Source organism: Diceros bicornis, chromosome 17 (assembly GCF_020826845.1).
Source record: "Diceros bicornis minor isolate mBicDic1 chromosome 17, mDicBic1.mat.cur, whole genome shotgun sequence".
NCBI lineage: Eukaryota > Metazoa > Chordata > Mammalia > Perissodactyla > Rhinocerotidae > Diceros > Diceros bicornis.
Genome location: NC_080756.1, coordinates 58841524 through 59083420, shown reverse-complemented (window position 1 = coordinate 59083420; position 241897 = coordinate 58841524). Strand labels below are relative to the sequence as shown.

At 41.9% G+C, this 241897-nt stretch overlaps 4 protein-coding genes and 1 non-coding gene across 10 annotated transcripts; 3 read left to right on the top strand and 2 right to left on the bottom strand.

The window, feature by feature from the left end:
- Positions 1-4209: 4209 nt before the first annotated feature.
- On the bottom strand, positions 4210-48959 carry CCDC77 (coiled-coil domain containing 77). Of its 5 annotated transcripts, none has more exons than XM_058559078.1 (13): positions 48863-48921; positions 39709-39762; positions 36359-36411; positions 33747-33948; positions 30183-30325; positions 21263-21359; positions 16528-16600; positions 14713-14804; positions 13538-13686; positions 8224-8443; positions 6131-6256; positions 5878-6030; positions 4210-5094 (listed from the first exon to the last, which is right to left on the bottom strand). In XM_058559078.1, the coding sequence occupies exons 3-13, from the start codon at positions 36394-36396 to the stop codon at positions 4948-4950; spliced, it is 1440 nt and encodes a 479-aa protein (XP_058415061.1). In that variant the 5' UTR covers positions 36397-36411; positions 39709-39762; positions 48863-48921; the 3' UTR covers positions 4210-4947. The 5 variants fall into 5 exon arrangements, with proteins under 5 accessions (XP_058415061.1, XP_058415064.1, XP_058415060.1 ...); XM_058559081.1 differs by lacking the exon at positions 48863-48921 and adding an exon at positions 42950-43018 and having other exon boundaries at positions 30183-30235; XM_058559077.1 differs by lacking the exon at positions 48863-48921 and adding an exon at positions 42950-43017.
- LOC131416583 (U6 spliceosomal RNA) lies at positions 10779-10885 on the bottom strand. Its single transcript, XR_009222603.1, has one exon. It is a non-coding gene; the product is annotated as a U6 spliceosomal RNA (small nuclear RNA).
- A 69-nt stretch (positions 48960-49028) lies between the features above and the next one.
- On the top strand, positions 49029-139558 carry KDM5A (lysine demethylase 5A). 2 transcript variants are annotated; one of them, XM_058559067.1, is made up of 28 exons: positions 49029-49438; positions 51875-51952; positions 53046-53168; positions 64169-64339; positions 67344-67478; positions 71342-71447; positions 72902-72993; positions 73606-73764; positions 74934-75053; positions 75860-76018; positions 81234-81415; positions 82827-82989; positions 84770-84889; positions 87786-87980; positions 99679-99860; positions 100228-100352; positions 100829-100979; positions 102818-102932; positions 105588-105943; positions 110109-110247; positions 112885-113064; positions 114030-114191; positions 116154-116705; positions 117085-117228; positions 123414-123573; positions 125010-125230; positions 127442-127852; positions 134756-139558. In XM_058559067.1, the coding sequence occupies exons 1-28, from the start codon at positions 49274-49276 to the stop codon at positions 134960-134962; spliced, it is 5073 nt and encodes a 1690-aa protein (XP_058415050.1). In that variant the 5' UTR covers positions 49029-49273; the 3' UTR covers positions 134963-139558. The 2 variants fall into 2 exon arrangements, with proteins under 2 accessions (XP_058415050.1, XP_058415052.1); XM_058559069.1 differs by lacking the exon at positions 134756-139558 and adding an exon at positions 130012-130074.
- A 34140-nt stretch (positions 139559-173698) lies between these two features.
- Positions 173699-210722, top strand: SLC6A13 (solute carrier family 6 member 13). Its single transcript, XM_058559086.1, has 14 exons — positions 173699-174039; positions 188681-188815; positions 190945-191085; positions 194839-194923; positions 195592-195724; positions 196613-196747; positions 203533-203636; positions 204589-204713; positions 206509-206621; positions 206952-207089; positions 207857-207959; positions 208713-208813; positions 209808-209978; positions 210311-210722. The coding sequence occupies exons 1-14, from the start codon at positions 173844-173846 to the stop codon at positions 210431-210433; spliced, it is 1803 nt and encodes a 600-aa protein (XP_058415069.1). The 5' UTR covers positions 173699-173843; the 3' UTR covers positions 210434-210722.
- Positions 210723-216089: 5367 nt separating this feature from the next.
- Positions 216090-241616, top strand: SLC6A12 (solute carrier family 6 member 12). Its single transcript, XM_058559076.1, has 16 exons — positions 216090-216324; positions 218198-218282; positions 220290-220567; positions 225737-225871; positions 228539-228679; positions 229551-229638; positions 230963-231095; positions 232325-232459; positions 233823-233926; positions 234282-234406; positions 234847-234959; positions 235490-235627; positions 236420-236522; positions 238316-238416; positions 239158-239328; positions 240580-241616. Exons 3-16 carry the CDS (start codon positions 220348-220350, stop codon positions 240721-240723), a joined length of 1851 nt encoding a protein of 616 aa, XP_058415059.1. The 5' UTR covers positions 216090-216324; positions 218198-218282; positions 220290-220347; the 3' UTR covers positions 240724-241616.
- Positions 241617-241897: the final 281 nt, after the last annotated feature.

Here is a 241897-nt window from a genome sequence, read left to right as displayed (position 1 = left end):
GAGTGCGCGCACTTAACCGCTAAGCCACGGGGCCGGCCCTCTCATGTTCTATATTACCTGACTTCATCTCCTGTACGAGCACTTCCCCAAACATCATTTTTCCATGCCTTCATACATGTTCTCTCTCTACCTAGAATGCCCAAACTCTTGTCTGACTCCAAACTCACTTTTAAGATTCAGTGCAGGGCCGGCCCCGTGGCTTAGCGGTTAAGTGCGCGAGCTCCGCTACTGGCGGCCCGGGTTTGGATCCTGGGCGCACACTGACGCACCGCTTGTCCGGCCATGCTGAGGCCGAGTCCCACATACAGCAACTAGAAGGGGGTGCAACTATGACATACAACTATCTACTGGGGCTTTGGGAAAAAAAAAAAAAGGAGGAGGATAGGCAATAGATGTTAGCTCAGAGCCGGTCTTCCTCAGCCAAAAGAGGAGGATTAGCACGGATGTTAGCTCAGGGCTGATCTTCCTCACAAAACAAACAAACGAAAAAAAAGATTCAGTGCAAACATTATCTCATTAATTCTCTGCTACTTTTTACCCTGTGCACTCATAGTACTTATCTTTCCACCATCCTTTGGAGCATAAAGACTGTTTTCGTGTTCTCTATAAACTTAAGATCTAGCATAATTTCTAGTACATACAAAGCACCTAATAATAAAATGGTAAATGAAGGAATGAATGGTATAAATATATCTTGGAATCTGACTGACAATGGTGGGCAATGGACAGCAAGTCAAAGAAGGCAAAATATGGATAATAATTAAGTATAATTGAATGCCTGCTATACGCTAGACAGAGGACTAAGCCATTTCATGGACTTTTAAAAAATTGATATATAGGGCCAGCCTGGTGGCGTAGTGGTTAAGTACACACACTACGCTGGGGTGGCCTGGGGTTCGTGGGTTCGGATCCTGGGCGCACACCGACACACCGCTTGTCAAGCTGGGCTGTGGTGGCGTCCCATATAAAGTCGAGGAAGATGGGCACGGATGTTAGCCCAGGGCCAATCTTCCTCAGCAAAAAGAGGAGGATTGGCATGGATGTTCTCAGGACTGATCTTCCTCACAAAACAAAACAAAACAAAAATTGATATATAACCCACGTAACACAAAATTCACACTTTTTTTGTGTGTGTGTGAGAAAGATCAGTCCCGAGCTGACATCCATGCCAGTCCTCTTTTTTTGCTGAGGAAGACCAGCCCTGAGCTAACATCTATTGCCAATCCTCCTCCTTTTTTTTCCCCTTTTTCTCCCCAAGGCCCCAGTAGATAGCTGTTATGTCATAGTTGCACATCCTTTCTAGTTGCTGTACGTGGGACGCCACCTCAGCATGGCTGGAGAAGCAGTGCATCGGTGCACGCCCGGGATCCGAACCCGGGCCGCCAGTAGCGGAGCTAATGCACTTATCCGCTAAGCCACAGGGCCGGCCCCAAAATTCACTTTTAAAGTGTACAATGCAGTGGTTTTTAGTATATTCAGTTTTGCAACCATCACCACTAATTCTACATTTTCATTACCCCCAAAAGAAATCCTATACCCATTAGCAGTCACTCCTCATTCCCCCCTCTCCTCAGCTCCTGACAACCACTAACCTACATTTTGTTTCTAGAGATTTGCCTATTGTGACATTGCATATATATGGGATCATACGATATGTGACCTTTTGTGTCTGGCTTCCTTCACTTGGCATGTTTTCAAGGATCACCCACATTGCAGCATGTATCAGTACTTCATTCCTTTCTATGGCCGAACAATATTCCATTGTATGGATATACCACAAGTTGTTTACTATTCACCAGTTGATGGGCATTGGGGTTGTTTACACTTTTTGGCTATTATGAATAACCCTACTATGAACATGTGTGTACAAGTTTTTGTGTGGATGTATATTTTCATTTATCTTGGGTATATACCTAAGGGGTAGAATTGCTGAATCACATTAACTCTATGTTTAACTTTTTGAGCAACTGCCAGACTGTTCTCTTAAGCAGCAGCACCATTTTACATTCCCACTAGCAGTAACTGAGGCTTCCAGTTTCTCCACACCCTTGTTAGCACTTAGCATCTTTTTATTATGGCCATCCTAGTGGGTATGAAGTGATGTCTCATTGTTGATTTCCATTTCCCTAATAACTAATGCTGTTGAGCATCTTTTCATGTGCTTATTGGCCACCTGTATATTTTCTTTGAAGAAATATCTATTCAGATTCCTTGGCCATTTTTTTGTGTTGGCTTTTTTTTTTTTTTGTGAGGAAGATCAGCCCTGAGCTAACATCCATGCCAATCCTCCTCTTTTTGCTGAGGAAGACTGGCCCTGAGCTAACATCCCTGCCCATCTTCCTCCACTTTATGTGGGACGCCGCCACAGCATGGCCTGACAAGCAGTGTGTCAGTGTGCACCTGGGATCTGAACCCGGGCCGCCAGCAGCAGAGCGTGCGCACTTAACCACTACGCCACGGGGCTGGCCCCCTGATTTTCTCTTTCTTAATCCTCACAATAACCCTGCTGAAGCAGGTACATTTATCTCTATTTTATACATGAAGAGACTAGAGCCTGAGAGTTTTAGTAAGAGGCATGATTGAATCTACATCTGTGATTCTTCAAAGCCCATGCTCTTTCCACTACTCTATTATTATTTTTTTTTTTTGCTGAGGAAGATCAGCCCTGAGCTAACATCCGTGCCAATCTTCCTCCACTTTATATGTGGGTTGCCACCACAGCATGGCTCATGAGTGGTGTAGGTCTGCACCCAGGATCTGAAGCTGCGAACCAGGGCCACCAAAGAGGAGTGTGCCAATGTAACCAATACACTACAGGGCCAGCCCCTCTATACTGCTTCTTGGTGCCAGAGTAGTTTTAAGATGATAAGTTTAGAGAGTGGCTATACTACTGGGTAGTTAATACAAAGATGAATGCCATTGGAATTGAAGCCAGAGTGTTAGAAACATTATCAACTGATTGCTGAAGTCAAAGGCGGTAGGCCTCAGTGTCATATATAAAATAAAAAAATGGAATTATATGATCTCTAAGATTCCTTCTTACTCTGAAATTCTATGATTTAATAAGCTTTTTTGGGAGCTGGCCCGGTGGCGCAAGCGGTTAAGTGCACGCGCTGCACTGCGGCAGCCCGGGGTTCGCTGGTTCGGATCCCGGGCGTTTACCGATGCACCGCTTCTCAAGCCATGCTGTGGTAGCATCCCATATAAAGTGGAGGAAGATGAGCACAGATGTTAGCCCAGGGCCAGTGTTCCTCAGCAAAAAGAGAGGATTGGCAGATGTTAGCTCAGGGCTGATCTTCCTCACCAAAAAAAAAAAAAAAGCTTTTTTGTTTTGCCCAGCATCAAAACAGCAACAGTCCTGGAATGCCAGTTCTTTAAGCGTTAGGACAAAAGGAAGAACCATACACTTACGTACATCCCTCTAAAGCCCAGGACTGGTCCCTGTAAGAATTTCAATCCCAATTTATTAGCGAAAAAAAATCTGATCTGCTGTCATAGGCTTTTTGTTTTCTTTTTGTGAGGAAGATCAGCCCTGAGCTAACATCCATGCCAACCCTCCTCTTTTTTTGCTGAGGCAGACCGGCTCTGAGCTAAAATCTATTGCTAATCCTCCTCCTTTTTTTTTTTCCCCAAAGCCCCAGTAGATAGTTGTATGACACAGTTGCACATCCTTCTAGTTGCTGTACATGGGACACGGCCTCAGCATGGCCAGAGAAGTGGTGCATCGGTGTGCGCCCAGGATCTGAACCTGGGCTGCCAGTAGCGGAGCGCGCGCACTTAACCACTAAGCCACGGAGCTGGCCCCTATCATAGGTTTTTAAGGAGGTAACATCTCTTACTGGCAGTTCAACCACGACTTTCCTTAACATAAATACAAAAATCTGAGTTCTTCCCTTTGTCCTGGAAAAATCAGAATGATGCCATTCTAAGCTAAGACAAACTGACTTCTCAGAACACATACAATTATTTTGCCCCAAATGCACAGCCATTTGCCTAAAAAAGGATATAGATGGACAAATGGATAAAGTTTTGGTGCTATTACCTTTGTACTATCTTTGCTACCTCCAACACCAGATGAGCTCAAGGGACGCATTTAGGAAAACTAATACTTGTATAGAACTGCAGAGACCATGGAAAAAATAAGTAAACTGAGTCATTAACAAAGTATAAATGTGTTTTAACAAGAAATTATAGAAAACTCAAATAGAATATTTTCATTTACATATTTTATTGAAAAATAGTTAAAATATATACATTATTTTTAAAAAACCATGCTATTGGTAAAATACTGAACTTTTCACACAAAGATCATTTAAGTTTCACTCACTCTTACCAAAGTGGCACCTTTATTTTCCTAGATAAAGATTTTGCTTAAGAGTAGGGTCTTGAGTGCCCTCTGGTAAAACTTCATGAGACTGGGTGTCCAAAAATATAACTTGGGCCCTAGAGCTCACGACTGAAAAAATTTCAACAGCAAAATGACTGCCTCTTCACATCTGACAATCTGCAGTTTGCTGCCTTCCCTCTGCCCAGGAGGAAGGCACCTTCCCTGGATGCCTTTATCTCCTCAGGAAAGGTGCTCCTCCTACTGACACTCAGCCAAGCTCAGGGCAAAAATACCTTCTTCCTAAGTTTTCATCGTCATCGTCTTCTTAAAAAAAACAAAAGCTGTCATTATAAATGTGAGAAAATGTCTAAGTAATTCAGGTTATGATCCAGACCAAAAAAACAAAAAGATTAATAGGACAGCAAAAACTATAGATAAAGCTTAGCATGTAAGAAAAGCTTTATGCGTGGTCTCTGATTCTTCTCTACCCTGTCTCTATAATAATGGATACCACTACTCTAGTCAACTCTATGCCTACAGTTTCTGGGAGAAGATGACCTTTTTCTCAGATTTCAGGAAGCAGACCTATTCCAGAGAAGAGCCATTTCTAAAAGTAAACATCAACAGAGTCTAAGTTCATTCTCTAGACCAAATACTTTGGACTTGAGGTTCTTCAGTTCTCCTTGTAACTTATGTGCCCGTCTATTGCTGTCCCGGACCTCACACAGAATGGCAAGATCCTGGTTTGCCCGGGCATTAAGTGTTGCCTAGAGATTTAAAAAAAAGAAAAAGAAAAAATGATCATGGCATATGCCAGGGAAAAATCAATCATAAAGACCAGGCTATGCTGGCTCCTTTTTATGAGACTTTTGGTATACAGGATAAATGCAATCCTTAGCTTGTTTAGTGACTAACTAAAAGAAGGAAAATGTAGAGTAGAATTACAAGCAGAAAAGGCATGAGACTCTTTGCTTTCTCATACCATAATAAAGGAGTCTTGAGATAGAGATAAATAAACAACAATGAGTAAAAAGAAGAGACCAATATAAGCATTATTGGTAAATTTGCCAAAGAAAGAAAGAAAGCATCTCTTCTTTGTGTAATTAACCTTGTTTGGAACATAGTGATCATTTAGGATATGTGGATGACTGGTTAAATCTCTTTAAGAAGGCTCTTGAGGCAACTTGGATTCTAAATATAGCTGTGTCTGATAGGGAAATATTACTTTCTTACTCAATTACTCACTTTCTCCATTTGTAAAACAGACATAGTTCTTTTAATCTACTTCTTGAATTGGGAGGGATGAAAATTTCTGTTAAGTTTAGCTTAGATGGAAGTATAATGAAAGAATCATTCAATTAATCAGTCTGTTTTTGTCCTCCCTCTAGCATGTACTTGTTGAACCAATTTTAGTGAGGCTTAGAGAGGATGGTGACCATTAGTGTCCACCATCAGGGAAGCAGACATCTTTCTTCTGAGGAGCCCTCATGACCGTGTTTCCTCACCTGCACCCCTTTTCTCCCTTTTGCTAATTCGGGATCAGCACTTACCTTATAGAGCATTTGTTCCAAGTCTTTCAGTTTCTGCCGGAGAGCCTTAATATCTGTCTTAAAGCCTTCTACTTCCAAGATACGCCGATTCTCCAAGGCCTCATAGCGTTTTGTCATTACCTGTAAACGCCTCCCCATCTTGTTCGTGCGATCCTAAACACAGGGAAATGGGAAGGCATTTATGAAGACGAGCAAAGCGCTCCCGAGCCATCTGCACTTCCCACTCCACCACAGGTGGCAGAGAACTTTGCACCTTGAAGATCTCTCTCCTCACTCCCTCTTTCTCACGAATTTGGGAAAGTTCTTCTTCTAGGGAAATGCACTGCTCTTGGTACATGTTGGACAGCTTTTTCTCTTGTACTAACTTATCCTTGAGGGACTGCAGGTCAAAAGGAAAAAAAAATTAGTATTCAGTTCTATAATTTAGGTAATTCAAATAGCACTTAGATAAAGAAAGAAGGGAAAGGAAGGATTTCCAGAAGTACAAAATGAGTTAAGGAACAAGAAAGCAAGGAACTTTGAAGAACATTTAAAAACCTCCTATTTCTAAAGGATTCTCTTAGCCTTTTCTAAAGTGTACAAAGTAGAAATTCTTTAAAATAAAACAAATATTTTTGGCTCTGAAAAGAGTCAGAAAATGGAGCTCAGAATTGTCCCAAGTAAGACATTACAATATGTGTTCTGAGACACGTTTCTGAAGTTCTTCTTTAAGAGAAAGAAACATCAACAATAACATAACACTTATACATGTTCCATTGAGCAGCCAGAATGATCTTTAAAAAACTTAAACCAGATCATGTTACTTCCCTACACACAATCTTTCAGACATAACAACATTTAGAGCTAAATATTCTTACCAAGACTGTGAAGGCCCTATAGAGCCATCCATAATTGGCTGCTGCCCACCCTTACAACCTCCTTGTGTACCACTTCCTCCTTGCTTATTCCTTTATAACCACAATGACATCCTTCCTTCTCCTTGAACATACCCCAGGGCCTTTAAACTTGTTCTTCCCTCTGCCTGGAATGCTCTTCCCCTAGGTCTGTATGGCAAGCTTAATGCCATTTTTCAGGTCTCAGCAAAAACATCAGACTTAAGAGAGTGTCCTTGGGCTGGCCCTGTGGTGTAGCGGTTAAGTGCGCACGCTCTGCCGCTGGCGGCCCGGGTTCGGATCCCGGGCGTGCACCGACACACCACTTGTCAGGCCATGCTGTGGCGGCGTCCCATATAAAGTGGAGGAAGATGGGCACGGATGTTAGCTCAGGGCCAGTCTTCCTCAGCGAAAAAGAGGAGGATTGGCATGGATGTTAGCTCAGGGCTGATCTTCCTCACACACACACACAAAAAAACAAAAAGAGAGTGTCGTTGTACTTCCCTACAAAAGTAGACTTCCAGCAACTACATATAATCTTCATATAATCCTTTTAATTCCTTAATACCACTTTTTAATAATTTATCATTTTATTTTATTTTATTTTTGGTGAAGAAGATTGGCCCTGAGCTAACATCTGTTGCCAATCCTCCTCTTTTTGCTTGAGGAAGATTGTCCCTGAGCTAACATCTGTGCCAATCTTCCTCTATTTTGTATGTGGGAAACCTCCACAGCATGGCTTGATGAGCAGTGTGTAAGTCTGTGCTTGGGATCCAAACCTGCGAACTCTGGGCTGCCGAAGCAGAGCATGTGAACTTAACCACTATGCCACCGGGCCAGCCCCTATCATTTTCTTAATTATTTGTTAATGTTTCAGTTCTTTCTCACCCATTAAAATATAAATGCCATGAAGCTCATTTACTCTAGCTCATTTACTGCTGTAGCCCCAAAGCCTAGCCCACAGTGGAAGTGCAATCAGTATTTGTTGAATGAATGAATCAATCAATCAACAGTTTAATTTTCTTTTCTTTCTTTTTTTTTTTTTGTGAGGCAGATTAGCCCTGAGCTAACATCTGTTGCCAATCCTCCTCTTTTTGCTGAGGAAGTTTGGCCCTGGGCTAACATCCGTGCCCATCTTCCTCTGTTTTACATGTGGGACACCTGCCACAGCATGGCTTGATAAGCAGCGCGGATGTCCACACCCGGGATCCGAACCTGCAAACCCCGGGCAGCTGAAGCGGAGCAAGTGAACTTAACCACTATGCCACTGGGCCAGCCCCCAGTTTAATTTTCTAAATCCCCAAACACTATAACATGAACTACCCTTTGAAACCTATTTCTTGAGGTTGCTGCTACAACAACTTCCTGGACTGAATGGATCTTGTACGACAATTCTTAGGTTCTTTGGCATTCTCTGAGTTCCTTCAACTCTTCCATAAAAATAACCAAATTCTGTAAGATATAAGGAGACTACCTTAATATATTCATTTTGGTTATGATGACTCTCATGAACAACTGGCCAAACTTTGCCAATTTTATCTTCTTTCTTCTTACACTGCACCCTGTATTGCTTAATCTTTGATATCAAATGATCCTTTTCAAGCATCCACGACTTTTCTTTCTTTTGGTTTTCGAATCTGAGTTGCAAAAAGTCTCTGGTGCTCTCATAGAGTAGTTCTTGGGTGTGATGGAGACTATGAAAGAAAGTACAAATGTGGACATGAAGATGCTTACACAGCACATATAACATATAGTTATTCCAAACAAAGGGAAGACAGAGGTTCTTTAAAAATTGTGCAGTAGATAAATTCTGTAAATTATTACTAGCAGTTTTAAAAATATACTAATCTGATCACTGGCACTCTTACTTTTGTACCGGACAAAGTACGATGTATCTATGCATGCTCACTCTTTCATAGACTGGTCTTTACAGATACTTCCCAAAGTGCTAATTTCAGGTTATATAATTAGAAGAAGTACAGAAATATTTACACATACCCTGAGAAAGTATGGACTATTCCCAGGCACTAGACTTCACAATAAAGAACTAAATCATGGGGCCGGCCTGGTGGCGCAAGCGGTTAAGTGCGTGTGCTCCGCTGCAGCGGCCCGGGGTTTGCTGGCTCGGATCCTGGGCGCGCACCGATGTACCGCTTGTCAAGCCATGCTGCAGCGGCGTCCCATATAAAGTGGAGGAAGATGGGCACGGATGTTAGCTCAGGGCCAGTCTTCCTCGGCAAAATAAGAGGAGGATTGGCAGATGTTAGCACAGGGCTGATCTTCCTCAAAAAAAAAAAAGAACTAAATCATGGTGCTCTGACTGAGGGTTAACACAAGTTCTAAAATGTCAAAAACAGCTTTGCTTTTGTTTCTGCTGTGCTCCACATGTAAACTGCCCTATAGCAAATCCCGTTCTTTTTTCAAGACCCACTTCCTCTATGAAGTCATCTTGACAACTGTAGCCCATTTAATTTCTCCATTCTCCAAAATTCTATATCAGTTTAAATCTATACCCCGTGTTATAATTCAACACTTGCTTATATACTACGTCATGTTTTAACTGTCAACATGCATGCTTTCCAACCTAAGTGAAAGCATATATCTTTTTTATCATTTATTTTTGCCCTGCCACCACCAGATTCTCATGGACAGTACCAACTATTAGACATACACAAGGTACTAAATAGATTCTTGCCAACTATTGAGATTTAAGAATAGACAAATGATGTTTCTATCTTCAAAAAGGAATATCCCTAGAAGTTAGCAACGCATCAGTTTAACATCAACACCTAGAAAAATACTGTATCAAATGATTAAACTGTTTGCAAAGAGTATTAAATATCAGGAGGCAATCACTAGCTTTCCACTGAATAAATAACGTCAGATCCATTTAGTTTTTTTTTTTTTTGGTGAGGAAAATTGGCCCTGAGCTAACTAACATCTGTTGCCAATCCTCCTGTTTTTGCTTGAGGAAGATTGTCCCTGAGCTAACATCTGTGCCAATCTTCCTCTATTTGTACATGGGACACTGCCATAGCATGGCTTGATGAGCGGTGTGTAGGTCTGCGCCTGGGATCCGAACCTGCAAACCCCAGGTCACCAAAGCGGAGTGTGGGAACTTCACTATGCCACCAGGCCGGCCCAGCCACTTAGTTCTTTTCATGAGTAACAGGGTACACAGATAATGGGAAAATGATAGCATAATGCTAGGCACAAAGTACAGTAACTGTCACCAGACTAATCTACATGTATATTTATTCAGGTATATGTGTGTGTGTATGAAGAGGAGACTGATTCAGTTAGCACAGGATGTCTTGCTCTCAGTGAATTATTTTTACTCTATTATGTTCTCAATTACAAACTGGGAAACTATGGTCTTGCTAACGTACAAATGGGCTGAAAGTGACAACCAAAGGGCAGTCATTAATGGCCTTGGATTTCATGCCACTCAATATCCTTAGGATGGGGCCGACCCCGTGGCTTAGCGGTTAGGTGCACACGCTCCGCTGCTGGCGGCCCGGGTTCGGATCCCGGGCGCGCACCAACGCACCGCTTCTCCGGCCATGCTGAGGCCGCGTCCCACATACAGCAACTAGAAGGATGTGCAGCTATGACATACAACTATCTACTGGGGCTTTGGGGGGGAAAAAGAAATAAAATTAAATTGAAAAAAAAATACATCCTTAGGATGCTCTACCTAATGAAAGGAACTGATCATGTGCTCAGATATATAGATGATGCTAAACTAGGATAGGTATTAATATTCTGGAAGACAGAAATAAAATTACAAATTACTGTGACAATTGAAAAATACTGTTCCCTTAAAAACAATTAAAATCCAATGAAAAGTGAAGATGCTATGCTTAAGCACAAAATACTAAAAATAAAAATGAAGATGGAGAAGTACTGGCCAAATGCAAACACATTACACTATGTTAAAAGAGCCTGCGAGGGCCAGAAGGCATTTTCCACTCTGCACTGGTCTGAGATCTTAATTTGAGTATCATGTCCAATTTTTTTTTTTTTTTTTTAAATATGGAACACTTCACGAATTTGCGTGTCATCCTTGCGCAGGGGCCATGCTAATCTTCTCTGTATCGTTCCAATTTTAGTATATGTGCTGCCGAAGCGAGCACTCATGTCCAATTTTAATCACTACACTTTAAAATGGAGGAAGAGACACGAGAAAGTTTGAGAAGACAATAAAAAAAACAATAAAGGGATGAATAACGTAACATGAAAAAATATGTTAAAATGTAGGATGTTTAACACAGAGCAGAGGCGGTAAGATGCAATTTGATAAGGATCACCAAGTATCCACAAATGTTTATTGTGTGCCCATTACGCACACAGGCTAGGACAGAGGCTACACCAAGACCCTGGGGGAACAAAGACATAATTACAATAGGTGGTGATAAGAATCATCACAGAGGCATGTGAATGGTTATGGGAATGTGGAGGAGAAAAAACTTAATCCTGCCTGTGGAAGTCTACAGAGAAGGGCTGGCATTGCATAGCAAGGTGTCTGCCACATATCAAGTGTTCCATACAATAGATATTATTAGTCTGGCTGAAGGACAAGGTGAACTACAGGAATAGAGGAGGAGCTGAGACTGAAAAGGTTACTTTGGTGCCAGATGAGAAGTTCCTAATAATTCATGCTAAGGTATCAGAACTTTATCATAAGATAAATGGGGAGCTATCAAATGTTTTTAGCAGTTGATAACTCCTAATGGAAGAGCTAACTCATAATAGTGAGGAAGACTGTAAAATACAAAGGGACCAGTGATAGGCTGAACAGTAGGATTGCTGCAACAATTTAAACAAGAACGTACCTTGAACTAATATAGTAAGAATGAGAGGGCAGAGAAGGGATCTGAGAGGCTTCTCAGGCTTATACTTGATAGGGTTTGGATATGAAGGAATAAGAGAGTGGGGAGCTGAATAAGAGAGTGGGGAGCTGAAGATAATCCTGAGGTTTCAAGCTTGGGAAACTGGATGGATGCGATGTCATGAAACTAAACGGAAAAAAGAATAAAGTAGTAGGTTTGAGATGGGGGAGGGGGTGCTTGTTGGGAAAGAAAAACAGTTTGGTTTCAGCCATGGTAAATTTGAGGTGTTCAAGCATATTCATGTGAAGATGTCTTTACAGCACAGGTCTGGCCACTGGAACCCACACAGAAGGCAGAGTAGGGTTAGACAGGTAGAAGAACCAAGAAAGACAAGTGCTTCAGAAATCAAGGGAGATTACCCTCAAAGAGGGGGTGATCAGAGGTGTCAAATACACAGAAAGATACTAATTACAGTGAGGATTGTAAAGAGATAATTGATCACAGAAATTAAGAAGTCAATGATGACCTCAGAAAGGGCACGCTTAGGAAAATGTAGGGGATGAAATGAGATTGCAGAGAGGAGAGGAAAGGCAGGTGGGTAAGGAGGAAAAACTGAGTACAGACAGCTTGTGCTTTTTTTGTACAGGTATGTGAAGTCATATTTTTCCATAGTCACAAAGGGCCAAACAAAAGAAAAGAGCCCTACTATATTGAGTCAGATAACATATCAGTAGATAAAAGAACATTTCTTAACCACTAAGATCAAGTTAAAACATGAAAATGGGTTAAATGGAGCATGTGGAATATCCACCAGCTCTTCAAGAAAAGAATCTACCCAACGAACCTGAAATCAACAATCCACAGAGGTTTATGCACCCCTATGTTCACTGCAGCATTATTCACTACAGCCAAGAAATGGAAGCAACTCAAGTACCCCTCGACTGATGATTGGATAAAGAAGATGTGGTATATATATACAATGGAATACTACTCAGCCCCCCCAAAAAAAAGACAAAATTGTCCCATTTGCAATAACATGGATGGACCTGGAGGGTATTATGTTAAGTGTGAAATAAGCCAGAGAGAGAAAGACAACCACCACATGATTTCACTCATATGTGGAAGATAAACTAACATACAAACAGTGAGAACTGTTTGGTGGTTACCAGGGGCAAGGGGGTTGAGGAGTGGGCACAAAGGGGTGAAGTGCAGCATTTATGTGTGACTGACAAGCAATGTACAACAAAAATTTCACAATAAAGAAAGAAAATGTCAAAAAAAAAAAAAAAAAAAAGGAAAGAATGAACAGCATTCCTGGAAAAGCCTGGACACCCACCTACATAGAGGCAGGGTGTCTGACGCAGACAATTTTTTCTACGTCCCTTTCAGTTTCATGATGCTATGCTGCTGAAGTACAGGACCATTACCTTTTTTTTTTTTTTTTTTAAATAATTTTATTTATTTTTTTTCCCAAAGCCCCAGTAGATAGTTGCATGTCATAGCTGCACATCCTTCTAGTTGCTGTATGTGGGACGCGGCCTCAGCATGGCCAGACAAGCCGTGCGTCGGTGCGCGCCCAGGATCTGAACCTGGGCCGCCAGTAGCGGAGTGCGCGTACTTAACCGCTAAGCCATGGGGCCGGCCCTGTTTTGTTTTTTTTTGTGAGGAAGATCAGCCCTGAGGTAACATCCATGCCAATCCTCCTCTTTTTGCTGAGGAGGACTGGCCCTGAACTAACATCTGTGCTCATCTTCCTTCACTTATATGGGATGCCGCCACAGCACGGCCTGACAAGCGGTGCGTCAGTGCGCGCCCAGGATCCGAACCCCAAGCCGCCAGCAGCGGAGTGCACGCATTTAACTGCTATGCCACGGGGCCGGCCCCTGGGACCATTACCTTTTAAGCCATTCAGAAAAATTTAAAAATCTGTTAGGTACAGCTTTCTTGAACACTCACTTTTTGGTAAGCTCTTTGATTTTGTCCTGATTTCTCTGCTGATGAATCTGTATCTCCTCAATGCGAATCCGTCTGTCTTCCATGAGCCCTTCAACTTGCTCTCTAGAAAGCTTGGTCTGTTCTTCCAGCTGAGCCTGCAGTGCTTCCACCTAGAAAGGCCAAAAGCAGGGAAGTAGCCACTCCTGTCCTGCTTCCATTTATTTGTTACCTCTAAAAGGGAGTCTTTCTCCAGAAAAATTTAAAAAACAAAACAAAAAACCCACAAACCAAAAACCAAAAACATAGCACCAAAACAAATAGGAAAAATAAATCTCGACTGTACTTGCCTTTATTTAATGTCTTATCGATGGGGTTAGGTGACATAAGAGCAGACTCAATCCACACTAAACAGAGCATCTACATCACACAAAGAAAGCTAGAAAATCCAGTTTCTCCTACCCTAAGATTCTCACCTTTTCACTATCTCCCTTTTTGGACTTTTAGGACTATCTTCCTTTTAAGACACCGTAGTTGCACAGAAATAGAATGACTCTTTTCTTCACTTTTTACTTTAAAAAGTGGAGCAAAGTGAGTATAACGTAATTTCCTTCTCCGAATCTGGCTCTCCCGACTCCAAATGGAGATACTGGCCAAAGGCAGAAACTGTCATTTAAACCAATAGATCCCCTCTGATAAGGACAGGAAGTTGAGTGCAACTAGATGAAAAATCATGGTTGCAAATGATATAATTACCAGGTGGTAAGAGGACGATTCATTACTTTCCTAGACTTTAGAACACATGCACTAATAAATGGACATATCCCCAAAGGTTGATCTATCAGCATAGATAACTGCAACTCTCTGTGTATCCCCCAGGCCAACCACAAAGGGAATTCTGACTGTATGATGGTTTGGTTGGGTAGGGCTTAGTAAGGAAGCTGAATGAACTGAAGGTTCAGACTAGCACTTCTAGAATGGTTGAATACAGAATAACGGTTTTAAAATATAAGCTCTTGGAAATTAGGAACAAGCTCGATTTTCTTAATCACATGATGCCTATATGTAAACTATATGTAACCTATGCCTATAAGGATCTCTATGTGCAGAGATACTTATCATACGATAATGAAGGTATGTTACACAAAGCTAAGCTCATGGACAGAAACTGTTTTGGTCTGCCAAAATAAATGCTTTACCTGTAGGATAAGTGTTTGTACATCTCTTTGGTAATGCTCAGAACTTTCTTCCTTCTCTCTCATTGCTGGTTTTCTTTTGCTTCCTTTAGAACCTAAAACAGAAAACAAAGATTAATGAAGACCTTTACTTAGCTTTTCTTTCTGCTATTCAAGTATCAGCATTACCTTTGCAGAACAGTTTGGCTTCATTTACCTAGAAGAGACGGAAAGGAAGAAAAAGGAAAACATACAATAACTATAGTACTTAATTTTTCAAATAGGACTCTCCATAAGGGAACTCTGCTAGGATGTCACTTGGATAAAATACTCATTTTTCTGAAGAATAAACTACTAAATTTTCCTTTGGAGTTGTATCTATTTTCTTTGTAAAATCTTATTTAATCAGAAAGGTTAATGGGCCGGCCCCATGGCTTAGTGGTTAAGTGCATGCGCTCCGCTGCTGGCGGCCCGGGTTCGGATCCCGGGCTCACACCGACGCACCGCTTCTCCCGCTATGCTGAGGCCGCGTCCCATATACAGCAACTAGAAGGATGTGCAGCTATGACACAACTATCTACTGGGGCTTTGGGGGAAAAATAAATAAATAAATAAAATTTAAAAAAAAAAAAGAAAGGTTAAGGAATAAGAAACACTAAATCTAAACATTTTGGTTATGATGTATCACCCAATTTTCAAAAGACAGGGTTATTTTCAAAATAAGCAACACTAAGACTGCACTGAACAAAATTTAACTCCTTGGATGAAAGAAGCTCATGCTAAGACAGTAGATCTTAAAAGTTCTCGTCACAAGAAAAAAAACTGTAACTATGTGTGGTGATAGATGTTAACTATACTTATTGCGGTGATCATTTCACACTACATACAAATATCGAATCATTACGTTGTACAGTTGAAACTATTATAATGTTACATGTCAATTATATCTCAACAACAAAAAAAAGAAAATTGGGATTTCCATTAAAAAAAAAAAGAGGCAGAGAGAGATAAAGAGATTGAGGCTTAGAGAGGCTAACAATACTCTGTGATTCCAGAAGTTGTCTAAATCTGTTTTACGACTTATCACCATAAGCATGTTAATTACATATTTTTTATTCTACTTCATTAAAACATCACAGAGGGGCCGGCCCGGTGGCGCAAGCGGTTAAGTGCGCACGCTCCGCTGCGGCAGCCTGGGGTTCGCCGGTTCGGATCCCAGGCGCGCACCGACGCACCGCTTGGCAAGCCATGCTGTGGCGGCGTCCCATATAAAGTGGAGGAAGATGGGCACGGATGTTCGCCCAGGGCCGGTCTTCCTCAGTAAAAAAAGAGGAGGATTGGCAGATGTTAGCACAGGGCTGATCTTCCTCACAAAAACAAACAAACAAACAAAAAACAAAAAAACATCATAGAAAGGTTTAAAAAAAAAAAAGCAAAGGGGCCGGCCCAGTGTCATAGTGGTTAAGTTCGTGCACTCTGCTTTGGCCGCCCGGGGTTTGCAAGTTCGGAACCCAAGGGGCAGACCTACACACTGTTTATCAAGGCATGCTGTGGCAGGCATCCCATATATAGAGTACAGGAAGATGGGCACAGAAGTTAGCCCAGGGCCAATCTTCCTCAAGAAAAGAAAGGGATTGGCAATAGACGTTGTTAGCTCAGGGCTAATGTTTCTCAACAACAACAACAAAAAACACCAAAAAAGCAAAGTAAGATCTTAGGCCACTAGAGGCATCATAAAAAACATCCATATCACTGTATAGTAGAAAAAAATTTCTGATTATTTCCAGTGCGTCTTTCGAATTCTGCAGCAACGAGAATTTATAATAATATGGTTGGTACCTGCTCTGAAAGTTGACGATTCATTTTGTTCACATATATCTACAGCCTGGATAGTCTTTTGGAGAACGCTGACCTGAAGAAGCAAAAAAAGGTAAAGAAGTAGACTTCTTATAAATATAATATTTCACTTTTTAGCTTTAGTTCTACAGAGAAAATACTATTCATAAATTAAATTGGTCAAAATTGATATAATCATATACGATGTCATGCATATGAGAGACCAAAGTGGACAAAGTAACAAATTGGATAAAACCCAGTGTTGGTATGATACAAACTAAAACCAATAAAATTTCAGTGTTATTTAGCAATATTTGCTAAAAAAAAAAAAATGGTCTTTGACAAGGGTCTTTAGAAAAGTAATGGAGACACAAAAGTATGCATATATAGATATGTATAAAGATGCTAACTGAGGCAGTTTATAGAAGTGAAAAAATGGAAACAGTATACACACAGAAATATTTCTATATGAATGGAAAAAGAGCTTTATCTCTGGGGTATAGAATTATGGGAGATGCCACTTTTATATGATAGATTTCTGAAATCTGTGTTTGTTTTTAATAAAGACCACACTGTTTTTTATTGATCTTTTTTTTTTTTAATTTTATTTATTTATTTTTTTCCCCCAAAGCCCCAGTAGATAGTTGTATGTCACAGTTGCACATCCTTCTAGTTGCTGTATGTGGGATGCAGCCTCAGCATGGCTGGAGAAGCGGTGCGGCGGTGCGCGCCTGGGATCCAAACCCGGGCCACCAGCAGCAGAGCGTGCGCACTTAACCGCTAAGCCACGGGGCCAGCCCTATTGATGTCTTAATAGTTTATAACATTGTGAAATTTTGGTTGTACATTATTGTTTGTCAGTCACCATATAAATGCCTCCCTTCACCCCTTGTGCCTACCCCCCAACCCCCTTGCCCCTGGTAACCACCAAAAAGTTCTCTATGTTCATGTGTTGGTTTATATTCCATATATGAGTGAAATCACGCAGTGTTTGTCTTTCTCTCTCTGGTTTATTTCACTTAACATATACTCTCCAGGTCCACCCATGTTGCTGCACATGGGACAATTTTGTCTTTTTTATGGCTCAATAGTACTCCATTGTATAGATATACCACATCATCTTTAGCCGATCATCAGTCGAGGGACACTTGGGCTACTTCCACTTCTTGGCTATAGTGAATAATGCTGCAATGAACACAGGAATGCATAATCCTCTTTGCATTGTTGATTTCAAGTTCATTGGATACATTCAAAGTAGTGGGATAGCTGGCTCATAGGGTAGTTCTATTTTCAATTTTTTGAGGAATCACCATACTGTTTTCCATGGAGGCTGCACCAGTTTGCATTCCCACCAGCAGTAAATGAGGATGCCCATTCCTCCACAACCTCTCCAACATTTGTTGTTTTTTGTCTTGGTGATTATAGGCATTCTAAGGGGTATAGTGATACCTTAGTGTTGTTTTGATTTGCATTTCCCTGATGATTAGTGATGTTGAACATCTTTTCATGTGCCTATTGACCATCTGTATGTCTTCTTTGGTGAAGTGTCTGTTCATTTCCTCTGCCCATTTTTTGATCGGGTTGTTTGTTTTTTTGTTGTTCAGTTGTGTGAGTACTTTATATATTATGGAGATTAACCCCTTGTCAGATATATGATTTGCAAATATTTTCTCCCAGCTGGTGGGTTCTCTATTCATTTTGATCCTGGTTTCATTTGCCTTGTAGAAGCTCTTTAATCTGATGAAGTCTCACTTGTTTATTTTTTCTTTAGTTTCCCTTGTCCAAGTAGACATGGTATCCAAAAAGATTCCTTTATGACCAATGTCAAATAGTGTATTGCCTCTATTTTCTTCTAGGAGCTTTATAGTTTCAGGTCTCCGCTTCTGGTCTTTGATCCGTTTTGAGTTAATTTTTGGGAATGGTGAAAGCAGATGGTCTACTTTCATTCTTTTGCATGTGACTGTCCAGTTTTCCCAGCACCATTTATTGCAGAGACTTTCCTTTCTCCTTTCTATGTTCTTAGCTCCTTTGCTGAAGATTAGCAGTCCGGATATGTGTGGTTTTATTTCTGGGCTTTCAGTTCTGTTCCATTGATCTGTGTATCTGTTTTTGTACCAGTACTATGCTGTTTTGATTACTATTGCTTTGTAGTACGTTTTGAAGTCAGGGATTATGATGCCTCCAGCTTTGTTCTTTTTTTTTCAGGATTGCTTTAGCTATTCAGGGTCTTTTGTTGCCTCATATGAATTTTAGTATTCTTTGTTCTATTTCTGTGAAGAATGTCATTGGGATTCTGATTGGGTTTGCATTAAATCTGTAGATTGCTTTAGGTAATACAGACATTTTAACTATGTCTATTCTTCCAATCCATGTGCATGGGATATCTTTCCATTTCTTTGCGTCATCATCAATTTCTTTCAATAATGTCTTATAGTTTTCATTGTATAGGTCTTTCACTTCCTTGGTTGGATTTATTCCTAGATATTTTATTCTTTTTGTTGCCATTATACATGGAATTATCTTTTTTTTCTTTTTCTTGGTGAGGAAGATGAGCCCTGAGCTAACATCCATGCCAATCCTCCTCTTTTTGCTGAGGAAGACTGGCCCTGAACTAACATCCGTGCCGATCTTCCTTCACTTTACGTGGGACGCCGCCACAGCATGGCCTGAGAAGCAGTGCGTCGGTGCGTGCCCGGGATCTGAACCTGGGCCGCCAGCAGTGGAGCATGCACATTTAACTGATATGCCATGGGGCCGGCCCCTACATGGAATTACCTTTTTGAGTTCTCTTTCTGTTAGTTTGTTATTAGCATACAGAAATGCAACTGATTTTGTAAGTTGATTTTGTACCCTGCAACTTTGCTGTGGTTGTTGATTATTTCTAATAGTTTTCCAATGGATTTTTTAGGGTTTTGTATATAAAAATCATGTCATCTGCAAATTGTGCAAGTTTCACTTCTTCGTTGCCTATTTGGATTCCTTTTATTCCTTTTTCTTGCCTAATTGCTCTGGTCAAAACCTCCAGTACTATGTTAAATAAGAGTGGTGAGAGTGGCCACCCTTGTCTTGTTCTCGTTCTCAGAGGAATGGCTTTCAGACTTTCCCTGTTGAGTATGATGTTGGCTGTGGGTTTCTCATATATGGCCTTTATTATGTCGAGGTACTTTCCTTCTATACCCATTTTATTGAGAGTTTTTATCATAAATGGATGTTGGATCTTGTCAAATGCCTTCTCTGCATCTATTGAGATGATCATGTGGTTTTTATTCCTTGTTTTGTTGATGTGGTGTATCACGTTGATCAATTTGCGGATGTTGAACCATCCCTGTGTCCCTGGTATAAATCCCACTTGGTCATGGTGTATGTTTTTAACATATTGCTGTATTCTGTTTGCCAATATTTTGTTGACGATTTTTGCATCTATGTTGAACAGCGATGTTGGTCTGTAGTCTTCCTTCTTTGTATTGTCCTTTTCTGGCTTTGGTACCCGGGTGATGTTGGCCTCACAGAATGTGTTAGCAAGTGTTCCATCTTCCTCTATTTTTTGGAATAGTTTGAGAAGGATAGGTATTAAATCTTCTTCGAATGTTTGGTAAAATTCTCCGGAGAAGCCATCTGGTTCTGGACTTTTATTTTTGGGGAGGTTTTTTTTTTTTTGTGAGGAGATCAGCTGTGAGCTAATATTCATGCCAATCTTCCTCTTTTTGCTGAGGAAGACTGACCCTGGGCTAACATCCATGCCCATCTTCCTCTACTTTATATGGGATGCCACCACAGCACGGCCTGACAAGCAGTGCATTGGTGTGTGCCTGGGATCTGACCCCGGGCCGCCAGCAGCGGAGCGCGCGCACTTAACCGCTACGCCATGGGGCTGGCCCCAGGAGGTTTTTAATTACTGTTTCAATCTCTTTATTTGATTGGTCTATTCAGATTCTCTATTTCTTCTTGGTTCAGTTTTGGGAGCTTGTATGAGTCTAAGAATTTATCCATTTCTTCTAGATTGTCCAACTTGTTGGCATATAGTTTTCCATAGTATTCTCTTATAATCCTTTGCATTTCTCTGGTATCCATTGTAACTTCTCCCTTTCATTTCTAATTTTATTTATTTGAGCCTTCTCTCTTTTTTCTTAGTGAGAACCCTGGCTAAGGTTTGTCAATTTTGTTTATCTTCCCAAAGAACCAACTCTTTGTTTCATTGATCCTTTCTACTATTTTTTTTTTTTGTTTCAATTTCATTTATTTCTGCTCTAATTTTTATCATTTCTCTCCTTCTGCTGACTTTGGGCTTTGTTTGCTCTTCTTTTTCTAGTTCTGTTAGGCATAGTTTAAGGTTGCTTATTTGGGATTTTTCTTGTTTGTTAAGAAGACCACACATTACTTTTGTAATCAGTATAAACAAAGATTAAAAAAGAGACTTGAGTATTGAAACTTGCTCCCACACAAGTCTCCTCCTGCTTTCCTCTCTAATCTCATCGAAAACATCTATTCCTCTGTGCTTTAGGTTTCCAAATGGTGAAATGAGGTAAACAATGCCACTTCCCAAAGTTTTTGAAGAAAAAGAATAAAACCAGAAAGCTCCTTGTAATTCTAGAAAATGCTTTGAAAACTTAGGTAAACATGGGACTATGATAGCTAATTCTCCTTCTATCTTCTTCAGCAAGTACCAAAATTGCTCTAGGGACCCTAGCCTGTATTTTGTAAAAGCCATGCTTACCACACTATACCAAAGATTACTTACTTTGTTGGGAGGCTCCTTATAGAAATAGGTCACTTCTCCAGTGTCTGTTCCCACAAGAGCCAAGAGATTCTGAATCTTCTTCTTGTCTTCTAGCTCCCTGCAATTCTCGTAGAGAGTAAGCACACATTGTGTCCAGATAAGCAAATTTTTCTGTTTAAAGCATCTCTCTTGTGACTTAGTTATTTTTAAAACAATGGTAACCTCAAATTAAAATTGAATAACTAGACCTTAGCTCTAATTTTTAAAACATCAGGTATTTACATCAGGAATTCAGAGAGAAGGGGCCAGCAAACAATTTCTTCTTTGGTTCTAGAAAAGAACTATAGGTGGGTACTAGGGTACACTGTTCAGATTCTCCTCTTCAGGACCGATGGGTTCATTCCCCCAACTGCCAGCAATGTTGCAGGCTAATGGCTCACAGCTGAATCTCTCTCCAGAATTGCCCTCAGTCAAGGTGAACTGCCTCACCCACCTGCGTGCCCAAGTGACAGCCTGTACCCAGTGCCTGCGAATGAGGGGGTACAAAAGCCCAATCTCCTTGTGTCAATTCAGGATCTTTCTGAAGGGCCATCCCAGCTTCAAGGCACCATGTGGCATTGACTGAGGCCTGTTCTAACTGAAGTGAAGTTCAAGTTTTGCCCAATCAGACTTTCCTTATTCCCTCACAGGTAATGGTTATTCCTCAGAGCACTCCCCAAAAACGTCCTGCAAACAAGTCTCCACTGCAGTCTGTTTTCCAGGGAACCCAATCTAAGACAGTTGATATTAGAAATGGACCAAGAAAGCAAACTCTAAAATGAGATTTCAGAGCCCGTCATATGGAGATGGTTGATAGAGCATAGTGCTCTTAGGAGTAAGACAGAGAGGTGGTCAAGGCAGTATAGCTTAAACAAAATAAATCAAAGATGGAGAAAGGCTGAGGGCTGTGCCCTATACAAAATCACAATCTCTGGCGCATTTTCCACACCTCTGCCAGTTTTAAAACCCAGAGACTACTACCTGAAGGAGAAGCTAGGTCTCCCAGGAGATAAGACCTAGCGACGCCACAACAAATGTACACAGTAATGACTCCCCCAGGCCTTCTCCAAAGGGCCTATGGCTATTTATTCAAGTAATTGTACACTGAGGAAAAGGATTGCTGGATACAGGGTCTGAGTTGACAGTGATCCCTGGTGACCTGAAGCTTTATCATAGTACTGGGGCACATGGGAACCATGTAATAAAGGGAATTTTGGTCCAGGTCCAGCTCACAGTGGGTCCACTGGATCAAGACGCAATCAATGGTCATTTCCTCCATCTCCAAATGTATAATTGGAGTGGACATATTCGGTAGTTGGCAAAACCACCAACTGGCTTCTTGGCTTCTGGGTTAAGGCAAGTGGAACCCTCTGAAACTGCTCCTCATCCTAGCCAAGATGATAAAAAAAGATCTAAAGGATGTACGGGTGGATGTCTCCATCAAATCTCCATTTAATTCACAAGTATGATCTATGTAAAACCAGAAAGATAACAGTGAGTCCCCAGTAGGTCCCAATTTCAGTCACTGTGCCAGATCTATTTTTGCTAGAGCAGATTAACTTGGTCTTAGGTAGAAGGTATGTGGATATTGATTAAGCAAATGTATTCCTTTCCATTCCTAACAGGATCAGAAGCAGTTTTCATTCATGTGGCGTGAATAACAGTATACTTTTATAGTCTTTCCTTAGAACCATGTTCTGCTCTTTATCAAATCAGTCCAAAGGGACCTGGATCTGGCCATTCCACAGATCACATTAGTTCACTATTGATGATATCATATTAAATCAGATTAGATAGACAAGAAATGGCAAGTGCATTAGAACCCTTGGTAAGATACATGTGTTCCAGAGGGTTGAGAGCACTCAGTGAAGCTTTAGGGGTCCGATCTAGGCATGCCAGGACATTTCTTTCAAAGGAAAGGACAAATTATTGCATCTCACACCTATCACCACCAAGAAGGAAGCATAATGCCAGGAAGGACTGACAAGAGATTTTAACATATTGAGGTATATGGGGTAACTATTTGGGTTCAAAACTGATTCCGCTTGCACTCAAAAGCCTGACTTATGGCCTATCAAACATACATTGTACATCTGCTTAACTATTAAAGAATGCACTCTCTTGGGGCCAGCCGCATGGCTGAGTGGTTTAAGTTCTGCGCCCTCTGCCTCAGTGGCCTGGGTTCACGGGTTCAGACCCTGGGCACAGACCTATGCCACTCATCAATCCATGCTGTGATGGCAACCAACGTAAAGTGGAGGAAGACTGGCAGAGACATGAACTCAGGGCTAACTTCCTCAAGCCAAAAAAACCCAGAAAGATTGGCAACAAGATGTTAGCAAAGAGTGAATCTTCCTCAGAAAAAAATTAAAAAAGAAAATTGCACTCACTTAAGATAAGAATGCATACTTCCTCTCTCATGCCCTATTGGTAACACTCTATTGGTAACCCCCCGATTAGTTCCTTTCCCAACATGAGGGTCACGTTGACCTACTAATTTGCAACTAAATACCTCTTTGAAACTTTTATGAAAATATATCCTGGGTGTGTTTAATGTTCTTTGTTCTAAAAACATATAAGACCATACTGAAAACCATGCTTCTCTGGAACAAACGCTTTCTAAGGCCTTTCTAGTTTATAATCCTCACTCTGGCTCAAATAAAACTCATTTTATTTCTCTTATCTATGGAATGGTTATTGGTTATTTTGTGTCGACAGGACTCTTCAGGTTCTAGAGACAACATATTCCATACTTTGGAATACTGCTCTGACCCATATATCAAGTGCCATGGAAGGTGAGCTTTCAGTGTGGCCCAGAGTTGAAAAGAAGTTCTGCATTAGGTCAAGGCTGAAACTATTAAGGAGATTGAATCTGTAGGGGAGGAAGACTATCCTCTACCCACTCTGGGTCCTTTCTGGCTGAGCTACAAATGAAATTAATATAAGATGGAACAGCAGGAGAAAATCAAACAAAGCTTTAGAACATGCATACACGGGAGAGACCCAGGAAAAGCTGGGTAACTCAACAAAATGGCAGAGGTTCTCATCTTAAATACTATCTTCAGCTAAAGACAAAGGAGGATGTTGGGGGTGGGAGGAGTCAGTTATGGGAGATTACCGGAAAAGCACAGTAAACAAGAGTAAGGTTAATATGCAGATTTAAGTCCTTGCCTTCCGCACTGATAAGAGTTTCTAGAGATAAGGTCATCTCACCTTCTTCCTGGTACAGAGAGGGAGATATCTTTACAAATGGAGATTTCCCTTATAAATCTAATTCTCTTACAAAAAGATAACTTCTACTTTTACTTGGTTTTCAGAGCTTTGATAAGAATAGGCTTAGCAAGGACCCTTTCAGTCTATCCATACCCAGAGTTATCTATGGTGACGGCCTGTCCTGGGGACAGGTATTCTATCTTAAATTCTTTTAGGCAGTTATTGGGGGCGGGGGAGGGGAGGTCAAAGCTTCTTTCTGAGTCTTCTGAGCCTTTATTGTCTTCAGCTCAAAATAATCCGCATACCAGAGTGGCACATCTTGGGCCAGCCTGCCCTGAACCCCATCAAATCAGTAATCAAAAATGTCCTGACAAAGAAAAACCCTGGACCTGATGGCTTCACTGGTGAATTCAACCTAACATTTAGAGAACGACTGTGACACTGTGATTTATAGGAAATATATATTTGGTCATTCAGATTACCAAAATATATTTGTAATATATATTTGGTCTTTGTCCACAGTCTGTAGCTCACAGGTCCCAAAACCCTTGGAATTTCCTCAGTGTTGAGAGTGATAAATGCGTCTTTTGTTATGTTAGTGAGGTGACTTTTGGAAAGCACCTAAGGATGGGGCCGACTGCCAATGGAGCAAACCACGTGATTAGAGGGTTGGAACTTTTAGTCCCACTCCCTCAGCCTCCAGGGAGGGGTGAAAGGCTTGAGGTCAAATCAATTGCCAATGGCCAATGACTTAATCAATCATGACTACACAAGGTAGCCTCCATAAAAACTCCAAAGGACAGCTCCTCAGCCCTCCCTTTCCTTTCGGAGAGCTTCCTTGCTGCGGAACCAGAATGCTTCCATGTGCCACCTCACTAGGCTCCAAGCACCTCAAGGACAGGAGCTTATTAAGGACCTTCCCCTATGAAGCTCTTCATCTGACTGTTGATTCATATCCTTTGTAATAAATCGGTAATCTAGTTGAGTAAACAGGTTTTCTTGAGTTCTGTGAGCCATTCTAGCAAATTAATTAAAACTCATGGAGGGGGTAATGGGAACCTCTGATTTACAGCCAGTTGGTCAGAAGTACAGATAACAACCTGAACTTGTGATTGACATCCTGAGTTGGAGGGGGGTCATTGGAACCTCCAGTTTGTAGCCAGTTGGTCAGAAGCACCGGTAACAACCTGGGCTTGCAACTGGCATCTGAAGCGGACAGTGGTCTTATGGGACTGAGCCGCTTACTGGTGGAATCTGATTCTATCTCTGGGTAGATAGTGTCAGAATTGAGTTGAATTTCCAGACACCCTGCTGGCATCCGAGAATTGCCTGTTGGTGTGGGGAAGCCTCCATACACACAGACATTGGAACAGGGTCCAAGAATCCTTTGCAAGGACTAATACCAATCACTCTCAAACTTTTCCAAAAATTGAGGAGGCAACACTTCCTAACTCATTCTATGAGGCTGGCACTGACCTGAAACCAAAGTCAGACAAAGATACTACAAGAAAACTACTACAGATCAGTATCCCTTATGAACACTGATGCAAATGTCCTCAACAAAATACTAGCAAACCAAATGCAGCAGCGTATTAAAAGGATTACATACCACAATGGAATTTATTCCTGGAATACAAGTATGGTTTAACATATGAAAATCGATCAATGTAATACACTACATTAACAGAATGAAGGAAAAAAACACAGGATCATCCATTGATACAGAAAACACACTTGACATTTTGTGTCAACATAAAATCATGTCAACACCCTTTTATGATAAAAACACTCAACAAACTAGGAATAAAAGAAAACAACCTCCACATAATAAAAGCTATGTATGAAAAACCCACAGCTAACATTATGATCAGTGGAGGAAGACTGAGTTTTCCGCTAGGGGACGGCCCGGTGGCGCAAGCGGTTAAGTGCACATGCTCCACTTCGAAGGCCTGGGGTTCGCAGGTTTGGATCCCGGGCACGTACTGACTCACTGCTTGTTAAGCCATGCTGTGGTGGCGTCCCATGTAGAGCAGAGGAAGATGGGCACAGATGTTAGCTCAGGGCCACTCTTCCTCAAGAAAAAAGGAGAGGATTGGCATTGGATGTTAGCTCAGGGCTAGTCCTCCTCACAAAAAAAAAAGAAAGTTTTCCTCTAAGATCAAGAACAAGACAAGGATGCCCACTTTCACAACTTCTATTTAACACAGTATTGGAAGTCCTAGCCAAAGCAAGTAGGAAAGAAAACAAAGAAAAGACATTCTAATTGGAAAGGAAGAAGTAAAATTATTTTTGTTCACAGATGACATGATCTTATATGTAGAAAACCTTAAGGGTTTCACAGAAAAGAAAAAAAAAGAAACTGTTGTTAGAACGGATAAGTGAATTCAGCAAAGTAGCAGAACACAAATTCAACGTGCAAATCAGTTGCATTTTTATACTTTAACAATGAACAATTCGAAAACGAAAAATTCGAAAATGAAATTAAGAAAAGAATTCAATTTACAATAGCATCAAAAAGAATAAAATACTTAGGAATTAATCTAACCAAGGAAGTCAAAGACTTGTACACTGAAAACATCGGTGAAAGAAATTAAAGAACACGTAAATAAATGGAAAGACAGCCCATGTCCATGAATTGGAAGACTTGATACTAAGATGTCAAATTTTTTGTTTTTTTGTGAGGATGATCAGCCCTGAGCTAACATCCATGCCAGTCCTCCACTTTTTGCTGAGGAAGACCGGCTCTGAGCTAACATCTATTGCCAATCCTCCTTTTTTTTTTTTTTCTCTCCAAAGCCCCAGTAAATAGTTGTATGTCGTAGTTGCACATCCTTCCAGTTGCTGTATGTGGGATGCGGCCTCAGCATGGCTGGACAAGCGGTGAGTCGGTGCATGCCCGGGATCCGAACCCAGGCCGCCAGCAGTGGAGCGCACGCACTTAACCGCTAAGCCACGGAGCCGGCCCCCTAAGATGTCAATATTACCCAAAGCAATCTACAGATTCAGTGCAATTCCTATTAAAACCTCAACGACATTTTTTGCAGAAATAGAAAAATCCATCCTAAAATTCATATAGAATCTCAGGGGACTCCAAACAGTCAAAAGGATCTTGAAAAAGAACAAAGTTGGAGGACTCACTTCTTGATTTCAAAACTTACTACAAAGCTACAGTAATCAAAACAGTGAGGTACTGACATAATGAAGACATATGGACCTATGGAATAGGAGAGCCCAGAAATAAGTCCCACATATATGGTCAAATGATTTGTGATTTTTTGTTTTTTTGTGAGGAAGATCAGCCCTGAGCTAACATCCATGCTAATCTTCCTCTTTTTGCTGAGGAAGACCGGCTCTGAGCTAACATCTATTGCCAATCCTCCTCCTTTTTTTTTTTCCCAAAGCCCCAGCAGATAGTTGTATGTCATAGTTGCACATCCTTCTAGTTGCTGTATGTGGGACGCGGCCTCAGCATGGCCAGAGAAGCGGTGTGTTAGCGCACACCCGGGATCCGAACCCAGGCCGCCAGTAGCGGAGCGCACGCACTTAACCGCTAAGCCACGGGGCCTACCCGTGATTTTTGACTTTAAATAGGGAAATGACAGTCTTTTCAACAAATGGTGCTAGGAAAACCAGATCTCCACATGCAAAAGAATGAAGTTGGATCCTTCCTAACATCATATATAAAAATTAACTCAAAATGAACCAAAGCCCTAAATGTAGGAGCTAAAACCATAAAATTCTTAGAAGAAAACATAGTGATATTGGATTTGGCAATGATTTCTTGAATACGACACCAAAAGCAAAAGGAACCAAAGAAAAAATATACAAATTGGACTTCATGAAAATGAAAACTTTTGTGCATCAAAGGACACTATCAATAAGGTGGCAATCCTCAGAATGGGAGAAAACATTTACAAATCACTTATCTGAAAAGAGATTAATATCCAGAATATTTAAAGAACTCCTAAAACTAAACAATAACAAAAAACAAAAAACCCAATTTTAAAATGGGCAAAGGACTTAAATAGACATTTCTCTAAAGAAGATACATAAATGACCAATAAGCACATGAAAAAATGCTAAACATCACTAATGGGCAATGGAAATCAAAACAACGAGATACCACTTCACATCTATTAGGATGGCCAATGTTAAAAAAATTAAAAAAAAAAAAAAGAAAACAAGTGTTGGTGTGCATGTGAAGAAACTAAAACCCTTGTGCATTTCTAGTGGGAATGTAAAATGGTGCAGCCACTGTGGAAAACAGTATGGTGGTTCCTCCCCAAAAAATTAAACATAGAATTAACATCTGAGGGCCCGGCCCCGTGGCTTAGCGGTTAACTGCGCGTGCTCCGCTACCGGCGGCCAGGGTTCGGATCCCAGGCAGGCACCGACGCACCGCTTCTCCGGCCATGCTGAGGCTGCGTCCCACATACAGCAACTAGAAGGATGTGCAACTATGACATAAAACTATCTACTGCAGCTTTGGGGGAGAAAAGGAGGAGGATTGGCAACAGATGTTAGCTCAGAGCCAGTCTTCCTCAGCAAAAAGAGGAGGATTACCATGGATGTTAGCTCAGGGCTGATCTTCCTCACACACACACAAAAAAAGAATTAACATTTGATACAGCAATTCCACTTCCAGGTATATACACAAAAGAACTGAAAACAGGGACTTGAAAAGCTTTTCGTAGACCAGCGTTCATAGCAATGTTCTTCACAATAGTGAGAAGGTAGAAACAACTCAAACGTCCATCAATGGATGAATTTATCCATTCATCCATTCATCAACAAAATGTGGTATATACATACAGTAGAATATGATTTAGCTTTAAAAAGGGATGAAATTTTGATACACGCTACAACACGGATAAACCTTGAAAACATTATGCTAAGTGAAAAAAAGCTAGACACAAAAGGACAAATACTTTGATTCCATTTATAGGAGGTACCTAGAATAGTCAAATACATAGAGACAGCAAGTAGAACAGTGGTTACTAGGGGCTAGGAGGAGGGGTGAATGAGGAGTTATTATTTATGGATACAGGTTTCTGTACGGGATGATGAAAAAGTTCTGGAGATGGATAGTGGTATGGGTGCAAAATAATGTGAATGTATTTAACACCACTGAACTATACACTTAAAAATGACTAAAATGGTAAATTTTATGTTAAGTATATTTTACCACAATTTAAAAAAAAAAAAAACCAGAAGAAGTGTACTGTAGTGGATGCTGTGGAACACTGCTCAGATGCCGCCTTCGGGACCAAGACACCCATCCCCCAGGAGCTGGGCCCTTCTCCAGGAACTGCCCTCGGCTGAAGGGGGCTGCCTCTCCCAAGTTTACACCCCCTCCCAGGCGGCAGCCTAAATCCAATGACTGATCATTGCATGGGCACAAAAGTCTGACTCCTTTGCCTCTGAAAGGCTCTCCCAGCCCCAGAGCTCCCTGTGGGGTTGGCTAAGGCCTCTGTTACCACTGCATCACAGTTCAAATTCTCCCTCTGCTGAAATGTGCTCACAGATATTATTCCTGAGAGCCTCCCTACTAACCACCCCGAAGGCAAATCTCCATCTCAGAGTCTGTTTCCTGGGGAATACAACCTAAGAGAATGCCCATAGAGAAATTTATCTTGTTTGGTGTAACTTAGAACTATAACTCCACAATTTCCCTCCCCCTACTTGGTACCTGATTCTCAGCCGGTCATTTTCTGAGTAAAGACGTAGAACATGTTCCCGCTCCTGGAAGAGGCAGACCTGCATATCACTTAGAGCTTTCTGCAATTCAGCAATCTCCTCCTCCCTCTGCTGCAAATCCCATTCTAGTTTATGCTGGAAAGAAAAAAGTAGTTGAAAAGATATTGGGGCTTCATAGGCGTATCTCTTATTGGATATGGTGGAGTCAGTTCATGCAGAAATATCACAAAGTGAATGGTTTCACCAATACAGAATTCAGATGACAACAACAGGTTGTGTATAGACTTGAGTTTAAAAGCTACAGGGTGTGTGTGATGTTTACATACAATGTCAAAGCTCTCACATCTTCCTTTACAGACTGGAGAACCTAGAACGCCATGATTCACCCGCTCTACTCACTTTTTTTTTTTGTGAGGAGGACTAGCCCTGAGCTAACTTCCGATGCCAATCCTCCCCTTTTTTCTTGAAGAAGATTGGCCCTGAGCTAACATCTGTGCCCATCTTCCTCTACTTTATATGGGACGCCGCCACAGCATGGCTTGACAAGCGGTGTGTCGGTGCGCACGCGGGACCGGAACCTGTGAAACTCAGGCCGCCAAAGTGGAGCACGCGCACTTAACCACTTGTGCCACTGGGCCGGCCCCAACTCACACTTTTTTTTTTTTTAAACTTTTTATTTATTTATTTATTTTTTCCCCCAAAGCCCCAGTAGATAGTTGTAAGTCATAGCTGCACATCCTTCTAGTTGCTGTATGTGGGACGCGGCCTCAGCATGGCCGGAGAAGCGGTGCGTCGGTGCGCGCCCGGGATCTGAACCCGGGCTGCCAGCAGCGGAGCGTGCGCACTTAACCGCTAAGCCACGGGGCCGGCCCTCACACTTTCTTTTTAATACTTTCTATGTAATAAGCATTATGAAAGTTGGGAAACACAGATGAAAAGGTATGATTCCTGCCTACAGAGCTGAGGAATTTTGTGGGGAGACAGACATGCAAACAATTAAAATAAAATAATTATTTCATGGAGGAGCACGCATGGTAAGTGGCAGAGGGGGAAGTGCAGCAGGAATAAAATCGTGGAAGCCTTTCTGGGAAGTCAGAGAACACCACCAAAAAGCTGAACCTTAAAGGATGAAGACTGCTAGAGATAAGCAGAGCGGGGGCACTCTCAGGAAAGAGTAGTAAATACAGAACCATCAGAGAGCCTTAAATGTTCGGACAACTACAAATATTTCAGTATTACTGGGGTGAAAAGTGGGAGGCAGATTGGAGAGCTATGAGGCTGGAGGCCAGGATACTGGTAAGGAGGACACTGTAATAGTTCAGGAGATATAATGAGAGTCTGAACTAGTGTTGTGGCAAGAGTGAAGAAGTTGTTGGAATGGATCAAGTGGTTATTTAGGAAGTAGAACCAACAGGACTTAGCAAATGATTGAATGTAGAGGCTGGGCAGAATTGCAGGCAACGATAGCATTTACTAAGTCACAGAATAAAGGAAAAGTTAAGAGATGAGGAATGGAGAGAGGGGAAATGGTAGTGGTATATGCGTATGTGTGGGTAGGGTAGAAAAAAGGACATTAGTTCAGATATGGACATACTAACGTGGAGCTCAGGAGAAAAGTCAGTCAGCATTTAGTTATTTGGATGTCATCATCACATATGTAGTAGTATAATGCATGGATAAAATGAGACCATTTATGGTGGAATCTGGAAGAATTTGACATTTAAGACTAAGGAAGAGAAGCTGTTAGTGAAAACTGAGAAGAACTGGTCAGAGAAGTGAGATAGAAACTGGGAAAGAAAAATGACACAGAAATCAAGAAAGGAAGAGAGTTTTTAGAAAGGAGAGGTCAATAGTGATGAATACTGCAACTGTCACAGAGAAAATTTTGGCAAACCGGTATTGGAGACCACAGGAGGAGCAGTTTTAGTGGAACAGTGAGGACAGAGACCAAACTGCAGTCAAAGAGTCAATGACTGGGTGATAAAGTCAACTACGCTAGAAGTGTGGTTGAGAAAAGAAGGAGCCACGTATATGAGAGTAGCTAAAGAGGGAAGCACAACTAAAAAAGGGTGTTTTTTTGTTTTTTCTTTTAAGTTAGGAAAGACTTAAGTATGTTCATATACTGAGGAGAAAAAGCCAATGTCAAGCAAAAGGTTAAAAATAAAACACAAGGAGGAGAGAGATGATAAAGCATGGTTTCTTAGGAGGAAAAAGGGATGGGGGACAGGGAGTGCTGGATCAATGCAGCTTGAATAGGCAGAGACATCCTCTCCCTGAAGCAATAAGAAAGAAGAGAGATAGAGGGGCCGGCACCCTGGCGTAGCGGTTAAGTGAGCGTGCTCTGCTGCTGGTGACCCGGCTTCGGATCCCAGGCGCGCACCGATGCACTGCTTCTCAAGCCATGCTGTGGCGGCATCCTATATAAAGTGGAGGAAGATGGGCACGGATGCTAGTCCAGGGCCAATCTTCCTCAGCAAAAAGCGGAGGATTGGCAGATGTTAGCTCAGGGCCGATCTTCCTCACAAAAAAAAAAAAAAGAAAGAAAGAAGAAAGACAGAGACAGATATAGGTAACTGTGTGTGGATGGGCAGGAAGGGAGTTTACGCATGATAGCTGGTATTTCCTCTGTGAACTAGGAAGCAAGACCGCCTGATGAGAGAGGAGGGCTAAGAAGCCGTTGCAGAGAGTAGTGGAAGAGAGTAGTGAAGGTATGGTACAGATGTGGAGGGGAGGGAACCAACTATAGATAGGGAAGAAAACTGCTGTGTAATCACTGAGGATACACACGAATTTGTTTACTATGAATTTCTGCAACAATTTGTGACATTCCTAGGACAGTGGTTCTCAATTGGGGGCGATTTTGCTTATGCCCCCAAGAGAAATTTGGCAATGTCTGCAGGCATTTTTGATGGTCACAACTGGGGGTGGAGTAGGGGGCAGTGTGCTACTGGTATCTAGTGAGTAGAGGCCGAGGATGTTGCTAAACAGTCTACAATGCACAGGACAGTCCTCACAACAAAGAATTACCAAGCCCAAAATGTCAATAATGCCAAGGTTAAGAACTCCCACTCCAGGAGAATAGGTGGTAGAGAACTGGATTGAGTTACGGCTCAGGGTTTGCTATGCAAGCGCAGCAGAAGAGTAAGCAGGGGGTCATGTGCAGGCAGTACAGTTATTGCTGAAGTGAAGCATGATGGGGTTCGTTAGAAAGGAAGGACATGATGTCAGAAGCTGACATGCAACACTTAGAAAACTGAAACGTGAAGGAGCTACGGAGGTAACAATAAAGTTAAATGAAGTCAGGCATAAGGGGTTGAAAGAACTAGAAGTATAAGAGAGATCGAGATGTAAGAGTTCAACATTTTAGAGGTGGAGCAGTTTAGGGGGATTATGATCCAATGAGGGATCCAAAGGGTAGGTAGCTAAGCTGGGGCAGAAGGGAGTCAAAAAAGAATACTTTTTATAAAATATCTGCTTGGGATACAAGCTGGCACTTCTAGATCTTCTCTCAGTAATGAACAGAGACCTAAAAGGGCATGCACCATCTCTCTTTTACCTGTCCCTCACAAGCTTCCTTGTACAGTTCCAGTTTCTTCAATAGGTCCTCATTTTCTGCCTCACACTCGGCCATCTTCTTTTGATAATATTCCAGAAGCTCCTGAGAAGGGCAGAGGAGGGCCAGACGATCTTTGATTGAAGGCAAGGGAGTTGACTCCATTGACTCTGAGAAAGACACTCCTCTCCACCTGGTAGAAGCACTGAAGCCACAGGCAACACCATGTTTGGAGACAGTTGTCAGCCCAGGTGAAATTAGAAAGGACATATTCATTAAACTGTCTGAACATTTATAAGACATTATAACTTCTTTTTTTTCTTTAAAGATTTATTTACTTTTTTTCCCCCGAAAGCCCCAGTAGATAGTTGTATGTCATAGTTGCACATCCTACTAGTTGCTGTATGTGGGACGCGGCCTCAGCATAGCCAGAGAAGCGGTGCGTCGGTGCGCGCCCGGGACCCGAACCCAGGCCACCAGCAGCGGAGCACGCGCACTTAACCGTTAAGCCACGGGGCCGGCCCAGACATTATAATTTCTTAAATAAAAAAGGGGTTTATGTTCTTAAAGTGCTTATAATTACGGTGCTCATAAACCTTGAAAGTTCGATGTTACAGGTTAGTGAAGAACCTTATGAACTGCTTTCCAAGTATTAAAGGCTTAAGCTCGTTTCAAAATACGTTAGAGAATAAAAAGATCATTAAAAAAAATTAAATATAAATTAAGACCAGGTAGTAACAGAAAATCCTATAAGACATATAGCAACAGGAACACATACACTGCTGGTAGAGTGTAAGTTGGTGAAACTACAGAGAGTTAACTGGCAGAATCTAGTAAAAGTGCAGTTCCTTCCTAGACAAACTCATGCACATATGTACAAGGTGACAAATATGAAAATGTTCATAGTAACACTATTTGTAACAACAAAACAGTAAACCTTCCAAATGTCCATTTGATAGGATAATGGCTAAACGGTGGTATAGTCATACAATGGAATATTATTCAGAGTTATTAGAAACTATAAATTAGAGATACATGTATGAATATGAATAAATCATCCAAATGCTATTAAATGGAAAAATGTATGTACATGCATATACAGAAGACATTACCACTTATTTAAGATAGGAAGTTGCAAATTAAAACAGTTTATTGTGGGGTAGCCCAGTGGCATAGTGGTTAAGTTCGTGCGCTCTGCTTCGGCAGCCGGGGGTTTGCATCCCGCACATGGATCTACATACCACTCATCCAGCCATGTTGTGGCGGTGTCCCACGTATAAAGTGGAGGCAGATTCACACAGATGTTAGCTCAGGGCCACTCTTCCTCAAGCAAAAAAAAAAAAAGAGGAAGATTGGCAACAGATGTTCGGTGAGGGCCAATCTTCCTCACCAAAAAACAAAAACAAAAAAAGTTTATTTTTAGGGCTAGTTATATAAGTAGCAAAATTATTAAGGAAGGGAATGACAAATATAAGATTCAGGATTAGAAAATGTTGCCATGGGCCGGCCCCGTGGCTTAGCGGTTAAGTGCGCGCGCTCCGCTGCTGGCGGCCCGGGTTCGGATCCCGGGCGCGCACCGACGCACCGCTTCTCCGGCCATGCTGACGACGCGTCCCACATACAGCAACTAGAAGGAGGTGCAGCTATGACATACAACTATCTACTGGGGCTTTGGGGGAAAATAAATAAATAAATAAAATTATATTAAAAAAAAAAAAAAAGAAAATGTTGCCTCGTTAGTAACCCAACAACCACATCAGACCCTAATCTCTAGCACTGGAGACATTTGAATTACACAGACCAAGACTAGACAAGATCAAAAGCTGGACAAGAAGTTTGTCTGTTTGCTTTTAGAAAACAACAGACTTAAGCAAAAACAATGAAAGTTAGAAAAAAAGTGATGCAGAAGCGGAAAAACTCTTGTGTGAAAATTAATCCACTTTGGCTAACTGCCTGCAATTTACAATAGAACAATTAGATAGCGGAGTGGAGAAATTTTACACCAGAAGCCCCGAGTTGTAGTTAATGAGCTATGGCCAGCACTTTCAGTAAGTGAGCATGTATACAAGAGACATTAAAATTCACTTTCAGCTAACATGAAGAAACAAAAAACCTAATATTTTCTCAGTCATTAAAAGCTCATGACGGAAATACTATTTTACTTCATGTTTCATGTTTTCAAAGGGGGTTGCCTTATAAAGACCCTGGAAAATAGGTTAACAGACGAACTAAGAGGTATTGCTGAGATTGTGCAGATGAGAGTTGTGGCAGTGAGGATGAGGAAGAAGATGAGGTGTCCTGCAGCAAGCTGTGGCAGACCCAGAACTGAAAGTCCCGCCTTCGTATGCTGGTTGCTTGTGCTGTGATCCAGGATCCACTGGCACTGGCTGAGGCCCACTCAAACTGCCTGGATTCTGGTATTAACATCCAATGTGTCCTAACTTTTAATCTAAATTCTAAATAATAAGAATAGAGAAATGAGGTCTAATATATTCCAAACCCAAAGTTTGTAAGCATGCTTCCAAAACCCTCCTGGTTCCTAAGGTAACTTGTGCTAAGGCTACAGAAGTCTCGATTCTTTATTTTAACAACTCATAAATAAGCAAACGTCTTACTTTCTGCAGACAGGGGTACGTGTCGGGGTAAAGTTCATGCTGTCTTTTCACACCTGTCAAATACACAAAAATTCAGAATGAGTGGTTAGGAACAGAAAAAAACAGTATAGCATGTACAGACTGGTTCCCTCTCCAACATCATCAGATGCGCCTGCTGGTGGGAATGTGATGTTTTAAAACGCAGTATTCTTTAAAGTAGTTCCAAATCCTGACCTTCTATGACTTTTGGATATTTATTTATTTTTTTTTGTGAGGAAGATCAGCCCTGAGCTAACATCCATGCTAATCCTCCTCTTTTTGCTGAGGAAGACCGGCTCTGAGCTAACATCTATTGCCAATCCTCCTCTTTTTTTTTTTTCCCTCAAAGCCCCAGCAGATAGTTGTATGTCATAGTTGCACATCCTTCTAGTTGCTGTATGTGGGACGCTGCCTCAGCATGGCTGGAGAAGCGGTGCATTGGTGTGCACCCAGGATCCAAACCCAGGCCGCCAATAGTGGAGCGTGTGCACTTAACCGCTAAGCCACAGGGCTGGCCCCAGACTTTTGGAGTTTGATAAGGCATTCTTCCCGATTATTTTCAAATAAAATCAGAATGGCATTTAATATTTGGATGGATAAGCACACACAAAAGACTCCTTAGTATGAAAGTTATCTGCAACAATGCAAAACAAAATTATAATTTTTTCACTGAAATTATAGGAGGGAGATGCAGAAAAGTTTCTAATAAGCAAGAAATAGTAAGTGGAAATTAAGGTAGAGGACCCATTATGCTAAATTTAAGATAAATACAAAGCCACTGATATTATCTTTATTTGGTGAGCAGTATCTACTGTTTTATCTTAGGGAAAGAAAAATAATTACTTATAAGCTTTAAAAGGTTCATTCACAAATCTTCCAATTGATAACATAGATCTTGAGTTCCTCTACTTTGAACAATCTTACCACAGAAATTTTCAGGAAGATAAACGACACAGACAGGGAGGGAATACCATGTTATATGAGTGAGGGAGGGAGGTTGAAGGGGAAAAGGGGGAGAGAGGAAAGGTAGACGGGGGAGAGGAGGAGAGGGGAGAGGGGGAGGAGGGACATAAAGAGAAGGGGAGAGGGAGAGTTTTTTAATTAGCTTTGGGGAAAGCTTTCTTATCAAGCACACTTTGTTAATCCATTCTGATTTTGAGCAAGTCATGAGGAGATGTAATGTTCTGTTCTTGTGTTCTTCTACCTTGTATATATTTGCTTAAAATCTTCAGTCCTTTGGGGAAGAATTTTGTGAAAAAGAGTGAAAAGAGATAATTATGATCGTTAATTCTATACACCATTTTCCTGCTGGGAACCGAGGGTGCCTCTCCCCCTCCTCCTTGAAACCTTTTCATTTGGCTTCCAGGATATCACATCTTCCTGGTTTTCCTCCTTCCTCATAGGTCATTAATTTTCAGTCACTGCTAGTTCTTCTTCATCTTTATCTATACTTATTGCCCTGGTGACCTCATGAAGTCTCACGGTTTTAAATACCATATACACACTAACAGTTTTCAAATTTGTACCTCCAATCCTGACTCTGCCCTCCACCCCAGACTCATACATATCTGATTGTCTATTCCATATCTCCCCTTAGATGTCTAACAGGTCTCTCAGGCTTAACAAGTCCAAAACTGAGCTCCTGATATATACCTCCTTCTACCAAAACCTGCTCTTCTCTCAGAATTCTACGTTCCAGTAATAACTAACTCTATTCTGCCAGTTGCTAATGACAAAAAACTTGGTTGGAGAAATTTTACTCCGTTCTTTGTCTTACATCCTACACTCAATCCATTAGCAAATCCTATTCAATCAAAATCCTATTCAATCAAATCCTACAATCAAAATATCTAGAATCTGACAACCACTCATTCCAATACCACCCTGGTTCAACCCACTATAATCTCTTACCTGGATGACTACAACAGCTCCTTAACTGGTGGTTTCTCTGCTTCCACTCTCAACTCCATCCCCTGCACTCTACTCTCAACACGGCAGTTAGAGTGATCATTTAAAATACAAGTCAAAACACAAAACTCCTCTGCTGAAAAGCCTCCAATAACTTTCCATTTTACTCAGAGAACCAAGGTCTTTAAAACGGCCTACAGGAGCCGGCCCCGTGGCGTAGTGGTTAAGTGCATGTGCTCCGCTGCTGGCAGCCCGGGTTTGGATCCCGGGCGTGCACCGAGGCACGGCTTGTCGAGCCATGCTGTGGCAGCGTCCCATATAAAGTGGAGGAAGATGGACACAGATGTTAGCCCAGGGCCAGTCTTCCTCAGCAAAAAGAGGAGGATTGGCATGGATGTTAGCTCAGAGCTGATCTTCCTCACGCAGAAAAAAACAAAAAACAAAAAACAAAACGGGGCCGGCCTGCGGCATAGCAGTTAAGTGCACACGCTCTGCTGCTGGTGGCCCGGGTTTGGATCCTGGGCATGCACCGATGCACCGCTTGTCAGGCCATGCTGTGGTGGCGTCCCATATAAAGTGGAGGAAGATGGGCACAGATGTTAGCTCAGGGCCAATCTTCCCTCAGCAAAAAGAGGATTGGCATGGATGTTAGCTCAGGGCTGATCTTCCTCGAACACACACACACACACACACACACACACACACACACACACACACACAATAAATAAATAAATAAATATTTAAAATGGCCTACAAGGTCCTACATGATCCAGCTACCCCATTACTTCTGTAACCTCACCTACTTCTCTCCCTCTTGCTCACTGCTCCAACAACACCGACCTCTTTGCTGTTCTTCACACAAGCCAGGCAAACTATTTCAGAGCCACCGCACTTGCAGGTGTCTCTGCTATGATGTTCTTTTCCCATTTATCTACATGGCTTCCTCCCTCTCCTGCAGGGTGAGAATGTCACCTTCTTGGCAAAGTCTTTCCCGACCACTCCAGCATCCCCTTACTCACCTTCTCTGCTTTACTTTCTCCACAACACTTATCACCATCTGACATACTTGATTTATTTATTGACTCCCCACAGTGGAATGTGGAAACTCACTAAGACCAGGCATTTCTTATCTATTGTGTTCACTGCTGTATCCCTAGTAACTAAAATAGTGCCTGGTTCAGAGCTGGCGCTCCATAAAAATTTTTTTAATAAATAAAAATTTTTTTTTAAATTCTCAATATGAATCTGACAGACTATTAACCATCTTTTTCATCTACTGGTCAGTCTATCCAATCTAGCTAGAAAATCTGTTTCTGCTTCTGTCATTGCATTTGCTTTCTTCTACCAGCCAACTCTTCAAATATACCATCTCTCTTCTTCTAATTCTCTCCTTTAAAATGACTACTCTCCTCCTTTAAACTCACCTCCTTCCACAAAACTTTTCCAAATCGGGCCAATTTCCTCTTGTAAAAAATAATCTAGAAAATAAAAATGGTAACTGGGTTGGTATGGTAGGATTATGGGTAACATTTTTTTAAACAATTTTATTGAGATATAATTCACATTCCATACAATTCACTCATTTAAAGTATACAATTCAATGATTTTAGTATATTCACAGATATGTGCAACTGTCATCACAGTGAATGGTAGTAGATTTTCATCACTTCAAGAAATCCTATCTCCTTAGCTGTCCCTCCTGGACTCTACTCCATCTTAGTTTTAAGCAACCACTAATCTACCTTCTGTTTCTACAGATCTCCCTATTCTGGACTTGCATATAAATGGGACCATCTAGTATGTGGTCTTTGATGACCAGCTTCTTTCACTTAGCATAATGTCTTCAAGGTTCATCCATGTTGTAGCATGTATTAGTATTTCATTCCTTTTTATGGCTAAGTAACATTCCATTTTATGAATATGGGTGATATATTTAAGATAAATTTCACTGTTCTAAAACTATTGAAGAGGGGCCAGCCCCATGTCTTAGCGGTTAAGTGCGCGTGCTCTGCTGCTGGCAGCCCGGGTTCAGATCCCAGGCGCGCACCGACTCACTGCTTCTCCGGCCATGCTGAGGCCACATCCCACATACAGCAACTAGAAGGACGTGCAGCTATGACATACAACTATCTACTGGGGCTTTAGGGGAAAATAAATAAATAAATAAAATTATTAAAAAAAAAAAAACTATTTAAGAGTAACTTGGAGGGGCCGGCCCCACGGCTTAGCGGTTAAGTGCGCGTGCTCTGCTACTGGCGGCCCAGGTTCAGATCCCGGGCACGCACCAACGCACTGCTTGCCCAGCCATGCTGAGGTGGCGTCCCACATACAGCAACTAGAAGGATGTGCAATTACAACATACAACTATCTTCTGGGGCTTTGGGGAGAAAAAAGGGGAAAAAAGGGGGAGGACTGGCAATAGATGTTAGCTCAGGCCGGTCTTCCTCAGCAAAAAGAGGAGGATTGGCATGGATGTTAGCTCAGAGTTCATCTTCCTCACCAAAAAAAAAAGTAACTTGGATCTTTAAAAGAGCCTTCTAACAACCTGTAACCTCTCTTCTCCCTCATGGTTAGTGACTATCCTCACTCCTTCTCCTTCCTATGACTACTGCACATCTACAAAAAGTTGTCTGCACTCACGTCTCATTTAGCTTTATAATCTCTAACAATCTGACTTCGAATACAACATCTGAACTGAAGTTCCTCTTCTTGGTCAGCAGACATTCAAATTAATAAATTCAATTGCTCTTTTGGGTTCCCATCCTTCTCCATCCAACAAGTCACTCCTTGATTTGTATGCTTAATTTGACAGTATTGACCACCCTTTAAAAAAAACATTGTTTTGTAGTTCAGAGTATGGGCTCTGAAATCAAACAGACTTGGGTGTGAGTCAAAGCTCTGTCCCTTATTAGTTGTGTGACCTCAGGCAAGCTATTTGTTACTTATTAGTTAAATAAATATTATTTATTTAAAACTTCAGTTATTTATTAGAAAAACAGGGAGAATAAGAACATATATGCCATAGGTTGGTGTAAAGATTAAATGAAATAACGAATAAAAGGGCTGAGCACAGTGTCTGACACATGTAAGCACTCAATAAATACGGATTATTTTTTTTTACTGAAAATTTTACCCCCTTAGTTCAAAAGGTTGTCTTTAACTTTCTTTACTACCTCCTCCATCCATTTCTTTGGGAACATCATTATTCCTACTGCTTTTATGATTACTTCTATCATCTAAAACACTACCTGGTATAGAGTAACTAACAACTACTTGTTGAATGAATAAATGACAACTCTTTCAATTTCCTGGTGAATTTCCAATTACGTAATGGACATTTTCACCTATATGTCCCATTGGAGCTTGAAATGTGTAACTTCTCAAGTCACTTATTTTTTAGCACCTCAAAGCTAATACTTCCCAAACCTAATACATCATCTTTTTCATCCAAACATGCTTCTTCTGACTTTCCTACATTAGTTACTAATTCACCATCTTCCAAGCAACCTGGACTTGAAAATTTAAATTCATCATTTGATTACTCCTACTCTTGACTCTCCCATCCAACCATATGAAAATCCTGTATATTCTATATGAACAATGATTATGTTAATTCAGGATCTCCATATCTTCTTACCCACTCTACTACAACGGCTTAACTATTTTACCCACTCCTTGTCTCCCTGGACCATCTTCTTAAAAATCAATGGCTTCTCATAGCCTAATCCATTAAATCAAACACAGCCTAGACATCATGGCTTTCTATATAAGGACCAAAACTATCTCTCCTGCCTTACTTCCCTCTCCTCCCTTAAATGTACCTTCCGTGTCCACATAACTTTCTTGTCTCCACGCCTTTGTTCATGAGCCTCCCTCCAGATGGAACTTGGCTCCTTCCACTCTCATAATTTCACTTAATGAAATCCAGTCTGTACATAAAAACTCCCTCCTTTATCTCTTTCCTGAGTCTCTCCATCCAAAATGATCTATCAAAATGATTTAACTGCAAAAGAATTGCATTTGCAATTCTCTAAAAGTTAACATATTAGAGTTCTTCGTTGCTATCATTTCTCCCATGATACTGTACGTTCCTTGCATACAGAAACTGTCTTACTCATCAGTGCATCTCCCAAAGGAACAACACCCTTGTTTACAGATAAATTAATGGGTTTCAGTTAGCTTCTATTCCTCTATCTCTGTGATGTCCTTGTTTAGGTATATTCTTTTACAGTTTGTCTACTTAAAATTACCATTTGTTTAGCACTTTGATATTCAGTTTATTTACCCCCACAACAACTCTTTCAAGTTTTTATTATCCCTTCATTTTATAAATGAGGACATTGAGGCTTAGACTAGCGTGGGGGTGAGAGAATACCGGAAGCCATCTCCAGTAGGTCAAAATTCTGTACTCCTTTTTAATTTCACCCCGTTCTTGACTCCCTCATTGCTACAGCTCCCCAGTCCTCCAGCACCCCCGAAATCTCTCCCTTTGCAGATTCTAACTGTCCTCTTCCGGTCCCCAGCCCCCCTAACGACCTCCATACATCAGGCTCACATTCCTCTCCGGCGCACTCTTTCCGCAGGTACCTCTCTCTCACCACGTTTTTTTCCTCCCAAGGCCCCGTCCCTACGCCCCTCACTCGAAATCCGAAACTCTATACTCACCCCACACTCAGCCTCCGAGTCAGAGAAGCCAACCTAAAACCAAAAGTTAAACCACGGAGCGTCGCGGCGCCACTGATCGTGCACAAATCCATCCAATCGCCCACAAGTTTACACGGCCCTTCGGATTGCGCACCAATAGGAAGGCTAGAAACACAGAAGCACGTCCCATTCCCGCCCTCCCTCGCTTCGCATCTTACCGCGCAGACATCGCCGGGAAATGTAGTTTTACTTCTGCACACAGCTCTCTGGGCGGAGGAGGTAACCCGGCTGCAACCCAGCTCATCCCAGTACTGGTACTGCGATGTTTGGGATCAGAACGCACTAGTTCTGAGCACCCCCAGTTTAAGCTTGCTCAACTACTTCGTTTTCATGAAAAATGATGCAGAAACGCGATGCATAATCATGGAATGGATCACAGGATTATTATGTGTTGTAATTTACAAGCTTATCTCAAGAAGGTGAAGATTCTAAGAAGAAGGTTTCTCCTTCAGTGACCTGGTGGCCTAGAGCCAAGATAGGACCTGCGGTTCAATTTCTACAGTCAGAGGATTATGTATATAAATGCAACTATTTTTGTCAGATAGCAGACACTACTTCCTTTTCCTGAGAGGTATGAGAAACTGGCTTTAATCACATAAGCTAGTTCAAAACCCAATTGTGATCTTATCTTTCCAGAAGAGCAAGGGGTAGGGGTAAAGGGGACAGGCATTTTAGTCTCAGAGCTGCAGCTACTGCTATGGAAAATCTGGAACTCCAGACTGGTATGAGACCTAGGGATGTCCAAAAGGAACTTGCTGTCTTCTCCTAAACCTGCTTTTTTCCCTCTTGTGATTTTCTCTGTTACATCAAGATCTTCCCAGAAACCCTGGCTCAGAATTTTTGTCTCTCTTTTGGCCACTACTTTTTTTTTTTTTTTTTTTGGTGAAGAGATCAGCCCTGTGCTAACATCTGCCAATCCTCCTTTTTTTTTTGTTGTTGAGGAAGACTGGCCCTGGGCTAACATCCGTGCCCATCTTCCTCCACTTTATATGGGACGTGGCCACAGCATGGCTTGCCAAGCAGTGCGTCAGTGCGTGCCAGGGATCCGAACCGGTGAACCCCGGGCCGCCCCAGCGGAGTGTGCGCACTTAACCGCTTGCACCACCAGGCCGGCCCCTACATTTTTTTGTTAACCAAATCGTGTTGCTCTTATCTTCATACTGGTTCTCAAATATATATCTTCCAATTTATTTCCACTCTGGGTCTTATTACCTTTCACTTGGAATACTACAATAGGTTTCTAACTAGTGTTTTTCCTCAAGTTTTTCCTTCTCCAATCCATTCTATAAAAAGGTGATTGTTTTTTTTTAAGACACAGTTCTGGACATGTCACACTCCTGCTCATAAACTTTTGGTGACTCCCCACAGAGTAGAGAATGAAGTCCAGATAGTAATATGGCATTCAAACACTGCCACAGTCTGACCCCATTTATCTCTATTATAATAAATGACCAGTTATTTTCTGGATATATCATGCACTTTCCAGCTTTGGCTCACACTCTTCCTTTTATCTGGATTGACCTATTCATGAATCTTCACCCACAAAATTCCTCCAAGGCAAAGCAAATACCATCTCCTTAATTGGAAGTAATTCCTTCTGCTCTGATATTCATTTAGCAATATGTGATATTTTTATAGCATAATTTCTATTCAAATGTCATCCATCTTGAGCCCTTCTCTGACTACCCTATCCCCCCTTACCACCCACCCAATCCCTCCTTCTCTACTTTTTAAAAGACCATAGCACCACCTAAAATAGTATGTATTTATTTGCTTGTGCTTATTATTTTGCCTCCTCTCACCACTAGAAGGTAAGCTCTGTGAGGGGAGATACTTTGTCTTTTTATTGTTCATTGTTATATATCCAGCATCTAGAAGAGTGCCTGGAACATAGCACCTGCTCAGTAACTGTTGTTGAACACATGAATGTATGTCTAACATTCCTCCCTACATGTATACTGCCTCTCCTGTTAGACTGCTCTTCTTCTTCCATTCTACATCTACATTAATGCATCATCATTCACTCAAATGTCAAAAGGTTATTCTCAACCCATCCCTCTCTTGAAATCACCCAACATCAGATTGATAATTTTTTTGTGTGTGAGAGGAAGATTATCCTTGAGCTAACATCTGTTGCCAATCCTCCTCTATTTGCTGAGGAAGACTGGCCCTGGGCTAACATCCCTGTCCATCTTCCTCTACTTTATATGTGGGACACCTGCCACAGCATGGCTTGAGAAGTGGTACGTAGGTCTGTGCCTGGGATCTGAACCTGTGAGCCCTGGACCACCGAAGCGGAGTGTGCAAACTTAACCACTATGCCACTGGGCCAGCCCAGACTGATAATTTTTTTAAAAAATCACACTGGTGGCAGAGGATCAATTAAGAACAATGCCTGAAGATCTGGGAGGCTACAGTGATAATTCATATGAAGGAAAAGGCCTAAACAAGGGTGGCAACGATGGAACTATGAAGGGGGAAATGGGAGATATTTAAAGGTTCCAATTGACTGGCTCCAGGACAGGAAGCTAGCTGGAGTAGCTGACATTAATCAGAATGGGAAATACAAGGGAAGAACATGTTTGGAGGCTGTGAGAAAAGCAGCCTGGGGAACACTAACATGATATATTCTCCCACCCCAGAGCTTTTCTTTCCTATCAGCTTAGTCTTGTGCTGCATGACATTAATGTTCTTGCCAGTAATCTCACTTCTTTTTCCTTATCTTCCTGTTGTAACTATGTTGATAATCCCCACACTTTACATCTGCCTTCTATGTATGCTGCTGGAGAATGTCTCACATTTATGGGAAATGGTATTAACATAAACGTACAGTCTCCAACCTTAATTAAGCCCTCAGAAGTGAAGAACACTTCTCAGGAAACATTAGCTCCTTCTAATTTCCACAGTAGCTATTTTGGACACTCACCATTTGCTTCAAGCCCCTAAAGCAGCCCTCCTAGAACCTTTCTCTTCATTTCTCAAAGGCTATTAGGCACCACTGCCTCAACTTCTTGCCTTCTCACCCACTTACTTATCATCTTTGTACTTGTACTTACCTCCTTCCTCTGCTTCAGAGAAAGAGGTGGCCCCCCCTCATCATGCTCTAGTTTCTTCGATCTCTTAGGGACTTTGACTATTCTCTTCTATCTTCAATCTCCAGTGCTCCATTAGTTTTTCTTCTCAGCACTTAGATGTACTCATCTCTCCTAGCTCGTAAAAAGTTTGTTTGGTTCTTCTTTACAAACTCCTGTGAAACAAGTTCTCAGCAGTGACTCCATTTTGTACTCTGGACTCCATCTTCTTAAAAATATGAAACTGTGCTGACCTTGCTGACTTGCCAAAAGGAGATATTTGCTGAGAAAGGACTTTCTGAAGGACTGTGCAAAAATATACTTTTTCTGGTAACAACAAGATGTCCTTGAGTAAGCCAATGCTAATTCACTCTCCATTCATAAATCTTAACAAACAACTGAGGTAATTGTTCTGGGCTCTCCATTTTGCTAATAAAAACATCTGACTTTTACTCCTCAGGGGGACACTTTTCTGGCTGCTGCGGGTACCTGTGTTCCCCGAATTGCAATTCTGAGACTCCAAATAAGTGATCTCCTTTGCTTTGCAGTTGCCTCTTTTTTCTAAGGTGACAGTCCATTCTTCCTGTACCCCATCTTTCCCTCCACAACCAAGAATCTTAAGTCTATGCTTGGTTCCTTTACTTTACCTTTCATTCACTTTGCAACTCACTAGAAATTGGATTTCAACTCCATAACTTCATTTGAAATTGCTCTATGACCTACTAATTGCTAAATTAAATTGTGCCTATCTTGTCTTTTCTCACATGATCTCTTTCTGGCATTTTATACTTTTTGTATAAAATGTACTTTTTGCCAATTTTCACCTTTTCTCCAAGTTTTACTCACTTACTGACTATGAAAACACTCAAATCTCTCTCTCCATTCATTTTTTTTTTTTTTTGGTGAGGAAGATTGGCCCTGGGCTAACATCCATGCCCAACTTCCTCTACTTTATATGTGGGACACCTGCCACAGCATGGCTTGATAAGTGGTGCGTAGGTCTGCAACTGGGATCTGAACCTGCGAACCCCAGGCTGCAAAAGTGGAGTGCTCAAACCTAACCACTAAGCCACTGTGCCAGCCCCTGTCCATTCATTCTTAACATCACGTACCGGTTTTTCTTTTTCTAGTGAAAGAACTATTACCTTCCTGGAAAAATTAATGTTTAATTAGTTCAGTTCAAATAACTGAAAAGTAAATTCTAGCTTCTCTTACTTGTGCAGGAGAAATCACAGGCTTCACAGCAATAATATATCTCAAAGTAAGAATCAATATAATTGAGGCAGCAAATAATTAAGAAGGAGTTTGGAGTTATTGAGTTTGGAGATGAAAAGTGACAAGATGAATTCTGGATTTTAGACAAGCAATCTGACAACTGAGTGGAGAGGGATTTGACAGGGGGCAAGAACTGTGCTGTTATCATAGCTCAGGTGAGAGAGAAATTAGGCTAGTCATAATGAGGATGGAGAGACATGGGTGGATTGAAGATGTTTAGGTGATAGAATTTCCAGACTTGACACACGATTGTGCATGGGCAGTAAGGGAGCAGGAGTCAAGGATTATTTCTAGATTTCTGGCTCTGGCAACTGAGTAGATGGATGAAGTCATTCATGGAAACTGGAAACACTGAAAAAACAGTGAGGAACTAGTGGAAGAACTATTATCTTCCTGGAAAAATTAACTTTAAATTAATTAATCAAGGTACTTTGAGTTTACCAAGTGGAGTTGTCCAGTAGGTAGCTTGATGTACTACAGCTGTAACTTAGGAGAGAAATCTAGGCTGAAAATAGATTTGGGGGGCATCAGCCATACCTGGCAATTTAGGTCCTGGGGGTAGCTGAGATTGCACAGGGAGTATGAGAACAAGCCCTGGGAAGAAAGTCTTCCTTCCAATAAATATATATATTTTTTTTGTGAGGAAGATCAGTCCTGAGCTAACATCCATGCCAATCCTCCTCTTGTTGCTGAGGAAGACTGGCCCCGGGCTAACATCTGTGCCCATCTTCCTCCACTTCATATGGGACGCCACAGCAGCATGGCCTGACAAGCGGTGCATCGGTGTACGCCCAGGATCCAAACCCAGTCCCCCAGCAGCGGAGACTGCGCACTTAGCTGCTAGGCCACAGGGCCGGCCCCCCAATAAATATTTAAACTAAGAACTATCCTTTCGTGGTTTCTTCTTTAGTCCTTTCTACCTTATTCTCCCTGATTTGGAGGAAGTGGAGCTGGACACCGGCATAGAGCGTTTTGATGAGCAGGGTCAGAACAGCTGTCATAGATTTTACAGCAAATTGAGAAAGGCTTACGGAGCATGTGGTGCCAGAGGGAAGGCGCTCCTGTTGAGAGACTTGGGTGTTGTCAATAGTTGGAAAAGCAAGGTCAAGAGCCGTTGCTTCTATGTGGAGGAAAACCAATTTCTGGACAGTGGCTAAGGTCTCCGGCAGGATTTGAGGGATGGGTTCGGACCAGAACTTGTTGTCATGGAGATGGGACGGCTACAAAGTGACGAGTGAGATTATTCAAAAGAGATACTAACAGTCAAAGTACTGAAAAAAGAGAGAGATGCTGAAAACCTTAGTTACTTGAAAAAACACAGATAGGTAGGTTAAAACAAACCATACACCCAACAGCGAAATGGGACGGCTGAGGTTAGGGCCGCGTTGCTTTCGTGTCCCTTTATACACAAAAGGGAACTGGACCCTCCTCGCCGGAAGCAGAACCTCTGCCCTCTGGTGTATTACACATTCCTCCGCGCCGGAAGAGTGCGTCTTGCCTCATAGCCGCCCGCTTCCCCCACCCCTACCTCTTCTATAGGAGAGATCGTGGGACCTCTAGGGTGTGCCGCTTGAAGTCGTCCGACCGTTCGGAACTTTCGCGGACAAGGAGACCAGGAACGACACTGGGTTGCCAGGAAAGGCACGAAGAAGAAAGGTCGTACAACAAGGCGTCGCGTTGCTGCGGAGGGATTCTGTTTTTTGGGGTGCGGAGGGATTTGACAGTACGTTAACTTCCGGAAAAGTCCTGGCCCTGAGAGGAAAAGCCCCGAAGGAAACAATAACAAACGAGAGGAGGAAGCGATTCTGGGCTTACCGTGTTGAGCAGGTCTTGTTCGAGAAGATGAGCTTCGGCCCCTGTCAGGGGACGTGAAAGGGGTCGGTGGGCTTCAGCCAGCCTTTCTCCATCTGTCCCCGCACGGGGTCCCTTGGGTGTTGCCATGGCGGGCGTGGGGCCAGGGGGCTACGCGGCGGAGTTCGTGCCCCCTCCGGAGTGCCCAGTCTTTGAGCCCAGCTGGGAGGAGTTCACAGACCCACTCAGCTTCATCGGCCGCATCCGGCCTCTGGCGGAGAAGACCGGCATCTGCAAAATCCGACCGCCCAAGGTACCGTACGAGTCTGAGGAGAGAGGGGGAGAAGAGAGCGTGGGGAAGTCGATATGCTAGGTTTAGCTTTATTTTTCCGGTCCTCCTGTCCTTTCATCTTTACTCTCCCTCATTTCTAACAAGTAGAAGCTAAGTTTCTGGATATTTTTGCTTTGGTTTCTCTTGCAGTCTTAGGTAGGCACGTCTGAGCGCGAGAGAGCGGAGTCCCCGGGGCCTTTCCGCCTAGAACTTGGGAACAGATACTTCGGGTTGTGGGCAAGGGTAACAGAAGGCTTTAGGCCGATAAGGTGTTTGAAGTATTGTGCCATGACGTACAGTCAGATACAGTCCCCATTAAGGTGCGATAGGAAAAACTGCCCTTCCGTCGGCTATTTTTTTATCGAAGTCTTATCGATGCTTAATTTAGTAAATATTTGCAGGCCTCATCTTGGGGCTAAGGTTTCTTAAACGGTAATCTGAGCCCCAGTTGTCCCCTAGGATATATCACCAAACAAGAACCCCACACTGGTTACTGCTGCAGTGGAAAGATCTTCCCGGGGGAAGAGAAGGAGCAGCATTTATTTTTAAAATTTAGAGGTTTAGGACAAAATTGTCACAAAAGTGGAAGAAAACTTTGGCATCTTTTGATGTAAGGAACCATGGATCAAAGATTTACGAATCGCAGTGATTGCAAATAACTGGGTTTGCCTATAGGTTAGTTATAGTTCTCAATCGTTAGGATACCCCTTGTTTGCGGAAATTAGTGTCCCAAGAGGTTGGGTGATTTGCTCAAGGTCAGAAGATTTTTTTCTTGACCCATTAGACCATTGCTTTCCAGATGATGTTCCTGGTCCACCTGCACCAGAGTTAGCCCTATGCTTGCTAAAATGCAGATTCCTAGGCCTCATTGCGAGACTAGAATCAGTTTCTGGATGTGGAAGTTCTAGAATCTACTTTTCTAGCAAGTACTCTTAGATGGCTCCTAACGCACATTAAAGTTTGTGAACCATTGCCCTAGGGCTTCGTAAAGGGACCTCTTGCTTTATGTTTTGTCTTCCGTTAACAAAAATAAAACATTAAGTGCTGTTTTACCCATGTCGCATTTTAAAAAACGTCTGCTCTTACCACAGTGAATAAAAAGAGCTTAGATGGGAGGGAGGAGGAGGAGCTAGTTTAGCACCTACAGATTATTTCGTTTAATATTCTTTTAAGCCCTAGTAGGTAAATAAGGTCTCATTTTACAGATAAGGCAAGTTGGAATAAGTTAAATAACTTATCAAATGTGTGATCTTGGGCGAGTGGCAAAGTAGATTTTGAACCTAGATCAATCTGCTTGATTCTAAAATCTAGACATGCTGCTCCCATTATGCTTAATGAATTTAAGATTATAGACTATCAATTGCAAGCAAAGGATTAACAGATAATTGCTATGATGAATGATGATACATGGGTTGCCATCCTCCAGAAGCTTTACTTAACTCTTTTTTAATCAAAATTATCTAATATTGACAAAACCTTAAGCACTGAAGTTTTTCCTAAACCATATTTTCATCTACTCTATTGTGTTTAGGAATTAGAAATTCTAGCAAAGGTTCCTTTTGGTAAAAAATTATAACTTTTTTATTACTTAACAAAAGGTTGAAATAATGTACCTTCTCTTTGTATGTCATATTATTTTTGAAAATAAATCTTGTTTACAAGCAGAATTTAATTTCAATATTGGTGGATTTCTTTAGTTTCCAAGGTAAGATAAGTTTTTTTTTTTCCCTACTTCTCATGTTTTTAAATAGATTTACTATTATTTAGGCCAAATCAAGCTATGTTCTCTGAACCCTACTTGAAATGTGCTGTCTCGTTTAAGTTATACCACATCTCCAATCTGGAAATTGTCCTTGTTCTGTGGGTTTGCTTACTTTTTTTAATATTTGGGTACCCAGAAGCTAGGCTTTGAATATAACATTTATATAACATAGACTGTAAAGTGCTGTGTCACATTACACACAAATGGAAAACATATTATTCCATTATATAAGTACTTTTTAAAAATTATTTTAATTTTACCATTTTTTGTTTCTGTCAAATTCTGTTTTTTTAATTTGGTAAACTTGGATGTTTGTTAGACACTGTATTGAGATACATGAGCTCATTACATTCCACTTGAATAATTGGGGAAAGCATAATTGTGGGATGTAAGTAAAGGGACTGGTGAGAGTTGAGGATTACAGATAAGGTAATTTTAGTATTACTTAGAATATTAGAGATAAGTAATTAGAGATAAATAATATTAAAATTATTCACCTAAAAAATACTAGTCTTTCTGTCTCTACAACAAAGAAGACTTATGAACTGATCTGTTGTCATCATGATTTGTGGCAACTGACATTTTACATTAAAGGAATGAAGAATGCATCCCTTGCTTATACCAATATGTTTTTTAAAAAAATTCTTTCTGTTTAGGATTGGCAACCTCCATTTGCATGTGAAGTAAAAAGCTTTCGTTTCACTCCCAGAGTCCAGCGCCTGAATGAGCTTGAGGTGAGTGTTCACCATTTCTGCTTCCTGATTCATTACGTCAGGGATCCAGATAGAGAACTTTGAGAAGCTTATGTACCAGGACTCAGAGTTAATGTTAATTGGGATTGAATGGAAGGAAGTTTCTGATTTTTAAAAAAAAATTGTTTAAAGTAGTTATTACAGTTTTTCCACTTAACTAGGATTTTGAGAAACTGTGTCTAGCCATGTTTGTCGTAATGGAAATATCCAGTGCTTAGCTTTAGAGACCTGGAATTCTCAAGTTCTACTTTCTTCAGTGCTTATTATTCTACTAAAATTGTTTATGTTGGAAGATTCTGTCTGCTGTCTCCTGTGGTCTTTGGAAAATAGTTTTTAAAATTCTATCAAAAAACCTAGTTGTCAAAGTTTTTTTTTTTTTTAGCTTTAACACAACTTTTCCAGGACTGTTAATCTGATGTATTAAGATTTCCCATTAAATATTACTAATTGCTCTTAATTTTTCTAAATTGAAGTTTGTTTAAATATTGTTCTTCCTATTTGCCAGATTTTCAGAAGATTGTTCAGTGCAGTAGAAAACAGTTTCAGAGTACAAAAGAGAAATCGTAGATAGCTGAGGGGTTTTTCGGTTTTTTTTGATGCTCTTAACACATTTATTTTCTGAGATTTTGTTACATATTTTTTTCTTTTAGTCTGTTGTCATTAGATACTTGATGAAGGATGTTAATATCAGTGAGGTAGAGAGCTGGTGTACTTGAAGTATGCATATTATCTACAGATGAAATGACAGACTTAGGATGCTTAGAAACAGAATAATCCAATTTACTAAATTTTCTGGATAGCCTAAACTTAAGCCAACTTTTACAAAAAAAATTGCTTTGGTTGATAATAAGAGAAGTTTTCACATATATAAGAGTAACATTTGCCTTAATGAATAAAGTTTATTAGAAGTGTTTTGCCTCTGTATTATTGGCTTATTTTACAGGGTTGGACTGAGCAATAATGAGAAAGTCTTTAAATTTTTTTAGAGAAATGAGTACCTTTTTTAGCTAAAACTCATTTATTTTCAACCATAACTTAGTTCCTATTTCTTATTTCTATATTTTAATAATCTTAGGCAATGACTAGAGTGAGACTAGACTTCTTGGATCAACTAGCAAAATTTTGGGAACTTCAGGGATCTACTTTGAAGATCCCTGTGGTGGAGAGAAAAATCCTGGATCTGTATGCTTTGAGCAAGGTGAGGCTTGTACTTGGTTTAGAAATTGGAGTAAAGACTAGTGTATTTATGAAAGTAGGAATTTCAGATAAACTTGATGGAAAACATTGCTTCCTTTGTAGGATTTGTTTGACAATGAAATGCAAGCATGAATAAATGGAAATGACAGATCTCAAAGTTATCTTTACAATGTATTTTATAATTTGTTATGAGATTAATATTTAATGACTCTGTGATACACAATATGCAAAAGAAATGACACAATTTATCGTGTGTTGAGTGTATGATATCCTATGTTGAGCTTGTCATCCTTTTTTCTACTTCTTAATTGAAAATGTGTTACATTAAAGAGATTGGTGTTACTGAGGATTCTCATGTGTGGTACATATCAGTTGTATTCATATCTGTAAGTAGTGTTAATGGTTAACTGAGGCCAGCATTATCCAGTAGAATGAATAATGGCCCGAAAACTTAAGAGTGAAGAGTTTAGGGGCCGGCTCCGTGGCTTAGCGGTTAAGTGCATGCGCTCCGCTGCTGGCGGCCCGGGTTCGGATCCCGGGTGCGCACCGACGCATTGCTTCTCCGGCCATGCTGAGGCCGCGTCCCACATACAGCAACTAGAAGGATGTGCAACTATAACATACAACTATCTACTGGGGCTTTGGGGGGAAAAAATAAATAAATACATAAAAAAAAAAATTAAAAAAAAAAAAAAAAAAGAGTGAAGAGTTTGGACTACTTTTTGCCTAAACTTACATTACTTGCACATTCCGTAATGTGAAAAAAACTAACTGATCTGCAACACGGTTTATAGTAATTACCTTGAAAACATGTTTTGTTAATACAATAATAAAAATCTATGATTGCTCTGACTTATGAGTGAAGACAGCTTTGGTTATGTGAGGAATTTTGCAGAACAACTTAATTTTGTGGGCTTTAATGTCCTATGATTGATACACTATTTTGAAATAGAAATTTATTCTCATTTAAATTGTGGAGTTAATTTTGGAAGATTTCACTTTCAAGGGAAAAAAGTGGGAATAATCATATTTAAATTATTTTTTATGATACATTTAAAAATTAATGTCAGGGGCCGGCCCTGTGGCTTAGCGGTTAAGTGTGCGCGCTCCACTGCTGGCGGCCCGGGTTCGGATCCCGGGCGCGCACCGACACACCACTTCTCGGGCCATGCTGAGGCTGCGATCCACATACAGCAACTGGAAGGATGTGCAGCTATGACACACAACTATCTACTGGGGCTTTGGGGGGAAAAATAAATAAAATTAAAAAAAAAAAATTAATGTCAGATCAGGATTCTCTAAAAATTTTATTCTATACTAAAAATTCCAAGAAGTGTAGTCTTAGGATAAAATACAGCTCTAGGCTTGTTTATCAGTCAGGTAATGATGTCAGTAATTAAGCACTGTGCTGAGAATTATCTAGTGCAGTTGTATGAAAACCTGTGATACCAAAGGGCAAGTTATAGTGCATTTGAGGGGTGAGTTTGTCTTGTTGGGAACCATTAGGATAAAAAATTTGTTTCAAAAATACTCTTTTTTGGCATTTTTATTCAGTGAAAACTTATCCACTAACTTTTACTATGTGATGCTGTTTAAGTTTTTGAATACGTTTGGTTTGATTTATGTAGCTTAAATAAAATATAAGAATATTTTCAAAAATTATTTAATTGTTAATAACAGTAGTTGTGGTAATCTTCAGCCAAAACTCATTCCACATACGTCCATTTTATTTTTATAAATACCCTAGGGAATTTGCTAAAATAAATATTTTATATAAGCAAATAATCTATTAAGTTGAAACTGTTCTTGTATCAGTAATTTTCCAATTACAAGGTAAATATTAGGTTTACTCCGATGGTAAATTACATTGCATTCTTGGTTTTACAGAGTTGTAGGATTTCAAAATTAGGAAACGGCTTTAGAGGTAACCTAATTTGAATACCTGGTTCACACTTCTGTGTAAAATTTGTCGTCTGGGCTATTTAACTCCGTTTTGAGAAACCCAATTCCTTTTTGTGCAAAGGGGGAATACTACTAATGAAGTATATCTTGTTTAGATACTTAGAGTATGTATTACAAATGTGTTGTGATTAAAGTTTAAGTTTGAGGCCGGCCCGGTAGCGGAGCGGTTAAGTGCGCGCACTCCGCTTTGGCGACCGGAGGGTTCGCAGGTTCGGGTCTCGGGCGCGCACCGATGCACCACTTGTCAAGCCGAGCTGTGGCAGCGTCCCATATAAAATAGAGGAAGATGGGCATGGATGTTAGCCCAGGGCCAGTCTTCCTCAGCAAAAAGAGGAGGATTGGCATGGATGTTACCTCAGGGTTGATCTTCCTTACAAAAATAAATAAATAAATAAAAATAAAGTTTGTTTGATTGCCTTGGGGTTATTGGAGTCTTCAAGTGCCCATGATCATCTCTTTCCCCTAACCTTTGAGAATGCTTATAAAACTGAGATTTAAAGCTAAAAGGCAGGGCCGGCCCCATGGCTTAGCGGTTAAGTGCTCGCGCTCCGCTGCTGGCGGCCCGGGTTCGGATCCCGGGCGTGCACCGACGCACCGCTTCTCCGGCCATGCTGGGGCCGCGTCCCACATGCAGCAACTAGAAGGATGTGCAGCTGTGACATACAACTATCTACTAGGGCTTTGGGGGAAAAAATAAATAAATAAAAAAAAAATTAAAAAAAAAAAAAGCTAAAAGGCAGGCACATTTTGATTTGTAGTTATTTTGTTTCTTAAATGTCATAGTGAGATTGCTGCTTCTCACCACAGAAACTTTTTTTCTTTACATTGAGGTGTAACTTAGAGTGCAATGCTCAAATCTTAAATGTAACAGTTGGAGAAATCTTTGTGTATACACTCATGTAACCACCACCCAGATCAAGATATAGAATGTTTACAGTACTCTAGTGGGCTCTTCCATCTCCCTCCCAGTCAGTACTTCTCCCCAAAGGTAACTACTATTCTGATCTCTATAATTGGGTGAATATTTCGTTAGCATGACATTTTACTTTCTAGCAAGAGGCTCAGGCTGAAAACTGTGGAAAATATTGAGAGTTACTTTTTAGGTTGTTAGGTATGCCCTTTATTTTTTAAAAAAAAGATTATTTTTGGCTGACAGCTGATGAGCATCTCTTGGGTTTGTGTTATAGACATGATTTTGAAATACTTTTGTTCCCGATACTTTTTAATGGGAAGCAAATTTTCAGTCTTCTGAGTCATTAAACTGTCACTGTGATGGTTTCCTGTTTTGATTAAATCACTTTGTCTTTCTCCCTGGTTGTTGTCGTCATTTTTTTTTTGGTGAGGAAGATTAGCCCTGAGCTAACATCTGTTGCCAGTCCTCCTCTTTTTGCTGAGGGAGATTGGTGTTGAGCTAACATCTGTGCCTATCTTCCTCTCTTTTATGTGGGATGCCTGCCACAGCATGGCTTGATAAGCAGTGCATAGGTCCGCGCCCAGTATCTGAACCCAAGAACCCTGGGCTGCTGAAGCGGAGCACTCGAAGTTAACCACTATGCCACAGGGCTGGTCCCCCTGGGTATTTTTGTTTGTTTGTTTGTGAGGAGATCAGCCCTGTGCTAACATCTGCCAATCCCCCCCCCCCCTTTTTTTTTTTGCTGAGGAAGACTGGCCCTAGGCTAACATCCGTGCCCATCTTCCTCCACTTTATATGGGATGCCGCCACAGCGTGGCTTGCCAAGCAGTGCGTTGGTGTGTGCCTGGGATCCGAACCGGCGAACCCTGGGCTGCTGCAGTGGAGTGCGTGCACTTAACTGCTTGCGCCACTGGGCCGGCCCCCCCACCCGGGTATTTTTTGATACAAAAAAGTATTAGTTAGAATGTCTGTAATTTAATGGAGTTTTACGCTAACCATTACTGTTTATAATCAGTGCAGCAAGGAGCATTCATTCTAGTCCTTTAAAAAAATTTTTTTTTGTCAAAGTAATACACTTTTTTAAAGTAGGGCTTAAAGTGAAAACCAACATTCTCCCTTCTCCACCTCTCCCCTCCCATTCCCACTCTTCAGAGCTAATCATTTTGAATTCTTTTACCTGTTTCTGATTTTTATCTCCATATTTCCAAATAATATGCTCATTATGCTATTTCTTCATATTTCAGTTTTAAATGTTGTATGCTGATTTTTTACTGTTGGAGATGGGGAATGGGTATAAGAAATCTAAATCCTTACGTATTTCAGGTGGCCCATCTCTTTCTAATGTAGTTCGATCAATTTTTTTAAAATTAATTAATTTATTTTTATGAGGAAGATCAGCCCTGAGCTAACATCCATGCTAATCCTCCTCTTTTTGCTGAGGAAGACCGGCTCTGAGCTAACGTCTATTGCCAATCCTCCTCCTTTTTTTTTTTCTCCCCAAAGCCCCAGTAGATAGTCGTATGTCATAGTTGCACATCCTTCTAGTTGCTGTATGTGGGACACGGCCTCAGCATGGCTGGAGAAGTGGTGTGTCGGTGCACGCCCGGGATCCGAACCCGGGCTGCCAGTAGTGGAGGGCACGCACTTAACTGCTAAGCCACGGGGCTGGCCCTCAATTTTTTATTTATTTATTTATTTATTTATTTTTGTGAGGAAGATCGGCCCTGAGCTAACATCCGTTGCCAATCCTCCTCTTTTTGCTGAGGAAGACCGGCCCTGGGCTAACATCTATGCCCATCTTCCTCCACTTTATGTGGGACGCTGCCACAGCATGGCTTGACAAGTGGTGTGTCAGTGCACGCCCGGCATCGGAACTGGCGAACCCCGTGCTGCCGCAGTGGAGCACGAGCACTTAACTGCTTGCTCCACTGGGCTGGCCCCCCTCAATTTTTTATTAATCAAAAATTATTACTGTTACTGTGTAAATACAAATATTATTTGTACCTGAGCCTTGTAGTGTGCTATGATTATATTTCCTTGTACCAATTTTTGTTTTCCTTGGAGTTAATAATCCCCTCCCTTTTTTTTATTTTGTAAGTTTTCTTTGTAACTGTCAAAAATTTATTTTCAGATTTTCCAGCAGACGTGTAAGTCTCTCAGTTACACTTTTACCCATCAGATAATCTATCTGTTTCATTTTCTTCTTGCAGCCATTCCTCTGGAGTTCTCTTTCCTGCTCCTGTCCAGACTGGTTGCTTTCTGAGGTCAGCTGTTAGCCTGGAACTTCCTTTCACTATTATCATTCTGGGAATTCCCTTTGCCTCTCTTTTTGTTTCAAGTCTTCCTATTACTTGGTTTATTCCTATTTTGGTAAAACATTTCTTCTCCTAGTTTCAGGAGCAAGAAGGTAAATGGGATATAAATTTTTTGCTGATATAAAAATGTTCTACTCTTTAACTGTATTGGTAGTTTGGTGGGGTTTAGAAGTCTAAATTGTAAATCATTTTACTTCAGTATTTTTAAAGCTTTACTCCATAATCTTCTAGCTTCCAGTGTTGCTGTTGATGCTATATTAATTCTTCTTCCTTTTTATGTGACTTTTTTTTTTCTAGAAGACATAGGATCTAATCTTTATTTCAAGTGCTTTGAGATTTCACAGTGATATGTATTGGTGTGTGTTTATTTTCATTCAGTATTTTTACTGCACTTGATAATCTTTCTAATCTGAACTCACATCTTTGAGGTCTTGTAACTTTTCTTGTGTAGGCATACCTTGTTTTATTGTGCTTCGCAGATATTGCATTTTTTACAAGACCTTCCACCAGCAAGAAGGATTATGACTCACTTAAGGCTCAGATGATGGTTAGCATTTTTTAGCAATAAAGTATTTTTAGATTAGGGTATATACATTTTTTTTTTTAGACATAACGCTATTGCACGCTTAATAGACTACAGTATAGTGTAAACATAACTTTTATATACCCTGGGAAACCAAAACATTTGTGTGACTCGCTTTATTGCGATATTAGCTTTTTGCAGTATTAGCTTTATTGAAGTGGTCTGGAACTGAACCTGCAATATCTCTGAGTTATGCCTTTATTAATTCCTTGAAATTTCCTCCACTTATCTTTTCTCTCTTTTTGAACTCTTAGTAGTTGGATGTTAGACTAATAGCCAGATGTTAGACTCTTAGGCTGATTAGACTATTAGAATGATCCTCTAGTTTACTTATCTGTTTCTTTCTTAGGTTAGAGTCTCTTCTTTTCACTCTCCTTAGAGTAAATCTGCAGTCTACCAGAGTTAGAGAGGGATAGTTTCCTGGCTCTGCTGACTGAAGGAGGTTTAATTGCTTTTATACAGGTTTTCAGCCAATCCTGTTCTCTGTTCATTGCCATCCCTAATTTTAAAGGGATTAAAAAAAAAATTTTAATGTTTACTGCTGCTTCCATTCCTTAAGCCTTTCCAGGTTCTATGTTGCAGAAGTTTCCTTTTGGCTTTCTTCTGTTGCAGGTGCTTGTTTTTTTGTTTGTTTGCTAGATTATCACTTGGATATCTCCTGTCTCTTGGTTTATTTGTCCTGTTGGGAGTATCTATTTTTGTTACTTTTCTGTCCCTTTAGTGGAGTTTTGAGAGTGACCTTTTTTTTTTTTTTAATAATTTTATTTATTTATTTATTTTTCCCCCCAAAGCCCCATTAGATAGTTGTATGTCATAGCTGCACATCCTTCTAGTTGCTGTGTGTGGGACGTGGCCTCAGCATGACTGGAGAAGTGGTGCGTCAGTGAGCACCCAGGATCCGAACCCCGGGCCGCCAGCAGCGTAGCACGTGCACCCAACCGCTAAGCCACGGGGCCGGCCCCGAGAGTGACCTTTTAAGTAGAAGACCACTACTACTTTATGTGTTAAAATTGTCTCTCGCTAGCCAGACTTAGTTTTTCATTGGATTGAAATTTTGGCCTTGATTGATCTTACTCTTTGGTCAAGTTTTGATTAAGGGCTTGTCTTCATTTTGTTCGATTTAAGTACATCCCAGGTATCTTTTTGTAGGGCATGGTTCATAAGTGATATTTTTCTAGTGACAATGGTGTCATATATTGCATGGCAAATGTTTGGATTAAATGGTTTATATTTTGAAATTATGCATGATAATCCTTGAATCTGTCAGATGAAGAAAAACAAGTGTAAGGTTTGTGTGTTTTTATAGTATTAGGTCCAGTTAGATTGTTAAGAGTATTGTACACATGAAACCAAAGTCATGGTTTTGATTTCTTTGTGAGATAGTTTTGTCTTATTTATTTGCCATACCCTTACTATGCTGGCTGTCACTTTCACAGTGGCATGCCAGCAGTCATCAGAACTGGGTGGGAAGGTGTGACTGGATCTGTGCAGATACATTAATAATAATGAAAATTTAGCTTAAAGTGCTTTGAATACAAAGCAGATTATTATTGGGGCCGGCCTGGTGGCGTAGCGGTTAAGTGCGCGTGCTCCGCTGCGGCGGCCCAGGGTTTGGATCCTGGGCACGCGCTGATGGACCACTTGTCAAGCCATGCTGTGGCGGCATCCCATATAAAGTAGAGGAATATGGGCATGGATGTTAGCCCAGGGCCAATCTTCCTCAGCAAAAAAAAAGAGGGGGATTGGCAACCGATGTGAGCTCAGGGCTGATCTTCCTCACACACACACACACAAAAGCAGATTATTATGTAATAGTCATAATTGTGGATAATAAAGATTACTGAGAGGGCTTCTATTTCCTTTCTGACTTCCTTATCTACTATCCCTGATTGCTTCAGCCACATTGGCTTCCTTATTATTCCTCAAACACTCTAGGCATGCTTCTAATTTAGGGCCTTTGCTCTGGCTATTCCCTGTACAGCTGCTTGGGTAACTGCTTCACGTCCTTCATGTCTACTCAGATTTCACCTTTATAAGGAGGCTTTTTGTGACTGTTTAATACTTTGGTTTACCCTCATTCTGCTACTTGTGAGGCCTTTTAACTGCTCTTTTTAATTTCTTCCACAGGATTTATTCAAAATTTACATATTATGTTTATTATCTGTCTTCTCCCACTGGAATGAGGCTCCATGAGGGCAAGGATCTTGGTTTTATTCACAGATGTATCTCAAGCACCTAGAACAGTAGCGGCCAGTATAGAAGCACTGGAAAGATGAATGAAGGGTGTTCTAATTCATCCATTTGCTTCCAGACAGCCATCTATCTAAACCACTCACTCTCATTGTATCTTCTATACTACAAAATTTGAAAAGTAAAGTTTTTTTTCTTTGTAATTTTTCCCTGGTTAGTTCTTATTAACAGAGGGAGCTTCTCTGAGGGTGTGATAAGAGAAACTGAAGAATTAGAGATATGTTTAACTCTTGTGCCCATGAGCTTGTGTGTTTCTACCAAGTTTTCAGATATTTCACTAGAGGGAAATTTTCCTTTGGCTATAGGTTCATCTTTGTCTATAAGAGCATCCTAGAGCACAAGAGTTGAAAACATTTCCTTCACTTATATATAGCACATACCACTGGCCCCCCCCCCCCGCCCACTTGCCCACACATGTAGACATTTATAGTACAGCTAACACTGATATTGTGCTTACTTTGTCCTGGTGCCTTTCATGTTTTATTTCATTTGTCTTCACAGCAGCCTCATAATGAGGTGTAGGTACTGTTATTATTACTATTTTAATAATGGTGAGGAATCTGAGATGCAAATTATGTAACTTACTCAAGGTCATACAGCTCTTAAGTAGCAGAGCTGGGATTTGAGCTCTGCTACTCTGGCTCCAGAATCCATGCTCTTAGCCTTTATAAAGAATATTGTGGTAAAATATACATAATGTAAAATTTACTATTTTTTTAATAATTTTATTTATTTATTTTTCCCCCCAAAGCCCCAGTAGATAGTTGCATGTCATAGCTGCACATCCTTCCAGTTGCTGTACGCGGGACGCGGCCCCAGCATGGCCGGAGAAGCGGTGCGTCAGTGTGCGCCTGGGATCTGAACCCCGGGCCGCCAGCAGCGGAGCACACGCACTTAACCGCCAAGCCATGGGGCCGGCCCAAAAATTTACTATTTTTAAGGGTACAGTTTAATGGCATTAAGTACATTCAACATGTTGTACAACCATCACTGCTGTCCATTTCCAGAACTTCCACTCTCTCTCTAACCCCTGGTAACACTTCTATTGTACTTTCTTTCTCTACGAATTTGCTTATTCTAGGTATCTCATATAAGTGGAATCATACAATGTTTATCCTTTTATGTTTGGCTTATTTCACTTAGTGTAATGTTTTCAAGGTTAATCCATGTTGCGACATGTATCAGATTTTCATTCCCTTTTTTTTTTTGTGAGGAAGATCAGCCCTGAGCTAATATCCAATGCCAATCCTCCTTTTTTTGCTGAGGAAGATTGGCCCTGGGCTAACATCCGTGCCTGCCTTCCTCTACTTTATATGAGACACCGCCACAGCATGGCTTGACAAGCGGTGTGTCAGTGTGCACCCTGGATCCGAACCAGCAAAACCTGGGCCGCTGAAGCAGAGCAAACACACTTAATTGCTGCGCCACTGGGCTGGCCCCAGATTTTCATTCCTTTTTAAGGCTGAATAATATTCTGTTGTATGTGTATACCACAGTTTGTTTATCCATTCACCTCTTGATGGACGTTTGGGTTGTTTTCACCTTTTGGCTATTGTGAATAATGCTGCTGTAACAACTGGTATGCAAGTATCCCTGCTCTCAGTTCTTTTGGGTAGATACCTAGGGGTAGGATTGCTGGATCATATGGTAATGTTTAATTTTTCTCTGAACTTTTTTACAAATTTTATTTATTTTATTTTTTTCCCCCAAAGCCCCAGTAGATAGTTGTATGTCATAGCTGCACATCCTTCTAGTTGCTGTATGTGGGACGCGGCCTCAGCATGGCCGGAGAAGCGGTGCGTCGGTGCACGCCCAGGATCCGAACCCCGGGCCGCCAGCAGTGGAGCGAGCGCACTTAACCGCTAAGCCACGGGGCCGGCCCGTCTCTTAACTTTTTTGATATAGTAAAATACAGTAGTATATACTCAAAGAGGAAAATTTTCTTGAGTTCAAATAACTATGTCACAGTCCTTTATGCTATTGTCAGTGAAACTGAAAACTGCCTATGTTATACAATGTGAGAGATGTATAGTATTAGCTTCTGGAAAATAGGGGCCCTTATACATGTATATTCCCTACAGTGCCTGGTTTGTTGTAGGCGTTCAGCCAGATTGGCCTCTTTTTCTCATTGCTTCCTACTTTAATATATTCTGTGCTACATTCTAGTAAATCTACTGTAATCTGATCTTTCCTCGTCATTCCTTCATAATATTCCATATAAAACTTTTCTCCTTTTGAAAAATTATAGCCTCTTTTTCAAAATACCCTGTGAATCCATTGTTTGCTTGATGTTTTTGTTAAATTTTGTAGGTTATTTGGTACATTTTCTAATTTCAAGATTTATGTTTATTTTGTACTACATACCTTATATTTATTCTTATGTCTATTTTTGGTCTGTTTTTAACTCTTTTTTTACATTTTGAGTTCCTTGTGGATATTGAGTACATATATGTGTTTAGTTTTCTCCAGGTGCATACTGTACAAAGTGTAAATCCATTAAATGTTTTTGAATGCCTGGTTCATTGAAGGTAGATGTAAAAGCATTAATTAAATAATAGAATTGAAAACTTCCAAAAATCATCGTCTCTATTCCACACTTTATTTATTTATTTTTTGTTTGTTTGTTTAGTTTTCCCTCAAAGCCTCAGTAGATAGTTGTAGGTCATAGCTGTACATCCTTCTAGTTGCTGTATGTGGGACGCGGCCTCAGCATGGCCGGAGAAGCGGTGCGTCGGTGCGCGCCCGGGATCCCAACCTGGGCCGCCAGTAGTGGAGCACACGCACTCAACCGCTAAGCCACGGGGCCGGCCCAATTCCATACTTTAAATATTGACAAGTTTCAGTTTTGTCAGATATTTGTTGAAAGGAATTTTGAAATCTAGGCCCAGAATAATATTTATATTTAACAGACAAGGTGTAGAGTCAGAATACATCAGTCTACCTTCTTTCCCTAAATAATTTTTACTTTTTTTTTTCAGATTGTTGCCAGCAAAGGAGGTTTTGAAATGGTCACCAAAGAGAAGAAATGGTCTAAAGTGGGCAGCCGCTTGGGATATCTGCCAGGAAAAGGAACTGGGTCTCTTTTGAAGTCACACTATGAAAGAATTCTCTACCCATATGAGCTTTTCCAGTCTGGTGTCAGCCTTATGGTGAGCTGCATCATTTGTCTTAGGAGTGGATAAATCCAGTCTGCCAAGTATAAACTTTAGCCTTTGTTCACCATAGCAAGTTAGCAGTTGGCTATCCATAGCAAGTTGAAAAAGATTTCTCCAGGTACCAGAGTTTGGGAGAGCAAGGTGTTTAAAAATCACAGCTATTTTTGGTGGTTTACAAGATAAAAGCTAATGGAAATGAAGGATGTTTTCTTATTTATTTAAAATGAATCCTCATGACTTAAGCTTTTTGAAAAATTCCTCCTCTTGGTTTCATGTATTTTTTTAACAGCTTTATTGAGGTATAATTTACATACCATAGAATTCACCCATTGTAGGTACACAGTCAATAAGCTTTAATAAATTATGCATTTATGCAACAATCACCGTAATCCAGTTTTAGAACACTTCCATCAGCTCAGAAAGTTCCTTTGTATTCATTTGTAGTTGGTTCCTGCTCCTACCTCCAAACCCAGACAACTCTTGATCTGCTTTCTGGCTCTATAGTTTTGCTTTTTGTAGAAATTTCACATAGATAGACTCATACAATATGACTTTGTGTTTAGCTTCTTTCACTTAGCCTGATGTTTTCAAGGTTCATCCATGTTTTAGTATGTATTAGTACTTTATTCCTTTTTATGGCTGAATAATATTCCATTGTATGGCTATACCACATTTGTTTATCCATTTACCAGTTGATAGACAGTTGGATTGTTTCCAGTTTATGGGTATTCTGAATAATGCTATGAATATTCATGTACAAGTCTCTGTGTGGACATATGTTTTCATTTGTCTTGGGTAGATACCTAGGAGTGGAATAGCTGGGTTATATGGTAAGTTTATGTTTAACTTTCTAAGAAACTGCCAAACTGTTTTCCAAAGTGGCCGAACCATTTTACATTCCCACCAGTAATGTAGAGGCTTCCAGTTTCTCTACGTCTTTGCCAACACTTGGTATTGTCAGTTTTTTTGTTTATAGCCATTCTGGTGGGTGTGTAGTGGTATCTCATTGTGGTTTTAATTTTCATTTCCCGAATGACTAATGGTGTTGTGCATCTTTTCATGTGCATATTAGCTGTTTGTATATTTTCCTTGATGAAGTGTCCGTTCAGATCTTTTTTTTTATTGGGTCATTTGTCATCTTATACTTGTTTTAAGACTTTGCTATATATTCTGGATAGAAGTCCTTTATCAGATACATGATTTTACAGATATTTTCTCCTAGTAAGTCTTTATCTTTTCATTTTTATAATGGTGTCTATTTGAAGGGTAATTTCTCGATTTTTTCTCCCGCTTTATGGATTGTGCTTCTGTTATCGTATCTAAGAAATCTTTTCCTAACCTAAGGCCCACAAAGATTTTCTTTGTTTTCATTGGGAAGCTTTATAGTTGTAGCTTTTATGTTTAGGTCTGTGATTGATTTTGATTTATTTTTTGTGTATAGTATGAGGTAAAGGTATAAGTTCATTTTGCGGGGGGAAGGGTGTATGAATAGCCAATTATTCCAGCACTATTTGTTTAAAAGACTACCCTTTTCCCGTTGATTTACTTTGGCATCTTTGTTGAAAATCAGTTGACTGTAAATATGTGGGTTTATTTCTGGTCTCTGTTTTTTGATCTATATATTTACCCTAACACCAGTACTATGCTGTCTTTTTTTTTTTTTTTTTTTTTTTTTTTAGGAAACTGATTTTTATTGAGGGCATGTGTGCTGGCGCCAGACTAGACACCTTTAAATCTATGATAGTCTCTTTTTTTTTTTTTGTGAGGAAGATCAGCCCTGAGCTAACATCCATGCTAATCCTCCTCTTTTTGCTGAGGAAGACCAGCTCTGAGCTAACATCTGTTACCAATCCTCCTCCCCTTTTTTTCCCAAAGCCCCAGTAGATAGTTGCATGTCATAGTTGCACATCCTTCCAGTTGCTGTATGTGGGACGTGGCCTCAGCATGGCCAGAGAAGCAGTGCGTCGATGCGTGCCTGGGATCTGAACCCGGGCCGCCAGTAGCGGAGTGCACGCACTTAACCGCTAAGCCACGGGGCCGGCCCAGTACTATGCTGTCTTTAATACTGTAGCTTTTTTTTTTTTTAATAATTGTTTATTTTATTTAATTTATTTTTTTAATTTATTTTTTTGTGAGGAAGATCAGCCCTGAGCTAACATCCGTGCTAATCCTCCTCTTTTTGCTGAGGAAGACCAGCTCTGAGCTAACATCTATTGCCAATCCTCCTCCTTTTTTCCCCCAAAGCCCCAATAGATAGTTGTACGTCATAGTTGCACATCCTTCTAGTTGCTGTATGTGGGACGCGGCCTCAGCATGGCCCGAGAAGCGGTGCGTCGGTGTGAGCCTGGGATCCGAACCCTGGCCGCCAGTAGCGGAGTGCGTGCACTTAACCGCTAAGCCACGGGGCTGGCCCCCTGTTTATTTTATTTTATGATTTTTTGTGTGTGTGTGAGGAAGATCAGCCCTGAGCTAACATCCGTTGCCAATCCTCCTCTTTTTTTGCTGAGGAAGATGGGCCCTGAGCTAACATCTGTGCTCATCTTCCTCTACTTTATATGGGACGCCGCCACTGCATGGCTTGACAAGTGGTGTGTTGGTGCGCGCTCGGGATCCAAACCTGCGAAACTCGGGCCACCGAAGCGGAGCGCAGGCACTGGTGCTTGCACCACAGGGCCGGCCCCTTGAATACTGTAGCTTTATAGTAAGTTTTGGTATAGTAAGTTTGGATACAAGTCCTTCAGTTTCTTTTTATTTCAAAATTTCCAAAAAATTTGCATTTCCACATAAATTTTAGGATCAGCTTCTCAATTTCAGCAGCAAAAGCATGCTAGGATTTTGATAGGGATTGTCTTGAAACTACAGATCAGTTTGGTGGAGGATTGTCCTCTGGTTTCATGTAGTTTTAGGGATTTATTAGAAATTTATTATTTTTCCCTTGATTCTCAAATCTGATTTTTTATCAGTAAATCTGCTTTCTTTCTGTGCTCTGATTCTTTAGGGTGTACAAATGCCTAATTTAGATCTTAAGGAAAAAGTGGAGCCTGAGGTTCTTGGCACTGATGTCCAAACTTCCCCAGAGCCGGGCACAAGAATGAACATCCTGCCAAAGAGAACAAGACGTGTCAAGTCGCAGGTATCAATTTCCATGGGCCATTTTTAACAGGAGTTTTAAGTGCATTGACTATGCAGAATAGTTATCTCGTTATGGGAGGTCATTCACATACTGTTCTTTAAAACTCGAAGAGACGTATCTTTTATTTACCTTTGAGATGAATGGGGAAGAAATTATAAAATTCAGTCTGATTTGATTTAGAAAGCTCTTTGTTAATTTTGAACCGATTTTGACAAGAACGACAAATCAGAGGGTGACTCTGGATACTCTAGGGCCAATTTCATAGACATGCTGATGAATTCTAGTACATTTTATTTTCATGGTTAGCAGAAGTGAGAGGAGTAGGAAAGAGTAGTTTTATTTTTCACTCGTTATTCCTTTAAAAACTAGGGTATAAGTTAATGGTTAGTGTCGGAACCATTCCAGTGTCACTTCTATAGTGTTCTTGTAACCTAAAATTATTTCGAAGCCTAATGAATGCATCAGAAGAAAAACACCCGAGTTTTTTTTTTTTTTGTCTGCCCCCCACCCCCTTTTCCTATTCCTATTTCTTTGTAGTCCTCAAAGTTGTATTTTTTAAGGTTTTTGGTAAAGACAAGTCTGTAGGCTAGGACAGTGAGGTGCCCTTAGATCTCTGAGATATGGTCCATTTAAATTAACATATGGGTAAATTGGATCCAGCAACTTAACTGGATCCTAATCATTGACTTTAACATATCCGAAGAAACATTGTGTTACAAGAATGGAAATGGTTGACATTGAAAGTGGAAATCGGAGAAAGAAGATAGTGCTTTATTAACAAGATACACTGGATTTGGGGCTGTGAGGAGTCCTGTCAGTGGAGAGGCAGGCTAGTAATACTTCATCTTGCTTTTCTAGAGCTCAGGGGATATCTCTCTTTCGTGCTATGTCTGCTTTCCTTGTTCTGAGTTTATACCCACTAAATAATCTGATTAATAATTTAGCTTTTTAGTACTTTGATAGCAGGGTAGGTGTCTTGGATAGGGAATGTGAATTTAATGGAAATTCATTGGAAATTGATAGCTCCATCATAAATTAGTAAACTCTGGTTTAGTCATAAAGAGATTTTTATTGCTATGGCTGATCTCAGAAGTTCTGATCATCTTTGGGTGTATAGTGATGATTCTATTTCAAGACGTGAAACACTTGAAGACTAGTCTCTCTGACATAGTGACTCAACTTAGAAGAGCTTCCCTGCGCATCTAATCCATTGCCAGCTTTCGATGAAATCCCTTCTGATGTTTCTTCTGAAACCACAAGAGAGTCCTGCTTATTTCTAATTGCCTTCATATATTTTAAGAATAGGGACTACATAGAATGCTTTTGCCCATTGTAATAATTGTCACTGTAGTCAGATTGATGTCAGGTAGAAATTAGAACCAATTCAGGATTTGCAATTAAGAATTTCTTCACATCACAAGTGTCATTATTGGTGACACTTCAGTTTGAGCCAGATTTCTCCATTATAAAGTACTTATTCTCTTTGTAATAAAAGTAATCAGAGTAAACTATGAGACAGTGTGAATAACTTGCTTTCCAGTTATGTTTTACCCACCGGTTTTAACATTCATTGATGGTCCTTGCCCGAATTAGTTATTATGTTGGTGGTTGCAAACTGAGTAATTTTCTAGTTCTGTCATTCCTTCTACATTTATTAGTTAGCATTTTTCTTTAAAGAAGAGCTCTTCTCCCACACTTTTTCTTGGAATATATATATATATATTTTTTTGTGTGTGAGGAAGACCAGCCCTGAGCTAACATCCAATGCCAATCCTCTTTTTTGCTAAGGAAGACTGGCCCTGGGCTAACATCTGTGCCCATCTTCCTCCACTTTACATGGGACACTGCCACAGCATGGCTTGCCAAGCGTTGCGTCGGTGCGGTGCATGCCTGGGATCCGAACTGGCGAGCCTCGGGCCGCCATAGAGGAGCACGCACACTTAACCACTTGCGCCACTGGGCTGGCCCCGAAATACATTTTTCATACAATAAAATGTGTATATATTAAGTGTACAGTTTGATGAATTTTGATGAATGTATATACCTGTGGAATCATCACTCACCCTCCCCCCCTTTTAGTATCGCTATAGATCATGATTTTTTTGATACAATGTCTTATAATCTAATACAACCTTTTATTCCTTTTTGATAATCAAATTGTTCCAAATTTGGCTAATGGGAGCCCCTTCAAGCTGGTACCTGTATTCTTTTGAGATGTCTCCATCAGTTTTTGAGCACTTACTTTCTAGCACAAAAAGGCTAGCATCATCTTGCCCTGCCTTAGAGCTGGAAATAGCCATTTCTCCAAGGAATCATGGTTCATTTTAACAGGAAATGGTATTTAGAAACGAAGATCTGAGCACAAGGTATGCTTGTTCCTATTGGGATACCATTGCTTGTAGGCCTTTCTAGTGGTCAGGGCTGGGAAATAAATTTTAAAACAATTATGACTTTATATTTTCAATTCATAGTGATAATTCCAGTTCTAATCCAACATCACAAAGTTCTTTTGGTTTGTATGGTACTTCTTTTCCTAGCATTTTGAATTGGGAACTTCCAATTATTTCTGTAATTTGTTCCAGAGATTCTGGTATACAGTCTTTATATTATCACTTTTTAACGGAGAATTAAAAATTTCTACATGGAAGGGCCTTTTGAATTTTGATTATTTCTAGTTTTATACCAATAAGATTAGAGAATGTTGTTTAATTATTTCTACTTTTTGGAACTTGATTGCCTGTCTGAAAAGGTTGTTGTAAAGATTAATTGTTTAAAATACTTTAATTTGGAACATGCTATATACACAATATATGTCAGCTTTTATTATTATGTACTTTGCTTTAATAGTGGTAAAGAATTTGTGGTGTTATGTTTATTATTGAACTAACTGTAGAGGTTGATTAGTATAAACGAAGCAGTCTGCTGAAGTTTAAAGGTAAATTTTGAAATGCTGTTTTGGTTGATTTGGTTCTTATATGATCTTTTATTTAGTCCAGGCTGCATAGGTCAGCTGTTATGTAGCTATAGTCTTATAAAGTAGTCTGTATTTTATCCTGCTTTATTTTTTATTCTTATCGACAAAGTATATTTTAAATAAATTTTGGTTATTTAGTCTACTTTCAGAGATTAGGTCCATCTAAATTTAAGATGTAACACTGCCGTCGGTCAGGATGCTCTAGTCTTCAAGTATACTAGACTGCCAAATGACAGTAGCTTAAACATTAACAACACAATTTTCATGTAAGGACACATTTTTCACATAAGATTTTCAAAGATAGGTGGTTCTAGGATTGGTACAGCAACTTCACATTGTCATCAAGAGCCCAGGCTTGTTTCAGGCTCTTTGAGAAGTTTTCTCTTTTGTTAGGAGTTGAGAAAATCTTTCCTAGATGCTTCTGGTAAACCTTTCTTATGTCTCATTGGCTAGACCAGGATAACATTCTCACCCCTGACTAAGTCGTCACCAACAAAGAGAAATGGCATTGGCATGATTGGCTGATTGGGATGGGCATGTTGCCCTCTAGTCAAAGATGAGTATCCATTAGAAAGTTAGAAGTGGGGATTTCTATTGAGTTATTACCAGTATTATACCAGTTATTACCAGTAGTGTCTCTCTGAACAGAACTTAATGACAACTATGCTTTTATGAAAGACAGATTTTCTTTTGTGGAAAGGAATCTGGTTGTTGCATAGTGCTTTGGTGACTGTTCAGCCGTTGTAATGAGGCAGTGAGTGGATTTAGAAGAAATCAAATAAATTTTTTCTTCATTTTGAAGAGGATCTTGAAACTTTCTTTTGGGTAAGAAAATAAATGTATGAATCAGAATAATTAGACTAAGTTGAGTTTTGTTTGTTTTTTTCAGTCAGAATCTGGAGAAGTGAATAGAAACACAGAACTGAAGAAACTTCGAATTTTTGGGGCTGGGCCTAAGGTTGTGGGTCTGGCAGTGGGAGCAAAAGATAAAGAAGGTAAAATCTGTTATTTGGTTATGAAAAGAAATAAGTTACAATGGTATAGTTATAGGAAGATTCAAATGATATTTGGATTGCAGTCTGCCTCGCAATATGGTTCTTAGACAAATCGCCCTTTTTGTGGCAGATAATCTTAAATTTAAGGTTTGAGGAGCCATATTATGTTGAATTTTTATAATATTTTGGAAGAGATAGATTTTCCTCCTCCGTGTCTGAGATGTGACACAGAAATTGTAGTTTCTAAAGGCCAGTTTATGAGAGAATGGTGAAATTAATAGTTCTCACCTGGTGATCTAAAGCTTACAACTTTTAAATTCAAAGAGAAATAGAGGATTCTCTGATCTTTAGTATCAGAACATACTGGGGAGAGCTTATGATTTAAATTCTAACTATTATTTTGATGTTTTTCTATAATTGCCTTGATGTAGTATGACATTTCATTTAAATAAACTGTGTTTGAGGAAAGCCTAGTACTCTGAGCTTAGGATGTTTAAAACATTTTGTGAGTAAAATTGCTAATGCAAAGGTCAAGTTCCACTATTCTCTTTATGTACATGTCTGTTTTAAAACTCAAGTTAACAAAGATTGTGTTGGATATGTTTTTACTGTATAAGAATTTAATAAGGGGCCGGCTCCGTGCCATAGCGGTTAGGTGCTCTCGCTCCGCTGCTGGCGGCCTGGGTTCGGATCCCGGGTGCCCACCAACCCACAGCTTGTCAGGCCATGCTGTGGCGGTGTCCTATATAAAGTAGAGGAAGATGGGCACAGATGTTAGCCCAGGGCCAGTCTTCCTCAGCAAAAAGAGGAGGATTGGCATGGATATTAGCTCAGGGCTGATCTTCCTCACACACACACGAAAAGAGCATAATAAAGTTTACTTCAAAAAAAAAAAGAATTTAATGAAATGCTATAATCACATCATATTAATTATTATGCATTTTATGATATGAATAATTAAGTCATAATTCAGATAGTGAACTGAACTTTGGACGATCAGATAATATTGTTCTGTCACTCTCAGAACATTCAGTGTGATAGAGCTTGCTAAATACATTGTGATGTTTATTATTACCCTTTTGAGAATTAAGCACTTTGATTATGTTTTTCATTCTTGTAATTTTGTGTTGGCTGGCAATGATCTTAAAACTAGTCTCAGCTTAGTCCCTGATAAGTACTATGTACAGGCAGTATAGAATTAGTAGTTAAACTCTCTGGAGCTTGATTGCCTGGATTAGAATCCCAAATCTGCCGCTGACTGGCTTTGTGATTTTGGGCAAGTTATCTAACTTCACTATACTTCAGAGTCTTTATCTTCCATGGGGGATAATAGTATATCTACCTCATAGTGTTGTGAGATTTTAACTAATTTGAAATATTTAAATAGTGTCTGGTCCATAGTAAGCTCTCAACATTAGTTTTTACTATTATTATATAACTATTTTTATTTCAAGATGAGGTCTCCCGAAGACGAAAAGTTACCAACAGGTCAGACGCATTTAACATGCAAATGAGACAACGGAAAGGAACTCTCTCTGTTAACTTTGTAAGTGTTCTGAGATGTGTCAGGAGGGAAAGGATTTATTTTTATTTTAGTTTTACACTTTTTATCTTACTATACCTTGGTATGCCATTTAGTTAGTTCATTTGGTTAGAAGATTTGATGGTGAATCTAAAGTTGCACCTTTGGTTTATGTAATGTTAACTCTGTTTTGTCCTATATATGTAGACTGTTCTCCTAAGACATAAACCTTGTGAATAACTAAGTGAGAGAATGAATATGAATTTGTAAATCCTTGAGCTGCATCATAGACAGTGCTCAGTATTCATTCTCTACCAAAGAGTATTTGTATATAGGCAGGATGACATGGTATATTTTACTTATATAAATTAACTTGCAAGTACCCTAAATTTGTAGTCTTTCTTTATTCTAATAACTTGATATGCTTTTATTAACTTGCCTGTAGAAGCTCTGAGGAAATTTAAGAAGTTTTATGAAAAACTGTTTAAATACAATTATTTAAAATAAATATTCAGGATTTAAGTTATGCTTACTTTTTAGTGTTCATTATTTTGTTTGTTTCAATTAAGGTGTTCCTGGTATAAATTTAATATTACGTATATAAAATATACTTTTATTTTGTTTTGTTTTTGACAGGTTGATCTCTATGTTTGTATGTTTTGTGGTCGGGGAAATAATGAAGATAAATTACTTTTGTGTGATGGATGTGACGACAGCTATCATACATTTTGTTTAATTCCCCCACTACCTGATGTGCCCAAAGGAGACTGGAGGTGTCCTAAATGTGTTGCTGAGGTACAGGCCTAACCTTTACGGATCCTTTTTTAACTAAGAACAATAATGCACACATATACACATAAAGTAAATACGTTCCTTAAAGCTTCTTCTGCTCTCTGTTCTTCATTGTTTAAAATCTCCAGAATTTTATAAGAGTGATATTGAATGGAAATGTAATAGTTGTATTGTGGCAGCTTGCCTTTCAAAGGTTCTTTTTCTGACTATTGGTTAAATAATTGTTTTTATTGCTGCATATGAATGGGACTTTGGCTCAGAATATTCATATTCCTAGAAAACAATAAAAATGAAGAAAGGCTATAGGTTGTTTTTTCTTTTTTAATTAAAAAAAAAAGTAAAAATCAGATATGAAGGGCTAGAACTTAGGATTTATGCATCCAGTTTTCATGGTACCAAATAAACTGATGGCATCTATTAGCTTATTTAAACTTTGGCTTGATTGTACTAGATTATTTTTTCTAGTTGAAGTATAGTTGACATACTAAATTATTCTTACTGAAAGATTATAATGATGTCATTATCATGAAACGCATAGTCTGTTTACTTATTTTAACAAAATGTGATTGGGCATTGAAGGGAAGGAGTTGGTGGGGTGTATCTAGATGTATTCAGAGGTCTTTTATGGTCTTTGAATGATTATTTATTTATTATTCTCAAGGTTAGATGATTCAGAAGGAGTTCTACTCTGAGTATTTGTGTTAAGATATTGGTCATGGTGATGGTTAGTGTGAAAAAACCATTCTTCTAACTGGATATCCTAGCAATCCAGTGGATATCCCTTTATCCATTACCTTTTCTTCCTCCCTGATCATTTATTTTCTCTGTAGCTAAATTCACTGATATATACTGAGAATGGTAGGCATCCCTGGGCTTGATTTCAAGTCAGTAGTCCTCCAGATGTTTGTCTTAGTGTCAGAGCTTAATGCCAACTCCAAAGTCTAAAGCTGTCTCATTACCACCTTCCTACTGGAAGACTGTGAAAATGCAGTTGAGGTTCTAGAACATTATTTCCTGATTCCGTGTTGAAGTAATTAATACTTGTTTTGCTCTCTAGGGTTGATTGGATTTGCTTCACCTAGGGAAATGATCAAAGAAGGTGGTACCTGAGAGCCTTAATACTTTGTTCAGTTCATTTTCAGTGAGTTAATCTTAGGTATTCTTTCTCCCAGGAATGTAATAAACCTCGAGAAGCCTTTGGATTTGAACAAGCTGTACGGGAGTATACGCTTCAGAGCTTTGGAGAGATGGCAGATAATTTTAAGTCCGATTATTTCAATATGCCAGTCCATGTGAGTAGCTCTCTTTTAGATCAGTTTGGGGAGATATGAAGATTTATCTGAGTCCAAAGCTTTTGGTTTGCTTTTTACTTTCATTATTTTGTAGAAAATAAGGACAGTATGAAAAAGATGATAGAACACCCTATCTAAATATTAGGGGCCTGGCATCTGTTTCTATTTTTTTCACTCTCTAATGTGGCAGTGTGCACACTCTCCTGTTGAAAAATCTACTTCAATCTTTCAATTGTTTTTTTTTTTTAATTTTTTGTTTATTGCAGTAACATTGGTTTATAACATTGTCTAAATTTCAGATGTACATCATTATACTTCTATTTCTGCATAGATTTTGAATTATTAGCCCTCTGTGAGTAATCCTTTATAGAAAAGTATGAAGTATGTAGCAGTTACTGCTTTTGTTTATTTTTTGTACTATGAGGTTTGCTTCTTTTCCTAGGAGATCTTGGACTTTTTAAAATCCCAATCAAAAAAATTTGTCAAAGCCATTAAAATTCAGCCTTGATTTTTATATTTCCATTTTCCTCCTTGACGTCCTAGATCATCTTTATCCTTCTTAGTTGGGAAGCAGCTTGCAGAAGAAGGCAGTTCAAGTTCATTGTGTTTTTCTGAACATCCAAGTTTTCTTTAGCTTTTCCCTATCCTCAGTGGAAAAAGCCAGAACCCCAGTCTTTTCAGCTCTTGGAAATGAGTTGGTTTTCTATTTTGTCATGGATTTGTGTTCACTTGACCTGTGTATTGTGTTATAGTGGATTATGGTTATAGTAAGTTAGTAATCTGTAATCTTTGTTTTCTCTGTATAGATGGTTCCCACAGAACTAGTAGAAAAGGAATTCTGGCGGCTGGTGAGCAGCATTGAAGAAGATGTTATCGTAGAGTATGGTGCTGATATCTCCTCAAAAGACTTTGGGAGTGGATTTCCTGTAAAGGATGGTCGGAGAAAGATGCTGCCAGAAGAAGAGGTGCAGAGCAGATAGTAGTATCCAGACTTCTGCTTACCCCCAAGCTGATTTATCCTTTGCATAGTAGAAAACTATCTTCCTCTAATTTTTAGGGACTGTGTTCATTTAAAATATTAAATATGTAGGATTTGGACAGTATAAATGATCTTCAGTTTTAAAAACAATAGATTCAAAGTACCTTTAAAAATTGTTTAACTTTGCATTTTAAAACCAATTGAATTAGTTTAAAACTTTAACTCTAGTTAAAAAATTTTGCCTAGCTCTCTCTGTTTGAAAATCTAAAAGTTGATTTAAGATTTAGGCAAAATTACATTTCATTGATAGGTCCAGAATTAAGTTTCCTTCAACACTTGAGCCAGGTAGGTTTTCAAATATGCATTTAAACTGTGACGTATAGTGAAGTCTTGCCACATAGGAGATGACCTCTAGGTGTAAAGCTGAATTAAGATGATCAGTCATTTCTTTTTCTCTTCACTTTGGTCCCTGTTACTTTTTCTTTCCCCTTATAATTGGCAGTGATTAAGAGTTTTATCTCCTGTTAAAAGAGTTAGAGGGACCAGCCCGGTTGCCTAGTGGCTAAGTTCGGCATGCTCCGCTTTGGTGGCCCAGGTTCACGGGTTTGGATCCCGGGAGTGGGCCTACACCACTCATCAAGCCATGCTGTGGCAGTGACCCACATACAAAATAGAGGAAGATGGGCACAGGTGTTAGCTCAGGGCCAATCTTCCTCACAAAAAAAGAAAAGAGAAAGAGTTACACATGGTAAAAAAAAAAAGTTACATAGTGCAGAAGGATATACAATTAAAGTACAGTCATGCATTGCTTAATGATGGGTATATGTTCAGAGAAATGTGTCATTAGGTGATTTTGTTGTTTTGCGAACATCATAGGGTGTACTTACACAAACCTAGGTGATACAGCCTACTACACACCTAGGATATATGGTACTAGTTTTATGGGATCACTGTCGTATATGCAGTTCGTTGTTGACTGAAATGTTATGTGATGCCATGACTGTGTAGCCGCTCCAGCTCTCTTCGGGTTACTGTTTTCATGGTATATCTTTTTCCATTATTTTACTTTGAAGCTGCTTGTATCTTGGAATCTGAAGTGTGTCTCTTGTAAGCAGCATATGATTGGATCTTGCTTTTTTATCTAGTCTGACTGTTGCCTTTTGTTTGGAGTGTTTAGTCCCTTTACATTTAATATAATTATTGATATGGTTGATTTATGTCTACTATTTTGCTATTTTCTCTCTCTCGTGTTTGTTTTTTTCTTTTTTGTGAGGAAGATCAGCCCTGAGCTAACATCCATGCTAATCCTCCTCTTTTTGCTGAGGAAGATCAGCTCTCAGCTAACATCTATTGCCAATCCTTCTCCTTTTTTTGCCCCAAAGCCCCAGTAGATACTTGTATGTCATAGTTGCACATCCTTCTAGTTGCTGTATGTGGGACACGGCCTCAGCATAGCCGGAGAAGCAGTGCGTTGGTGTGCGCCTGGGATCTGAACCTAGGCTGCCAGTAACGGAGCGCGCGCCGCGCACTTAACCGCTAAGCCACGGGGCCGGCCCTCGTGTTTTTTTTCCCTCTGTTTCTTCTCATGGCCTTCTTTTGGTGTTAAAAGGGTATATATATATATATATATATATATATATATATATATATATATATGGTTTTTTTTTTTTTTTTTGCTGAGGAAGATTTGCCCTGAGCTAACATTTGTTGCCAGTTTTCCTTTTTTTTTTTGTATGTGAGCCACTGCCACAGTGTGGCCACTGACAGACGAGTTGTGTAGATCCACGCCCAGGAACTGAACCCCGGGCCACTGAAGCAGAGCATGCTGAGCTAAGTACCACTAGGCCACTGGGGCTGGCCCTAAACAGATATTTTTTATAATACCATTTTAATTTCTCTGTTTTTTTTGGCTACGTATTTTTCAGTTATTTAGTGGTTCTAAGAATTATACATCTTTTTTCCTTTTTAAACAGCTTTATTGAAAATGTACATCTTTAATTTATCACAGTCTCCTTGTTACTATTGACTTAATTCTGGTAAATGTAGCAAATTCAAAACAGTGTCTCTTCATTTCCTCCTCTCTTGTGTATTGTTGTACATTGTATCTACATATTGTATAAACACAGCAACAGCAATATAATTATAGTTTTAAACCATCTTATTTAAAAAAAAAGAAGAAAAGAGAAATATGCATAAACTCTTTTACATCTTTACTCACGTATTTACCATTTCTGGTACTCTTCATTTATTCTTGTGGATATAAGATACCATTTGCGGTCATTTTCTTTCAGCCTGGAGGACTCCTTTTATTTGTAGTGCAGGTCTGTTAGTATTGAATTCTTTGTCTTTGCTTGTGGAATGTCTTTATTTAGCCTTCTTTTAGTTTTTCTAGAATAAATGCTTCTCAATTTGTTTTGTGCTTTTGGTCAGTTTCTAGTGCCTTGAAATGGTTGTCTTGATAATTTTGTTTAGATGTATCCTTGTTTTCTGTGGAGGGGACTTGGCCAGCCTCTTTACATTACCATTGCTGAAAGTCCTTTACAATTAAAAGTCTCCCTCCTACTAGTCTGGCAGAGGAAGACCCTGTTTGATCTTTTAGTATATCCTTCCAGTTATAATGTTATCTATACAAGCAGTTATACATCATGCATACAGAATTGCATATTCCTTTTTAAACTGAAATGGGAGTATACTACTTACATGGTTCTGTACCTGGCTTATCTTTTTTTTGAGTCCCTTCATGCCTTGTCCAGTCCATACTAATTCCTTACAGCATTACCTGGCCAGTTTATTCATGATACCATTTCATTGTTTTTTATGCCAACCATCCATTCAGAAATAACTGAGCATTTAAAATCTGCTGAATGAAGTTCTGGTTTTGTTTCGTTTTTATGATCAAAAGTAGTGTCTTTTGGCTCTCTTCTTATTTTAGCCTTATTATTGATTTTTTTTCCTCCTGTGATGGTAGAGCACAGGTTAGGATAATAGTGATGAGAGAATAGACATTGAGTTTTACCAAGGGGGAAAGAGAATGATTACAATGGATGGAGAACATAGTTTATATATGGATGGTTTTTATAAGAACAGTTCAGGACCAGCCCTGGTGGCCTAGTGGTTAAGTTCAGCGTGCTCTGCTGCAGTGGCCTGAGTTCAGTTCCCAGGGGCAGACCTATACCACTCTTCTGTCAGTAGCCGTGCTGTGGTGGCGGCTTACATACAAAAAGAGGAAGATTGGCAACAAATGTTAACCCATGGTTTAGACCCTTCTCAGGGTCTTCCTTTTCCATCAGGTTTTCTTAACAATCCAAACCCATGATGATTACTATTTTATTGTCCTTTGAAGAATTATAGAATTTACTCTTTTATCAGTTTTGGAGTTTATATTGCCTTATCTTGGAACTTTTTTATGTAGGTCTTCTCTCTCCAACTAGATTCATTATTTTTTCAGCCAACCAGCTGATCAACCAATTATAAAATGTATTGAGTAGTATTTTTTGAGAGCCTCTTTTTCTTTTTTGAAAGCCTCTTTTTCTTTTTTTAAAGGCTACTGAGAGGCTGGCCCCGTGGCTTAGCGGTTAAGTGCGCACGCTCCGCTGCTGGCGGCCCGGGTTCGGATCCCGGTTGCGCACCCATGCACCGCTTCTCTGGCCATGCTGAGGCCGCGTCCAACATAAGCAACTAGAAGGATGTGCCACTATGACATACAACTATCTACTGGGGCTTTGGGGAAAAAAAACGAGGAGGATTGGCAATAGATGTTAGCTCAGAGCTGGTCTTCCTCAGCAAAAAGAGGAGGATTAGCGTGGATGTTAGCTCAGGGCTGATCTTCCTCACAAAAAATAAAAAATAAAAAAATAAAGGCTACTGAGGTTAGGAATCATATCTTTTTATTATTTCTTATTGGAATTCCTAGTTAAACTTATGTTAGACTTTCTTATTGTATCATCTGTGACTCTTAACTACACTTTTATAGTTTCCTTTTCTCTGTGCTGCATTATGGATGATATCCTCAAATCTCTTCTGGTTCACAGATTCTCTCTTGAGCTTTGTCATTGGCTATTTAACCTGTTACTCTTGAGAGTTTTATTTTTAAACTCGGTATTATAGAAAGTTTCAAATGTATAAAATTAAACATAATAATGAACTTCCCTCCCTCTCTTGGTACCTGGGCATCCAGGTTCGACAGTTATCAACCTTCTAATAGAGTGCAGTTGGATTCTTTTATCTCTTTCTGCATTCAGTCTGTTGTGATATCTCATATCCCCTGGAAAACTCACACTACATTCCTGCAAGAAGAGAGTGAGAAAAGCAAATAACATCTTAGAATTATTATGAAAATAGTTTGACGTTGCAGATCCCCTGAAATAGTCCTGGGCTCCCTAGAGCCCACTTGAGGAACTACTGTCCACAGGAATGATAAGCACTTTAAGTCTCTATCTCATATGGTTTCAGGGGTGGGTGTTTGAAACTCAGTGTCCAGTGCTTGTATCCTGTTAGAAACTGCTATGAAAACTCAGATGGCAGCTTTCCTTTTTCATTCTGGCTTTGCTTCTTTTCCTTGCTTCTGGAAACTGGGGATTTTTTTTTAGTTCATCTATTAAACAAATGTTTTTGTTGTTATAATTTATCTAATATTTCTAGATGTGTTTGTAGTGGGGGGTGGTGGTGGTGAGTTTCTGCATCATCTCAGTCTTCAGTGTTGCACAAATTCAGGATTATGTATCTTATTATGTTTTGTTTTTGCAGTGTCTGGCACCATTCTATAAATATAGTGATAAACATTTTGGAAAGTTATGCTACTGGGGATAAAGTAGAAATATAATAGCTGCCTGTTAAAATGAGTCTCACAATATTTTGCTGGTAAGCTGGGAGGGAGTAATAAAAAGCCTTGCTTCTGTGCTTCACAATAATCCCTCCAGAGGTATCTAAGATAATTAAAGGGAAATCTAAATACCAGATAGGATTAAATACCAGATAGGAGATAGGATTAAATATTTAGGTATATGAGTTATATGTAGTAGAGTACAAAAAGCACAGATTCTGTGGACTAGATTATTGTAAATATTATTTTTATATTTTTATAAAATTTTATTTTTATTGTAAATATTTTTACCTTTTTTTTTTTTTTTTTGAAGACTCCTTTGAGGTTTCTTTTGGGCACTTATTTCTTATCTCTCATTTACATTTTTTTTTCTTTACAGGAATATGCTCTTTCTGGTTGGAACTTGAATAACATGCCTGTCCTAGAGCAGTCTGTTCTTGCGCATATTAATGTAGACATTTCTGGTATGAAGGTACCATGGCTCTATGTGGGAATGTGTTTCTCTTCTTTTTGCTGGCACATTGAAGATCACTGGAGTTATTCCATCAACTACTTGCACTGGTATGTACAGTCTTTGTTAACAGCATATATACTCAGTAACCTTTTTAAAGGTGTAATAATATTAGGTGATAAATTAGGGAAAGCTGACTTTACAAGTATTTTCTTCCCAAAAGTAGGATAATATATTGAGGAGAGCAGTGTAGAGGTCTAAGGGTACAACATCTCAGATACCTTTCCTTTTCAAATATGTGCATGCAGCGGAACCTAGAGTTTTAGACCAAATGATACTTGTTTGGTATACATGAAAATTACTTTGGTATATCTTTTGATATGCCAGGTAGGATGTTTAAAGTTGATATAATTAAGATCTGAGTAAACCTTCTGTATTTGAAATTTTCAAATGATTTTTTCCTTTTTAATAACATTTTCCCTAAAAATGCCTGAGTTAACATGTGTGTTCATTAAATTCTTTTACTGATTTTTTTTATATCTCAACCACAGCTTTTATTTAGTTACCTAGTTTCTTGTCCAGTATTATGATCTTAACTAAATGATATTTTTGCCTCCATTTGAAGATACTGCTCAGGTCCTACTGTGCATACTAGTGATTTTCTTTCTCTGCTTCATCGCTGTGCTGTGTAATATGATAGCCGCTACTCACGTGTGGCTATATAAATAAGTTAAGATTCAGTAAAATTAGAAATTTGCTTCCTCAGTTGCACTAACCACATTTCAAGTGCTTTATAGTCACGTGTGACTGTGGGCTCATGTATTGGCCAGCACAGGTATAGAACATTTTCATCATTGAAGTAAGTTCTGTTAGAGACAGCACTGTGAGTTGTGTTAGGGTTAAGAAATTTAGCTATTCTGTAAATAGTATGACTAAATCCATTTCCTAGGGAGTACAGCTTGGTATTATAAATGAACTCTAGTCCACTAAAGTCTAGTGTATTAATGATGCCAAGTTTTTGGTCCTTAAGATTTATAGATAGAATTCTATTCAAGGTTTCAACAATTTCTAGCCTTGGCTTATTTCCTTGGATAGTAAAATTGAACTCAATTGAAGTTATGCAAAGGTATTCTGGAGAGCACTGACTTTTACTTGGATCATTCTGGCGATAATTGAAATCTCCATTGGACCTGTGAATCAAGGTAGTATGTCAGTATCCTCTCGCACAGGGCTTACTTTTCTTGTAGTGTCTTTCCTGTTTGAAGATACTGTTTACTCATCCACCTTAAAGAGTTCATGTGCTTTGAATTGCTTTTCTCATAGTAGTGTTCATATACTCTTGCTTTACCTTCTGTTATGAACAGTAGCACAGATTTATGAGATGGTTGCTGGGATTCAGGGCGTATAATCTATGGCCACGTAACAAGACAAAGTTAGTTGTAATTTAGTAGATTTGAGTCAGAGACCCTGGCCTCATTGGCACCATGCTCTACCTAGCTAAACAGTTATTTCTTTTGCTAGGGGGGAGCCAAAGACGTGGTATGGTGTGCCGTCTCATGCTGCAGAACAACTGGAGGAGGTGATGAGGGAGCTGGCCCCTGAATTATTTGAATCTCAGCCTGATCTCCTGCATCAGTTAGTCACCATCATGAACCCCAATGTGCTAATGGAGCACGGTGTGCCTGTGAGTCTTTTTGCGTCTCCCTACAGTATTTTTAATTTAAGGTTATATTAGATTTTGATTAGATAGAGTCACAACATATGCTTTGTTTTGTAACTGGAAATAAAAGATCATATCATCTTCTATCAAAGTTAAAATTTATACTCTGAAGGGAACAATATTTATTTGCTTGAAAAAGCTGTGTTCTAGAGCCAGCCTTGATGGCCTAGTGGTTAAAGTTTGGCGTGCTCTGCTTCGGTGGCACCCTGGTTCGGTTCCCAGGCGTGGAACCCACCACTCGTCTTTCAGTAGCCATGCTGTGGTGGCAGCTCACCTGGAAGAACTAGAAGGACTTAGAACTAGAATATACAACTATGTACTGGGGCTTTGGGGAGGGGGAGAAAAAAAGAGAGAGGAAGATTGGCAACAGGTGTTAGCTCAGGGCGAATCTTTCCCAGCAAAAAAAAAAAGGGAGTGTTTTAAAGTGTGAATTTTAGCTACCTATTAAAATAGCCTTCTGTTTTCAGTAAACCATTATGTCCTGGTCTTAACAAAAATCTTATATTCTTTATTATCCATGTTTAACCAAAGTATAAGTATTTTAAGTGGTAGTTATAATAACTAATACTTATCCTTTTAGAAATCATATTTCATATAAGGATTGCACAGGGTTTTTTTCCCCACATGAGATAATGAAGTAAAAACGAAGTTAAGCTACTAACACCTGACAAAGTGTAAATTTAATGAGTTTATTACATATAGTCAAATATTTATTATAACCTTAATGAGAAAGTAGATTGAGTAATAGTAGTGTTACTTTATCTTTAAAGAGTGAATTTATACTAGAATCTGGGACTTTACAAAAGACGCATACATAGTATTATCATAAAACAGTGAGATTCAGGAAAACTGATTTTGGGGATATCTCCATGTTACATATGAGCTAATCAATTAGTTTCCAAAAAATTATCCAAAAGTAGGAGGAAATTCCATCTTTTTTTTTTTTTTTTTTTGGTTGAGGAAGATTCGCCCTGAACTAACATCTGTTGCCAGTCTTCCTCTGTTTTGTATGTGGGTCACTGCCACAGCATGGCCACTGATGAGTGGTGTAGGTCCGTGCCCAGGAACCGAACCTGGGCTGCTGAAGTGGAGCACACCGAACTTGATCACTAGGGCCAGCCCAATCCAGGAAATTCCATCTTTAACCACTGTTTACAATACAAGAATAAAAGGAATAAAAGAAAAATTCTCTTGATCGTAAAAATTTTATCAAGTTAGGAAACTAGTAGCTCAGTGGGTAACATTTTCTCTTCAAGAATTTCTTTGGGGGCCGGCCCGGTGGCGCAAGTGGTTAAGTGCGCTCTGTCCACTGCGGTGGCCTGGGGTTAGGCGGTTCGGATCCTGGGCACGCACCCATGCACTGCTTGGCAAGCCATGCTGTGGCGGCGTCCCATATAAAGTGGAGGAAGATGGGCATGGATGTTAGTCCAAGGCCGGTCTTCCTCCGCAAAAAAAAAGAGGAGGATTGGCAGATGTTAGCACAGGGCTGATCTTCCTCACAAAAGAGAAAAGAATTTCTTTGGCTGCTAATTCTTGTCAGGCATTATTATAATTTGTTATCAATGACTATTTTAAGAAGGTGGAATTCTGGCTGCTTCTTAAACCCTGGTATAATTTTCTGGTATGTAGGTTAATAATGCTTTATTGTTTTCAATTTTAGGAAATGCTTCTGAAACTGATAAAATCTGTCTCCCTTTTTTGTTGTTTTGTTTTGTTTCTATTCCTGTTCCCAATTTGCATTTAGGTGTACAGGACCAATCAGTGTGCTGGCGAGTTTGTTGTGACGTTTCCTCGTGCCTATCATTCTGGATTTAATCAGGGCTACAACTTCGCTGAAGCTGTGAACTTCTGTACTGCTGACTGGGTCTGTTCTATAGCAAGTAGCTGTTGTACGTCTGCTAACACCCCTGGAAAATGCATCTTATTTGCCATATTTGCTTAGCTGGGGAGGGGTAGGGTTCATGAATATTTCAGTAGAGACTGGAGTAGCTGTTATAGTTTAGGAAGTTCAGTTAAAGTTTCCATTATGGTTTTTATTTGAAAGATTTTATAGTTCTTTACTTCTTGTCTTCTTGTCTGTTCATTATTTTCCCCATTCTGTTTAAATTTTAATTGGGTGGTTGCTATTTTCTGTATCTATCTTTGCTGAAGGAGTATGGTTCCTCTAGTCTTTACTTTCTCTGAGCACTTTTGGATTTTATAAAGATGAGCAGATCTTTTCAATAATTAACTCTACCATATTTTCAAGTATCTAGCTCAGTGATTTTTATTTCCAGCTATCCCTTTATTATTTTCCTTCTGATAGACAATTAGGTGGTTTTATCCTTCTTGCCATTTTATATTTTTTGTATTCGTTTTGTAAAAATTTATTTTAAAGAGTAACTATAATATGAGATCTCTGTGAGCTATACATTTGTGTAAATGATAGTGCCAGTGATTGCTGTTTTGCTTTTGTATGAGGTAGATATCAAAAAATAATTAGTTATGATTATTTCATGTTGGTTGGGGAAAAGAATGCAAATTTATTTATTTATTTTTTTGTGAGGAAGATCAACCCTGAGCTAACATCCATGCTAATCCTCTTTTTTTTTTTTGCTGAGGAAGACCGGCTCTGAGATAACATCTATTGCCAATCCTCCTCCTTTTTTTTTTCCCCCCAAAGCCCCAGTAGATAGTTATACGTCATAGTTGCACATCCTTCTAGTTGCTGTATGTGGGACCCTGCCTCAGCATGGCCAGAGAAGCAGTGCATCGGTGCGCGCCTGGGATCCAAACCCGGGCCGCCAGTAGCAGAGCGCTCGCGCTTAACCGCTAAGCCATGGGGCCGGCCCAGAATGCAGATTTATAATACACTTTTTGACTTTATATTTCCTTTAGTGATGCTGTTTTTTTGTCACCTCTCAACATTTTGGGGGATATTCTTTAGTAATATTGGATCTTATGTTTTCTGTGGGCACCTTAGTTTGTTAAATTTCGTGATTAACCATTTTTGTTTCCTTGGCTAATGAATGAAATGATATAATGAACAATCTTATTTGATCTAGTAATTTTAAATTTCTTTCTTATTAGGCTTAGGAAGTAGCAAGAGCAAGACTGAGCTTAGGACGTTGCCTTGGGCTTGAGCTCTGTTTTTTAAAATTCAACTAACATTTATTAAATGTTTATGATTTACTTGCTCCTTGGCTAAGTGTAGGGTGGGAAATAGAGATGGTTCAGAGATAAGTTAGAGATAGTTTCTGCCTTTAATGTGCTCACTGTTACTGATGTTTGATCTTGGACAGCTCCTTTGATTTCACTGGGTCCAAGTTTTTTACCTAGTATGTAAAGATGTATGCTAAGATTCACTTAATAATCTCAAACAAATGAGATGATATATGTGAAAGCCCTTGATATGAGAAGAAGGATGTGATGCAAATGAAAAGTTATAGTAGCTTTATATCTGAAATAAAGTGATAGTACTAATTTTTACAAGCTGCAATGGGTAATCAGTTTTATTTTATGTGCTGGCTTCCTTACATATTGTAATAATTAAGAACTGCAAATCCCACACTTTTGTTTTTCTTCTTCTAGCCCTTGTATTAAGGCTATATGAGAAATGTTTAAGGAATAAATGTTTAAAAATTAAGAAGTAAAAGAGTTGTATATTGTTAATAAGCAAGATAATTGCTAATCATAAGTTCAATACATGTATTTTCTTGGGAAAGATTGTTTCTTTGGAAGAACATAGAAATACTGCTTGATTCAGAGATAGTCTCATGCTCTCAAACTGTGATTTCTATGAATCCCTTCTGCCTTTCTCAAAGTGGAGGTAAATTCTAAAAGGTTCTTAAAGGTCCATTTTATTATTTTTTGTCTTTTATATTACAGTATTCAAATACAAACAAAACCTCCTTTTACCTACCCACATTTTCCCAGTTGAGTGTAGGAAAGAAGTTGGAGAGAGAGAGAGAGAGAGAGAGAGAGAGAGTGTGTGTGTGTGTGTGTGTGTGTGTGTGTAGTATAGCAGTATAGCTAGTATCATAATTTGGTGTAAAGCTTGATAGTTAAAGAAATTTTGAGAATTTATCTTAAAGAGTCTACCTGTTTTATGAAAAGTCATCATTTAGTGATTTGTTTATTTCACTTAGGGAAAATAAAGTGTATAATCTGGTAATTCTCCTTTGAATTCTCTTTAGGCCAGAATGGTTGTTTTTAAAAGAATTTCTATATGCTAAAATCTAAATCATCTTTTGCTTTGGTTTTTGTAAAAAAAATTATGTTAGTCCATATGAATTGCTTAAGTAGTGCTTCCCCTCCTTTCTTTTCTTTTCTTTTTTTTTTTACTTCTAATAACATCTATTCTTTTTGTTCTGTGGAAACTTCAATACTGAATATGTCCTCTTAACCTTTTATAGCCTGAATTTTTTTTTTTTTCTTTTTCCTGTAAGGGTACCCTCATGTTAGACTGGTCTAAAAGAGTTGTCTGCCTCATTTAGATATCAAGGAACTCATACTTCTTGATGTACATAATGAGTAGAAAATCAGAAGCTTAGGCCAGAAGCTCAGCATTTCAAATTTTGGGAATTTTCTGTGGGAAGGCCTTTGAAATTCCTGCTGGGCCCTCAAGGTGTAATATTTATAGTTAGCTCTTACATTCAAATGGAGTTTGTTATTCTGTCTTGTTTATAATAAAAGAGAGGATCTGGAGGGTAAATAGTCGTTCTGTTTTGGAATATGTTATAAGTAAGTAATTTAATTTGAGAATCTTGTCTTATTTTCAGTTGCCCATTGGACGTCAATGTGTCAGTCATTACCGACGGCTAAGGCGCCATTGTGTCTTTTCACATGAGGAACTCATTTTCAAGATGGCAGCAGATCCAGAATGTTTAGATGTGGGGCTGGCTGCCATGGTGTGCAAAGAATTGACTCTCATGACTGAGGAAGAGACACGGTTAAGGGAGGCTGTTGTACAAATGGTGAGTGTGCTGAGCACATTTCCTGTATTTGATACTGTGTGTGGAATATACAAAAAATTGAACCTATAGAAAGAATCCATTTTCATCTTTGATCCTTTTAGAAGTTGAACACAAAAATCACTAGTTTGGAGAAGTTTCATATTTTTATACCTGCCATTTTGGTTTCTTCACGTTGAAAAAGTTTTAGGAACCTTGATCTCATCATCTCTAGATTTTTAAAAATGGAGTCATATCAGGTAGAATTCCTTAGGTATATATTTATTTTAAAAAGTCTTCTTCGTATGATATTATTTCTTTAAACAAGAAAGTTCAAATGCTCGTTTCTTTGAGCTTTGTAATTGAATAAAAGTTATGTTTCTGGTGATTGTAGACTGTCAGAGTGAATTAATCTGCCTTTTTTTTTTTCCTTTCAAAGTATTTTAATGATTAGGAAGGACTGAATAACCAAGGGTTGGGATTTTGAATGCTCAGAATAAACTAAACATTTATCATATTGAAATGGGAAATATATGAGAAAATCTGTCTTCAGCTTCATCTTGGCCCATTCTCCCTAACCCTGCCTACGTGGCTAGCCTCGTTAGATTTGTGCCGTGCTTTCTCCTGCTCTTGTACAGCCTACTTTCTCTACTTAGATAGTCTATTCCTATTTTTTAAACAGCTTTGTAATTTACCTAAAATAAACTACGCCTGTTTATAGTGTATAATTTGATGTTTGACTATGTATGTACCCATGAAACCTTTGTCACAATCAAGATAATGAACATGTCACCTTCAAAAGTTTCTTTATGCCCCTTTGTGATCCTTCCCTCTTGTCCCATCCCATCTCCTCCCTTCCAGGAAATCACTAATCTACTTTGTTTAGTTTGCCTTTTTTTTTTTTTTAAAGAGTTTATCTAAATTGAATTATACAATTAATATTTGTTTGTCTAGTTTCTTTCAGTTAGTATAATTACTTTGAGATTCATCCATGTTGTTGCATGTATTAATAGTTTATTCCTTTTTATTGACAAGTAGTATTCCATTGTATGGATATACCACAGTTTGATTATCCATTCAGTTGTGAATGTACATTTTAATTGTTTCCAATTTTTGCCTGTTATGAATTAAGCTGCTCTGAACATTTCTGTACAAGTTTTTATATCAACATATGCTTTCATTATACTTGGGTAAATACTAGGAGTGGAGTGGCTGGGTCGTATGGTATGTGTATGTTTAATTTTTTGTAAAAAGCTGGGAAATTGTATTCCAAAGCAGTTGTACTATTTTACATTTCCACAAGCAATGTATGAGAGTTCCACTTGTCCTGCATTCTCACTGGCACTTGGTATGGTTAGTCTTTTTAACTTTAGATATTCTAATAGGTTTGTAGTGGTATTTCATTGTGGTTTTAATTTTAATGACTAATGATGTTGAGCACCTAAATATTATTACAAAACATTTAAAGCTGGTTATTTTTAAGAATTTAAATTAACTTAGAAATAAGAATTTTTTTTTCTTTTTTTTTATTGATGTTTTAATAGTTTATAACATTGTGAAATTTTGGGTTGTACATTTTTGTTTGCCCATCACCATATATATGTCTCCCTTCATCCTTTGTGTCCACCCCCCATCCCCATTGCCCCTGATAACCACAATACAATTTTCTCTGTCCGTGTGTTGGTTTATATTCCACATATGAGTGAGATCATACAGTGTTTGTCTTTCTCTTTCTGGCTTACTTCATTTAACATAATACCCTCCAGGCCCATCCATGTTGTCGCAAGTGGGACGATTTTGTCTTTTTTTATGGCTGAGTAGTATCCCATTGTATATCTATACCACATCTTCTTGATCCAGTCATCAATCGAGGGACACTTAGGTTGCTTCCACTTCTTGGCTATAGTGAATAATGCTGCAGTGAACATAGGGGTGCATAAGCCTCTTTGGATTGTTGATGTCAGGTGCGTTGGATAGATTCCCAGTAGTGGGATAGCTGGATCATAGGGCATCTCTATTTTTAAGTCTTTGAGGAATCTGCATACCGTTTTCCATAGAGGCTGCACCAGTTTGCATTCCCACCAACTGTGTATGAGGGTTCCTGTTTCTCCACATCCTCTCCAACATTTGTTGTTTTTTGTCTTGGTAATTATAGCCATTCTAATGGGCGTGAGGTGATATCTTAGTGTTGTTTTGATTTGCATTTCCCTGATGATTAGTGATGTTGAACATCTTTTCATATGCCTATTGGCCATCTGTATATCTTTGGAGAAGTGTCTGTTCATTTCTTTGGCCCATTTTTTGATTGGATTGTTTGTTTTTTTGTTGTTCAGTTGTGTGAGTTCTTTATATATTATGGAGATCAACCCCTTGCCAGATACATGTTTTGCAAATATTCTCTCCCAACTGGTGGGTTGTCTGTTCATCTTGATTCTGGTTTTGTTTGTCTTGTAGAAGCTCTTTAATCTGATAAAGTCCCACTTGTTTATTTTTTCTTTAGTTTCCCTAGTCTGGGTAGGCATGTCATCCGAAAAGATTCCTTTATGACCAATGTCAAATAGTGTGTTGCCTATATTTTCTTCTGTGAGTTTTATAGTTTCAGGTCTCACCTTTAGGTCTTTGATCCATTTTGAGTTAATTTTTGTAAATGGCGATAGCAGATGGTCCACTTTCATTCTTTTGCATGTGGCTGTCCAGTTTTCCCAACCAGTTATTGAAGAGACTTTCCTTTCTCCATTTTATGTTCTTAGCTCCTTTGTCGAAAATTAGCTGTCCATATATGTGTGGTTTTATTTCTGGGCTTTCAATTCTATTCCATTGATCTGTGTGTCTGTTTTTGTACCAGTACCATGCTGTTTTGATTACTATTGCTTTGTGGTATGTTTTGAAGTCAGGGATTGTGATGCCTCCAGCTTTGTTCTTTTTTCTTACTATTGCTTTAGCTATTTGGGGTCTTTTGTTGTCCCATATGAATTTTAATATTCTTTTTTCTATTTCCTTGAAGAATGTCATTGGGATTCTGATTGGGATTGAATTGAATCTGTAGATTGCTTTAGGTAATATAGACATTTTAACTATGTTTATTCTTCCAATCCATGCGCATAGGATATCTTTCCATTTCTTTATGTCATCATCGATTTTTTCCAGTAATGTCTTGTAGTTTTCATTGTATAGGTTTTTCCGTTCCTTGGTAAGATTTATTCCTAGATATTTTATTCTTTTTGTTGCAATTGTAAATGGTATTATCTTTTTGAGCTCTCTTTCTGTTAGTTCATTATTTTTTTTTTTTTTTTAAAGATTTTATTTATTTTCCCCCCAAAGCCCCAGTAGATAGTTGTATGTCATAGCTGCACATCCTTCCAGTTGCTGTATGTGGGATGCGGCCTCAGCATGGCCGGAGAAGCAGTGCGTCGGTGCGTGCCCGGGATCTGAACCCGGGCCGCCAGCAGCGGAGTGCGCGCACTTAACTGCTAAGCCATGGGGCCAGCCCCTGTTAGTTCGTTATTAGCATACAGAAATGCAGCTGATTTTTGTAGATTGATTTCAAGTATCCTGCGACTTTGCTGTAGTTGTTGATTATTTCTAAAAGTTTTCCAGTGGATTCTTTAGGGTTTTCTATATATAAAATCATGTCATCTGCAAATAGTGAGAGTTTCACTTCTTCGTTGCCCATTTGGATTCTTTTTATTCCTTTTTCTTGCCTAATTGCTCTGGCCAAAACCTCCAGTACTATGTAGAATAGGAGTGGTGAGAGTGGGCAGCCCTGCCTCGTTCCTGTTCTCAGAGGAATGGCTTTCAGTTTTTCCCCGTTGAGTGTGATGTTGGCTGTGGGTTTGTCATTTATGGCCTTTATTATGTTGAGGTACTTTCCTTCTATACCCATTTTGTGGAGAGTTTTTATCATAAATGGATGTTGTATCTTGTCAGATGCCTTCTCTGCGTCTATTGAGATGACCATGTGGTTTTTATTCTTTGTTTTGTTGATGTGGTGTATCATGTTGATTGATTAGCGGATGTTGAACCATCCCTGCGTCCCTGGTATAAATACTACTTGATCATGGTGTATGATCTTTTTAATGTATTGCTGTAGTCTGTTTGCCAGTATTTTGTTGAGGATTTTTGCATCTGTGTTTATCAGCAATGTTGGCCTGTAATTTTCCTTCTTTGTATTGTCTTTGTCTGGCTTTGGTATCAGGGTGATGTTGGCCTCGTAGAACGATTTAGGAAGTGTTCCATCTTCCTCTATTTTTTGGAATAGTTTGATAAGGATGGGTATTAAATCTTCTTTGAATGTTTGGTAAAATCACTGTGAGAAGCCATCTGGTCCTGGACTTTTATTTTTTGGGAGATTTTTGATTACTATTTCAATCTCTTTGCTTGTGATTGGTCTATTCAGATTCTCCATTTCTTCTTGGTTCAGTTTTGGGAGGTTGTATGAGTCTAAGAATTTATCCAAGAAATAAGAATTTTTACTAAATGGTCAGATTTCTTTTTCTAGTTGTTTGAATTACCTGTGATAGAAACAATAAAGAATGTGATACAAGTGGATCTTGTTTTTTTTTTAATTTAGTTTTTGAGTTATATGAATGTATGACCTGATAGTTGATATTCTTACTTTATCCCTGTATCTTACAAGTCTTATTTTGATTATATGTTTATTTATTTATTCACCTTTTGTATTTTATTATTTTTTTATAAAACTTTATTTTTTAAGGGTAGTTTAGAATTCACAGCAAAATGAGGGGGAAGGTATAGAGATTTCCCATATATCTCCTGCCTCCACACATGCATAATCTCCTCTGTTATCAACATCCCGTACCAGAGTGGTACATTTGTTACAGTTGATGAACCTACATCATAATCACCCAAAGTCCATAGTTTATATTATGGTTCACTCTTGGCGTTGTACATTCTCTGGATGTGGATGAATATTAATAACATATCTATCATTATGGTATCATTTCACTTCCCTGAAATTCTTCTGTGTTCCACCTCTTCATCTTCCCACCCCCACCTCCCCAAAAAACCCCTGGCAAACACTGATCTTTTTACTGTCTGTAGTTTTGTCTTTTCCAGAATGTCATATAGTTGAAATCATACAGGATGTAGCCTTTTCAGATTGCCGTCTTTCACTTGGTGATACGTATTTAAGATTCCTCCATGTCTTTTCATGGCTTGATAGCTCATTTCTTTTTGGCACTGAATAACATTCCATTGTGGATGTACGGCAGTTTTTAACTATTCACCTACTGAAGGAAATCTTGGTTGCTTCTGTTTTGTTAATTATGAATAAAGCTGCTATAAATTATCTGTGTGCAGGTTTTTTGTGGACATAATTTTTTCAGCTTCTTTGGGTAAATACCAAGGAGCACGATTGCTGGGTTGTATGGTCAGAGTATGTTTAGTTTTGTAAGGAACCTCCAGTTGTCTTCCAAAGTGGCTGTACCATTTTGCATTCTCACCAGCAATGAATGAGTTTCTGTTGCTCCACATTCTCATCAGCATTTGGTGTTCTCAGTATTTTGGATTTTGGCCATTCTAATAGGTGTATAGTGGTATCTCATTGATGTGTTTTAATTTGCATTTTCTTGATGACATATGATATGGAGCATCTTTTCATATGCTTAGTTGCCATCAATATCTTCTTTGGTGAGATATCTGTTAAGGTTTTTGGCCCAGTTTTTAATTAGGTTGTTTTCCTATTGTTGAGTTTTAAGAATTCTTTGTATATTTTGAATAACAGTCCGATGTGTAAAATGTGTCTTTTGCAAATGTTTTCTCCCAGTCTCTGACTTGTTTTCCCATTCTCTCTCTTTTTTTTTTTTTTCCCTTTTTCTCCCCAAAGCCCCAGTAGATAGTTGTATGTCATAGTTGCACATCCTTCTAGTTGCTGTATGTGGGACTCTGCCTCAGCATGGCCGGGCAAGCGGTGTGTTGGTGCGCACCCGGCATCCAAACCCCGGCTGCCAGCAGCGGAGCGTGTGCACTTAACCGCTAAGCCACAGGGCCAGCCCCCCCCATTCTCTTGATATTGATTTTTGCAGAGCAAAAGTTTTTAATTATAATGAAGTCCAGCTTATCAATTGTGTCTTTTATGGATTGTGCCCTTGGTATTGTATCTAAAAAGGCATTGGCAAGGTCATTTAGGTTTTCTCCTATGTTATCTTCTAGAGTTTTATAGTTTTGCATTTTACTTTTAGATCTGTGATCTATTTTGAGTTGATTTTTTTGAAAGGTGTAAGGTCTGTGTCTAGATTCATATTTTTGCATGTGGATGCCCAGTTATTCTGGCATCATTTGTTTTCTGAAAAGACTGTCTTTACTCCATTGTATTGCCTTTGCTCCTTTGTCAAAGACCATTTGACTATATTTATGTGGGTCTATTTCTAGGCTCTCTCTTGTGTTCCATTGATCAGTTTGTCTGTTCTTTTATCAATACCACACTGTCTTGATTACAAGTGTAGCTTTATAGTAAGCCTTAAGTAGTGTCAGTCCTCCTACTTTGTTCTTCAATATTGAGTTGGCAACTATGAGTCTTTTGCCTCTCCATATAAACTTTGTAATCCATTTGTTGATATCCATAAAATAACTTGCTGGGATTTAGATTGGGATTGCATTGAATATGTAGATTAAGTTGGAAAGAACTGATATCTTGACAATGTTGAGTCTTCCTATCCAGGAATGTGGTGTATCTCTCCAGAATTTTAGTTCTTCTTTGATTTTGTTCATCAGAGTTTTGTAGGTTTCCTCCTTGTACATATTTTGTTGGATACCTAAGTATTTCATTTTTGGGGGAGCTAATATAAATGGTAATGTTTTTTAATTTCAAATTCTACTTCTTCATTACTAGCATATAGGAAAGAGATAGATTTTTGTATATTAACCATTGACCTTGTATCCTATAACCTTGCTATAATTGCTTATTAGTTCTAGGAGTGTTTTTGTCAATTCTTTCAGATTTTCTACAGAGATGATCTTGTCATCTGTGAACAAAGATGGTTTTGTTTCTTTCTTCCCCCTCTGTATACATTTTATTTCCTTTTCTTATTGCTTTAGCTAGGACTTCTAGTATGAGGTTGAAAAAGAGTGGTGGGAGGGGACTTCCTTGCCTTGTACCTGATCTTAGTGGGAACGTTTCTCACCATTAAATATGATGTTAACCCTAGGTTTTTGTAGATATTCTTATCAAGTTGAAAAAGTTCCTCTATTCCTATTTTATTGAGAGTTTTTATCAGGAATGGGTGTTGGATTTTGTCAAATGCTTTTTCTTCATCTATTGATATGATCACATGACTTTCTTCTTTAGCCTATTGATGTGATGGATTACGTTAATTGATTTTTGAATGTTGAACCAGCATTGCATACCTGATTTAAATCCCACTTGGTCATGGTGTATAATTCTTTTTATACATTATTGGATTCAGTTTACTAACATTTTATTGAGGATTTTTGCCTCTCTGTTCATGTGAGATATTGGTCTCTAGTTTTCTTGTAATGAATTTGCCTGCTTTTGGTATTATGGTAATGCTGGCCTCATAGAATGAGTTAAGAAGTATTGTCTCTGTGTCTATCCTCTGAAAGAGATTGTAGAGAATTAGTATAATTTCTTTCATAAATCTTTGGTAGAATTCATCAGTGAACCCATCTGGGCCTGATGCTCTGTGTTTTGGAAGGTTATTAATTATTGATTCAATTTCTTTAATGGATATAGACCTATTCAGATTGTCTGTTTCTTCTTGTGTGAGTTTTGACAGCTTGTGTATTTCCAGGAATTGTTCATTTCATCTAGGTTATGAAATTGGTAGGCATGGAGTTGTTCATAGTATTCCTTTCTTATCCTTTTACTGTCCAGGGGCTCTGTAATGATGTCCCCTCTTTCATTTCTGATCATAGTAATTTGTGTCCTTTCTTTTTTTCTTAGTTAGGCTGGCTAGAGGCTTATGAATTTCATTGACCTTTTCAAAGAACCAGCTTTTGATTTCATTGATTTTTCTCTATTGATTTCCTTTTTTCAGTTTCATTGATTTCTGCTCTAATTCTATTATTTCTTTTCTTCTGCTTACTTTGGATTTAATTTGCTCTTCTTTTTCTAGTTTCCCAAAGTGGAAACTTAGATTATTCATTTATATATATTTATTTAAAATGGAATTCCTTTTCCCATTGCCTGGAGTCTGTCTTTTGAAGTTTGAAATTTAAGTACGTTGGTAGAGATTCATGAAGTAAGTTTTTGTGGTATAGTCTCATATTTCAGATTTAACTTCCATATTAATGGGGCATAATTTTTCCTTATTCTACAATAATTTGAATATCACATCTCCTGATGATCTTGTTTGTGATACTTCGATCAAATTTCTCTGTGGACTCTTCCTTTAAACTTACCTTCTTCCTGTGCCCTTGTTTCCAGATACTTTTCTCTGCTCTTTCTTTGCGTTATGCACTTCTGTTTCCTAAGTGAGCTAAGTTTTCATTTTATCTCTTCCTAAAAAACTTCTCGAGTGGTTTTTCTGTGGTCAGTACCTTCATTTCCTCTTTATCCCTTCATCGTCACTGTCATTCTGAAACTCTCAAAGTGTGCTAGTGACAACTTTATTGCCAAGTCCAGCTGTTCTTTGTCTTTTTTTATCTCCACGACTTCTCTATTGCGCTATATATTGCTTCTTTGGTATCTGTTCTTAACACTTGCTCTACTGTTTCTTCAGCTTCTGATGACACTTGCCAGTCACTTCTAGTTAGCATTTTCCTCATCTTTCTCAACTGCCAGTGTTGCAGGGTTCAGCCTTTGACCTTTTGTTGTTTTCCTTTTGTGCTACCTTTCAAGGATTTCTTTTAGGATTTTAACTCTCTTTCAGCTATTGTCTTCTAGTTTCATTTCTCACCTCTTGATGTTTTCTCCTATTATATGCAAATACAAGAATTATTGTCACTTTGAAAGAGGTGATATGTTCGGTCACCCATTTGTAATCCACGTCTCCATGTGGTTATTCTACATTTCTTTCTTTTTTTTTTTTTTTTGTGAGGAAGATCAGGCCTGAGCTAACGTCCGATGCTGATCCTCCTCTTTTTTGTCGAGGAACATTGGCCCTGAGCTGACATCTGTGCCCATGTTCCTCTACTTTATATGGGATGCTGGCACAGCATGGCGTGACAAGCAGTGCATCGGTGCGCGCCTGGGACCTGAACCTGCAAACCCTGGGCCGCTAAAGCCGAGCGCGCGCACTTAACCACTTGTGCCAACGGGTCGGCCCCTACATTTCTGTTTAGATTTTTGTCATCTCAGTTTTAGCATCTAAAATGGAACATCAAAAAAAAAAACCAAAACTAAAAGAGAGTATCATCTCCTCTCCCTCTACCCTTTCACAAACCATTTTCCTTTCCTAGTTGCCCATCTCAGTAGGTACCAGGATCATTATGTAAAAACTTAATGTGATCCTTGACTCATCTGTCTCCTTCATAGTTATCTGTTATCTGGTTTTAAGTTTTGGGTGTTTTGTTTATTTTGGCAATATCTGTAATCACTGTCCCTTCCCCCCCTTTTTTCTTTACTGCTACCATTCTGTTCCATTTCTTACTTTCTCACCTGAATTATTGTCAAATAGCTTTTTAATTTGTATCTCTGACTTTTTTCTTCTCTCTGTTCCCTCCTGATAATTTATGATTTTCAAAAGTGTATTCTCAGGGGGGCCGGCCCGGTGGCGCAAGCGGTTAAGTGCGCGCGCTCCGCTGCGGCGGCCCGGGGTTCGCTGGTTCGGATCCCGGGCGCGCACCGACGCACTGCTTGGTAAGCCATGCTGTGGCGGCGTCCCATATAAAGTGGAGGAAGATGGGCACAGATGTTAGCCCAGGGCCGTCTTCCTCAGCAAAAAAAAAAAAAAAAGAGGAGGATTGGCGGATGTTAGCTCAGGGCTGATCTCCTCACAAAAAAAAAAAAAAAAAAAAAAAAAAAAGTGTATTCTCAGGAATATAAGCTATATAATATGTTAGAAGGCATTACAAGGAAAAATTGTTCTGTGATAGAAAAGTTTTGGAAATGGTGAGTTAAGAAAAAATAAATGGGATTCTTTACTGTAAAACTTCTCTGATCTTTTTTTTTTTTTTTTTAAGACTTTATTTATTCATTTTTTTTCCCCCCAAAGCCCCAGTAGACAGTTGTATGTCATAGGTTCACATCCTTCTAGTTGCCGTACGTGGAACTCGGCCTTGGGTTGGACGGAGAAGTGGTGCCCTGGGGCGTGCCCGGGATCCGAACCCGGGCCGCCAGCATCAGAGCGTGCGCACTTAACCGCTAAGCCACAGAGCCGGCCCTCTCTGATCTTTTAATATGCTGGTGTTCATTAATAATCTCTAAGTTGGGAGGATATAATACATAGCATTTCCTCAAAAAGAATTTATTTCTTGGGCCGGCCCCGTGGCTTGGCGGTTGGGTGCGTGCGCTCCGCTGCTGGCGGCCCGGGTTTGGATCCCGGGATCGCACCGATATACCGCTTCTCCGGCCATGCTGAGGCTGCGTCCCACGTACAGCAACTGGAAGGATGTGCAGCTATGACAGACAACTATCTACTGGGGCGTTGGGGGAAAAATAAATAAATAAAATCTTTAAAAAAAAAAAAAAAGAATTTATTTCTTAATTTTTTTGCAGAATATCTTCTAGGATTAGTGATCCTTGGAGTACACTTTGGGAAATGATATAAAGTTTCTTGAAGCAGCCAGGACTTTGTTAGTTGATGCATTAGCATCCCCCGAAGCTGTGTAAATTCTTGTAAACTAAGAAACACCTGCAATGCATTTTGGAATCATTTTTGCATAAAAACCATTTTTAAAGAAAATATTAAATGCTAATATGAGAAAATGGAAAGATATGAGAGTATAGTCAGGAGATGTCTAGATTAAACCAATATCAAAACCAAAATATATGTTGAAAGAACAGGACTGTGTCTGCCAGTGAAAAAAGTTTGCTCTTATAGTGGAATTAGGTTTATAAGTGCCCTGCTCAAGTAAGTAGAAACTGTAAAGGGAGCCCTTGTGTATTAAATGGAAATCTTTTTATAATGCACTTCAAATGCTATTATTTTCTTAGACTGGCATACTGAAATTGATTAACTTTCTTTTTGATGCCTTGCTGAAGTGGATTATATTTTGATTTGCATAGTTTAAGTAATTTTATGCTTCTTTATCCTTGCATATGTTTGTACATATCAGTGTTATTTTCAGATCAAAGATTACTAATATATTTGGTTTGAGTGTGTATTGTCCCTGAAGACAGTAATTTTTTTTAATTAATGTTTTTCTTGTTTTAAAGAGAAGATAAAACCACATAAAATGAGTATATGGCTTCATGAATTATATATGGTAAACTTTGTTGTCATCACAGTTCTGGTCAAGAAATAGAATTTTGTCAGCCATCCCGAGTACCTCCCAATGAAAGCTTCTCTTCTTTCCCTCAAAAAAATGACTGTTTTGACCCTTTTTGTAATCATTTACTTGCATTTTTAAAATAGATTTATCAGTCAAATATGCGTTCTTAGACACCAAGGTTTAGTCTTGCCCATATTTTAAAAATGAGTAATGATTATTTTTAGGAAGTGTTTTGATGATGTGCCATTGTACCGCCCATGTTTGTATTTTAAGTCAGAGATTTACCTGTAGAAAAAAATTTAATAACTTAAGTTCTTGGATGCTTGAAAGATGGGAAAGACTTGATCTAGTGACATGAATTGTATTTCAGGGTGTCCTAATGTCAGAAGAAGAAGTGTTTGAACTTGTTCCTGATGATGAGCGACAGTGTTCAGCATGCAGAACCACATGTTTTCTCTCTGCTCTCACGTGCTCCTGTAATCCGGAGCGGCTTGTGTGTCTCTACCATCCAACTGATCTGTGCGCTTGCCCCATGCAGAAGAAATGTCTTAGGTATCCAGAAGTTTCTTGTAAAACTTTTATTACCTTCTTTTAAACCAGTGTTAATGTTCTTCTTTGTAATTCCCTTCCCTTTGTCTAGACTGGTAAGTTCTCCTTGTCATCTCTCTGCATCCCTGCTCGAGGACCAGTCTTTTAAAGTTGGCCCTAAACTTGGCAACTAAAATCAGTTTATCTGTTGAGTTGACATGTTCCTTGTCTCTCCCTGCATTAAAACTTTGTGGGCTTCTTTGATTTTCTCTTTATGTGTACCAAGACCCCATTTCCCTGGCCGTTGTACTTGCCTTAAGCTGATTGTACTGAAAATTTCATTTATTTTCAATTGTTGGTTTTTAGAAGTTTTTATTTGTGTTTTTTTTAGATATCGGTACCCATTAGAGGACCTCCCTTCTCTGCTATATGGTGTGAAAGTCAGGGCACAGTCCTATGACACTTGGGTCAGTCGTGTTACCGAAGCGTTATCTGCCAACTTCAACCACAAGAAAGGTTAAATATCCTCCTTTTGTATGCATACACTGACATTGTTGTCACTTTGAAGAGGCCTTTTTTTTTTTTTTTTATGTTTTTCCTCTATTAAGGAAGAATTCTAGGCTTCATATGAGATTTGAGACTAATGGGTTGGTTGACTATAGACTTAATTTTCTAGTTGAGAATCTTCTTTTAACTGAAAAAGTTGATACGAAATGGGACAGATAGCTAATTTGCAGTAGATATATATTTTGTGGAGCCATTGTTACCAGTGAACTAACATTAAAGGCTTATTGAGAAAGAGAAATTGCCTTACCTATGAGGGTTAGGAATGAGTACCTAGTCATAAGCTCTTATTGCGTTGGTATGATTTTCACAGCTGTGGTAATTTTCTGCTAGTAGGTTGATGAATCACTTGAGAGGTTGGTGAATATTTTTAGATGGCTTTTTATGTAAGTGGTCATAGTATAATGGCTTTTTGTTTATTTTTACAGATTTGATTGAACTACGAGTGATGCTGGAAGATGCTGAGGATAGGAAATACCCAGAGAATGACCTCTTTCGAAAACTCAGGGATGCTGTAAAAGAAGCTGAGACATGTGCTTCCGTGGCTCAGTTGCTTCTGAGCAAAAAGCAGAAACAGAGGTAAGACTGAGAAGAGTTGAATGCTCCAGTGGTTTTCTGTTTGGTTTGGTTTGGTTTGGTTTTTTTCAGCCAAAATTTTGACTGGCCTGTGAGGCCCTACATTATCTTTGACCTCTCATGGCCCTGTCCCTCCTTCCTCCAATAATGCCCTAACCTTATCTTCTACTGCTCCTCCTTCCTTCCTGCTCCACTCTTCCCCTTACTGTTCTTCGTACACAGCAGGTGCGTTCCTGCTTAGGGCCTTTACACTTGCTCTTTGCTCTGCTGGGGAGTTCTCTTTCCCTGATATCCAGGAGGCTTGTTCCCTCACTTCTTTCAAGTTTTTTTCAGATGTCACATTCTTAAAGAGGCCATCTTTGACAACTCTTTATAAAATTGCAACCTCCTTTTTTTTTTTTCCGCTCAGGAAGATTCACCCTGAGCCAACATCTGTTGCCAACCTTCTTTTTGGTTGAGGAAAATTCACCCTGAGCTAACATTTGTGCCAGTTTTCCTCTATTTTGTATATGGATCGCCGCCACAGCATGGCTGACAAGTGGTATAGGTCCACACCTCGGATCAGAACCTGTGAACCAAAGCGGCCACCAAAGCAAAGCACACCAAACTTATCCACTAGGCTATGGGGCCAGCCCCCAAAATTGCAACTTTCTTATTATTCTTTCTTGCTTTGTTTTTCTCCTAGCCCTGTCACATTTGGATATACTAATTTACTTATTTTATTTATTGTCTATCTCCTTCCTTTCCCAACCCCACTAGAATGTATGCTAGATGAGAATGCCGGGGATTTTTATCCTTTTTTTCATTGCTATATTTCTTGTTCTTAGAACAATGCCTGGCACATAATAGGCGTGCAATAACTATTTGTAAATAAATAAATGATACTACAGGCTTAAGGCAGGTGGCAGCAAAGAGTAACCTTGATGAATGAAGAAGAGGCTGTTATTAAAGAGCATAGAAGTGTGCACCCTTGATATAAAGTAACTCAAATGTGTTAAATTTTCTATGATATTGTTTCGTTTTTTTTTTTTTTTTGTGAGGAACATCGGCCCTGAGCTAACATCTGCCAATCTTCCTCTTTTTGCTGAGGAAGACTGGCCGTGGGCTAACATCCATGTGCATCTTCTTCCACTTTATATGGGATGCCGCCGCAGCGTGGCTTGCCAAGCAGTGCGTCGGTGTGCACCCAGGATCCGAATCAGCGAACCCCGGGCCGCCGCAGCAGAGTGCATGCACTTAACCGCTTGCGCCGCCGCTCATTCCAACACATTCCTTATATCTGAATGGCTTTTTCTATAGCAGTTCACATTGAGTTTTAAATTACTTGGTAAATTTTTTGTCTACTATTAGAGAACCTTTCTTAGAGACATTGATAAGTGAACCTTCACCTGTCCTTGGGTCACTGACCCCTTCGGAGAATCTGGTGAAAGCTTAGGGACCCTTTTCTTAGAAAAATGCACATACAAAATTTTGAACCAGTTTCAGAGGGTTTATTGTCTCTTAAGCCAAGTTGAAGGCCCTTGTTCCATATCTTAAGCTTCTTGAGATAGAGGATTTAGTTTTATCAATAAACTTAGTATTTTACTGTGAGGAATTTATTGAATGTTTGAAATATTTAATGCTTGTAAGATTGGAGGAGCTGTAACTTGGAGAGTTGAATCTTTGAGTCATTAGCTAAAGAGGTAAAAACCTAATTTGGAAGTGATCACCATTGCAGTGGAGTCCCTCAAACAGTAGTATTCTGAGATTGCTTGGGTTGGAATTCTGAAGAGACTAGAAGCCCCTTTGATATCAGATGACTGAATTTTTCTTACTTATGTCTCAATATTATTTCACATCAGGCAGAGCCCAGATAGTGGGAGGACTCGGACCAAACTGACAGTGGAAGAATTGAAGGCCTTTGTCCAACAACTTTTTAGTCTTCCATGTGTCATCAGCCAAGCCCGACAAGTAAAGGTGGAGTATTACGTTCTTTTCTTGAGTAATACCCTTTGTACAGTCATGCACCATGTAATAACATTTAGTCAGCAACAGACCACATGTACGACAGTAGTCTCGTAAGATTAGTACCATAGAGCCTAGGTGTGCAGTAGGCTGCACCATCTAGGTTAGTGTAAGTGCACTCTGTCTTGCTTACACAGTGATGAAATCGCCTAACATTTGTTCGAAAACTGATGCATTTCTCAGTGTGCCGCTGTCCTTTTTTTTTTTTTAATAATTTATTTATTTATTTATTTTTCCCCCAAAGCCCCAGTAGATAGTTGTATGTCACAGTTGCACATCCTTCTAGTTGCTGTATGTGGGACGCGGCCTCAGCATGGCCGGAGAAGCGGTGTGTCAGTGCACGCCCGGGATCTGAACCCGGGCCCCCAGCAGCGGAGCACGCTCACTTAACCTCTAAGCCGCGGGGCCGGCCCATGCCCCTGTCCTTAAGTGACGCATGACTATAGTGGGGCCTACTGTTCTGGGTAAACAGAATAGTGTTTCTAGACTAGTTTTGTGTTCTGTTTCTATTCTCACACAAGTGCTGCTATTTAAGGTTTTTTAGTAGGCAGTAAGAATCTCTTGGTTTTGTTCTTAGCCTTTAATTTCCCCTTTAAAAATTCTGGAACTAAGCCTAGTTTAGAATTATTCTTTTCTATATTAATTTTAGGTCAGAACCCCCACTTAACATAGATGTAATTGAAATACAAAAAATTAGTTAAAAGAATCTAAATGTATCAGTGAGTTATTAGTTCTTGAGCTTTTAAAAATGCAGAGCTCTGAAATTACCAAGGCCTTGATGGTTTAATGAACATGTAAAATACCAAAAGTATATATCAAATATATTCATCTGCATAGTTCATAATCTTTTGATAGTTTGTTGTGTGTTTTTGTGATTTGGCTGTGTGGGTAGGGTGTCTAAAATGGTTTTTATCAAGGTTATCAGCTTGTGAAATCTAGTTTTCATTTGTGTTTTTGTCTTACTCCATATCATAAGAGCGTTTTGGTAGTTGACCACACTTTCCTTTCTGACTTTCTTCTCTAAACCTCTGTGACAGCACACTCTTCGGTTTTCTTAACTCATTCACAATTCTTTAGTCTTCTTTGCTGTTTGTTTTCTTCTTGATTTGACTTCTGAGTGTTGGAGTATATTAGGCGTCTCAGCCCTCTCTTTGCTACAAGTCCTGATACCTTATTTGTCCAGTGATGTTAAATATCACCTATATCCTGTTGATTTCCAAATCTCCTGCTCTGACTGCCTTTCTTCTTTTCTTCAGACTTGTATACCAAGTTGCTTACTCTACTTTTCCCTTTGGCAGACTAAAAGGCATCTTAAAAGCCTTTTAATGAATTGAAGTCCTTGATTCGTTTATTTCTTTTATGCCCCACATCCAATCTCTAAACAAGTGCTGCTATTATCTCCAAAATGTATCCCAAAGTGAACCATTTGTCATCATCTCCATTGCCTAAACTGTACTCGAAACCACGAGAACCTGTCCATCAGATTACTGCAACAACCTCTTAACTGTTCTCCTTTCTTCTGCTCTTGTCCCTGACAGTTTATTTTTCATTCAGTAGCCAGAGTGATCATGTAAAATATAGATCAAATCATATCACTTCCCTGTGGTTAAAATTTTCCAGTGGTTCCCCAAAGCCATTAGAATGAAATCCAGACTCGTTATAATCTACAGGCACTATGTAATCTGACCTCTGCTTATTCTTTAACTACATTTTTCCCTCGTCCACTTTGCTTCCCATCATCCACTTTGGAGCAAGACTCCAAGCTTATTCCTCTTTAAAAGCTTTTGCAGTTATTATTTGCCCTTTCTGAACTGTTCTTCCTCCACCTCCTCATTTTAGTTTTGGTTTATCTGTCTTCTGTGACCACCATTGCAAAGTAATATACCCCCCACCCCCTCTGGTATTCTCTGTTGTGTTGCCCTACTTAATTTTTTTTTTTTTTTTGTGAGGAAGCTCAGCCCTGAGCTAACATCCATGCTAATCCTCCTCTTTTTGCTGAAGAAGACTGGCTCTGAGCTAACATCTATTGCCAGTCCTCCTCCTTTTTTTCCCCAAAGCCCTAGTAGGTAGTTGTATGTCATAGTTGCACATCCTTCTAGTTGCTGTATGTGGGACGCAGCCTCAGTGTGGCCGGAGAAGCGGTATGTCGGTGCATGCCCAGGATCTGAACCCGGGCCGCCAGTAGCAGAGCACGCGCACTTAACCACTAAGCCACGGGGCCAGCCCATGCCCTGCTTAGTTTTCATAGCACTTAAAACTAACTGAAACATTTTATTCATGTAAGTGTCTGGCCACTTATATTAAAATGTATATTCCTTGAAGATTAGGACTTTGTATGTTTTGTTTAATGCTGTGTGCCTGGAACAGTGCCTACAGCTAAATCAGCAGTCATTAAATATTTTTTGAATGAGTTACTTACTCATATTTTAAAAGTAAGAATATGTAAGTAATTAGAGAGAAGCATATTTATACCTTTAACTATCATATTTATTTTGTCCTATAATGGTGAGATTATTAGATGGTCTAGAATTTTATAGCTTGCCTGAATGTCTATTCCATACTCATTTTGTATCTTTTGAAATTTTTTTTTTCTCTTGACCTTTTCAGAATCTGCTGGATGACGTGGAAGAGTTTCATGAACATGCTCAAGAAGCCATGATGGACGAAACCCCAGATTCTTCCAAACTCCAGATGTTGATAGACATGGGCTCTAGTCTCTATGTGGAGCTACCTGAATTAGCCCGATTGAAGCAAGAGCTGCAGCAGGCTCGATGGTTGGATGAAGTAAGATTGACCCTATCAGATCCACAGCAAGTCACTTTGGACGTCATGAAGAAATTGATAGACTCTGGGGTGGGGTTGGCACCCCACCATGCTGTGGAGAAAGCAATGGCTGAGCTACAGGAGCTCCTTACAGTCTCTGAGCGATGGGAAGAAAAGGCTAAGGTCTGCCTACAGGCAAGGTGAACACATATATTGGTGACTGTTGCCTCTTTAATAACTAAGTCAGAGAATAGAACTGAAGGAGGAATGTAAGGGTCTATTTCATTAAATGTTTAATTAAATGTCTTGTGCCTTCCCTGATCAATCACTAAGTTATCAAACGGGTGTGTATACAGGCAGTTTCAAATATTGTGTGCACACTATATGTAGAGTACTGTAAATGATATGTAGTATTTTGTTTAGAGCCTTCATTACTGATATTAAGGTTAGGAGCTAAGCTCATTGCAGTATATTGTTATTAGCTGAGAGGTACAGAAAAATCTGTAGGAATCAAGAGGAGAGATGATTGGTAGTTTGGATGGTCAGAAGAGAAGCTTGAGAGAAAAATAAGAACTTAGGTAAAGCCTTGAAGAATGAGTAAAATTGAAGTGGAAGGGAGAGGTAAGAGAAATGCCATAGGCTAAGTTTAAGGAAAATGTAGGATGCATTTAGGTGACAAAGTTAAGTGGGCTTTACTGGAGTGGAGGATTTATGCAGGAAAGTAGTGGCAGATAAGAATCAAGCATGAGAATGTTAAGCCAGTTGCATTAGCATTGGTACCCCATTGGATTAGTGAGATTTAAGTAAAGTATTCATCATATTTGACTGTAGATCAACTAATTTGACTCTAATGTTCTTTATGAAAGTATTTCTTCAGCTAAGATTAGTATTTGTATAATTTCTGTTGTGAGGATGAAGAAACTGGGATGCTTAGAGAGATCACATAGTTAACACAGCTCAGATTTAAAACCTTTCCACTTCATTCCAGTCTCCATGTACTTTACTTTGCCAGCCACTTACTTTGGATACATTTGGTAGGAAAACCCTTGGGTGATTTAATTAACACAGTTCTGCTCAGTGAAGAAAAGGCTCCATGTATGCTTGATATTTTGCTCTCCAGATGCCATGGAGAATGCCCACTAAAATTTATTTATAGCTTTTCCTATCTGAAACATTTAAATTACTCTGTGTCTTCAGATTCATGACAGTTCCAGGAGGTGGGAGCATGTTAAATGGGAAAAGCTAAATAACTAAGGAATGCAAAACTATGATTTCGTATACCTGATGCAACTGATAGTAGTCTACTGAGTGAAATTTTGTTGGTAGTAATATTTGAAAACTTTCCCATTTTCCTATATTTAATCAATCACCAACTTTTGGTTATTTTTGCTTCCACAATGTCTTTCATATCTATCTATATGACAATGGATATCTATCTATCTCCATGACCTAATTATAGTAGTACTCATATTTTCCCTTGGTCTTTGCAATTCAGTAAGTATTTACAGAGTACCTACTACATGCCAGGCATTGTTTCTTTTTTTTTAATTGGCTTTGTGTTGATCACTATAATAGTTGACATTTAAAATACTGAATTTTCTATCCATGAGTACCACTATTTTAAGTGTTTCTTTTTTTTTAAGCTGAGGTAACATTGGTTTATAATGTTATATAAATTTCAGGTGTATATCATTATATTTCAACTTCTGTATAGATTACGTTGTGTTCACCACCAAAAGTCTATTTGCCATCCGTCACCGTACTAATGGCCAGGCACTCTTTCTAAGTGCTATGGAGACAGTAGGGGAAAAGACAAAGTCCCTGCTCTGAAATAGAGCCAACATTCTAGTGCGGGGGAGACAGGTAAAAAGTGAACGAATGAATGAATTTCAGATAATTAGTATCATGAAGAAAATAAAATTGGTAAAGAAATAGAGGCTAATGAGGTTGGTGGGGATAGTGGGAAGTAGAATCTTCCCTTTTCTAACTCCTGTCCAGTTATCTTTCTGAAACACTTCCTCAGTATTCTTCATCTCTTAACACTGGTTAACTATTGACCATTCTTTTCTTGATATCCTCCTTCTTTGCCTTTGGCTTTCTCTCTTCGACTTTTAAATAATGGCTTTCCTCAAGATTCCTGCCTAGGCCACTTCTCTTCTCTGTACATCTCCCTGAAATTTTATCTCATTTCTTGGCTTCATTTACCATCTTTTTACTAATTAACTCCAAATTCTTATCTATAACCTAGGTGTTTCTCATAGATGCCATCTGCCTGTTAGATAATTCCCTTGGATGTCCCGTCGGTACCTCAAATTCCCCATATCCAAAATTGGACTCATTAAGTCCTTCCCTTAATCTCTTCCTTTGTTCCTTTTTTCTTTAAATTATACCATCTTTCACTCATTTGAACAAGCCAGTACTTTGAAAATTAACTTTGACCCCTCCCTTCTATTTTCATACCCTCAAACTCAGCTAACTCCCAAGTCATGCTGATTATATTCCTCGATGTTTCTCACTTTCATTCTTTCTTTGAGCTGCTGTCATAGCTGGACTGGATCACAGCAACAGGTTCTTCTCTATGATCTCACCCCTCTCTAGTCCATTCTCCGTACTGCAACTAGTATTTCCCTAAAATACAGTGTCACTATTTGACTCCCTTGCTTAAAGCCCTTCACTGTTTCCCATTCCCCTCATTACGAAGTTCAGACTTCTTAACCTGATTTATAAGGCCATCTGTAATCTTGCCCTTTGCTTAAATTTCTAGCCTCATCCCTTACCATTCTTTGTCTTGCATTCTGTGTTCCAAACTTAGTGATTCCCCCGTACCCCCCCAGTTCCTCAAACACCCCATGTCCTTTCTTGTCTCTGGACCTTTGCACACGTTTGTTTTGTTCTCTTGTGGAGCACTCTTCCCCTCTGCCCATCCCCTGCGGTGCACCTCCACCACCCCCTACCCTGCCTCTGGCCCCCGCTTTTCTGACTAACTCCTATTCAAAAACGATAAGAAGGTTTAGAGGTCGCTTCTGGGGAGGTTTCTTTCACCTGCCAAGTCAGTTAGGTCCTCCCACTTTATATTCTGATAGCATCTTTGCTTTCCTTTATCATTGTACTTACAGTGCATCATAACTCCTTATTTATAATCCCCCCAACAAGATTAAAAAGTTTCATGAGGCAAGGACTCTATTTTGTGCATTAATAATCTCCAGGACCTAGCAGAGTGCCTAGCACATAGTAGGATTCATGGATGATGAAACTGTACCCACCCTCGGTAGCTTCTCATTGCTTACATGGCGAAATTCATGGCCCTCAAGACCGCTCAATCTGTGTGCGTCTTTGTTTCCTGCCACATTCCCCTACTTTTGTTGCTCTTACTCTTGCTCCCACCCCACCCCCCGTCCTCACACCATCTCCCATCTTAAACTGGGCTATCAACTTGTTTTTAAATGTTTCTCCATGTCTTTGTTCATTATACTCCTGAGTTTTTTTCTTTCACCTTTTTTTTTGTCAGGAAGATTAGCCCTGAGCTAACATCCATGCCAATCCTCCTCTTTTTGCTGAGGAAGACTGTCCCTGGGCTAACATCCATGCCCATTTTCCTCTACTTCATATGGGATGCCACCACAGCATGGTTTGACGGTTATGTTGGTGCCTGGGATCTGAACCTGCGAACCCCAGGCCGCTGAAGTGGAATGCGTGAACCCAAGCACCATGCCACCGGGCCAGCCCCTCTTTAACCTTATACTTGACAAAATCACACTTTGTCTTTAAGGCTCAGCTCAAAGCCCTTCTCAACTCTCCTAGGCAGAATTAATCACTATCTCCCATAGTAGTGAGCCTATAGTAATTTGTTCTTAGTTCCCAGTACAAGTGTAATTCTTGTCTTATATTCTGATTAGTTGCGGATAAGGTCTATGTTTTATTCATCTTTGTGTAACTAGGTGTTAATGAATGTAGTTGAATTAAATATACATGGTCAACACTAATGATTTCTAGACTATTCCTTTCTACATTGCTATTTAATATGCATCTCTGACAATTTCAGATGTTGTGGAGAACTAAAGTAGAGGCAATTTAGTGTAGTGAAAAGAACATGGGATCTGAGGCTCATGCTGAATCAGTATTTCAGGTGTGCCACTTCCTACATTGAATGACTGGGGAAAATAATTGGTCTTCTTTGAGTTCAAGTTTTCTTATTTGTAAAATGGAGATAAAGATAATAGCTGCTTTACCTCTCTTATAGGATTGTGGTAAGAATTAAATGAAATCATGTGTATGAATGTTCTCTGCACGTTCGAAAATGTTATTTAAATGTTGATAGCAGTTTGACTTTTCCTCATGCATCTGCCCTATTTTGTTTTTTTTTAGACCGCGGCACAGTGTGGCAAGTTTAGAAAGTATTGTGAACGAAGCTAAGAACATTCCAGCCTTTCTACCCAATGTATTGTCCCTAAAAGAAGCCTTACAAAAGGCTCGAGAATGGACAACTAAAGTGGAAGCTATTCAGGTAAGGAGCCTTTTGACTTTTCCTACCATTCAGGTAATGCTGTCTCACAGATGAATCCTTTAAGCCTTTAATTCTTTGTAATGGAATAACCATAATAAAATAGTTGTAGTAGTTAAAATTCACTTGTTCCTCCATTTGATTTTACAATTCAAAATAAATATTACCTATTTAAACATTACTTATTTCTGTTGACTTTCTGCTGTGAAAGATGATGGAATTACCTATTTATTTAACTCTTAGCAGTAGGGAGTTTATCCCCTGCTGTATTCTTTGAATCTTTTACCATATGCACCAATTACTTTTAAAATAAGAGGCAGAAAAAGAAAGTGAAATTAATGTTTACTGAACACTACAATACTCGTTACTATTTTAGTTGTTTGGGAGCAGAAATATAAGGGAATGATGTAAAGATAAGACCCTGACCCTTGAAAAAGCATATTCTCTAGTTGGAAAGACATATTTTATACATCTGTAATTCAAACAAAATGAATTAAGTGCTAGATAGAGATGAAAGTATGCTTGAATACATAATATTTCTTCTGAATTATAAAAACCATTAAGCAGCATTTGCAGTATTGAATATATAAATACTGTTATAGAACTATACCCAAAGAAAAAGGAAACCAACTCTCTTCTATTAAACTGCTGCCCCTAGAAAGAACATATTCTAGGTGTCAAGTTCTAATGACTTCTCTTTTACTTTATTTTCTTTTTTTATTTTAATTTTTATTTATTTGTTTATTTAGTGTATTTGTGTGTGTGTGAGAAAGATCAGCCCTGAGCTAACATCCACGCCAATCCTCCTCTTTTTGCTGAGGAAGACTGGCCCTGAGCTAACGTCTGTGCCGATCTTCCTCCCCCTTTATGTGGGACGCCGCCACAGCATTGCCTGACAAGTGGTGCGTCGGTGCGCGCCAATGATCCGAACCCGGGCTGCCAGCAGCAGAGCACACGCACCTAACTGCTACGCCACAGGGCCAGCCTCCTCTTTTACTTATTTTCAGTTGACTTTTTCTGAGACCTGCTTAGCTGCTACTCTTTCTGTTCTGTTTTTTTAATCATTTCTGTTTTCATCAGGACAGCTCCTGTTTGTTTCATCTTTGACCTATTTCAGGCAGTTAGTTGTCCTCAAATGTCTGATAATGCTTAGTTGGCTGTTTGTTTATGATTGAAGGACTGAGTCGGCATGTATAGGTAGCTGTCATGTGTTTCCTCTGTAATTTTGAAGGACTTTTCCTCCACTTAGCCCTTGCCTTCAGTGGGAGGACTGACTTGTAGGCTCTGAGTAAGTGGACAGCTTCTGTTAACAAGCAAACTCTTCTTTAAGATACATAGCTTGGGAGCAGGCTGTGTCTAGGCTTAGCCAGAAGCTATTCTGTAGTCAGATGGCTATAGTTGAGCACAAGAGGGAGTGGTAGTAAATATGGTATTTCTGACCCTGTCTGTATCTGAGCTTTCTCTGCTCTTCCAGTTAGCTCTCTCTTCTTAACCTAGTACTGCGGTGATTTAATTATACCATTATCATATCTCTTAGGGCTAGAACCATCTCATTATTCTTCTAAAAAATTCACTGAAGTTACTATCCTGTTTATTTTTCCGGATATTTCAGTATAGTTTCCAAAATGAATTTATAGGCAAATGAGTCAGTTAATACATGGAAAATAATGTTTTATTGGAACGTCAATATTTAGCATATAACACTATGTCTTTCCTTCATAGCCTCTAAATAACAATGAATGTTATGGGGATATATACAGTTTCTTATAGGAGAGGTTACATGTTCTGTCTGCTAGGAGACTATCTTGCCAAGTCCCTGGAATGGATCACTTATTAACCCTCTCACCTCCTGTAGTGATTCAGTTATTTAGTAAATTTAAAGCAGTGTATGAGTTCTAAAAATAATAATGATTTCGTTACATGGAAATATTGAAACATTGTGACTTGGAAGGAAAATATCCATTCTCATCCGTGTTTGTATAACATAAAATGGAGGTGGTTATCAGAACTAAAATACTGCTTTGCAGTTGCTAGAAAAATTATGAAGGCAAGGACATTACTGGATGTCCTTTCAGTGGAATACTGGATATTATCTAGCGAACCCTCCAGGATTATCTGATTCTAGGAGTATATTCCTTAGATTTTCTTTGACCAAGCTATTTTACAACTCTGTCAATTATTAAAAAGTGATAGTTATACAAATGAATTATGTCCATAGAAAAGCAATTAAATTTGTCTGTAATGGAACAATTGATTTTCACACTGTAGAAAAGATGATTACGTTGTCCTGTATGATATTAAACATCTGTTTCCATCTATTAGCAGATTCCTTTTCTCATCTATAATTATAGTTATATATGTCTATTCTTTAGATTGTGCTTTGAATTAGTTTTTACATCTTACTGGTTCCCTTAGTTCCCTTATTAATTAATAAAATAAAAATCTTTGACAACATGAGTTTACACAAACTTTTTTTAAAGGACATTGGAAGCTCTTTTAATTCAAGAGAGAGAGTTAGGTTTAAAGAATAATATTTAATTAAAAAAATTAACATTAAACTCTTCGTAGTTTAGGTCTCTTGACAATATATTGCCAGACTCCATAAGAGAATGCAAATGGTGTGAGAATTTTGTTTTTCAGAGTGGCAGCAACTATGCTTACTTGGAGCAGCTGGAGAGCTTATCTGCTAAAGGGCGCCCTATCCCTGTGCGTCTTGATGCATTGCCCCAAGTAGAATCACAGGTAGCAGCAGCACGGGCATGGAGAGAAAGGACTGGGCGGACTTTTCTTAAGAAGAATTCTAGCCATACGCTGTTACAGGTAAAAAGTAGTTTACTTTATGGATACATACTTCAACACCCTCATCAGAAGTTGATAATTTAACACCCCTAGGTAGTAGTATTATTGGTGAGGGTTGTTTGAAGTTTATCTGGTCATGGTTTTACAAGTGATTCCTATTAGGTAATGTTAAATGTTGACCAGAAATCTGGAGCCTTAGGCAGACTTAGTTCCAGTCCATCTTGTGCTGTGTCCAGAAAAAGCAGTCAGCCTGGATCTTATCTCTGTTGTTAATGGACCCTGTCACTGAAAGATCTTATTTCTCTTTTTCTTTCTTTTTTTTTTTTTGTGAGGAAGGTCAGCCCTAAGTTAACATCCATGCTAATCCTCCTCTTTTTGCTGAGGAAGACCAGCTCTGAGCTAACATCTATTGCCAATCCTCCTCCTTTTTTTTTTCCCCCAAACTCCAGTAGATAGTTGTTATGTCATAGTTGCACATCCTCCTAGTTGCTGTATGTGGGACGCGGCCTCAGCATGGCCGGACAGGCGGTGCGTCGGTGCGCGCCCGGGATCTGAACCCGGGCTGCCAGTAGCGGAGCGCACGCACTTAACTGCTAAGCCACGGGGCCGGCCTGGAAAGATCTTATTTCTCAGAAGCATAAATTTAAATACTCATTACCCTTTTCATCTTGAGCAGTTGACTGTAGTAGTTAAGAGCATAAGCTTTGGAATAAGATACTTTTATGTTTGAGGACTGGCTTTCTAATTGCTAACTGTGTCCTTGGGCAAGTTGTTTCCTTTCTGAGCCTCAGCTTCCCTTGTTTGTAAAATACAAATAATACTACCTACTTCACAGGGTTGTTGTGAGGATTGAATTAGATAATGTGTATAAAATGTAGGAGAAAGTGCCTAGGACATGGTGAGTGGTCAATAAATGGTTCCTTTTATTATTTTTAGTTTTAAGATTTTTTTAAAACCAGAGGTCAATATTTGTTTTATTTTTGTAGGTGCTAAGTCCCCGGACTGACATTGGTATATATGGAAGTGGTAAAAACAGAAGGAAAAAAGTAAAAGAACTAATAGAAAAAGAAAAAGAAAAGGATCTGGAACTTGAGCCTCTGAGTGATCTGGAGGAAGGATTGGAGGAAACCAGAGATACAGCCATGGTGGTAAGGAATTACGTAATGCATCTGGAGTTTGCTTGGTGAATACAAAATTCTATGAAGATATTAGCAGATTCACTGTTTTTATATTCTTAACTATTATTATTTTTGTGTACTTTTTTATCTTTGGCTTTATGGTTATACATATTTCACATATTTTTAAATATTTATAACCAAAGTATATAAAAAGTTTACTATTCTACTCTCTCCCTAAAATTGTCTTTTTCATATCTGTTCTTCGTTGTTTTAATAGTTGTCTAATATTCCATCCAGTTGTCCATAATTTGCTGAATACTTTTCGGATAATGAACATTTTGGTTGTTACTAAGAGTTTGCTATTATCCGTAGTAATAAAATGAACTTCCAGGCCGGCCCTGTGGCTTAGCGGTTAAGTGCGCGCGCTCCACTGCTGTCGGCCCGGGTTCAGATCCCGGGCGCGCACCGACGCACCACTTCTCCGGCCATGCTGAGGCTGCGTCCCACATACAGCAACTAGGAGGATGTGCAGCTATGACGTACAACTATCTACTAGGGCTTTGGGGGAAAAATAAATAAATAAATAAAAGTAGAAAAAAATAAAAAATAAAATGAACTTCTTTGTATAGCCTTTCCCTTTTTTTAAATTATTTTCCTACATTTGACTCTTAGGAATGGGATTACTTCATTAGAATTTAATAGCATTTTTTGACACTTAATACAATTGTGGTAGTCAAAAGAATAGTATCAGCTTACTGATACCAGCTGCTATTTCATATATCTTCCTTCTCCTTGGGCACAGATGTTAGCCCAGGGCCAGTCTTCCTCAGCAAAAAGAGGAAGATTGGCAAAAAAAAAAAAAAAAAAAAGAGGCAGATTGGCAATAGATGTTAGCTCAGGGCTAATATTCCTCACCAAATAAATAAATAAATAAATAAATAAATAAATAAAATATCTTCCTTCTCCTAGTAACATTCAACAGTATGGTGAGTGCTCAATAAATTATTTTTAGCTAATTAGAATTATGGGATTTTTTTTAGAGAGTAAGAAGAGTGTGTTACAGTTATTAGGAGCCTGAGAAAGTAGAGAGAAAATAAAAATGAGTTTGGGCAAAATGTAATAGTAGGGAATTGCATACATTAAGTAACTTGGTGGCTGTTTCCGCCTACAAATGATCCTGTTTTGAGACCAGTGGAAATGATTTCTCATTAGAGAGCCTGCTTAACAAGTCAGTCTTGCCAGATAAGTAGGACTGGAGATTATTTCAAAATTGTTTCAAAGCTACCAGAGTTTAAAAAGAAAATGCACCAACAATATTCATGATAATTAAATTTTGTTTACTTTTATATAGTTTTTTGAAATGAGTTATGTAAAACCTTGTTATAATTAGTCATCAGGCTTTGTTATTCTACTTCTGCACAAGTAGAGAGGCCTTCCAGAAAGAAATACAAATTGATTTGTATAGAACTTCCCCCCAGGAAGTGAATTACAAGGGGAATTACAAGAGGAACTAATATTTATTGAGTGTTTACCTTGTGCCAGGCACCAAGTTAGGCACTTTCATGTGTTATCTTATTTAATCTTTAAAAAAACATACGGTTAGTGGTATTCTCATTTTTCAGAAAACTAAGATTCAGAAATCTTGTGCCCCAGCTCAACAGTCTGTAAGTACAAGAGCCAGCCTTCATACCCAGGTTGCTTGACTTCAAGGCATACTGTCTTTCTACTGCATCCTACAGAAAAATTCAAAGTACTCTACTGATGTAAATGATCAAATATGAATTTGCCCATTTCGCAGATGAGGAATGTTTGCATGGAAACGGTCAGGCTACCCTCAATTTTAGGAAGTGATTGACAACTAATTTTTTTTTAAAGGACAGTGCTTTGTCACCATGAGGCCACAGCTTGGAGATGATCCCTCAGCCTTGAGGATTTGGTATTTTTGGAGTATTTTGCAGTGACTCCTTTCAATTAAATGTTTGTTGTATACAGGTGGCAGTTTTCAAAGAACGGGAGCAAAAAGAGATTGAAGCCATGCATTCCCTCAGAGCAGCCAACCTAGCCAAGATGACAATGGTGGACCGCATAGAAGAAGTAAAATTTTGCATTTGCCGCAAGACAGCCAGTGGGTTTATGCTACAGTGTGAACTCTGCAAAGACTGGTTCCATAACAGCTGTGTTCCCCTTCCTAAGTCAAGTTCCCAGAAAAAAGGGTCTAGCTGGCAGGCTAAAGAAATAAAATTCCTTTGCCCTCTTTGTATGCGGTCTCGAAGGCCAAGGCTAGAGACTATTCTGTCACTCCTGGTATCCCTTCAGAAGTTGCCTGTACGGTTGCCTGAAGGAGAGGCCCTACAGTGTTTGACAGAACGTGCTATGAGTTGGCAAGATAGAGCACGGCAGGCCCTTGCCACAGATGAACTATCCTCTGCTCTGGCCAAACTGTCTGTGTTGAGCCAGCGTATGGTAGAGCAGGCAGCTCGAGAAAAAACTGAAAAGATCATCAGTGCAGAACTCCAAAAAGCAGCTGCCAATCCAGACTTACAGGCAAGTTTAGGATTTTCTTTCTTTTTCTATTTCATGGGATAATATTTGTCAGTGTGTAAATAGTAAATCAAATCTGTCTTACCAATTGATTAGGAAAACAACATTAAGTTGCCAGCAACTATATTTTCATAATGTCTTCTTTCGTATACCCATAGGATTTTCTTTGGTTGTATATCTAGGTTATTTTAGTGAAATATTACCTGGAAATATCATTCAGGTGGATCTTGGCATCATAGTCAAATAATTTGATCTTTATTAACAGTTGAACCGTGTTAGCCACTTGGCAAATTCATTATATTTTGGTGGTCTTAAGCACATATTAATTACCTATGTTTATTTGTATGTCTCTCTTTTCGTCTTGGAATTGTTTGTCGTTTAGGGACACTTACCTAGTTTTCAGCAGTCTGCTTTTAACCGGGTTGCAAGCAGTGTGTCTTCTTCCCCTCGACAAACAATGGACTATGATGATGAAGAAACAGATTCTGACGAAGACATTCGAGAGACATATGGCTATGATATGAAGGTAATTACGTGGACAAGCTGTATGGATACATACCTGGTCACTGGGTTTGTTAAAAAAGCTATTGAGCACTGATGTTTGAGGCCTGAAAGTGGAAGAAAAAGTCAGTCATCTATCTATCCTGAGTTTATGGTGATAGCATTTTTTCAAAGCTCCAAAAAATATAGATTGATGAAATAACAATTTTTTTAAAGGATGGAATTTTTTAAAAATAGGTGTTTATCTTTCTTACCTTGTAACTCCTTGTGGCTTAGAGGGACTAGAAAAATTATGCGTTTAAGTTACTGAAAGCTTTCATGGCTGATTTCAATATTTTTTTCTTTGAGTTGTTAAAGTCTGTGTGGTTATGTTTTAAGAATCCCATTCTAGGGACCGGCCCTGTGGTGTAGCAGTTAAGTATGCGTGCTCCGCTGCTGGCGGCCCGGGTTCAGATACCGGGCGTGCACTGATGCACTGCTTGTCAAGCCATGCTGTGGCGGCGTCCCATATAAAGTGGAGGAAGATGTGCACAGATGCTAGCCCAGGGCCAGTCTTCCTCAGCAAAAGGAGGAGGATTGGCATGGATGTTAGCTCAGGGCTTCCTCACAAAAAAAAAAAAATCCTATTCTAGCTGTGCTTTGGGTGTTTTCCTCTGATCTATCATCTGGATGGTGCTGAGTAGAATGTCATATTCAGAGATGGGTCATACTTGGGCCTATGGTTCAAATTTGCGAAATTATAGTTACAATTAAAACAAATTATTTGCCCTCAATATGATTATTTTGATAATGACACCACACTGATGATGAAGAGAAGGTTTTGGCAAATTTGTTTTCTGTTGGATCCTATCAGCATTTTATTGTTAGTTCATGTCAGGCCCAAGTCCTTTGTCTTTTACGTAGTAATAACATTGTGACCTAGGCCGAGACCCTGCCAGGTTACAGTTAATCCATTGATCTGTTTTGTATTATTCTTTATTGATCTGTTTAGAATCTATGCCTGTAACCAGGGAATTTGTACTCTGATGTATGAAAAAACTAGGTTGTATTCTTTTCACTACCCCTTAACTATCTTTTATTTGTCTTTTCAGCATGCAGATCAGGTAGGTAAGCTCATTCTTAGAGCGTTAATACCACCAGCAGTAAACTCCCAGGATGTAAAATTAAAACCATCTATCATAGATGCTTGTAAATTATCTGCTGGAAAATATTTTTCTCAAGGTAAAAATGGATCCAGGGGATGTTTTAATGAGGGAGTTTTTAGATATATGAATTAAAGACTTGAGAAAAGTTGAAACTTGAATTAGCCTGTTAACATAAGGTTCTAAACACCTTGTTATCCTGAAGTTAATGATCTTCTTTGTTTATAAAGTTACATAGGATGACCAGGAGCAGCTGAAAGGGAATGCAGCCCACATATAAGTTAGTTAGCTAATACTAGAATTGCCTTTTGCCATAGCTTAGAGGCCTCCAATACTTGAGTTGTTATCTTTCTGGCACATTAAGGATCAACCACTGCTCTAGAATTGCTAAATAGGATGAACTTCGCTTGGAAGCAGATTGGTCACCTATGAAAACAAAACGTCACAAGTATTACATGATTTCGGGGCTGGAGATCAAAACTGTGGTTTGATCTGGTTGTATGGAATAATCGTTTTTTGCAGTATTTACACAGGGTCTTAGCTTATAGTCTGTTCTTTGGTAGAGGGTATTGGCAGGGTAGAAAAATAAAATTATGGATTTTATAGTGTTAGCAATGTATTTGATAGCTTAGAAGAGTGGAAGAATGGTGGCAAGACTTATGGTAATTCAAGGTCAAATTTACCTTGATGTTGGTATCTTCACATTAAAAAAAATTATACTCGAATATTTTCCCATAGAACTAGCACACTGTATAATGAAAATTTTGTTTGCCATTTTATTTGCAATTGGCTTGGTGATTTTTCTCTTTGATGTCCCCTGATTGTGACCATGAATTAATCCTTAAAATAGTTTGAATTTAATGTCTTTGCTTGAGGAAGAGAGCCCTACTGGTTTAGGAAGAACAGATAATTATATAGAAAAATAAAATCAGTCATTTGATCTTAGTTATCATAGCATTCAAATGTTTTAAACAGATGGTTTATGCTTTGCACTGTTTACTTCATTTTACGTCTAATATCCTACAGTCACCACTGAAATACTCAGTAGCAATTCAAGAAAATCATTACTTAGGAAAACATATATTTAATGAAGCAAAGTCTGTCATGGATCTTTTGCAGTTGTGTCTGGGATAGCCTTCTTTCAAATATTCATATGATTATTTGCTTTTAAAGCATATTGTTTACTTTTACTTAGGAAACTGTCCATCCATATTACAGTTTATGTTTTGCAAATGCATATATGTGTAGAATTACCTCAGAAATTGAGGATATACAATAGTGGTAGCTATTATCTCCCAGGAAGTTCTTTATTGTATCCCAGTAATTGCTTATTTTAGAGAAAGGCAAGTTAAGCACTTGGATTCTTTCATTTTTTTTTCTTCTCCACCCTTGGTAATGCTTGAGTGGCTTGAGCTTTGTTGGAAATAGAGTAGGTTTTGTCTGAGACTTTAGTCCCACCTAATACCAGATGGAGTGACAGATCTGTATACAAAACACATTTTTCACTGAAAAGCCATTCTGCCTTTGCTGCATATTTGCCATTAGTGGAACTGAACTGTAATTTTCCTCCTTAGGGAGAGTAATTTGTTTAAGCTTGCTGTTTATTAGTCCTTTTACTTTCATCCTATCTGTGTTTTATATTTAAAATGTATCTCTTGTAGACAGCATATATAGTAGAGTCTTTTCTAGTCTGTAATTCTGCATATATGTTTTGTAAAATATATGGCTATGTCTTGTTTTTTTGTTTTTTTTTTTAAGTAATACATTCATGCACCGCATAATGACGTTTAGGTCAGCAATGGACCACATATATGATGGTGGTCCCATAAGATTAGTCCCATATAGCCTAGGTTTGTAGTAGGCTATGCCATCTAGGTTTGTGTAGGTACTGTAGGAAGAAATTTTCCTCTACTCTTGTAGGTTCTTCTGGCTGGTCTAAGAATTAAATTGACATCAGACAGATTAACAGAAGAAAAACAAAAGTTTAGTAACATGTATACATGGGAGAAATCCAGGAAAACCAAGTAACTTACCAAAATGACCAAAGCCCTCACCTTAAACACCATCCTCAGCTAAAGACAAAAGAAGATATCAGGAGTGGGGAGACTCAGTGACTTCAAAGGGAAGGAAGGGAATTCATAGGTAGGTGAAAAGGAGCAAATGTTTGGAAAAGAAGTGTTTGGCCACACAGAAATAGAAGAACAAAGAAGGGAGCCCAACAAACAGGCTTTTCTTAGTTCCTCCCATTCTACACCTAATTGATGTGATTCCTCCCATTCTACACCTAGTTGATGTGACGCTAAGGTGATAGCTCACTTCCTGAAATAGGTTTTTTTATCTGAGTTCTTTTAGGCAGTTAAGGGGGAGGTAACAGAACTTTCTGAGTCTTTTGTTTCTTAAAAACAATCAGCCTAAAATAATCCTTGTGTTAGAGACATTTTGGGGTGGCAAATTTTGTTCCCCTTCAGTTTACTCTGTCGCACAACAATGAAATTGCCTAGTGATGCATTTCTTAGAATGTGTCCCTGTCGTTAAGAGACACATGACTGTATTACAATCTCTGTCTTTTAATTAGAGTTTAGTCAATTTACATTTGATGTTATTTTTCACATGGTTGGCTTTAAGTTGACTATCTTGCTATTTATTTTTTATTAACCTCTTTTGCTTTTTGTCTCTCTGTTTCTGTTTTCCTGCCTTCTTTTGGGTTAATTGAAAATTTTTTTAATGCTTCATTTTATTTCCTTTATTGGCTTCTTACGTATGCCTCTTTTATTTTTTTCAGTGATTGCTCTAGGACTAAAAATGCATCTTTAACTTACAAAAGTCATTTTTGTACCTCTTCACATTTGAGGAAGTAATTTTTTTTTAAATTTGTTTTTACCTATCATTATTTTCCATGATTTTCTGATCACTGACCTTTCCATTTTGAAAGCTTAACAGAAAGTTCCCTGCATGAGTTACAATGAAATGACTAGAGTCAATGAGAAAAGACAATTCTAGTCAGTGAGAAGAAGCATCTGGGAACTAAAGTACTCTCCCATCTGTTGCTTTTTAGGACTTAAATTTTTAAATAGGGAAGAAGACTATGAACTGCTATTCCTGAATTCTGAGTGGCATTGTCTTCCAGAATCTTCTTATAAAACTTTTTAATTATCTTGTTTAATTAAGCGTCGTCTCACGATAACAATAGATTTTCGTTTCATGTACCCTACACAGAGAATCAGGTGTTGCGTTAGTCATTAAACTGTTCTCTCATCTCCTAACCCACGCTTATACTCTACTTTGTATTGCTGGGGCTGGGACTCTACTCCAGGGGTTGGTAAACTTCTTCTGTAAAGTAATATATATATTAATAAACACTAATGTGTGTTAATAATATATATTATATATATATAATAATGTATAGTAAATATTTTAGGCTTTGCATGCCATGTGTGGTCTCTATTGCATTTTATTTTATTTTTTTTTAACAACTCTAAAAATGTGAAAACTATTCTTAGCTCATGTTCCATACAAAAAACAAGCTGCCAACTGGGTTTGGCCCACAGACTGTAGTTTGCCAACCACTGCTCTACACATTTGTCCTTTGCCTGCTGCCTCCCTTCTGCCAGTAGAAAGCATTAGAGAAAATTTAAAGGCCTGAACAGTGAGACGCGACTTGATCTTCCCTGTTTTATTCTCCATTCCTTGTCATCATCTGAACTGTATGCGGTTTTGTCTTTTTTTTTTTTTAACCCTGGCAGTGGCAACTGGTTCCAATTTCTAGTTGTTTTTTTCACACTCCTGAAACCAATTACTTCGTCTTCCATTAAAGATAGCAGAACTAACTGGCCACTGCTTCTCCCTCAGAGGTCTGGGTCCCGCCTCAACTCTACAGGGCCCCTTCTCTGAGCTTTTAGATTCTAAGAACCCCACTTCTCTTCTCTGTTACCTCAAGACCTGGGAGTGGCAACTCTTTCTTGCAGTTATCTTAGTATGACCTCGATGTTTTCATTTGGCCTTTTCAAGCCTTTAATATACATTTGACCAGTTCACTTTGTTAAATTCTCTGTTGAAATATTTATAATTTCTGTCTTCCTGATTGCACTCTTACCATTAAAGCTGTACATGTGAGCTTATGGAAACTAACTACAGGGGAGAATCATGAGACCTAATTAGAGCTGTCAGAGTTGTATAATTTGAATATTATCCATCAGGCTCTTCATTCTGTTAAGTAAGAGCAATTGGTAAGCTTCTAGGCTTGAAAACCTTTAGTGAGGATTAAATGGTTTGTGTCCTTAAGATAGCACATCTAAACCTTTTTTCCTCTCTTAAGTCCATTTCATGTTTTTTTAAAGGGTCAGAGTTCCTTAACTTTGGGGTATAGGAGTTTTATGAATTGTAGACTGTAGAAGGTAGATTTTGTTGTTAGTGCCATCAAGTCAATTCTGACTCCTAGTGACCCTGTGTACTGCAGAGCAGAACCCGGCCCCATCTTTTGGAGCCATCCCTTCATCTTCTGGTGCTATATCAGACAGTGCTCTGCTCCTGTTCACAGGGTTTTCATAGACAATTTTTTCAGGAGTGGGTGGCCAGGTCCTTCTTCCTAGTCTGTCTTAGTCTGGAAGCTCCCCTGAAACCTGTCCACCATGGGTGACCCTGCTGATATTTGAAATACCGGTGGCACAGCTTTCAGCATCACAGCAACATGCAGCCGCCACAGTATGACAACCAGCAGGTGTGTGGTGTGGCTCCTTGACTAGGAAATGAACCCAGGCCTCGGCAGTGAGAATGCCAAATCTTTACCACTAGACCACAGAGATTAGATTACTTAATGGTATTTTTCTTGTAGGTTTATTATCTCTGGATTATTTTTGAGCTTTACTCTTTCCCTTTTGGCTTGAAACTGTGGTGATTACTGTTTTTTTCCCCAATAGACATTTTCTACTTATTTAATACCATATATTTAATTTTAAGATCATGGTTTTAGTATATTAGAAGCTTCAACCTGAAAGCCTGCATTTAGATCTTATCATAGGATAGGTTAAGTGGTTCTAATTCTGAATATGCCTGTTTCTTTCTTCTTCAGGACACAGCCAGCGTGAAGTCCTCTAGTAGTCTGGAACCCAATCTTTTTTGTGATGAGGAGATTCCCATCAAGTCTGAGGAGGTGGTCACTCACATGTGGACAGCGCCTTCCTTCTGTGCAGAACATGCTTATTCTTCTGCTTCTAAGAGTTGTTCTCAAGGTATTAACCTTTAAAACAATGTGGAGAAGATAAGCCTCAAACCAGTGAGAAAAAACGTATTAATTAAGACTGTGAATCTCTCTTAAATACAAATCCTGGCCATGAAATCCTAAGAGAACCTGAAAATGCAATTTTGTTAGGAAATCCAGTCCCTATTTGCATTTTCTGTCAGTATGGGATAACCTGAAAACTTACATAGAATTATTAAATCCTAGTTAGAAGAACTTTAGAGGCCATCTAGTCTCATCTCTCATTTATATAAAATCCCTGATAGGTAATCATTAACCTCTATTTGTTCATTACCAGTTGGTGAGGAACTTGCTGCTTTTTAAGACTATTCAGTGTGTGTGTGTGTGTGTGTGTGTGTGTAGCCTGAGCTAACAGCCAATCCTCCTCTTTTTGCTGAGGAAGACCACTCCTGAGCTAACATCTATTGCCAGTCCTCCTTTTTTTCCCTTTTTCTCCCCAAGGCCCCAGTAGATAGTTGTAGGTCATAGTTGCACGTCCTTCTAGTTGCTGTATGTGGGACGCCGCGTCAGCATGGCCAGACAAGCAGTGCGTCGGTGCATGCCCAGGATCCGAACCCAGGCCACCAGTAGTGGAGCGTGCACACTTAACTGCTAAGCCACAGGGCAGGCGCCATCCCCCCCTTTTTTTTTTGTGAGGAAGATCAGCCCTGAGCTAACATCCGATGCCAATCCTCCTCTTTTTTTTTTTTTTGCTGAGGGAGATTGGCCCTGGGCTAACATCTGTGCCCATCTTCCTCTACTTTATATGGGACACCACCACAGCATGGCTTGACAGGTGGTGTGTCGCTGCGTGCCCGGGATCCGAACCTGTAAACCCCGGGCCACTGCAGCAGAGTGCGCGCACTTAACCGCTTGCGCCACGGTGCTGGCCCCCATTCTGGTTTTGGAAAGCTTTAATTCTTAAAAAGTTCTTCCTTTCCTTGGTAGATAATTTCTCTCTTATGGTCACTTTTCTTTTTCCCCAGTGAAAATAAGTCACACTGCTTTAGGTCACACCTCTAGGAAATGGAGGGTGCTTTTTCTTCATAGTAAAATTCAGGATTTTATGGAGTAGCATGTTATTGTCTGTTCATTAGGGAGATAACTACTTATTCATATAAGGCAGCTATATGCTCAATCTTTTGGTGTCATCTAAAATGGAGAGAGCATGGATTAAGAGATTCTTTCCATTACCCTTCCCCTGCAGTCACAGGATAAAGAATCAATAAGGAACCAGTTTTTTTAAACTCTAAACCAATTTTTTAGAGTAGGTGTTAGAATTCTAGGTCTTTTTGTTCTGTATTTGTTATTAATTTCATTTTCACTTTGGGGGAGGAGGGACTGTTCCCCTAAATATTTACTTTGAAAACATTGTATTTTTTTCCATAGTTTTCATTTTTTTGTTTTGTGTTACATTTTTTTGGAAAGGTTCTAGCACCCCAAGGAAACAACCTCGGAAGAGCCCTTTGGTGCCCCGAAGTTTGGAACCTCCAGTGTTGGATTTATCACCTGGAGCTAAAGCCCAGCTGGAAGAACTTATGATGGTTGGAGATCTCCTAGAGGTATCTCTGGATGAGACTCAACACATATGGCGAATTTTGCAGGCCACACACCCACCTTCGGAAGACAGATTCTTGCATATCATGGAGGTATGGATTTAAAGCTTACTTAAACAGTGGTTTTAAAACTATTTAGATGCCCAAGTTCCTTGGAAGTACCACAAATGCTGGTAGGGGGATGGCTGAGTGGGTAATAACTCTGGCTGTCCTACTTTCCCATTAAGCCAAAGTTGTTCTGCTTCGTGGTTTTCTTTATTGAGATTTTATGTAATATTTAATTTGGAAAAAAAGGCCATTTTTGCTTAAAAAAAAAGGAGGTCCTGGAAATCACTAGTTTAGAACAGCCTCCTTAGCCTACTCTCCCACTGTTGAAAGGCCCAAAAGTTAGGCAGGGGAAAATTATAGTGGTTAAAAAAAAGAAGCAAAGGAATGGTTAAATAGAAGTACATTGGGGTGGGAGGGAGAGTCTGCATCCATATGTTACACTTGCATAGCAATTTGTAATTTATACAATGTTTTTATATCCGGGATCTCATTTGATCCTTACCATAACCCTGAAGGGGAGAGGGGAAAGAATAATCAGGGCAAGTATTTAGCCCATTCTGCATATGAAGAAATTAAGAGTCGGATATGTGGAAACTTGCCTAAGGTCACACATATAGTAAAAACAAAGAGACCTGGATTCTAACTGGGGCATTTGACTCCTAGTATTCTTTTCATTGTTCTTTTCTGTTACTTGTTTCCACGTAATGGGATGGTACAATGTCACCAACAGTTGATACAGATACACTTAGCATACTGCAGTTTGTTTTTGGTTACTGCAGTTTGTTTTTAGTTTGGAGGTCAGATTGAAGGTAGCCTAATTTAGATAGTGTTTTCCAGTCTACAAAGCATTTTCATCACATCCATTGTCTCATCTGATCCTCTTTATTTTACATATAAAGAAACACAAAGTATTGAGAGGTTAAATATCTTGTTCAAGATGGGATAGACTTAAGATATTTATAATGCATTGTTCTTTGGATTCTGCAGATTCTTGGGTTCCTGTCAAAGATTTTTCCAGTTTCAAATCTGTGGAAAAATTAATTCTCAACTGTTAGTTCTTCTTTTTTTTTTTTTTTTGTGAGGAAGATCAGCCCTGAGCTAACATCCATGCTAATCCTCCTCGTTTTGCTGAGGAAGACCGGCTCTGCGTTAACATCTATTGCCAATCCTCCTCCTTTTTTCCCCCAAAACCCCAGTAGATAGTTGCATGTCATAGTTGCACATCCTTCTAGTTGCTGTATGTGGGACGTGGCCTCAGTGTGGCCGGAGAAGTGGTGCGTCAGTGTGTGCCTGGGATCCGAACCCGGGCTGCCAGTAGTGGAGTGCGCACACTTAACCGCTAAGCCACGGGGCCGGCCCTCAAGTGTTAGTTCTTAAGTAATTATCAAGCTAATGTTTTTCAGTGTTTGTTTCTGTTACTAGACATACTTTTACTATTAAAATTTTTAATGTTTATTACAATTGGCACATAATAGGAACAATATTAGAAAGTTGGAAAGAAAAATGACAAAATTTTTTTGCTTTGTCACATCAGCTATTTTCTAGCCTTTGCCAAAGTCACTATATACACTTTGTAATGAGATCGTGGATACAATTTTATATGTTTTGCCGACATTTTTGATACCTTCTTAACCACCAAGAATTTAGTAGTTAAGTTAGTAAAGAACTTTAATAGTGGTAAATGAAGACCAAAAAAGTTATGACAATTTAGTGTACATTTCACTTTCTGTGTATGTTTTCATCTCAATTAAATAGAGGTGGTACAGACTATATTAATATATGCTAACAATGAACTTTTTTGCCCTTTTTTCACCTAGTAAGCTAAAAATAAGTCAGATATTTTATTTAGTGCTTGCCATTATTTTCTACTATTGAGTTATCTTCACTGAATATTGTATTTGCCTTCTTAAAATGTCTTTTAGATACCTTTAGAATATTTATTGTGGTATAATGTACGCAACATAAAATTTACAGTGTTAACCCTTTTTAAGTATACAATTCAGTTGTATTAATTACATTCACAATGTTATGCAACTATCACTACTATCCATTTCCAGAACTTTTTAATCATCCCAAACAGAAACTCTGTACCCATTTAGGCAATAAATCCCATTTCCTCCTCCCCCGAGCCCTTGGTATTCTCTATTCTATTTTCTGTCTCTATGAATTTGACTATTCTCAGTACCTCATATAAGAGAATAAAACTGTTTTTAAGTGTCTTGCTTTAAAATTGTTTCTAATCTTATATTTTTGAAGGATGACAGCATGGAAGAGAAACCATTAAAAATAAAAGGAAAGGACTCTTTAGAGAAGAAACGGAGACGGAAGCTAGAAAAAGTAGAGCAGCTTTTTGGAGAAGGAAAACAGAAGTCCAAGGAGTTAAAGAAAATGGATAAACCTAAAAAGAAGAAGTTAAAATTAAGTGCAGAAAAATCAAAGGAGCTTAACAAACTGGCCAAGAAACTAGCAAAAGAAGAAGAGAGAAAGAAAAAGAAGGAGAAGGCTGCTGCAGCCAAGGTTGAACTGGTAAAAGAGAATACTGAGAAGAAGAGAGAGAAGAAAGTGCTGGACATCCCCTCAAAGTATGACTGGTCAGGAGCGGAGGAATCGGACGATGAGAATGCTGTGTGTGCAGCACAAAACTGCCAAAGGCCCTGCAAGGACAAGGTGAGCTCTAACTGTATAGACGAGTGAGAGAGGACAAGGAGCAACAGTTGTGGAGACATAGGTTTGATACAATGATAGTCTGATTTTGATTCCAGGAGTTAGGCTTCCAACATAGTATGGTTTCTACAGTTTTTATAGACTATCTTGAATTATGAGGCTCTTAGGTCAGTGTGCTTAATAGAAGAAATATTGTGCTTTAAAAATCATATACTTAGTGAACACGCTGAGACAAGAGCAGAGAGAAGCTCTGTGATAACCCTGGGCAGCGGTGCATTTCGTATGCGTTGGCATAACAAGTTTCACGGTAGTCTCGTGCCTTTCTTGTAGGGTGACTTGGAGAACTAACACCTTGTTAGTTAGCCATATAGCCATAATGGCCTGAAAAATTCCTGGGCCAGTAGTCTAAGAGCTATGGCAAATTGTGTTCAAGTTTGTTCTAAAGACCTAAAACTAAGGGGTTAAATCTCCGCTTTTGGTCTGTGTCTTATCCACACTCAGGCCTATGTGCACTCTCCCCTAAATGGAATATGATTTTTTTCAAATTCTTTGCAAAAAATAATTAAGACCTTTAAAGATATTGTTTTAAAATTTTTAGCCCTATATTTTAAGTATAGTAAAGTATGTGATGGCCATTCTTTAGGTAATATTGACGTTATGAGCTTCTGAGAAAGACGGAGTTTATGAAAAATCTCAGTTCATTAAATGACTGGAGGTATATATTATGGTTCCCATCAAGATTATTGGTAAATTCATAGTCTTAATTTTATTTTGCTCATTATACCACTTGATATTTAGAATTTTAATAGCTTCTCAGTTTGAGGATATGAACAAAATAAATACAACTGCATCATCATTCCCTTACTTCCCTCCTCAGTCAAGATACTTGTTAGAGCTTGAAGAGGTTACTTTGTCGGGGCTCTTAATTTTACAAATGATGAAACCGGGACTCAGTGAAGATAAATGATGTGACCAAAGTCACAAAGCTAATTAGTGGCAAAACCAAAACTAGAACGCTGGTTCCCTGGCTTCCATACCAGATTCTCTCCACTAATATACCCACCCCACCAATAATTGAGTTGTAAGTACAAAGCACATTCAAAAACTGGATAACACAAAAGTTTTCCACTTATTTTTAGAAAATGAATATATAGTTAAATATATTCCATAGCGTAACCTACTAAGGACAGCAGCTATAAATATTTCAGTGTGTTTCCTTCCAATCCTTTTTCTGTATAGTTTGTTTTATATCATGTCATACTGTCTATTCACTTTTGTATCTTGCGTTATTAATTTCATAAGCATTTTTCTATATTATAAACATTTTAAAGCATTTTAGGAGATGCATTAGATGTGTGTGTGTGTTATTTTTATCTTTCATTTTGAATTTATTCTCATCTGAATTTGTTTGTTAAAGAGGCTGATGAAAGGTTAACTGTTTCTCTTTGGGTACTGAAATATTAGCAGCTCAGTGTTTGGCAGAAGCTTCCCCCTTTTCTTTCTCCTCTAACTAATTTTATGGCAGTTTCAGGACTTGGCAGCAAGTTACGGTGTTTCTTTTTCAGGCTTTCCTATCATCCTTCCTACAATGTTTATAACCATCGTGAACCTTTTACCTTTTCTTTTTTTCTCTTTTTCACTTAATCTCTCCCTTCTCCTCTGCTCAGCATTTTAAAATATAGTTTGGTTCATCTGTTATTCCTTCCATCTTCCTGTAGCGTATAAACACTACAGGCAGTTTTTTTCTCGTCTGCTATAAAATTGTTAAATTAACACATGCCCTCCTTACTCTCAGGGTTATGAGGATAAGGAGAGAGAATCGATATGAAAGCTCTTATTAACCAGAAATGCAATGTAAGTGTTAAGGTGTGATCAGTATTTTTAAATGAGCCCTGAGATTTGCTCCTAATGTTATTGGTATTTCTTAAAAAATTTAGAAGGTTATCATCTGCATTTTGATGGAGCAAAAGGAGATTTAGCTGTATATGCAGAGAAAATGTCTATTTTAAACTGTTAAAACACATACAGAGGTGAGCAATATATGCCTTAACCTGTCATTAGCTAAAGGAACTTGGTAAATGCTGTATTTCTATAAAATGTTTAATTTTAAACAGAAGTTACTTCAGATTGTAAACATTTTGCCAATCATTGCTGTTTTGCAGTTTTTATGGTTCTCCAAGTTTGTTCCTGACACTAGTTTTTCTAAATAAAAGGTATATTTCTTTAAAAGGTTTGTAAAGAATTTTATAACTTTCTCAATTTGAAATATAGTGTTGTGTTCTCTAAGAAAACCAGATTAATGCATGGCACGCATCTTTCAGAACAAAATGATGACAAAGAAAGATTGTTTTTTAGAGAAGTCTGTTCTTTAAAATATCATGTGGCAAAAAATAACTTCTAAGATTCATTCATATTTAGGTAAATGTACATTTAACATTTTTCTAACTAGTAATTACATTACTTTTCCCCCAAAATGTGCAGATTGAGAAAACTTTGAAGGATTACTTGAGTGTACCTACCCTCACTTTCAAGATGTTTTAGAAAGAGAAAAGAAAAATACTATCAGAATAATATGAAAAAAAGATTAAAAAAAAAACCTCTCTTCTATTACTATCAAATTAACTTCAAGCTGAAATTTATTTTAAAAATAATAATGAACTATTTTCAAAAAATTAGTTTTAATGTTCAGAATCTTTTTCTCCCTGGACTTGGTCCCTTTCATTGAAATCTAATTGGTACCAAGAGTAAAACAGGTTAACTTGAAGCAGCAAATTCTTTCAAGCTAATATTTAAGTAACATCTTTTTCTGTGTTAAAATAAATATTTAATCATCTTACTTATGAAAATAGACTTTTTTCCCTTTACCTTTTTTACTCTCGTACTGTGGGCCTTTACCTTACCCATTAACTACTTCCCTAAGAAGGTTGGGGGGCTGGCCCAGTGGCACAAGCCTTAAGTGCGCACACTCTGCTGCGGCGGCCCGGGGTTCGCCGGTTCGGATCCTGGCACACACCGACACACTGCTTGTCAAGCCATGCTGTGGTGGCGTCCCATATAAAGTGGAGGAAGATGGGCATGGATGTTAGCCCACGACCCGTCTGTCTCAGCAGAAAGAGGAGGATTGGCAGGTGTTAGCTCAGGGCCAACCTTCCTCACAAAAAAAAAAGGTTGGCATGGTAAATAAAGAGATAAAGTTTATAAACTTCTCTCTCTCACTTCTGCTATTTGTTAGCCACTGTGATTTTATAAGCTTTTTAAAAATACTGTTGTCTCTGCCAAAGTAGTTACATTATCAGTGGCTTTATCAGTTCATATCTCCCTTTAGCACAGATAATCTAAGGTTGGATTACCTAAATGAGTGAACACACACACAAACTATGGTAATGTTGAGATAGGGTGACCAACTGTCCCAGTTTGCCTCCGACTTTCCTAGTTTTAGCACTGAAATTCCTGGGTCTTGGGAAATCGTCAAACTTGGGCAGAATGGGAGGGTTAGTGGTTGGTCACTTAATGTTGAGAGCACCAAAATAATATACACAAGGATTCTGAACACAAGTTATGTTGTACTTCATTGTGAATTGTTTTAATTTTTCAAATCTGGCTTTTGCAAGGAACCTTGGCGCAAAAGAGGTTGAATGCCAAAATAACAAAAGCTCAATTGGGTAACTAAGCTGAGAATATCACTAAATCGCCAGGCTTTCTTTTTTCCCAGTGCAATAATATGCTGTAAGAAATGAAGAAAATACAATATGCCGAATATTTTTTCTTGTGTAAATATAAAACCTTATAGCAAGACATGAAATGTCAAACTAACATTATTTCCTCTGTTTAATGTATTTCTCTTTTAAATACACATTTCCCCAAATCCAAACGCAGTAACCTATTTGTACTATAACGGTAAATCTCTTATCAGTTAATATTTAAACAGCTCATAGTTGCGAAATTTTTTAATAATTATTTTTGTGATTTGGTAAGTTCATGTCCCAGAAATAATGAAAGGGGAAATGACTATTAGACCTTAATATGCAGTTAGCCAAATTGTGTATTCTTAGGTTTTCAGGCTACTATATAATCTGTTGTCCCTATGTCAGAATCTTCTGTGGATTCAGTTGGCATTCCAAACTTTAGTTTGCTTAATGATCCTGTGAGCCTTTTCAAACAAAAGTAGAACTGGAGTTTTGATTGTTAGTGGATGAATGTGATAAAAAGATTAGTAAGAGAAGGACAGTTTTTTCCTGCTAGATTATCGGGGTTAAATTGTTATATAACCTGTAGGCGGGGATAGAATCTGTGTACTGATGAATGTCTGAGGAAAACTTATATACTGGTTTGGAATGGTAGAAGGCTGGGCTTAGGAATGGACCTCTAGCCAAAATCACAAAAGGGAGAATGTTGTCCTCCTTATTTGAAAGAGAGTGATAGATTTAATTTGGGGAAACTGGAAGCCAGTGAGTATAGTGCAAAGTTAGATTTTAAAAGATATGGGGCCACTTTTCTTGGCAGCCAATACTGCTAAATTGGTAACTTGCTTATCCTACGGATTAGCATGAATGGGGATTGGACTGGGTGGAGAGGACTGGAATGGGAGTAGAGTTGTCTGTTGGTTCAGGGGTGGCGTCGTCAACAGGGTAATATCCTAGATCTGGGCAGCCTGGAGAAGCACAGTCATCGTCCCAGTTCCCTTTACCAGCTCCAAATAGCCAAAACACTTCTCTGGAGTTCACCTACTATCAAATCAGCACTTTATCAATCTCCACCTGCTTGTAGTACCTTTATTTTTACTCTTGTTGCACAGAAGTTATTGTCTCCTTTTTCTATCTTCAATATAGTTTGCTACAGTAGGATCATTTCGATGAATTATTTTCTTTACTGCACACACTTCAGAAGGTAAATATTACACAAGCAATTACAGAACAAAAACAATTTATTTTAGGAAAGAATTGTTAAGTTGCTCTGAATTTACAGAAGTCAATATCACAAAGTTCCAGTGATCATCTAATTTAGAATATGTGAGAATTACCTGGGAGCTGATTAAAAATGCAGGCTTCTGGTTCGTACCCCCAAGATATTTTGAGTCTGTAGGTTTGGGGTGGGTCTCAGCTACACTTTAGACAGACACAACACGTGACTCTGATACAAGTGGTCTACACATTTTGGGAAGCAGTGCTGCAGGCAGTTACTTCAACATGCAAAGTGTTTTGTGTAAAGTAGGATAATGAGTAGAGCCATGAAACTGTGATCTTAAAAAGTGCCTTCCGTATCCCAGGCAGTGAACTGGTATTTTGCCATGCATTACAGTCATGCACTGCATAATGACGTTGCAGTCAATGTCAGTCCGCACATACGATGGTGGTCCCATAAGATTAATACCATACAGCCTAGGTGTGTAGTAGGCTATACCATCTAGGTTTGTGTAAGTACACTCTGTGATGTTCACATAATGACAAAATCGCCTAACAATGCATTTCTCAGAGGGTATTCCCCTCGTTAAGCGATGCATGACTGTATTTCATTTGATCCTTTAAATAATCCTATAAACAGATGTTATCTCCATTTTACAGATGGGGAAATTGAGCCTTAATGAGGTGAAATGACTTGCCTCAAATTATACACGTCAGAACTCAGAACTTCTGACTGAATTCAGTAATCTTTATACTACGCAACATCATCTCTTAAGATCTAGAACTCTAGAATAGGAACAATGAAAGCAGGAAGATTATTTTGACAAATAATTTCTTCCATCCTTTATTACAACCCTAAAACTACTAACCTGTCATAGTTTTGATAATTTTTATAGTACATGGAAACTAATTTTGAAAGCTACTCACTTTCCCTGAAACTCATTTACCTAGGCAAAACCTCCTTCCTCTGTTCTTTCTCATAAGCTATACTTAGGTACTTGTTTGATCCCTTTGTACTTTTTACTTTGCTCTGATATCTGGCAAAGCTTGCAAAGCTCATTGTTTTAGGTGGCTTCCTACGTTGCCAGTGAAATGATCAACTTTTGTACTGGGGAGAGGAAGAGAGTAGTAGCTCTTTTAATCTTAAAGGTTCTCATCTGCCATGACATTAGCTATAAAAACTACCACCAGTCACCCTCCAAATATAAAAGCCAAAAATCACCTTATTGTTAACTCTAGGTCCAAAGCTTAACGTCACCAAACTACAGTCCCTTTCTAGGCTCCTATAGTCACAGTACTCTCTGAAGGGTCAAAGTTTGCCTGGCATCTGCCACTGACCTATCAGTTACCCAGACTTTAATCTTAAACCCCAGAGTGATCTATTGACCTGTGTCTTTGACTGTTTTAATTGGTTAATTTGTAAGATTTGACCTCTGATATTTGCTAACTTTTTGTAGGGAGTTGTATTTGTAACGGAAGAAGAGAAGAATAAAAAATATTAGTTTTAAAAGTGGCCTATGTGACTGCTTTTCTAAAAAGGTATTTAATGCTCTTAGTACTTTGGCTTACCTCTTTGAAATAAAGCTAATACACAGGATTGCCTTCACATTGTTGTACTCTTCTTTTCTTGATCGATAATTGCATTGTCTTAGAGCCTAGAAACTGTTAATATTAGCTAAAACTACTTGGCTGCTCTTTTAGAAGTTCCTTTTTTGTCAAGTTTTTCTCAAACATGTTTCTGCCTCACAAGGAGCCCCAGGTATTTATGAGGTCATGGAGTACCTACGAGGCCTAATTTTGTGGATATATTATGGTAAAATATAATTTTGGGGTATTAACTTCCTAGCTTCTTTCTTTAAAAAAATAACCCCATAAGAAGTCATTGTCTGTCTCTGGACATCCCAATTATTTGCTATCATTTAAGCCAAGAAAGCTCTTTGGTTTGCTTTTGTTCTAGGCTTAATATTTATGTAACCTAAACATTCCCCCATCTTGTCTCCTGCAGGTAGACTGGGTGCAATGTGATGGTGGCTGTGATGAGTGGTTTCATCAAGTTTGTGTGGGTGTATCTCCAGAAATGGCTGAAAATGAAGATTACATCTGTATAAACTGTGCAAAGAAGCAGGGGCCAGATAGCCCAGGTCAAGCACCACCTCCTTCCTTCATAATGAGCTACAAACTACCAATGGAGGATCTTAAGGAGACCAGTTAGCAGATGCTGAGTTAGTTTGGGACATGGGGGAAAATGGACCACATTGAGACCTTAGTCATCAAGTAGTGGTTTAGATCCACTTGGAATGTTGCTTCCAAAGATGAATGGCCTTCAGAGAAAGTCCTCTTAGCTGACTTCCTCTTTGCATGGACTGTGTGATCTACATTCTCTATCAACACATCTATGCAGAGGGTGTCTTCTTTGGTACAGCAGCCAATATTTCAGTTCATGTCTCCTCTGAATATGGTTTGTTACATTAGGGCCAGACATTTGATTGAGCTCTAGGGTGCCTGGTTGGCATTAATACATTGGTGTGTTAACAGGGCATGTAGGTTGTGGCTTATGGCCACTTGATATTGGTTAGAGGTTTACAGCCTAAGGCCAGCACCATCTGGAGGTGTTGATTACTTGGATCTCCTTAGTTAGGATAGTTGGAGAGGAGCCAAGAGTACCACTTTCCTTCCACTATTACCTGGCATTTAATGCCCTACAGATACAACTAGGAGAGAATCAGGGCCGAAGTTACTCCTGTTAGAAGTCGTGGGATAGTAGCACAGTCTATAGACCTCAGCTACTTGTGCTTGTTTGTACCAAGAAGAAAACCTCAAATGAGAGGCATATCATCATCTCTTCCTAAGGAGGAGGATGTCATCTAGTTCAGAAATCTGACTAGATTGGATTCCAGGAAGAAGAGCTTTTCTTATTTCAAGGCAAGGAGGCTTTTTTGGCTTTGAGAAGTCTTGCTGTCTCCAGTCTACATTTTAGAGAAGAGCGGGTACATGGATCCAGGCTTCTGCAAAAGAAGAGAAGAGAAGTCAGAATGTTTTACTGAACATGCTTTTCCAGGAAACCTTCATTCACAAGTATACCAGATACCACCAGGCTTCAGGCATGGCCATGAGCAAGACCAGCAAATAACAGCTTTTTGCCTTGTAGCCCCAACCCCAATGTCTGCTGTTTCCAATACTGACAATTTGTGATTGTGGCCCACAGCAGATGCTGTTGAATAACACCATGGCTTCATCAGAGGATGTGGGGGTTGTAGTACCTCTGGGTGATGAAGTTGTTTTAGTAAATCCATTTTTAAAAAAAGAAAAAAGGACTTGTTTTTACTTTTTTCTAAATGTCTCTGACTACTGACTGTTCTATAGATTATTTTTCCTTTTTTAATATACATATATGAATATATAAATATATATATTTACTGTTACCAGCAGCATATGACAGAGTTTCAGCATCAAAAATCCATTTGGGGGCTTGCTTTCTCTTTTTTGCTTTTTAATAATGAAATCTCATTCCTTCTTTGTGGCACAAGAAGTTAGCACTTCCTTCTTCATCCTAGCCTGACCAGATCTTCCATCTTTTTTTGTTCAAATAGATAATTATATTTCCTTTGTATGTTGGGTCTTGTCCCTCTCTGTTGGGAAAGTTGGTCTTACTATATCTGTGATGGCTGTTTTTTTTTGTACGTCAATGTTTGAAACTATGGTGCTGTGTCCTCTTCCCTTCTGTGTGTTCTCTATTCTTGTTAAGGTGTTAGGTAAGCTGTATGGAAAGTCTATTTAGAAGGGGACTAATTTTTTTTTTAAAGGATGAAAAAGAAAAAACCCAAACAAACTAAAAATAGTATTTTGTCTTCACTATCCTGTGTCCCTTTATTTTGGGTTAAAAATCTGTGGTTTGACTTAAATTCATCAGTTTTCGTTTTAAAAGGGGGGAAGCAGGGTGGACCTAGAGAACAGCATGTAGTCTCCTCCCTTTTTGCCCCAAATTTCTTTAAAAGAAGTCTTCTAGTAACTAGAAGTGGAGTGTACTGTCCAGTTACAGTTTGAGTGGGTATGAGATTTAACTCAAAAGGCATCTTACTGAAAAAAAAGCAAAAGCTGTCCAGTTTCTCTAAGTGCTTTCTCTGTAGTTCATACTACCTATTTTTTAGTCACTCTTCCCTCAATATTATATAACACTTTGAGTGTTTTGACCTGTTAAGAGGTTCATAAGCATTACTGTGTTTTGAGATATTATCTCAAGTGTGTATGATTTAAGATTTCAGTGGATATTGCGAGGTAACTGATTAACCAATTTCGTAAGTTTTCATTTTTCCAAACTGTGTAAAGATATTATTACTTAGTTAAGAATTTTATCTTGTTGGTATTATAGAAGAAAGCACAATATTTTTTGCCTCTTGGTCTTCTCTGTAGAAATCTTCAAATACTTGTGGGTTAAAAATTGAATGCAATTTCAAGTAACGGCTTCCTGGAATACATTCAGAACTATTGTATTTTTCCTTACTAGTAATCTAGTAACTACTCAACCATTATTGGAGAGGCATGAGGATGCTGAGAAAGATGGCTAAGGTGCTTTGCTTCTTGGAGTATGGTGGATGGATGTAGGTGGCTGTTTAGGGAATAATTTATGTCCTTAATATTTTCCTGCTGGAGATGTGAGAGAAAAATGCAAGGCAGTCTCCAACCATGAATAGCTTCTTGTTCATCTTTGGACGTTTTGAAGCTTAGATACATCATTTAATTGATACTGTGGGATTTTCTGTATTTATTTGAAAGTCGCAGAGGATTTGGTCTGACTCGTGACCATAGATGTAGACCAAGGCTGAGAAAAACAGATGAGAAAAAATAAAAAACAGAAAAGAAAAATTAACATATACAAATCTACAATTTTGGAATTAATGAGCTAAGATTCATCTATTTAAAGAAATGCTGATATTCTAGTATAACACATTGTTTTCAGTTAGAGGAAATTACTTATTTACAACTTACTCCATTCTTCAGTATTGTAATAAAACTTGATTTAAAATGTTTCTTTTTTTTTTTTTCCCCTTTTTCTCCCCAAGGCCCCGGTAGATGGTTGTATATCTTAGCTGCACATCCTTCTAGTTGCTGTATGTGGGACGCCACCTCAGCATGGCCGGACAAGCAGTGGGTTGGTGCGTGCCTGGGATCCGAACCCAGGCCGCCAGCAGCGGAGCGCGCTCACTCAACCACTAAGCCACGAGGCCGGCCCCTAAAATGTTTCTTTACCCTTCCTGTCTCCTCAGAGTTGCAGTTCTTCTCTATTAGTATTTTAATTTATATATTAATTCTTTCAAAGATATTTCTTACTACCTTCATTGTAAACTGTTTTGGCAAAGGTTATAGAAAGAAAAATGATGGGGCCAGCCCCCTGGCATAGCGGTTAAGTGGGAGTGCTCCGCTGCTGGAGGCCTGGGTTCGGATCCCGGGTGCACACCGTCCCACTGCTTGTCAGGCTATGCTGTGGTGGTGTCCCACATAAGTGGAGGAAGATCGGCACAGATGTTAGCTCAGGGCCAGTCTTCCTCAGCAAAAAGAGGAGGATTGGCATGGTTGTTAATGGATGTTAGCTCAGGGCTGATCTTCCTCACAAAAAAGAAAAATGAAAAAATGGTAGATCTTTGATAGTCTCAAAGGGTGGGTCATTAGACTATGCAAACTCCGAAGTTTACAAGTAGAACTATAGCATTAGTAGTTAGCTTTCTTGTTGGGGGAGAGAGGACATTTTCCTCCCACAAATGTTTATTTACTTTCTAGTAGTTACTGCAACAGCCATGTTGAGATGTAGATGCTAGGCTCCCTTACTAAATTGCTGCAAACCAGCTTTGCACTTCATGATTCAAATTTTGTGTCAATAAATTACAAATTACTGTGTGTATTTTTTTTTTGAATAATTGAAAGGCAAACATTGAATCTGATTGCCCACAATATACTTTAATAATCAAAACCCTAACAAAGGCCAGTGGACCTGTAAGATTAGAATGATTTTACCTGTGCTTCACTTCTGTTTCTCTCTGCTTTTGTTTTCAAAGAGTGTCGGAGAAATGTTGCTTTATTTGTTTTTCTTAATTTGTAGATTCTGGATGCAATTTAGTGCATGTGAGAAAAACTCCTTGCTTGTCACTGTTTTAATTCTATAGTACATTTGTGTGACTATCAGCCAGTACTTAAAATAGGAGGACAAAAGGAAAAATTGAGAAAGCTCTTCTTTCAAAGGGCAAGATTATCCATTGTTAAAGGAGAAAGTGACAATTTGGAGTGGGATTTGAAAATTGTAAGTTGTGGAAAAATTAAGCTGTTCAAGTCCCACATATAACCAGGTTCAATAAAGGTTTACATATGAACTAGCTTCATATGTGTGTAGAGTTGCTTTTGCAGTAGATCCTTAAGTATAAATTTTAAAAAGCAGGCAGTTGATTTGCCTTTTACCTTTTGAAATCCCCCCCCTTTTTTTTTTAATTAAAGCATATCATTACTTTGGATATGGATGTGCCAAGTGGTATTTACAGCATGAGAATGAAAGAATGGATGGTAATGTATTTTGGAATCGCAGTCTTCTCTTGGTCTGGGTCGTATCCAGTCACCACTATGCAACGAATGATGTGCACCGGGAAAGGACAGAACGGGTTTTTAAAGATGTATCCTGCTTATTCTTACTTTTGCAATACTCAAAGATGTCTAAACAGGAATGTTTTTTGTAAACCTCAAGACCCTCTATTGATTGTTCCCTTATGTATTTATTTACCTCTTGGTGAGACAAATATAATACGGACTCAACCAGGGTTTTTGATGGTGCCTTATGAAAAGTATAACTTGATTTCTTGTTTTTTGAGTATGTTTTGTGTTTCTTTTGTTTTTTGAAAGAATATTAGAGATGGTTACTTGCATTACATCTAAAACATAAAAAAAAAAATTGTGCATGCTCGGGTTACCCCCACTCCATCATTTACATTGGTGGCAACTCTAAATGGTAACCATGTAAAGGTAAATTTTGGTATTGAGTATTGATGATCCTGAAGAAAACCAGTAAGTATATGAAAGCCACTTTTAACCTGTGCCAAAGCAGTTTCTAATGTTGCATTTGCTCTCTATAAAATAAAAAATTGGCCTCAAATAATTTGATAAGTGGTGTGATGAGCCTATTACATTGCTGAGAATAGTGTTTTCGGAAAGTGTGAGGTGGAAGAAGTGATTCTTGAAGACTTTCCCTGTCCTCTATTTTCAGCAAGAATCCAGCGATGACCAAGAGACATTTCCCCACCTTTGATTCTTGAGCAGTTTATTCCTTGCAGTGAGCTAGTAATAGCAGGGAAAATGAGGAAATACTTTCCTTTGACGGCCTAATGCATAAAACTAGTTCAAACTGCAACTTACTTCATAGAAGTAAATAGCACTTTTTTCTCATTGCCAAGGTTACCAGATCATGCAGGCATTGCTGAAAATGTTAAAGTTCTGCTTGCAGTGAAATTGGCCTCAAACGTGAAGTGTTTGTGTTGGGGAGGAGAACTGGTGGGAAGAAAGGGAAAAATTTGTTTATCTCTTAAGTTGGCAAGGAATTTTCTTGCCAACCAAAAAAAAGACACCTGAAATTTCATAAGGTGACAGATTCTTCTTTTAAAAAATTGTATGGGAGTCTCCCAGTATAGATCAAGTATTTCTTGAGCCCTTGGGGGCATTGTGATTGATACCAATAAATTGAAGATCGAAAATCTCTTCATGGAAAGCTTAACTATTAATTGGGAAGTCACACATGATACAATTAGAGAACAATACAAAACAATACAATCAAATATTATGTGAATAAACTTAGAGTGATTTTGGAATTTCTTGACTTCTCACCTTTGAAGTGTATTTCTGCTCTATTTTTAGTAGGAAGAAGGACAATTTAATTAATATTTCCATATAGTAAAGTTCCATGAAATTTGTTTACTAGGCAAGGATTTTCTCTAACCTTATCTTTGGAGCTAGGTTGTGTATCTTGTTAAGGGAAAAAGGCACCACAGAAGCCTTAAAAATGGCTTAGGAACCCTGACGAATTGCCAGGGATATAAGGAAGAAGTGAGACTTTTCTGTAGTTAAGAAAAACCCAACAAACAGAAACTTCAAGCCAAGATGAGGACTTTAGGATTACATAAGGTAAGGAACAGTGGATTTAGGAGTCAAATATTCTGGGTTTTAGTTCCATGTGTGACGTTATATTAGTTTGCTTCTTTGAGTCTCAGTTTCCTACCATGTTGAAACGGGGGTTTCAACTAAGGCTAAGCTTTGTTGAGACACAAAACAGATTATCATTAATATTGCTTTTGGAACCCAGAACGATTCAAGCACGTCTAAGTCTTGGTCAATGCCCAGTGCTTTTGTTTATTTTGTCATAGAAACATCGCTCCAGAGTTCTAGTGGGAACATTGAAACTGGTTTAGTTCACTTTGCTTCTTGTCCCTTAATTCTTTGTTGCCATCTAAAATAGAAGCCTGTGTAGTCATCAGTCTTCTCATATTCCAATACCATTACCTGCTGTGTTCAATTCATTTTCCCATTGCTGTGCTTCCTGCCAATTCTTTGCATTGTAGAGACCCATGCTTCCCTATCCTTTATAAATAAACTTTCCTGTTTTTTCATTAACTGGAACTTGGCTCTCCCTCAGCCATATTTACATTAGGGCTATTTCAAATGGGAGGTGCTCATTTTCTCACTTTATTACTACAGGGTGTGAACAGGTGGATTAGAGGAGTTTTTGCCCCTATATTCCTGATTTCTATTACCACACTTTGAGGCCTCTGCTATTCAGCTGTACTGTCTATTCTCATCACTGTCATCTCTGGTTACTGTGTTACATTCATTGAGGACTTGGATGGTTCATGGGCATCTCTGCCCCAGCCCTGCCATCATTCTGGGCAATATCATGATCATGGATGACCTTACAGTTTCTGGACCTCCACCCCCAATAACCATTTTCACACCATTTAGCAAACCAATTTCAAGGCCATACCTTGGACTCTGTCAAAACTTAGTTCTGGAATGTTAAATTCTAGGACCCTATTCATACTATGATTTTTAATGTCTTGTCCTTTGATCTCTTCCTCTCAGTATATTTACTCTCTGACCTCAAGAAACCTCCAGTTGCTTAATCACTTTTTGCTTCCAATCAGTTTACTCTGGCTTCACCCCCTTTCTTCTCCGTTTAGCATAGACTGCATGGCCTGTTACTCTTGGTCTGTTGTTTCCCCATCACACTGGCCCTGCAGAACCTCGTCCCTGGATCCTTTTAGCCATCTGACTGTTTTGCTCTCGTGGTCTGCTGAATACTACTGAGTACTCACCATTGATTGGTGGCACCACAGATTGACTCAAGTAGGCGGCTCGCAAAGCAGTTCAGCAGCCCCAGTGGTCCAGCAACCTCTTCAATTCTTCAAGACTGTTTCATACATTTGTCTCCCCATCCTACCACCTCTCTAGCCTCAGCAGAGGCCTACTTCCACTGAAGAAATTGAAGGCAGCAGGAGAGCTCTAAGCGTCCCTGGTCACCTATACCAACAGCATCCTCTTCTGTCTCAGAAGTGTCTGTCCTCTGGCCAACACTGTGAATGTATAGGCAAATGAGTGAGTCAGTGAATCCCATCCCGTCTTAATTTTTTAGACACCTTGTTCCATCAGTCACCCCCTCTCTTTATCTTCAGTGCCTCCTCTCTCTCTCTCATTTAGCGTATAAGCATGCTCAAGTCTCTCCTATGTTAATATTCTCCCTTGAACCTATCTCTCCTCTCCTGCTCTCTTTTTCTTTCCTTTGTAGCCAAGACCCATTTGTTCTCTCTACTTCACTTTCAATTCACTCCTCAGTCTATTGTAATCTGGATTCTACCTTCAACATTCCACTGAAAGTGCTGTTACTAAAGCCATCAACTAACTACATATTGCTAAGTCCAGCGGACACTTCAATTGTTGACCTTTCTTCAGCATTTGACACTGTTGTCCACTCCTTTTTTTTTGCTGAGGAAGATTCGCCCTGAGCTAACATCTGTTGCCAGTCTACCTCTTTTTAGCTTGAGGAAGATCCCCCCTGAGCCAACATCCGTGCCAGTTTTCCTCTATTTTGTGTGTGGGTCACCGCCACGGCATGGCCGCCGATGAGTAGTGTAGGTCCATGCCCAGGAACCGAGCCCAGGCTGCCGAAGCAGAGCACGCTGAGTTTAACCAGGCTGGCCCCTGTCCGTTCCCTTTCAAAACTCCTCCTTTGGCTTCTTGGTCACTGCTTTTTTCTAATTTTTCTTCTCTCTAGCTGCTGTTTAGTCAGCCTCTTTTCCTCTTTACCCCCTTAAAATGGTGTCATCAGAGGCTCTTCTCCATATACTCTTCTTGGATGCCCTACTCCACTTCCAATTGCCCCTTTTATTCAGATGTTTCCCAAATTAATGTCACCTGCCCCTGTTTTCTTTCTTTGCTCTTTAATCAACTGTCTGGTAAACATTTCCACTTGTATTTGTTTTAATCACTCTAAACTCTGTGTCAAAGCCCAAACTTACCTCGTTCCCACACCGAAACCATTTCCTCTTTAGAATAGCTAGTTGCCCAAGCCCAAGTTCTGTGAACCATCCTCTATTCTTTCTGACCACTCACTTCCAGTATGCAATTAGATGGTCACTCAATCCTTTAGATTCACCTCGCTTATCTTTTATCTCCATCTCCTCTGTTCCCATTGTGATGCATTAGTTCAAGCCCTTATCACTTTTCACCTGGATGTCTGTACTAGTCTTTAGTCTGTTCAATCTCTAGTTTATCTTCCAGATTACTACCAGAATGAACGATCTAAAGAGCCAGTCTGTTCATTACATTGTCCTATGGAGTCTGCCCTCTGTTTACCTTTCTGTGCTCGTCTGCTTCCACACACACCCTCAGTGACTGCTCAGACACAGATTTTCGTTTCTTTGTACAGGCTAGGCTCTTTCTGGAATGCTCTTCTAGCTCTTATTGGGATGTCAGTTTACATGCTACCTCTTCAGAGGCCTCCTTGTTCTCTCTCACAACAGCTTATTCTACTCCATTATGGGACTTTGCAATATGTGATATATTTGTTTATGAGTTCTATGAGGGCAGGGACTTTGTTTCCTTTCTCTCTATACCCAGCAACTAGAACAATGCGCTGCATATAGTAAACATTCAATAAATAACTTGAATGAATGCTGTTTCATGCCTTTGTTCCTCCCTATATATTGTTGTCCCTCTCAATTTATTGTTCTCTATATTTGGACTGCCATGTCCTCATCTACCCTTTTACTACCTCCTTATTCTTCATTCTTCTCATCCTAAAACTCTTCTGAGAAGTCTTTCAGATTATTCCTGTCCTCCTAATCTGATTTAGTTGTCCTTTCATGGAGCTCTGATAGCATTTAGATTATACAGTGGCTCTTAAAATGTGGTCTCCTGCAGCATCGGCAGCACCTGGGAATTTGTTAGAAATGCAGATTCTTGGGCCCCACCCCAGATATGCTGAATCAGAACCTCTGGGGCAGAGCCAACAACCTGCATTTTAACAGGCCCTCTAGGTGATGCATGCTGAAGTTTGCGAACCACTAGACTGTATTATAGTAACTGCATTTGTATCTCCAGGATCTAGCATAATACCTAGAACAAGATTATTGTAACGATCTTCCTTACGAAGAACTGAAATCCATCTCCCTGTAGCCTCATATGTCAATCCTAATTCTTTTGAGGATGTGAAAAACTAGTTCAACTGCCTCTGTTTGGCAGCCTTTCGATATTTGACATTAGCCATTATTTCTACTTCCCCACCCCTCATCTTCAATCCTCTGGCTTAATATTCTTTCTCATGTGCTATGACTTTGAGTTCTTTCAGACTCAAACTTGTTGAATTTCTCTGAACTAACTGCAACTTACTTCATATCCATCCTAAATATATATTCAGAGCATCCTTTTAGCTTTCAAGCTACAATTCTAAAGGTGGCACTATATGTCTGTATAGTCACTGCAACAAGATGGAGTTCACAATGAACATGAATAGTATTCCATTTGTACAGTTGGAGATGTACAGTGGAAACCAAAGGTGGTCTGAAGCTCTGAATATTCTCTATCTCAAAGAACCTGGCCTTGGTAACGTGAAAGTAATTCTGTAAAGTGGTTTCATATAACTAAATTGGTGGTTCTCAACCCTGGTGGCATGTTAGAATCATCTGGAGAGCTTTAAAAAACTATCCCTGCCGCTCCCACCCCAGACTAATTGAATCAGAGTATCTTGGAGTAGAGCCCAAGAACCAGTATTTTTTTGAACAGCCTTATAGAGGTCTAATACCATAAAATCCACTCATTTTAATGTATGAGTTAATGATTTTTAGTACATTTACAGAATTGTGCAGCCATCACCACAATCTAACTTTAGAATGTTTCCATCACCCCAAAAAGAAACTTCATCCCCATTCACTACCTGTTTCCACTCCCAACCCCAGGTAGTCACAAAACTACTTATGTCTCTGTAGATTTGCCTTTTCTAGACCCAAGCATTAGGATTTTTTAAAAAACTTCCAGGTGATTTTCATAATGCAGCCAGGGTTGAGAACCACAGTTCTAAAAGCATTATAAGGCATCTTAATGATTTTTAAGAGCTGTGTATAATAAGGATATTTCACATATTTTCCGATTTGTGCCTCCCACCTTTGCCAGTGCATGCAGCCATCACCAGTATGCCAAGATCATTAATTTGATAATGGAACTTAATAGACCATTCTATTATTTTCCCATTATACCTTTTAGTAGCTATTCAAAATTGCCTCCCGTTTTTTCCCCAAGCTATTTTAAAACATCTCTAGTCTGCTTTTTTCCTTTTAGCTCATAAGTTATTGGCAGTGGAAATTATCTCAGGAGCATTCTCCCTGAGATAATTTAGTCTCCAGAAATTATTGCAACATACCATCCATAAAGTTATTTTCTTTTAAGTAGCTTTCACATTGGTGTTTCTTCACTTGGTGTTTCTTCACTAGATGTTTTGCTGTCTGACTAACCTCTCTGCCAAATATAGATTTTTGCTTTATAAATACACTAATATTTCCAAAACTTTTGGGGGAAAATATATATTTTTTTGAAAAATAATACTTGCACATTTGTTTAAAAAAATACTAAAATGAAGATATAAATTAAAATCATCCGTCACCAAAAAATGACCACTGTTAAGATTAAACCAAATTTCTTTCAGACAGCTATCCGTGCATATTTATGTATGCATATATACAAATATGGACATCTTTATATAAATGAGGTCGCACTCTATGTACTGCTTTATAACTTGCTTCTTTTACTTAATAACGAGAACATTTGTATAAGACAATAAATATAGATTTGTGTCATTTTTAATGGCTATATAGTTTTGCATTAAATGGATTCTTAGTGGTTTTTAAGAGCTATGTATACTGAGGACACTATTTCTGTGTCTTGTGTTGCAAATGTTTGACCACCTTGTTATTAGCCTTTTAATCTTATTTATATTTTTTTCTTTATAGAAGTTATTAAATTTTCTGATGTAAACTTAACCTCTCTAATTTTATAATTCCTAGTTTTCCTCACATGCTTAGAATGACCTTCTCCTCTACAAGATAATAAAAATACCTCCATGATTTTGCTTAATACTTTCATAGTTTTATTCTCTATACTAAATCTTTGTTCCATTTTGAATTAATTGGTGTGAGGGATGCTATTTCTTTAAATTATTCCTCTCTTGACTACATTTCTTAAATTTCTTACAGCATACTCATTCACTCTTTAAAGTATCTGAGCATCTGCCTTGCATTTCTATGCATGTGTAAATATAGTCATTCCAAAACCTTTCATATTCAAACACAACTTTACATATGTGAATACATTCAATATATTCATGGCATTAGTTATCTATTGCTGTGTAACAATCTCACCACAAATTTAGCAGCCCAAAACAACACACATTTATTACCTCACAATTTCTGTGGGTCAGGAGTTAGGGCACAACTTTTCTGGGTCTTCTGCTTCAGGGTCTCACAGGCTGTAAGCAAGGTGGTGTTTAAGGTTGTGATCTCAGTTGAACCTTGGCTGGGGAAGAATCTCTTCCAAGCTCATGTGGTTGTTGTAGCATTTAGTTCCTTGTGGGTTGTCAGACTGAGGCCCTCAGTTTTTTTGTTGGCCGCCTGCCAGAGGCCATCCTCAGTTCCTTGGCTCATGAGCTTTCCCAACATGGCCACCTGTTTCTCGAAGCCAGCAAGGAAAAGGGTCTCCTAGGGAGACAGACAATTTTATATAATATAATCATGTACACATACATCTTGTCACCTGTGCCATATTCCATTGGTTAGAAGTAAGTCACAGGTCCTGCTCACACTCAAGAGGAGGAGATCACCCCGGGTGTGAGTGCCCAGACCATGGGGAGCCACCTTGGAGGCTGCCAACTCACAGTCAGTGTGAGTAATATGCTGCATCAGATTAAGATTGAAGTGCCTGAGAAAAGAAGCTAACCTCTTTAGGCCTCACAAAATTCACTCTATCCGTGCTTTCCTATTCAACTTAGATTGAAAAAGAAAAGCGTATTGGGGGCTGGCCCCGTGCTGTAGTGGTTAAGTGCGCGCGCTCCGCTGCTGCCGGCCGGGGCAGATCGCGGGCGCACACTGATGCACCGCTTGTCAGGCCATGCTGTGGCGGCGTCCCACATAAAGTGGAGGAAGACAGGCACAGGTGTTAGCCCAGGGCCAGTCTTCCTCAGCAAAAAGAGGAGGATTAGCATGGATGTTAGCTCAGGGCTGATCTTCCTCACAAAAAAAAAAAAAAGAAGAAGAAAAGTGTAATGGCTTTGTTTTTCTAATGTTCTGGAGAAGAAAAGCAGTAACTTTTTTCACTCGTGCTAAACTTTTATAAGATTGCTGCCATTGGGGTGATTATAACTACCCTTTGGTCAATCCCCTCCTGCATTTGATGGAGCAGTTCTTTTCTGCTGCTTAGAGAAATAGAAATCTCCAAATCTCATCAAGTCTATATCTTTTTTTTGTGTGTGTGTGAGGAAGATCAGCACTGAGCTAACATCTGATGCCAATCCTCCTTTCTGAGGAAGACTGGCCCTAAGCTAACATCCATGCCCATCTTCCTCTACTTTATATGGGACACCGTCACAGCATGGCTCGACGAGCAGTGCATCGGTGCGCGCCCGGGATCCGAACCGGCGAACCCCGGGCCACTGCAGCAGAGCGTGTGTACTTAACCACTTGCTCCACCGGGCCGGCCCCTGTTCATATCCTTTTTGATGTCTATGCAAAGCATTCTTGATTTTTAAGCTATGATTCTGGATGAAAGAATCAGATCTCCCTGAATTTTTTAATTCAGAAGATTTACAGTATGCCTAGTTAAGAGACTTTGCAAATTTGTTCTCTCTGTACATTTTTTTTTTCTTCTGTAGCCTCATGCTTTTGGAGACTGTCAGCAAAAATTGCTGTATTTTCCATTCTCAATTTCCATTCATGGATATGGAAATGTGAGGATTCTTTTATCATTGGAAGTACTCTCTTTTTATCTTTCCCATGCATCCTGGGAATTTCTATTTTGTTTCTAGGGATGGGTAAATTGGGAGTTTAGTAAATTGGTTTCTTGATATGTGGTAAGAAAGGATAAGAGGCAAGAGAAGAAACTGGAAGCAGAATTGAGAGTTTTAAAGGATCTCATCCCAAGTTTGTAAACTAATAATAATTCCTTTTCAAGGTGATAAGATTGCTGTCTCTGCTACTGATGGGCAATTTTTATATATCCACTTGCCCACAGACTTGTTTACACCTCAGCAAGGGCATGAGTCAGTGCTGGCTTTGTGTGTTTGTTTTGCACTTCTCAGATATATTTAATATTCTATTGCTCTAGGTTCTATGGATATATATATATATATCTCCTAAATCATATCTTAGAATTACATAGCCCTAAGATTTCCAGGCATCCTAATGTCAACTTTTCCACGCTTCTGCTACCAACAGGATAGTATCTAAATCATCCTAAACGATGGCTAATGCTTGCATGAAAAATGTGTCTGGGAATATGTATAAATAGCCTAGTTCCATCTTGTTTTTTTCCCTAATATTACTAATTAAGCTACCGTTGTACAATAAATATTTGGTTACTGAGCAAAGATTTTTCTGATTTATGAGATGGCTCCAGTTGTGTGGGAGATATTGAGACTAAGGGAGATGATGAGTGGGTAGGCGGTGGGAGAAGATGTGCTGAGTTCACATGAAATTCCCAGTTCCCAAGATATTTCTCTGCTAAGCTGTGTTTTTCCAAGTTGTATCTGCACCCTCTCTGGTTTGCAGAGAGGGAAGGAAAGAGGGAAAATTTGTTTTTTTATTTAAAAAAAATTTTTGTGTGTGTGTGAGGAAGATCGACCCTGAGCTAACATCTGCCAATCCTCCTCTTTTTTTGCTGAGGAATATCCATGCCCATCTTCTTCTACTTTATACAGGACGCTGCCATAGCATGGCTCGACAAGTGGTGCATCGGTGCACACCCAGGATCAGAACCGGCGAACCCCGGGCCACCGCAGCGGAGTGCGCGCACTTAACCGCTTGTGCCACCGGGCCAGCCTCAGGGAAAATATGTTGTAATCTAAAGAAGAACAAGGATCTGATAACTAAGGTCAAGATGAAGGGAAGGAACAGTAGATAAAAAATAGTGTTAGAATATTCTGATGGAGTTACAAAGGACGCTGGAATGAAATGTGAAAAATTCTGGTATTAGGACCTATCTAGTGGAAATTGAGGTATAAAATGCTCCCTCTTTTTTCCCCTCTTTTCAAGTTATTTCTTTCCAAGTAGTCAACAAGCATTGCCCTTATGGCTACAAAGAGCCACGTAGGCTCAATACCAAAGCAGCCGCAGGCTCTGGTCCAAAGAACAGATGGTGCAAGAGGCAACAGGATGGGCGGAACAGAGCCATTGCCACACGTCAGGTGAAGACTAGAGATCTATGCAAACCAGAATGGAGGGCATGCTACAGGATGAAACTCACTATAGCAGGCCTGCCACAAGGGAGAGAGGGAGTCCACAGCCTGTCATGGGAGAAGAATACCATGGGTACAAAGTAAAAGCAGGAAAAGAATGAATAGTGGGTGATCCATGTCACAGAGTGAAACCATACTCTATTATTTCTTGAAAGTAGCAGCATAGGTTCCCAGAGCAGAAAGCCAGCAAGGATTCCTCTTGAATTCATGTTTTTTTTGTGTGTGTGTGTGTGTGAGGAGATCAGCCCTGTGCTAATATCTGCCAATCCTCCTTTTTTTTTTTTTTTTGGCTGAGGAAGACTGGCCCTGGGCTAACATCCGTGCCCATCTTTCTCCACTTTATATGGGATGCCGCCACAGCATGGCTTGCCAAGCAGTGCGTCGGTGCGTGCCCAGGATCCAAACCTTCGAACCCACTTAACTGCTTGCGCCACTGGGCCGGTCCCTTGAATTCATGTTTAAAAAATGCCCTCAGACTGAAATTACTAAACAGAGTAGTGCTTATGTTAACTTGGGAAGCTGCATTCAGGGGTGGATCTAGGTTTTGTAGGACCTGAAGTTTAGAAAATTGTGGGGGCCCTCTTTATGAAAAATAGTGTAAAATTAAGAATTCAAAACTAGATACAGGGAATTGGAAGGCACCCACGCAAGTGAGGGGCCCTGAAACTTAAGCTTTATTAACTTGCTGGTATATCTGCCTCTGCTAGGTGAAGCAGAAGAATCCGGGGAGAACTGAATTCAAATCCTGACTGTGTTACTTAGTTGCTTTGGAATATTGGGCAATTTACTTCTCTTTCCAACTCCAGTTTCTTTTTAATTTTTTTATTTTTTTCATTACTTTTAATGTGAAATTTTTGTTGTACATTTTTGTTTATCAGTCACCATATAAGTGCATCCCTCCACCCCTTGTGCCCACCCCCCACCCCCTGAGCCCCTGGTAACCACCAAACAGATCTATCTGTGCGTGTGTTGGTTTATCTTCCACATATGAGTGAGATCATGCACTGTTTGTCTTTCTCTGTCTGGCTTATTTCACTCAACATAATACCCTCCAGGTCCATCCATGTTGTTGCAAATGGGACAATTTTGTCTATGGCTGAGTAGTATTCCATGGTATATCTATACCACATCTTCATCCATTCATCAGTCAAGGGACACTTGTGTTGCTTCCATGTCTTGGCTGTAGTGAATAATGCTGCGATGAACATAGGGGTGCATAAGCCTCTTTGCATTATTGATTTCAGGTTCGTTGGGTAAATACCCAGTAGGGGGATGGCTGGATCATAAGGTATTTCTATTTTTAATTTTTTTGAGGAATCTCCATACTGTTTTACATAGAGGCTGCACCAGTTTGCATTCCCACCAGCAGTGGATTAGGGTTCCCATTTCTCCACAGCCTCTCCAGCATTTGTTGCTTTTTGTCTTGGTAATTATAGCCATTCTAACGGGTGTAAGGTGATATCTTAGTGCAGTTTTGCTTTGCATGTCCCTGATGACTATTGATGTTGAGCATCTTTTCATGTGCCTATTGGCCATCTGTATATCTTCTTTGGAGAACTGTCTGTTCATTTCCTCTGCCCATTTTTTGGTCGGGTTGTTTGCTTTTTTGTTATTCAGTTATGTGAGTTCTTTACATATTATGGAGATTAATCCCTTGTCAGATATACGGTTTGCAAATATTTTTTCCCAGCTGGTGGGTTCCCTATTCATTTCCATCCTGGGTTCATTTGCCTTGTAGAAGCTCTTTAATCTGATGAAGTCCCACTTGTTTATTTTTTCTTTTGTTTCCCTTGTCTGAGTAGACATGGAATTCAAAAAGATCCCTTTACAGCTGATGGCGAGTAGTGTACTATCTATATTTTCCTCCAGGAGTTTTATAGTTCCAGGTCTCACCTTCAGGTCTTTGATCCATTTTTTTTTAAATTTTTTGTTTATTGCAGTAACATTGGTTTATAACATTGTAAAAATTTCAGGTGTACATCATTATACTTCTATTTCTGCGTAGATTACATCATGTTCACCACCAAAATACTAATTACAACCCATCACCACACACATCTACTGAATTATCCCTTTCACCCTCCTCCCTCCCCCCTTCCCCTCTGGTAACCACCAATCCAATCTCTGTCCCTATGTGTTAGTTTATTGTTGTTATTATCTACTACTTAATGAAGGAAATCATATGGTATTTGACCTTCTCCCTCTGACTTATTTCACTTTGCATTATACCCTCAGTGTCCATCCATGTTGTCACAAATGGCTGGATTTCATCGTTTCTTATGGCTGAGTAGTATTCCATTGTGTGTATATACCACATCTTCTTTATCCATTCGTCCCTTTGAGTTAATTTTTGTGTATGGCAAAAGAAGGTGGTCTATTTTCATTCTTTTGCATGTGGCTGTCCAGTTTTCCCAGCACCATTTATTGAAGAGACTTTCCATTCTCCGCTGTATGTCCTTAGCTCCTTTGTCAAAGATTAGCTGCCCGTAGATATGAGGTTTTATTTCTGGACTTTCAATTCTGTTCCATTGATCTGTGTGTCTGTTTTTGTAACAGTACCATGCTGTTTTAATTGCTATAGCTTTGTAGTACGTTTTGAAGTCAGGGATTGTGATGCCTCCAGCCTTGTTCTTTTTCAGGATTGCTTTAGCTATATGGGGTCTTTTGTTGCCCCATATGAATGTTAGTGTTCTTTGTTCTATTTCTGTGAAGAATGTCCTTGGGATTCTTATTGGGATTGCATTGAATCTGTAGATTGCTTTAGGTAGTATGGACATTTTAACTATGTTTCTTCTTCCAATCCAAGTGCATGGAATATTTTTCCATTTCTTTATGTCATCATTGATTTCGCTCAATAATGTCTTATAGTTTTCATTGTATAGGTCTTTCACTTCCTTGGTTAAATTTACTCCTAGATATTTTATTCTTTTTGTTGCAATTGTAAATGGGATTGTCTTCTTGAGTTCTCTTTCTGTTAGTTTGTTGTTGATATATAGAAATGCAACTGATTTCTTTAAGTTGATTTTGTACCCTGCCACTTGGCTGTAGTTGTTGATTATTTCTAATAGTTTTCCAATGGATTCTTTAGGGTTTTCTATATATAAGATCATGTCATCTGCAAACAGTGAGAGTTTCACTTCTTTGTTGCCTATTTGGATTCATTTTATTCCTTTTTCTTGCCTAATTGCTTTGGCCAGAACCTCTAGTACTATGTTGAATAAGAGTGGCAAGAGTGGGCACCCTTGTCTTGTCCTTGTTTTCAGAGGGATGGCTTTCAGTTTTTCCCCATTGAGTATGATGTTGGCTGTGGGTTTGTCATATATGGCCTTTATTATGTTAAGATACTTTCCTTCTATACCCATTTTATTGAGAGTTTTTATCATAAATGGATGTTGGATCTTGTCAAAAGCCTTCTCTGTATCTATTGAGATGATCATATGGTTTTTATTCTTCGTTTTGTTAATGTGGTGTATCACATTGATTGATTTTCAGATGTTGAACCATCCCTGTGTCCCTGGTATAAATCCCACTTGATCATGGTGTATGATCTTTTTAATGTATTGCTGTATTCTGTTTGCCAATATTTTGTTGAGGATTTTTGCATCTATGTTCATCAGGGATATTGGTCTGTAGTTTCCCTTTTTAGTATTGTCTTTGCCTGGCTTTGGTATCAGGGTGATGTTGGCCTCATAGAATGTGTTGGAAAGTGTTCCATCTTCCTCTATTTTTTGGAATAATTTGAGAAGGATAGGTATTAAGTCTTCTTTGAATGTTTGGTAAAATTCTCCCGAGAAGCCATCTGGTCCTGGACTTTTATTTTTTGGGAGGTTTTTGATTACTGTTTCAATCTCTTTACTTGTGATTGGTCAGGTTCTCTATTTCTTCTTGATTCAGTTTTGGGAGGTTGTATGAGTCTAGGAATTTATCCATTTCTTCTAGATTGTCCAACTTGCTGCCGTATAGTTTTTCATAGTATTCTCTTATACTCTTTTGTATTTCTGTGGTATCTGTTGCAATTTCTCCTTTTTCATTTCTAATTTTATTTATTTGAGCCTTCTCTCTTTTTTTCTTGGTGAGTCTTGCTAAGGGTTTGTCAATTTTGTTTATCTTCTCAAAGAACCAGCTCTTTGTTTCATTGATCCTTTCTACTGTTTTTTTAAATTTCAATTTCATTTATTTCTGCTCTGATTCTTATTATTTCCCTCCTTCTGCTGACTTTATGCTTTGTTTATTCTTCTTTTTCTAATTCCTTTAGGCATAGTTTGAAGTTGCTGATTTGGGCTTTTTCTTGTTTGTTAAGGTGAGCCTATATTGCTATGAGTTTCCCTCTCAGCACCACTATTGCTGCATCCCATATGAGTTGGTACAGTGTATTTTCATTTTCATTTGTCTCCAGATATGCTTTGATTTCTCCTTTAATTTCATCAATGATCCATTGGCTGTTTAGTAGCATGTTGTTGAGTCCCCACAGCTTTGTCACTTTCCTGGTTTTTTCCTTGTAGTTGATTTCTAACTTCATGGCATTGTGGTCTGAAAAGATGCTTGTTATGCTTTCAATCTTCTTAAATTTAAGCATGACTTTAAATTATAAGCATGCCTTGTTTCCCAACGTATGGTCTATTCTTGAGAATGTTCCATGTGCGCTTGAGAAGAATGTGTAATCTGCTGTGTTTGGATGGCGTGTTCTGTATGTCTATGAAGTCCATCTCATCTAGTTTTTCATTTAGGTCCATTATTTCTTTATTGATTTTCTGTCTGGATGATCTGTACATTGATGACAGTGGGGTGTTAAGATACCCTACTATTATTGTGTTGTTGTTAATATCACCTTTTAGGTTTGTTAATAGTTGCTTTATGTACCTTGGTGCTCCTGTATTGGGTGCACATATGTTTAAAAGTGATATGTCTTCTTGGTGGAGTGCCCCTTTTGTCGTTATATATTGCCCCTCTTTGTCTCTCATTACCTGTTTTATCTTGAAGTCAACTTTGTCTGATATAAGTATGGCAACACCTGCTTTCTTTTGTTTGCCATTAGCTTGGAGTATTGTCTTCTGTCCTTTCATTCTGAGCCTGTGTTTGTCTTGAGAGCTGAGATGTGTTTCCTGGAGGCAGCATATGGTTGGGTCTTGTTTTTTAATCCATCTCACCACTCTGTGTCTTTTGATCGGAGAGTTCAGTCCATTTACATTTAGGGTAATTATTGATATATGAGGGCTTGTTGTTATTTTATTGCCGTTTTTCCAGTTCTTTTGCATTTCTCGTCCTGTGTGTTTCGGACTACCAATTCAGTTTCATAGTTCTGTATGGCAATTCTCTTAGTTTTCTCTTTCTTTATCATGTGTGATTCTGTTCTGATTATTTGGTTAGTGGTTACCATGAGGTTTGTATAAAAAAATCTCATGGATGTGATAGTCCATTTTTTGATTGCCTCTTATTCCCTTCGACTAAATTGATTCGATCCCTTTCCTCTTCCCCTTCTATGTTATTGTTGTCACATCTTATTCATTCTTGTGTTGTGAGTTTGTGTTTAACATGATGAGGTTATATTTATGGTTGGTGCTTACCTTCCCTCAATCTTTGATTTTGTAATTAAGTGTTTGCTAATCTATTTTGATAGAGGACTGCAATTTTTCCGGTTTTGTCGACCTATTTTCCTCCTTGTTCAAAACTTTGAATCCCCTTTCTCTTTTTTTCCTCAAGGATGAGGGCCTTCTTGAGCACTTCTTGTAGTTTGGGTCTTGTGGCAATGAACTCCCATAGCTTTTGTTTATCTGGGATAGTTATTATTTCTCCATCATATCTGAAGGATATTTTTGCTGGATAGAGTATTCTTGGCTGAAAGTTTTTGTCCTTCAGAATTTTGAATATATCGTTCCACTCTCTTCTAGCCTGTAAAGTTTCTGTCAAGAAATTGGCTGAGAGCCTGATAGGAAATCCTTTGTATGTTATTTTTTTTTGTCTAGCTGTCCTTAATATTTTTTCCTTGTCGTTGACTTTTGCCAGCTTTACTACTATATGCCTTGGAGAGGGTCTTTTCATGTTGATATATTTAGGAGATCTATTGATTTTATTCACTGGTATTTCCAGCTCCTTCCCCAGGTTTGGGAAGTTCTCAGTATTATGTCTTTGAACAAGTTCTCTGCTCCTTTTTCCCTCTCTTCTCCCTCTGGAATACCTATGATCCTTATGTTGGATTTTCTAATTGAGTCGGATATTTCTCAGAGAGTTTCTTCATTTCTGTTTAGTCTTAGTTCTCTTTCCTCCTCCATCTGGAGCACTTCTACATTGCTGTCCTCAATATTGCTAATTCTTTCCTCCATATTGTCAGCTCTGATGCTTAAGGCTTCCAGATTTGTCTTTATCTCCTCTATTGTGTTTTTCATCTCTAAGATTTCTTTCTTTTTTTAAAGATTTTATTATTTTTTCCCCCCAAAGCCCTAGTAGATAGTTGTATGTCATAGATGCACATCCTTCTAGTTGCTGTATGTGGCACACGGCCTCAGCATGGCCAGAGAAGCGGTGCGCACCAGGGATCCAAACCTGGGCCGCCAGCAGCGGAGCGTGCGCACTTAACTGCTAAGCCACAGGGCCAGCCCTCTAAGATTTCTGATTGTTTTTGTTTTATAGTTTCAATCTCTTTTGTGAAGAAACTCCTGATTTGACTGAATTGTCTGTGTTTTCTTGTATTTCATTAAGCTTTTTTATGATGGCTATTTTGAATTCTCTGTCATTAAGGTTATACATTTCTGTGCTTTCCGGGTTGACTTCTGAGTGCTTGTCATTTTCCTTTTGGTCTGGAGATTTAATATATTTTTGCATGTTGCCTGTCAGTGTTGGCTTACCTTTCCTCATAGTGAAAATATGTGGTTTCAGTTTCCTCTTGCTGCTGCTGGGTGGGGGTCAAGGACTGTGTATTCTGGCCCGCCTCAATCCGCAGGCACTCTTGTCGGCCCCTGGCTGATGTGTGGTGTGGCTGAGGGGATGCTGCTGGCGGGGGAAGCATGGAAACAGCTGGGGCTGGAGCGCAGCTAAGCCAAAGGAGCTGGGGCTCGGGTGCAGGTGGGTTGAAACAGCTGCAGCTGAAGTGCTGCTGGGCCAAAGAAGCCGGAACTGGAGTGCGCTGAGCCGAAGAAGGAGGAGCTGGAGCACTGCTGGGCCAAAGAAGCTGGAACTGGAGTGCGCTGGGCCGAAGAAGTTGGAACTGGAGTGCGCTGGGCCAAAGTCACTGGCGCCAAGTCAGCTGGAGCCTGCGCACAGGCCAAGCCGAAGCAGCTGGAGCCAGGGCGGTGGGGGGGGGCAGTCAAGACGAAGGAGCCGGGGGCAGGGCACGTTCCAGCAGAAAGAGCTGGGGCCGTGGCATGGTGGAGCTGGGGAAGCTGGGGCCATGGCTTGGTCCAGCTGGAGCAGCTGGGGCTGTGGCATGGTGGGGACTAAGCTGCCACTGCCTCTAGTGTGGGGGCGCAGGCTCGCCCCACTGCTGGTCAGGCCCGGGCACCTGGGAGCCACTGCGCTGGGGACGTGGCTGAGCTGAAGCCCTGCTGTGCTGAAGTGTCAGTCAGGTGGGCCAGGTGGGGGAGGGGCGCTTACTTTCTCCTCCCCCATCACAGAGGTTTCTCACTTTGCTGTCGCTCTCTGCTCTCCTGAGGGGCTAGCTTGTTGAAACTACCCTGCAACAGTTCCGCTCCCTCCGTAGAGGGATCCCCTCGGGCTGTGATGGGTCTTGGAGAGCGCCGTTTTTCACAAGGCAAGCCGCCCCTCCCCTTCCTGCGAGAGTCTCATGGTCTCAGTCTCTGGGTCGCAGTCCTTGGGGAAGGAAGGGAGCTCCTCTTACTTCCTTCCACTTTGGAGATCCCAGCACCTCAGTGCTCAGGTGTATGGCTGCCTGGGTGCCTCAGACGTCCCCTGTGTTGTGTTATTCTCACAACTTCTGTTGGAATATGAATGTCCTTTTTGTTGTGTCTTAGAGGGGGAGAGTTCAATGGGGGAAGCTCTCTCTGCCATGATGCTGACGTCACTCCCTCTGCAGCTCCAGTTTCTTACTTATAAAATAGGGATAATGCCAATCTTTCTGGGTTGTCAATGAAGACAAATAAGAGAATGGATATCCAAGTGCCTAGCACAGTGCCATAACTGCTACTATTGATGACTTCACGCTAAGTTTTTGTAGGCATAGTTGTTGAAGAAGAGGTGAATGCTAATTATTCTGGTCATTATTGTTTAGAGCTCTAATTCTTGGAGATGAGGAAAATATTTAACTCATTTAAATGTTTTAAGTATCTGCTGAGTGGACTGCGTACTCCCAGACTTTTTTCTATATTCAGAAGATGGCATTGTACTGTTTTAAAGAAGCTTCCATTTAGTGGTGCTCAGTCTGGACTATAGTCATTGACTATCAGAATTGGGACAATAATAACACTTGGAATGACTAGAGCAGCCAGGAGAAAGAATTATGGGCAGATCAAGTAGAAGGAGAATGATCAGATTGGCTCTCTTTTTCTATTGCAGCGTAAGACCAGCTGTGAAAGATTCAGAGTTGAAGCGAAACTTAGAGATGATCCAGCTTGCTCTCCTATTTTACATATGAAAAACTGAGGCATAAAAAGGTGAAATAGATTGCCCAAGGTTATGTGGCTGATTAGGGTCATATCCGGGACCAGATTTTAGAGTTTTGCCTCCCAGTTTATCCATTTTTTTCATCACATTGAAATTTGCTCTTGCCTCGTTCTCCATTTATGCCCTTTCTTTATGCCTTTATTTTTTTTCTGCATTGGTCATCTTGCAGAATTTACTACCCTATTCCAATAGTCAGTTCTTTAGGCTTCTGCCTCTTAGTCTGGCTGGTGTGTTTGTAGTGTTCCTCAGTTGCTGAATTTCTTGATTGGTGGAAATGAAGAATTCAGTCAGCAATGCAGAGCCATTGTTGAAACAAACACAACACTAGCCAGTCAACAGGAATACAGCATGGAGGAGTCATGAGGGAGTTCTGGACACTCCAATGTGATAGGGATGTTAAGAACCTGGACAGGGCTGGCCCCATGGCTTAGTGGCTTAGCACCGATGCACCGCTTCTCCGGCCACGCTGAGGCCGCGTCCCACATACAGCAACTAGAAGGCTGTGCAACTATGACATACAACTATCTACTGGGGCTTTGGGGGAAAAAAAGGAAGATTGGCAACAGATGTTAGCTCAGAGCTGGTCTTCCTCAGCAAAAAGAGGAGGATTAGCATGCATGTTAGCTCAGGGCTGATCTTCCTCACAAAGAACAAAAAAAAAAAAAAAAAAAAAAAACCTGGAGAGCATCCAGAGGAGAGCAATGAAAACAGTGGGTGGGGTAAGAAATAAAAACTCTTAGGAAAGATGAAAGGATTTGTGATTATTTATCTTGGAGAGGAAAAGGCCAAGGGTGGCTTTCAAAAAGAGTTTCAAATATAAGACCAGCTGTGGTACGTCTTCCCCAAGGACAGAATGAGAAAAAGAGAGCAGCAAGAGGATTTAGGCTACAGAGGTTTTCAACTTTAGCTGCTCATCAGAGTCATCCAGGGAACCTTAAAAAAAAAAAAAAGTCAATGTCCAAGCCACACTTCAGAACAATTGAATCCAAATATTTAGGGTTGAGAACCAAGTGTCAGTAATTTTTTTAATGTTTCCCCAATGACTTCAGTTGGCAACCCAAGTTGAGAACCTAGGCTAAGGGTGAAGAGAAAAGCTCCTTAATTGCCAAGAATTATATGATTTGGGAGAGGACACTGAGGAGGATGTGTGATCTTCCTACTTGGAAATGATGTAAGTGTATAATAGACTCTTAGCTTCTTGGGGCATTTAGGTTAGGGTCTCATTTAGAGACAGGTTTTGATATGGTAGCCTTCTTCAGATGCAGGAATTCTCAACCCTGGTTGTGCATCAGGATCATCTGTGTGAGAACCAGGATCACCTTATGGAGTTCTAAAAATATAGAGATATCTGGGCCCCTCCCCAGAGATACTGAATTAAAATCTCTTAGGTGGGGCCCAGACTATAAATGTATATGTAAGTTATATATAATATGTATGTATAGGTAGATAGCTAAATATAGGTAGTTATATATAGCTATCTATACGTTTAGAGAGTTCTATAGGTGATTCTGATGCATAGTCAGTGTTAGGAATCACTTTCTAGGGAAGGATCACATACTCATGATTTCTTAGTTTACCTGCACCTCTCATTAACATCCACTCTGTGAAAGGCATTGCAGATTTTGACAGCATTGACTTTGCCTTGAAAAGCACTGTGAGCTGTATACCCGGGAAGAAATGCACCTTCACCTCCACTTCCCTCTTCTCTTTGTACACACACCTAGATGCTAACCCGAGGTGGAAGCCTGACACCAATCAATTAGCACCTGCTGCGTGTTTGGGACTATTGTATTCCTTGGGAAGAGAGAACACGGATTTTTTTTTTCCGCCTTAAGGAGTTCACAAACTCCTGCCTTGGAACCAATTAGAAAACAACACAAGAGGGACTAAGTTAAATGGTACGGATTGCCGCAGGAGTTCAATTGAGAGGGAGGTCAGCAAGGGCTGAAATTACTGGTGGTAACTTCACAGGAAGTGTGGGATTTGAGCTGAGTCTTGAAGGGTTTGAAAAGAGAGTGAATGAAGGAAGTTATGCCAGGTGAGACAGAAATGAAATAGGACATCTTTGGGGATCTTGAGGAAACGAGTTTGGAGAGGAGGACTATGTTGGAGAGTAGAGGGAAGTAAAGTTGGCAGGGGTGGATGGGGCCAGACTGTCATCTGCATGGCCATCGGCAGTAACTTAAAAAGTTCATAATAAAGCAGGTGAGCTGCTGAAACAGGGAGATATTAGTGTAAAAGGAGGGTTAAAAACACCTTCAAGAGGTCGTTGTCTTTTCACTCTCTCTGTCCTGGTTGATTCAAGGTCCATTAAAACAAGGTCCTCCAGGATCTTCATTAATACTTTGTGATTTCTGATTCACAAAATTTGACATTTTAATCTTATGGAAGAATTGAGAGGAAAATGGCCCAAGGATGTCAATCCATTCTAGAAAAGTACTTTTTTTAATGGAGGAAGTAGGAGTAAGATGTAACAAGAGTGAGTGGAGGAAGTTGGGATTGAGATTAGTTTGAAGGGTAGAGAATATAGGGAACAGGAAGTGAAAACCTGTGGCCAAGACCTTGAGAGTAAATATAGGTTTCTTTCTCTCCCTAGAGTCACCATCTTCCATGATCTCAGTGCAGTTCTCTGAGTGTGTGTGGCCACTATGGCTGAGGAAGAGAAAAGATGCCCCTGACAGCTAGAAACTGAACTGACATTATCAATTAGGCCTTGGTATTGCTAGGAGCTGGCTTGACACAGCTGGGCCTGGTGTTCTCCTGTTGGACATAAACCATTGCACACATCAACCTCAGACAAGGCCACTCTGTGATCATGATGGATCAAGACAGAAAGACCATTCTGTGATCATGTCTGAGCAAAGTCAAAAACGTCAACATTGTCCAAACCACAAAATGACCCAACATTCCTCTATGTTCGCTAACATGAGTGACTGCTGCTTCCTCACCAATTCCAATTTTTAGTTTCACTTTATTCTTCCTGCTTTCTAGATAAGATTCATTAAGAAATCCAACCATAAAATTATCCCTGCTTCCTAATAGCATCCAATTCAGAGCAAAGCTCTGCTTCCTGAACCCTCCTTAAAAACATGACTTGATCTTATAATAAACCCTTTCTAACACCCTCTTACTGAGATACCCCACAATTCTCCCTTGTTGCAATGAGTAATAAGCCCAACTTCTTTAACTGCAGGTGTGTTCCTGGCAGTCTTTGGCCGGTGGGCATTGACACAACACAGTTTGAGTGGGCCCTGTCTGTTTTTTCTTGTTTGGGGAAGCCAGGACAGAGGAGAGCTATATAGTTATGCTCCCTTTTGGGTCCGTTCCATCTCTGGACTGAGAATAGTCAACAGCCATGAGGGACGAGATGCAGGTGGCACTTCGAGTTCCACATCAGTCAGCTGAGTTAGGATACTGTTTAGGATAGGAGCCGGTCCATTGCCATAGTGGTTAAGTTCGTGCATTCCGTTTCAGTGGCCACCACGGGGTTCGCCGGTTTGGGTCCTGGGCGGGGACCTACTCTCCGCTCATCAAGCCATCCTGAGGCAGCATCCCATATAGAAGAGCTGCAGCTCTAAACTATGATATACAACTATGTACTGGGGCTTTGGGGAGAAAAAAAGAAAAAAAGGAAGACTGGCAACAGATGTTAGCACAGGGCCAATCTTCCTGAAAAAAAAAAAAATACTGGTCCCTGATTCCCATATGTAGAGATCCTAATTCAAGAAGTCTGGAATATAGTCAAGGAATCTATAAAAGAAAAAAAATGTTTAGGATAAAAGACTGTCCAACTGTTGAAGTTGCTCTTTTTACATGCTGTCACTCTGCCGGAATCCCTCGCCATAGCTTTGGGCTGTAGTGTCAGGGTGTGGGATCTGTGCTGGCAATATCCACATTCACTCAGAGCCCCTGATCACTGTTAATCCACCAAGACCTTCCTGCTGAGACGAGTTACATAAACGGTGCAAACTCTGCTCTCTCTGTACTCTGAGAATCAGACAATAAATCAGGGACACAGGGATCAGAAGAAACTGGATGCAACTGGAAAAGAACTACAATTAATTTTCTGGAGTTAAAGAGAAAAGGTATGATTTTCCTCCCTTGATAGGTAGGGCAGAGCAGTGGGGGAGGATAGTAAAACACATTGGGATAGGAAAGAGAGCCTTCTAATTAGATTTTTAAAATATTCTTCAGGTCTGATGAAATTTTCAGTGAAAGCAACATTTTTCTTGTCATTTCATTACTCACCTCTTTCCTAAGAAAGTTATATTTAATCCCATGGGCCAGCAATAGCCCAAATAAACACAATGCTAGAGTTGTGCTTGTTAGCCTTTTTTTTTTTTTGTCTTTTTTCCCCTCTGGAGTTAAAGCGTGGCATGGTAGTTATAAATAATGGACTTTAGAATCCTACAAGCCTGAGTTCAAATTCTGCCTCTACCATTTTCTAGTTACGTGACCTGAAGCAAGCCACTTAATTCTCTCTAAGCCTGTTTTCTCATCCTTAACATGGTCATAATAGCAATCCTTGTTTCATAGGCTTGTTCTGAGGGTGAAATGAGAGGGTGCATGCACAGCACTCAGCAGTGCCTGGCACAATGGAAGTGCTCAATCAACATTAGTAATGGTGATGAGTGATGTTATTAATATTCTTTCTCATAAGTTTCATTTCTTTAAGACCTTGGACTTATAGAATTCAGGCTAATTTTCCTATGTGCAGTCAAACACAGTAATGAGAAGAGTCATCAAAGTTTTCAGTAGCACCTGTGGTTCCTGAGCGGAATATCCCCGAGCTTTTCCAGCAGGGTGAAGTACTTGGACTGCAACAGCCAGGAGCAAATCATAACCTTTAAGTACAACCTTTTTATTTTAAATTAATTTTAGACTTACAGAAATGTTGCAAAAATAGTACAGAGAGTTTCCATATATCCTTCACCCAGCTTCCCCTAATGTTAACATCTTGCATAACCATCTTGCAATTGTCAGAACCAGGAAATTAACATAGGTAGACTACAATTAAACTAATCTAAAGATCTTATTCAAATTTCACCAGTTTTTACATTAATGTCCCTTTTCTGTTCTAGCATCCTGTCTAGGATCCTATCCAGGATCTCACATTGCATTTAGTTGCTATTTTCCCTTAGTCTCCTACAGCCTAAAACAGTCCCTCAGTCTCCTTGTCTTGCATCACTTTGACACTTTTGAAGATTAGTGGCCAGTTATTTTGTCTGATGTCCCTCACTTTGGGTTTGTCTTATGTTTTCTCACAACTTAACTACATTTTTGGCAAGAATACCACAGAAATGTTGTTGTGTCCTTCTTATTAGTATATCATCTCACTTATGGTTCATGATATGGATCTTGATATGTCTTATTGCTGGTGATGTTGACCTTGGTCACGTGGTTAAAGTATTTTCTGCCTGGTTTTTCTACTATGAAGTTACTATCTTTCTCTCTGTAGTTAATAAATATCTTGGGGGAGATACTTTGAGATCATATAAACTCTGTTCCTCCTCAAACTTTCATCCACTAATTTTAGCATTCATTGGTGGATCTTGTTTACAACAACTATTACAGTGGTATTTGTCTAATGGTGATTATCTATTTCTCTCTTTCCTTCTACATTTATTAATTGGAATTCCACTGTACAGAAGAGCTGTCCTTTCTCCCCTGTTTATTTGATTATTTATTTACATTAGCACAAACTTGTGAATGTGTTTTATTCTCTGAGTTATAATTCTAAGTACTATTATAATTCATTTTGTTGCTCCAATTCTTCCAGTTTTAGCAAACCATAATTTGTTGTTTAGTTTATTCCACTTGCTCCTTTGTTCCTTTTCAGTGTGATATTTGAAAAAAGATCAAAAAGGTCAACAGGTTTCTTACCCTTGTGGTTAAACAGAACTATGCTTATTAATTTAGAGCTTTCCAGAGGAGAGGAACCCACCCTTTCCTTCACCAACCCATTCCAATGTTGAAACTGATGTTGCTCAGAAATATTATTTTTGAAACGATATATGCTCCTTTTTAAATTTATTTGCTCTTATTCCTAGCAGGGACAAAAAATTGTTGGGAGAGTATATCACGGCATATTGGCACTTAAATATGCCCAGGGTCAATTTGATAGAAACCAAGACCTCCTAGGCCTGCTTTCTCCATGACTCACTTTGTTTCATACATCATGTTTGGGGAGCATGGCCTTCTGTTATTCTCACTAACAATCTCAAGTGAGTCTTAAAACTTAGGTAGTTTCTTAAATAAGAACTCCTGAATACTGATTCTAGTGTTACCTTTTTCCAGGTTTCCTGACCCCCCACCCAGGAGACCAAAGGAAGATGGTGACATGAGGTAGATGCAAGGCTAGTCCTCAAGCTGATTTGTCCTCAACCCCAGACAGGGAGTGGTGAGGGACTGTCACTAACACTCATCTGCCAGTGGTTCTCAAACTTTTTTTAACTTTCATCAACCTAGGCAGGGCAAACGCCCTACCGTGTCCATTCCTACTTTATAGAGAAAAAGAAATTAGGGATAATAAAGATTTGCAGAGGAATAAAATAGCAATCAAAATGGTAATATGGCAGCAGTTATGTAAAAACAAAAGGATCAATAAGTAAAACCAAACATTCCTTAATACAAGAGCAGCAACTCAAAACCAACTCAGGATTATCCTGATGATGCCCTGATCACTGAGAGTCTTTCCTGGAAACTGGGAATTCCAACCATCCGCATATATGAGGACACAGGAGAGGCAACATTGCCAAAGGCTGTGTGGTATCCCAACATCTTAGAATACCGAATTTGAGTCCTCAGTAAACTCCAGTTATCTGGTAATTTTAGATTACAAACGCCAGAGTTTCCAATGCTTAGGTGCTCAATTAATAGGTTTTTAGTAAGTACCACTCAATAATAAGTAAAAATGGAAGTTGGTAGCATGGCCTTTGAAGATGGACTTTTTTGCATGAGTTCGCAGCCTCTCTCAGAGGACTCTTTTGGTCTGTTGCTTTTTTTTTTTTTTTAATTATTTTATTGAGGCCATATGGCTTACAATATTGTGTAAACTTCAGATGTACGTTATTATATATCAGTTTCTGTATAGATTGCATCATGTTTACCACCAATAGCCTAGTTTTGTTTTTTTTGCTGAGGAAGATTTACCCTGAGCTAACATCTGTGCCAGTCTTCCTCTATTTTTGTACGTGGGTCGCCACCACAGTATGGCTGACGAGTGGTGTAGGTCCGCGCCCGGGATCCAGGCCCGAGAACCAGGGCCACTGAAGTGGAGCACTCCGAACTTAACCACTACACCACAGAGCTGGCCCCACCAATAGTCTAGCTTTTATCCATCACCATACATATGTGCCCTTTTACCCTTTTGCCCTCCTCCCATCTGCTTCCCTTCTGGTAACCACTAATCTGTTCTCCTTATCCATGTGTTTATCTTCCACATATAAGTGAAATCACGTAGTATTTGTCTTTCTCTGTCTGGCTTATTTCTCTTAGCATAATACCCTCAAGGTCCATCCATGTTGTCACAAGTGGAATGATTTTGTCTTTCTTTATGGCTAAGTAGTATTCCATTGTATATATATACCATGTCTTCTTTATCCATTTTTCTGTTGATGGGCACTTGGGTTGCTTCCATGTCTTGACTATTGTGAATAATGCTGTGATGAACATAGGGGTGCATAAATCTCTTTGAATTGTTGATTTCATGTTCTTTGGATAAATACCCAATAGTGGGAAAGCTGAATCACATGTTATTTCTATTTTCAATTTTATGAGAAATCTCCATACTGTTTTCCATAATGGCTGCACCAGTTTGCATTCCCACCAGCAGTGTATGAGGGTTCTCTTTTCTCCACATCCTATCCAACATTTGTTATTTCTTGTCTTGTTAATTATAGCCATTCTGAAGGCTGTAAGGTGAAATCTCATTGTAGTTTTGATTTGCATTTCCCTAATAATTAGTGACATTGAACATCTTTTCATGTGCCTGTTGGCCATCTGTATATCTTCTTTGTAAAAATATGTGTTCATATCCTCTGTCCATTTTTTTGTGTGTGTTTGAGGAAGATTAGCCCTGAACTAACATCTGTTGCCAATCCTCCTCTTTTTTCTGAGGAAGATTGGCCCTGGTTTGCCCTTTTTTTTTGTTTTTTGAGGAAGATCAGCCCTGAGCTAACACTCGTGCTAATCCTCCTCTTTTTGCTGAAAAAGACTGGCTCTGAGCTAACATCTATTGCCAATCCTCCTCCTTTTTTTTTTTCCTCTCCCCAAAGCCCCAGTAGATAGTTGTATGTCATAGTTGCACATCCTTCTAGTTGCTGTATGTGGGACGCGGCCTCAGCATGGCTGGAGAAGCAGTGCATCGGTACGTGCCCGGGATCCGAACCCGGGCCGCCAGTAGCGGAGCGCGTGCACTTCACTGCTAAGCCATGGGGCCGGCCCTGGTCTGCCCATTTTTTGATTGGGTTGTTTTGTTGTTGTTGTTGAGTTGTATGAGTTCTTTATATATTTTGGAAATTAACCCCTTGTTGAATATATGATTTGCAAATATTTTCTCCCAACTGGTGGGTTGTCTTTTTGTTTTGTTCATGGTTTCCTTTGCCTTGCAGAAGCTTTTTAGTCAGATGTAGTCTCATTTGTTTATTTTTCTTTTGTTTCCCTTGCTAGAATAGACATGGTATTTGAAAAGCTACTGCTAAGACCAATGTCAAAGAGTGTACTGCCTATATTTTCTTCTAGGAGTTTCATGGTTTCAGGTCTTACATTCAAGTCTTTAATCCACTTTGAGTTAACTTTTGTGTACGGTGTAAGATAATGGTCTACTTTCATTCTTTTGCATGTGGCTGTCCAGTTTCCCCAACACGTTTATTGAAGAGACTTTCCTTTCTCCATTGTATGTTCTTGGCTCTTTTGTCAAAGATTAGCTGCCCATAGATGTGTGGTTTTATTTTTGGGCTTTCAATTCTGTTCCGTTGATCTGTGTGTCTGTTTTTCTGCCAGGACCATGCAGTTTTGATTACTATTGCTTTGTAGTATATTTTAAAGTCAGGGATTGTGATACCTCCAGCTTTGTTCTTTTTTCTCAGGATTGCTTTGGCTATTCAGGGTCTTTTGTTGTTCTATAGAAATTTTAGGATTCTTTTTTCTATTTCTGTGAGGAATGTCATTGGGATTCTAATTGGGATTGCACTGAATCTGTAGATTGCTTTAGGTAGTATGGACATTTTAACTATGTTTATTCTTCCAATCCATGTGCATGGAATATCATTCCATTTCTTTATGTCATCATCAATTTCTTTCAATAATATCTTACCGTTTTCATTGTATAAGTCTTTCACCTCCTTGGTTAAATTTATTCCTAGATATTTTATTCTTTTTGTTGTGATTGTAAATGGGATTGTATTCTTGACTTCTCTTTCCACTAGTTCGTTATTAGTGCATAGAAATGCAATTAATTTTTGTATGTTGATTTTGTACCCTGCAACTTTGCTGTAGTTGTTGATTATTTCTAACAGTTTTGTGGTGGATTCTTTAGGGTTTTCTATATAGAATCATGTCATCTGCAAAAAGTGAGAGTTTTACTTCTTTCTTTCCAATTTGGATCCCTTTTATTTCTTTTTCTTGCCTAATTTCTCTGGCCAAAACTTCCAGTACTATGTTGAATAGGAGTGGTGAGAGTGAGCACCCTTGTCTTGTTCCTGTCCTCAGAGGAATGGCTTTCAGTTTTTCACTGTTAAGTATGATGTTGGCTGTGGGTTTGTCATATATGCCTTTATTATATTGAGATACTTTCCTTCCATACCCATTTTATTGAGAGTTTTTATCATAAATAGATATTGGATCTTGTCAAATGCTTTGTCTGCATCTATTGAGATGATCATGTGATTTTTATTCCTCATTTTGTTAATGTGGTGTATCACATTGATTGATTTGCGGATGTTGAGCCATCCCTGGAATAAATCCCACTTGATTCTGGTGTATGGTTCTTTTAATGTATTGCTGTATTCAATTTGCTAATATTTTGTTGAGGATTTTTTGCATCTACGTTCATCAGTGATATTGGCCTGTAATTTTCCTTTTTTGTGTTGTCCTTGTCTGGTTTTGGTATCAGGGTGATGTTGGCCTCAAAGAATGAGTTAGGAAGCCTCCCATCTTCAATATTTTGGAAGAGTTTCAGAAGAATAGGCGTTAAATCTTCTTTGAATGTTTGGGAGGATTCACCAGAGAAACCATCTGGTCCTGGACTTTTGTTTTCTGGGAGGTTTTTTGATTACTGTTTCAATCTCTTTACTTGTGATTGGTCTATTCAGATTCTTGGGTTCCTGGGTTGTCTTGGGGTGCTGGTTACACTGCTGCCAGGGGTGCTGGGTTCATGGGTGTCACTGTGACGGGGGTGGGGTGGGGGTGGGGGTGGGGGTGGTGGTGGTGGTGCTGGGGACCCGAGGTCTTGTATACAGCTCTTGAAGCTGGTGGAGCTGGTGTCCAGGGCTGGGTCACCTTCTGTGGTTTCTGTTGCTTCTAGTTGCAGATGCCACCTGCCACCACCATTGCGGGCGGGGGTGGGGGTGGGCTGTCTGTGTTTTCTGTTCCTGCCCTGTCTGCTGCAGTTGTGCCGGTAGCCCCTGGAGGAGGCCGGCCACTGAGTTTGGCGGGCGGGGCGCCTTACCGCAGGCTGAGCCCGCCGCCACCTGGCCGGGAGCAGTCGCGGGGGCGGGGCCGCCACACGGTAGGCGCTCGGGGCGGGGCTCCCGCCGCTCCGCACGCGTTCGCGGGCCGCCAGGCTGCCCCCGCCTCCGCTCCCTGTCGCGCTGGCGACGGTGTCAGGATCCCGATCGCTGCCGGGGGTGGGGAGCCGCTCTCCTAGTTCCACTGCTTCCCTGGGGTCCGCTCCACCCACCTTCAGCTGCATAGGTGCATGGCTCTCTCAGGCATCCTGTTGTGCTCTATAGGGAATCCTCTGGTGGTTAATGGATGTCCCTTTAGTTGTCACTTAGAGGGGAGAGAAAAAGAGAACAACTCACTCCGCCATGATGCTGACGTCACGCCGTGGTCTGTTGCTTTAGGTAGTTAAATCAGACGGATGGATGGTTGGAAGGCGACAGGAAGACGGGCCGCTGAAAAGTAAGAATAATCTTGTCCACCAGGCTCCTAGGTGTTATCACGAGGTGTTTCCCCGCCCCTGCTTCAACGCCCTAGGGGCTGATGAGGGATGAGCGAAATAGAAACTTCCTTAGAATCTCTGATTTACCCTCCTTTCCACTCCTTTGGTCCTTTCAGGCACATTTTTGTTATCTCATTCAGCAGCCCACCCCCCACCCCTTGAGTCATTCTTACTGTCTCGGCCGGAGCCCAGTTTTGCTCAGGGGTCTCTCAATCCCATCCCCTTCAAGAAAACCTCCCTGCTCACTGTGAATAATTCCTTAAGGATAAATAAGAGCTACTGTTTGAGAGCTTGCTGGGTATTAGCCCTTTACATATACACATTAGCTCCTGAAACCTCACACAACCTTGCAAGGTAAGGAATATCTCCCCTTTTTATAGATGAGAAAACAAGACTTTCAGAAGTTGAATACTTGCTGAAGGACACAAACTGGAAAGTGATAGAAGCAGGACTCAGACCCTGGACCATCTGGCTTCAAAGCCTCAGCAGCTCTCCACTGCACAACACTGCACTTCATTCAGCACGTGGCTGAGCTGCGGTCCCTGCCCCTGGTCCTTCCACCCCACTCCGAGCTGAATGAATGATCCTCTACTCACCACAGCTGCCTCCCTGGGCTGTTCCTGCCTCAAAACAAAGCTCCAATGACTATCTCTGCCTCCTCTCTGCAGCCAACTCCTTCACTTATGACAGATTTAGGGCGTTGCTTTCTTTTAAACCTTGCCACTTCGTTTTCTTATTGATTTAAAAAATTATTTAAAAAAAATCAACTCTAGCACATTATTTAAAAATTCAAACAATACTGAACCTTAAAAATAGAAGTGAAAAAATGTCTCTCTACTTCATCTCTTGGCACCAACCCTGCTCTCCTAATGTAACTACTGTTAACCGTTTAGTGAATATTTTTTCAGACTTTTCTATGTGTATATAAATGTGTGTGTGTGTTTAGGAAGTTTTCTGACTTCTCAGAGTTCTGTAATCTGTGTATCTTTATTCTAAATCATTGTCCATTCCAAATTGTAAGCTGCAAAAGGGTAAGATAAATGTATTTTAAATTAATCTACACAGCATCTGACCAAAGAAACACCTATTCTTGATGGATTTATAGGAGCACCTGAGTTGGAGAAAGGGGTGGAAGGCAGGATCCCTCTAGAGAAACCCTGAGGTCACCAAGAGGGAAGAGCCCGTGAGTTACAGGGAGGAGAGTGTGCTGCCGATAAGCCCACAAGCAACTGGCCTGACCTGCCAGGGTGTGCACACACTCCCCGGGCTGTGAAATCACTCGTGTGAGTTGTCTGGTGCCCGAGGGGAGGGGAGAACTGGGGAGAGGGAAGGCAGGAGGGCGGAATGTGGGCTGGACCAAGTTTAGAATTACAAATGCAGCAGAGGAGTTGGAACACACTTTAAATAGCCAGCACCTTCCCCTTCCCCCTTAGATAATTCTTCTTCCCCCTGACTGGACCTCTGGCAGCAACTGCTGTAAGGTTGGTAACATTTTCTTCTCTTCTTTTTCTGTTTCTGAGACTCAGACTACAGGTTGGTGGGATCCATAGGACTTACAACCAAAGGATTTTTTGATCCTCTCCTAGAAAATGTTTCTGACATTTATGTGTGCATGTGCAAAGACTATATGCTATTTTCTTGACTTTCTGAAACTTCGGTGGCTGTTGACTTAAGGGACAATGATTTGAAGAAGGAGAACCCTAGGTAGAGAGGAAAGACTTTTTTTTTTTTTTGAGGAAGATTGGCCCTGAGCTAACATCGGTTGCCAATCTTCCTCCTTTTTTCCTTTTTTCTCCCCAAAGCCCCAGTAGATAATTGTATGTCTTAGTTGTACATCCTTTTAGTTGCTCTATGTGGGACGCCGCCTCAGCGTGGCTTGATGAGCCGTGCATAGGTCTGTGCCCAGGATCCGAACCAGCGAACCTGGGCTGCTGGAGCCGAGCACATGAACTTAACCACTTCGCCACTGGGCCGGCCAGCCCTGTCATCTGGGTTTAATGCTAAGAAAATGAAGACTTTCTTCTCTGTGAAATGAGACAATATTGAGACTGAAAGAACATAGAAATTTTGACAGGATTAAAAGAAATAAAAATATGAGTGCCTGTTATTTTACCAAGTGCTTTCACGTGTATATATATAACCTGATTTGATATATAATATCTAAGTATATGTAATAAGTATATTGTAATAAGTAGTATCTATCTCTATGTATCTAAATATGTATAAGATAGGATAGCTAAGTATATCCTATCATTCTCACTTTTACGGATGAGCAAACTAAGGCTCAGAGTAATTAACTTCACTGAAGTCAGGCAGTGGTGTGGCACAAAGCTAAGGTTTGAACCCAGGCTTGTCTGACTCTATAGCTCAAGTCCTTTCAGCTGCACGATGCCACCTCTGAGAAACGGTACCTAATGAGGCTAAGGGACCCAGGATAGGGCTACTGTTTCTTCTAGGGTCTGAGAGGATGAAGAAGTGAAGGGAAATGGCATGCTATCATCGGCAGACATCCGTCAGACGGTAAAGGGAGGCCCAGAACCAGCGCAAGACATTAGACAACCTTCTCAAAAGGACAAGGAAGCTTCTTGGGACCAGCTGCTTGGGTTTCTCCTTCTTAGCCCACAAATAATCTTTGGAGCCCATTCCCTAATTTATCAAATCAGTGTAGGTGCCTACTGTTCTCTGACTTTCTCTCTGACTTCTAGATCCCTCGGGTAGCTAAACTGGGGAGGCAGAGCCACAAGAGAGCCTCTGGCCAGATGGGGCTCCCTCTGAGAAAGTTCTGTGAACATGAACTTTTCTTGAGGTATAGAAAAAAGTCATTTACCCACTTCTCCAGAAAAGGGGCTACTGCATAAAATCAGGGAGGAGTCATTAGAAGATGTTTATATTAGGCATGCTGATAAACCTAGGTAGCCAAGGGAATCAAGAGATGTAGTTGAAAGTGCAGGGATAGAGGGGATTCAAGTCCTGGCTGTGCAATTTACTAGCTATATGGCAGCAGACATGTCCCTTAACCTTTCTGAGCTGCAGCTTTCTTATTTACAAGGCAGAGGTAATACTGCTTATATCTCAAGGTGATTGCATGGATTAAATGAAGTAAATGTATGTCAAGTCTTTAGAATGTAGTAGTTGCTCACTAAATGTGAGCCACATACAATCTTATCCTTAATCTCAATCCGAGTCTAGGATAGGGCAGTGAAGGGTTTAGAACTGTGGCCCTTTATTCATTTTATGTTGTCTTTTCTACTGTAACGGATTCCTACATTTGTCACCACCAAAAAAGAAAAAGAGCCCATACTTCATCTTTTTCTTATGTTGATTTCAGAGAGAGATGGAGGGAGTAGCTGGAAGATCATCTCATCTTATTCAGGGATCCTGGTCCCACTCAACTTCTCTCATTCCTTTGGAAGGATTTTTTTAAAAACTGGCTTTTATTTTCATATTACAAAATAAGACATTTGGTTTATTTGATGAAAATGTAGGAAATATAGATAAGGAAAATATTCCTATAATCCAACTACTGAGAGAAGTATTTTGGTGGATATCCTAATCTTTCAATGCATGCAAATACTTTATGAAATATTTTTCAAGCATAATCATATTGTATGTGCTATTTTATAACTATTTTCACTTCACATATTGTGAACACCTTTTCATTTCATTACACTTTCTTCTGCAACACAATTTTTAATGATTTATAGTATTTGTGTGTGCCAAGTTTATTAACCTCTTTACCATTTTTGAACATTTATGTGCTTTCTAATTTTTTGCTGTTATAAACAATGAACATCCTCAATGCCAAATCTTTACCTACAGTCACAATTATTTCCTTAGAGTAAATTCCTGCAAGGAAAATTGGTGGCTTTGAGGATGTATAAAAATCTCACTCTTTCAACTGTCCCCAGCATACAGAATAGAGAGGCTGAAGCACGTGTGAATGCAGACAAGGATAGCTGTGGGACACAGGGAGGACTTAGACGACCCCAGGGCTGTGTGAATTCTCCCATGTGCACAGCCCCGACCCGAGAGAACCTGCATGGTGGAAGCCATGTCTGTGTGTCCGTGTCCGTGCTTTCTTCCTGAAAAAGGAAAGGAATATTTATTCTCAGCAGCTGTGACACAGCCTTTACCAATAAAAGACATTAAGGAGGACATGGGTCTATAGACAAGGGAGTAGAAAGTGACTCTCTTCCAGTGCCTTTATTCCCTTGGGAATTTGCTGTTGAAGAAAGGGGAAAGGCTCTCCTTCTCGGGTTCCCAGCAGTAACAGAGTGCCCTGCTTGTTTTCCAGGTGGGATGGATAGCAGTGTCACAACCAGTAATGGAGAGACAAAACCAGTATACCCAGTCGTGGAAAAGGCGGAGGAAGATGGCAACCTGGAACGGGGGCAGTGGAACAACAAGACGGAGTTTATGCTGGCAGTGGCTGGGGAGATCATTGGCCTAGGCAACGTCTGGAGGTTTCCCTATCTCTGCTACAAAAATGGGGGAGGTGAGAGCCGCTGTGCCACTCCACCCACCCCTGGAAGGAGGATATCTCCATCTCCTCACCTTCTGCCCCTCCAAAGAGTCCCATAGGCATATAGAATGCTGGAGTTGGAAAGGCCCTTAGAAGTCTTTAAGGACACTGGATCAGACTGAGACCTAGACAGATCACATGACTTTCCCAGGGGTTTTTCTATTATAGGGTGGCATCATAGAAACATGAAGATCGGCTTGGAACCAGATGGATCAAAGTTTGAATTGTGGCTTGGCTACTTACTCTCTGTGTAATGTTGGGCAAGTTACTTAAGCCCTCAGAGCCTCAATTGCTGCTCCTGTAAATTGAGTTGGAATACCCGCCTTTCAAGTTTGTTGTGAGGATTAGCGATAGTGTGTATAAAGTGCTTAAATGGTAGCTATGTTGAAGATGATGGTGATAACAAACTGTCCTGTCGTCTTGAGACTCCTTAGCCGTGGCTTTGTATCTTCCTCCTCCTCTGCTGGCACCATGACATTCCCTAAGCCATTCATTACCCAATCCCCACCAGTGTCTTAACCTTTGATACTAGTGGCTCTTCCTTTAAAAATTTCCCACTGAAAATGTGTGTGTGGAGCATTGACTCTAAGTCTTTACTGGCTTCTTATCCCCTCCATTCCAGGCCCCTGGGGTAACTCTGCTACCCCCACAGCAGTGGTGATAATTTTCCTACCACTAACTCACTTTCAAGGAATCCCAGATCTCTGTGGGAAGCCCCAGATCTGAAAGTGTTTTAGCTGAGCAGTGAGTAAGGAAGATCTCCTTGTTGATGGGTAAAGCTGATAGGGGTTGGGGCTCCCAGGTGTGGTTTTGAAGTGAGGCTGCCGTCTGGGCTGGAAGAAAAGGGATTGCAGAGGTAGATCATGGGGGAAAATTCTGAGAGGAGTGGTAATTTCATGGGCCACAAGGATTGGAGGGTGCCCTAGTGCAGCCCTTATCCTTTTGCAGGGGAGTAGGAGCCTCCAAATACATCAAGCTCAGTCTCACAATGGTTTTGGAGAGAGCAAGCGTATAACGCAGAGCAGAGGTGGGAGGACTTGGGGAGAGCGTAGAGACATGCTCTGAGCCCATGGAGTCTTATTCTCTGTATTGTGGCAATTGGGGATTGGCCCTGGGGTTGGAAGCTAATTTATATTTTTCCAGAGGGTTGGGAATGGGCTGATACGTCCTTTCTCCCTAGGAATTTCTGGCCAGCAGCCTGAAATCACAGGACTTTGTTCAGTCTGCATTGTGAGGGAAAGAGGGAGGTCTTCCCACTTCTGACCTAGCCTTGGACACTCCACATGCTTGTTTAGGAATTTAGGCCTGAGCTTTCTCCTTTCAGAGAACTGGGTGAAGGGATGGGGCTGGTCCAGGGAGGAGCAGGAGTCTGGGGCTAAGCTGGGCATTGGGGGTCTGGATCTGGAACCTGGTAACCAGCTTAGCTTCTCACGTGGCAGAAAGATTAAGAGGTGAGCCACTTTCCCCAAGCCTTTCTGGAATTGGGTAAAGGTTGGCCTGGGAATTAGCAGGAATGGCACGAAGAGGTGGGAGAGAGTGATTTCCAGGTCTAGTGCAAATCCACTGGGCTGAAGAGGGGGCAGTAAAGGGAGCAGTGACAGGAGCAGGAGGGAGGGACGTGGGGCTCACCCTGCTGAGGTGAGCCTGTCTGGCAGTGTTTGGGGCTGAGCTCTGCCTCAGGGCTCCGTGGTAAGTTTGTGCAGCCATGGGAACGTGTGACTATGTCTTGGGTGGAAGTGCCGGCCTAGGAAGAAAAGAGTATCTATGACCCTTGCTTTTTCCCATGAGTGCTTGTGGGGGAAGGTGGAGGCAGGAGGGTGGGTGCTTGGCTTCTTCCTCCATGGATAGAGCCTGCCTTCCAGCATTGCTGATCCCAGTTGATAGTGGAGACATTTTTAAGGGTCCTGGATCCTGTCAAGTTCTCTTTATTTAATCCTTACACCACCACCACCCATAATTGCTTCCCTTGATCAAGCACAGGGCCTTAGGACTTCTCTTCTCTTTTCCTTGATGGACAACAGCAGCTGGAGGGAAGTGTTTCTGAGGGGCTTTGGAGCTGGAGGCTAATGTCCAGTTTTGCTCTGAAGGGCATGAGTCATCCAGGGCCGCCCGGTGAATTAATGGAAAAGCTCCTTTGCCAAGGTAAGGGGGACTAACCAAAGATATGGTCATCAGAAAAACCTAGACGTGCCTATTTTGCTGTTTTTTGGTGTTGCCAGCGGTTTAACCCTTCTGTCGACATTTAACTCCCCTCACCTCCCAAGGAAAACAAGTTCCTACAGAGAATGGGCGCTAACACTTCATCTTGTCATCTCCTGTCTCTTTGTCAAAGAATAGACTGAAGCCTCTCTATGATAGGACCATTTGCTGCTGATGTGGGGAAGGAGGGTGAGGAGAACGGAGACCATTTAAATTGGTTTGATCCCTTTCCTCCCCGGCTAGTGATTTTATTTAAGCCCGTGGCTCTCAGATTGGGGTTGGACTGCTGGGGGATGAGAGGAATATTCTGAGCAAGTTCTGGAGAAGGATGCTGGGCTACTTCGGCATGTTACACGCTCAGGTAATGTATGCTGTCAGCCTGCTTCTGGGCCCTTTCTCTAACTTCATAGCTTCAAATTGCCACTTTTGTGCTTGGGGCGGGGCGGGAGGGTGGGGTAAGCTGGGGACTTTATTATTATTAATATTTGTTCAGCGGCAAGGTCAGGGATGAAAAAGTCCCCAAAGCATAATTTTGGTTTCAAACTAAAATCATAAGTGATGTCTTCTTTAGTTCCTTCCAGCTTTTATGTTTGTAAGATCTAATTTAAAGTGAGTTTCAGAGCAGGGAAAGGGCTGAGGCAAGAATATGATGGAAAAACAGGCAAACAGTTAAACACTGTAGTTGAAAACCAGAGAAAGTGGGAAAGTGGTGTAAAGAAGCCAATCTAAAATCAGAAGCAACCAGTAGGCTTTTTAGGGAGATGGATGGGAGGGATGCCACCTCAATCATCCCCTGGGTAAATACCCTCCCTGCTGTCCAGGACCTGTGGCCAGTCCACCACAAGCACCTGCCTCATCGTGATGGCTTTCTAGAGTCTCCAGTCTCAGTCAGTTGCCCCAGCACATGGCCAACCAAACCTTGATCCTGACTGCGTCATTCAACATCTATTACGTACTGAGGGCCTACCGTGTGCCAGGAATTATTGTAAGCAGCTGGGATACACCTATAAACAAAACAGACCAATTCCCTGTCCTTTTGGGCCTTACATTCTAGAGAAGGGAGACAGACAATAAACAATAAACATAGTAAATAAGAAAATTATATAGTATATCAGAAGTTAATGAGTGCTATGGAAGAAGACTGAATAGAGCTGGGTAAAGGGGATCAGGAGTAGGAGTGGGGTGGTCACATTGAGAACATTTGAACAAAGGCTGGCGGTGAGTGAGGATGTTGGCCATGTAGAAACTGACAGTGAAAGTGCTCCAGGCAGAGGAAACAAAATGTTTAATGGTCCTGAAACAAGAAGCTGACTGGCTTGTTAGAGGAGCCATCAGGAGGGGAGTAAGTGGAAGGTGAAGTCAGAGGAGTAAATAGGGTGGGAGTGGCAGATCCTGTGGGTCCTTGTCAGCTACTGTAAGACTTTGGCTTTTACTCTAGTGATGTGAGGAGTCACGGCAGGGTTTGAGCAGGAGTGGCATGATCTTACATTCTAAAATAATCTCTTTGGCTCTTATGTTGAAAACTGATTGTAGAGGAGTAAGGGCAGAAGCAGACCAGTTACAGGGCTAAAAATCTTGGAGTCATCCTTGATTCCCTTCTTTCTCTCATAAATGTTGGCTCTACCCAAATACCCAGATCCTGGGTGCTTTACAACATCAGCCTTCAGCTGGACCCTCTCCAGCTCCCTGGACCCTGGCTGCCAACAGGCTGATTTCCTCCACACCCAGAATATCTGGGACTGGAGACCCCACATGAGATATGCAGAATGTAACTTCTCATCACCTCCACTGCTACGACCTGGTCTAAGCAATCCAAGGATTTTAGCTTGAGCAACTAGAAGGAAAGAGTTGCCATTTACTGAGATGTAGAAGGCCACAGAGGAGCAGGTTTTAAGAGGAAAATAAGGAGTTGAGTTTTGGGAATGTTGAATTGAGACATCTATCAGATATCCTAGTAGAGATGTCAACTAGGCAGTAGCATATGTGAGTCTAGAGTTTGTGAGAGAGGTCTGGACTGGAGATATAAGTTTGAAAGTCATTAGATTTTGATGGTATAAGAAAAGAGAGCAAGGACCTTAAAAGATCTGGGAGAAGAGGAGGAACCAGCAAAATAAAAGAGGAGAAACCAGTAAAGTAGGGTGAAAACCAAGAGAATGGAGTGTTTGGAAGGCAAGTAAAGCAATGATATCAGGGAGGAGGGAGAGCTAACTACATCAAATTCTGCTGAATATGTTAAGAAATATGAGGAATGAGAATTGATTGTTGGATTTAACAGCATTGGTGTAAGAGCAGTTACAGTGGAGTGTGGGGCAGAGGCTGGTTGCAGTAGGTTTAAGATAATGGGGGAGAGAAGAATTGGAAATAGGAAATCTGGGTTATATGGGCAAAACTCAGGAGAGGGTGAAATTCATCTCCTCTTTCTGTATTCTCCCTCCTGGGTGGAAATAAGCCAATATGAGTGCTGCATAGTAGTAATAGTGCCCAGTGTGTCCAGCAATGTTAGGGATGGGTCTCACGACTGGTGAAGTTGCCGAAAAAGCTGCACATTTGGGCTATTTTCCCAGCTCTCCACCCTCAACTCGCAGGAGGGAAAAGCAAACATGGTCTTCCACCAGGGCCTGTCCAGCTAAAGCTCTAGCCATGTGGATGAGGAGACTCTGGATAACTCAAGGGGCATGATGTGGGGGAAGGTGGTGGGAGAGAGTTTTGGCAATAGGATTCAACTCTGCCAGGAGGGAATTGAAATGACTTGCCTGCCAGTCTCAGCCCAGACAAAAACAGATCATCTGCCAATCATCTTATACTTGATTTCTAAATCCAGGTTGTTGAAAACCAGGGCCAGAGGTCACCTATGCTGAGAATCTGTGGTTTTTGCTAGTCATGGAACAGCAGCTGGAGACCACCTTGTGTGAGGACTGATGCTCCCTTCTTCCTTGCCCCCTTCCAAGCCCTCCTCCCCTGATCTTCAGTCTCCAAACAGCCAGATCCTGGGTGCTTCAGAACATGGGCTTCCAGCTGGACCCTCTCCAGCTCCCTGGACCCTGGCTGCTGACAGACCGAGTTCCTCGACACCCAGAATACCTGGGACTGGAGACCCCGTGTGAGACTACAACAGAGTGTGGCACAGCTGGACCTCTCAGGAATAGGGATCTTAGAGGGGAAGGACTGTGGGGGAAGGGCAGCAGCACAGCAAACAGCTCTAGACTGTAGACTGAGAGGGTACAGGACACCAACATAAACGGGGTAAATGGCACCTGGCATCAGGGAAGACTGTTCACTTTGATGCTATTTGTAGATACTAAAGGACGAAGAGAAACCAGGAACACTTTTCTTCATATAAGAGTAATAGTTATTTTAGTAGTGCATGACCATTTGTTACTGTTTTTAGTTAATTATTCAATGCCCAGTATTGGTCAGATTAGTGTTGATTAGAGCATATAACTCTTCATGTATGCTCACTGCTGTGTTGCTCGTGTGGACTATCATAAGTTTGTGTTTTAAAAAATGTCACCTGGAACATTATAGGTGACACCACAGAATGATTCCTTCTAGTATGGGTGTGTGGTCTCTCCCATCCCATAGGGGAAAATGCCAGGATATTTTAGAATTTTGGGAAGGAGACCAACATGGGGGACACGAGGGAGCCGGTAACTGTGAACTCCATCCTTCATCTCCAGGACTAACTCCATTTTTAATGGTGGTGCCAGGGGCTTGGGTGGGGAAAGAGGCAGAGAGCCCTACAGGACTCCCTAGTCTACACTTGGGTCCTTCTTGGGCTCCATTCTGCCCCTCACAACTTCCCCACTTTTAGGCCAGTGTCTTTGCCTGGCAGGTATGGGCCTTGTCCCTTGTGGCATGCTGCCCAGGGCTCAAAGAGGCAGAGGAGGAGGGGAGCAGAGTTGACCATAGGACCCATTGCAGTTAAACATTGGCTTGGTTTATTGAGAAAGAGCAGGTAGCATACAGATGTGAAGGAGAGACTTGACCTGGACTGAAAACTCTCCTCTCTCTCTTTCTATCCTCTCTCTTTCTGTCCTCTCCCTCTCTTTGTATCTTCTCTCTTTCTTTCTTTTCTCTCTCTCTCTCTCTTTCTGCAGCGTTTCCAACTCTCAACAGTGACTGTTCATATCAGCTACAAGATTCTCTCTTCTCTAATTTTCCCCTCCTGCCCAACAAGTCTTGGATTGATTTATGTACTTATTAGTCTGAATGGTTTACAATCTTTATTTCTTTGCCCTTGTGGTCATCAAGCATTTCCCTCTGTTCCTGACTTATGGACGTGTGGACCACATACCAGAGATTTGGAGGGTGAAGAACTAGACAACTCTATTCCCCGTTAACTTTTGTTTGAGACAGTTTTATTAAGGTATAATTGACCTACAATAAATTGCACATATTTAAAGTGTACAATTTGATAAATTTTGACATATATATATATATATATATATATATATACACCCTTGGAACCATTGCCACAATCAAGGTAATGAACATATTCGTAACTTCCCAAAATTTCCTCCTGTCCCTTTCTTCCACTCTGACCTCTGCTACCTGATCCCAATGCAACCACAGACCTGTTTTTCTGAAATATATATATATTTTCCAGCTTTATTGATATATTATTGATATATAGTATATGTAAGTTTAAAGTGTACAATGGGATGATTTAATACACGCATATATTATGAAATGATTACCACAATAAGGTTGGTTAACACCTCCATTCCCTCACATAATTACCATTTTGTGTGTGTGTGGTGATAATATTTAAGATCTACTCTCTTAACTTTCAAGTATATAATACAGTATAGTTCACTATAGTCGCCATGCTGTACATTAGATCCCCAGAGCTTATTCATCTTATAGCTGGAAGTTTATACCTTTTGACCAACATCTCCCCATTTCTCTCACCCCCCAGCCTCTGGCAACCACCATTCTGCTCTCTATTTTCATGAGTTTGGCTTTTTTAGGTTCCACATATAAGTGAGATCATACAGTATTTGTCTTTCTCTGACTTATTTCACTTAGCATATGCCCTCAGGGTTTTCCTATGTTGTCTCAAAAGGCAGGATTTCCTTCTTTTTTTATGACTGAATAATATTTCCTTGTGTGTGACATTTTCTTTATCCACGGACCTGTTGACCAACACTTAGGTTGTTCTCATGCCTGTTTTCTGTCACTATATGTTAGTTTGCATTTCTTAGAATTTTATGTAAATGGAATCATGCAGTATGTACTTTCTGTATCTAGTTTCTTTCGCTCAGCATAATTATTTTGAGATTCGTCTGTATTTTTCGTGTATCAGTAGTTCATTCCTTGTTATTGCTGAGTAGTAGTCCATTATGTAGATATACTACAATTTGTGTATCTGTTCCCTTGATGGATATTTGGGTTGCTTCTAGGTTTTAGCTATTGTAGATAAAACCACTAAGAACCTTTGCGTACGAGTCTTTGTATAAACATATGCTTTCATTTCCCTTGAGTCCTCTGGGAGTGGAATGACTGGTTTACATCATAGGTGCACTTTTAACTTTTTAAGAAGGGACGGCCCCGTGGCTTAGCGGTTGGGGGCGCGCGCTCCACTGATGGCGGCCCCGGTTCGGATCCTGGGCGTGCACCGACGCACTGCTTCTCTGGCCTCAGCACGGCCGCGTCCACCATACAGCAACTAGAAGGATGTGCAGCTATGACATACAACTATCTACTGGGGCTTTGGGGGAAGAATAAATAAATAAAAATATTAACTTTTTAAGAAACCGCCAAACACTTTGCCAAAATGGTGTACCACTTTACATTCCTGCCAGCAGTGTATGCGAGTGCCAGTTTTTCCACATCCTCACCAATACTTGGTCAGTCTTTTTAACTTTAACTTTTCTAATTGGTGTGTAATATAATCTCAGTGTCATTTTAATTTATATTTCCCTAATCACTAATGATGTTGAGCATCTGTTCATGTGTTTATTGGCAACCCATATATCTTCTTTAGTGAAAACCTGTTCAAATCATTTGACCATTTAAAAAAAATGGGTTGTTTATTTTCTTACTACTGAATTTTGAGGCTTCTTTATAAATTCTGGATACAAGTCCTTTATCAAATATGCATTTTGCAAATATTTTTTTCTCATTCTGTCTTAAATTTTTCCTTTTCTTAGCAGAGTTCTTTTGAAGAGCAGGAGTTTTAAATTTTGATAAAGTCCAGTGTATCAATTTATTCTTTTATGAATCATGCTTTTCGTGTCACATGAAAGAAATCTTTGCTTAGCCCAAGGTCTCATATATTTCCTTGTAGCAGTTTTGTAGTTTTAGGTTTTACATTTAGGTCTATGATCCATTTTGGGTTAATTTTTGTATATAATGAAGGTATGGACTGAAGTTCATTTTTTCATGTATATGGGTATCCCCCCTTGTTCCAGTATCATTTATTGAAAAGACTATCTTTTCTCCGATGAATTGCCTTTATACCTTTGTGGAAAATCGGTTGTCAATAAATGTATGGGCCTGTTGCTGGACTCTATTCTGTTCTATTTGTTTATTTTGACACCAAAATCATGTTGTCTTAATAACTTTGGCTTTATGATAATATAAAAATAAGGGAGAGTTAAGCCTAAAAATTAGTTCTTTTTCAAAGTTGTTTGGCTACTTTAGGTCCTTTGCATTTTCATATGTATTTTAGAATCAGTTTGTCAATTTCTACAAAAAAGGCTGCTGGAATTTTGATTGTGACTGCTGTGAATGTGCAGATTAATTTGGGAAGAATTGCCATCTTAGTAATATTGAGTCTTCTGACCCATGGACATGCTATACCTCACCATTTATTTAGTTTTCTTTAATTTCTCTCAGCAATGTTTTGCAGTTGTGAGCGTACATATCTTTCATCAGATTTATTCCTAAGTATTTCATATTTTTTGATGCTATTGTGAGGGTATTATTTCTTAAATCGTAATTTATGATTGTTTGTTGCTAGTATATAGAAATAAAATTGGTTTTTGTACGCTGATCTTGTATCCTGCAATCTTGCTAAATAAACTTATTGGTTCTGGTAGCTCTTTGGTACATTCCAAAGGATTTTCTTTTCTTTTCTTTTTCAAACATTTTATTTTTTTTTTATTTATTTTTTTCCCCCAAAGCCCCAGTAGATAGTTGTATGTCAGAGTTGCACAGCCTTCTAGTTGCTGTATGTGGGACGCAGCCTCAGCATGGCCGGAGAAGCGGTGCGTCGGTGTGCGCTCGGGATCCGAACCTGGGCCGCCAGCAGCGGAGCGCGTGCACTTAACTGCTAAGCCACGGGGCCGGCCATTTTCTTTTCTTTTTAAAAACACTTTCGTAAAATATGATTGACATACAAAAAGCTGTATATATTTAATGTGTACAACTTGATGAGTTTGGAGGTAAATATACACTTGTGAAACCATCACCACAATCAATGCCATAAACATGTCCATCACCTCCAAAAGTTTCTTTCTGCCCTCTTTTTTATTTTAATTTTTTGGTGATAAGAACATTTAACATAAGATTGTCCTTCTTAGCCAATTTTTTTTTTGTGAGGAAGACTGGCTCTGAGCTAACATCCATTGCCATTCCTCCTCTTTTTGCAGAGGAAGATTAGCTCTGAGCTAACATTTGTGCCCATCTTCCTCCATTTTGTATATAGGAGCCACCACAGCATGGCTTGATGAATGGTATATGTCTGTGCCCAGGATCCAGACCCACGAACCCCGGGCCACCGAAGCAGAGCATGAGAACTTCACCACTACCCCACTGGGCCGTCCCCCTTCTTAGCAAATTTTTAAGAAAACAATACAATATTGTTAACTATAGGCACTGTGGTGTACAGTAGATCTCTAGGACTTCCCCGTTTTGCATAACTGAAACTTTGTACGCTTTGACCAACACCTCCCCATTTCCCTTTCCTCAGCCCCTAGTAACCACCATGCAACTCTCTGCTTCTGTGAGTTTGACTATTTTAGATTCCAAAGAATTTTCTATGTAGACTGTCATATCATGTGTGAATAAAAGCAGTTTTATTTCTTCTTTCCCAATTGGAATAACTTTTAATTCCTTTTCTTGCCTTATTGCCTTGGTTAGAATCAGTGTTGATAGAAACAACGTTAAATAGAAGTTGTAAGAACGGACACCTTTGTCTTGATCTCGATCTTAGGGATTAAGCAGTCTTTCACCATTAAGTATGATGTTATCTGTAGGTTTTTTGTAGATGTCCTTTATCAGGTTGAGGAAGTTTCCTTCTATTCATCATTTGCTGAGAGTTTTTATCAGAAATGGCTGTTAGATTTGGTCAAATACTTTTTCTTCATTTATTGAAATGATCATATGGTCTTTCTTTTTAAATTTATTAATATAATAAATTACATTGATTGATTTTTTTAAATGTTAAAATGACCTTGTTTTCCTGGGATAACCCCCACTACGTACTGTATTATCCTTTTTATATATTGTTGGATTTTGTTTAAAATTTTGTTTTGGAATTTTGCATCTATGTTCATGAAAGATATTGGCCTCTTGTTTTCTTTTCTTGTAATGTCTTTGTTTGCCTTTGTTATTAGGGTAATTCTGGCTTTATAGAATGAGTTGGGAAGCATTCCTTCCTCTTAAATTTTCAGGAACAGTTTGTGTAGTATTGGTGTTATTTCTTCCTTAAATGGAGAATTCACCAGGGAAGTCATTTGGGCCTGGAGTTTTCTTTGTGGGAAGGTTTTTAACAACAAAAAAAATTTCTTTGATAGAAATAGGGCTATTCAGATTATCTGGCTCTTCTCGAATGAGCCTTGGTAGTTTGTATTTTTCAAGGAAATTGTCTATTTTACCTAAATTGTTGCATTTATTGACACAAAGTTGTTTATATATTTTCTTAGTATCCTTTTAATATCTATAGAATCTGTACTGATGATACTGCCCTCATTTATCATACAAGTAATTTGTATCTCCTACAAGTTTATTAGTGTGATTGATTATCTCAAAGAACCAGCTTTGGTTTCATTGATTTTCTCTATTGTTTTCCTGATTTCTATTTCATTGATTTCCACTTTGATTTTTTTATTTCCTTTGACTTACTTGGGGTTTAATTTGTTTTTATTTTCTTCTTTCTTAAGGTAGAAGCTGAAGTCATTGATTTGAGACTTTTCTTCTTTTATAATAATAGGTGTTTTGTGCTAAAAATCTCCCCCTAAGTATTGCGTTAGCAGTATCTTACAGATTTTGAAATGTTGTGCTTTCCTTTCACTCAATTCAAAATACTTTTTAATTTCCCTTTTGATTACTTCTTTGACACATGGGTTATTTAGAAGTATTACCTGATTTCTAAATATTTGAGGCTTTTCTGAGTGTATTTCTTTTATTGATTCCTAATTTAGTCAGAGAACATACTTTGTATGACTTGAATGCTTTGAAACTTATTGAGATTTGTTTTGTGGCCCAGAATAGATCTATCTTGGCAAATATTCCATGTGCACTTGAAAATCATGTATATTCTGCTGTTGTTTGATAGAGTGTTGTATAAATGTCAAGTAGGTCAAGTTGGTTGATGTGGTTTTTAAGTACTTTATATCCTTACTGATTTTAGTCTACTTGTTCTATCAATTATTGAGAGAGGGCTACTGAAATCTTTGACTTTAGTTAGAAATTTATCTATTTTCCCCTGCAGTCCTATCATTTTTGCTTCATATTTTGAAGCTCTGCTATTAGGTGCACGTGCATTTAGGATTGTTATGTCCTGTTGATGAATCAGCTTCTTTATCTTTATGCAATGACCTTCTTTACCTCTGGTGATATTTTTTGCTCTGAAATCTACATTGTGTGATATTAAGATAAACACTCCAGCTTTCTTTCAATTAGTATTAGCATGGCATATCTTTTCCCCTCCTTTTACTTTTAACCTATTCATGTCTTGATATTTAAAGTGCATTTCTTTTATGCAACATATAGCTGAGTCTTGTAATTTTTTTTTAAACCAGTCTGACTATCTCTACCTTTTATTTGGGATGTTTAGACTACTTACATTTAATGCAGTTATCCATAGGATTAAGTTTAAATCTGTCATCTTACTATTTGTTTTCTATTTGTCCTTTCAGTTCTTTGTTCCTCTTTTCCTTTCCTTCTGCCTTTGTTTAGATTAATTGGATATTTTTTATTATTCCATTGTTGGCTTTCTTCTTTGTTGGCTTATTAGCCATAACTCTTTGTTGTATTAGTTTAGCGATTATTTTAGGTTTTGTGGCATACATCTTTAACTTATCACAGTTTGCCTTCAAGTGACGTTGTATCACTTTACGTGTAAGAACCTTACAATAACACACTTCAATTTCTCTCCTCCCAACATTTGTGCTCCTGTTCTTATACATTTTATTTTTCATATGTTATAAACTCCACATTATATTGTTATTATTTTTGTTTAACCAGTCAATTATCTTTCAAAGAGATTTGAATAAGAAAAAATTCTTATATGTTTACCTATGTATGTAGTTACCATTTCTAATGTTCTTCATTCCTTTATGTAGATTCATATTTCTCTCTGGCGTCATCATTTCCCTCTGCCTGAAGGACTTTCTTTAGCATTTCTTGTAGTGCAGGTCTGCTGGTAATGGATTCTTTTAGGTTTTGCATGTCTTAAGAAGCATTTATTTCTTTTTCATTTTTGAACAGTATTATTGGGTATAGAATTCTAGCTTGACTCTTTTCCCCCTCAATACTTTAACAAATGTGGTACCCTATCACTGTCTTCTCACTTGCGTTGTTTCCAATGAGAAATTTGCTGTCATCCTATCATTGTTCCTTGATATATATGTGTCTTTTCCTCTAGTTGCTTTTAATATTTCCTCTTAAAAACTTTTAATCACTGGTTTAAATAATTTGATTATGATGTGTCTTGTTCTAGTGTTCTTTATGTTTCTTTTCTTAGGGCTCATTGAGTTTCTTGGATCTGTGGATTTATAGTTTTTATCAAATTTGAAAAAATTTTAGCCATTATTTCTTCAAATTTTTTTCTGGCCCTTCTCCCTCTTTTATCTCCTTCAGGGACTCCACTTATAGTTATATTAGGCTGAAATTGTCCCACAGCTCACTGAAACCTGTTTTTTTTTTTTTAATTATCTTTTCTCTTTTTCTTTTATTTTGGATAGTTTTAACTTCTATGGTTCAAGATCACTACTCTTTTCTTCTGCTATTAATCTACCATCAGTCCCATCCAGTGTATCTCACACATTGTGGTTTTCATCTCTAAAAGTTTGATTTGGGTCTTTTTCAATATCTTTCATGTCTCTGTTTAGCTTTTTGAACATAGGAATACACTTCTAATAACTATTTTAATGTCCTCATCTGTTTATTCTAACATCTGTGTAAGTTATGAGTTGGGTTCAATTGATTGATTTATCTACTCATTATGAGTAATATTTTTTTGCTTCTTTGTTTTCCTGGTAATGTTTAATTGGATGCCAGACCATTAATTGCCTTAATGGTTACTGAGTATTTTTGTATTTCTATAAATATTCTTGAGCTTTTTTCTGGGACCAGTGAAGTTATTTGATCCTTTTGGGTTTTGCTTTTAAGATTTGTTAGGCAGAACCAGAGTTGTGCTCAATCTAGGGCTAATTATTCCCCACTACTGAGGAAATGCCTTCTCTTCCCAATGCTCTGTGAATCCTGAGATTATTCAGTCTGGCTGGTGGGAACGGGCACTCTTCCCAGCCCTGTGTGAGCACCGTTACTCTCAATCTTTTTGAATAGTCCTTTCTCTGACCCTGGGTGGTTTCCTCACACATATGTGCTGACCAGTACTTGGTTGAAAGCTAGAAGGAGACCCTCTGCCAATATTTGGATCTCCCTCTCTGTGTAGTTCTCTCCTCTCCAGTATTCTGTGAACTCCCTTGTATACTTTGCCAACAGATAGAGGTCTGTGGTGGAGAAAACGCCAGCATTTCTGACATCAGTAGACTTGTTTCAGCCAATGATTGTGAAAACAGAAGCAGAAAGGATTACTAAAGGGAAATCTGATTTCAGCCTACTAAAAGTCCCTATCTAACATTAAAAGCAATCATTTCTTTGAAAAGAATTATAATCTGTGGGCTGTGTTAATGCTCCTGGCTATCCATTATTCAATGAGCTCCTTGCTGTTGCTACAGTTATGTGTTATTTAGGCAGTAATTAATGTTCAATGGGGAGCAAATCTTGGTGGGTATAGATTGAAGCTTTAGAGTGAAAAAAGGAACTGGTTAGATCCTAGGTAACTTGGTGACTCTTGATCTCTGCTATGGTTCCAGACATCTAGACAGATGTACCCTGCAGTTTTACATGTCCCCCACCCCTGGGATTCTGACTGGCAGTATGGGGTGGTAATGGGAGGAGATGAATGTGGACCATGAGGAGGCTAGTGCCAGGTAATAAACAGCCTGTTTCCCACCCACAGGTGCCTTTTTCATCCCCTACCTCATCTTCCTCTTTACCTGTGGCATTCCTGTCTTCCTCTTGGAGACAGCGCTGGGCCAGTACACTAGCCAGGGAAGCATCACAGCCTGGAGGAAGATCTGCCCCATCTTTGAGGGTGAGTAGCTCTGTACCTGATTCCAGGGTATCTGCACTAGTGGTTATAAACTTTATTTGGAAAGACTGGGTGGCTTAGCTGCAGTGCTAATTGAGATAAGACCTTGTGTCTTTATGTTAAACCCTCCAGTGTGAGCTAATCACCATCCATCAGAGAATGGAGGAGAAGAGGGGGATGAGGATGGAGCAAAGGCTTTAGAGTGCAAAGCTATTTTAGCTATATATTTAAAAAAGGTAACAATGATTTTGCATTTTTCAAAATATTTAATCAATTACAAAACACTTTAAAATAGAATTTTAAATGAGAAAAAATATCGTTAATAATTCTACTATCTTGACACAATAGCTGTTTAAAATTTAGAATGTTTTATTTCAAAATTTCTCCCTCTATAGGATTTTCTTTAAGTTTCTATTTTGAAATAATTATATATTCACAGAAAGTTGCAAAAACAGTACAGGGAGGTCACGTGTACCCTTCACCCAGTTTTCCCCAATGGTAACATCTTACATAACTATAGAACAATATCAAAACCTGGAAATGACATTGGTACTATCCACAGACCTTATTCAGATTTCACCAGTGTGCATGGACACTCATGTGAATGTGTATGTATAATTCTGTGTAATTTTATCACGTGTGTAGATTTGTGTAACCGTCATCACAATCAAGACACAGAACTGTTCCATCACCACAAAGATCTCTGTCATACTGCCCCTTTATAGTCATACCCTCCCCTCCCTAACCCTAACCTCTGGCAACCACTAATTTGTTCTCTATCACTATAATTTTGTCATTTTGAGAATGTTATATAAATGGAAACATTCAGTATATAACCTTTTGAGACTAGCTTTTTCACTCAGCATGATGCCTTTGAGATCCATCCAGCTTGTTCGTGTATCGGTAGCTCATTCCTTCTTATTGCTGAGTACTATTCCATGGTGTGGACATACCACAGTTTATTTAATCATTCACCCACTGAAGAACATTTGGGTTGTTTCCAGTTTGGGGGGTTTTGTTTCATTCTTTCTCTGTCTATAGAGTTTACATATCTATTATATGGAATATATACAGATGGTGTCTCTGTTTTCAGTTAGTATTATTTTACATTTTCTACACAACAATCATTTAATGATTGCATGATCTTCTGTCAAGTAGATATGTCATAATTTACTTAACAGTTCCCTGTTTGGGGCTTTTTGCTTATTTTCAATTACTTATAAAATTGTTATATTATGCTGTCATGTATATTTGTTGAGATAGCTTTTCCCCCCTTTTTGGGAATTATTTCTTTAGTATAAATTCCCAGGATTAGGATCAAATGGACAATCAACTTGATGTCTCTTGATCTGGCTTATTAAATTGCCCTATGGAAGTGTTATACTGTCTTACATGTCACTAGACATGAGTAAGCATCTTTCCCCCATATCTTTAACAAGGGGGAAAATTGTCTGCACATTGGAATCACCCGGAGACCTTCAAAACATCCTGAGGCCTGTACCCCAGCCCCAGAGATTATGATTTAGTTGATCTGGGGTCTGGTCTGGGCTTTAGAATTTTTAAAATATCTCCAGGTAATTCTGATATGCAGACAGGTTTGGAAATCACTGAGTTAGACTATTTGTAAAAAATTTCACTAGGGCTGTAGACACAGAATGGTACCTCATTGTTTCATTTTGCACACTTGCAATTATTAGGGAGGCTCTATTTGTGTTTTCTCATATGTGAATTGTCTGTTCCTGCTCTTAACATATGTTTTTATATTTCAGAAACATATCAGACTAATCCCAGGGAATATTAACTATTGGAATCTTGAAGTTAGTCTTATATATTTTAAAAATAACTTTGAATCAGTGAACTTTCAGAACCAATAAAGATGAAAGTGCGCAGGAAGCCGGGTAGTGCAGCAGAAGCAGGGAGGAAAGTCCCCTCTGGGCCTGAGAAGGGCTGTTGGGGCCGCAGCACACTCCTGGCTGCTGGGGAGGGAGGGGCGGGAGCCAGGAGCCGAGGCCCCAGCACTTCTTGCTTTAGGACACTGACAGTGCATGAAAACCCTCTCCTACACAGGAATGGGTAGTGTGTGAGAAATCCATTCTCTGTCCCTAGCCCAGTTCTGTCGTTTTCATCCTCAGGCATCGGCTACTCCTCCCAGATCATCGTCGTCCTCCTCAACATCTACTACATCGTCGTCCTGGCCTGGGCCCTCTTCTACCTCTTCAGCAGCCTCACCGCCCAGCTCCCCTGGGGAAGCTGCCACCACGAGTGGAACACGGGTAGGTCATCTCCAGAGAGTCCATCTCCTTCTGCTGCTCTGCTGCATTCGCCAGGCATGGGATTGTCCCTGTATCCTGGGGACCCAATCCCCAGCCTTAACTTGGGACTCACTAGAAAATCTGCCAAGTAGATCATGGAGATCGTATATCAAAGATAAGAGCGAGATTTCACCAGCATCACAGGCAAAAGGTCACAGACTTTTAAAAACGAAATTCATGTATTCAATTAACGTATTATGAATTCATGTATTATGTGAGTAGAATTTACTTCTTTTTATGTAGTTTAGCCATTTATTTATTTTGATTTGAAATGTGGTTTGTTTGATATATACATATTGTTTATTCATTTATTTGTTTCTCATGCCTTCTTTCTGATACTTTTTTAGGTCTTTCCAACTCACACTTCATTTGAATTTAACCAGGGCATAAGCTGTTTTGTATGTCATCAATATAATTTATAACAGCAATTAATTTTCTCCTGTATTTATAAGACTACATGTGATTTTCTTATAAGACTACAAGAGCTACCTATGGTCATAGAACTACTGAGTCTAACGAATTGAAAGTAACAAAAAGTTAAAAATACCTGGGGTAGTGCTGCCTGAAAGAATCTTCTGTGATGATGAAAATGTTCTCTGTACTATCCGATATGATAGCCACTAGCTACAAGTGCAACTGAGCACTTGAAATGTGGCAGGTGTGTGTGAGAAATTGAATTTTTAAATTTTTATTTACTTTTAATTAATTTAAATCTAGAAAGCCACAGGTGGCTAATGGCTACCCTATTGGACGGCAGAGATGAAAAGCATATTGGACACTGTCTTGTTTGGATCCTCAGCACTACATCTTGCTCTCAGTGTCCAAATACCTCTCAGTGCCTGTCAGTGAGCCCCTACCAGTGCCATGATTAATTTTTTTTTGTTCAGACAGGTTACTCAGTTCTGAACTGGAGTTGGAACTCTTCGCTTGCTAAGGAAGCATGTTTTTGCAATGTTGAACATGCTATTCAAGGCCCCTCTTGCCCTCAAACTTTATGCTCCCTTTCCAGGCATTCCCTTGCCAGTCTCTGCCACCACTTTATTCTGCCATTTTTCAAGTGAAAAGTCAAATCTTGGGGGTACCTCCCTTGACACCCCAAATTCATTAGGTTCTTCTCTTGTGTATCTGGTGGTACCGGCACTGAGCCCTGGCCCTGCCGTGCCGTTCACCTCGCTTGCTTTCTGTTTGTTGGTCTGGTTTTCCCGTGGACGAGTAAGCTCTCGAGGGCGGAAGGTGTGTCCATCCTGGCAGCCTTTGTGCCAGCACCCTGCAGCTGCGTCATGAGGGCTCAGGAATAGTGGTCGAATGAGTCAGGCTTTAAAAGTCTGTTTTATTCTAATATTTTCTTCGTATATTTTTCCCTCCTTCCTTTCATCTATGTGCACTGAAGTCATCCTTGACAACCAGCTCGTCAGATGGTGATTTTATCCAGATCTCAGTGGAGTTCCTCTTGTAAAGATTTTGTGAATTTTTGGAGGTCTGGGTCTTTTGCTTCAGGGCGTTATGAGGCCTGTCTGCCTTTGGGTTGACTGGGGGGTCTCTGAGACAATTCTGAGGCAAATTCAATACCCAAGTCTTTTCCTTCTTGACATTTTTGACATTTCTCCTAGTGAGTCTGGTTTTCCTCAGAGCCTAGCATCTTGAATAGTATAGGACATCCTGTCCTGTCCTGTCAAGATGAAACAACGCTTTTCTGGATGTGCTGAAGCTTCAAGGAAAGTGATATGGTTTAGAGAAAAGAGCACTCAACTGGCATTCAATCATTCAAGAGAGATTTATTGAGCTCCTAGTAAATGCCAGGCTCTGTTCTAAGGACTGGGGAAATGGTCGTGTACAAAAACGAAGATCCTGGGGCCAGGCCCGTGGCGTAGCGGATAAGTGCGTGTGCTGCGCTGCGCTGCTGGTGGCCCGGGTTCGGATCCCAGGCGCGCACTGATGCACTGCTTATTGGGCCATGCTGTGGTGGCGTCCCGCATAAAGTGGAGGAAGATATGCACGGATGTTAGCTCAGGGCCTGTCTTCCTCAGCAAAAAAAAAAGGAGGATTGGTATGGATGTTAGCTCAGGGCTGATCTTCCTCACCAAAAAAAAAAAAAAACACAACACGAAGATCCCTGTGCCCTCATGGAGTTTTCATTCTAGTGGCAAGAGAACATAAACAAGATAAACAAGTAAAATGTATCATGTTAGAAGTGCTGTGGAGAAAAACAAAATAGGGAGGAGGGATTGGTAATTTTAGGGGTGTGGGGTATATTTTAAATAGGGTCATCAGGGAAGGCCTTACTGAGAAGAAGACACTTGAGTACCACTCTGAAGGCTGGGGGGCAGTGAGCCATTGAGACAGCAGGGGGCAAACATCAAGTGCGAAGGCACTGTGCCTATCGCATCCAGGGAACAGCAGGGTTGGAGGAGCTGGAGATGAGTAGGGGAGCAGTGGGAGACGGGGTCAAAGGGGATGGGGGTAGATTGAATAAGGCCTTGCAGGTGGCTATAGGTATTTGGGCTTTTTTCCTCTGAGTGGGATAGGAAACCCCTTGGAGGGTTTTGAACTGGGGCATGATGTGAAGTGACTTAAATTTTAACAAAATCACTCGCACCACTGTATGGAGATTTGACTAGGGAGGCAAGAGTAGAAATGGAGGCCAGTTAGGGAGCCATGAGATGATGGTGACCTGCACCAGGGTGGTGGTAGAGGCGATAATGAGAAAGTTCAGATTCTAGATGTTTTGAAGGTTGAACATACACAATTTGCTGAATTGGATTCTAGCCCTCAGTCACTTATAAGCTAGGACAGGCCATTTCTAAGAAGATTTACTTTCTTGTGTGTACAATGGGAAAAACACTATCCATCTTAATATTTCCCAGGACTATTATACTAATAAAATGTAAAAAAGAAAGTGAACACTCTTTGTGAAACACCAAAGTCATATACGGATAATTCAAGAGCCACTACTTATTGAACACTTCATGGAGATATTTTCATTTAATCTCTTTTTCAGTCCTACAAATGTACATTCTTATGTACATTTTAGAGACGAGAGAAGTGAGGCTTAGAGACCCACACAGTGAATAACCAGAGGGTCAGGATTCAAGCCAGAGCTTTCGGACCTTGTACTTCTGCTCTTAGCCACTCTGTTACATCACTTCCTCAAACGTTGTGACTTGATACAGGCCAGTTACCTGGAAATATTTGTGTACTTTGAACCAGACAGCATGCAGAGCATCTTTCCTGATGCTGTCTGATCATGCTTTAATAAGAATATGTACCCAGGGCCTGCCCCGTGGCTTAGCGGTTAAGTGCGCGTGCTCCGCTGCTGGCGGCCCGGGTTCGGATCCCAGGCGTGCACAGATGCACCACTTCTCCGGCCATGCTGAGGCCGCGTCCCACATACAGCAACTAGAAGGATGTGCACCTATGACATACAACTATCTACTGGGGCTTTGGGGGAAAAATAAATAAACAAATAAAATTATTAAAAAAAAAATATGTACCCAAACATTTATAAACCCATGTGTAAAAGTGTGTGGGAGAGGGTGAGGTGGGTTTGTTGAGATTATTATGTGTTTGAGGATATTTTGTATAGACAACTTCTGCCCAGTTCGTTTCTGATACCTTACTTTCCATTCTCCTAAAATTTCCCTCCACTCTCTCTAGTCATGCCAGGTATTGACTAATGATCCTTCTCTTTCTTCCTTCCCTGGGACCCACGGGTAGAACACTGTGTGGAGTTCCAGAAGAACAATGGCTCCCTGAATGTGACCTCTGAGAATGCCACCTCTCCTGTCATCGAGTTCTGGGAGTAAGTGATGCCCTTTCCCCATCCCACTGTGGGCTGTGTGTTTGAAAGAAGGGCCTGGGGATGGGTTCATGCAGTGATGACTCTCAGTGGACAGCAGGGGAAGAATTTCTGTTTCCTTCTTTGGTGGCCCTCTCACCTAAGTGGTTTTTTTCTGTTGTGTCTGTATTTGTGGTTAATGCAGAACTGTTTCAGAGATGAGAATTTTGCAACTCTCCTCAGGCTGTGCCTGCCTTTCCTCCCCATGTGCCCGCCCGCATGTACATAGTGCATGTGCACGTGTGTTCACACTCCTAACTGCCCTCCTCTCTTCAGCTGCTTGTGCATTGCCTCTTCTCTGCCCCTCCCCCAAATACTGATATTCATCTAGGGCATGATTCCTCATGTCAAAACATCCTAAAACCCTGGTTGAGAAAATATGTGTTTGCACCTCCTTCTCTAGGTTAAATTGGTACTCAGCTTCCCAGAACAAACTTCCAACAGTTTCTATTTGCCTCCTTTTATATCTACCCCCATCTCTGGGCAAAGGAGAGCCTCATGGATCTGAGTGAAAAGAGCTGAGAAGCTTCTGGACAAGACCCTGGAGGCATGGCTCCACTGCCCAAGACCCGCGGGCTACAAAATTGAGGCTGACAGCAAAAGTGGAGCCCGGCTCAACCTTCTTTCCCCAGGAGGCGGGTCCTGAAGATCTCTGATGGCATCCACCACCTGGGGGCCCTGCGCTGGGAGCTGGCCTTATGCCTCCTGCTTGCCTGGGTCATCTGCTACTTCTGCATCTGGAAGGGGGTCAAGTCCACGGGCAAGGTCCGTGCTGGAGAGCTCCAGGCCCCTCCCGTCCCAGGACTCCCTGCCTCACTGGGGGCTCAGTCACTTAGGAGTTCCCTAAGTTGTAGCCTAGTCAGGGATGGGAGGGAACGACCCAGCAAAGATTTTATGTGACGCCTTTCCTTGATTCTGTGCCTCTCCTAGATTCAATCCCATGTCCTTCTGTATTTGGGAATTAAATGGAAGAGTGAGAGAGAGAAAGGCAGGAAGGACACTTCCAGAGGAATTTGATCTTGGAAATATACCACATGTGTGGGCACATTGCGAATTGAACACAGCTCATGGCTCCCTATTTCATACAATAGTTCTTTGGAAAAAGAATTCCATTAAGACTGTTAATTTCAAAATGATTCTCAACCAACCCAAGAATTTTGGGGGACTCTTTGCCCTAGAGTGTATGAGGCATTAGAGGGCATTCTGATTTCTTCCGGATTCTTGCCCTGGAGGCCTCTGACAAGGCTTTCTTCCTAATCTGCCTGCCTGGTTGTGCTAAGCTTGTAAGCTCTGTGAGGACAGAGATCATGTGTTACAGATCTTTTCATACCTGACAACCCTTACCATAATTCCAAGCACATTTGTTGGGAGAATGCCCAAGTTCATTCAGTCAGTCAACAAATATTTACTGGGTATGTGTCAGGGGGAGGGCGAGTGCTTCCAGCTGGAGGGAGGAAGGGAGAGGGGAGGTTGTGGCTTATGGCAGAGGGGAGATGAAACACAACTGTGGGGTGAGAGGGAGGGAGCAGAAGAGGAACTCCCTTGACCTCTTCCATAGGTGAGGAGCTCCTGCCTCCTGCCTCTGCTGCTGGGTCTCCAGCCCCCTCCTTCCTAACTCACAAGTTCTTTGTCTGTCATCTGCCCCTTGGCCAGGTGGTGTACTTCACAGCCACATTCCCTTACCTCATGCTGGTGGTCCTGTTAATTCGAGGGGTGACACTGCCTGGGGCAATTCAAGGGATTCAGTTTTACCTGTACCCAGACCTCACGCGTCTGTGGGATCCCCAGGTAAGAAGCCATAGATGCGGGGAATCACGAGGCCCTGAAGGTGCTCAAGCTACAGGCCTTCCTCGTGCTCAGCTCAGGCGTCCCTGCTCCTGGCCCGACCCTAAGGTGTCTGTGGTCTGTGTGTGGGTCTCCAGACATCTGTTAGCAGCTGTTTGCGGTCTCTCTCCTTGGTTCACAGCTGCCAGAGAATCCTGCCAGGAGGCCCTGAGGCCCTAGTAATATTTCTCAGGGGCCACAATATGTCACTAACAGCCTTTACTCACATGCTGGACCCCTTTCCCCACATCTGCCCAGCCGGTTTTTGCATTTTTTTTCTTGGCAAGCTCATTTCACATGGAGCTTCCTCTATTTCTTGACCCTCCACTAGCCCCCTCTGGTTCCCTCCCTCTGGCCACGTGGCCCATTCCTAGGCCCCAGTTTCCCAGCCCCTCCCGGCACTGGCTGGGCTGGTGTTGAGTTTCCTGTCGGTTGTCCAGAGGTCACTGCCTCTTCCCTCCCCTCTGGCCCTTCCTTCACAGTCCACACTCCGTCTGCTACAGCCAGCTTCTCGATGGCCCTGTGCAGGGAGGGGCGGTGCTGCTTGCTGACTGGAGGGGTTTGTAAAGCAGGGCCTGAAATAAGAAGCCATTGCCTCTGATGGGTTTCTTATCTTCTCCTGTTTGGCAGCCATTTTGAAAGCTGGCAAAGCCAGGAGGTGTCGAGGGCCGGAGGGGAGCGTGGGTAAGCTCCACCCCAGAGCCCCTAAAATGTGTTACCCAGCTACGTGCCCTGCCTCTGCCTCCCTGGCACAGAGGTCGCCCTCCCTGGGGAGTGTGTGTACAATGTAGAGATCCTCCCCTTGGGTGCTGGAGGAGGCTCTCTGTGTCTATGAAAGGGGCCATGAGGAGACTTCGGGCGGGAGGCTCTCGGCACAGTGAAGACAAACAATTGTATGGCTTTTCAAACATTTTCAATAGTAAGGCACCAGCACATTTGCTGAAATTGCTGAGAGGGAGCAAGAGAAAAGGGTGTGACACACACTTCCACAGTGCCCTCTGAGGCAGGGGGACTCAGTTCGCACAGAGGCAATGACTCCCCCTTGTGCAGAATTTGGGGTGATCCAGAAGTTGAATTGTTCTCGTCTCCCAGCCACCCCTGGCAGAGTTATGAGTTCTTCCATCCTGAGTTTTACTGGGGCTGCCGTGGCTCCCAGAGGCCAGACCACTCCTATTCAGAAACTTCCCCATGCAGTCAAGTAGCCTTGGTCCTTGGTATTTCTCAATGATCTTCTGATGGGATGTGAGTTTATCTTTCCCCTCTCCCATTTCTTAGACATACTAGAGATACGGATTGCTGCTGCATCATCTCCACGTGGGGCACAGGGGCTGTAGTCAGGCTCTGGAGCCAAACTGGAGAACCATAGCTTTTGAAGCTAGAAGGACCCCAGAGATCATCTAATGCAAACTCCTCATTGCACAGATGAGCAGCCGAGGTCCAAGGTCACACAGCAAGTCAGTGGAAGCCAGACAAAGCATATTTTTATTTTCTGAGCCCTTTGACTTATCTGCAACCAAAGGGTTGTAATGGAGAACAGGTAGCAAGCAGGAGGTTGTGGGGGTAGCAGGCTTGAGGGAAGGCTTTGAAGGCCAGGTGTGGAGTTTGGCTTGGATCCCCTATGCAAGAGGGAGCCATTGTGGTTCTGGAGCAGCAGAGGTGTGAACCAGGGACTGAACTACCAAGCCTGCCTTTGTTTGGGGTTCAGGCTGGGAACGAGGGGACATGATCAGGCAGGGGGCCAGGCAGGTAGGCTGGAAGAGAAAAAGGAGAGAGGGGTCCAGTTTTCTGGAATTGATTTATGGCTTCTGTGATCAATGATCAATGCCTTGTTTGTCCTGATCAGCTATTTATAGCTAAGAACGATTGAGTACTCACTCTGTCCCTGGCATTGTTAAGAGGTTTACATGCATTATTTCAGGTAATGCATGTCACAGCAGATCAATGAGGTTTCCCCATTTTATAGATAGGAAATTAAGGCCTAGAGAGCTTAAAGAATTGGATGCCTGCAACTGGCATCCAATTCTGAACCATGACAAATGCAACTGGCATCCAATTCTGAACGATGACAAATCCTACATGCTTTATGGTCTCTTGACGGCAAAGTCCCTGTCTACTCATCTTTGTTTTTCTCCCAGCTCATTCATTCAGTAAACATTTGTTGAGCGTCTATTATGTGCCAGGTCTGCTCAAGGTGTGGGTTTGTTATATACTAGTTTCCACAAATATTAAGAAGGGGGACCAGATAGCCTTCAACTCTGAGAGTTAATAAAGCCGTAATTCTGTGTCTGGGTTACTGCAGGGAACAAAACCTCTTTTAATCTGCTCTCCAGGATACCATCCTTCCAACCCCAGCCAGCTGTACACTGTGCGGGGGGCACACGTCTTCCAAGTCCTCTGAGGCCATGGAGAGGGAGATGTGTCAAGAGCAGGTGTGGTCGGGCCGGCCCCGTGGCTTAGCAGTTAAGTGCGCGTGCTCCGCTACTGGCAGCCTGGGTTCGGATCCTGAGCGCGCACCGACGCACCGCTTCTCCGGCCATGCTGAGGCCGCGTCCCACATACAGCAACTAGAAGGATGTGCAACTATGAGATACAACTATCCGCTGGGGCTTTGGGGAGAAAAAAAGGAGGAGGATTGGCAATAGATGTTAGCCCAGGGCCAGCCTTCCTCAGCAAAAAGAGGAGGATTGGCATGGATGTTAGCTCAGGGCTGATCTTCCTCACAAAAAAAAAAAAAAAAAAAAGCAGGTGTGGTCCTGAGCTTCTGAGCAGCCTTATTAGCTGCCTTGTCCTGGTCTCATGCTGAAGCTAGGGCTTTGTCATCAGGAACAGAGCAACACCTGCAGGGTGGGATGCCCCTGCCAGAGCCCTAATTGAATGTAGTTGGCACTCCCCAGAAAGCGTGATAATTCCAACTGGCATTTGCATGGCACTTGAGAAAGGTGCAAAATTCCTGCTAGCCAACACAACGACCGAAGACACCTCTCTCTGCCAAGTCCTCAGTCTGGTAGCAGGGAGCCAGGCCGAGACAATGCTGGGTTTATCTCGCTCCCTCCCTCCTTCTGTCAAGCTTGTTGGGTGGCGGGCAGGTTGCGGCCTCTCCTGGTGTGCCCCAGGCCTCGTCTCTTTCACACGGGCATGGCCCCTGGAGACTCCAGACTCATTGGTGCCGTGTGTGCTTTACTCGGGCCCTCGTTTCTCTCCCTCGCCCTGACCCTCTGCCTGTTCTGCTGCACTTTGGTAGATCGATAAGGGCAGGGGGTAGTGGGAAGCGGGGAGGAGAGGTTCCCTGGGTGCTTGTTGAACCCTTTAAAAAAGTCTCCATGTTAAGCTATTCTAACAAAGGGTTTGTGTAGGGAGGAGGTTGGGACCATTGATTGGAATGAGTCCTTTTATTTTGATATCGTACATTGAAATCTATGGGACCTTACTGTCCCTGGAAGGTGAGTTGCTTTTTTAAAATAATAGCAACAACAAACAGCAGCAAAAGCGAACACATTTACTATGTGCTTATTACTGCCAGGCGCTTTACTGAGCGCGTGACACGGTTTAATCCTCACGCTGACCCCTGAGTTAGGGGTTAGTCTCATTTTACAGACGAAGAAACTGAAGCTTAGAAAACTTAAGAAATTTGCCCCAAACCACAAAACTAGCATGTGGGGGAGCTTGGGTTTCATCTCAAGTAGTCTTTTGGAGTCTGCTGTCTTAGTCACCATAATAGACATTTCCAAATAACATGAATTATTTGAGAGTTTTAAGGGCTGCTTTTTATTATTCCAGAAGGTGGGATAGGGAAATAATATTTATTTATTTGTTAGGCATTTTACATACATTACTTGTTATTCTACCCATTTTTCTGACATGAAAAGTGAAATTCAGAGAGGTTAAGTGACTTTGCCTAAGATCACACAGCTAGTAATTAATAGAGTTGGGATTTGAACCAGTTCAATTTGACTCCACAGCCCAGGCTTTTTCCATTACACACTATTGCCTTCCTAAAAATAGTGAATATGATAATCCTTGGGGTTGGACTCAAAGTTGAAAACATCTTTCCTGGATCTTGTAAAGGTCTCTTTCTCCCTCTGTCCCCCAAAAGACCTCTTCTTTTGCCCACACTTCGCCAAGTGTTTTTCACACTTGTTTTATTCTTGGTCAGTCTTCTGCCTCAGCCAAAGACATACTGGAGCTTTGTTCTAGAAACCACAGCTCCTGGAATAGTCAGGGAGTGGGTCTCCCGTGGTGGGAAACAGAACAGCTTGCTCTGCTTGTTCCTTCAGCCCTTCCTCTGACCCCATTCCTTTCCCCATCCCAGCAGGCTTGTCAGGCAGCAGCTGTGCAGAGAGCTGGGGCTTGCCAAGCTCCCAGTGAGGGGGCTTTAGTCAAAGGCACCGTATCTGACCTTTGCACTCTGAACTCTCAGCCCTCCTGCTGCATTTTCCTCTGTTCTCTTTAACCTATTCTCCCAACTCAATCTTAGTCTGTCCCCCTCAGGGTGAGGTGAACTCCCAAGTCACAGATTTTCTTATTTTTTCTTCCCAAGCCCAAGTTTGCAAAACTTCGTAACCATAGGATTTGTGCCCCCTGCCTGCTATGGGCAGCCACAAAGTGTCTCTGGGCACTTGGGGGTCTCCCTGCTAACTTGTGGGTCACTCTAGGCCCAGTGAGCACACACCCAGACCTGGGGCAGGCAGACTCTTGGGTTGTATCCTGGCTGACCTGTTTGGGAGAGATCCCCTGATCTCCTGACCCGGAAGTACCTGAGTCCCGAGGCATGTGGCATCTCTCCCCAGCCCTCACATCCCTGAGCCTGGATAGATCCTTTCTGTATGAGCTCAGAGCCTCTTGCTGCTCTTGAAGCTGCCCACAACCTACTGAGTGAGGCAGGAATGAAATAGAACAGAGTGACCCTCAGACCAGAGGTCACTGAGTTTTCCTGAGATGACTATCCTCACTGTATCTGTGGGGCAGAGTTTTGGGAAAGGATGTGAGGCATATTGAAGGAGCAAACAGACTACCCAAGGCATCTCCTCAAACTTTTGTGGCATCAGGCTGAATTTTGTCGGCACTCCCCTTCCTGTCTTCAGGTCCTTTCTTCTTTCCTACCCTTTCTTTCTCTATCTTCTGAAACAAGTCCTGAAACCCCCTCTCCTTTCCCCATGATAATTTTCCCTCAAGTTGAAAAATTTCACTGGTGTTTCCATCCTTCTGTGCCATTTCCTTGCTAGCCCTGGCCCCTTCTGGATCTTCCTCTGTGCTCCTTGCCGCTGGTGGCAACCCCTGCCTCACCGAATGCCTTGGGGATGGGATTCACAGTGAGCAGAAGGGACAGAAGGCTGGAGACATTCTCCCCTTTTCTTTACCATCTTTCCCTGCTCTGTTCCTGTTCCCACAGAAATGGAACTATAACAAGAAGAGTGAGTGCCCTGGGTGGCTCCCTGATGCCAGTTCTCAGGGGCCATAGGGCAGTGATTCCCACATCTGGCTGTCCATTAGGATCACCCAGAAGCTTTGAAAATAATACAGATTTCTGGGTTCTTCTTCAGGCCTAGAAAGTCAGTGTTTCAACTGGGGATGCTTGCTGAGAAATCAATGTGATTCTGATGTAGTCAGCTTGCCAGTGGGTCGCTTGCACCCACTACAATGCTGAGGAAAATGGGCACTTTGCTGGGGGTGAGTGTGATGAGAGAGAGCAAAGGAGGTTGAGGGCGGTGGCGATGGTTAGGGAGGCAGGGAGAGACAGGTAAGGGACTGAGGAGCCTTGGACAGAAAGAACCTGAGGCTTTGCTGTGTGTGGGAATTTGGAGCTTGATGTCAGTGGAAGGAAAGCAGTGGCCTGTTTGGGGGCTACTGGGGCAGGGCTAGGCAAAAGACAAGAAATGGGAACCAGAGCAGTGTTAGGATACTGCCTGGCGACGTCTGCGTCCATAGTTTGAGCTCCCTTGTGGTGCTCACGTCCTCTGAAGGCAGGATGTGCCTGGGGAGGGTCTGTAGCCCCAGGACCCCAGCTCCTGCAGATCTGCAGGGTTGCCTAGTCCTGTTCGCCTTGATGTTCTTTCTCCTTGGGATGTTGTTCTAGCTGTTAAATCTAAATCATAACATGCACAGGCTCGGGAAGCCAGCTGAGATAATAACAGTAACAACCATACCCTGTGTTTAGCTGGAGAGCTATTTTCCCCCCGAAGAGTACAAAGCCCTTTACAGATGCATTTCCGTGCGTCCTCTTGACTTTTCGTGAGCTGAGGATTACTCTTCCTGGTTTTCAGACGAAGATTTTGAGGCATGAGGGGCAAAGCTACATGCTCGTGATGGCACTGACATTAAGCCCATATCCCTAGGGATCCTGTCCCTGGATTCCTCCCAAATTGGCCACACTGCCAGGAGAGCCTAGGAGCGGGGAACGTGGAGGCAGAAGCCAGCGCTGTGTCTCCATTATAAACTCTGGGAGCTAGGCCTCGCTTAGTCCTAGAGCACCCTCCTGCCCTCCCACCCATCTCCACCACGGGTCCTTCAGCTTTCTTCTGCGAATGCCTAATGCCTGTGCCATCCTGGTGGTGCCCGAGAAACTCCATCTAGGGCCCCGCGTAGTAGAGCCCATTGGGATGGCGGGGCTGCAGGGGCACCTGCATGGGCTGAGAGCAGGCTTCTCGCCATCCCTAGCCAGAGCCTGCTCAGCCATGGGCCTGTGTGCTCCCATGGAGCCCAGATGACCTGGCTTGCCTGGGGTGCAGCTTTCTTGCCTTTTCCCTATGTAGGTGTGGATGGACGCAGGCACCCAGATCTTCTTCTCCTTCGCCATTTGTCTAGGGTGCCTGACAGCCCTGGGCAGCTACAACAAGTATCACAACAACTGCTACAGGTGATTGGGGGAGTGGGGCTGGAGCCACAAACCCCCTCTCCATACTATCCCCGCAGCCGTGCTAGATCAGGGGTGACTTGGAGGGTGCCCCAGCTCATGGATTTGCCTACTCCATACCCATCTTCACCCCACTTTCCAATGCCCCAGAGCTACCAGAGCTGAAAGGAGCCAATTGTCGCATGGGCAGGGGGATTGCTTCCAAAAGGATGGGATGGTTGTGGGTGGCTGGGAAACCACAGCAGGGGCCCAGGCCCCTGGCTAATTGAGAGGTTAGTAGGCTCAGGAGTGTAAGCAAGCCTGAGAAGTAGTTAATAATGTGTGCAGTGGAGCCTCCGTCTTGCCTCTTTGTACATTTGCCCCAGCGAACACTGAATCCTTACCCATTTTTACTTCATCCCTCCCCTATCTCATGTCCCCTCCCAAAGGTTCCCTCCAGTCTGCCTGGTTCATATCAGAGAATTTAAGTCAATTTTAATATTAGCTAAAAAAAATCATTATGCATTTCAAAATCAAATTTAGGTGAGTAAGAATTATTTGTTGCTTGGGGTTATCCATGTCCGTATCCTCTACGTTAGCATGCCAGACTGAATTGTGTCAGAGTGGTAGTGTCCCAAGAGGTGTGGTGGCAGTATGGTAGGGAGGGGAAGCTGTGTGGCAGTTTGTAATTTTGGGGTGTATTTTATTTCCTTAGAGCTCCATTCTTTTAGGACTACCTTGATTTATCCCAAGTCTGAGCTAATGGAGTCGGGGGAAGCAACCCCTTGAATGCTCACCCTAATTCTGCCAGGCAGCCCCTCTGGCCTCTGTGAAGAGGCCTCTGGCCTCTGGGACGAGAGTCTGCCCATCTGCCCGTGCTCCCCTGAGGTTTCTGTTGGCTCCAGACAGGAGGTCTGAAGTCCTGGCAGCCCCTCTCTGACCCTGCCTGTTTCTGCCTTCCCCTCCTGCCCCACAGGGACTGCATCGCCCTCTGCTTCCTCAACAGCGGCACCAGCTTTGTGGCTGGGTTTGCCATCTTCTCCATCCTGGGCTTCATGTCTCAGGAGCAGGGGGTGCCCATCTCTGAGGTGGCGGAGTCAGGTGAGTACTGCTGGGGAGGGCCCGAGACAGTGGGTTCCTTGAGCTTTCCTTAAACCTTTGCCGCCCGGGATCCAGAGTGTTTCTGTTGTCACTTACGCCGTGGGTGAACTATCGTCACCTCTCAGTGGTGCATCTAGGACTTAAATAGGAATTCCAGCTCAAAGGGTGAATGGGTATCCAGTGAACATTTTTCTTCCCACCCCTGGCCTCCAGTTCCTTATCCTGGAGGCAACCAATGCTATCGGGTTCATGTTTATCCTTCCAGAAATAGTTTAGGCATATATGAGAAAAAAAATACACACACATGTATACGTACACATTCATACATACATACCTTACTATTTCTATTCCTTACACCCCCTTTTAAAAATAACACCCTACATACACTGTTCTGATCTTGCCTTGTTTGGTTCACTTTAAAATGAAGCTCAGAGATAAGTTTATATGGGCACATAGAGTATCCTCCTTTTTTAAGTGACTGCCTTGCCACCATGCAGCGTTGTTGTTGTTGCTTTTAAATAAAATCAAGGGGCCGGCCCGTGGCTTAGCGGTTAAGTGCACGCGCTCTGTTGCTGGCGGCCCGGGTTCGGATCCCGGGCACGTACCGACGCACCGCTTCTGCGGCCATGCTGAGGCCACGTCCCACATACAGCAACTAGAAGGATGTGCAGCTATGACATACAACTATCTACTGGGGCTTTGGGGGAAAAAAAAAATAAAATTAAAAAATTAAAAAAAAAAAATCAAGGGCTCGTACCCCAACTGCGTAAGCTGCAAAGGTTCCTCACGCTCTTCTCCTGTGCTTGTGGGCCACTCACGCTCTGTAACAAGACAAATTTTTATCATAGCATTCACAAGCATACCCATTACACAGAGCACCGAGCACTGAGCAACTACCATCACTGATTCTTATTAAAAATGATAATTTTTCACTTTTATTAAGCACTTACTAGCTGCCAGGCACTGTGGGAAGCATTATGCCTGTACTAGGCAGTGGAAAGCTGTGAGGCAGTACTGGTATTACCACATCTCACCAGTGTGGGAAGCGGGGTTTTGTCCAAGGTCACTCAGTCCTACCCTTTTCTTCAAAGGAGGCTTCCTGTGGATGAACCAAGGTGCTGGCGTTTGAATTTTTTCCTGCTATTTGAGCCAACTGAGGGGAACATTAATTTGTTTGAGAGGATGTATGTCAATGGTATTCCGAAATTAATACCAGTTCACTCATTGTAGGGTGACAGAAAAGGCTCCAGGTGCAGAGGTGTCAAACTGGTGGCCTCAGGCCCAATGTAATCTTGGAGGAATTTTGTTTGGGACCATCTATTTTATGGAAACAACACAGCAGTTGCCTAGAGGCTTGATGGCTCCAGGTCTCATCAGGCCCTATCTCTTGCTCATTTTATACTGGGTCAGCTTCACAGATGGACACAGCCTGCCTGGCCCCCGAGCTCTGTTTAAGTTTGAAACCTCTGGTTTGGGGCAATAGATCTGGAGAGTGAGCCCTGAGGATTTGGGGTGGATATAACCCCTTTCTATTTCCCAAAGCCCTTTACACCCACAGACTCCAGGTTTTGTTCCTGCTGATGAGAATACAGTAGGTGGTACCTTGGAAATCTGGGGACCAGGGAACGGTTTGGGTGGCTTCTGCTGGTGAGGATGGTGGTGGTGCTGGTACCTTCCAGGTGAAGTCTCCTCTGGCTCCTATTACTCCATGGCCCACACTGGGAAGCCTTGGGATGGCATGTGGCCTGGAGCTGGCACAGGCACTGAGCTGTGTTCCTCTGCTCCTCTGCTGTAGGCCCTGGCCTCGCTTTCATCGCCTACCCCCGGGCTGTGGTGATGCTGCCCTTCTCTCCTCTGTGGGCCTGCTGCTTCTTCTTCATGGTCGTCCTCCTGGGACTGGACAGCCAGGTATCAAGAGGTGGCCACTCAGAGCCTGAGAGATGAGTGGTGTTTGTGGGCTGGGGGAGGGGAGCAGTGGGCATGAGGTTGAGCTCGATGCCCTGAGGGACTTAAAACAGTTGGGGACTGGGCCGATGTCAGGAGTGGGTGCCCTTCCAGGGACCAAGAGGAGTTTTGAAGGGTGAGTCCAGACCTAACCGTGCAAGGACAGCTCTCGGGACTTGAGACAGGGAGACTGGCTGAGATAGGGCTGATCCTGGGACCAAGAAGCCAGAGCTAGTTGATGGAGCTTATTTTGGGAGCTCTCTTTCCCTCCAATTCTTTTGCCCTCTCATCCAGTTTGTGTGCGTAGAAAGCCTGGTGACGGCGCTGGTGGACATGAAGCCCCATGTGTTCCGTAAGAAGAACCGGAGGGAGGTCCTCATCCTTGGAGTGTCCGTCATCTCCTTCCTGGTTGGGCTGGTCATGCTCACAGAGGTGCGGGTCTGGGAGGCCTGAGGGTGGGGACCCGGTGAGGAGGAGGAGCCAGTGGGCAGCTGCTGCCTGTCAGGGGGAGCAGGCCGCTGTGGTTTCGGGTCGCAGGGCAGGCCCCCCAAGCTTCACGCCCTCCTTTCCCCACCGCAGGAAGCACAAAGTAGGCAAGTTCCTCCTCTGGCCTTTGCGCATTGACCACTTTCCTCTGGGGATGGGTGAGGGGTAATTTGGCTCCCCTGTAAGCTAAGAGGTATGAAAAGGATGGTTGAGAAGTCTTGCATTAGGAAAAACTGCCTCTCCAGCAAGATTCCATGATATCCCCAGCAGCTGAACCAAGTTCCAGGGACAAACTTCAAAGGAAGAAACGGAACCCTGGGGTGCATGAGATTTTGTGTGATGTCTCAGGGAGAGGGAGGGAGATGGAGCTTGTCAGCTTGATAATGCTAATGACAGCCCCTATCCTGATCTTTCCCCAAAAAAGTGCACACTACGTCTTGGACTTCTGCATCAATCCCTAAATTTTCTCAGGGATAAGCTAACAATAGCTGTGTGGTTCATCTATCTTCCTTCCAAAAACAATAATAAAAAATAATTATCGTCACTATTGCCTAGTGCCTTACAGCTCACAAACTATATTCTATTTTAATATCTGTTTCCTGTGGTCCTCACCGGCTCTGCCCTGTGACCCAAGGGTGTGAGGCGGGTGGGCTTGGGGTCAATCTGTCTGTCTCCTCTGGATACAGTTCTGGTTTTTGTCTCTTCCTGGGCAGGGTGGTATGTACGTGTTTCAGCTCTTTGACTACTATGCAGCCAGTGGTATGTGCCTCCTGTTCGTGGCCATCTTTGAGTCTTTCTGTGTGGCTTGGGTCTATGGTGAGTGACTCTTCCCCCAGGTCCTAACCCCAGTACTCGCCTCCACTCGAGGGCCCTTAGACAAAAGAGAGACATCCACTGCTCACATCCACCTTTTCCTGGGACTCCTCCCCTACTCAACCTCAAAAATCTCAAGAATCCTAAATTGCTACCATTGGAAGGGCCCTCCAGAGGTTGCCTTGTCCACTCTCTTGGTTATGCCTACACCCAGACCACCCCAGGTGGCCCCATATCTTGTCCTATCCAAACTTTTTCAACCTTTAACAACTTTGATAATCAGAAAGTTATTGGGGCCGGCCCAGTGGCGCAAGCGGTTAAGTGCGCGTGCTCCGCTTCGGCGGCCCGGGGTTCGCAGGCTCGGGTCTTGGGCGCGCACCGCTTGTCAAGCTTCACTGTGGCGGAGTCCCATATAAAGTGGAGGAAGATGGGCAGGGATGTTAGCCCAGGGCCACTCTTCCTCAGCAAAAAGAGGAGGATTGGCAACAGATATTAGCTCAGGGCTGATCTTCCTCACAAAAAAAGGAAACAAAAACAAAAGAAAGTTACTGCCTTTGCCTAAGCCAAGTTCTGCCCACAGCTGTTTATGCCTATGAATTCCGGAGAAGAGTTCTCTCCCAGCAGTGACTTGAAAAGACAATCATGATATTTTTATTTATTGGTCCTTGCCCATCCTGGTCTGTATGGTCCTGGTCCTGATGCTTTGGATGCTAAAGAATGTCCTTTCTCCCCATTCCTTCCTTCTCTTCATGGCAGGAGCTGGGCGCTTTTATGACAACCTTGAAGATATGATCGGGTACAGGCCATGGCCTCTTATCAAATATTGTTGGCTCTTCCTTACACCAGCTGTGTGCATAGTAAGATAACCTTCAAAGGGTGAAGCCAGATGAAGGCCTAGAGAAATGGTGGTGGCAGGAACATAGATACATAGGCCGTTAGCCCTAGGAGGGGCTTCTCTATGGGGACTGAAAATTATTTTAGATTTTCATTCATCCTCCCGTTGGATTCTAGAAAATGACAGCAAGATAGATTCTTCCTTTCCATTTCACAGAAGGATAAACTGAGGTCCAGAGCTGTCAGACAGTTTCACCAACACCACATTGTGAGTCTAATGTCACAGGCAGCACTGAAACCCAAGTGCGTTGGGCTGCTTATAATAATACTAATAATCACAGCAGTAATAATAGCGACAGGTATAGAGCACTTACTCTGTGCTGGGCACAAAGTGCTTTACACATTTTGCCCCCTTTAATCCTCACAAGAACCCCACAAAGTAAGAATTACCATTATATTCCTTTTACAGATGAAACTGAAGCCAAAGAGGTTAAGCAATTTACCCAAGCTAGAAAGTGGCAGAGAGCTAGGATTCCAGCCGAGGCACTCAGCCCCAGAGTCTGAGCCACACACCACTGTGTGCTGCTGCTTCTGGCTTTATCTGTGTGTCAGCAGTTCCCCTGAGCGTCCACTGCATGCAGGATGTACAGGGGGCCCAGGGGGAAGGGGGCATGACCCCTGCCCTTGAGGTACTCACAGCCCCACCTGATGGCACAGGAGACTGAAACACTGAAAACACGAGCAGGCACAGAACTGCGTCCTAATTGAGGGCCAACCATGTGTAAGGTGCCCAGGGGCACGGGGGCCCTCGAGGGACAGGGTAGGTATCTTGAAAATACCTGTTGAGGGGTGTGGATTTTGAGCAGAATGTGGATGGAGATTGGAGGCTGATTGGCCCAGATGAGCCTGGAGGCAAATCTAGGCTGGGAGTGTAAGTGTTCTCCGCCTGCTCTTCCAGGGGCGCTGGGGGCACAGAGCCCCTGCTCCCCCAGCCTTCTCTTCTCCTCTCACCCTCAGGCCACCTTCCTCTTCTCCTTGATCAAGTACACCCCGCTGACCTACAACAAGAAGTACACATACCCCTGGTGGGGTGATGCGCTGGGCTGGCTCCTGGCTCTGTCCTCCATGGTCTGCATTCCCACCTGGAGCTTCTACAAACTTATCACCCTCAAGGGCCCCTTCAGAGAGGTAGGGAGTTAGTTGGCAGAAAAACAGTCAGAGGGTGTAGGAATCCTAGTGGATGAGGTAGGGTCACCTTGATGATAGGCAGCTGCCCGCCAGGGTAAAAGCTGGTATATAGGAGGGCCAGTGAGCCTGGTGTGGGTATTGGGGAGGGACAGGGTGAGGGCTTAGAAGTCTCGGAAAGAGACTGGATGCTTGAAGACACAGGCTGTGATTATAGGGTTGCACCTGGAGGGCATGTGTGTCTGTGGGGAGGCAGGCAGGCGTAAGTGATGAGAGAAGCTGGTGGACTTGGCCCCCACTCCACCTCATGACAGCCACCTCCACTCTCCTTGCAGAGAATTCGCCAGCTTGTGTGCCCAGCTCAAGACCTGCCCCAACGGAACCAAGCAGAACCCTCCACCTCTGCCACACCCAGGACATCACTTTTCAGACTCACAGAACTAGAGTCTCGCTGCTAGGGGTGGTCAGGCCCTTGGATGGTGCCTGTGAGCCTGGCTGTGGGGACAGCTGCAGAAGGAGAGGGCAGAAGCAGCCCCACTGTGCTTCTCTGCCCCCTCCCCGGGGTAGATAAGACAAAAGGGGATATTTTGGAATCCACCTTCTGAGCTGGGGCTTCCCATCCCAACTTCCCTGCTCCAGGGGTGGCTGAACAGGTGTGAAACGCCAGTATCAAGAGCATCCCCTTTGCGACGGGCCTTGGGAAGCTGGGTGAGGATGGAGGGAAAGCTCTGTTTGGCTGCTGGGCCCTCTTACCCTTCATTCCATTAAATCCAAGTTCTTCCCACCGACGCTAGCAGTTCCGCCTGGTTTCTGCCCTCTGCCTTGACCACCTCCTCACCATAAAGCTGTGGCTTTAGAACCCCCCACCCCTGCCCCATCTGTCTTTCCCTCATCAAGTTCTCCTTGTGGACTGTGAGCAGAAGGGATCGCTGGTGGGTGAAGGGTGATGGGGCCCAGCTGAGAGCCTCTGTGAACAGCCACTCCTCTCCGTGCTTCCCTTTGAGTGCCCTCCTCCTTTGCTCTGGGGAGTGAGAAAGGCAATTGAGGGAAGAATAAGCCCTAAGTGGAGGAGAGAAGAGGAAAGAATGTGGGCTTCTTCTTGCCCACTTCTCCCTTGCTGGGTCCTCGCCTGACCCCGCTTGCCAAACCTGTGTGCGCGTGCCCAGGACCTGGTGCCAGGGGCATAAGAGAGGGACAGCAGTGACTTTGCAGACCGGAGGCAGCAGGTCCGGGAAGCCCTGGCAGAGCAGGGCACTACCCCAGGCCAGCCAGCAGAGGGACCCTGCTTCCTTGGGACCACCTCCTTTTTCATCCTCCGCTAAGAAGAGTAGGTGCCGGATGCGGTCGCCGCCACGAGGGGAGGGACTGCCATGACCACGGCCCCACTGTCGGGGCCTGAGCTGCGCAGATGAGCTCTCGGGGTTAGGCTGCAAAGAGGATCCAGGTGGAAGGCAAAACTTGTCCTACCTCAGGGTCAGCAACCATGGCCACAGGTGTGTCTCTGCAGCCTTACCCCTGAGCGGGTGTGTGGAGCAGGGCCACACGTATCTGTGTGTGTGCCTGTCTGTTCAGATGGTTCTTCCGGTGCTGTTCCAGGAGAGCATCCGGTGGTTCTTAGAGCTGCAGACTAAGGGCACACTGTTTCCTGGGTGATTTTTTCGGTTTTTTACAAGTCAGTTAGTGGGAAAATGCACTGAAATCTTTGCCAGTCTTCAGGTTTTGATTTCTTGTTGTTGGGAGAGTTTATAAAAATTAGAGATAGCAGCTCTACTGTGCATTGGCCTTGGCTGCTCCTTCCTGGACAATGGCCAGTTGGGCATCCCCCGTGTGTGCCAGGGTCAATCACAGTCCTAAGATGGGAGAAATAAATCTGCTAGAAAAACATGCCAAAACCTGAGATACCACCCACCTGGCATTTGATGATATTTCCAGAACACCTACTATGCAGTGCCATGCTATGCTCATGACACACGAGGAGCAAAAATAGATACAATTTCTTAAACCAGAAATTGTGACAAATGCTACGAAAGGAAAGCAAAGTGCTATGAGAGAGAATAACGGGGGTATGGGAAGGAACCTGATGACTTAGGTGGGTGGTCTGGAAGGCTGTTCTGAGGGTGTGATATTTCTCTCTCTATCCATCCATCTGATCAGCCAGACTCTGCGAGGCCCAGGAAGGAATGTAGGCAGTCTGATAATGGTGATTCGCATTCTATTTCGGAGATTCATTAATGGTGGAATATAGTGTGAAAATAATCCATTGGCATAAGAATCAGGAGATATGGGTTCTAGTCCTGATCTGCCTCTAACTTGCTGTGTTTCTTTGTGGAAGTTACTTGGAATTCAGGTCTTCATTTTTTTCAGACGGTGATAATACTGCACGCCCTCACGTTGTAGGGCTCAAATGAGGTAAGGGGTGTGAGAGCCCTTTCAGACACTAGGGGCCAAACGGTGTGAGGTCATTAAACCAGTTGTGGGGGATGGATGGGGGGAGCTACTCTAAGAAGCCGGGGGGCTGACAGGCAACCATGTGAGAGAAAAGCTTCTGGCCCAGGTCAGGGTCAGGAAGGGGAGCAGGAACACCTGGACTTGGCTTTAGCCAAGGGAGTGAAGAGATGTGGGGGCAGGGCGCCTTCAGTCCCATTCCTTTTTTGCCTGAAAGGGTGCCAACAGAACCCTACAGTTCTCAGAGGAAGAAGACACAAAAGGTAGGGGAGCCCTCTCTTGCCTAGAGGCCACACCTGTTGGAGAAGAAAGGCAGAGGAAGAAAGGCTGGCAGAGAGAGATTTGGGGCAAGTGACAGCTGAGTGGAGAGGACAGGTAACTGGAGAGTTAGAGACTGCAGTCCATGGAGTTAGGGAAGCAACTGGTTAGGCCCTGAGCCCACTGGGCTGCCTTGAGGCCTCAGATCTCATACCTGAGACCTTGCACACAAGTACACCCAGGTCTCAGATCTATACATGTGCACACACACACACACACACACACACAGACACAGTCCCTCATCATCCTCAGATAAGTGTGCACAAACTCAGAGACACCACAGTCTGCCAGCATACTCTTTTGTAGAGGCTTGCAGTCCTGGCTTGGGTCTTACTTGCTAGCTATGTGACCTTGAGTAAGTTAACCTCTCTGATCCTTACTTTTCTGCTCTATAAAATGGAAATAATAATACTTACATCATTGTGTTGTTGGACTCCAGCGGAGGGTGAAGGGAGAGTTGCCTTGGAGACACATTTCAAGCAAACCCATCCTATTTCCTATGACTCCAGCCCCCACCCCCCCACCTTGGGCTGTCAATGAAGCAGAAAAGCCCAGGAAGAGTTCAGAGACATCTTTGCTGTTCCCTGGCTTCCCCAGCCCCAGGTGTCAGGTTGCATTGGGCCCCAGAAGCAAGGCTACACATTTATTAGCTAAGCATGTTTGCTAGGAGGCAAGAGAGAGGTGGCCCTAAAATAACTCTGCCTCCTGTGGCCCGAGGGTCCTGCTCAGCACCAGCACTACTGTCTAAGAACAGCAGGACCTGAGTCCTCCAAACCCTAGTCTATCCCCTGGTTCTGGGAGAGCAGTGCACTCCCAGAAAAGGGGAGACTGGGATCATTTTTTCCCTCAAGTTGTATCCATCCATCCATCCATCTGATAATCATTGAGTGCCTCTGCGCCAGCACTGTAGTAAATGCTAGAGGCAGAAATAAAGAATTGTGAAATATGACCCCCGCCCTTTAGATATTCGTGGTCTGGGAAACAGTTTGCTGCAGTGGAACAAACACAGAATTTTGGAGCCTAGAAGCCCAGGTTGAAATCCCAGCTCCCTCCTTTACTAGTGTATGGCCTTAGGACACATCACTTAGCTCTGTTCAGCCCAATTTTCTCATCTGTAAAAACGGGGCTAATAATTCCTACATTTCAAGGCTCTTGTGAGGATTAAATGAGGTAACATATAAAGCACCTAGCCTGAGTTAGATGCTCAGGAAACAGGTTCCATGCCAGGCTCTCTAAAAGCATGCTTGGGGTTAGAAGATGAGGGTGGTGAGGAGAACATTCTGTGGGGTTCAATGGTTCTCACCGCATCAAGATACCTGATTCATTTAACCTATTTCCTCTCGACTCTGGACCCTTTCCAGCATGGAAACAGCCCAGTCCTAGGCTTTCCAGATAATTTAGGGATTCCTACGTTTTGCAAAGATGGAGGTCTCTGGCCTCCAGGAGTTTACCAAATGGTCTGAATACCTCGTGGGGCTGGAAGCTGTGGGGCTTGGGAGGGGCTTTTAGTAAGGGAGGGCTCCGAGTTAAAGGGAGGGCCAGGTCAAACAAGGCAGCTGTTCTCCCACAAGGTGAAGTTGAGGCGACAAGGCTGCTGGACCGTATGTACCCCCAGGTCCTCACAGAAAGCCTGACACATTGTAGGCATGAAATAAAATTTCTGAATGAACAAACAAGCTAGGAAATTCACCCTCTGCCCAGCCTGATTCTCTTCCCTCTCACTCCCCTTCATGGAGAGGCTGTGTATTTTGTTCTGGAATAGCTGCAGCTAGGTAATCTCGTGGACTTTGATGTCCCCTCTGCAGTAAACTCCATGGTTGACACATGGGGGACCCGACATGGGGGACAGGGCAGATGCAGCAATGCAGGCCACACTATCCTAGCGGGGCGCAGGGTATCTGGAGTGTGAATTCTGCTGGGACCACGCCCTAATCTCCAGAGTGACCCCCAGCCCGGCTTCTGGTTCCACAGAGGCAAAGAGTCTGAGAACTAAGACTCACTCTGGCTTTCTCTTGATGGGGAACACCAAAGGAGATGCTGAGAGGAGCCTGAGAGACACTGAGTGGGGGTGCTGGATGGAAAACTACAGACCAAGACTCGCGCTTCACACCCTGCCCTGCTGGGAAGTTCTAAAACACTAAGGGGAAGCACAAGTAAATGGAAATTTCCTTCTCCCCACAACTTCCCCTCCCTCCACACCACCTGGGGCTGAAGAGGCATCTTCATTGTCTTGAAGGAGGCACTGGCTATTCTGAAAGAATGGCTGTGGGACAGTCCTGTGCCCAGCACCACGAGGACACGCTCAGGAACAGTGATGGTGACCCTGTTCTGGAGAAGCTCGCTGGGCACCAGCGTGGGACACACACCTTTATTCAACAAATCCCGATTCAACACTGATAAATTGCCAGGCAATGCCAGGCAATCAGACAAGTCCCAGCTCAGTGCCTGAGTGCTGAGAGTCGCCAGAGCAGTATCACGGCTGCCGGGGACCAGATACTCTACCATCCCAGCCCCTGCTTCCAGAGCACCCCCAGCAAACACCACTAACTCCCCTAAGCACTGACATATCCTAAGCAATTTACCATATTACCTTTAACCCTCACAGCAACCCTGCAGAGTAGGTATTCCCTATTAGAGATTGGGAAACAGGCTCAGATCCTTCCCTGGCTGACATGACTGGGAAATGACAGAGGAGGGCTCCAAACCCAGGTCTACTTGACTGCAAACCTGTGTCCTTTCTAGATTATGCTTCTGGAGGTATGCTCTGGGCACTTTCTCTAGGAAAATCCCGAGGAAAAGGGTAGTGGTTGTGAAGTCCAGAGCCTTGCCTTGAAACCACAGAGGGCAAGTACTTGGTGGAAAACTCCAGGGCATGATTCACCCTCCTCCTGTGCCCTTGTCAGCGAGGCCAACTCCCTTCCCGAGGTGCTCAGTGTCCCGCCTGGGAGGTGGTGGCTCCCATCCTACTGCTCTGGTAAGAGAGGGCTGCACCCTGCCCTGTCTCCTGTCTCTTCTTCCCTCAGAAGGAGCTGGTACTGGGAGGGGGCAAGGTGAGAAGGGGGAAGGGAGAGGGCCAAGGAACACAAGGAGGGGAAGTGAAGTTAGATGGGAGTCTCTGAGCCGAGCTCTGGAGGGGTGCTTTTGGGACAGCACCTGCTAGGAGAGCACTGATCTTGAGGGCGGGGTGCACAGTGGGAGAGAGATGGGGGAGGGGGACTGGGGACAGAGGGCTTGACTTCCTGAGGTGAGATGTTGTAATCCTGGGTCACAGACTTTTGGCCTCAGTCCCTCCTGCTGCTTGTGGTGTTTCTCTGCTCCTTTACTTCCCAATACATTGGCTCACACGTGCGTGCGCGCGCACACACACGCACAGTTGCTTTCTGTCTGGGAGTCCCTGGACAATGATGACAATGACTTGGATGGGATTCTGAGCTGGAAAGAACAGGGGAAGGAGTGAAGGTGGAGGACAGTTTCCCTTTCATGTCCCATCTCTCTTGGCTTTCTGCTAAGCAGCTTCTCTGGGACTCTCCTGGGCCTCTGAGGCACGGAGCTGAGCTGACCGGAGGAGCCGGGATCAGGGACTAAGGTGAGCAGGAGGTGGAGGGCTGGATCTCTCTTGCAGTCTCTGAGAGCTGCCGCAGAGGGGTGGAGGAGGCGAGACTTTGTAGAACTGTGTTTGTCTGTGGAGCAGTAAACTGGGGCCAGAGGAAAGTCTGATGTTTGGAAATCTTAGGACAGGGGTGTCACCCCAGCTTCTCCCTCACCATCCACAGCATCTGAGTTGCTCAAGGACAAGCCTGGGTAGCAGGAAAGTCCACAGATGCGGGGCTGGCCACAGGGAGTGGGTGAAAGAGGCGGCGATCACCTGACTGAAAGGGAGGGGGAAGCAGACCGTGCCCAGCGAGGTGGGGAGGAAGAGAGGACAGGAGAAACCTCGGGGCATTTCTGAAGGCCCGTGATCTGCATTTAACCATTGCAGGTGAGGGGCTCCTGCCCTCCCCCCCACTCGAGCACGGTGAGCTGGGAGCCAAGTGTCTCCCAGAAGAAGGAAGCTGCCCTGGCTAGGGGCGGTGTGGGGCATGGGCACGCTCGTGCCCGAGGTGGGCAATGAGGGAGCCACCAGCCGAGCCCAGCAGCCCATGGGGTGTGAAGGACTAGACGGGAGTCAGGTTTTGGTGCCATGCACACAGGTATGTAAGTGCAAAGGGACGTGACGGGAATGGCACCAGTGTGTGTACAGAAACGGGAACTGGTATGTGGGTGTGGGCTGGAGCAGAGGCTGGGGCGTCCTGTGCCCCGTGTTCAGGGGCTGGGTCACGCCTGTGTTGGCTGGCGGGGTATGATGGAACTAAGCTGGGGTCCCAGCAGCATGTGGGAGCAGCACTTCTACAACTTGTCTGCTCCTCTGCTGGGCCCTGCCCAGGCCTCCGTCCACATGCCCAGCTCCTAAAAACAGAGCTCACTTTGGACTCGCTAGCCTCTTCAAGATTTCCTCAATGGGCAGCACTGAACCCAATGTGAGTGTAGGTGTCTTTGCTTCTGGCGGGCACTGACGTATGGTGAGGTCCATTCCATGCTCCCATACCCTGCCCCAGCTTAGCAAAGCAGGAGGGCAGCCTTGGGGAGTGATGTGAGGGGCTGGAGAGGTGACAGAGCTGGGGTGCACCCTTGGGAAAGGGGGAGATCTCCGGAAGTCATCTTGACTGTGGGTAACACTGTTTGGCCATTCCTAGCAAATGGGTTAGGGGCAGAAGGGCCTAGTGGGGGCGGGTGAGGGTGGCAGGAGGGTAGGGTGTGCTCTGCTTTCGACTTTTAAAAGTAACCCAAAAAAGGAGAGCTCCGTACAGCTTGTTTTTATGTCTAACATCCTCCTGGACATTTCTTCCCTTAGTCTAACTTGAATCCTGCTTGCTGCAATTTAAGCCTGTTTCCCCTTGACTTGCCATGGCTCTGGGCCAGCTTTCTTTTTCGCGTGCTCTTGCTTTCATTCTGCCCTTCCAGTTTTTCATTCCTACCCATAAATTATGCTCCTCCCAGTAGACTTTTTTTTTTTTTAACGTGTCACATCAGTGTCAGTTCATCAGTTCACATTCTCTTCTCTCTCCTCCCCCATCCCTGATACAACCCCAATCCTGTGCCTGAACTGGTCTCTGAGATTTGCTTCCCCAGCCCGTGCTCTCCTCTGGCTTTCCTTTCATTTACTCCTTTGCCCCAGCAGGTCTCCCCTCCTCCAACTGTTGGGGACAGCTTGGCCCTGAAATAGCGGCCTCTGGTCTGGAAAGTGAGGCTTGTCTCCTCACCACCCCCTTGGTGACCCTTGGGCTTCAGCTTGCCCTGAGTTGAGCTACCCTATGGCTTGGCAAGCAGAGGAAATAATCTCTCCTTGTCTTTTATGGATCTCATTTTTATCCTCCACCTTCCTAACACCCGGGTTGAGCAGAGGTCGTTCTCTCTTCCAGGGAGACTTAAAGCCCAGAGAGGAGGTGTGATTTGCCTAAGGTCACACAGCAAGTTAGAGACTCAGCTCTACCACTTATTATATTGGTAAGTTTATTCAAACCTTCAAAAATAGTTTTACTGAACACCTGCTGGATGTCAGGTCCTGTTCCTTAATCTCTCTGAGCTTCAGTTCTTCATTTATAAAATGGAATTAATGGTAATACCTACTGCAAAGATTTTTATGAAGATGAAATTTAATAATGTATATAAAGATGTGTATGTTTTTAGTACAGTGCTTACTCAAATGTTAACTGTTATTATTATTATTAGCTAGGTCTGGACTAGAACTTGGGTTTCCTGTTTGGTGCTTTTTCATCAATGTTTTTGAGTTCATTCATTCATTTGTTTGGTAACAGTTCAGGGGGGCCATTCTTCAGGACGCCCCGGCCCCAATTCTGTAGAACACACACAGTGGCTTTAGGTGTCACGAACTTTTGCCCTGGGGCCGACCTGCCCTGTGCTGTCAACCTGAGGCTCTGGTTCCTGAAGCTGCCCTGGGGTCTGGCCGTTTACTCTGAGCTGGGAGCTCACTTCCCTTCCCTTCCCTTCCCCCCCTCCTCCTCCCTTATATCAGAGGCCGAAGACCTTTGATCTCCACTGGGTGCCTCTCCCCTCATCTTCCCTCCTGGGCCTAGCTTGCAGTGGAACCTCTGAGTAGGTCCTGATACCGGAACTTACCCTGATGTGCTTTCCCATTCCTGGGACACCCTGCACCCTCCAAGCCACCTTCAAAAATTTCCATCACCCCCCATGGCTCCTGCCGCGCCTTTCTGACTGACTTGGACTTGGGCTGTTGCCTGGGTTAAAAGGACCAACAAATAAGCACAGACTCTTCTTTTAATAAAAAGAGCCCCTGTGTTTCTCTAGGGCCTTGAAGGAGCATGGAGCATCCTGGTCCCTTTGATTCCCCAATACTCCTTGGGGGCTTCGGGGCGGTGGGGGGCTTCCCCCTGCAGCCTGGGCGCCTGGTCCTGGCAGCTCACTAGAAGCAGAGGCAGAGGTGGCCTCAGGGGGATTGTGTGTGGCGGGGGGTGGGGGGGGGGAGGCAAACAAGAATTCCGGATACAGCACCACGATGCCGCAATGGGCGGTACAGAGTAAACCTCAGGGACAGAGTGGCCCACTCATTTTTCTGGAAGTCCAGGGACCTTTGGGCTCTTTGGGAGGGCAGGGAGTCAGGAAGGGCAATAACCTGGGATATCGGGCAGCCACTTCTGGGTCTCCCTTGGGGGACCACTCTGATCTGGAGACAACTACCACCGAAGTGAGAATCACCCTGGTGACCCCATCTGTCACCAGGCCCCCCAGCCTGTTCTCAGGACAGAGGGACAACCTGGAAAAGAAGAACCAGGGTTCCCTCGAAGGCCTGCACTAAGCCCCGGTGCCAATCCCGGTCTTCATCTGGCCTTGTTCAGAGCCTCACCCTCTCCCTTCCTCCAATCAGAGGCTCAGAGCTAGCTGGCTCCCATGTTCACCCTGAGCTGATCAGTGGCCTTGGCACAGGGGTGATCACACAGCTGGCCAGGGGAAGACCGTGCTGTCACCTTCACCATACCTGCCCTTTGGCCTCCTGTCGTCCCTGGGAGCCTTTGATCCCTTCTGGCCTGGAGGCCAGAGGCTGGGCTGGTGCCACTCACTGGACGCTGAGGAGCTGGGGCAGATGGGCCAGCAGGGTTGGTGGCTGACTGTAAAGATCAAAAGGGACTTGGAATAAAAGACCCCAAGCCTGGGTTTTAATCCCAATCTACTCCTGAATGGTTTCAGGCGAGTCACTTCATCTATCAAGGCCTGGATTTTCCCATCTGGAAAATGGGCAAACTAAGATTTGCTCCCTATTTGTTCTCAGAGTCATGAGAGCAAAGTGTAACTTTAGGTGTAAATGTCATTGAGGGTTTGGGAATAAAATCAGTAGTCCAACAACATTAAACAATATTCCAACAACATTAAATATTAAAGCAATATTCCAACAATAATAAAAGCCTAGCACGGAGAAAGCAGGGATGGGGGAGCATGTGCTGGGGTTGTACAGCTCATTCCTTCTCCTCCCACCAGGCTGTGCCTTCTCACCATCCCGCCCCGCTCCCAGCTCTGTGGACTTCCGACCCACTGCATGGCTATGGAGAGCAAAGGGGCCGTCCACGAGGATGCGCCTCCTGTGGTCTTCTGGGTCCCGGAGGAGGCAGAGAAGTTGGACCAGGAAGGCAAGGGCCAGGTGAAGGATCGGGGCCAATGGACCAACAAGATGGACTTTGTGCTGGCAGTGGCCGGGGAGATCATTGGGCTGGGCAATGTCTGGAGGTTTCCCTATCTCTGCTACAAAAATGGAGGTGGTGAGTTCACTTTGAGGTGGGGTGATGGGGAGCTCTGTGCCCTGACAGCCAGGCTGTGCCGACCTGGGTGCCTCCTGCCTGGGCAACGCGGTAAAATGGAAGGAGGCTGAAGTGGAGTGGGGGGATTGAGTCTGAGTTCTGGCTCCACCACCAGCCTCAGTGTCCACCTCTGTGAGATGGGATGACATCTCACAGGGCTACAGTGAAGACTGAATGAGGCAAGGGCAGGACCCAGGAATCTGAGTTTTTCATGAGCTCCTCCATTACTCTATACAATGTCAGTTGTTGATAGGATTCATTCATTCCTTCAGCCAATATTGTGGGCCTACCATGTGCCAGGCACTGTTCTAGATACAAAACAGAGTGTATTCTGTGTGTTGTATTCTAGTGAAGGGTAGCAGATTACAGACAAATACGTAAAACTTGTGGTAAGTCAAATGGTGATGAGCAGAATGGCAAGAGGCAGAGCAGGGAAGAGGGATAGGGAATGCCAGGTTACAGGGTCGGGGGAGTGGGCTGTGAAATGTGAAATAAGGTAACCCAGAAAGGTTTTGTTGAGGAGGTGACATTTGAGCAAAGACTTCAGGTGAAGAACATTCCAAACAGAGGGAACAGCAAGTGCAAAGGTCCTGGGGTGAAGATGCAACAGGCATGTTTGAGGAACAGTGAGGAGGGAAATGGCAGATGGAGAAATACTAGATGAGATCAGAGAGGAAATGGGGCTCAGATCTTGTAGGCTCTGCTCTGAGTGAGATGGGAGCCATTGAAGAGTTTTGATCAGAGAAATGATATTATCTTATCTACAATTTTTTTAAATTTAAAGAAACATAATTTTATTATTTTTTAGCACTGGTAGTAAAAGTGAGCAGGGGCATGGTAGGGAGGGGCCAGATTCATCTTGTTAAATGTACAATGAGATAGTTTTTAGTATGTTCATGGAATTGCGCAACTATCACCACAGTTGATTTTAGGGCATTCTCCTCATTCCCCAGGGAAGCCCTGCGGCCATTAGCAGTCGCTCCCCGTTCCCTCTTCCTGCCAGCACTTGGCAACCACTAACCTGCTTTCTGTGGCCATGGGTTTACCTACACAGAACATTTCATGTAAATGGGATAATTCATTTATGTGAATTTATTTGTGACAGCCAGATTCATTTTTTTGACTTTTGAAAATACCTTTATTCTTCTTGTGGAAATGATATGTGTTTGTTGTGAATATTAGAAACATTCCAGAAAGGTAAAAAAAAGAAACATTCCTATTTAAACATAACCATCATTTAGAAAATCCTTCTAAACTCTATTTATATTTAATTTGACAAATATTTATTAAGCATCTACCATGTATCTGGCTCTGTGATTTAAAATTTACAGTTCTCATTACAAACTCCTTGAACGATGACTGCAAAGAAACAGAGATGAGATTTCCTGGGCCGGTCAGGACTTGGAGCCAGGACTGGGAGTGGGGCCTAGCGCTGGGCCAGAGACCGGGGGAGGCAGGAAGAAGGAGTAGGGTTGGTGACTTATTTCTTTGTCCCGGGCCACAGTTTCATGGGCATATAGGATGTTAGAGCTAGAGCTAAAGATGATCCAGTCCGAGCCCTCATTTCACAGGGGAGGACACAGGAGCTCAGAGGGTTCCATGACTTGCCCAAGACCACAGAGCTGGTTGGTAGCAGCAGGCCCTGGAAGCCAGGTTCGCTGGCTCCCCATCACCGTACGCATCTGGCCCTGTCATCTGAAAAGGAGGGAGAACGAGGGCCCAGGAGACAGGGCTTCGGGCTCTGATGCCCACCCTGCCTCTGTCCTGCCCTGCAGCTGTGGCTGTGGCCTCTGTACTGGCCGTGGGATGGAGTGGAGAGACAAGCACCTATGACAGCGTGCAGTAACACTGGGCTGAGCCTGGGTCCTCTGTGAAATGGTGGGACCAGAGTAGGTGGCCTTACATTTGCTGTACAGGGTCTGTGTCATCTCTGTCACTTGTATTCTTACTTTAGCTCTGTCCCAACCTAACTATTGGTTAACTATTGGTAAACTATTGCTGTCGTCCCTCTCTCTTCCTTCCTTCGTCTTTAACACGAGGGGCTACACCAGGTCAGGGGTCCCAATCTGGGGTCTTTGGGGGTCTAGGAAGGTAGTAGTGAAGGTCCGGGAATTCATTTCCTTATTTCAGACAACTTAACAATGGATCTAGGTGGGAACACGACTTCACAGATTAACCCAAGTGTCAGTGTTTCACTTCAGACTAAAATTGTACTAATTCACTGTGGTAATAGGGTTTCTCTCAAGCTACCATAAATAAGCCCTGGTTGGCAGTTAAATAAGGTTTTTATTAATATATGCAGAGAAATTGTTAGTGAATCAACACAGTTCTATAGAGAAAAATCATTCGAAAGGGATGAAAAATAATAATAATGTTATTGTCTAATAATATCTTTGGTTACGAAAAAGCAGGGAACCACCACACTGGATCATCCTTCAGAAAGGGTTCACTCCGAAAGATAACGTCATGAAATCCTGAGTTTCCTGATTGTCAGCAGCTCAGGAAGGAGCCCTGGGCAGGGGAACAAGGCGCACCCTGGAGCCGAGGGAGGGAGATTAAACAGCCTTGAATCACCCTGTCTTCACAGATCCCTGTGGGCAGCACCAGGCTGCTTGTGCCCCATAGCCTGGGCAGGCGCCAAGAGAACTGTGGGCCGGGTTAACCCTGCAAAGTGAGAGTTCTCAGAAATTCATTTGAGGGGAGAGTGTTTGCAGTGACAGTGTGTTGGAAACCCCAGGGAGAAAGCCAAGGATGGAGGATGCCCTATGGTTGATCCAGAACCAACCTCCTCCCACTGCTCCCAAAGCCCCAGGCCCAGCGCTGCCCTTTCAGGGTAGACTCAGCCTGAGTCCTGAGGTCCAGGCCTCCTGAAGTCACCCCATCTTCTGTGGGGCTAAAGTCTACATTCCAAGGATAGACCTGAAGCCATCTGCCTTGTCAGAGGGCAGGACCTCCACACAGCCAGTGGGAAGAGCCTGTGAGTCATGTGCCCCCACAGACTGCCTAGAAGGTGTCCTCTGGGAGAGTACCCCAGCCACATCTCTTCTGAACACTACCTCTCAGCCGAGCCCCTGCAACCATCCAAGCCACTTAAACTGGAGTCAGTGGTGTTAGCGGCACTGTGTTTACTAATGCTCTAGCATTACTCAGGATGTGAAGGCAACACAGGGTTGAAAAGGACTTCAGGACTTGGTGGAGAGGTACTGGCTTGTTGTGGCTCCCTAGGGCCCAGAAGACTCACAAAGCCTTCTGCTTTACTCTCACATATTGCTACTGGGTGCAAGAGTTTGGGAGGACAATTTGGAAATGCACCTCAAAGACCTTAAAAGAAGTTCATGCCCCAAAGATGAAAACAACCCAATGTCTGTCAGTGGGTGAATGGTAAACAAAATGTGATATACTTACAATGGGCCGTTAGTCAGCTTTAAAAAGAGGGGAAATTCTGACACATGCTACAACATGGATGATTCTTGAAGACATCATGCTAAGTGAAATAAGCCAGACACAAAAGGATAAATACTGTATGATTCCACTTACATGAGGTGGCAGGAATGGGCAGTTTCATAGAAAGAAAGTAGAATGGTGGGTGCCAGGGGCTGCGGGGAGGGAGGATTGGGGAGTTAGTGTTTAATGGGTGCAGAGTGTCAGTTTGGGATGATGAAAAAGTTCTGTAGATGGATGGTGGTGATGATGGCACAACAACGTGAATGTATTGAATGCCACTGAACTGTCCACTTAAAAATGGTTCAAAGGATAAAATTTATGTTACATATATCTTACCCCATGCACACACAAAAATGTACATGCCCTCTGACCCAGCAATTCCTCTACTGGAAATTTATACTAAGGGCCAATTTAGACAAGTGCAAAAGGACATGGACAACGGCCTCCATCCCAGCGGGGTTTCTAGTGAGACAACCAGAAAGGCCAGTGAGGGTGCGGGCGGAATCGACTAGGAGAGCTGCCTGCGGTGGAGTACTCTGTAGCCATTAACATGACGACAGAGATTTATATTTACTCACATGAAAAGAGGCTCATGAAATACATTTTTAAATGGTTATCAAGTAATATATAGCAGGTTCTCATTTTTGCAAAAAAAAGAAATATATATGTGTGTGTTTATAAGAAAACTGGAAGGCTATACAATGCTTTTTCCTTTCTTTTCCATTGTACTTTCTATTTTTTCTACAAAATGATACAGATTACCTGAGAGGCATTATGATGTAGTGATTAAGGACACAGACCCAGGATCAGACCACCTGGGTTTGTGCCTCAGTTTCCTCATCTCTGCCTCACTTTTTGAATCTTCAAACTGGCCTCAGTGTTCTCATCTGTAAAATGGAGGTGACAACAGTACCAACCCCATGGGAAGTTGTTCTCTGAGGATTAGACATTGGTGAGGCATTTAGAGGAGTGCCTTACACACAGTAAGCACCAAATACATGTTAGGATTATTACTGTGCACTAAACAATAATTCCTTCACCCGTGGATACGCTGCTGAGGTGAGGTGTATGCCTTGGAGTGGGCACCGTGGGCTCAGGAGTGTCTTCACATTCCATTCGCATGTGATTTGCTGGATGTCTTTTAGGCCTGGCCTCCCATTGGGACCTGTAGGTCAGGGTGGGATCCCTTGGCACCTGTGACCCCAGTTCTCCAGGATCTGCCTGAGCAGAGGAACGGCCTCCTCTGCTGGGAGCCCGGTTCAGATCAGAGCCTGGTGGAGGGAAAAAACCCGCTGAAAATTATTAGAGGGAAAATAATTTTTCCAAGGTGTTTTTGTTTGTTTTTCTCTAAAATGTAACAAACAATAATTTAATAAACATATCAAATTACACAGAACACGTTTTTGTTCCAAAAATAATAAATGACTAGATTTGTGAAGCATACTGAGAAAATAAATAGTGCATATATTAGGATTTCCACTTAAACTTTCATTTGTTTCCCTTCAAAGATCTTTCCTATCCCGAGCAGGGTTCAGACTGGAAAATTTCTGCCTGTCCCTGCTGGTGGACTGGAGGAAGCCACTTGGGTGTGAGGTGGGAGACAAGGATGGCCTGGCGGGTGCTGGCGCACAACTCTGGGAGGGGCCCCGGCTGAAAGCTCAGCCTCTGCCTCCCATTCCTCTGCAGGAGCCTTCTTCATCCCCTACCTTGTCTTCTTCTTCACCTGCGGCATCCCGGTGTTCTTCTTGGAGGTGGCGCTGGGCCAGTACACCAGCCAGGGGAGCGTCACAGCCTGGAGGAAGATCTGCCCCCTCCTCCAGGGTGAGTACTCTCCCTCCTCTCCTCCACACGGGGCGGGGTGGGGGGGGGCGGGGGGGGGACACTGTCATACCTCCATCCCTCCATCGCCCCTCCCCTTTTCCTCCCGTTCTGTGCCTCCTTCATTCAACCATCTCATCCTGTGCTAAGTGCTGTGGGAGACACAGGAAGTATAATCAGGCTTTGTGGGGCCCAAAACTTATAAATCCTGGGGAGGAAGGCGTTCCTCAAGAAAGACAATACAAAATTACAAATGCAAAATGAGGTGCAGAGCCTTGGAAAGAGTCCTTGCATGTGAGGAGCCCTGAAGCTTAACCTTCATCAGCTTCATGGAAAATATGTTCCTGAGTATATGGCCTGGTCCCAGACACACCTCCAAAGTATATGATAGTGATGAGAATGATGACGCTGATGCTGCCTAACATCCGTTGAGCCCTACTATGTTTCAGGGCTCATGTAAGCACTTTACGTGCATTTCCTCATCTAATCCTCCAATAATAACTCTATTAACCTCATTTTGTAGATGAGAAAAAGGAGGTCATTTACTAAGGATTCGGACCGAGGTCTACCTGAGCTGAAAGTCTGTGCTCTTTCCTGTATTAGAGATTACGTTAGGACCTAACTCTATGGATATATTGGCACTAATGTGAGCAGCTTGTGCCACCCCCTCTTTATTGATTGGGTCAGTCCCCTGGGGACCAGCAGGAAACCCAAGGGATCTCCTTGTCCCTGAGAGGTTCCTTGCATATTTGAAAGGGAGAGAGGACTCTTCTTCTCACGTCAGTTCCTAAGGGAGCCCCAGGGACTAGACTATCTGGGGTTGCCACCAAACTTAGTAGGTTGGACAGAGGTGGGCATGGTGGGAAAACACTGGCTCCTGAGCAGGCTGGGAACCTGACCACTGACTGGAGGTGGGGTGGGGGTCAAGGCTATCTATAGGACCCCTGTAGGGGCAGCAGTGAGGGGCTGTGGCAGGGTGACGCTTTGTTCACCCATGTTTCTACTGATGAGTTCTGGGTGCTCCAGAGCGCTCTGGCCTCAGCCAAGGCACACAGTTTCCTGGTGTTCTGCTCTGGACCCTAGCAGTAGCCTAATGTCCCACCCAGCTGGGCTCTATCCCTAGGTCCAAACAAGCCCAGGGGTGGCACAGGCATGGGCTGGCCTCTCTGGGACAGTGTACTATCTCTCCCAACGGGGCCATGGAAAGGGCTAGCAAGTGGGGCATTGGATGGAGTTGGTAGGGGAGGATTGCTGCTCCTTCCTTCTTTTCCAAGTTGAAGAGACCCCAAGGCCTGGGGCCTCAGCAACAGGCTCACTCAAGGTGTGTGCACCTATGATGGGGGGACTGTCCAGGCTGCTTACTACCTGCTCTCCACCTACCTCTCTCAGCCTAACTGCCTCCACCCACGTCCACCCTCCCAGCGGGCCTGTGCACACCGGCACACGCAGGAGACACCCTCCCTCCTCAGTTTACACACAGGCACAAGCTCCCTCCCCACATCGTCCCTGCTGGCCCGCCGCAGCCTGGCGCCCTGCCTCCTCCGGCCGCGGTGCTTACTGGCCGGGCGCCGGCGGGGGCAGCACGGCGCGTCTGGGGGCACAGCGGCCGCTGGCCCCGCGTGCGCCCGGCGCCCGGACCTCCTCGCCATCAGCAGCCCCAGCCGCCTCCCTCCCGAGGCCCAGCCCAAGGCTGTCCGCCCCCTGCCCGCCCCCGCCCCCACAGCCTGTGTGCTGGAAGAGACCAGAACGCAGGACCGCAACCCGCCTGCCTCGTTTGCCGGCCGACAGGAACCGTCAGGGTGGGCTCGCCGGGCGAGGGGTGGCTTTGTAGACAGTCGATTTTCGGACCAGCCCTCCAGCCGTCCTGTCTCTCCACCAGTCCTTGGTTAAACAGTTCTTGGGCATCGGCTTCCGGGGACGGCCTCTGGGCCGCAGGGCCAACCGGCGGGTCCTAAGAGCCGCCCTGGCAGCGTGCTACTTTTAAAATCCCGTGGAAAGCTCCCACTTGGGTAGGACTGGCGGGCCGGGTGGGGGGCCTGGGCCCGCCCTCCCTCCTTCCGTCCCGATATGCGGCTGCCCGGGGACCTTGCCCGCCCCGCTCTCGGAGACGGACGGCGTGTGAGGCTGAGCCAGGCCCCGGACCTCCGGATGGCCACCGCGCCTCCCTCCCTGCTGGTGACTGCTGGGTTTTGCTCTTATTTTGAGACTGATTCTTACCAAATTTTCCCTACTTACTCCATGTTCTTCCAGCCCCTTTTCATTTAACAAGTAATGTATGATTGCAATAGAAAAACTGGAAAATGCAGATAGGCAAAAAGAAAAACAAAAGTATAACAAGTGAACTGAAATCCTATCACCTAGAGAACTACTTGGTAACTTTTGGATGATGATCCTGCCGGAGTTTTTCTCATGAAAAAGAAAAAGATATACATTCAAAAATATGTTATAAAAAATGGGAGAATGAATAGAATAGTATTCTGTAACCTGTGTTTCTTACTTAAAAATATGCTGTAAATGGCTTCTTATGCCAATAAATGCACCCTGGTGGTTCTCTTTGTGCGCGCCCAGTATCCTTCTAACTACAACTGGCAGCTTCCATGTGACTTTTTTTGGCTAATGTTGATCTCTTGGATTCTCTTGTTGCTTCCCACCCCTCCCCGGCACCGGAAGGCATTGGTCTGGCATCTGTGGTCATTGAGTCCTATTTGAACGTCTATTACATCATCATCCTTGCCTGGGCCCTCTTCTACCTGTTCAGCTCCTTTACCTCTGAACTGCCCTGGACCACATGTACCAATAACTGGAACACAGGTATCTCTCCCTGGGGGCTGGTCCCATGGTGGCTGGTGATGGGCAAACAGTGACAGAGCATATGGCAGAACTTGTTCCAAAGCCAAGCTGTGTGGGCTCTGGTGCCAGTCCTGCTGGCTGACCCTTCTGTGGGACTTTAGATCAGCCACTAGGAGAACAGAAAACCCAATGGGACTGTGAATGTGTTATACAACTGCAAGGGGTTGGCATCACCTACTCATCCATTGATTTCACAAATATTTACTGTGCACTTGCTGTGTGCCAAGCACTGTGCCAGATGCTAGAGATCCAAGGGTGAGCAAGAGCAGCATGGTCCCAGCCCTCACTGAGCATACAGTCTAGCGGTAGAAACAGACAAATTAACAAAATAATGACAAATGGTGATGGGCAAAATAAACAGTGCAGTAATTGTATACTGATGGGAGGGAGAAGTGCTAGCAGAGGGCTGAGGCAATAAGAAAGCCTACTGTGTGAGCAGCAGGACAGGCTGGGGAAGGGCAGACACAAGGATTCAGTCCTTTCATCTGTGGAGTGGAGAGACTGGGCAAGTCAGGAGAGTGCTGTCCATAGGTGCAGGCAGAGTGGATCTGAAGTCTGGATTGTGTCAGAGGTTGGTGGGGTGGCCAGAGGGACAGCCCGACTCACTGGAACAAATGCAACGCAAGGCACATGGGGAGAGGGCTGGTCCCACGAACCACCTGAGCAGCCAACTCCTGACACTCTAGAAAGCAGGAGGCTCCAAAGGAAGCTCTTGGGACTGGAATGATGGGGACTGCCAGGCTGCAAGGCCAGAGGGTCAGGGGACTAGGGTTTGAGGGCATCTCTCCCCAGCCCATCCCTAGCTCATGCGCACCCCACCCGTCCCCGACAGAGCACTGCGTGGACTTTCTGAACCACTCGGGAGCCAGCACAGCGACCCCCTCTGAGAACTTCACCTCACCTGTCGTGGAATTCTGGGAGTAAGTGCTGGGCCTGGATGCCACGTGCCAAGGGGCCCCAAGCAGAGGAAATTTGAGTGTCTGAGACCTGGGACTTGGGGTGCAAATTTAAGCCTCTCCGTGCATGCTTCCCAGCACTTACCCACCTCCTACCCCACCACCCCACACATCACTGAGAGATGAGGGAACACTCACATCCCCCCACCCTGTGCACCTACACCCTTACCCCAAACCCGCCTGTGTCCACCTAGACTCACCATTTATCCATGTTGACTTGCATTCCCACACGCCTGCCTACACCCTCATGTCCCCCCGCTCCCCGCACACCCACCTACACTTACACGTCTACCCACACGTGTCCAGTGGTGTCCTGCAAACAGCCTGCACCGGCTTAGGGATGTGGGGTGCACATCTCTCCCCAACTCCCTGCTCAGTGATGTCATGCTGGTCACTTGAAACTGGCCAAGGTGGGAGTATTTATACCACAGAAACTGGGAAAACCTACACTCATACCTCCCCCTCCCACGTGGCTGCTTACATCCTTACACCCACCTTCATTCTTACACACTTACCTAAACCCACACATGTTCACCAACACTCCCACGTGTCTACCCACACCCTCACACATGTGTGCCCTCCCGTTACCCAAACCTCACACCTTTCCACCTACACTTTCACACACACACATTTATTTTTTTTATTTTTTATTTTTTTAAATTTTTTCATTATTTATTTTCCCCCAAAGCCCCAGTAGATAGTTGTATGTCATAGCTGCACATCTTCTAGTTGCTGTATGTGGGACGCGGCCTCAGCATGGCCGGAGAAGCGGTGCGTCGGTGCGCGCCCGGGATCCGAACCCGGGCCCCCAGCAGCGGAGCGCGCACACTTAACCTCTAAGCCACGGGGCCGGCCCTGTTCACACACATTTAAATCACTCCCATACGCATCTTTAGATGCTAACACACATTCAGCCCCTCCATTTGATACTCATATACTTGCTCATCAACCTGCATACATAAATATCAACTCTCCACATACTCATTCATACATTCCTCACCACCCTCACTCTCTCTCTCTATCTCTCTATACAACAGAGAAAGCTGGATGAGTTAGACAGACAAAGATACCTATGGGATTACGTGATTTGGTCCTCTAACAGCCAGGGGCATGCAGACCACAGGTGGGAACATGGTATGGCCATGGGGCAGGAGGAGTGGGATGGAGGCAGGGGAAGCCCGGAATATGAGATCTGTGGGGTTAGCTCTAAAGTCAGGAGGCTTGATGGCAGAGGCAAGTTGTCCCCTTTAGTCCTTCACCTGGTTATTAATTTTTTCCAATCTGTCAGGAGACGAGTTCTGGGCATCACCTCGGGCATCCACGAGCTGGGGGCCCTGCGCTGGGAGCTGGCCCTGTGTCTCCTGCTCGCCTGGGTCATCTGCTACTTCTGCATCTGGAAGGGGGTCAAGATCACAGGCAAGGTGAGGTGTTCTGGCTCCTGGTAAGCTCTCTGTGGCCCCCAGAGTTCATGGGGACACTCCCAGGGGTCCCTCTGGAGAACTGAAACAGAAGTTTGAGGGAGAGGCACAGTGAGAACAGGGGAAGTCTGCAGGGTTTAACTCAATACAAGGAAAGCCTTTCTTTTTCAATATGACTGTAAAAGACCTGTTTATGTAAATAATGTCCAGAGCAAGATAAGAAACATGTCAGAACCATCAGCGTAGACCATGAGCATGATGGCAGGTTGGATCTGCTCATCTCTGTCACTTGCTGTGTAGCCTTCTAGTTTCCTTTATATGTATGTATGTGTGTATCTGTATCTATTAAGTGCGTATATTACACAATTAAGGTCATACACTCTTACGACTTGCTTTTTGTATTTAACAACCCATGAAGACAGTGTTTAATATGGACCCCAAACAGAGCTGTCTGAGTTGGTGAGTGTCCAATCATCGAAGCGGTTGTAGCCGAAAATGGACAACAGTGGCTTGTTTATGTTTAGAGAGAGTTCAGACTTAATCTGAGACTGATGCTTCATGCTTTTTAAAGCCGGAACAGACAGGGGCTGACTTCTCTGATTAGCCTGTTTCCACAGCAGCTTCCCCCTTCCCTGGGTTGTTGTAATGGTAATGTAACAGTAACAATGAAAACGGTAAACACAGGGGGACGGTGCTGGGGGGCTCCTCCGTGTGCCTGCAGATCCCTGTGCTCTTGCCAGTGCTGCTCCCCCAGCCCTAAGCCTGGAAAATATAGTCTAGACTTTCCCACAGAGCACTGTACAAATCTGTTCCCCCTTCCCCTGGGGAAGGGGAGTCCCACCCTCACCGGGGCCTGGGGAGAATAGTCAGGATAAGGAATTCAGGGAGACCAGATTCTGGATACAGAAAGAGTCGTTGAAATGTTATGACTGGAAACGTGCGCCCTCCCTGTCTTTCCTCCTCCCCACTTGCCCTGCTGATATCTCTCTCTCACTCTGCTGGGGAAACAGACCCGCTAGAACGTGGACAGGAAGGCGTGGAAAGTTTCATGCGTCACCCCCACTCAGATGTCTCTAAGAACGCGCCAGACACCGAGCTAGGTGTGGCTGTGCTGCCTAAGGCAAGGGGCAGCGGGGGGCGGGGGGTCGGACAGGAGGACCGCTGCAGACTCCCTGTCACCTCCTGGCTCCTGTGTCCCCACCTGGAGTGACTTTGGCTTGCTTCCCCTCCAGGTGGTTTATTTCACAGCCACGTTTCCCTACGTGATGCTGGTCATCCTCTTGATCCGAGGCGTCACCCTTCCCGGGGCCTATGAGGGCATCGTCTATTACCTGAAGCCAGATCTGTTTCGCCTCAAGGACCCCCAGGTGGGTACTGGGCTGGGGACCGTTTCCCCAGATGTCTCCCACCGCAAGCCAGATCTGCACTTTTGAAAATCTTTGATTGCTCTTCTCTTGGTTTAAAGGCAATAGATGCTCACGGGAGAAAAATTAGATAATATGGAAGAAAATATGAAAAAGAAACTAAAAATCTCTTGTAATCCCACCACTCAGCTATAATCTCTGTTAGCATTTTAGTATATTTCCCGCCAACTTTTTCCTCTAGGTGGTGTGTATGTGTGTGTGTCTGTTTTAAAATAGTTGATGGAATTATATATAGAGAGATGAATACCTTATTTCACTTAAATCATATTGTAAGCATTTCCCATGTTATTAATGTGTAAATGTCATTTTTAACGCTCACATAATTTTCTTCCATCATCCGTTCATTCATTCATTCAACCAAAATGTGCTGAGGACCCATGAAGTGCCTAGTCGGGCCCTCGGGCTGGAGTAGGACAGCAGGCACCGAGCCTGGGTTCCGTGCCCCTGAGCGCTCACAAATGGGGCAGGTGTCTTCGTTTACTCAACTCTCCCCCTGTTCTCAGACACTTAGGTCGGGTATTTTTTTTTATGACTGTATATACAGGTGCAATGAACAACTTGCATTTAAATCCGTGACCACACTCTGATTACTTGCTGACAATGGCTAGCCGTGGGATCACTAAGGCGAAGAGCATGCATGTTTTAAGGCTCTTGAGATGTACTGCTTTAGACAGATGCAGGCTTCTATTGCCCGTGTTGGAGGGTCCCTTCTTTCTGCAGGGCCCACGAGAGGTTCAATGATAATTTATTTTAATCTTTTATAATTTGATAGGTAAAAACACTATCATTTTGTTTTTTAACTTATTTTTTTACTACTGCAAGGCTGGACATTCTCCCACGTTTATTGGCCATTTCTATTTCCTCCTCTAGGACTTGTCTGAGCACATTCTTTGTCCTTCACTCCATGCCCTCATGGAGGCTTGGTGGTCTTTTCTTTATATTTTAATGGAGTGGCCCCTTTGCCCCATCAGGTCTGCACACTCTGCTTGTTGAGTGAGCACACGTGCCTCTTGGCTCGCCCTGCAGACAGGCCTGCCAGGTTGGGGCTACAGCCGTGGGGTGTGGACTCCACCTAAGAAGTTCACATAACGCACCGTATTTCGTGCTTACTAAGCGCTCACAGAGCCAGATTAAAAATGGGCCTTGGCTGTGAGCAGAACAGGACTGTTAATGGAGAGTTGGGATGGACGCAACTCTCGGGGAACACCGAGGGGGCCAGGCTAGTTTTGTGGGGTGATGGGTCAGGCCTCTGGTCAGCGGGCTCCCTCCCACTCTCCCTGCACCACTTTCTTGGGGTCACATGTAGGTGTGGATGGACGCAGGCACCCAGATCTTCTTCTCCTTCGCCATCTGCCAGGGGTGCCTGACAGCCCTGGGCAGCTACAACAAGTACCACAACAACTGCTACAGGTAGGGATGGCGGCTGGGGCCCCTGGGGACCCTGCCTGCCCATGGTCTGAGGAGGGTGGGGTCCTGAGTGGGCCCCACGGATGAGACGCAGTCAGGGGGCCCAGGCCTTTCTCCTTTATTTTCAGGTAGTTAAAGACTGTGTCAAATAGACATTGTGGGTTTATTTCCCGGACTGAATCTCTTTCTTCCTCCCTTTCCTCTCTCCCTCTCCTCTCCTCACCTTCTGATGCCTGGTCTTTGTCGTTTCCTCCCCTCTCTCCCCTCTGACTGTCATTTGATCTCTCCTCCACGATGGATTTCTTTCTCCCTTTTCCTTCCCCCCTTCCATTTGACCTGCATTCACCCCGCCCTGCAGGGACAGCATCGCCCTCTGCTTCCTGAACAGTGCCACCAGCTTTGCGGCCGGGTTTGTAGTCTTCTCCATCCTGGGCTTCATGTCCCAAGAGCAGGGGGTGCCCATTTCTGAAGTAGCCGAGTCAGGTAGGTCTGCTGTCTGGGACCCACTCTGCTGTCTGGGACCTGAGGGGAAGGAGGGTGAGAGAACACAGGTCCCTCCTACAGAAAGGCAGGGGTTCCAGAAGCTGGGTAGTAAACCTCTTAGCATCTGGGGGCCATGCTTCGCACAGGGTGGGGCCTCCATAACCGGGGAGGGAGGCGGGAGAGGGGAATGGATGGGTTACATGGATGGGTGGATGAATGGATGAAGAGCAGGCTCCCCAGCATCTAGGAAGAGCAGAATAATGGATGGAATCACCCTGCCATCTTGAATTACACCGCCCCCCGACACACATACTCACATACTCGCTCATACACACACACACACACACACGCGCGCGCACACACACACACACACACACACACACTGCCTCTGGAGAGGGCTCTTCTTTGAGGGAATTCTGATTGCGCTGTGTGTCGGGCAGGTCCTGGTCTGGCCTTCATCGCATTCCCCAAGGCTGTGACTATGATGCCCTTATCCCCGCTGTGGTCCTGCCTTTTCTTCATCATGCTCATCTTCCTCGGGCTGGACAGCCAGGTTTGTCACCCCAGCCCAGCCCCTCCCTGCCCTGGTGACCCTCTTTCCGGGCGTTACCTTGCCCCCATCTCCCTTCCCCTGACCATAGGTTTCTGGGCCCCCTCCGCTGTCCAGGGCTTGTTCTTGCGGTTGGTTGGGTGACCCCAGGCCTTGAGACCCTCCTCTGTGAGGGGGCTTCCTGCTTTGCTCCCCCAGGCCTGACCCTTCCCCATACATGGAACCCCTCCCAAATGTCCCTCCAGCCTCCTTCCAGCTGCTCAGCTCAGGATGCCCAGCCCTGCCCCCCGTGCTGTGAGGACAGAACATATCTCCCCTCCAGCTCTCACTGCTGGGCCCCTCTGTTGTGGAGATGTGGCGAAGTGCAGGGCTGGCCTCACCTCAGGGCATCCCGCATTTCTGCCCTTTGCGCCCCTCCTGCGCTCTTGTGCGTCAGCGTGGCTGAGTGGGGTGAGAGGAGGCCAGCGAGGCTGTGCTGGGGAAGGCCCACGGGCCAGCGGCTCCCCTCACCCCGACTCCCCTCCCGCCCACAGTTTGTCTGTATGGAGTGCCTGGTGACGGCCTCCGTGGACATGTTCCCCCGGCAGCTCCGGAAGAGCGGGCGACGGGAGCTCCTCATCCTGGCGGTGTCGGTCACGTGCTACCTCATAGGGCTCTTCCTGGTCACCGAGGTGAGCAGGGGTGGGCGGCCTGCAGGCTGGGCTCCAGGGCAAGGGAGCCATGGGGGACACTACTGACCCTTCTCAGAGCCACACTTTCCTCATCTGCTAAATGGGGGTGTTGACACCTGCCCTGCCTCCCTCACAGCGAGGCTGCAGGCACCACACAGTGGAACATACCTGTATGAGTTAGTTCTCTTTTGGTTTCAGGTAACAGAAACCAAATGCAAGCTGGCTTAAGCAGAAAGGGGAATTTTTGGGGTCAGGAAACTGAAAAGTCTAGGGATATTTTGGTTTCAGGCGTGGCTGGATCCAGTGGCTCTAATGACGTCTTCAGAAATGCTCCTCTCTGTCTCCTGGCTCCCCTTTCCTCCAGTCACTTCACACGTAGCCACATTTCCCTCCTGATGTTCAAGAAGGCTGGCGCAGCCTCAGGCTTACCTTGTGCCACGTGATCAACCGCAGAGGAAGGAGAGGGCCCTTTTCCTGAGAGCGCGGCCAGTGTCTGGCTGCTCTTCTTCAGGCCTGGAGCAGGGAGAGGAGCACACTTAGAGTGTGGTGGTGTCAGCTTCCAGAAGATGGGATGCTGGGCAGAAAAACAGTGTATGTCCACCACAGTTCCCAATGACCTTGCCGATGTCCGGGATCGTTGTCTTAATGTTAAATGAGGGGCCTGAAGGCAGGGACAGGCCGGGCAAACTCCTTTTATATGCAAGGAGTGACTTCCCATGGGCTAGGCAGGATGGCGAGAGCCTGTCCCCTGTCCCCACTGGCCAAGGCCTAGCTCTACTCCCTTCTCTGCAGGGCGGGATGTATATCTTCCAGCTGTTTGATTATTATGCTTCCAGTGGCACATGCCTGCTCTTCCTCTCAGTGTTTGAAGTCATTTGCATCAGCTGGGTGTATGGTAAGTGGGGGCACTGGGGGAGGTGGGGGTGGGGAGGAAGAGCCGCCGGGGCCCAGCTAAGGGCAGGATTTGCCCAGGATGAGATGGAGTGTGCTGGCCCCCTGGTTTCTACGTGTCTTTGTATTGCTGTCCTGGTTCTTTTCACCTGGGGAGTTTATCCACCTCTGGGAACCCAGGCGTTTCTCATTACGGCAGGTAGAGCTGGCATAATGACAAAACTGATTTCCTTGAGTAGTGAGAGTATAGATAACAATGTACAGATACAGAGGCTGCTGGAGGCCCTTCACAGTAGGAATCCTAGTCAGAAGGGACTTTCAGGGCCGTTCTGTTGGATCCTCCACAGATTCCTACATTCTCTTTCAAAGTTATCGCCCAGACTGTGCTTGGATACTTCCACGGACAGGAAACTCATTCCTGGGTTTCTGAGGCAGCCTTTTCCACTGTGGCTGTCATGCATTTCTTCATTATACTGGGGCAAATTCTGCCTTTCACTGACTTCCACCGACAGCCCTGGCTCCCAACTGAGATAGCTAAGTGGTGGTGCTGAATGCCGTTATTGTGCCTGATAATAATAGGGGGAGAAACCTTTAGGTATTGAGCCAATGCACTACTGCTTGTCACACACTATCTCACAATCCACACAACAGCCCTTGACAGGGGGAAAGTAAGGCTCGGAGAAGTTAGGTCTCTTGCCTAAGCTCACACAGCTATCAGTGGAGGAGCCATCACCACACCCCAGGTCATCTGGCTCCACTGCGCCAGGTTGGGGAACACATTGCCAGTGTCACAAGACTCAGGGCAGAGAGGGTAAGTGGGTGCCATGTCGCAGGGCCTCAGGACAAGCCACGAGTAGGCAAGTGTTTATTTTTGTTGCTGTAAGCCTTCCTATTTGGTGCCCTTCCCTCTCCTTGGAGATGTCTCCTGCCTTCTCACTCAAGCATCTGATGCCTTCCTGATTCCCCTACTGCTGTCCAAAACTTGTTCTCAGACAGGACCTGAGAAACTCAATCACAGGGCCGTGTAAATGGCTAAGCCTTAATATGTCACACCTGCCTAGCTAGTATCTGGTTTTTAACTGGGGAGAAATTTAGAAGCCAAAGAATGACTCTTTAATGGTGGCATTTCATGCATCAGGGATCAGTAGGAAGGTATTTTTTGGTGAGGGGAAGCTAGAGGTGCCCTCCAAGTGTCTTGACCAAGTGGCTCTTTGCTTCTTAGAGGATGTAGCAAATGTGGAAACCTAAGGACATTAAACAAAACCAGACAAAACCAGTCAGTGTATTCACAAACGCGAATCAAGCCCCTCACCACACTTTACTGGAATGCAGAGTGGCTCCTCTGGAGCCTGGAATCTAGACCGTCGTGCTGTTCCCAGTAGCTGTCTGGCCCTCTGTGAGTTTAGCATGCTCTGCTTGAGCAGTGGCACTCTGGCTGTTTTGCTGTTTTGACTTGAAACCAAATTCCTCTCTGCTGCACAGACAAACAAGCATTTGTACAGCCATGGAGCCCTGTTTTAGGCTCACGCCTCCTCTGGTTAGGGCGGTAGGTCTTCATCCCTAGACAGGGAGACAGGAGAGAGCGCGGGGAGGAGAGGGCCCCAGCTCGTTGGCGGCAGCCCCTCCTCCCTCCCCGCTCCCTGCGCTGTGGCTGAGGTGCCAGGGGTCCGCCTCATTCACGTGGCAGTCTCCCTGCACAGGGCAGGAGGAAGGGCACAGCGCCAGGTAAATACCTGAATACCCACGGGCTGTTCCCACCTCCTGTTCTCACACTCTTCCCCCACTGTCCCTGGGCAGGGGCTGACCGTTTCTATGACAATGTTGAGGACATGATTGGCTACCGGCCATGGCCCCTGCTGAAGATCTCCTGGCTCTTCCTGACTCCTGGACTTTGCCTGGTATGTGCCCACCCAGCTACCCCTCTATTCCCTCCTGCCCCCAGCAGACTCGGGGAGATGAAGAACAGGAAGCCTGAGCTCTGGGGCTCTTTCCCTGCCTGTCCAGTCTACCTTGGGGGACTGGCCCATTCCTTCTTTTTTTTTTTTTTATAATTTTATTTATTTATTTTTCCCCCAAAGCCCCAGTAGATAGTTGTATGTCATAGCTGCACATCCTTCCAGCTGCCACATGCGGGACGCAGCCTCAGCATGGCCGGACAAGCGGTGCCTCCGTGCACGCCCGGGATCCGAACCCAGGCTGCCAGCAGCAGAGCACGCGCACTTAACCACTAAGCCACGGGGCTGGCCCGCCCATTCCCTCTTATTGTTGGTTCCTCTGCCCTTTTTTCTGGGGCCATCTCATGCATCTGTTTGCTTTACCATCATCGTCATCTATTCTCGTTCCTGCTCCATCCCTTTCTCAAAGCACCCCCATCATCTGCCTGATTTCTCCATTATTGGTCTGTCTGTCTGTCTGCCTGGAGCTCCTCCATCTCCCCTCCTTCCTCTCCGTCTCCTCCTGTCTCAGTCTTCGACGTGATGGATGCCTTGGCCCACGATTCGTGATGGCTTTTACTATCCCACCTCACGGATGCTCCACAGTGTGGTTAACTTGCCGTCTGTCACTGGACAGTGAAGTAGCTGAGGAGAGGGTCTCGGCGGCTCTCCATCTCATCTGTGTCTGCCCCTCCCTCCTTCTAGGCCACTTTCCTCTTCTCCTTGAGCAAGTACACACCCCTCAAGTACAACAACGTCTACGTGTACCCTCCCTGGGGGTACTCCATCGGCTGGTTCCTGGCTCTCTCCTCCATGATCTGCGTCCCGCTCTTCATCGTCGTCACCCTCCTGAAGACCCAGGGTCCCTTCAAGAAGGTAGGGGGCTGGGGGAAGTGACGCATGAAGGGAAGGTACTGAGAGACCTGGACTTGGGGCAGGACACCACGGCTGGGGCCCGGCTCCAGTGTGTGGCAGCCCTTCAGTCCAATGGAATCCTAAAGAGAGCGCCTTTGAACACCAATCCAGTGGCTTCATTTTCAGAAATGTTCAAAAGTCCTAGATTCCTAGACCTGCAGAATCTGTCCTCCAGCACATCATCTGGGCAGGTTAACCAAGGGTAAACTGTCAAAGGGTTAGGGGGAAAGAAGTAACAAACAAAAGCATCAATGGGCCCAGACACAGAGGTTTATAAAGCCCAGAGTCCTTGCTCTCAGGAAACAGATAACCAGCTATCACGGTTCATTCCACACACAGTCTCCTGGCTTCTTTCCTTCTCTTAACCCTGCCTGGGGAGCCACACGCAAAAGGCTCCCTGTTTAGAGTTTGGGACATGCCTTCCTGGAAGGGGATATAGCCGGTGTCCCACAAAGACATTACATCTGTAGAAATTGATCTGGCCTACAAGTAACAGAAAACCCAACCTGCAATAAGCAAATAGGCTTATTTTTTTCTTACACATCAAGATGACCAGACACAGAGGTTTCTGGCATTTGGTTCAGTTGCTTAAAGAGTCCATTAGAACCAGACACTTCCTGTATTTTCCACAGAACTTCCTATATTGTTGCCTTTTCACCGTCATACTCATCACCTCATGGTCACAAAAAAGTTGTCATGATTCCAGTCATTACGTGGGCAGTCAAGGCAAGAAGGAGCAGGAGGAGATGGCATCAATAACACCAGTAGTGATAGTAATAGTATTACTACCAATAATAAGAAAAATAATAGATGCTTACTAAGCACATAACAGTAATAATAAGAATGGTAACAATAATAAGAACAAAAATAGACACATATTGATCACGTACCCTGGGCCAGGCCCTGTTCTGTGAGGGGTGTACTGTCCTTATCCTCATTTTACAGATGAGGCTCACAGGGGTTAAATGGGTTGCCTAAGACTGCACAGGTCGTCGGTACAGAGCCAGGACTGGAACCCAGGCAGTTCACTCTCTTAATCACCATGTTGTTGCCTCTTCTCTCTTCTCAAGATATTTATTTGTTTATTCACTCATGTTGTACCAAGCTGCCTCCCATGCCTGCCTCTGTGCCGGGTCTGGGGGACACAGACACGAGGACACATCTCTGCCTCTGTCGCCAGCAGCACCCACTCACCCCCTCTTCTCTCCACAGCGCCTGCGGCAGCTCGTCACCCCTGACCCCAGCCTGCCACAGCCCAAGCGACACCTGTGTCTGGATGGTAGCACTGACCAGGCCTGCACGCCCTCCCCAGCAAGGGAGGGGCTGATAGCTGGGGAGAAAGAGACCCGCTTGTAGGATGTGGCTGGAAGCCAAGTGGCTCCTGAGCCAGCAACCTAGGTCAGGGCCACTCGCTCCTGGCAATGGACAGCCTTCGCCTCTGTCCCCTCCACAGTCCTGCTGAGAACCTTTCAGTGTCCATGGGCACCCCTAGCTGGATGCTGGACTCCTGTCCTCTCCTCAGCGGGTGCGGCTCCTCCTGGTGGGCTGAAGACGCTCCCACTGGAACATGCCATGCTGTGAACGACTCCCTGTTGGAACACGCTGTCATATTTATAAAGGAGGGTGGTCTGATTATAACACGGTACACTGGGCGGGAACTCCCCCGTAGGGATGTTTGCTGTTCGAGCTTACTGTATGTGTGCATTGGGAGCATAGCGCCAATTGGAATACATACTGTGATCTGACTCAGAGAGCCTGACGGAATGCATAGTGTTGGAAGTGGCATCTGAACATACCACACTGGATTCTGACATTCCATTAGAGGGTCCTTCATTAGGCTTAGCCTTCTGGAGTCCATGGGGAAGGAACTAGAGCAACAGCCAGGAGGCAAACCTTCCCATGCCACCGCTGTCTTGAGTTTTCCCGGAGGCAGTCTCTCCAGGTGTCCTAGCTCCAGCTTCAGTTCCACTCTCTTCCTGCAATGTTGTCGTCAACTCACAGAGCACTGGCATGGAAGGGACTTAGAGATGATCCCTTGACTTTGCAAATACATGGCACCTCTGTCTCCGTGGTCCTATGCCCAAAACAGACATTGCTAATCCATCATGGAGTCTGTCCCACCTCCGTCCTTCCAGATAAGTGCTCCAGGCAGCTCCATTTGCCGTCCTGCTTTTGTTCAAACCCCTGACTTCATGGATGAGGAAACTGAGGACCAAAGAGACAAAATGACTTTTCCAAGTTCACACAGCTCCTCACAGTTGTCCCCATCACAGCCTCCTGCCTTAGGTAACAAGCATGTATGGATCGCATGCCACCATGTGCTAGCCTCCTTTACCTCACCCCGTTTCTGTTCAGTTCCGCTGCCTTGGGGTGGGAGGGAGAGAGGTCCCCTCTGTGAAGGGAGTGAGCAGCTCTTCCCAGATTGGCACCCCCACCCTTGTATTTTCTCTGCCAGCCTGTACTCCTCTTACCACATTTCCTCTCTGGACCCTTTGTTCTTGCCACTTTCCATCTCCCTTCCCCCAGGAGG

Coding starts and splice junctions, on each gene's coding strand:
- SLC6A13 (XM_058559086.1), top strand. CDS start 173,844: ATGGATAGCAGTGTCACAACCAGTAATGGAGAGACAAAACCAGTATAC. Junction 206,622..206,951: donor TCCTGGGACTGGACAGCCAG/GTATCAAGAGGT, acceptor CCTCTCATCCAG/TTTGTGTGCGTAGAAAGCCT. Junction 207,090..207,856: donor GGCTGGTCATGCTCACAGAG/GTGCGGGTCTGG, acceptor CTTCCTGGGCAG/GGTGGTATGTACGTGTTTCA.
- CCDC77 (XM_058559079.1), bottom strand. CDS start 36,396: ATGAACTTTACCCCGACACGTACCCCTGTCTGCAGAAA. Junction 33,949..36,358: donor CGTACCCCTGTCTGCAGAAA/GTAAGACGTTTG, acceptor CTGTGGCTTCAG/TGCTTCTACCAGGTGGAGAG. Junction 6,031..6,130: donor TGAGGAGAGAGATCTTCAAG/GTGCAAAGTTCT, acceptor CCCTGTGTTTAG/GATCGCACGAACAAGATGGG.
- KDM5A (XM_058559067.1), top strand. CDS start 49,274: ATGGCGGGCGTGGGGCCAGGGGGCTACGCGGCGGAGTTCGTGCCCCCT. Junction 73,765..74,933: donor GTCCTAAATGTGTTGCTGAG/GTACAGGCCTAA, acceptor TCTTTCTCCCAG/GAATGTAATAAACCTCGAGA. Junction 81,416..82,826: donor TCCATCAACTACTTGCACTG/GTATGTACAGTC, acceptor TTCTTTTGCTAG/GGGGGAGCCAAAGACGTGGT.
- SLC6A12 (XM_058559076.1), top strand. CDS start 220,348: ATGGCTATGGAGAGCAAAGGGGCCGTCCACGAGGATGCGCCTCCTGTG. Junction 220,568..225,736: donor CTGCTACAAAAATGGAGGTG/GTGAGTTCACTT, acceptor ATTCCTCTGCAG/GAGCCTTCTTCATCCCCTAC. Junction 229,639..230,962: donor CCTGTCGTGGAATTCTGGGA/GTAAGTGCTGGG, acceptor CCAATCTGTCAG/GAGACGAGTTCTGGGCATCA.